Raw genomic sequence first — 271139 nt, 5'->3', positions numbered from 1 at the left:
AGACGTTGTGTGGGTGTGTGAGTGCATTTACTTGTCTTTGCTTGTTTGGCAGAGTGAGTACCGAACTGCAACAATGAAGTAGAAAGGCTTAAGAGCGATAGACAGTCGTTGGCTCTGTGAGGCGGCATTTGTGCGCTTGTGTGTGTGCGTGAGTGAGGAGAGGGGGGGGGTCGATGAGCGGAAGGACAATGCAACAGACTCATTTGGAATTAGGAAAATTCAAAATTTACAAACACAAATTTACGCCAGTCTGACAGGCGAATAAACGCCGAGCAGCGGCGTTGTTTGCCCAAGCGAGGGTTTTCGAGGAGTCGAGATGCTTGGCAGCAGCATGTGGGCATGGCAGCGTGCTACGCAGGACAATTGCCGGCTGCGCTGTGCGTGTGTCTGTGTGTGGGTGCGTGCGTTTGTGCAAACGTCGGAAACAAGTTAATTCAGTTAAAGGACATTCTGCCTGAGACGCAGTCAAATATTCATTTTATGTCTGTTGTTGTTGTTGTTAGTGTAGCTGTTCTGTTCTGCTTTGTCTGTGTGTGTGTTGCATGCATGTATTGGTAAATATATTGGTATCTAATGCAATCTAATAAAGCTGCAGCGCTCTGCTCCGGAGCGTATGCACGAGTTGAAGGAACTTCTGAGCAAGCAAATGAACAAGAAAGACAAACAAGTGCGACGCAGCGGTGTGCGTGTGCAGTCTACTTGGGTAGCATTACACTAGCATGTCTGTATAGCATACATTTAGGAGCTGGAGCAAATTTCAAAGCCATTTGCCTTCAATATAATGACATGCAAACTAAAATTAAGCAGCGAAGTGAAACTGTTTTGTGCGAACTCGATATAAACATTGATTCATACATGTGTGTGTGTGTGTGTGTGGTTTGTTGGTGTATGCAAGTGGGAGAGAACTTGTATGCGAAATATATTTTATTTCAAAATTTCGCTAATATATCCTCGTGTATTTGGAAGGAGACTGTTTCAGCAGCAATTCGACAAATTTTCGTCCTTGATGCTTAGCGTAGCCGCTGTCTATTTAATTCGCTTCCGGCTCATCAGATGTTGTGATCGTCCATGCCTCTGCACCATATAGCAGGACGGCAATAATGAGTTTGGGTTTTGTTCGTCGAGAGAGGACTTTACTTCTCAATTGCCTACTTGGTCCGAAGTAACACCTGTTGGCAAGAGTTATTCTGCTTTGGATTTCTAGGCTGGCATTGTTGTTGGTGTTGATGCTGGTTCCAAGATAGACGAAATTATCTATGAGTTCGAAGTTATAACTGTCAGCTGGGTGCCTAGTCATGGGTGCGACGACTGTTTGTTTGATGACAGGAGGCATTTCGACTTGCCCTCGTTCACCACCAGACCTATTTGCTTCGCTTCCTTATCCAGTCTGGAGAAAGCAGAGCTCACGGCGCGGATGTTGAGGGCAATGATATCGATGTCATCGACGTACGCCAGCAGTTGTACAATCTTATAGAAGATAGTACTTTCCCTATTTAGTTCAGCAGATCGAACTATTTTCTTAAGGCTCTTCAATCTGCAGTCGCACGATGGGCAGTCGCCTTGTCTGAAACCTCGTTTGATGTCGAACGGCTAGAAAAGGTCCTTCCCGATCCCGATCATTTTAGTCTTACTTAATGGACAACGTCCTATAAGAACCTCTACGATTGTGGCAAGGTGAATTTTGCTAAGAGAAAGTAGTTGATCTTGCAGGCGAGGTTCGTTGTTCCAGTGCTAGAACGCAAAGTGCCAACGGAAATCGGAGTTGTTTCCACCCCGATATGAGCGGAATGTGTGTACTCGGTTTTCAATGAGGCAATATGTTTTTCGGAATTAGTCTTTTTGAAAGCTTTTACTTGATTTATACTCAGTTTTTTTGCCATTTCAATAATATATAAGTAGTACTTATGTAATGGGTGATCTCGATTTTCACAAGAAAAGCTTGTTGAGGTGATGAAGCTCACTTTTGGTCGAAGGGGAGTGGGTTTTGGTTCCACAAGTCTTTGTAGAGACAAATTTAAATCCTTAAAAAGTCAATGATGTTGTTGTTGTGGTGCCGAGTTTACAATCCTCGGCCGAATAAAAATCCAGATCCGTTCCGGTTACTTAGACCAGACTGTCATAAGAACGGGTATGCTCTATGGGCACGCTTCCGCTTCAGCTGACCTACGTCCCCAATCGCTGGAGTTAGAATTTATTCGAGCTAGCCCCGAAATATCTAATAAAGCTATATACATATGTACTTGCCGTTAATAATAAGTTATATACGTTTCTTTTCTTCTTGAAAACCACATGTCTAAAAAGACACCCTTTATGCTTTATTTTGAAATATTTCGAAGTCTAAGCCATTTTATTTTTAACGAAGCAATTTTCATTACAAATAAATATCTTGGCATCTACGGACTTATCTTTAACCCGGCACCAACTGCGCCTATTTCGTGTTCGCCCCCCTCCCCTCTTGCCAACACACATGTACAGCGGGAATATATATTTCGCTTATGTTATGACATGTGTTTCTTGTGCTTCTTTTTCTTCATTTCGTTGCTCCGCTTTGTCACACACCCAGCCTCTTGCAGTTCGCGTGGTGGTCAACGTGTGACTTTTTTGCTTCGCCGAAATACACGTGCCCCCCTTTGCAGGGATGTGTAGGTGTGTTGTGGGTGAGTGAGTGCTCCACCTGAAAAGCGCGTATATGCATATTGGTGTTGTTGTTACAGCTGCTCTCGTACTTGGTGTTTTCTCTATTTGCACATACGAGTTTTTTTGGCTGACCAAACCGAAGTTACCCATTTCGATTTTCACTTGCCTCTCCCCTTATACCCCCACCTATACTTGGAACCGTATACTCCTTCCTGTCAGTATCTCTTGCGTGTACCCTCTATGTATTTTGGGTACATTCTCTGTTTTGTGTTTTGTTATGCTGACCAACTTTTTGCCAAGCGGTGCAACACGCGCTTCCTCTCCTCCCCGCCGCCGCTCTGCCGAATGCGACCATTCACGTGTGTCTGCACACAAGCCAGTTTGTCCGCGGGCGGGGCGTGGTGGTGGTCGGTTATTGTTGCTGTCGACTAGCGGCAGGACGACTGCGTCCTGGTCATTCTGGTCCAACTGCTTCGGGAATGTGTCTTTTTTGCTGGCTGCGCTGCTTCTTTTTCAGTCGCCGCCTTCTCAACTGGCGCTGCTGATTAAACATTAATTAAGGAAAAACAATGCGCCGCACACACACGCATACGTGCACACTGTTTGGCAACAACAACACTTTCATTTCCTCTACCCAATGTTGACGGCGGCAGTGGCCGGGTATTGCTTATGCGGCTGTATGTGTGTGTGTGCGTGTGGCAGCTTGTTTGTTTGCGTTTGTATGCAAATAAGAAAAAATCGCGAATTTTGTGGTCATTCTCCTATTCGTTTCACGGCGTGTCTTGTGTGTGTGGCATGTGTGTGTGCGTGCCACTGCAACAAAAACGAGAAATCACAAAATCGCGAAAAACTCTATGACGCATTTTTTCTATTTTCGCCCGATGCCAATAGCACATAATAATAAGAGTAGTAAAAAAGCAAGCGCTTGCTGTTTGACCAGCTGAACGCATGGTAACTGAGGGGCTGGGGGAGTGGTGGCGCGCATTTGAATCGCTCCGCGTATTGGCTTTCGTACCGATCTCCTTCCAATCCGCGCACCCGTTTGGCAGTGTGTGGTTTAAGATGGATACGCGCGTGGATGTGTGTGTGTGCCTCTGTGGGTGGCTGGTTGAAGGAAGTCGAATTTTTAAAATGTTAAATCGCCAAAAAACAAATAGAAAATAATCATCGACAGACGCAATAAATTAAAGAGCGCGTCGCCCTGAGCAGATAGGAATTTACCACACATACAGACACTTTTTATATATTCACCTATGTGCAACAAATATGTATGTGGTATTCCATGTAGTAATGCGAACTAAATATTACGGAAATTAAGCCGTGGGTCTTCAAGGGCAAGTAGTAGCGCCAGAAATGATTATAGGTTCCTAAAGTTTTAGCTCGCAAAATAAAAATCGACGTAATTATAACTATGTCCTTTCTGAGCTGAATTTCTAGAAATAATTCCTGCAAATATTACCGTTGATTCAACCTCTGAATGGCCTAGGGCAGCTTAAGGTGGTTGTGTCTCCAGCTGGCTCCCAACGGGCCTGTTCATCTGCCTTTTCAGCTACTTCTACTCCTATATTCCTACCGGGTACCCATATGATGGTAACCGAGTTACCTGCTGAGAGTCTTTTTATTGCGTGATTGCATAACCTAAGATAGTGAGATGTGGTTTTGTGCCTACGGATAGCCTTAATTACTGCTTTTCTTCCCACTAGAAGGTTTACGGGCTCGCTGGTTAGAGTAGAAGCCTACTTCGTACCTTCTGTTATGCTCACAATTTCGACTTCAAAGATTGAATTGTAGTCATTTAGTTTGAAACTAAATTCTGGGTATGGATTACTACAGAGGAAGCCTGCTCCAGCTCCCATTTTACCTTTTGATCTGTCGGTGGGTATGTAAATTTTGTCATTGGATTTTCTTCATTGACTCTAGAACCATTGAGCCATTCTTCTCTAGTGTGGAATGAAATGGTTGCGTTTATTGCCTCATATGTCCCCCTTTCTCGGTCGCAGTTCTATTATATGTAACTCAAGATCATTAACAAGATCGAGTATGAGACCATATCCGTGATGACGCTGAGTCTGATTCCAAAGACCTAAAACCATAGAGTTGTTGGCCGTAAGGATTGTCTGTCATGGACAACCTGCACAGCTTTATTTGACGCAGTTTTCCCTGTGCCCGTGATTCTCTGCAAGTAGTCTCGTGGCACCTGTTCCAAGGCTTAAATAACGCATTTTTTGATAATACTATACACCACCGTTGTTATGGGTCTGATGACACTTGTGTAGAGCCTACAGATCATATGGGGTCGTAAATCCCATTTTGGGGCAATGACTCCTCTGCAGAAGCTCCAGATTCGAAAGGCTTTGGGAGTATCTATGTGTTTTCTTTAGCTTGGATTTTTAACTAGGATAACTCCGGGATATTGGGCAGAGCTCGAGCTATAGTTCTACCCCGTAAAAAGGGAGATGGAATTTCGAATTTTGCCAAAGTCAAGGGCTCAATTCGTGCTCTGTCAAAACAGATTAGTCTCTTAATAATAAGGATAATAGGTGTATAAAATAATCCTAAGTAACATCTCGGAAATTCTAATTTTAGTTCACTCAAAGCTTTGAAAATCTGAAGCTAATTTATTTGTGCCAAATATTAAGTTTTGTGTCAACAACAACGACCTTCCGGTGTTAAACAAATGGGCTAACCCACGGTAACTTTATCTATATAATTATGCAGTAGAGAACAACTTGTGGGGTACTAAGCTAAAGCGCGACCTCATTGGCGCCACACATTAAGCTTTCGTTTCAGCAAAATTCGAATGCGAGTCACGTTTGCCTTAGATACGCGGGCCATGAACATAGTTTAATTAGATAATGGTATGCCGTTGCATATTTTCAGGCGTGCAGCAGCGGAAAACCTTGATATTATCAGCAATGTGGCTAATTGAAATGAGAGCACTAATTTCCGCGTGACTGATAATTTATAAACTGCGCCAATGAAGCGCCTTATTATGTGCAGCTGCGAGCTGTTGCCTTGCGAATTAACTGCATTAAAACTTGACCCGCTTTCAACAGCAGCATCTGCCGGCACATCGTTAGTGGCGTGTCCTTTCCACGCCTTGCTAATTGGGTGTTGTTTGCTTGCCGCGTTACTTATTAAATTTTCGCATAAATTGCAAGTGCAAATGTCGCTGACGACGGTGCAGCAAACGGCTGAGGTCATAGCACGGGCTGCGGGTGAACTACATCAAAGCACATCAGCGCAATTAGCAACACCGGGACGAGTACGACCTGCCGGCGCTACTACTGAAACTACTTGGTGCTTGCAACCTCATTGCCGCATCATGACCAGTCGAGTTGGCGAAGTCATGCAGTTACCTCGTTATTAACAGCGAGAAGCCAAAGGTGCCTCGCAAGCAGTCGACAAATTTCCAAGTTGCAAGAACATTTCTTGACAAGCAATGTGTGTTGTCCTGCGGCGGCGGCAAGCGCTGCCTAATTGCCACCAATGCTGACCTAGGACGGTGCAGCGGGAGCGGCGTACGCTATGGAGCTGTGATTTGACGAATTGCTGCGAATTGTGGCGAAGAAGTTGGGTGCTGCCGCACGACCAAATGGCAGCTAATTTGCAAAAGCACTGCTCCCAAGATATGTAAACGATGGAGGCTGCACATCAAGATGATAGCACGATCCGGGGAGTAACACGTGGGACGGCAGTGGAAACTAGCCAGCAATAGTGATCGTAGAGGCGTTGTGATGCTATGAGGGGTGGCTGAGAAGAACGCATGTGCGCTTCAATAGTGTAACGGAAGTTGCATGCCACAAAAGCCACTGTAGTTGAGCGGCAGCTGCTGGGAGGCACACTGTCTTCACACAAGCGGCCACACTAATCTTTCAGCGGCAAGCAGCAGCGCCTTTTTGCCATCGAACCGGATGTTTCGTATCCGTTGGCAGTACACTTACTCCCGTCCGTCCCCTCCTCCGACCGCACCATCGTCACTTTACACACTTTAATTGCTGTTAATTTTCTAAAATGAAATTCGTGCAAATAAGACGATGTCCTCGCATAATGACGACGAAAGGAGCGGACTAACGAATCGGCCAAGCGAGGCGAGGAGCGCTTTGTGCGCTGGGAAAGGATGCCAACGAGCTGCTGCTGGCGGATGTTATTGTTGCTTCACATACTTTGCATCTGACCTGCTATTTTGCACCTGTAATACTTGCAACAGCAGCAACAACAACAAGAATAGCAGTCGCGGTGTGTTCGTTACAGTGCAGAGTTGAATTTGCAGTTCGCGGTCGTGTCCTTTGGTATTTTCGTCAGCACTTAGGCACTTCCGTGCACACACACCCACACTCAGCTCAAACTCGTTGTACTACATAATGCAATATAACGGTAGCTCCCGCTTTACTTGGCTCTTCTGGCCTTCATCGTCATCATCTCAGCTCGTTCCTGCAATTATGACCGTTAGATGTTGCTGTTGCTGTTGTTGCAATTGCATATTATATACGTTCTAGTAAATAAATAGGCTAAAGGTTAATTTCAGTGCAAAGTTAAAATAAATTTACACCAGCAGGATGGAAAAGCAGTCTGTGAAATTGAAACAAGCCCAAGTCAGTAGCTCAGAGGTCTATTTCGTTGATATTCTTCCAATTGCAAAACTAATTTTTTTTATATTAGAAAATGCGGTAGATTTCAGACTCCCGATTATTCTTTGAGTTCCATAATGTGTTCGCAAAAGACTTCCTTTAAGCGCCATAGCCTTCAGTAAGCTGCTTTTGATCATACTTTCTCGGCTTTCACGGATATATACCAGAGCTTTTTTCCAATCGAAGTGTATTAACTGCCTTTTTTGCATAATCTTACGCGTTTAAGTTGGGGCACACTTGCATGCCTGTGTATTAATTATCTCAATCTCCTCGACAATGTTTTTTCTTTTGGTCACAAGTTAGTCCCCTTTGAAATTCATTTCCCAAGGCATAGGTTTCCAAAATACAATGAAATGGTCAGAGCTGTCTTCATAAATTCATTCAGTACTCTTCGGCATATTTTCAAAAACAAATGTTCTTTTTAGGTAGAAGGAACCATCGGAAGTCGGAGTGCATTTATTCAGCTATACTTAACTTACTCCCATCTCAAAATATTCCATGGAACCACTAGACTAAGTATTACGTCGTAGGAGAGAAGAAGGCTCTCTTATTATACGGACTGTCCCTCGACTACTTTGTTGTAAAGGTCTCGGTATTGTCATAATTAGAGCTGACATTTCGCTGACAGCATATAACAGAGGACTCCCTCCGAAGTGCCGCCACATTTTTCACCGTGGAACTATTGCCGTGTGTGGTTTTCGGCTTTTTTTATACTTAAAGCCCGATTACAATAAGAAAGTACTCTATCAAAGTCTTCCGTAAACTTGGTATACGTCGGTCAGTGTGGACTGAAGTCATTACGAAATTTGTAAAGCTAGTCTACAGCACCCATGGCTCCAGACTATTTGTGCCAAGGGGAAATCCCCATACCGTCTTTGAGTCCACATTCTCCTTTGGTTGAATTTTGCCACCATTACATTCGCGCTAATTCGTCTCCCTGGATGTCTACGGGCGCCTTAATGGCCACTACTTTACCAGCTTCGCTTGATATGCCTCGGAGAGCTTATCACCCCTACTGCTGAAAACCTTACTGTGTTAATTGATCTAGCATATGTTTCCATGTCCCATCCATATTGCAGTTCAATACATTACAACTGATCTCATTACCTTAGATATTAAATTTCGTAAATTGCGGTTGTGTCATTTCTGTGTCGAAGTCAATATTTTTGCTGCATTCCGGAAGCCAAACTTCTCAGCACTCTTCATCATAAGATTTATTACAAGAAAAACGCTAAACTTGCCAACAACCGCCACAAGAAACTGTACCTTCCGTTGAGCTTGCCATTAATGTGACTGTCATTTGCAAATTCAGCGAATGCAACCGATGATCCGGCCGCCCCGCCACCGAACCGTTCTGCCAGTTCCTTCCCAGAGACAGCGAATTCGCGCTTATCGATGTCCAACTTAAGGCGAAAAAACTAATGAAAAATCAGCTAAGCAGAAAAAAGGGCTAAAACAACAATAACAGCGTGTGGATGGAGATGAACAAATACGAAAATCAACAACAACAAAATACAAAGAAAAACAAAACTTTGAGCGACCACAGTGCAGCGGAGAATAGGATGAAGCAGCAAAATGAAAACGAATTAAATTAAATTGAATTAAATTAAATGAAAACTAAAATTCAAATGAGTTTTTTGGCATTAACGAGCTGAGTTGAGCAGCCGAGCCGGCTTGCTTAAGCAGATGGCAGTTGGCAGTTGGCTGATGTTTGCTGGCAGTTGACCAGTTATGCGCTTGATATTGCCTTTGTCAACTTATGTTGCTGACATTGGCAGTGTGTTTTTGTTTTGGTTATTGTCGTTGGCGTTCATTGTGCTATGTAATGAAATAATCCACAAATCGATTTCATTTGCCGTTGCGACTGTTGATCGCAGACCCGCACGCCGGCTGCCCTGTTTGTCCACTGCCGGCTTAGCGTACCCGCCCGCAAGGCGCAGTGTAGGGTCTCCTTCTCTGCTGCCAACTAAGTCTAAGTTGTGTTGCTTTCAACTGCCTGATGGCTGGCTCTTCTTGCTACGTTTGGATGCAAATTAGCTGCAAGCAGGCGACTCGCTGCAAGGGACAGCAGCAAGCAGCTACACTCCGCTGCATAATGCAAATCCGTTTGCTTATTTGTATTTAGCTGCTGCTGCTGCTGGTCTCGGTTGGGACTGCAAGGCAGCGGCAAGCAAGCGGGAAATGCAAATTGATTGATTTATTTTGTAAATAAGCAGACGACGTTGAAGCGTTGATGCGACAGCCAAGCAGCAAGCAGCAAGCTTCTTTCACTTGAGCGCACTCATTGCTTCTGCTTGGCGCGGAGCTCATTGCGGGAAGTGAAATTTAAGGATCTCAATTTGTATGCATTCACACAGCAGCGATGAGCAGCGATTCCTGGAAATTGGCGATTAGTGATGGGCTTCCACTTTGCAGCGCTCCACCACAAATGACCTTAATGAAGGCGTTCATTAGTCGCCAAATGGCTTATATACATGCTTGATATACTATGTAATAGTGTGTTGGCAAATTTCAAAAAGCACTTACCCAAGCCACTGCCCTTCATTCAACACGCATTTTCGTTTATTGTCAATAAATATTTAATTTAAAAACAAAACTCAAACAAAACAAGGCAAAACTATTACATTCGACACAAAATTCACTTCCAAATTCTGGCTCCCAGCCTTGCCCCTTCGTCTTATTCCTTCTTCTGCATGTATCGTATGAGATCGATGATGCGCCTAGAGTAGCCATACTCGTTGTCATACCAAGCAATCAGTTTCACGAACTTGTCGTTCAGTGATATGCCCGACTTTGCATCGAAGGTGCACGAGTTTATGTCATGCAGAAAGTCCGACGAGACCACCTCCTCCTCGGTGTAGGCAATTATGCCTTTTAAGGGTCCGTTTGCCGCTTCTTGTACCTTCTTCTTGATTGCCTCGTACGGCGCCGGCTTATTGAGACGCACCGTTAGATCCACCACAGACACATCTGGCACCGGCACCCGAAATGCCATGCCAGTTAGCTTGCCATTCAACGAAGGTATAACCTTGCCGACCGCCTTGGCAGCACCCGTTGTGGCGGGTATTATGTTTTGTGCGGCGCTACGACCATCACGCCAAAGCTTGCCACTTGGGCCGTCCACCACCTTCTGTGTGGCCGTGACCGCATGCACGGTGGTCATCAAGCCCTCGATGATTTCGAAATTCTCATGTATGACTTTGGCCAGCGGCGCTAGGCAGTTGGTGGTGCAGGAAGCCATTGAGACTATGCGCATTTCCTTGTCGTACACATCCAGATTGACGCCCACCACCAACATCGGCGCATCCGGTGAGGGTGCGCTAATGATGACTTTACGTGCGCCACCCACGAAATGCGCTGCGGCCTTTTCCATTGTCAAGAAGACGCCGGTGGACTCGACAATGTATTCGGCGCCGGCGCTGGACCAATTGATCAAAGTCGGGTCGCTGTGTGTGAAGACTTTGATTTTGGTGCCGTTGATGATGAGACAGTCATCTTCGGCTGTAACCTCACCCGGAAAGCGGCCGTGCGTCGAGTCGTATTTGAAGAGGTACGCCATGTAATGCGGATTGAGGAAGGGATCGTTGATCGCCACTACGAAGGCGCAGTCGTCAATGGCGGCGCGGAGTACAAGACGACCGATGCGTCCGAAACCGTTGATGCCGATGCGTGACATGCTTATCGACGTGGATGTGCGTGTTTGGAGCCGTTTATAATTCAAAGTAAATCTCTGTAATTAAACTGCGACAGGCGAGGCGAGGCTGCGATGTCTAACGTGATTTCAAAAATGCTTTAACAGCAAAAAAATAATATAAAAACACGAGGAATTTTGAATGAACGGAAAGAATCGCTTTCCAAAAATAAATGCTGACAGCAATTTCAAAAAAGTGATTGCCAATTCTAGGCAATTAAAAGAATTTTCGGGTTTCGATCAGTGAATACATGTCCAGGAAATCATTGATATTGTTGTTTCAGACTAATAGTTCTTCAGTTTTCGAGTTCCGAAACTGTTACCGAAGGAGGGAAGTTGATAATATATACTAGGACTTACTGTCTTATAACCGCGAATTGGAAACATAGACCCGGAGGGAGAAAAAAAGAGAAATAATAAAGAAAAACAGAAGACAACTTGGAGTTTAAAGCTTACAAGACTCAAAGATATATAAAATCTTAGCATTATTTCAGGCGATGAAGAAGAAGGAGCAGCGAAGGAAGCATGTTATGTCCGACAGATGGATTAAATTCAAGGCAGTCTAGTTGAAAATAACAAAAAAGTAATATGCATAAGTCACGAATTAGTTACGAGCGCGAAAGAGGACATACCCGGACACGGAACACACATACAAAGCAGACACAGCACTACAAAGCAACGCGATGCTTAGACCAAAGGCTAGTGAAGTATGGCGAAGGTAGTTGCGTAAGGAATCCACACCAATTAACCCTTAAATAGGCGTAGCCAGGCGTAAGCAAGCAGCCGAATACGAAGATAATTTGAAGTGTAGAAGCCGAGCTGGATGATGGAAGTCTCCTAAGCCTCAAGACGACTTGGGCAATTTCAAAGAGGTGACAATGAAAATTGAGTTATTGTTGTTGGTGTTGGAAGTGCGCCTGTATTTGTAGAGGCATTATAATTAAAATGCATTAATTATACGAACAAGATTGAGACTTTTCAAGAAAATGCGACCATAGCCGTGGTGCGTACCCCCCCCCCCCCAAATTGTGATGGACCTGCTGTCGTAAATATCCTTGCCGATATTTGTAAATGCAAATCAATTGAAGTGTCTGCGTTCAGGCAACTCGCACTTTATCCAACACACACACACATGCATTCAGATTTGTAAATGCGTTGCGGTCGGAACGCTATTTACGCTGTTTAGCATACATTTAGGCGCAAAGCGCTTAGGAAACTCCTTTCATTGCTCATTAGCATAGAATTTGTAGAAAATTTACAAGCAAATGACAATCTTAACATCTTCTGTAATGAAGAAGTGGCGTCGAAGACGTTCGTTGTGGCAAGTCGACCGCTTTTGACAAAACCAGCCGCCGCGCTTGCCTTGCCGCGGACAATTAATAATGCGACTCATTTGAATTTGGCTCAGCAGTTTACCCTCCCACGCAAATAAATGGCATAATTGTGCGGTTGGCCGTCTGCTGCGTCTGTTGTTTAGCAGTATTTGACTTTTGTGGCATATTCGCGGCGCTTCTTTGTATTAGGCGTGCAATTATTTCTACTGCCTGTGTCGATGTGCGTAGGACATTCGTTAAAAAGGATTTTTGTTGCTCGGACGCAAATTAAATGGCATTTGAATTGCAAATTATATTGTAGAATTATTTGCATAAAATTTGGGCTCGCAAATACCAGGCTGATGATTTGATAAGAAGCCTGTTTTTGGAATTAAAAATTTGGCAAATAAGAAGTTGTTGAAAGAACTCTTCAGAAATAAGCAAACATAATTCGAAAATATAATTAATGTTGAAAAATAAATAAAAAATTAATTAATTAATACAAAACAAAAAAGAAAAATTTCCAAAGGTTTAGCAAAAAGCCAAAAATGTTTTAAGGCTGGAGAGTTTTCTGAATTTTGGTAGGGCAAGAGAGTATACCTCACACAATTGTATTCGCGAAAAAGCACAGTCCGTTTTTTTGCTGTTGAAGCGAGTTAAGAGTGAGAGTTATAATAAGGTTATAGGGTTGTCGAAAAAGTCTTTTCGTATTTTTTCAATAGATGTTTTTGAAGTCGTATATCTCCAGTGCTACCAATCACAATGTGTCATACCATATAGTGTTGGAAAGGTGAGATTTCAAGCTTCACCCAAAAAAAATTAAATTCGGGGAAGTTGAAAAAAAGTTACAGCTTTTCTAAACTGAGTGAAAATAATGAAGAAATTCGCTTTATTTTGAACTTTTTGTATAAAAAGGGGAAGAATGCCACGCAAGCCACCAATGAAATTTGTAAAGTTTACAGAGACGATGCTGTATTAGTTCGTATAGCATAACAGTGGTTCGCTTGCTTCCGTTCTGGAAATTTTGATGTGAAAGATGCACCTCGCTCTGGTCGACCAATCGTTGAAAACGTCGACGAAATTATGGAAAAGATCACATAAGCAGCCATGACATCGCTAAAGAACTTAACATTCATCATCAAACGGTTTTGAACCACTTGAAAAAGGCTGGCTACAAAAACAAGCTTGAAGTTTGGGTACCGCATGAGTTGTCTGTGAAAAATTTAATGGACCGTATTGACATCTGCGATTCTTTCCTGAAACGAAATGAAATCGAACCATTTCTGATGCGAATGATAACAGGAGATGAAAAGTGGATCAGATAGACAGTAATGTACAAAAAAGAACATGTTCCAAACGTGGTGAAGCTCAACAAATGGTTGCAAAGCCAGGATTGACGCCTCGAAAGGTTATGCTGAGTGTTTGGTGGGATTTGAAAGGAATATGAAATCCAATATGAGCTGCTCCAGCCTGGTCGAACGATTGATTCTACATTTTACTGTCAACAACTGATGAGAGTGAAGCAAGCAATCGGAAAAAAAAATTTTGATTACTCGGCAAAAGCTGGGAGGGCTTGGCTGGGAAGTTTTGATGCATCCAACATCTAGTCCTGACCTTGCACTATCGGAGTACCATTTGTTTTGGTCAATGCAGAAATTCTTTAATGAAGTAAAGTTGGCTTCAAGAGAAGGTTGTGAAAATTACTTGTCACAGTTTTTCGCCGAGAAATCAGAAAAGTTTTAAACATACGGAATAATGTCTCTAGCGGAAAAATAGCAAGAAGTGGTCAACCAAAATAGTATAGATTTGGTTCATTAAAGTTCATTATAAATGTAAAAAAAAATAAGTTGAAGTTTGATTAGAAATACGAAAATACCTTTTCGATTGTCCAATATTTATTCAAGGGTCTCTGTCATTTCACTCCAGGAACCACAAGAAAAACCCCAACAGCGAGCCAAGCTATCTCCTCCTTTAACCAAGTAACCTTTGGAATGCTTCAATATAGCACGAAAATATTATTTTTTGACTGCATCGTGTTCGATGTTCACGTTTTATCCATGTTTCCACAGACCTTGTTCTCATTGGTGTTATTTGTTTTAGTGTCCAACTGTCATAATTCATTACATTTAAACACATTTTAAGAGATCAAGTATTGCACTTGACAATCCAAACAATTAATTATTAAAATCAATAGTTGTTGTTGCCTTCGCAGTTTCATTAAATGAAAAACCGTTGCGCTGCTGTCAAACTTGTGGCGCTTGCTTTTTAATATTTGCACTTAGCTACACACAGACAAACAGACGGCGCACATCCGCTGCGCTTATCGTGCGCACTAAGAGATAAAACGCTTTCACACACACTCCACTCCGCCTGGCAGGCAGCTGGCGCAGAGAAAATGATTATTGACCGCATTAAAAATTTAATTAACATCCATTAATCGAGCGATGAAACACTTGTGAACAAATGCAACAACACACACAATGTGGTTGTTGCACTGGCTGTGGATGACAATGGAAGCCACTTACCTTAACGGGCGTACACGTCGAAAAGTATGCAACGAATGAGCGGCATGTGGGAACTTGAGCGAAAAAAGCGCACCTCCATAGGTTTGGGGCGAGGCTGTGGGAAGCGCCAGCTAGTGCATATTGACGGGGTGAGAGGGGCCGCGCTTGAGGCCGCATTCATCATTCATTCATTTCGCTTGTAACATGTGTAAACCCGCTTTCGCGTTTTTTTATGCTCGCCGTGCAACTTTCTGAGTATTTGCTGGCTATTTTGCGCACATATTTACATATATTCGCATATATGTTTAAAAATCGACGAAGAGCACTAGACCAATAACAGCCATAATGCAAAGTGAAGCGCGTTGCATACTTTTTGGCGTGACCGCATAAAACAATTTTCATTTCCTTTCAGCAAGCCAAGCAGCATTAACACAAACGCAGCAGTGCAGCCCAGCCGTCCGCCTTCTGCGCGCCCTCGCCGAGTTGGCCGCGGCAGCAAGCATCAAGCGTCATCAGTCAGCCAAAAACAGCGGCAACAACAATGCAAACACAATAATAGAGCGAACATACTTGTGAAAAAGCGGCGCTGCCACCCTCCTGCCTCGCTCTCGGCTGACAATGCTGCAGAGGCAAACTCTTTTAATTGTCAACGCATAACAAAATGAAAATGACCTAAAAGATGAGCAACAACAACAACAGCAAACGCACTTTACAGCACAGCAAAAGCGTCAAAAATAAATATTAAAAATGTATTTTTTGTGGCAAGCGGCACTTGCGGCGGCGCGCACACTTGTTCACTAGTTGCTAGACGCAGGAGGCTAAGCGCTGCGAGCGGCAGCTGCACGGCACGGTAGAGGTGGTCAGTTGTTGGTGAATTGGTAAAATAATTGCTTCGCATTTCCGGTGAACTACATACATTTTGTCTCTCAGCGCGTCCTTTTACGTATGGGCTGTGTGTGGGTGTCCTTGTATGTGCTTGATATGCGCCACTCAGCGCTCAAAAACATGCAACAACAGCGACTCAGCGGAGCGCGTCAATGCAAACCGCGAAAATCCATTGTGGTCGCGCAATGGAAACGACCACACAGTGGCGGCTGCTTCTTCTTTTTCCTCACGGTGCCAACAACTGTCGCCAGCAGAAGACACTACACCAGCGCTGCTGTGAAATTTCAAAGCTGTGCGCCTAAAAGCACTTTCTCAAATGTAAATTCTACGAGTAGCATATACAAAAGCTTATAGGCAGTGCAAATGCGATTGAACGGTACCTGGTAGAAGCCATAGATGAACCTAGAAGAAACCACAGCTAAACTAAACATCTTATCTTAAAGCTGAGGATGGTTTGATGTATAAACACAATTATTTACGAAAGCCGTATTAATTAATTATTGTTTTTAGTTTGCGTTCAGAAAAGAGTACACTTGAATTAAAAATTCGTGGCGAAATCGCATTTTTCTCATTTTAGTTACTTTTCAAGCTTCAGCTACTTTCGTGTAGCACACTTTTGGGCACTTGAAAAAATGTCACAAATTCTTTCAGTCATTTCCACTGCGTTTTCGTACCGCTCCTTCACTTTTTTTTGCTGCAGCGCGTTAGCATACTTTTAGTTGCTTTACCAGCGCGCCTCTCACCGTCTCTTAGCCACCCGCTCAAGTTGTTGTCGTTGTTGAAGTCTTTTGCATTGCTTAATTATTGCATAAGAATGCCCTTCGGTAATTTGTCTTCATTAGACGGCACTTGGCGTGTGTGAGTGCCCTTCTTTGGCACAAAGCCTGGAAGTAGGCTTTCATCTGCTTGGCAAACAGCGGAGCTGCATTTACGCTTCAACTGAGCCGGGTAATTGTTATTGTGCTGCAGCTAAAATGTTGACTTGACGTGCCTTGTCAAGCAGGCTGCAAAGTAGGAAGTCCTAAGGACAACAACAACAACAACAACAACAACAGTGAAGTGTGCTCTCCGCTATTTCCTACTAATTAAGCCCATAAATAGGCAACTTCTGTGCTGCGTCGTGCACATATTTATTTATTTGCTGCTGTTTGCGTAATCAGCATGCCACTAACTGCAGGCGCCATTGCACCGTTTGTGACTACAACAATAGTTTTCCCGCATGCATTTCCACATTCGCTATGCTATCTCAAACGTTTCCGTTGTCTTGATAATACAAAAATAGCCTTAAAGTGTTTATTATGTTGTTGGTGCGCCTGAATGTATGCCTCCAAGTTGACTAGGTGAAATGGCGAATTGTGCACGTAATGGAAATAAAGTCTTTTTACTGAGCGCTGTTGCATGTGTGTTTGCACCGATGTGCTGAGCATGTTGCACCAATACATACAGACATTTATAAATAGATACCAATGTGTAGGCGCTGAATCTTTGAAAATCCCCATAAGTGTGCTTTTGGTATGGATTTTTTCCCTCACAATACCTATTCCTTCAAGGATTTTGAAGTATATGCGCAATATATTCACGTCTCGCTTACTTTATGTATTGCAAAGCAAGTTTACATAGAAATTTATGTGTAAGAATGCAAGAGTGGTTAGAAATGGGCGAGCGTGTTAAGCATTTTGTCAATTCATTCAATTTACATTCAAATATTGATTTTTATTCTGCCTCAGTTCACCTAAGCTCTTTAAGGCACATCTCCAAGGCACCAAAGGGATTTTATGTATGTTTGGGAGCGATATGTGTGTTCATTGAAACTATGAAAGGTGTTTCATGCAAGGTGTTCTGCCAAAACAACTCTGTCTCACAAATGGCTTTAAGTAAGCAGAAAGATATCTCTAGCTCAAGTATTGCTGTCAAATGGATGTAAGGCTCATAGAACAGATAGATAGTACTATTCAACTTTCTTTGCTAATTTCGCTATCAGCGAGTTGAGGCATGGCATTAGCACTGTAAATTGTTACTTTACTTTTTGGACTATTTAATAAGAGTATATTGGGTTGGCTGAACTTTCTTTGAGGTATTTAAAATCTTTTGTGCATGCACTTGGCTCAATTTCTCCTTCTTCCTCTTACTTACTATTTAGTTCTCCAGCAGCAGTTTGAAGAAGTCGCACGATAGGGAGTCGCCTTGCCTGAAACCTCGTTTGGTATCGAACGGCTCGGAGTGGTCCTTCCCGATCCGGACGGAGCTTTTGGTATTGCTGAACGTCAGCTTACACAGCCGTATTAGTTTTGCGGGCATACCAACTTCAGCTTCAGGCAGCCCCTTTCCATGCTGTCAAAAGTTGCTTTCGACGAAAATGTGGTGTGCGTCGATTCGCTTTTAACGGGACTTTTCCAAGATTTGGCGCAAGGTGAATATCTGATCAGTTGTTGATTTTCCTGCTCTAAAGCCACACTGATAAGGTCCAATCAGTTTGTTGACGGTGGACTTCAATCTATCACACGATACGCTCGATAGAACCTTATACGCGATGTTGAGGAGTAAGCCTCCCACGGTAGTTGGCGCAGATTATGAGGTCTCCCTTGATGTGGATTGGGCAAAGCGCACATAAATTCCAATCGTCGGGCAAAGAAGCAGTCCTTCGCCGCCGTGTTTGAATAGCTCGGCCGGCAATCCATTGGCCCGCTGTTTTGTTGTTCTTCAGACGGGTAATTACTTCTTCATGGTCGGTCAATGGAACGTTTGCTTCATCGTCATCGATTGGGGAATCGAGTTCGTCATCTCCTGTTATATGTTATGCCTTCTCTGCTATTCAGCAGGCTGGAGAAGTGTTCCTTCCATAATTTTAGTATGCTCTGGGCAGCAGTTATTAGACCACTTCTTGGTGTTCTACATGACTATGGCTCGTTCTTGAAACCTTCTGTTAATCGCCGCTTCTTTTCTCTTTCCGAAAACCAATGTTTTATTTTGCCTCTGTACGTAAGGAGCTCCCTTATACTGAGATACTGATGAGTGCTCTAAGAGAGCAGGAGTGCAAGTTGAGTAGAAAATCATTCGGCTGTCTGTTGTGATTGCAGCTTACAACTGGCTCAACAAATGCAACAATATCAACGACGTTGTTACCGGAGAAAACAGCAGAAAGGAAGTGCTGCTTCAAATCCATGAATGAGGCTTCCATCGAATTCTTCAGAGCTGGGTCCCAGTGACTATTTTCTATACTCAGATCTTAAAAGAATGCTCGCTGGAAAGAAATTTTCGTAGAATAAAGAGGTGATCGCTGAAACTGAAACCAATTTGGAAGCAATCAACAAATCGTACTCCAAATTGGCAGAGAAAAGTTGGAGGTTCGAATTTTACCAAAAAATGGCGGACCAGATAAATTTCGATTTCCTGTTATGAAAAAAATCCACTTAAAGAGCGCGTGTCTTTTGAAAGACACAGAAGTTAATCTATTTAAATTCTACCAAAACGTACTCAATCACTGTCGGGACTTATAAGCAAGCCTTTTCGCACAGAAGTTATTTGATCAATTAACCGACCTTTGCTCGATCAAAGCGCTAATTAAGATCCATTTACCATACAAAAAAATCTTATTTTGAAACATTAATTTTCAGTCGAATTCAAATTGGGTTGAAACTGAAATGTAACTCTGTAGGTTTTTGTCCACACTGTAAATTTGTCTGTGTTTAACACTGCAGGTTGTTGTCCAGGCTACAAACTTGGTTGTGTGCATTGATGAAATGGCAATCAGCTGATGAATTTTAGTCATAAGAAAACATATAAAATGAAGAAGACAAGCAAGTATAACAGCTGATCGGAAATCGATCCCTCGCTAATCGAGTAGCTGGCTATTCGAAAAGCAGAAACTGGTTTCTCAATTATAATCTTAACATTAATTTGGTTGTGCGAAAAGGCTATAAAGTAATTATGTGAGACTTCCATATAAGTATGTATATAAGGTGTGGTTTAAGGTAGAAAACGAATCGATATTTTCAACTCCCAACCCAGAATACATATTTCACAGAGAGATTCTTCGAATACCTCACATACAAAACCAACTTTGTTTCAGCCCGATTTGCAACTTTTTTCATTTATATTGTTAATTTATACGTTGTTGCACATCCGTTTCTTCAACTGATACAGAATTCCGAGAATTACATTCTGCTTCTTAATTTTATGCGCAGCATTTTATTCAGTTCACAGTTTACACACACACTAACAAATGCAGACAATTATAAGAACATGTAGCTTTGTTCTAGAAATTCAGAAAGCAAACAAGAGATTACTGCAACTGGTCAACTGACTTGCGGAGGCCGTCGGTGCGGGTGTGAGTGTGCAATGTGTCACGAAATTAGACGTAAAGGCATTCAGAAGACAGTTCATGTCTAGGCTGACACTGGCAGGAGTCTTATATACACGCACCTACACACCTGCGCGCGTGTTTGCTGAGCAACACATACGAACGCACGACCACACGAGGCTTGGACATTTTTCGGACAATTAATACGTCACCTGCACTCACACTCACACACATACACCTACACGAAGCTGCAATTGGAAACTAAGCTTCCTGGCAGGATATTGCAAGGCGCTGATAAAACTTAAGGCCTAATACAGTTAAACAGACAAGCACACAAGAGAGATGGCAATAGAAAGAGAGCGAAAGAAAGCACGAGGAGGCGCCTTAACGCGTAATATGTGGGAAAAGAACATCTAAGAATTTACTACTTTCAATTTAAAGATTGCAAAAAATATCTAAATAAAGTCGGTCTGAAAAAGTGGAGAAATAATTTGCCTAAACAAGAGGGTTGAGGGGCAAAGCGCGTGGCAAATAGCATTTAAAGCATGCAAGCAAACGCTCGAGAAATAAACACGAAGTAAACTGCAGAAAATGAAAATTTGTAGAAAATGAAAATTTGCAGTAAAGGAAAATATTAAAGCAAACTTTTCTGGTACCGTTAACCGGCGCACAGCGCAAGCAAAGAGTGAAATCAAGAAACTTCAAGAACTATTGAGGAAAGTCAAAAATGAAAGAGCAGACAAGCAAGTGAAAAGCTGCAACAACACGCACACGCACACACACATGCACAAAAGTGCAACTAAGCAAAAGCTTATGTGTGTGTGTGTGTGTATAGTGATTAAAAGGCAACGCTGCTTGTGGGTGCAGGGGAGGCGAGGCGAGGGCGACCGGCTTCTACGAATTGTTTTTCTAATGAATTGCAGGTGAGGGTTTAATCGAATTTTCTCAAGGAGGCGCCTACGAAAGTAAGAGACATTGGCAATTGCCCACAAATAAACATGTGTGTGTGTGGCTGCGCTCGATTTGCATATGTTGGCCAAGTGCGTGCGTGTGCGTGAGCATAAAAATTCCTTGCATGTGATATTAATGTTAATGCGTACGCATATATTTATAGGCAATTTCATATTTATGGGGCTTCAAGGCGCTGGTAAGAGCTATATACTGTGTCTTCACAGAAATGTCTTCACACGCACATACACACATACAAACAATTATATAAGTCGACACTGTTGCCTGGTTGCCTGAGCAGCAGCAGCAGCATTTTTGCATATCCAACACATGCGTGTGTGTGTGTTCCGCTTTCTCTGTGCCTGGGTATATAATGGCGGTACATAAGCAGATTCTTCTGCATTCGGGCAATTTATTAATTTTGAGATTTTTCGCTATTGGTTGCAATCTAATCGGAGATTAATCGGTGTGAGTGAGTGAGTGATTGGCGCAGCGCAGCAGCAGCAGCAGTACCGAAAACAACAACAACTACAATGCCGTGGCATTGTTGTTCATATTGTTGTTTCACTGTTCGTCAATTGCATTTGGATTGAGGCAATTTTGTCACTTTTAATTGATTTCCATTATCACCACATGCACGCACGTGTGTGTGTGTGTGTGTGTGTGTGCGTGTGCAGTTGTGTTGCAATCTTTTTGCTGCTTTCGCACATGGTTTATTTAGTTGCGTGATTTCACACCCCAACAAAGAGGCCTAAAGGGGCGCGAAGTTAACTAGTTAAATGCACAAACACACACACACACACACACAAAAACACACAAATATATACATATGTATATATATATAAATATATACATGATATATATCCATATATAAGTGCTACAAAGACCACATAACGGTTTAGTTGACATAAAAATGTATGTGCATACAGCATATACTTTTATTGCCCGGGTACAATGTAGTACATAGATACATTGTTGTTTTTGCGCATATTTCTTATGAAAAGAGACATATTCATTATATACGAAAATTTATCTTGATTGAAGGCAAATTGTTATGCCTAACTCTTTGTCATGTCATTTTTATTAGGAAAAATATATTAAATTTTATAAATTTGAGTGTCTGTGTGTTGGTGCAAATAAACGCACGCCAACGCTTAGCAACAAAAGGACAAGCCTAGACATCGGCATGGAATTCAATTACCAAGCAAATCCATCAGTTGTTGCTTACAGCAAATTAGTTTACAACAAATTCGATAATCGCAAAAATAAATTTAAAAAAATACTAAAAATTGCAAATTTCAGCGCTGGTTATCATCGAGATACGGTAGTTAGTGGCTTCAAATTGTATATATACAATTAACGGGGTACTTATAAATAGATGCTGTGAAGGTTGCAGTGAAAAGTAGTTGAAGTGCTACTGCCAAACCTGTTTTACGACGCAGAGGTGTCAAGATCTAAGAAGAGAGAGAGGACCGTGAAAGCGTTAGTACTATCAAAGTGAAGACTTTTTTCCCACTCTTGGGTTTGTTAAGGCTGCTGGTTCGGCACTAAAAGCTAGGCTCTGGGCAAAAGGGGGGTTGAAGACGAAAGCTAAATACAAAGCAGCGGTTGAAGTCCATGTTGGCTAAATTGCAAGTCCAACCTGACAAAAGAAGAGTAGGAGAGGTTGGTTTGGACGGAGGAAAGCCGAGCCTACTACGCATTGCGATTGTGGTTCTCGTCCAAAGATCCGAAGTTTGCGAAGCGCAGGGAGGTGCGAATTACGGCTAAAAGGCAATTGTCCGCTGACCAAACGGCCGAAGTGAAAGTATGAAACTGTAAGGCTAAACGCCTAGTGAGACCAGGAAAACCCAACCAAAAACCTCCAAGGTGACTACATCGGTCAGTAAGATAGCCAAGAGCCAAATAATCGAAGCGCTCGTTGGCCGCAGCAAACCGTGGGACAAAGCAAACAGGAGTGGTGGAAAGCAGCGGAGCTGAAGTATTTTACATTCTACGTAAAATTCGGATCAGGACCCTGACACGCCTAAGCCAACTTTTGAAGATGTGAGTTGGCTGAATGGAGTCAAAAGCTTGAAACGTAAGGACGACTCCTCTCTGCTATGTGTAAAGTAAGCTGTGTCAAAGCTTCAAAGCTTGTACTAGGGGACCGTTATCGAGTTAGTGAACCAGAGCTGCATCCCGAACATTCTGAAACCGAAATGCTTAAGGCTTGAACGGTAAAACCGCGGGATGCACTGCGGCTTCTTCAAAGGCAAAACCCTGATGTGCTGACGGAGGATTGGAGGGTGTTGAAAGTCATCAAATCCTTCATGGAGGATGATAGACAGAACTACACACTCCAAATAAACAAGCAGATCAAGAACATTTTGTACAGAACTTTCTGTAAGATAGGTTTACCTTCATCTCAAAAAGCGCAACCCGGGCAATAATAATTTAAACAGGTTGGAGGAGGGAGGGATCGAGAAGGGTCTAGGTCGGATCAAATAAACCTGCATAAAAGCAAGGCCGTCTTAGCCGAGCTCCTTCTCAATCGGTTAACATGAATTCAGGACTAAAGTCACCGTCATTTTACACGTATATCACGATTGCAACAAACAAGGTAAGAACTGTTATTCTGGTAAGGAGAAGAATGCCTTCATATATATTGACTAAAGTTTTTCTTGAGACGATCTGAGAAATTTAACGACAAATCCCTTCCACAACTATTCGATTTTAATTTTAATTGGTTATGCTCTGAGTGAGTATAAATTTGGTTGGAAAACATACTGCCAATGAGGCAATGAAAACATTAGCAAATATCCTACTTAATTCCTAATACAATTGTGCATATAAGTCTTCCAAAATTATAGAAAAATCTTTAAACAAAAACAGTTATGAAGGATATTTTGCTTTTAAACTCCGTCCTTTCGTTTTTAAGCCTTTCTATACATTTACCAATACTTTCTGCCAGCGCTTCTGTCAGTCTTTAATGTGGCAGCCTCCGCTGTACTTAAATCTAGCCTGCATGTGCAACATGCGTGCATTGGCGAATATTTATCGCACGCACTGTCATCAACGCTGACCGCCGAAACCGTGAAAACCGAAAATCCCGTCGAGTGGTTTGTTTGCGGCCGCAATTGCAGATTGCTGCGGCCAGCCAGCGAACAAGTCGACCATTGAGTCAGTCGCCACGCGCAACAATCACAGCAGCGTAACGGCAGTTTGAGGCAGGCGCGTATAACAAGCGAGCAGCTCCGCGGCAGCGCGGCGCGGCGCGGCGCGTTGGAGATGCGTTAATGATGATTTACCAAATTATGCTAGCCACAAATAAATGCGCTGTAGCGCGACACGGTAACAACACCAGCAGCAACAGTAACAGCAACAATCGCGCGACATTTACACGAGCCTACATATGTGATGATGATAATTGTGGCAACAGGCGCTTTAATAGTGGCACCAACAATATGGAAATATTATTAATTGAAAATGCATTGCGATATGAGCGTTGCTGCGTATCGTTGGCATGCGGCTTGCTGCGTGGCATGTGCGTGGGGCTGTGTGGCAAGCGCGTTGGTTGCCGCGTCGCATTTTCGATAATGTGGTCGCTGGCCAAACGGTAATGCGGTATGCGCGCTTTGCGCTTGTTGCATACCTACGGCGGCGGCGCCGGTCAGCACGTGGTATATGGCGCTGGTGTGTGTGCAAAAATTGCCCAGCCGCAGTGCCAGCGGCAGCAGAGGTAGTTGCCAACGCTAAATGCGATAATTGGCCAATGAAAGTAGTAAATATTTGTAGCTGATCGCCGTCGCCACCATTGTCATCGCCACTTAACGGGTCTTATCAGTTCGCTGGCCTGCGTTGCCAATAAATCAGCGAAGCGCTTTCCGATGCAAAAACAAAAACATTCGAAATTAGCGCATGCAATGGTTATGCGTTGCATTTGCCATGTGAATGCGTGTATGTATGTATGTGTGTGTGTGTGTTTATGGCTACAAATGCGAATTCATTGACTCGCACAAATTATGTATTTAACAGTAATTTTATGACTTTTAATGACTTGGTTACTGGTGCGTCTGGCTGGCATTGCCGGCCTTGTGGCAAGTCTGCTTGTTGCATTTTGTTAATTCATTGATTTCATTATAACTACAATTTAATTAAAGGTTTGGCAAATAAACATTGCATTACAGTAGTGTTAATTGGCTTGAGCTATACTAATTTTCAGCTCTTAATCCAGTGGCAAGTGATAATAAGCTCAATTGATTTTACATTACATAAGAATATTTCTACAAACTGTAGGTAGACATTGGAGAGGTAGATGTTGATATAAAAATACTCATCGTGTAGAGATTTGGCTTGGTCTTTGGCGATCTTAAAGCCTGCAGCGCCGCTTGCTGTTTGATTAGAGGGTAGTACATCCCCGTCTATGATCGCTGCGGTTCATGGAACATTACAATGCCTAGAAGTATTGTCAGACAAATCTAACAAAAAAAGTAGACGGTGATGGAAAAAAGGAGATATTGGATTACATATAGGGGTCCAAGGAGAAATGAATTAGCCACAAATCCAAATAAAACTGAGTTAGTTATATTTACGAGGATATAAAAAATCCCTGATGTTACTTCCTCCTCTTTGGCAGGCCCAGTTCTTCAACTGGTTGTCAGAGTGAAGTACTTGGGGCTTATTATTGATAGGAAACTCTCATGGAAGCCAAAGATCGTGGAGAGATCAAAGAAGGCGTAGGTCGTTTTATACTGTTGTAGGGTCGCTTTATACCGTTATAGAGCAGCAATTGGGGACTCGGGAGTCTCTTACCAAAAGTGGTGTTTTGGCTCTATGAAACCGTTGTTAGGCTATTCATGTTCTAACCGGTGGTTGTCTGTTTTAGAGCGCCCAGAAAAATCACACTAGCTACGTAGCAGGAGCGTGTTCAAAGAGCGACCATCAGCGGCATCTGTAGTGCACTAAGAGCTACCTCAGCAATGGCACTCATGGCCATTCTACATGATGCACCTGTAGACATAAATAGCTGGTAGGTGCTTGGTGACTAATGCTACTATTAGCCTTAGAGAGCTACTTGTATATGGTATAGATATTCCATGGCATGGACACAGAGAAGTTCTCCTCTGCTTCGATCGCTTTCTCTATAATCTAGATCACTGCATAACCTTTTCCTGGCGGTTCCTTCTCAGTTCACGCAACTGCGAGACATCTGTGGGTGGGGAGAAGCCATTGAAAAGGGGATGTCCTGAGATTTTTCACGAAAGGATCGCAGTTAAGAGGGAGGCTAGGTGGTGGAGTCTTCTGCAGGGAGTTCTCCATCAACTCTGGTTTCAGATTGTTAGACCACTGTAGCGCCTGTGAAGCAGATGTGACGATCATTAAGGTAGCAGTAGATGTATTGTTCCAAAGTGTAACTTCTTTGGTGTGCTTACAATTCGACAGCTGAGCGACTATATTGGCCGTGCGCTCGAAACTAGCTAAGGAGCCTATGATATTATTAGCAATAACTTCAAGCTTCTACCTTAATACTTTTGTTAGTATGGGTGCCCGGTGGAATTGCCGGAAACTGGGGTCAGTTTTTTATGTCTTCTTGCGTTCTAACGTTGTACCTTCGGACTTCCAGTGTGCTCAGTAAGCTCTGAACTATTGCGACTGCGAGATTCTTTTGGTCTAGAGCTAACCTCCGAAGAGAGCCTTCGAACTACTGGCTCTTATCAATTTACATCTCGCAGCTTTTTTAGGTGTTTTGACTGGACACTGTCCTATAGGATCACATGCCGTGCCGCTAAATATTCTGTTGGACGCTCTTTTCCAAAGCAGTATGGAGGAAGGCTAGCGAAATTTGTGGGTGTTGATATTAACTCTGAACTCCTCTGATTCGTCTATAATAACTACGTGACCTAGGCGACTTAATAAGTTATTCCGTCTCTTCATAAGATTTGCTAAAAGTATAACAGCTATTTAATTTGAAAAAAAGGAGCGACCAGGAAAACTAATAAAAGTTTCGATTCTGATTAGCTGGATGTTCACAATCACTTCGCGACAAAGAAAAATGTTCATATGAGATTAAGTGCCCCCTCTTTACCAGTAACCGTGAATTGATAACTATTAAGGGTTTTTGAGATCAAAAAGTTCACCTGCCATTGACCTTCAACTAACCTCATTCCCTCGCAATCACAATCAACACACTCCACACTAGTTTACAGAACGTTGCTTTGCTGCTTATGCAATGCTCTTAACCTGCCTATTCACCAGCCGTAATCAATTAAAAATTTCGCTTGCAAATGAAGCGTGCAACGGCGACACAGCGAGATAACAACGAAGTTCGCAGAAAATAGCGAAAATGGAAAAAAGTTACATCACAGGCAAAAGGATTAACGGACGCAAATGAAGCGGAGCAAAAAATCGAAACTGAAGCATAAAAAATGGGCAAAAGGATGTGCAAATGGTGAAATCAACTGAAAATAGAAGAAAGAAGTAAGCAAAATGAATTAAAACAAAAATCTCACAATGAAAAAAGCACAAAAAATAGCAAACGATTATAATTGCCAAAGCGTAAATACAGAAATGTCGCTTATTATGTTTGCTTAACACCAATGTCAGCCACCCCTCGCCCATCTGCATGCGCACCGCCAGCATAATTTTGCCCTCGAGCGCACAGCATCAGCACAAGTGGCAGCAATCAATGCCAACTGCACACATACACACTCATATATCAACACACACATATGTATATCAGTACACATATGTAGCGTAACCCCCTCCCTGCTCACACTCTATACTTTACGCTACTCGTTCTTGCCCTGTTTGTGAATGCAATTGACTGCACAGTAATAACAATCATAACAACAACAAATTATGAAACAGTTAAAGAAAGCAATAAATAGCCACGCATAGGTGAAACGAACGAGAAAAAACGCAAAAAAGCCGTTGGAGTGGAGAATGAAGATGAGCAAGCAAGCGCTACCGTTGATATTGTTGCGTGGAGAGCAGCGATGTTGCAGAGCTGTGAGAACGGTGAGTCCAACGAGGAGTAGTTGGTTTGAGTCGTTGTTGTAATAAAAATGCGAAAAGCAACAAAAAAGGGTGAAACAGTTGTCGCTATAGTAAAGCGGAGACGGTTGACCAAGCATTGGAGTTGCAAGCAACGCTGCTGCTGATGCTTTAGATCGGTTGCAACAATCAGGCACTTGGGAAATGCCTTAGCTACTACGACAATAATTTTATATAATATGATATGCGAGAAAAATGTTAGTTTGCTTTTACAAAGTCACATATTTATTATTAAAATTAATTATAAACAAATTATATAAAGGAAACTTGGACTCCACAGACAAGTCTCACATTTCTAGCCTTTTCGAAGTTTGGACTAACATCTGCTCATGCAAAAGTGACTATCAACAATAACTGGTTTCAGCGAATTTTTCAACTTTTCTTCAAATAGACACATATGTATTTGTATATCAGAAAGTAAATCGTATGTGTATGTGTATGTAAAATGGAGAAAAAACTAACATCAGCATCCCCCACATGCGAGCGTTACTATGCGTCCATTTGGGTGGTTACGTTTGACCGGCGAAAAGAAAAAATATGCCGCACAACGGCCGCCATTGATGGGTGCGCTGCTTTGGTATAGGGCGGAGCCATTTCCATGGACTAAAAAAATCTACGAGCCGACATGCTGTAGTACATGTGTAGCAGTAGACGCAGTTTTTCTAGAGTCCTTTGAAATGCGCCTAAAAAGAAACATTTCTATGCACAACTGCTGAAATGACATAAGTCCAGACTCATGCTGCTGCACTTAGCAACAGTATAATTGCATAAAGCAGGTTTACTGCTGCAGTTGCTTAAGTTGTTTCAGGCTATAAATGTAAGATACAACAGTTCTGTGAAGTTCTGTTAAATTTAATACCGAATATCACAAAGTCTGCTACTTAGCCTGGTCGCCTCTATAAAAAAATGTAGTTTTGGCTTAAGCGCTTTTTGTAAATTTACATTTTTTTCACATTTTTTGCTGCAAAGGTGAGAGCGCGCAGCAAACGAAAGTCGCACGAGAGCGCAGAGCGGTCGTAAAAACTATGGCAGCCATTGTTGCAATGAGTTAAATTAAATAAATAAAAATAATAAATAAATTACTGTCATTAGTGGTAAAAAGTTGTAAAAATTACAAAATATTTTACAAAGAGAATTCAAAACTCGTTTTATACTAATACATATAGACAAGTAAAGCAACCAGGAGGGTACGTGACGCTGAGTAACTCACGCCAATATTGCTAGGAAAGGCTTTTTATCTCGATTTAATTCATTGTTATTTGTTTTGTCCAAATTTAGTTTGATCACACAATCAAGGTCGACACTAAGTACACATTCGTAAAGTGTGTCATTAACTTATCCAAGCCACTTCGAATAACTTCAAATACCATAAAAAGTCTCATAGGTTTGGTAAGGTGAATATGCTCATATTCGTGTGACAGCTCTTGAGTGTGGATCAAAAAGACCGCCGTATATCTACAAAGCGTCTATACTCAGCCACAAATTTATTGAGCTGGCCTATATCTACTCCGGCCAATTTGTCGGGTTCGTAGAAAATATGGCAACCAAGATGTTTCAACCGCAGTCTGGCGAATGCTGGATAGTGGAGGATAAAGTGTATAGGTGTTTCTCTGTCCTCCTTCCTGCACCTTTGACAAGCCATGTCCTCCAATCTTTAGTGTGTGCAAATAGGATAGAGTACAGTTGCGACTACTATCACTGAACCCTTGTAAACATTGCTAAGAGGTAGTAGTTACAATTTCCGACGACTCCGCTGTGGCCAGGCACCCACTGTCAACGAGCTTAAGGCATGTATTGCAGCTATCAGAGTGGAAGCATATCTCCCAAAAAGAAGCCGCACTTCGGAGAAGTATATCTGTTGCTTCCTTATTGGCTGACACATCTACTTGAAAGACGCTTCAGTGGCTCGGCCCAACAACAATAGTTGATTTAGAGCTCACCCCTCCAATTTTCGCCTTGAGCTTCGATCCATACGTGAAAAAGCTCCCTGTGCCTCTTTTTCAGCGACTGACCGCATATTTCTTATCCCCCATGCCTTATCCTTCCGGCCAGAACACAGCGGCGTGTGGAGCAGTATTTACCTGTGCGCCTTTGCTGTAGGTATGCTGATTCCCTAATCTCATGTCTCTGGGTATACTGCAAGGAAAGGCTGGTAGGCCTGAAATCCTTGGCTTTAACATGAGAGCTCTGTGCGGTCTTGAGGATGAACATCTCACGTTGTGGTGAGATTTCAAGTCACCGAAGTTTCATTTTGTGACTGTTGGACTAAATATACTTACTCGTTGGTGAAACATTTATTCCGAGGTCTATTGTGGTAACTCTTCACTAGCCTGTCAAGCCTGTCGTATAACTCATCCATTTCTCTAGACGAAACGACAGATCAGCTAAGTGTTGGTGTATATTGAAATTCTCAATGTGACCAAAACTAGTTCGTAGTGAGCTGTAAAAAAAAAATCTAAAATTGTCTACGCAAACTCACCACTTGGCGACTTAGACAAAATTATTCAACGCTTTGACCTCTATCTCACCATCCTGTGAGGATGCCGTTTTTTTAGCTTTTGTAGATTCTTAAATTCGTTTAAATGCCTCAAGGCTATACCGCGCTCAGTGTCATACTGACGTGAGGAATCACGTGAACGATGCTCATAATACTCTTGCTCATTGTTGCTCTATGAGTTGATTGTCTCCTCCCAGGAGGTCGATATGTCAGTCATGCCAATCTCATCGCCATTGTCGGTGGTATTGCAGCCGGGTAGTGTGAGCTGGCATATGTTATGGTCAATGCGTTCGGCCGGGAACGGCTACCGATCTGCGGCATAGAATAAGTCAGATCTCTGGACTGCTCATACCAAGTGAGCTTTATGGGTTTTACGCCATCAAGTGGCATGTACTGGAACCATTTGTTGTTCACTTCGAAATGTAAACAGTACGTCTAGTGTTTATAAACGTGATCTCGAGCTGCAGATTTGATGAACCAATCACACTCATCACTCGAGTGATTTGGCACAAAGTACAAATCTATTTTCATATCCAACTCTTTGGTCTTGGCCAGCATGTGTTTGAAGTCCTCCTTAGTGCTAAATAGTGGATCAAAGGCTGTAAAGTTTGAGATATCGTCACCAAAATCGGCTATGGGCGATTCGAGGAATGGCGGAAACCAAGTACCGATAATGCCGATCTCTTTCAGACACGGTGGAACACTCGTGACAACATTTAGATCGCCAACACCAACCATAGCTATCTTTAAAGAACGATGATGAATCTGATAGAACTACACGGTTTGGTTAGTACGATTTTTTCAACAAATCTTAAAGGTCAAATATGACAAAATACAACAAATTTTAAAGGTTAAATATGATAAAACGATACTTGACACACATCAAATTATACATATTGACTTTAATAAGCTTATATTTTGTTTTATGTTGCAAAGCAAAACCGAATAATCCTAACCATTGGTCTGTCCATGCATGATTAGACACTTCCTTTTTGATATTTGCGAACAGTTTGCTTTTCTCTTTTTTTTCAAGCCGGCACTGAGTCATTTCCCTGTCTAAGATTTACTCTGAATAAAGCCAACACAATGCCAATACTCTTATCGTCTTCCTGCCATTCCTTCGCTCTTACACATGCTCTACCCTACCCACCCACTGCCCTTGCCGTCACGCTACCTTTCTTGTGGCTACTTTGAGTACAGCAGCCGAAAAAGAGGTGGAACTGGCGTTGCTGTTAGAATTGTTATCGGCATATGCGTCTTTGCTTTTGTTTTGCATGTGGTCTTCATGTACCATGCGTCTGTGTATGTGTACGACGACCGTTAGCTTCCCAAGCAGTGTATAAAATTTCACTTTTTGGCTGCTCCTTTGCACCCTTTTCATGACACCAAGCAGACAAGCACGGCTGGTCTACCGACGGCAAGTCGGTCTTGCCGTCTGCGGGCGGAATAAAGGACACGCTTGTGGGTGCTGAAGTGCAAAATATTTTCACTTTTTCCCCCCTCAATAACAAACACACACATATACACATGCCTGAAGTCGAAAAGGCAAAGCATTTTTGTGTGTCTCAAATGCTTCTAAATGTATGGATTCGGTTGCGGGTGAGTGTCGGGGTGGCTGCGGGGCTGTGGGTGAAGCGGAAGCCAAGTTTTCAGGTTTGCAGGATGTTGCAGACGTTGTCACGTTTGTTTGTAACCATTTTTGAAGGTTAAATGGTAACACTTAAAAATTCTTTCAGCGGGCTAAGCAAAGCCAAGAGCTCTGCAACCACACAAACAAAAAGCCTTTGCGAATGCGGGCGGATTGCTGTGGCAACAAAAGCGGAGAAGACATGCAACAACTGGCAGTTAAGTTTTATGGAAATGGTAGTACACAAGGTTGGTATTTGGGTCAAGGACACGGAGCAGCTGTTGGCACTTTGTGTTTTCTTATTTTTGCTTTGAGTGTGGCGGGTTTTTGGTTTCAAGCACAGTTTGGGAAGCAGCGATTAGAAATTTGCGAAATTTCTTATCTTTTAAATTTCGCTTGCAAAAATATTTATAATTAAGTTTTATTTGAAAAAATAGTGGAAATTGCTTTTAGTGCGCTTTGTTCGTCCCTCAACCACTTTGAAGCAGCTATAATAGCGCTTTATTGAACTGCGTCTGAAGTTCTTCAGAATATGGCATCTTTGTCATCGCATCTGTACGCGATAACCTCGCGCTCAGCCACACATGACCGCATTAATAGTTAATATCGCGCTGAAGCAGCACTCTAAAGATTCATACGCCATAAATTCACTTCCTTTCGCAAGCTCATCCCTCAAAGGATCGACCCACGCATATGCATTCTTCATTTGCGTTCATTCAAAGCCTCCAAAAATCGCATAGCAAAATAATAAATGCGCGGAAGGTATTTATTTTGCAGCCCTTTAAGTTGATGCACGAAATTGCTTATTAACAAAAACAACAAAACAGCGAGATACAGCGCTCCCACGCCGCTGCCGCCAGCAGTCGTAGTGTCCGCGCGGCAGCGCCAATGCCAACACCCGCCCTAAAAGCGAATTCCCTAGCATGTGCGAGGACGAAGTGCGCACTTCAGCGCGGTGCCATCCCACGGCTGCAGCCAATCGGCGCAAAGACGCCGCGACCGGCACACACTATGCGATCCAATCGCGAATTTTCGCGACTTCAACCGCCGCGCCAACAGCAACTACAGCAACAGCATCACGGTGCAGAGCAGCTGACGCGCAAGTCGAAGTTGGGAAAAATAATGAGCAAAAAATCAGCACCAAATTATTTGCGCCTTTTTTAATGAGCAGGCGAAAACGCGCACCTTCGAGTTAGTGTGTGTGTGTGGGAGGTTAGGCACAGCTGGCGCATAGGGTTGGGAGCATGTCTAAAATGATGGCGATGCTTGGCAGTCGGCTTGGAGAACACGTGCCCGTTGGGTGTGAGTGTCCTTGCGTAGAGCCAAGGCATTGGAGACAGCTGAGCGCAAAATTGCTAAGCTTCCTAGATGGTTACACAAGTGGGCCTGCAAGCACAAGCTTAGCAAGCCGTTCAAGTGCCAATGCAGTGTGCGGGCGCGTTAGACGGTGGTTGGGGTCGATGCTGCTCAGTGCGCATACTTTTTAGTTCGGTGAGCGGAAGAGCGCGTTAAGCGAGTGGTAGTGTTGTGCTGGAGAGTGCTTTGCAGTTGTTGTGTTAGAAGGAGAAATTGTGACGTTGAGTTGAAGTGAGAGCGCCAAGTGCAAAGAGAATGCGAGAGTTGAAATGATTTAGTTTTATTAGTGCCGTTAGTGCCGTTAGTGCAGGGTAGATTTGTGCATAATGAGATATTTGGTGATTGCTGATGAAAAACTTGGTTGTTGGAGTTACACAATGCTTCTCCATTTTACAAGTTTTAAATTAAGAAGGCTTAAGGATTCATAACAAGAGCTTCCAAATTTTTAATTTTTGTATTTTTGCGAGTTTTCGATAAAAGCGAAGAATTTCTATGTTATGATGCTATAAGGTACAAGAAATGAAGTCTATGAAATTTGCCAAAGACAAGTCAAAAGCTAGAAAAAATTATATGGAATTGAGGAAAATGTTATATGGCAGGAATAGGATCCAAAGAATAAACTCGAATTACTTTCATATTCCAAAGGAAGTTCTTGTATGACACGAAACTGTGCTATATAAAGCTTAAAGGTTTTGAAGACTTACCTTCGCTTTGCAAGGATGTGATAATTACCGGGTTTCAGAAATCATAGTTATTGAATTTTGCAAAATTATCTTAAAAGTTCCGAAGATTTACTTCCGTTCTCGTCTTGTTGTAATCATCTGGTTTCAGAACTCGTAGTTATTGAAATTCGTAAAATTTTCTAGTTGGAACTAATAGCTGTGAATTCTTTGCCTAAAACGCAGTCTGCTGATTTGGTCATACTCTATTACCGTTAGTGACTTCGTTTTGCCTTGGCGGTATGAGATAATAGACTTTGTACTGCGTTGACCTCTCATCAGCCCTTTCATGCTTTCATATTTCCTTATTATCAACGCTCACACCATGCCCAAGCTCTAAGCCGCCCAGCCAAGCGCTCACAACGCAAATAAGTTCTTGCGTTTCCACAGTCGTGCACGTCTAGTCCACTCCGCTGTCATGCCTCGTCTTATTTACCTTCTTGACGTACTTTACACGCAGCTTGCCCTTTCCGCTCTCGTCTGGCAAATGTTTAACTGCCAGAACTTATGGACATTCGATAACTTGTAGCCTTACAATTTGGATTTCACATTTGGGTTCGACGCACCGGTCGATTTGTGTGTGCGAGCTTACGTGTGTGCTTGTGCGGGGTATTGGCTGGGCACTGTAATGTAAGTGTAATTAAAATCCCTTGATTAATATGTAAATTTAATGAGATTACGAATTCAGCGAACAAGATTAGGAACAAGGCAAGGAGTACGAGCGAATGCAGTGACAGCCCAAGCCCGAGACAGTCAAGCAAACAAACGGACTGTATAATCAAGCTGAAGGAAAGAAGGCAGTGACGGCATACATACTGGTGTGGAGGGAATAGCAGGGAGCGTGTGGCCTTTGACGGCTGCAGACACATGCTGAAACAAACTAACCAACGCCTTTAACTTACTGGAAGGAATGTGGGATGAGGAATATGTAGAAAATCTGAAGCCGCAATCTGCTTGGTTTGCTTCTTCACAGGAACTAGCATGGCAAAGGGATTGAGTTGAAGTATATGAACTTCAAGGATGTACATGCAAACATAAATAGTAAAACTATAAATTGAACATAATATTGGGAAATAGTCATTTTAATAATAAGGGTTCTTTGATGACCTTAGCGGCAGGGAGACAGTAGATGAAGCGGCTGCATATGTACTGGGTTCCAGGCCACAAAGAAATTCCGGGTAACGAAAGAGCTGATGAGATTGCCAAAAGTGCCATCTGTCTGGCTACCGAACAAGTAGAGGAAATGCGGAAGTCACTAAACAAGATATATTGTATTTACAGTGAAAGTTCCGAAAGAACTGGTAGGCGAATAAGAACGAGTTGGAATACCTTAAGTACATACAAGCAGGATCGCCAAGATCATGTGCAAGAATTCTGTCGGAAAAATCGCTTGCTTTTTACTCACGCGGTCTTGAAAGAACTGTCGTGCGTTTTTGGCCAGATCACAATCTACTGGCATTAGGAAGTGGAGGAACTTAAGCATGAGAATAACGCTAAAACATCTCTTATGTTTCTACCCAGCACCATTTAGAACTCGAACTATCTAGACGAACCATTAGCCTTGGATATCCAGCCGCTCTTAAAGTTCGCAAAACGCCTTAACGTGCTGTATTACGAATACTTCACCCCATATTACACCAAATCTCCATATGACATTACTAAAGACTCTTTGGTCTTCAACTACGCCGCACCAATATGGTCGCCTGGATGCAGTGGAACGCAGATGAAGAAGCTTCAGACTTGTCAGAACACTGCACTCCGGACTACGACAGTATGCCTCATGATGTCTCCCATTGAACACCAGTTAAGAAGCATAATGACCTCCTCTCCAGACAGTTCCTGCTGGAATTTTTTCGCAGAAATCACCTCTGCAGCCACACTGCTTGGAGAGGAACATCAAGAGGTCTTTCCTCAATAACGTCGACGACATTGAATAATACGCCGACCGGACTGCGGACGTAAATAACTTCTGACAAGCACTGACCGCAATTCACTGTGGAGCCATCAACACCTTCACCGACTCAGTTCCAGTGAATGGCGTTCTTGTAGTAAAACCACCACCCATTGTAGACGAAGAGCTCGAGTTGCCGCGAGAAACGAGAGTGACCCTTAAGATTTCTAAAACGAATGAATAAATACGTGTACAGTCAAAGGATTACGAAAGAGCCCATTAATTTAATTCCATATTTGTACAAAAATTAATTAAATTAATTTATTGCATATCGGAGTTAACACCCTGCAATTTTCTAAATTACACACACAACACTAAAACCAAGAAAACAAAACGCAGAAACTGTGAGCCTTTACCGTATCCTATGAATGTTATCGCCATATTTTAATTGCGCATGCGTAGCATTCCTTGCCGCAGCGACCTGCCGTAGCCGTAACGCGCCCCACGGAGCCTAAGCAAACAGCTTCGTGTCGCGTCGCTGGCTTAACTCTGAACGCAACGGCGTACGCGCGACGCGCTTGGCCTGATTTATGGAACTGCTTAATTACAACAATATACAACAACAAAGCAAACATACGCACACATATGTGGCGCGCAGCGTATTAATTAAATCAGCTGCAGCAGCAGTCGGCGACGCGATTTAATCCTTGAAAAGTTTCGGAAATTAAAAATGAACGCAAAAACGAAGAAATAAAAGCAAAACGAAATCACGCAAATCGTGTGAGCCAGCAAAGGAAGCGCGAAAAGCGTACACAATTAAAGTGCCAATACAAAACCAACAACACGAATCAAGTCAACCAAAATGCAAAGAACAACAGCAGCGACGAGCATGCAGCGCCTGCGCTGTCTGCGATTTTAATCGACTTTAATCGAAACGGCATACAACCGGCCAGATTCGCAGGAACAACAATAAACAATGAATATAATCATTTCTGACACGCCCACATGCAATTATGTGCTGACTGAAAAAAGCAATAATTTCGAATGCCACAAAGCGCATATGTGCCCGGAACATATGTATAAGCTCCATTATTAATTTTTATTATTTGCCAACAATGAGCAGGAAATGCGAAAAATAACGAAGCCTCTTGATAATTACGAAAGTAAAAATAAAGAAATAAATCAAAATCGGACAGTAATGGAACTCGAGCCGAGCATAAATTGTTAATTCCAACGGCAAAGCTTGCTTATTATTAATGTATTAAGGGCAACTGTAGCTAATTATGAGGACGCGCCTCATGCAGGTAGCCGAGTCATAAGCATATACTGAACTCATGGCGAATTGTGTACAAGCCAGCGAAAGCGCTGAAAGTAGACTATTATTGATAATTAGAGCTCAAGCTGCTACAAAGACAACAATTTCTTCTGTTTAGACTTTATAGAATTCAATTTGACAGTTGGTTACTTATATGTCGTTTATTGCTGGTCGTGAGACCACGAATAATCCCTCTTCGGCTGCTAGAAACGCTTGTTCATTGTGATCTCCAAAGTACGGATCAAAAGACAGTCATATATCTACAAAGCCTCAAAAGTCAGCCACAAATTTATTGAGCTGTGAAGTCCTGAAGTAAAATTATTTAAAATTTAAAACTCATCTCAAACGACTCATAGGCGAAGCTTCTCTGTATATATATGACTTCCTAACGCCAGAATTTCTCACGATAGTGATTGTTGAAGTAATTGAAATTATGGCTCTCTCGATCTCACTTAACTCGACTCATCGGAATTTCATACGATAGTTATTGTTGGAAAAATTGCAATCACAGCTTTCCCAAACTGACCTAACTCGGCTCAGCTGACACTCCTCTACATTCTCATCAGTGGTTTGACAAGCGCAGGTTCCGCCCTTTAGGGTAGCAGTAATCTAATCTAACTATGTTATTTATCACTTTTATGGATAATACGGGAAAAGAGATTAGGAATATAAATCCAGTTTTTTTCTAGTTGTAAGCAGAAAGCTCTTTATTTTGTTCGGAATCATATGTCGACTGAGCTTTTTCAATGCTGAGAGATCCGAATCAATTGCCGCTGAAATCTTGAAACCACGTCTGATGACGAGATAACAACGCTAAAGCTTTCAGTCAGAAAAGAGAGCTTTTCTGAAATTTTTGGCTTTTAATTTGTGGGTGCGACAATATGGCAGATCATTTTAGATTAATTGACCTCAACAACTGCAGACCTTCGGAAAATATGTCTTACACTGTCGGCCTCTCTTTCCGCGTATGTAAGACGAGCTTAATATCGACAAATTCAGCAAATCGAAAGCCAACAGTTGCCTCCACAAGTTGGCTGAACCAGCAGGAATAGGCATTAATGCAATTAGTGGTGCTCCTACTTTCGAACTGTCATGCAATTATACGCGAATCCCAATTCATTCGCATCCCGCTTTGCGCTCCATCACTTCCACTCGGCTTGGAGGCGCTTTAATTATTGTTGTAATAATTTCACGCAACAACTGCGCCAATGAATTCAGAGCTGCAATATAAATATCTACTAAATACACATATGAGCCAAGATTTCATGTTATATTACACATACACACACACAAAGGCATCGGGGTACATGCATATGCGCGTCCGTCAACAGAAAATGAATTATGTTATTTGAAATTAGTTTACAACCTCACAACAGCCAGCTGTACGCGGCGGATAGCAGGGGCAACAACTTTCCTGGTGGCTCCCACCTCCTGAGGCGCTGCGCATGCGCAAATGCACAAAGCTGCTTGCCAGCCAACCGTACATCCAGCACGGCCAGGCAATGGCCCACTATTCGGCGCAGCAAATGTGACTACTAAGCCAACTGCTGCTGCTGCCGCTGGTGTTGTTGCACTCGTTGCAGCATGAGTTGCTGATATATTCAGGTTAATTTCAATAGGTGGCATGCAGCATGCCCCGCGCTGTGCCGCGCAGCGCTCAATTCATTTCGTGCGCATTGACAGCAGACGCTAATGGGAAATTACAAGATGGCATTGGCACAACTCACATTATAAGCTGTAATTAGAGAGCTCCACACACACACACACATAGAAACATAGGCTATTACATGCTACTTTCGTGCATATGAAGATGTTGTTTCAAGGAGCCGAGCTGCCGCGGCCGGCAGCTGGTGGCAGGAAGCGTTCGCACACATGTGGCTGGCCACAACAAAGTCGCGTACTTGCCACAATTTGTTTTTATAATTACAGCAGCGACAGCCGTGGCAGCAACGCGCCGCAAATTTGTGGCAATGCATCGATTATTGGTGATTGCCAGCGCAACAATAATAATAACTGCAGTTGTGGCAACCGCAAACGCAACAATTTATGCTTTTTATCAATTAATTTTGTTTGGCGCAACATGCGAGGCTGAAATTATAAACAAAATTTGCTAACGTGCCGCTGGCCGCTTCCCGCGCGTCCTCTCCGCTGCGAGCGCTCGGTGGCACTGCCGCCGCGTGCATAAATTAAGCCGCGAAACAACCGTTTGATGCCCCATGGACCTGTTTCTTAAGTGGTCCACAAACAACGTTGCCGTTAATGGTAATTTTCTGCGGCGCTCCACCCCCCCGGCCCCCTCTGCCAAAGGATTTTTAATAGTTTATGTGATTTTCTACGCATTTTAAAAGTTATTGCCAAGTTTTGCCTGGTTTGCCTTTGTCGTCATTGTTGTTGTTGCTGCATTTTTTCTGCAATTAATGGTGTCGATATTTTCTATTATAATATATAATTTCCTAGACACGATTTTATAGATGATTTTCGATGTGCTCATGTATATCCAATTATCATTTTGCGGCCGTAAAACGAGACGCGACAGCTGGCAGCTTGCAACAAAGTTGTTGTTATTGCGAATTGCAGGTCTGCATGCCAAGCCAGACGCATATCTGTTCATGCAGTTTGGCCCCAAGCGTTATATTATGGAGTTTAGAGCGGTTAGCGACCGCTTATGTGGCAACTTAAAATTAGCAAAGGCAAGACTTTTTTGTTGGCTTGATGAGGAGGGGGACTCAAAACACGCTTTTTGAATTAGGCGCTTTCGTGATTTTCGAACTTGAGAAAGTAAGAAAGTGGTAGGTTCTTCTTTCATATCTTTGTATATCTCCATGAAAAGCTCTCTTCCATGCAACCGATTACGGAATGTTAAAGACTTCTTCTTTACTTGGTAGGGAAACGATATTCCATTCAAGAATGAATAATCTATCTAGTTACTAATCTAGTCCGTCCTCACTGCCTTTGGAGATTTATAAATAAAACAGCTGTTTTTGATTAGCCGTTCGAAGCTGTGGCTTTTTTCACCAAATTTGGTATACATTATTTTCTAAGGCAACAATGTAATCTCCGAAAAAATTCAGATCGGATCACTATAGCATATAGCTTCCATACAAACTGAACACATAGTTACTAAAATAAATGCACCTGTGAAGGGTATATTAGCTTTGGTGCAGCCGAAGTTACCGTTTTTTCTTGTTTTGATATTATTTTCCATCATTTCCACTTATTTACTTAATATTTCTTTAATTTTTTACTTTTAATTTTATTTATTTTATTTTCCCAAAAATGTGGCTTACTATGGTAGGTCGAGGACTTTTCAAGTGATTTAAAATCCAGTTATGAGCTTGAATAACTAACCAAAGTGCAACATAAATTTCTGGTTCCGAAAAAAACCAACAAACACTCGTATAGCATGTGTTGTTGCTTTGCAAAATTAAATTGGACCAAAAGCTATGTTTCGACCTAGACAAATCCACACATTGCTTGCCACACGCAGCAACGAAGACATGCGCCCTTCCTACGGTTTTACTTTATTGCCCTTCCGCTTTTCTTCTTTCCGCGGTGTTGTTGTCCGTCAGTATTGATGTTTTCTGTCTTGTTGTGCACAGAGAATTGTACTTCGCTGTTTATGTTAATTGTTATTACACTTTTATGTTACTCAAATTGCCAATAAATGCCAGAAGGAGTTGTCAGACTGCACAAAAGGGCAAGGTCCAAAAGAAAAGCAACGAAATGAAAGCGGAAAACGTAAAATAGTGTGAGCGAAAAGCATATTTTGCTGAAAGTTAAAAAAAAACTATTAGATTATTCGGTTAGTTAGTTGTAAACTTCGGGTCAAATGTTTTTCCAACGGAAGTTGATTTTTGAGTTAAGCGAAGAAGCGAAGAAGAGATAGTAAAACTATTGACTAACAATGCTTAGCTTTATTTATTTTTTATATTTTGAAATCCATATTGATGTAATAATGACTAGTCGCCCAAAATGCGCCACTGTACGCTACTATTTTACCTCGCTAATGGCACGCATGCGAAGCAACGCGCACTCGGACTGCACATTATATCTATATGCTACGCAATCTTTAAACGCGAAAAAACCGGCGATGCCACAACGCAGCATTTGCAAATGAGCACTTAGTGCGCCCATCAGCTGCCGCGTTGCCACCGTGCCATCGAGCCAACGATCCACCGCGCACCTTTTTTGTGTTTTTCTTTTATGCAACTCATCTCCGCCACAACCCTCTGAGCACCACTGCGCTTTTGGGTGTTATTAATGTTGTAGTTGGCGCTGCTGCTGTTGCTGTAAGTGTTGTGTGTTACTACTTGCAACATTTGCTGTAATATCGTAAAGTATTTTTTAATTGATCACACGGCCGTGCAGCAATGGCCATTCAGCTCCTTCTGGCGCATAGATGCAGGCGCAACACGGCGGCGCGCCCCTCCGTGTGTTATGTGTTGCACGTTCACATATGAGTATGTTGCACAACTTGCAAGTTAGCGCCTGCCGCACATGCGCACACACGCTGATACGCGCTGCGGTTTGGCTGCGCGGCGGTACGGACGCGAGTCTGGCAGATAGGCTGGCTGTTTATGAAGTGGCAAGAAATTATGTTCTTATAATTTCTGCTTACATTTTTGCTGCTGCTGCCGCTGTTGTTGCTTTTTGTGCTTGCCACCATTTCGCACTTCCTCTTTTTGCACTCTTTAGGCAAGCAACAACAACAACGTTTCTTATTAGCTGAAACAGGATTGTAATTACAGGCTGTTCGTGCAACGTTCTCAGTGCGGCAACCAATAAATTATTTCAGCATGCTTATGTGCCACCAGGCGCGATTGGTGCGGCGCTGCACACAGACGCTGGCGACTCCGTCAAAAAGGGTAGGAAACTGAGAATTTTAATTTCGAAAAATGCGAGAAAGCCAAATCAGACATCGCAAGTGTGTGTTTGCTTGTTGACTGCGAACTACTAATCCCTTGCAATTTGATTAAAACTGCGATTGCCTGCCTTCGCTCAGCTCATTATTTGCTTCTCGCATTTTCGGCCTTTTGCGCTGCCTCCTGTGCAATTTTAATTCGGTCATCAATAATTTCTGCACACACACACATACATGCAGGATTTTGTGCACATATGCGCTCGAAGTCGGAGCATCCCTTTTCGAGTGCAGCAAGCCTTACCCCGAAGCATTTGCATTCACCTCCGCCGACTTCCTTGGCTCTAAACGCGCCGAGCTCATTTCCGTTCCGTCTACCTTTCATTCATTCATTCATATCTCATTGCGGGATACTGCAACTTGCAGCACAACTCGAAAGCATGTAGAAATTAATTGAGCTCATGCTTTGTGTTCTATATTATTTAAATGACCCTTTTTGCTTTGCTCACTTTGTGATTTATGTTCAACTTTGCTAAAAATTACCTAATTATGGTTTTGAGACTTCGTGTCGCGTCGCGTCGTTGCGCTTCGAGACTCACCAATTAAAATCGATACTCCGCAGAGGCGAGTGGTCCACTTGTGATCGTAAATCAATAATTGATTTATGACTTTGGCCATGGCGGCGCTGGTGGTTTCAGTTAAAAGCTTTGTGAGCCTCCGCGACGGCTGCGCGCGACCCAAGCCGTAATGTAGTGATTTCAATATGAGCGTCAGCGGTGACTGATTCCGCCGTAGTACGTATGCAGTCGGTCATAATATTTTAAATATAACATTGGACATAATTACACTAAGCCGAAGTTAGTCAGAAATCTGCTTAAATGCTTCGACAGTGCTGGGAAACTCCACGAGTGCCTAAACTATAATATCTAGAATCACCTAATTTGTGACCATAATTATGCAGATAGCCTTGAATTTCTAAGTATAAAAAATATATATTTTGTCTGAGCTTGATTGAAGTTCTGCAATTGTTAATTATATATATATTAATATAAGGAAGCATAGCCGAGTAGAAGAGCTCAAATTACGAATGGACCAAAATTTAAGAAATCGTAGAGAAATCATAGGTTAAGTCGACCCTAAAAGTGACCACACACCTAAACAAAAGTAGATGATAAGACCATTACTAATCGACAAAGCGCCTTGAAGCTGTCACAAAGTTGTTTACACCTCACCTCATCTTACAATACTCCTAGACTCTCCTCCTACTTCTACACTTTTGAGTATTTACCGAGTATTTGAGCACTAAGTCTGCTAACGAAGCTGTCACAGCCTTAAAATTCCTGTATCAGTATTTTAAGACCTGTCAATCAAGAGCCTACTACTTTTTCGTAGGGCAGGTTCTTATGTATGCGCTCCTATAGTATAGCTACTATGCAGGTCTTGAGCTCGTTGGTTGGCTGGTCAAGGAGTGTTTGGCCACACTAGCGGTAGAATCAAGCTATTTCATTAAACTTATATGTGCGCTTGGTCACAGCGAAATCGTCGAAAATTGCAGAGTAGATGAGCTTGCAAGAAAAGGTACTCATATCCAAATGTCATCAAAATGGAGATGTCCCTAAGCAGCGGGGTTGCGGTTTCGATCTATACCTAGTAATTCGGGCCATCACAATGGACAAGCGACTATAGCAGTCCTAGTGGAACTACTCTTGCTCAACGAGTAATATAGGCTATATTTACCTTACCTAACTTAACCAATCCTTGGTACCTTCTTCTCAGCAAGAAATCTGGTTCTTTTCTTTTATTTACAATGTTTGTTTTCGTCTCCAATCGTGTGGTCCCAGCGTTACAGGATACAACTTTGGATTTCTTCTTCCACTGAGCGAGTTTACACCCAATATTCACTAACGAAGTGTAATCAGCGAATGCTGTGAAAAAATTGTAAAATCCAGTGGTCAGAAACTTAAACAGAAATTAGACATGCTGAAGAAGGTAGAACGGAACTCTAGACCCTTATCTTTTTCTTCAACGAGGGTCTTCACTAGCACAGAACCAGCACCGATAAGTAGGTACAATCTTCGAAGCAAAATACAATCCTCTTTTTAAGGATTGATTGGTTTTTTATATGTTCCCCGGGCTGAAGCAATACCAAACGAATATTTAATAAGTACAGCACGACAACAAAAGTTAGCTCCAAGGCTTTGCAGAACAAAACCACTCGCACACTCGTTAACATAGAAACACACACTCACACCACAACCATAATTCATTTGTCCGCCGCATAAGCGCCTCAGCACCAAGCTGCTTCTTGTTCCTTGCTGGTGTCTGCCCCTAATCGAGTGAGTGTGGACACAAAATAACAAAAACACCAATAACAGTTGTAATAGCAACACCAACATTAATTATTATTACCTTGCAATTTTAGCCTGATTCACTAAACCATCGACGAAGACAGGTTAGCAACAGTGCATGCCACACCACAACAAAAAACGCACCACCACATGAGCAGTGTTTGCAACATACACGTATAGCGACGTCGCCTCGTTTGGGGCTCCTGCCAACCGACTTCCCCCAACGCCGCCACAGAATTTAACTACTCATTATCGTCGCGCAGTCCGTTGTTGCCGCACTTTGATGCCTCCACCACATCACACACATGTGTGCTCATAATCACGATTTATATTAATGAGCATCGGGTTGCATATTCGTAGGAATGTCTATCCCGATGGCAGTCATAGCTGTCCGACGCAGCCCTCTCACCCCACCCGACTCATTTGTTGTTAGCTGCCGCACAGGCAGCGCCTTGTTGCATTGTCTGCTGCGACGCTTTACCCTTTTCCTGCTGTGTCGATTCGTAAGTCTAATTCATTTGCGACTCCTCGTCTCACAGCAACGTCTTGTTGCTTTCTTGTTACTGGCGAGCTTCTGCTCGATTTTGTTATTATTACTGTTGGACAAATTATCCAAATGCAACGCGTTTGACTGTGTGTGTGCATATTTTTTATTAAGCACATATGAGCCGTTCGTTGGTAGTCGTAGCTCCATTATCCAAGCACCCGACCGCACTACTTGGAGTCGTCTAATTCTGTCAATTTCGTGGCAGCCAACAGCGTTTCAGTTGCAGCCCCGACCTCTTCTTGTAACTGCTCCGCTTGGGCTTCTGGTTCGTTTGTAAGACTTTATGCCGCACTGAACAATGACATTATGATCTTCACCCCGTCCGCTGCAGGGCCCTCACTTTTGTTGTAGGTGCTGTAGCCGTATCTTTTCCCTCTAAGTCTTCACAATTATTTGCAAGCTCGATTCCTGGTGTTGCCCTTTTTGGGTGGTTTGTTCTGATGGAGGCGCTCATTTGCACTCACTCGCATACTTGGTTGCCCTTGGTGCTCCGGCTCGCTTTCGTCCATTTCTGCAGTCATTAGTAATTATCATTGCAGTTGAAGTGGAATTTAATTTCGTTAGCTTAAGTCCTCACATGCAGGCATGTCACTTATATTTTGTTTATGAGTAAGCTTCGTATATATGTACATTCTGCTAATGACAGCGAATTTACATTCAAATAGAGATTTGCTATACTTTATATAAGGGGTTTGTAGTGAGGTAATTTGTGTCATATGAGGCCCATAAGGCCAGAATGGTTAAAAGAACAAACTTTCTCTACATTCTCTTAGGTATCTCCTATTATGTTAAGGATCCCGAAAAAACATGTTGAGAACTCATCGAATCCTTTTAAAATTTTGAGGAAAAAATATTCAAATAGACACTTCTATGAATTTCTTAAAATTACACTATAGTTTTCTTGCTATGTCGGAACGCCAGAACTCAGTTGCGCTTTCACTCTCAAAATTATTTTTTCATTCTCGTAAGTAATCACTGATATTTTCGTGATCAAAACAGTTGATGATTTTGTATTTGACTTAGGAAGTCTTTGTGCTAAATTTTGAGCCTAGGTATCCCGAAAGACCGTGGTAAGATCGCTCGATATCTCGATACCTCATTTCTCAAAAAGAAGCACATACTACGTAAACACAAAACTTGTTTGGATAGCATAATCTAGTAAAAATTCACACCATCACTAGGATTCTGACGTTTTTCTATTCTTCTTTAGTTCCCTTATACATATTTTGATATATGTATCTCCGGTTAATCTACTGGATCTCAACATAGAGAGTGTTTAGGCAGTCTTTATGCAGAATGAGCATAGGAACTTTACCTGGGAGACTATAGTGAAATCGCTCGACACCTGGAGCATTCTCCTTTCACAGAAACAACCTTAAAAACGGGTGTAGATAGGATAACCTAGTAAAAGCTTGCCTATCACTCGGACTCTAATATTTTCCCACTCTACTTCAGTTCCCTTAAAATTATATATTATTACATATCTTCAGTTAGCTTACTGGACCTCAACAAAGGGTCCGTTTAAGCAGTCTTTATGAAGAATTTTCAGCCAAGTCATATTACCCAGATGACCATGGTAAGATCGTTTGACACCTGGAGTATTCTCCTTTCACATAAATAAGCCACAAAACTGGTTTGGATAGGATAACCTAGTAATAGGTTACCTTTCACTTGGACTCTCATATTTTCCTACTCTACCTCAGTTCCCTTATACATTTACATCTAATATATTATTATACATATATCCGCTGTTAGCTTACTGGACCTCAACATAGGGACTGCTTCCCTAATTTTCCTACAGAATTTTCGAATAGCAGATAAATGAAACAACAAAGAGCACATGGTTGCAACCTAACAGCCAACGGAGCGAAGTAAGCGAAGCCACAACAAAACTAAATCATTTGTACACTACAACAGTACCACAACAACAACACTGCCAACAACATTTACACCACACAACACAACACAACGTGCCGTTGAACTAATTGTCGAGACGAGTGGAGCAGAGCAAGACAGCGCCACGGCATAATGCAATTGCAACATGAATTTTATGAATGTTTATGTTTGTTGGCAACAACAATAGCCATAACCAATGCCCACAATGGGCGCAGCATAAACAACTACTTGAGGAGAGCACATATTTACACCATGATGCTGCTTGAGAGAGTCGGGCTCGGCCTCGGACAATGCCAAAGTGGACAGACGGGTATTTGGACGAACGGCGTGTGTGTCCACATCGAATCATTATTTTGCATGAGACTCTGCGAAGGAGTCGACGACGAGCGGGCGGTGTTTGCAGAATTAGGCGAAGACGTCGAATGCGACGAATGGAATGATTAAAGCCTTGAAGAAACATAACAAAATTAGTTGTTGGCACAAGCTTGGCTCCACGCGTAGCTGAGACGAGCCGACGGTTGAGACGTGTGGTCCACTAGACGGATGGCTGTTTAGATGGGTTGAATGCAAAGAAGGCTCTAAGCAGTTGGCTTATAAATTTGCAGTAACGTTAATTTCAAATTTAGAGCTCGACAAATGACAATAACAGCAACAAGAGCAAGCATCTCAGCCAAGCTGCCAACACAAACAAGCTGCGAGCTGAGTAGGAAAACGTAGGAGCTATGCGCGAGGGGGTTGGTACGCAGTGTTGCAAGGTAAGTTAGTTGCCGTTGCCGGATAGATGAAGTAAAAGACTGCCGCAGGGCGCGTGCTAAATTCACAACGGACGCTGGACGCAAGAATGCACTGGCAGAGGCGAATAGACGGACGAACGAATATGCGGACGAGAAAGTCAGTTAGGCAGCAGACAGCGAGTCAGTAGGCAACAATGACAGCAATATGGTGAAGGTGGCATGGAGTCGAATAACGTAAATTAGAGCGAAGTGGTGGCGTTTGCGACCCGCGCAGCACACACATACTACGGAGCGTGCGGCTCGACGGCAGCGAACGGTCAAGCTGGCGGACGGGACAAGAGCTGGCAGTGACAACACAGGCGGCCGATCGGATGCCACGAATGCTTTTGGTCGCCGTTCGGTAGGTGAGCCAACAAAAATGACTGGAGTGACAAACGTTTAACGGTAATCTTAAATGTTGTTACCAAAGTTGGTTTTGTTGTTCGGCTAATGCGCTTTGTGTTCCTTCTTAATTTGTGGCGGCCGCTATGCGAGTGCCGCTGGCAACACGAAAACGAAATAAAATGCATATTTTTCTTGGCCTAACTCCCGCCAGAGGATGGCGAAAACAAAATAAAATCATTGCAATTTGTGTTGGTTAAGAGCACCGAAGTCGCTGAAGCCAAATATGGAAAGTCTTTGAACACTTAAAATTAGCGATAAGACAAATCTGACACCTAGCAAAGTGGCAAAGAGAAAAATTAGTGAAAATCTATTTCCATGTGCACTTTGTGGGCAACGCAACCGTCTCCAAGTCCGCACAGCAAGTAGTATAGGAGACGCGGGAGTGCAGAACCACCCGACCTACCACAACAAATCGCCGCGCACCAAAGTCACAAGGAAGCACAATAAAACAGCAAACTGCAAAGCGCACTAAATCGCCGCGAAGAAGACAAAGCGCAGTCAAGTCTGCTCATGCCAAAGGCGATCGATGAACAACAACAAACCACCAAATTGACGATGTGCTGTTCAATTGTCTGGGCCAACTCAGCTCGAGTCAAGAAGCAGCGGGTGAGGTGTGGGGGCCCACACAGCTGAGCCAACAAGTGGCCATCAAGTCACTACGCCGCCAGCATAGAGGCATAGCGCAGTAGAAGTGAGGGCATGCCGACATTTGCCAAGTTGCAGGGAGCCTCTGCTTGCTGCATGGCATTCTGAGGCTGTTGCTGTTGGTAGCGCAGGCAATGAGTCGGTTTGGACTATGAGTATCGGATAACCTCATTGACCAAACGCATTCGAGGAACATCAAATGTGAATTAGTGCAACTACAAGTTGCATACGCGACCGAGGAAACCAAAAGGTAGCAGTGAAATAGGCAAACTGCAGACAGACACACTGGAAGACGAACAGCGGCTACAGTCATGTAGATGCATAATAATTCGGAGCAAGCATAATTTAAACTTATTCCGTGTTTACACACACATACGCACATACAGGCGCATGTATATTTACACATTTGAAGGAAATTAATGCAGCCGCGGGGAGGATGAGTCAGCGTTGTTTTGGGCGGAGTGAGGCGGAGTCGGCATCGACGGAGAAACAGTTCAATGGCTTCGCTATTCGGAGAATGCTGTCGTGGATGTAGTCAATAATATTTATTTAAAATAAGTAGATGTGCCGTTGCAGGATGTCTACAGTCAGACAGTGTGGCTGTGGCTAGCTGGACACGGCAGCTCAGCCGTCAGTGTACCAACATATTAGAGAAATTGGAGTTTTTTGGCGGTGTAGTAGCGCTGAGATGATGATGACCTAGGCAAGAAGCTGCAATATGTTGTAGAGAGAGTACTGAACCCCATTAATTCTCTGTTAGTGTCGGAAGCGATGATTGACATTTTGGCAAATGTCGAGTTGTCTTTGGAAATGTTGATTTTGTGCCGAGCAATAATGCTGCCTTTGTTTGATGTTGTGCGAAGTTTCTCATACCATTTTGTGGTGGGTGTCCAGCTAATGGCAGTCCGAAAGTCTAATGAGTATTTTCTGAAATTATTTTGATACAAATTGGTCTGCCGAAGTGCCATCGTCAATTGCAATAACGATTCTTTAAGGGGTGGCAACGTACTTCTCTAGGGCAGCCGAAAAAATCTAAGTATAAAAAAAAACGTTTCTATGACATTCGAAATGGACCAGGACTTCTGTTCGGCCAATGCTGTCCATTAAGCCCCATTCCTCGAAATTACTTCAGGAATGTTTTCTAATGCTACAAAAACAACAACAACTACCTAAGTATAAAAGAGTTAAAGCAACATGCTGCTTCTTACTGAGTAATTACTCCAAGTCATAGTCCAAATGCTAAAGTTTTGGGTTTTCCATCTACAATAATCGTTGTGATTTACGTGAGTAACTACCGGTGATGGCCTAACCTCGCATTGCGCATAGATCAATACAAGGCGTTTTGAACAGCGTCCCAAGTAATAAATGCTTTTTGCACGTATTTTTTAGTTCCAAATGGTCCGTTTGAAGGGACACCATTTCCACCTTTTGTCGGGTTTGAGACCGATCTAAAACTTTTACCGTGCTGTGGGTCCGGCATCCGGTCGCTTGAATTTTTCAATCCCACCTGCCTTTAAGTTTAAACCGCAGCCACCACGAATCTTCTCAAAGGGCCAAACCCAATTAGCAGATTGGAACGAACTCAAAGGACTAACTGCTCATCGAGGTACCATACTTAAGTCTCCGGTCAGACTTTGTAGCTTTGCCTACCACCAGTTGAGAGCCGCACAACTCAATGACTGGTGACATTTGTCGCTTTAACTTCAAATGTCTTTTCATTAGAAGGAATATAATTCGAAGTCTATAATATCATTTCAGGCTGAGTATTATAGCAATACTTGTGACAAAAACTGTGCTGAAATTTCTAGGCAGGCCAAAAATACAAACATAGCGCTTATGGATTTTAGTCACCTCTTACGACAGGCATACCTTATCGCGGGTAAATTCTACCCCTTTCTCGCTGGGGGAATTCTCATCTATAGTCTTAGTTAATCAGAGTCACGGCTGCTCCTCATAAACTTCATTGTGCGGCGTTACAACATTTCGTTGATTTTACACCACAAACTGTCTTTCGTTGGATGTAAGTCATTTATAGGAGAATGTGCTAAGCGACTTTCAATGACGAAATTCCGATGCTGTGAGTCTCACTGACTGAGTAGAGATTCACAGGTCGGATGTTTGGTCTTTGAATATTACCTTGCGTTGTCCCAATTATGTTAAGTTTTATATATTTTAAAACAAGAATGAATAAAATTACGTTTCCCTGCTTTTTTGATAGAATAGTTGGAGAAAGGAGGTTGTATCATGGACACTTTCACCGTCTCATCTTGGCACATGGTCACTGACTCTTCTAGAAATTTCGCTTTAAGGGGTTAAATGGACTAACGGGTTACAAATAATCGACTTTTTTATTATCTTATTAAGTTCTACAACACTTCTAGCATACTGTCTTAAATTTCCAAATTGATCTGAGTAATATTTTCGGAGTTTGATCTGAGTTCTCAAGGCTGTAGAGAACTTGTGCGCTCGAGGCTAGCAAGGCTAAATGCGCCGACTTTAAAAGCGTTTTTCTCGAGACTGTGTTTTCAAAGTTGGTTGCTGGGATTTCTCAAGAACTATTCATTGTTGAGAAGATGCTGGTTTTTTTACCAGAAGAAACCCATGTAACCCCTTAAAGGTTCGGTGAGACAACCACTTAGTCTACCATCGCTTCTGATTTGTGAGAGCTTAACACAAACTTTAAAATCCGCCCCTTCCATTCCCCGCATTAAATATATCACCAAACCCACCCTTCAATGTCATTCCATCCATTCCACGACCACTCTTGCCCTTTTTAATTTAAAATCATTAAAATTGAAATTACCAAAAGTGATTTTTTGTTTGCATACGCAAAATCGGGACCCTCATACACCCATGCGCATATGTGGCAAGCAAATAGTTCTAAGTCCGCTAATGCTGATATGTGTATCTAATGGAAATCAATATCGTTTTTTATGCCAACAGTCTCCGCATTGCCACCGGGTTTTCCGATTACCAATTGATTATGCTCGAATGTCGCTTATTTTCTAATTATAACAAAGAGCATAACACACATGTGTTGCCTCGCATGTGTGCGTGTGTGTCCAAAGTGCATTTGTCATTTATGCATTTGCCGACACTGACAGCGCTACCCCGCGCGCCACGCGACCCGCAAAGGCTACACCGACATTTTTTATCAGCGATACGCAACCCTTCTTGCAACCAATATTTTTTCGTGTAATTAGTGTGGAAGCGACACGGCGCAGCGCACAACAACAAATCATTAATGGCCATAAGTAGAGGGAAAGCAATAAAAATAGAAACAATGGGGATGGAATGTGCATGTGTGCATGTGTGCACATACGCGGATTAAAAAATAGTGGTTGAAAATGTTGCGAAACATTAAGTGGCCACATACATATGTATGTGTGTGTGTGTATATATCCGCGTGTGTGGATTTGTTGCAAAAAGTGCGAAAAGTCAAAAAGGGAAACAAAAGTACAGCGAACGCAATTGTAAAAAATTATGAAAATTATAAAATTGATTATAGTTTTTCGCACTCCAATTATTTGCTCTTATTGCGCGCCAAACGGATTTGGCACCTCACATACGCCGGCAGCGAGCGCCAACATACGCCGTGAGAGCGAAATAAACAAAAGCAGCTTTCACACGCGCACAGCAGAGACTCCACAAGCGCCAACGGCTGCGTTGGCATCCAGCAAGAAGACTGAATTTGAGCAACTGCCGCGTTTATTTGCTCTTTAGCTCGCTCTCTCTCTCTCTCTCGCTACTGCCGCGCCAAGTCTTCGTTAAGCTGGCGCAGTGATAGTTCCCCACTCTTGCACGCTGCCTGTTTAGTGAGTTATTTGGGGCTGTGGCAACAACAATGTTGTACACAGTTAATGAGCGCCTCACACGCATACACACACACATGCCGGCGCAGCTCTCGTTGTGGGAGCGCCCCATTTGTATATTAGCGCGCTGCACAACCGCCTCAATTAATGACGTCATTATGTTTTTTTCGTATTTTTGCCGTTAGTTCGCTCTCGCACGCATTCGCTCGCTCTCAGCTAAGCTAACACAGCTGTTGGCCGTTCTTAGCGGAGAGAGCGCATCGCTGGCAGCAGCGGCGTAGAGTGGGTGGTTTGTTGGTCTGCTGTTGGCCGGCGGCTGCGCTTCCACCACCAACACCAGCGCCGCCCGCCCGAACGTGCGTCTTGTCGTAGTCGCGCCGAAATTCATTCTTCGGCAGCGTTGTATTTTGCTTTACTTTGTTTGCCGCCTGCCGTTGCTCATTCGTTCGACACGGGCATTTGCATTCGGTTGTGTTCGTTTTGCTGTGTGGCAAGCACTAAGCAGCGCGGCGACGTCGTTATCGCACACACAAAACAGCAACAACTCGTGGCAGCGGAGACTTCGTTGGCACGTTGTTCGTTTTACTTGCCAGCGCTCGTTCGTTCGGCTGGCTGTCGTGCCTGCTGCTCGTTTTTTAACTGCTGTCATATTAATGTGGTTGCTTTTAATTTTTGTTGTTGTCCACTTAACGTGTTTGTTGTAAGTCGAAATGTTGTATGCATGTGTGCGCGCTGATTTAATTGTTGTTATTAGTGTTGTTGCTGTTAGCGCTGCCAACGCGTTGCTGGCGTTTCTTTTGGGGGGTCCACGGCAGCGTAGCGGCAGCGCGCGTCGGCCGACAGGCAGCAAGCGGGCACAGGCGGCCTGCGAGTTGGCAGCGCTGCTCAGTCTTTAGACGGCGCTCTGCCTGCTCGTACGACTCGCACGGACGACTCTTGAAGCCATCGCTGAACTGTGAATACATTTGGAACTCGCATGTGAACCGATTACCATCTCGGCGTAGCGAGCTCAAAATTAAACAGCTAGTAATTGCATAAGTAGCATAATTAAATATTTTGTTGTGCGGCAAGTTGAGGCAAGTCGCCTGTGTCTGTGTGTGTGATGAAGTAGTGTTTAGTGGAACATATTGGCGCTGCAACATTCCTGTGACGCGGTGCGCGTGTTTGTAATAAGTGACAATTTGAATTTTTAAGCCTTACCGCGCGACCGTTACAACTGTTTTGGCGTTGCAAGTGCAGTTTAAGCGTGTGTTTGTACGTGTGTGTGTGTTTGAGCCGAGCTTTGTTTTGCATGTCGACGCCGTTAAATTTATTGCGAGTACACTCAAAAAAGCGTGCATTAAATAGTAATAGCTCCAAACAACAACAATAACAATAACGATCACACGTTGCACGCCAACAAACAGCCACTTAGCGCCAACTTTTGCTACCAATTCGAACTAACAACAATTTAGCAACAAAAAAACAACAACAAATAAGACGCAAACACAAAGAAATCTTTCCAACAATCGGCAACAACAACAGTAACAGCACCGTTACGTTACGATCACAGCAATCGCCGTGATTAATTGCATGTGGCAGTTGAAAGTGATTGATAAATTGCAGCAATGCGATAGCCGTGTTGTTGCCGCTGCCATACTTGCCACTAATAACGCCAGCGCTGCCTGAGATGTTGCCGCGGAGGCGCACAGGTAGCCAACAGCAATGCGTTTCGCCAAAAATAGCAGGCAACGAATTTTTTTAAAACGAAGAAATTTATAAATTTAATTTGTGTGCATGTGGCGAAAAATTTTAAAATACAAAAACAGCAACAACAAAGAGCAAGTAATATTATTAAAAACAAAACGCAAAGCGCGCAACACAACAAATGTGAGCAATAGCAATTATCTGGTGCACCAACGCATTTTTGGAGCCGAGAAAGTGACCGCATTTTAATGAGACAAGCAGCGCCCCACTCGGCCAGTGCCACAGCGCAAGGATAAACGAAAATGCCAAAAGTTGCAAAGTGAAATTTTTTGAAATTAAACAGTGTGCGCTAATTAGCGCTGTGCGTAATATAGTTTTCGAAAACAAAACAACAAAGTGCGAGCAAGAAAGTTGGAAATAAACAATTTTTGTCGCGTCATGGTGAACTATTGCAAAAACAACAAGTGCGCTAAAAAATAAGAGTAATATTTAGTAATATTATGAATATTCAAGATTTGTATAATAAAATAATTACACTTTAAAAAGATTTTCAAGAAATAATTTTAAACTTTTTGCAATAAAAGCTACGAAAACCAATCTCCGCTTAACAGTTTTGGCCTGAAAAATATGCAAAAGTATGCCGAAAATCTAAAATTTCACTAAAAATTTCGAGTTAAGGTAAGTTTCTTAGAATAAAACGTTTCAGCATTATTTAAATTTTATAATCAAGCGCGGTATTGAGCTGGGTTGCAAGCCATGTTAAAAAGAAATGATGAAATCAACATTTAAATATAATAATTAATAAATAAAATAATTAAAATAATTTTTATTCCAAAAAACGGATAAAAATTTAGGTTAGGTTATGGTTAGGTTAAACAGATAGGTCAGTACGCCTCGCATAGACCAGTTTTTCCTTTGCGATACCAGATGGAGTTCCGTTCCTAGGCCCAAAAGAAATAGTCATCTTTTAGGATGCTTGCGCTTGACACGAATTTAACAGACAGATGCGAATTTTAACAGGATTGAAAAATAAAAAAAGAAACATTCTAATACTAAGCTTGAAATTGAGATAAACAAATATAATTTGCTCTAGATTCTTGCGCGTATGCGCACTTCATGCTACTCAAAAATTATATTTTCAATTTTAAATCACACATGCGTGATTAAAAAATAAAAAAGTGTTTATCTCAATTAAAAAATAAAAAGATTAATTCCATCATAAGAATTAAAAAATAAAAATTTAATTTTCGATACAAAAATTTTTGAACAAAAAAAAAAATCGCAAAATGAAGTCAACATCGGTATTAAAATAAAAATGATTTTCAATACAAATTTTTTGATAAAAAAATTCGCAACCCTGGTATTGAGCTTTGGCCTTGGTCTTTTCCTTACAAATTTAAGATACTTCAATATTTAAGTAAGCTCGGTGCATAATAGTTGAAAACATTAGAGTGTTCCTAACTGAAATTTCAAATTTTGAAAAATATTGCAGAAACAGAATTTTTGAAATAAATTTTAACATTTTTTAATAATTTCAAGTGGAATGAGTGCATGCTTTCTAGTATATAATCACCTAAAATGTAAGATAAAAAATCAAATTTGAGTTTTTAATTGCTTACGATTCACTACGCCATATTGCATATATGTAGTAAAATATTTTCAGCTTACGCTGACAGGTATAACCAATATATAACCAAACCTCAACTTTTTTCCAACATGTGTGGTTTCTATTATATTGCTTTGAAAAGTGATGTTACATTATTTTGCATTTTAGGTGAAGATATAAAGGGACGGGAAAAGATGAAAAGTACGAGCTAAACATTTTACTCTTATAATTAAAGTATTACATACTACTGTAATCAAATTGAAAGGTGAATTTTGTCCATTTCATCTCCTTCAAAGTAATCCCCTCCAGCTGCAATACGCCAACTAATTTTCCAATGGAAAAATCCTCCGTCGTGATGGCGATCAGAGCCTTCTTCGATTCAGCTTTTATATCCTCAATTGAGTCTAAACGGTTTCCTTGGAGTGATCATGTGAATTTGCTGAATAGCCAGAAGTTATACGAAGGTAAAGCAGGCGAATGTGGTGGTTGCGGCACGATATTAGTTGAACATGTGGCGAAATGATCACGAATAACCAATGCAGTATGAGATGGTGTATTATCGCACTTCTTTGTTCAATAAATTCAGACATAGTAAAAATCGAAGAATTTACTTTTAGAAATTTAAGATAGATGTCACTAACATTACTACCAACTTACAGAAAAAAAAATTTACCGATTCGAAAAATACGCAAAGTATCACAGTAGTATAGCAAATTTTCAAAACCCCAAAAAAAAAAAAAATTTAAAAAAAAATATAAAGAAATTTTGAATTTACGGTTTTACATATCACTGACATTTAAAACCATAACTTAAAATAAATTTATTTTTTTTTTAATTAATGAATAATGAGTAAATGAACGAAATCTCCGATGGTGTTTTAAACAAAGGTCCTCCACTGTTAAAGTGATTCCCAACTACTTCGTGAATGAAACCTAAAAATAAAAGATTCGAGTTAAGCTACAAAATATACTCCGTACCTTGACCTCCGATCAACAAAAAAGAGAAAAAATTTAGGAAATGAAAAATTTAAAATAAATAGGTTTTTTCAAAATTTCACACTTTTTGAAAACTGAATGCCAATTTTTTTTAATTTTGAATATTTACAATTTTCTTAAAAGTCCTAAATTTATTGCATACGCGAGTCACCGATCGCTTCCACCGCCATTGATGGAATATGTTCCGATTTTTCCGATTTCCAAACTTAAATTTTAGGCTTTTATCATTACGGAGAGCAATGGAATGGAAATCATGAAGCGCTGTGAGATGTCTCACGCTTTTAAAGAATGCAAGGTGGTATGAGGTCTTGAAAATTTACCCTTATTATTTTCTATCCATTGCGAACTACAAAAACTACAAGAGATTGGTAACGAATAGTAATCTCTAGATCGAGTACAAACCAAAGTTATAGTTGTTGTTTTATACTTTGAACAGTTTTTATTACATGTGCCATGATTTTTGTAATACCTAGAAAGAAACATCGGAGGCCTTATAAAATGTGGACATACTATAAAAGATCAGCTTAACGAGCTGAATTGATTTAGTCATGTTCGTCTCTCCGTCTGTTTGCATACACGCGAACTAGTCCATCAGTTTTTGAGATATCGAAATGAGATTTTGCAAACGTTCTTTTCTCCTAAAGTAGCTCTTTATTTGCTGGAGCCGCCGATATCGGATCACTATAGCATATAGCCGCCATACAAACTGAACGATCGGAATCAAGTTCCTGTAAGGGATTTTTTTCATTTGACGAGGCATCTTCACACAATTTGGCACAACTTATTTTCTAAAGCATCGCTACAATCTCTGAAGAAATCTTTCAGTTCAGACCATTATAGCACATAGCTGCCATACAAACTGAACGATCGATATTAAGTGGTTGTATGTAAAACTTTTTTATTTGACGAGATTTCTTCACGAAGTTTGGTACAAGTTATTATCTAAGATAACGATGCTATCTCTAAAGAAATTGATTCGATCGGAATACTAAAGCATATAGCTGCCATACAAACGGAACGAGCCAACTCAAGACCTCATATGGAAAACCTTATTGTTTGAAGAGATATCTTAACAAATTTTGGTATGGATTATTCTCTATTGCAATAATTCAATCTCTGGCAAAATTGTTCAGATCGAGTAAATATAGCATATAGCTACCGTACAAACGGAACATTCAAATTTCTTCTAAGGTTTGTAAAGGGTATGTAAAGGGTAGCTTCAGTGCAAACGAAATTAATAGTTTTCTTGTTTTTGTTTTTAATTACATATGTTATTTGTCGAAAGAATCTTAACCAAAAACTAGCGCTAATTATTACAAAATTTTATTTAGATATTTAATTTTGAAGTTGTATTTCTTGGCGTTCACCAAACCGCAGTTTAACTTGTTGCGAAAATATGAAAAGTGAATGAAAACTTCAAATTCAGTTTCAAATGCAAATTAATTACGGTAATTACCGTGAAAAATGGCCGCTGTTTGAGCGTCGTGAGTCAATGAACAGCAAATTTAATACTTTTTCATACAAAAGTTGCTGGCAGCTCGAAAATATGCTCGGCGCTGTTTACACTTGTAATTAATTTCGCAATTTGCTATAAAAATGCTATTCGCATGCAAAGCGCGCTAGTTGCTAAAGTGACAACTGCAACAACAACAGCAACAGCAAGAGCAGCTTAATTTACAAAGCGTCGCTTATTTTGGACGCTCCAGCATGCATGTGTGAATGTGTGAGTGTGTGCATTTAGATTTATTTGCATGTGTTTGTTTAGTTTTCAAAGTTGAAGGCCAGCCAGTGTCAGCTGAAGTCGGGTCTATTGACTTCTCACTAAGTAGCAGCGCGCTGCTTGCCGCTGTTGCCATTACACTTGCATTATTAACTTGCCGCAGCGGCAATTGTTCGGCATAATTAAGTTATAATAGAAAAAATAGAGAAAAAAGTAGTTGAAAACATATTTAGAATTACCATTTAATTTTAATTACTGTCGCTGTGTGTTGTGCTTTTTCACACACCAACGACGCAAGCGACACAGCAAATTACTTAATATGCGCGCGTGTGTGTGTGTGCGTTGCCTGAAACAAACTACATTTTGTATAATGCAAGAGTTAATCATTCTATTAATTACAATTAATGCAACTAATTATTCTAATTACAAGATTGGAGAGGCAGAAAAAGGTGCATAAAAAGCGGAAAATATACAACAATAGTAGCAATAACAAAAAACCCAATTGCATTTTAAATCTAATATGTAATAAATTGTTGCTAGAAGCTTCTTAGTTAGCATTGCCAGCCGTAACTCAATGCGCTGCAAGTGGAATTTGCACATTCGCAGCTCCGCAATCATTGATATTAAGGGCAATGCGCTAATGATTGCAGAGCGGCAAGCGGTGCGCGGCGAGCGGGCAGGCGAAAATTATACAGTTATTATTTAGCGATTACTTACACGAACGTATGTGTTCATATGTCGCTTTGTATGTGCTGCAGGTGCTCATTAATTATTAATTAGTAAAAGCGGATTTCGATTTCCCAAGAGCGTTTGATGAATGAAAATAGAAGGTATGGAATGCTTGATTTCCAAGCATTTGCAATTTAAATTAGGACACCCTCGCATTAATGCGGTAATTACCCGGGTTTTACACCATTTATTAGTTCCTGTTGCAAGTTGTTCGCACTTAGTAAGAAGCACGTACGTAAGTAAAATTCATGAAGCATGCTTTTGGTCGGAATGAAAACGATTATCGATAACTGTGGCAGTTGCAAAGAATAACTGAAATCGAAATGTTTAATTTTTGATTGCGATGATGGCGGAATATAGTATTTTTTAGGTGATTCAATTTGTTTGAACCCCCCGCACCCGATACATCTTTAGCTGGAATGAAAAAACTGAAGTTGTCAGCTACTTATCTCCACCTAAAATGTAAATTAGCGTATCACCAAAACGGTCGAAATTGAGTTTTTTATTGCCCATAATTCGCTTCATCGGTTTAGATATATATAGCATAAAATTTTGAGCTACAGCTGTCAGATATAACCACTATATAACCGATATATAAGCAATTTATAACCATTCTTAATTGGCGTAGAAACCGCTTAAGCGATTATAGCCGAGTTAACAACAGCGCGCCAGTCGTTTCTTCTTTTCGCTACGTGGCGCCAATTGGACATTCCAAGCGAAGTCAGGTCCTTCTCCACTTGGTCCTTCCAACGGAGTGGAGGTCTTCCTCTTCCTCTGCTTCCCCCGGCGGGTACTGCGTCGAATACTTTCAGAGCTGGAGTGTTTTCGTCCATCCGGACAATATGACCTAGCCAGCGTAGCCGCTGTCTTTTAATTCGCTGAACTATGTCGATGTCGTCGTGTATCTCGTACAGCTCATCGTTCCATCGAATGCGGTATTCGCCGTGGCTAACGCGCAAAGGACCATAAATCTTTCGCAGAACTTTTCTCTCAAAAACTCGCAACGTCGACTCATCCGTTGTTGACATCGTCCAAGACTCTGCACCATACAGCAGGACGGGAATTATGAGTGACTTATAGAGTTTGGTTTTTGTTTGTCGAGAGAGGACTTTGCTTCTCAATTGCCTACTCAGTCCGAAGTAGCACCTGTTGGCAAGAGTTATCCTGCGTTGGATTTCTAGGCTGACATTGTTGGTGGTGTTTACGCTGGTTCCAAGATATACGAAATTATCTACGACTTCAAAGTTATGACTGTCAACAGTGACATGAGTGCCAAGTCGCGAGTGCGACGACTGTTTGTTTGATGACAGGAGATATTTCGTCTTGCCCTCGTTCACTGCCAGACCCATTTTCTGTGCTTCCTCGTCCAGCCTGGAGAAAGCAGAACTAACGGCGCGGTTGTTGAGGCCGATGATATCAATATCATCGGCATACGCCAGTAGCTGTAAACTCTTATAGAAGATGGTACCTTTTCTATTTAGTTCTGCGGCTCGAACTATTTTCTCCAAAAGCAGGTTGAAAAAGTCGCACGATAGGGAATCGCCTTGTCTGAAACCTCGTTTGGTATCGAACGGCTCGGAGAGGTCCTTCCCGATCCTGACGGAGCTTTTGGTGTTACTCAACGTCAGTTTACACAGCCGTTTTAGTTTTGCGGGGATACCAAATTCAGACATCGCGGCATAAAGGCAGCTCCTTTTCGTGCTGTCGAAAGCAGCTTTAAAATTGACGAAGAGGTGGTGTGTGTCGATTCTCCTTTCACGGGTCTTTTCCAAGATTTGGCGCATGGTGAATATCTGGTCGGTTGTTGATTTGCCAGGTCTAAAGCCACACTGATAAGGTCCAATCAGTTTGTTGACGGTGGGCTTTAATCTTTCACACAATACGCTCGATAGAACCTTATATGCGATGTTGAGGAGGCTAATCCCACGGTAGTTGGCGCAGATTGTGGGGTCTCCTTTTTTATGGATTGGGCATAGCACACTTAAATTCCCATCGTTGGTCGATCATATTTTACAAAGAAGCTGATGCATGCACCTTATCAGTTCTTCGCCGCCGTGTTTGAATAGCTCGGCCGGCAATCCGTCGGCCCCTGCCGCTTTGTTGTTCTTCAGGCGGGCAATTGCTATTCGAACTTCTTCATGGTCGGGTAATGGAACGTCTGCTCCATTGTCATCGATTGGGGAATCGGGTACTTCTTCTCCTGGTGTTGTGCGTTCACTGCCATTCAGCAGGCTGGAGAAATGTTCCCTCCATAATTTAAGTATGCTCTGGGCATCAGTGATTAGATCACCTTTGGGGGTTCTACAAGAGTATGCTCCGGTCTTGAAACCTTCTGTAAGCCGCCGCATTTTTTCGTAGAATTTTCGAGCATTACCCCTGTCGGCCAGCTTATCAAGCTCTTCGTACTCACGCATTTCAGCCTCTTTCTTCTTCTGTCTACAAATGCGTCTCGCTTCCCTCTTCAACTCTCGGTATCTATCCCATCCCGCACGTGTAGTGGTCGATCGTAACGTTGCGAGATAGGCAGCCTGTTTTCTCTCCGCTGCGACACGGCACTCCTCGTCGTACCAGCTGTTCTTTTGCACTTTCCGAAAACCAATGGTTTCGGTTGCAGCTGTACGTAAGGAGTTTGAAATTCTGTCCCACAGTTCCCTTATACCGAGTTGTTGACGAGTGCTCTCAGAGAGCAGGAGTGCAAGCCGAGTAGAAAATCGTTCGGCTGTCTGTTGTGATTGCAGCTTCCCGACGTCGAACCTTCCTTGTGTTTGGTGGCGCGCGTTTTTTGCTGCACAGAGGCGGGTGCGAATCTTAGCTGCAATAAGATAGTGGTCCGAGTCGATGTTAGGACCTCGGAGCGCACGCACATCTAAAACACTGGAGACGTGTCTTCCGTCTATCACAACATGATCGATCTGGTTGGTAGTTTTTCGATCCGGAGACAGCCAGGTAGCTTGATCAATCTTCTTATGCTGGAATCTAGTACTACAGATAACCATATTTCGGGCCCCGGCGAAGTCAATCAGCCTCAACCCATTAGGGGATGTTTCGTCGAGGAGGCTGAATTTACCGACGGTAGTGCCAAAGACACCTTCTTTGCCCACCCTGGCGTTAAAGTCGCCAAGCACGATTTTGACATCGTGGCGGGGGCAGCCTTCATAAGTGCCGCTCCAAGCACTCATAAAAGGCATCTTTGGTTTATAACCATTATATAACCATTTTATAACCAAAACTAAAATTTTGGTTCAATTTGAATGGTTTCTATTGTTTCGTTTTTTTACGCCTGTAAACTTATGAAAAGTGATTTTACGTTATTTTGCATTTTAGGTGACGATATACTGAAATTTTTTGAACTGTGTTTATTGAAAGCGTTAACGGAAACTAGCGACCATTGAAAGCGTTAAAAACATAGATTTAGTCGGAATTCGTTTTTAAAATTTGTACGCTATGGGGCGCTTGAGAATTTAGGATAGCTTAGGTTGGTCAAACCGCTTTCGCTCCTTCAGAGAATTTTGTTTTATCTCTTCCACTGACTGAAAACGGATTCAACGGAGCTTTGGCTCGTTTTTTCCCTCCATTCCGATGATTGTTGACTGGTTTGCATGTCAAACTCATAAACCCATATCTTAACGGCAGCTATAATGATCTTTATATTACAAATGTGTGATCAAGATTCGCATTTGCAAGCATGTTTAAAGAGATCTGTTTACGGGATTCTTTTTGAAAAAAGTCAGCTTTATCGAGCAAGAACGCTTTATATACCCAAAATATCCGCCAAAATCATTTAAACGCACCCGCGAGAGATGTCGAGCTCACTTGTAGTCTCTCCAACCCTTGTCTGATGATTTTCAAACACCATATTCTTAACTTTTTTAATATTTTCATCAGTTATATAGCCACTCTACCTATCTTATATAATAACTAGATTGAAGAACTAACAAAAATTGTATTAGGCGCGAACGTTAATCTCAAGGAAATCTACTTAATTGGACGAAATTAAGTGTCTCAGCGGCACTTCGCTCACAGTTCGAAGTCGGCCGTTCCAATGACGTTATCCGAGTTCAATAAAAAGTCGCAAATTATCTTTTAATTACCGCTGCTTTCTGCTCATATTTCACCGTAATTACAATTAATCAAATCATCTTATATGTATATCACATGTTTTATTCTAAACAAAGTCGCGCAATTTTAATGAACTCCAACTAATTCGCCACACAGGCGAGGGCGACCTCACAAAGCTTGCATCATTGCCACATAAATGCACTCGAGTACAAAAAAACTAAACAAAAAATTAATAATAAACACCCATTTAATATAACAAGTTGAGCCGCAATGCAGCACATTTAACAATCAAATTGCAGATGCAAAGCAAACAAAACACATGAAAGCAACAAAAACTGCATAGATTAAAAAAGTGACAATAAAATGACAGCTAACAGCAGCATCAATAACACAGCCGGCCGCTAGAAATAAAGTGAGCTGACAACAATGCAAGCGAAAACGATAATCATAACATCATTAGTGGCAAGCAAAATGAGGCGGTGAGCCAACGCCACGAATGATCGCATCGCCAACAATGGCAGCGACAACTGCTCAAATGGCGGCGGAGCGGTGCAGTCGGCGCGTTGGTGGCGGCAGCAACGCGACATGGTGTAGCGCGGCGCGGTGCAGGCAAACCGCGCTGATGTGTTGCGGTATGACGCGCGGTGGGTTGGCGCAACGCAGGTGGATATGCGCTTGACTGACCGAGGGACGCGCGGCGTTTTAATCCAAATAATCACGCTAAAAGCAACAACAACAACGAGAGTAAGTATGCTAAACTGATCAACGGTAATCATATGTAAATCATGCTGCAAAAAGTGGGGTGTCATATGCGCCCAGTAGGAAATTCGGGCGCTGAGTTTGATGATGGAAGCAGCAAGTTTGATGATGCAATTACAAATATCTCTACTCTGATGTTAAAAAAGAGAAAAAAATGAGTTAGTTACCCCAAAATGTTTGTTAGTTTTGGGCAGTAAGCCTCAGCTTGGTGACTGTGGAAAACTTCACTTGTCAAAATTTAACGCAAAGTTGTACACTTTGTGGCCAGCAGCCTTCGAAGACTAGTTTCGTGCTTTTGATTCCTTCTTAGTGGGTTTTTGAGAACAGCAAACAAATTCTTAGCTTATTTTAAAAGCCCAAACACAATAGTTTCTCAAGAAGTGGCTTATGTGGACCTTTCGTATTTTTTCATAAAGCATTAAACTTTTTCGAAAAATAAAGACTTGATGTACTATTAAATTAAGATGTTCTATCTGACAGGTCGAAATTAAGTTCATTTTCGTGGGTTAACTTCCATTTCTCCACTGTCTCATAGCTTTTCCTGCTGGTCGTGTTACGATTAATGCCCATAAATGCAAATGCACATAAGTACTATTAAGTATGCACTAATATACTGGCATGTGGACCTCGGTAGGTGACTCCGTTACCTCGGTAGAAACGGCAATTGCGCGTACTTAACCCCATGGCACAGATTTATTTTGGTGTTGGGGCATCATTAACATTGGGGAGGTAAAATTATCGCAACAACAAATCAACTACAAAAACAGCAATTGTAATAGCACCCTATTAACGTGCGACAAACGCAAACCATATGTGTGTTTGCGCATGTGTGATTGCAATTGCGAATGCAAGCGACGTTTCTCGGCAGCGGCAGCGGCAGTGACAGCGTCAACACCGGCGCTAAAACGACTCCAGTGAATGAATGAACGAAATGGATAGGCGCTGGCAGCACAGAGATTAGCAGAAGGGGATCCACACCGTCACACACCTGTGTGCTGACGTGACACCGCAAACACACACACACATACAAGTTTGCCAGCAGTTGGCAGCGCACTGGACATTTGCCTTTCGACGCCGCACAGCACCTGGGGGCTGAAGCAATAACAATATGCACAACACGCCTCTATCCCAGCACTGCTGCCTTGGAGCCCGCACAAATCGGCAATCCGCTGCCCAGCGCGCTGGCCGGCTGTCTGTCCAGCTGGTGCTGGTGCCGGCCGATTTGATTTTCATTTCCAAAGTCAAACAATGCGAATGTTTTACAAAGTTTTGTGCAAGTGCAATGCGCCTTCGTGGTGTTGTTGGTGACGTGTGTGTATGTGGGGATTGTGAGCGCGGTGGTGTGGCTGCTCGGCGCTCGCTGTCTCTCAAGTAGGCAAAAATGAATGCATCGCCGTATTTTTATGTCGTATTTTTGTGGAAAAAGTAATCAAGCGCACAATGCGAATTATAATAATAAGCACATAATTCAAATAAAAATGCCACCCACACACATACAAACTCACACATATGTATATTTACATGTGTATGCGTAATAAAATTGATGTCATGTCACTCGTGTGCTTGTGTGTGTGTGTGTGTGTGTCCATTAAATATAGCCGCTGCAAGTAATTTGGTTTGTTGTTGTTTTTGTACTTGGATATTCTTATTTTATTCTAGTTTATTCGTGGCTTGTAAAATTAATGTTGTATTATGCATTTCTGTCGTGTTCTTTTGCCATTGTCGCTGTCAACTGCTCGCTTCTGAATTGGACAGCTGCCGCGATTTGCCGTCGGAGGCCAATAAACGGTAATTTTAAATTAATTTATATGTGATAATAAACCTTTCGCAATAAAATAAGTTTTCTGATATTACGACCACAACGCGCGGAGAAATATTTTTATATTATTCGTCATAACTTAGTTGAGATATATTTTTTTAATTTTTTTACGTTTTGAAAAAAATCTAAAATCTTTAGTATTGTAAATTTTTCCACTTCATAAACTGTTCTTTTAGAAAAATTTTAGTATTTTAAGAAAAGAAAAAAGTCAATTGCAGCTGAAAACTATATACATAGTTCCTAAAAATATAGTTTGGTATGGAAGAGTTGACATTTTTTAGAATACTTTTTGATTATGCCAATTATTTGTCTAATTGGCTATCTGAATACTTTTTATATATAAAAATAAATTATTATACTAGTTTAAAGTATTTATACCAGCTGCATGTTCGATTCACTATCCCCCAAAGTTAGGCCAATCGAAGACAGCTAAAATCTCTGATTTTTAGAATGTAAAGCGAGTTAAATTTATTTTTACCAATTTATATAAATATTTTTAAAATTGTATTAACCCATTTCACTGCCTTATATCAGATGATTGTTCGACTAACTATCTCCCAAAGCTAGGCCAATCGAAGAATAGCTAATCTCTATTTTTAGAATGTAAAGCTAGTTTAATTTATTTATACCAATTTATAATAATTTATTTATACCAGTTATTTTTTCGGTTTACAATCCTTATATTTATACCTGTCTTATGTTCGAGTCACAATCTTAATTTTTTTCTGTATAGGGTAAATTTTTACTATACCAGTTTAATGTATTTATACCAGTTGTTTTTTCGATGCAAAATCGAAATGTTTTTGCGAGAAACTCAAATTTTATTATAACAATTTTGACTTATTTATACCAGTTATTTGTTCAGACAACTTAAATCTACAACTTATACAATTAGAGCCCAGTTTATTTTAATTATACTAAGTTATAATAATTTATATATTATACTAGTAGGGTGTTCGATTCACTAACTTTCAAAGATTGACCTACTGAAGGCAACTAAAATTTAAGCGGGCTTAATTTATTTATAATACTATATAGTACGATATTTATACCAGTTGTTTTTTTCGATTCATTATCTGAATAATTTTTCTGTATAAGGTAAATTTTTATTATACCAGTTTGATGTATTTATACCAGATTTTTGTTCTATTCACAATCTCTCAGAGATTGACCATACTAAGACAGCTAAAGTTTATATTATTTTTTGTTGTAATATCCCTTCGAGTAATCACTGTAGCAAATTCGAAATAATTTTCCGAGAAAAAGTGCTTAAAAATAAACTGAAAGAACTGGTAGAATCAGGCGGCTAACCTTGAAAATGGCTGTAACTCTTATTAAACTATTTGAGAGTTCGATTTGAAAACGATTTTTTCAAAATTGTATACAAGTTGTGCCCCTTAATACTACATTTTCATTCAAAAATTGGTTTAGGTTTCTTTATCGTTACTTTTTCTAACTCCTAAATTATAACATTTGAAGGTTCTCCCTAAGCTATGCTGTCTAATGCCGCCAACATTTCCTGCCATCAGCTACTTATTAAGTAATTGCGACTCTCGAAAACTTTCCGTTAAGTCAAAATGTATTCAAGTCACTTAAGTTATGTAAAATAAAATTAAAAAAAGAAACAATAATAATTGTTACAAGATTCAACACATGAGATCCGCAATCAATGCAGGGAGTTAGCGGACGGAAATGCCTTTTTGTAGTCGACAATAATGAGCACAGCGTTTGACGCTTTCGTCATCGCTTATTAAATACAATACATTTTAAAAATAATTTATACCAATTTATTAACTAACTCCGTCGCTTATGAGCGCTTAGCTTAAGTACGCAGCAAATTACGACAGCAGCACAGCAGCTGAGGCTCGAAACTTAATTTACGGCGGCTGCTCGTGACGTTTTGACGTCAGCGTGTGAGCAAAAAGGGGAAACTGTTCAGTAATTGATAACTTCATTAACGGAAAAGTGGACATTCGAAATCGAAAAAAGTTGCATAAATGAATGGAGTGAGCAGATAGAACACAGATAGCCAGCTGGTGATGTGAGCGCTTGTTGCGATGTGATGTCGCGAGGCGCTGCGCTGTGAAATTTGTATGTAAGCGTGGGTGCAGACGAGCACAAAATGCGTAAATTATCGGTAGCGGAGAATGCGTGGAATTTTAATTGCTCACATTTAAGTGCGCGCGCTGTTGTTGTTGCTTTTTCTAGACTTTTTTCTTTATTTTCTTATTGTGGCTGGCGTCGGTTAATTTAGTGAGCGATCATGCAATGTAATGTCAGCGCCCGCCTGCTCGTCTTTATGTGTGTGTCTTTATAGGCGCACATGAGCAGATACTCAAATAGGTTACAAAAACAATAAGTTTGTTTAAATTGTTTAAATGCTAATTAAAAGTAAGAATTAAGTAGCACACAAAATTTAATGAAAAATTGTTTTTGTAGCGTTTGTGTCCGGAATGCCTTCATTAGCATTGTGGCTTGAGAATGTTCTCGCGCCAATTAACTTGTTATGGGGTCTTTAGAGAATTAAAAGCACCTTTTGAGTGGCAGATAGTTTAGTAGACATTTTTTGGAGCTTGTGGAATTTTCCTGTAAATATTAAGTTGGTTTAAGGGGTTGCCTTGAAAGGTGCGTCAAAACGCAAATGGTCTTGTAAGCTAAGTCTGTCAGGCATCTGCTTGTTCTATTTAAGAATATATCCTCACTGACCCAGCCGTTGAAAGATTTTGGAATACACGCTAAAGAAGTGAAGCAGAAGTCGGTTTTTGGCGCTATGAGAGAGTGTTCTCAGTTATATATGTGTTGCTAATATGAGAGCGAATCATCTTGCTCCAGAAACAGACACTTAAACTCTTACCACTTATCGAAAAATTGCTAAGAAAGTTGTTAAAACATAACAGCAAAGCGCTTGGATTTATAATCAAACAACTAAGTGCTTCACCACTTCAACTGCCTATTGAGAGAATGGCGAGAACTTATATTTTTCCCTCATCCAGAAATGCAGTATCTTTAGACCAAAACTCCCTGCTTAGCTGCGGCAGCTGGAGGCGGAGAGCAACAGCTTCACAAACGAATCTCCCCGGAGTACTTGAAGCGAAGCGAACGCGAGCAAACAACTTCAACCCCACATACACAAGCGCGCAAAGGCATGCACTCACGAACTCCAGCGGAGTGATGTGCGCATTCCAATGACATTTTTATGATGGCTGGCCTTGTTGTTGCTTTTAATTGAAACGATGCACATTAATGCGACGTCGACGTCAGCGCATCGCTACTCATGCGTGTCGCGCTGCCTTCGTGTGGGTGTGTAAGTTGAAAGTGATCGCGTTTTTGTGCTAAATTCTCATTTCGCTTTCGTTAAAAGCAATAATTTTGAACATGCGATCCGAATCACAAAAAAATAATTAAAAAATAAAATGAAATACCGCGAGCGCTGAGTTCACACTTGAGAGCGTATATGCATTACGAAAACCTTAAGCGCTGAACGCGCTGACAATTAAGTGCGGCGAAAATGAATTGAAATTGTAATTAACATTAGAATCGGAATTGGAATTAGAATTAGGAGTGAAATGCAAACACACACACACGCGCATGTATGTGTGGGCAGCGGTGGCGCGCGGGAAAGTGCTGTGCAGCGCGCTTACTTAATGAAGGCAAAGCAAGCCGCCTATGCCAGCAACGGTAACACTGCTAAGCCGCATACGGCAAGCGCTCAGCGGCAATAATGATGAACGACGTCGGTAGCTAAGTATCTAATAGATCATTATCCAGCCAACACATGGCATCACTCACAGCGCGATGCGAGGCGCATGTTGACATGTGCGCGTGTGTCGCACGGAACTGCTGAACTAAACACGCTCTCTGCCGCTGACGAGATCCGCCTTCAACTAATTAAAACTTTTAATTAGCTTGTTAATTACTTAAAACGACAATTTTTTTGTTGTGCAGGAAAATAGTACGAAAGTGATCGAGTCTTATTTCGCGTTTTTGATTACTTTTGACATCAGTGCCTGCTCGGGCGCTAGCGCGGCGTGCGGTTGAGCTAACACTAATTAAGAGATCGGCAGGCATTGATCTATTTAAAGTGTGAATTAATATTAAATGCCGCCGTTGTGTGTATTAAGTGAATAATATCAATGTTTGTTATTATTGTTATTGTGTGTGAAGAAGTTGTCATTGGTAATAATAAATATTATTTTAAAAATATACAGGGCTTGTCCGGAAAGTAATACGACTGAGTCGATGTGTCAGCGTTAATGCAGCGCTGCCAGCGCGATTTCCAAGCATTGAAGGCGCCACGGAAGGCATTCTCCGGAATATCGCCTCAAAATGCTTGCCTTTCATTGGCCTTTTCAGGCAGGGAAACAAAAAAGTCCGGTTGGGCCACATCTGCACTGTAGAGCGGCTGCGGTAGCGTAAAACTTGGGGTTGCCGGTTTGTCCAGGAGGAATAAAACGCAGTCGCGGTGTAAGGAAATGAGTTCTATTACTTTTCCGGACAAACTTTGTATCGAGAACAAGCTCTGGATAAACTCTTCCATGCATTTATTATAGCACTTATTTCAGTTTCCTCGAGAGATCTTTATTTAAGTCTTCATAACAATTGGTTACCTATCAGTTAGCTTTGTATTTCCGTAATATTCGGAACAATTAAAGTTTTTTTTAGTACCCATAGTTAAGAGCGGCTATACTGAGAATGAGCGAGCGAGGAAATGAAGCGAGAGAGAATTATATAAATTACTTCCGCCTCAGCATGCGAGTACACACTTTTCACTAAGGCGGCTTTTAAAACGCTAATAAAATCTTGCAAAAAAATATTGGGAAAAAAGTGAACTAAAACCCAAACGCTAAGCAAATAAAAATGAAGTCTCCTTAACAAGAAATAATCATGCGCATACATATATTAATAAAATCGCTATTAAAGTAAAATTAAGCATTTGGCATTTTATGACAAGCGTTTGGCGGCTGCAGTAAAATTGTGGCGGCTGCAAATGACGGCAGCGACACCAGTCGGTCGCCAAAGTGCGGTGGCAATTACACTTGCAGCTTAAAATAACATTAAAACAGCATGCGCAACAACAACAACAGCAACTCAGCATTTGTCCACCAAACCAAATCAAATCTGAGCGCGCGTATGGGTTAGGGGAAAGTGGCGCGGTTGGCGAGGGCGCTGCACCCGCCATCGTAAACTACTTAAACAAAATCCTCATAAAAATGCATAATTATGCGAGTTCGCGTAATCAAATGAACTGATCGCCTTGCCACATGCTTACTTTAATAAAATATATAGAGAAGCGCGCACACACACTTGCACCGGGTTGCGTTTGCGCTGATAGTTTATAAATGTCCGCGCTGCTGGCTAAGTCAACACCACTGGGCAGCTCCCCGCCAGCCGCGCGCCCACCTACACTCCCGCGGAACCATTAGCGGTGCATTACTGGCCTTAATGCCCACTCTCTTGAGATTGCCTAACTTTTTACGATTTCTTAAGCATGCAGCCGGTCATCTAGTTTAAGTGCGCCTGTGCGTGGCTTGTCGCTTATCGGTCTTGGGTTCGGTTTACACTGCCGCTAACATAATTGAAGTAATTCGGGAAATGCCGGCCCGAGCGTCGTCGAGGACTCTGTGCGCCAAAATACTGTCATTACTTTTATTAGCCACACACACACACGCACGCTCACCAGCTCACATGTAAGTAATTTGTCTGTCTCCATTCTCGAAAGTTCGCTGTGATTTTGCATTAATCTTAAATTAGTTTCTGTGTGCTTGGCAGCGTTCACTGAACACCAGCCATTAACCTAATTAAATTGCAACAAAAAATGCATAAAAATTTATTAAATAACTTTGGAGTTCTTGCAGCCGAAAGCGAGTGTGTGTGTGTGTGAGCATGTGTTGCAGATGAAAGAGATTTGCAACGCGGCGCAGTTGTGAGCCGAAAGTTTTCTATTTGTTATTAAGTAGTAAAATAATTATTTCGCTTTGAAGTTGAAACAACAACAACACGCACACATACACACACATGCTCATACTGCGGCCTGCGTTCATTAGCCACTGCAATCACCTGTGCTACTTAGTGTGTGGTATTTATAACGGTGAATGGGTAATTAACTTTTTACCTCGCACTGCTCTGCATTACCAAATGGTGGGCGGTAAGAGATATTATTAACTTTATTAATATCTAAGCAATAATATTTCCATTAAAGCTTCACATTAGTAGATTTCTAATTCAATCGACCCATGTAGGGCAATGTGGATAAATTTTAGTTTCTACTCGAAGCTTAAAATAAATTTTGACTCCTACTGGACTCTTCAGAAGTCTAATAATTAACGAATGATTCTCTATAGCTATTTCAGACAACTGCTTAATTTAGTCTATTGACAAGTTGGTCCCACTGAATCTATCTCTAATGGCGAAAATCCCCTGCTGAACCCTCCCAGAGGGTGCCGATTGGTAATAGATATTCCGACGAAGGCAGGGGCAAGCTGGTAGCAGTCCATCTCTGTAGAAGTTGGGTGGTATCTAGCTAAAGGTCTGACTTTTTATTTGGGTGTTTGTTGTACAACATTAGCGCAGCCTTCAGATGGGGAGTGTTACTATGATTGAGGGCACGGAATGAGCTGGGTCAACGTGTCATGACACCCATGCTGAAGACCAGCCTGACTGTGGACCCTTAAGTAGCCCAGTCTCGAACGGAACTTACGGATACCTGCCGCCCTTCGTTATAAGAAAGCCTTATTTGCGTAGTCGGGGCTATGCGCAACGGGACATACTTTCTCCTATATTCGTCGGCCAAAAACATGAACCAAATCAATAAAAACCGAAAAAAGGACATCATTTGCAACGAACTTGAAAGCAGCCAGTACAAAGACAGAAGCGAAACTTGGTCTAGGTGCAAGGAATGTCTTCAGAAAACTAGTTAAAGCTAAGCCTAGCTGACGGAGGGCAGCAATACCAGCGGCCCGATAGCCAAAGTATGGCTTTTAAGGCCGTTGATTCAGTGACCTTCCGCCAATCTATTGAAAACAGTGCAACTGCAACCTGCTAAACAATAAGGAGCTTAAGGAAGAGCTCCAATAATCCAACTTTGCTAACTGACTCTGTCAAAGGTTACTTGGAAACCCCATTAGACTTACCTATTGTGGCATCCTCATATATATTCCGTTATTAAGAAGCATACAGTGACGAAAATATTTCTAGCTGACCATCATGCATAAAATCTATTCCTTGTAGAACCTGATCGCTCGTAGAAAGACATCTAAAGTAATAGAAAATGTTTTAATGCAATGATATGCTAGCGGGAGAATCTAGCTTTAAGTATTCAAATAAGACTAGACAAGAAAATAATTGAGATTCTTTTGTTTATATTTTTTTTCATTAAAATTTTTATAAGTAAGAGGCTTAGCGACCATAATTTCACAAAAGACCTTTTATCAGCTTTTAGATCTCAAGTATCGAATCAATAAACAATTTGTGGTGCGACACAATTGGTAAATTATTAACCCACAAGATAAGGAGAATGAAACAAAAAGTGCTTGTGGAAGAAGCATCCACCGCAGCGGCACTTAAGGACGTGTATACAAGCAGCCACAGCCAAAAACCCCCGACTCACTGCGAGAAGAGCTCCAACAATAGATAAGCACAACACTAAACAGCATAAAGGCCTCAAAATACCGTAAAAATATGCTGCGTGACACTTCTAAGCGCCTGGTAGTGGCACGCGTTAAGGGCGGAAGAATGCGAAGCCACAAGCAACCCCTAACAGCGGCCAACCACCACAAAAATACGACATGGACGGCTAAAACGGCGTGGGCCCCAACTGCCGCAAGAGTGACGGGCGCCAGGTGGGAGCAGTCAACAAATTCTGTCAAAGCACTTGTAAACTCAGATTGAGCGATTGGGTGAGCCAAAGAAATGCCGACGGCATTAACGCAACGCCGCGTTGGTGGCGGCGGGTCAAGCGCGCTGCATGCCACGCGCAAGCTACAGATTTCTTGCACAAATCTTGCCCTTTTCACGCTTGAACTTTGCGAATTTGTAATTTATTTTTTGGTGGCTTTTAATGCATGACGAATTCGCTCGGCACATTTTTGGGGGTCTTACTTAATTTTATTATTTTTTGCTTGCTTTCGCAAAAAGGGTTTTGTTATTTTTTAATTTTGGCTTTTGTTTGACTTTTCCGCCAACAACGGATTTGGGTCTATTTTGCTATTCCTTCCTTGCCGCAGTGTTTAAGGCGACAACTGCTTATCCGCTGAAAACAAGCCAAAGCAAGCCGTAGGTACACAAATCCGGCGGCCAGCAAAAAAGTGTTGACATTATAATAATAATTTTTAATTGCTTCAAAAAACACTTTTTCATACCACGCTAATGAAAACGGGTTCGTATTTCTTTGGTCAGTTTGACTCGCGTTGGCATTAGCGCTCGCGTTCCACCCAAACTTGTTACGTCGTGTCTGTGGCGCTGGTGGCTAAACTTTCAAGCATTGCAAAGGGTAATTAACATTATTTGGCATTTTTTCAACACACAACACGAAAAGCATCCCTGCGCTGCTTAACCCTGCCTTGCCCAACTCTCCTCCGCCTCCTTCCTGTGCTTGAGCGCTTTCTTTCACTTTATTTGCTTGCTTGCCCAGCAAAAAGGTTGCTTCCACCATTAATTTTTTGTGGTTTTTGCATTTGGTTGCATTTTGGGTTGTTGTCTTCTGTTGCCCAGTCCTTGCAGCGCTCTCTTGCCGGTTATGCTTGTAGTGAAAAGGACTTAAGTATGTATGACGGTGCATGTGGGCGTGTGTATTAACAGCTCGATTTTTTCCGCACTCATCCGTCGTTCACATTTTTTCCGTGCGCCGTTTTGTGGGCTTACAATGAGGCTTTCCTCATTTTCTCCGTACGCTTTTCGTTTTTTCTGGGTTTGCTTGCTTTCAGTGGTTTTTTCTGTGGCTCTTTTGGCTTTCAACACCTGCCAGGGGCGTGAAATAAGTGCTTTAGATTTTCTTCATTTAACACTTAATTCTTTGGATCCCATGAAGAGGGGCGTGTTAACAGCGGAAATGAGATTTTTCCCTGCAGTTGCCAGTTGAGTTGTTAAGTACGTGTCGAAACGATTTCATTACTACAATTTAATTTTTTATTTAAAAAGCAAGAGCAATTAGAGGAAGAGAGAGAGTAAAGGCAGTGGCAACAAGAACAAGGCAGAATAGATTGAATTGTTCTATTTTTTATTGGTAACTGTAATATTTTCTCAATCCCGATCTATTGTGCGAGTTTGAAGGACTAAGAACACATCACACATCACAGTTACTGTAAAGTGGAGTTACTGTAAAGTGGAAACAGGGTTCTATGGTTTTTGACTTTGTTTTAAGTCAGTGTTGAGAGATAAATCTCCAAAGCAACTGCCGCAATGAAAATAACGCCATACTCAGCAATAGCCAAGTGGCACTTAAAGCGATCTCAACTTGCGAGATTAAATCTCTAATGGTAGGGGAGTGCATAGAACGGCTGAATAGCTTATCAGGTCGCAACCAAGTGAACTGACTGACGAGCTTGCCGGCTCTGCAGCTGTTACCAGAATAGGTATACTTCCATTCCATGTGTCCTATACTCTTGGCATAGGGGGATTCTTACCTGATTTAAGGATTGGGTAAAAAAGAACGGTTACAACATTAAATTACATTGCAGTTTTGGCGACGATTTCCTTCAAAGCTTGAAATATTTTGACTATACAGTGGTACTCCAATATAACGAATGATATAATGTTGGGGCCGTTCGTTAAACTGAAATATTCGTTATATCGGAAACGAAAACTAAACTAATATTGGTACATATATGTTTAAAAATAACTATTTATTCATGAATTCATAAGCATTGGTTGAAATAAATACATATACAATGGAAAATGCATTCAATAAAATTAAAAAAAGTTGAATTTTATAACAAAAATATGAGCATTATTCAACTGAAAACAAATTTGTTATGCTCACTTGCTTTTGTGGGCGAGAAATTTTGAGATCCTGTGCCTTTTGATGTAGGCTTTTCAATAAAAATATTTTTTCTTGTTCCACGTTGTTATCTTCAGACCATTTGATACACTTCTCAAAGCAGTCGATGGCATCAGTATGCTTTATTTGCGGCACAGCTACAACCGCAACGGTATCACCTTCCTCCTCTTCCGAAATTTCTATAGCTAATTAATTTTCTTTGAACGGTGCCACTAAATCAGCTTGGGAGGACAGTTTTTCGCCAGATTCTTTTAAAATTCGGATCCCAAACCGTTTTTTAAATTTACAAAACCAACCATTACTTGCCTTAAAATTTTCATTGGGATATTTTGTATTACGGATTTGCACAGCTTTGGCTTTTAAAATATTTCTGTTAATAGGTACGTGCTTTTCACGCTGGGAGACAAACCACTTATATAAAGCCTTTTCCATCGTATGATATTCGCCTTTCTTTAACGATTGTCGTCTCAATGTGCCAGCATGTGTACCTTTAACACTTCTTATCACTTTCCGGCAATTTTTTAAAATTGTGCAAACACTCGATTTTGGAATACCATATTTCAAAGAGATTTCATTCAGGGTTTTCCCCTTTTTATTGTCGTCAATTATTTTTAATTTGTCACCCAAGCAAAGCCGTTTTCGAATTGAAGGCATTTTTAAATAATTTATGCGATATCCTCACTTTACCACTTTGAACTCACAACTGATATTTCGCGCAATGAAGCGTGCATAAAAAAATAAATAGAACTCTTTAAAAAAAATAGCTCAATAATAAAAAGAACTAACGGGTATTTAACTGCCTGCATTGTTTTTTGTTGTAATACAACCAAAGCCAAATACAAACGCCATACATTCGTAATATCGAGTTCATCCAATTTCCAGCTTTCGTTATATAGAGTCATGAATGTATTGAAAAACAGCGTTCGTTATATTGAACATTCGTTATATCGGCGTTCGTTATACTGGAGCACCACTGTATTTGATTGGATTTTCGATCTATAGACTCTCAGCGCCTTTCATAACCTTTCTAGCTCAGTAGAGGGACTTTTATTAATCAGTAGACGCAAAGTTAAAAAGGTTTCGCCTGAACAGGAATAAATCCCTTCGAAAATGAGAACTCACTTGACTTGCGGAATTAAACGCGTATATGTATGTATGTATCAACTGTCTTCCGCACTAGCATTGTAAGCCCCCTCCTGCTCCAACCACAATATAAATAACTAGATAAATACATATACATATGTATGTATATCTCATTTTTTGCCTCACATTTTGCTGTCGCCGTCGATTTTTATGAATGAAAACCGTAAAAGGCAAAAACGCAGCGGTTTGCTTTTCAAGTTAGTTCCAGAGTGATTTGTACCAACAAAAACAAACAAACAAACAGCGCAACCACAGTGCATCAATAAAAAAAAAACGCAAAAACTCACGCAACAACAATGTGAATGGGCAGCTGAGTAAAAGCAACAAAGCGTGAAGCGCTTTTCAGCAGCAGATGTTGGTTTGTTGTTATTGTTTTTGCTAGCTTTGGTCAAACTCGCGACACTGTGTTGTTGCTGTTGCTCCATCACTGCGCCCACGTGGCGCGGCGCTGCCAGCAGCAGCATTGTAACAGCAGCTCAGAAACATGCGAGAGGCAGCACAAACAACAAAGCACAAACAACAAAGCACAACCAACAAAGGAAAAATAAACGCGAAAGTGAAACAAGAGAATGAAAGAAATATGCCGGCATATCCGACACGCGGTCGTAAAAACGTGAAACGTACAAAGCGTCACGGCGCGACAGCACCCGCGCGATAACAACGCGCCAATAGCAACAACAGCAGTGGCAGTGCTGACGACGGCGACAACAAAAGCAGCGTCAGCAACGAAGCAACTTGGCGCGTCAACTTAGCGTACAACGAAGACGTTTTGCGAAGCTTACTTCGCCTTTTCCGCTGTTTACACGCGCTTCCCTTGCACCGGCTGCTTCCTTGCGACGGCACCTTTGGCTCAACGTCTTTCTTGTGCCTGCTGTAGCGGATGTACTTTTCGGTTTCGCGCGTATCGCTTGCCCGCCTGGCACAACTGTTGACAGCTGTTGTTGCTACTTTCGATGGCATCACCACCAAAAACAACCATAAACGACCAAATCAGCGAGGTCATCAACGCCTTCGTCGCCATCATTATAACTTTTGGTAGCTGGAAAAAAGAACAGCTGCAATAAAAAGCGGCGAAACGGAGTCAAAAGTTTGCACACATCTTGTTGTTGTGACTTTTTAGCCAACTTCCCTGTGCCAAGGCGACTTGTTGCTCTTGGTTGTCGGAGTGGTGTGTTTGATTTGTTGGTTGTTGGCGTTGTCTTTGTAATGGCTTTGCACCTTGTTACATGTGGGGATGAGGGCATGAAGCCAGGCGTGCGAAAACAGCAGTCAGACGACATTTTTTGCGGCAAAGAAACAACATAAGGAATAGAAGATGAAAAGGTAAAGACGTCACGGTCTTGAAAGCGGTGGTGTGTCGAATGGTGCAATCATAAAGACAGCTCTTGAGAATGGTTCCTAACGGGTCAAGGTCAGAACTGCTCTATCTAAAAATGGTGTGGTTCGGTTGTATCTCACGCAGTCAGTTAGACAGCTCACTCGGTCGTAACTAGTCTAATTCAAGCTCCAGCAGCTTCCGATACCAATTTGTGCCAAAAACAACTTCAGTCTCGACTTTTTTTTCATTTCCGACCACTGTTGTCTGCCAACCACAAATGCTCGCTCAATTAGTTGCTTATTTGCCGAGAAAAAATAGGAAACTTTGTGGCACGCGTCTGGCACGACCTCAATCCAAGCGCCGGCGTCACCTTTGAGTGCTGCCAGCACGAATAAAAGGAAAAACAACAGAAAATAAAAACGCTTTTGTAACTTCATACCCACATACAGTTACATATATATGTGCGCACATACACACACGCCCCGGGAAAGCCCAAGCAGTCAAGTGTGCAAATGCGAGGCCAAGTCAGGCCAGGCCAGGTTAGCGACGGCGGCGTGACGTCTGTGGCGAGGGTGGAATCACCCACAACGAAGAAATTCGTAGACACTTGCCAGACACTTTGAAGCGCCACTCACTCACTAACATTACCCAACACACACACGCACAAACAATCGGGTGGCGGTGCTGTTAGTAAGAATGCGGCACGACTGTTGGCGCAGCTGTCGTGTTAGAAGTAGTTGTGGAGTTGACTCCAAGTAAAAGTGTGTACCGTTATGAGAGTGCACGAGTGTGTATGGTGTGTTTGTTGCGGGTTTGTGTGTAAAATGTGAAAAGTTTTGATATTTTTCTCACAAAATGCCACACGAAGCACACACACACATACCCACCGTCTACACTTTGACGACGCACTGGCGCTCCCTGCACGCCGCTCGCTCACTCACTCACTTACTCTTCACTTGTGTTTCTAATGCCGCTTTTTGCTCAATCTGCCCTCCCATTACGGGTCCCAACACGTCGCTTTTCTTCATTCATTTCTTTGTTGTTACTCACAGACGGTTTTGTATGCGATTTTTCCTTTCCCCCCTTCACGCTTCTTGCACATACTAGCAATGCTCTGCCGAGTGTGCCGCTGTGTGTTGTTGCCTTGCTACTCACATACTTCGGGCGAATTCCTTTTTATTTACCACTTGGGAGGTATGCTAAGATAAAATAAAGCTCTACGTGCCCTGTGCGTAGTGTGGGGGGGATATAAAACTCTGTAGCTGTCCTGGCTGTGGCGTGCTGGCCGATTTGCTCGTAAAGTGCTGGCATTTTGGCAACTGTTGATGTGCTACTGTGATTTTTACGAAGCCACATTGCTTCTCTCCCACGGTCGTTGGTTGTTGTTATTGTTGTTACGCCTTGTACTGTTATTTTATTTTTGTATTTCGGTGTGTTTTTATTTTATTTTTCTACCCCAAAAGCAGCAAGCAGCAACAGGTTGCTATTTGGCCTGCTGGCTTGGCCCTTTGTCCGCAACGTTAAGCGTTTCTTTCACTCTGCTCCATTGTTCAGGCACTGGCTCTTTGGTGAGGTCTTGGTACAAAATAGCAAATATATTTTTACTAAATTACGGTGATTTAAGCTTTGCGGTGGTGAGAGGAAGCTACAAACACCGACTAAGTGGTCCGCTTTTCTCGCAGTCACTTAGCTCTGCTTAGCTTCATAATGGTCTTATTACGCTTGAAATATAGGAAAACACCCCGCTAACGGTTTTCTTGTGAATTTTTCTATTTCATTTATTTGCTTTTTTGCTTTTGCATTTCTTTTGTATTTCTGTGCGCTGCTGAGCTTAATTGTGTTTGAAAAGCCAGCAACGCTTGCAAGTTTTGCTGCTCTCCCGTTAGCTTGTGTAGAATATAGTGTAAGCGTTGGTGAACTTCCGAAGCCATTTTATTTGCGCAAATTGTGTGCTGCTAGTTACGCCAAGTGGGTCAAGAAATTATAATACTTATGATTATAGTTCTATTTAAATATATTTATTACTCAAAACTTTATAGATTTTATCCTATTTATTTTCAGTTAGTCCCAGCAGCCAAAAGCAATAAAAACACGTTGGAAAGGTGAGAATTATTGGCCCTGCAATTTGTTGTTATCGAATAACTGTCAAACGTCAACCCCCTTGTTTGGAAAAGCTGGACGAAATTCAAGGTACGCTCACTTCCGCAAGACCAAAATGACTATAATTGAATTTCTCTAGCAAAATAGACCTAAGGTCGCGGTGCATTCTTCGTGAAATAATCTAATCTCTAGCTTATATATAATACTAAGAATGTGTGAGGAGGTCTTAAATAGAATTTCGGAGAAGGGAGAAGGGCCTAAAATCCTCATCGCCAAATCCATGGCTATGCTATTTACCCACTGAACGAAGAACTGGACATCAAGATTTCCGTCGGCGATGTCGAAACTTGGCCGATAAATAACCCTAAAATTATTGTTGTCACAATCGACAGTATGGTACTCCTTCTTTCCGCACATAACCGCGATTGTAACAAAAGTCCAAGCCGCAACAAGATCACCAAGTCGCTAATCGGCAGAGCTTGAGGCAAATAAGAGACGTTGTTGGCAACATGCAACACAATCGGCCGGTATGTCATAAACTACGCCGCCCCAATATGTTCCCCTTTATGCAGCAAGACACAGTTGGAGAAGACACGGACCTGCCAGAACACCACGCTCCTTTTATCGGGCATCTACATAGTAGTCCGCTTCCTGTAAAGGAGCATAACTCATTTCTCTTCAAGCGGTTTCTGTTCTGATATTTTTGTTGGAATCATGCCTGCAGTTACCTAGAACCATATATCGACCAAGTTTCGGATACATTTAACTTCCGACAGGCACTGAACATGTCTCTTCAAGCAGACATGGTATTTTTGCTGGAACCATGCCTGCAGTCACCCCTGTTTTGAAGCGGATGCGATTCTTAGGAACATCAGTAGAATACGTCCATGACCTAGAACCACATTCTCGACCAAGTTTCGGACACAAACGACGCCCGACAGGCTCTGAACGCCACACACATAGAAGCTATTAACACCTTCATTGACGCCCTCTCAGTGAATGGATACTTGGAGTCCAAACACCGCTAAGAACAAGAGCTCGAGTTGCCGCGTAAAACAAAAGTGACTTCAGCACAAGTTCGCTCTGGGTATTAGACTAGATTCTGTTACACTAAACCTATGTTCTGCGTGCAAATAGTCTCCGCCTAAAACTAGTTACATCTTTGCATGCCCAACGAAACCTACTCACATAACCCCCCCTCAAACTATGGTCCGAACCCGCCGAAACAGCTCATTTCCTGGGCCTGCCGTTAAGTGACTTCAGTGATAGCTAACCTATTGGTTTCCCCCAAAGAGCGTCTAGAAAATCGTTACAACAACAACAAGCTGCTACGTTTGACTTCAGTAGACATCTGGAATACAGGTACAAGGATGTCCGAAAAGTTATAGGACTGAGTCGATTTAAAAAATTGATTGAAGCAATAGTTACAACTCTTTAAAAACTTGCAAAATAGGCTCCTTCTGCGTCGATGCAGCCTTAATCGCTAGAGCTGCATCCATGGCGGTTGGGAGTCTGTCTAAGTTTCAAGTCTCTAGTTTCAGAAGAGTTGCTTCTGAGCATAACTAGCCTATTAAAGGACTTCCGGAATATACCTCATAATTTTTTCCAATGTAGGAAAGAAAATTTAAAATCTTTGCTCTAATAAATCGGCTTGCGGTTTGAACTTTTTCATCATCTGATTTATTGCCTTGAAATAAATCATCATTACACTTACGCGCTGCCGATTTCTTTACTTCTTCTTAATGCCAAATCGGATAAACAGTAACACTAATGTTATGACCTTCCGACTGGCGTATCCCAATTGGGCGCCTACTACTCTACTGGGCTCTTCTTGCCATAAGCGGCACATAACCTCAAAGGCTTGACGTTGTTTTCGCAAGAAAGTAAATTCAGTTTTCACTATCTGACTTGCGGGCTTCATTTTGTTTGGCATATTTATATTCGCACATTATTTACACACACTCATACGCATATGTACATATGTCATATAGTCCGCTTAAGTGTGTGCGTGTGTGGCAACGCTTGTTATTTTGCGAGTGCAAATAAATTTAGTGCGAAATTAGAAACCAATCAACAGCAATGCTTCAATCGACTTCAATCGCGCAAAAGACATAGAAATATCGGTGTTTATGCGCATATGCATGTATGTATATATGTATATTTGTTTGTATATATGTACATACATATGTATATTATTTGTGGCTTCAATGGCATGCGCTAACAGTTATTTGTGCCTTGCGAATTTCCAAGTTATTTTCAAATTGGTTATCTTTGTAATTGTTTTGTGCCAATTGCAATTATTGTACGAAATTACCGGCGAACACACGCACACATACACACACACACACGTATGTAGAGACATGGTTAGGCATTTGTGAGCGATTTATGTCTATTATGATAATTTCTATGGCTGCTCATTATTGTTGTTGTGATTATTATTATTATTGGCAGCCGTTGATTGTGGCAATATGCAAATATTGCGTAAAAGGATTTGCGAAAATGGCGATAATGCAAACGAGCATGGATTTATGGCTTAAAAGATAATTGCGGATACAAGAAGCGCGGCATTGACTTGCAATACAAGCTTAGTCTACGTACAAAAAATAAATACATATATTTATTTGCATTTGAAATATAATTGCAGCGCCAAAATCGAACAAAATTTGTCTGAATGTGAGTGTGCAGCATGTTGCAGTTAAGCAGCCTTTAAAGCGCCTTCGAAGGCTTTTGGCACTAAATAAGCGACGCTTACGCTCCAACTTTACCTCGCAGCTTTCCTAGAAATACAAAAAATATTGCAAAATATCTAAAGCTGCTAATTAATAGCAACGAATGGCGCACGACAATAACACGCAACAACACAAACAACACACATATTAATTAGAAAAAAAATTTTCTGCAAAAGCCGAATGCAGCAATGGCCAAAGCAGGCGCTTGATATGCTCGATACACGTACATATGTATGTATGTACATATGTATGTGTGGTTGTTGTGATTATACGAAAATATACAACAAATAATCACGCAACAATTAATTTAGCGCGATTTGCATGCAACAGCGAGCAGCTCCAAGTTGGAGTGACATTTTGTGCCAAGGAGTTGTAAACAAGCAGACACACACGCACACGTATACATACATATACACCTATACATATGTACATACCTATTTATATGCATGTTTATTATACTACTTACGTGTTGTTGTTGCACTCACGCCTGCATTTCTAAGCAACATTGTACGCGGTAATTAAGCGCAATATTTTATGCTGCTTTATGCTTAAGTTGAGTTCGGTTTCGAAAGCACTCGCAGCCGGTAATTTAGCAAATTCATATGCATACTTACAAATGTGTTTAAGTAATTTTTAATTTCATATCTTTATGTCGGTAATTTGAATGGCTAATAAGAATATTTCGGCAAGCCAAACGTGCCCCTCGAAAGCCTCCAGCTGAAATGGGCGTGAGCAAGCAGGTTTTTGTAATTTTACATCAATTTAAATTGAATTTGTTCATTAACAAGTAACATTTTAGTTTGCGAAATGTTTTTTTTTTACAAAATAAAAATGTGTTCTTTATCAGCGCCGATTTGAAGGGGCATCGCAAATCCGGTTTCTAAAGAAACCATGTGGCATGCATTGACATTGGTATTTGGCGCCGGAGAACTGCACTGGTGAAGAACTATAGTCTATGGCTCAAATAACCAATACCTTGAACACTTTATAGACTTTTAGATGAGGTTTGAGCAAGTTATTTCCAAGTTCCTACAGAAATTAACAACAGGGAGTCCAGCTTACAGTCTCATTCAGACCAATATAATAGAGCGAGAATAACCTTTAGTTAAATTTCATGTAAGCTGGAGCTTGCACAGCAATTAAGGACGTAATTTTTGTCTTCTTCATAACATGTTTTACACATATCAATATAACGAGTGTTCCAAGTAGAGGTACTCATTTGACAGCGTAATACTTTTATTCAGTATTGTTTGACATTTCATCATGGAAAGTCTTACGCCTGAATAATGTTTACAAATCGTTCGCTTTATTACGAAAATTCACGTTCTGTAAAGAATGTGTTTCGAGAGCTTCGCTCAACTTGTAGTCAACATAATCATCCTACTAAGCAAACTAATCGCCACCATCATCCGCCTTGAGATGCTGTGAGTGTACATGAAGATCGTGGAGAGTCGATTCGGCGCCGTTCGCAGCAACTCGGACTGACGTATGGAATGACTTGGCGCATTTTACATCAAAAAATAAAATACAGCTTGTGCGAAAATTGAAGCCGCTCGACCTTCCCAAGCGACATCGCTTCGTTCTATGTGTTCTTGAGAAGTGCCAAGAAGATCCGACATTTTCGAGCCAGCTTTTGTTCAGCGATGAGGACTATTTCTGGTTCAATGGGTATGAAAACAAGCAAAATTGCTGCCTGAAGAGATTCTAGAGCTGCCAGTTTAGCCAGACAAAACAACGATTTGGTATGGTTTGAGTGCCGGTGGAATCAGGGTGGAATTTCTTCAAAAATGATGCCGGTGAGAACGTAACCGTCAATGGCGACTAGTTGATACCTGAAATTGAAGCTTGTGATTTTGGCGACATTTGGTTTCAACAAAACGGCGCCACTTCCCACAGATCGCATCAATCAATGGATTCATCGAGAAAACAATTCGGCTAGCAGATAATTTCCGGTTTTGGGTAGGTCCATTGGCCAATAAGATGGTGTGAAAACTATTACAGATGAGTAAACTTACGTCGTGAAACACTAAAAGTTCCGTCGGAATCGCAAAAGGCCTATTCGAGCCATTCGTTACTAAGCGAAGGCTCAAACAAGGAGGCTCTCTGCCGTGCAAATTCTTTGTTTTTTTTTTTCTGAAGAAATTAATACGGACTGTAAAGTGGAATGGACAAGGTATAATCTTCTATATCGTCGATGATGTTAATAAAATTTGCCTGAACAACGGCTTTTTCTAAGCTGAAGTCGTAGATTATTAACACCAACACAAATATCGCCTCGAAATCCAGCACAGAATCACAGGTGCTACATTGGACCTGAGCAGGCAATTGAAAAGTAAAGTCGTCTCACTCACAAAGACCAAACTTTATTCAAAAATATATTCCCGTCCTGTTGTATAGTGCGGAGACATAGACAATGTCAGCATCTGATGAGACGGCGTTAGGAGTGTTCAAAAGAAAGGTTCTGCGGAAGATTTATGGTCCTGTGCATCTTGGCAACAGCGTATACCGGAGTCGATGGAACAATAAGCTGTATGAGATATACGATCACATTGACATAGATCAATGAATCACGAGACAGCGGCTACGCTGGCTATGTCATGTCGTCCAAATGGATGAAAACACTGAAGCTGTGGAAATAATCGTAATAATGATCGCCGGTGGAAGTCGAGGAAGAGGAAGACCTCCACAGAGGAAGACCGCGCTGCCACAATCTGTCACGATCATTATTACGAGCTGTTGTCGATTGTACGCAACAGGCGGTGACGGCCCACAGGCCAAGCGACCGATAAAGCGTTGCACACACGCACAAACGTCGGCCGGCTCGCCGCGACGCACCCAACAGGCGATCAGGCATCACTGGTGGCAACACTAAATTCGCATATCTGCTTGCGGTGCAACAAACAACCGTTTTTTTCATTTAATTCATACAAAATGCACTATTTTATGGCGCTTTAATGTCAATAACATGCATTTTATATGCGTTATAAAGCAATGTGGAATATTTTCAAGCGATTTTATGCTAATTGCACTTGAAAGTTTCGCTGATTTATGACGCAAATTGTTGTTGTCAAATATTAATTGGTTGATTAGTTGGCTGCTCGCATGACATATAGTTTGAGTTAGTGTACCGTTTGAGATACAATGTTGTACTTGTGAGATTTTTTAGATTTGAAAAGGTAAAGGTAGTTCAATAGATCACGCAGTTGGCAAGGCCTTCCTGCTTTACTTGAGTGAAGGGTCGATCTGTTACTTGATTTCGCAAAAACGAAGCATCTGAGGATTAAGAAGTACTCGTTTTAATATTCATAGTTCTCACAACGGTTCATAAAACAACGCCAAAGTGTGATTTTAAGGTTAGAAGGGATTCAGCAATCTCATCTGTTGAACTTTCCGATTATTTCTCTTGTTTTGAGAGGTAAGACCGTCAAACGCATGTCCTATTAATGTATGGGAGAGGAAGTTTGAAAGCAACCGGTTAAGTAACTAGTAAATACTTTTCCACATTTAACTGGAAGATATTTGTGTCTACACAATATTCCGATAACCACGTTCTCACGTTCAAATATCCACAGATGTTCTATTCAGATATGCTTCCTTGTTTCTTACCGTTTGGTGGTATCTTCGTTCAATGGTGACGTTTTTTTAGGAAATTGTGTTATGTTCTAAAAACAAATCAAATACTTATGGCTACCCTGCGTCTCCAATAAATCACAGTTATCAAGCCATACACTTTAGAATGAAAGATTTCAAACACAACTGTACCACATTTGTATTCATAACGGCGCTAATTGCTTCGCCTCATTGCGAATAACTCATTAAAAGGTTAAATATCTTTTCATTGAACTTTGTACTCAATTGCGTTATTGAACTGATGAAATGACGAACGATCGAACGACCGAGTAATGACGGCGATTGCAACGAGCGAATAAAGTATTCAAATGAGACTCAAATTACAGCTCATTGAATGCAATGAGCGCCACAACTAAGTACTTACTTACTTACATATATAGAAATAAATTAAAAATCACTCGACGCAGTAGCAATTTAATAACGGAAAATGATTCACATACAGACCCCGCACAACACCCCTCGCCTGCCAGGGCAACAAAAAACAAAGCATCGCCCTAAATCAATACAATCAGCGGTTCATAATTGAGAAACAATCTAGAATAATTACGCCGAACGGCACTCAAATCAATGCAAATGAGTTGCCGTTGCCGGCGAAGTCTGGATTTTTCCCAATCAATTGGCCCAAAATGTCGAGGAACGAGCGTAAGTAGCAGCCGAAATGTAACGATCGTCGCAGCGCCTGGCTATGCTGTGCCATGCCACGCAAAGCTAATGATCGCTGAATGTCGAGCGCGGAGAGTTATTAATAGTGATGATGTTGATTGTCATCAGCGTTAATAATTGAAGGAAATTATACAAATTTATTGTGCGGCTGTCGGTATGGTGGAAATGTCTGTGACGCGTTTGTAAATCAGGGCTAAATTAATAAGAGGGGCCCCCTGCATATGCCTGCATATGTGTGTATATTATTATTATAGGAGATGTCGTCGTGTGGACATATAGTACATACATACATACATATATACTTATGTATATGTATACTTATATAAATGTGTACGCTTGCCTCATTTCAGCAGCCGTCAAGTTAATATCAATTTATCGATTTCGTGGAATTATTTCAATGAGGTATATGAATATCGTTATGTGATACTTTGCACAAATAAGCAGAAATTGCCAGTAATTTTGTATTGGAAAACATTTTATCTAATTTATTTATATTTTCGTTTTGTCTTTCTATTTTTAACTTGAAATGAAATAAATACAAAAAATTATTTATAAAGCATTATTAGGTTAGCTAAGGTTATACTGGCCGCCTGTCACTTCAAATTTATTTTTACTGGTCCTTCGTAATGCCAGATGCTGAACGATCGGAATCAAGTTAGTGTAAGGCATTTTTGTGTATGTGTAGGGTGTTATGGCCTCGGTGCAGTTCAAGTCCACTTTTTTCTTGTTCTCTTCTATTTGATTAATTTTTTAATCAAAATTACAATTATATTTCTCTCAGTGTATGTTGAGCGATGAATAAGTAGTATATATGTATGCACTCAACATATCTTGTGGCGCCAAATCAATACATGCTTCATTAAAAAATCCTCTGCTAATTTAGATACATATGTATGTATACAATTTTGATTTAACTAATACATGCGCACACACATACACACACGCATACATTATAGGTATTTTATCTGTGTGTGCGTTCAAATTTAATTCGTTCTATTTGCGCCTCATCAGCATAATAATTTGCTGGGTACAGTTCTCCAGCTTTCAATTAATGAAGCCGCATCAATGCGCGGTCGCACACACGCACACACGCACACACCCATACACACTCGCCTACATTTAGTTTAATGTGCATAAATACATTTGCAATTATTTATTTACTTCACTCATTTGTTGTTGTAGCTAGTTATTTATTGTATTATTGGCGCACTTGTATATACATCAAAGTATTTTTGTTATTGTTGTTGCGCTCGTATTCATAATAATTGGCAGCGGCAATGAGCGCATTGACGCCACAAGCGTGTTGCCAGCCAACCAATAATAAACGAGTAAAAAAATCAAAATACGAATAAATAAATAAAAGCAAATTGAGACGAAAAGCAAAGCGCACAACACAAAACCAAATATAACAACAACAACAGTGCGCGCGAGAGAGATGTGAAAAACAACACACACACACACGACGCACACACTAAAATATCAATCGGCATTATTTGGTTGGCAATGTTGTTGTGATTGTTGTTGTTGTTGTTGCTTTAAAGTGCGTGTGTTTGCGCATGCGCACAAGCAATTTTCTGCGATAAACGAATTGGATATCGGTGGCGGCACATGTGCGCGGTGGCGGCGCGGGGTGGCGGCGTTGCATGTTGGCACCCGCTGCCGTTGCCGCCGCCGTTTATGTTGCTGATGTAATTCAACAAAATTTTGTTTATATTAAATGCAACGGCTGCCTTTTTTGTTGATGTTGCTGTTGTTGTGTTTCTAGTTTCGTTTCACCTCAATTGACTGCCATTAACGTTTGACAGATTTAATTATTTACAATTAGAATCATAATAATAACAGCGGCGCGAGCAGCGCTGCAGAGGGGAACGCAACGCACAAATATTGGAAAGCTAAAAGCACAAACAAAAAAGTAACAACAACAATTTGTGCGCATAAAATTTTATTTTAATTGCGCGTTTGAATGCAAAGAGTAACCATTTTAACTGTAATTGCGGGCACAGCAATTAAAAATTATTAATGTTAATTAACATGATTTTTTCGATAATTTATACACACACATACACACACTTATACGTAATCATTACGTGTGTACGTCAATGAACAAACTCAATAGTTGATGAAGTTCTCGAAAACGAAGAGCGAGCGATTGGTTGACACAATTCTGTGAATGAGCACTTTCGTTGTTTTCCGAGCCTTTTCTATATATTATCTGGTCTAAAATATGGTATTCTATATCTTAGGTAACTGACCAAGCTTCTCTCTTTTACAAAGAATGAAGAGAGTGACTCTTCTACTGCATGTTGCATGGCGAGATGATTACCACATTGTACTCCGGTTTGCTTAAGGCCCTACTTTAGAGACTGTGACATGGCAATTCGCGCTCTAACAGTCTCTAGTGAACCAAACAGTCTTTAGTGAACATATAGTATCAACTCTGGAGCGAGATCTGTGGTATCCTTGAGATTTTGAGTGCTATTGGGGATAGTTTTGGGCACAGCTTACATATAAGCTGCCTTCGATTCGCCATTTTTATACTCTCTTCTGCTCTCTTGTAAAAAAAGCTACATATAAAAGCAACGACAAAGTTATCGAGTTGATTTCGTGCAAAAGAATATGCAAATACCTCATAAAAGTGGTACAGCCGCTAACTTCTGTGCCACCAAGCTCTGGTTTGCCTATTTTAGCTCTCTTTTACCATTGCAAATGGTCCAAATAACAATTGAAATACAAATTTCTATTGGTTTGATTTTAAAAACTCAAGACGTTAAGTGAAATATATTGTCTCACCTTTCCAACACTATATGGTATGACCCAATGTGATTGGCAGCACTGGAGATATACGACTGCAAACACATCTATTGATAAAATACGAAAAGATTTTTTCGACTAACCAATATATAGGTTATAGAAAACATACATAAGTATCTAAGCGGTTTCTAAAATATTTTTTGGGCGAAAAAATCATTTCTCTCCTAAGAAAGATTCTCGACACTACTGCGTTTGCGTAAGAAGACCTATGAGTGCAGGGTTGCACAACAAGCTCTGTAAATTTCTTTGAGCATCTGGTATAGTTTGTTCGATTCCTCGAGAGTAACGCTTGGCGAACTGAAGAGAGCTATTACATTATACATACATATATACTACGATATCCACATTTCAACGCATTTGTTGCTCCTTCATAGGATTCTAATCGATTCCCTTTTAAGCATTTTTTAGCGCACACTTTGGGACTCCAGCGCTTTCAAATTCGCAGCATAAAATAAGAATATGTTTAATTGCTACGCAAAGGTGGTACTCTCAGGGGAGCAGCTACTTCTCAGCTGTTGCAAGTGCCATTATTTTAGTGCGTGTTGATGCAACTCATTAAATTATTTGCAAAATTTAGCAATTAAATGGCACTAAAGCAAGGCATACGTCCAATAGCATTGCATAGACTACACACACAGCATATATGTACTGGCAGTTAGCAATGCAAGCGCTCTGTGTCCGCAAATCACTGCTGACTGAGTCAAATTGCGCGCATGGGTAATCATGATAGATTCTTACAACATGAAAACCGACCAGCTTTACTTACTCATTACAGTCGATACTCCCGTTTGCGGACACACTAACAACTCATAATTTATGCAACAATGATTATGAGCTCTCTAGAGTGTGCTTGTGCCACATTCCACAAATGGCAATTATTATTGAAAAGTTGTCCATTGATCGAACAGCTAACGATCGACGACGACGATCGCCGCCACAATGGATGGACCCGTGTCCGCTGGCTGCTGTCTGCTGGACGTTGCACTTGCCGTAATGTGTGGCAAATATGCACGCTTCGCAGTTGAATTTCACGCCATTTCGTGCGGTACTGGACGCCACTTATTTGCCGAGCGCTGGGCATTGCGTTTGTACCAACAATAAAGTAGAGGATTTTATTAATTGTGTTGCACGTCTGTGGCATAATAAAAATGAATTAAATACGCGGAGTGTCTGCGGTGTGCATGTGAATTGCAATAAAAGGAGAAAATGTGGCAAACACCAAAAACTAAGAAGCAAAATAAAAGCATAATCACCAGCATCTGCGTTACGTGCGGGAAACGGAGGAGCAGCAGAACAAAACGACAAGACAGCGCTGCTAAATGAGCAATAAAATGTTGCTGCACGGCGCATGCAAGCAACGCACGCTCGCATACTGGCGTATCAGCGCGCGGCAAGTGTGGAAAGCAGCAGCAGAAATCAGATTTGCAACACGAACGAACAACGAATGCGCGAGTGACGGCAGCAAGACAATATTGTTTAGCGATTGCCAGCGCTGGCCGAGTGATGTTTGTGGTGGCAAAATCGCCGCACTGCCACTCACCGTGTGCTCCACCCCCTTGCAGGCCGTCCAACTGCCAACAAGCGAACAGTGACGCATGCGCAGCTGCTGGCCACTGCCAACGACGGTTCTTTCCTTGCGTTGTGTCGCTCGCGTGCAAATTTAATAAATTTAAATTAAAATTGAGACAAAGTAGAGTGTTTTTTCCTACTGGCTGGCAGTCTTTTTGCCTTTGTTTTCTTGCATTTTTAGTTCTCAATTAAAAGAAATTGATAGCTCTGAATTATGTACAAACGCGCGCGAACGCCATGGCTGCCATGTCGTTCCTTCTCATGTAAGTGTGACAGTGATTGTGTTCCTGTCGGTGTCGGCGGCAGCGGAGTGTGCAGCGCCAAGCGGGTGGTATGGCTTTGTAGCGACAGCCAATTGACATAAATGAATGACTTGAATTTTATGCAAATTTATGTGCAAAGATTTCAATTATATAAATATGTACATATTTTTATGAAAAGCTCGCACATCAGCATGAAAATCGAAAATAAATCAGTAAAATGACAAGTAAGCAGCGGTAACTTATCAACGCTCTAATGAGAAGAACGTGTGCGAGTGTGTGTTTCGAAATAAATGTTTTCTGCGGGAATCAAAGTGAGAAATCAGAATTTATTTATAACAGTTCAGTAAGCAGTAAGCGCGTTCTTCTTGTATCTGCGTCAACTCACAAATGAAAATAAATAAAAAGCGGCGAAACAAGGCAACGTGACATTCAATATTTTTTGCTTGCTTAGCGAAGTCGCGCACCGCAATGCGCACGCGTTGTTGCCAATTTTCCATTGCTAAGTTGGCAAGCACTTAACATTTAACTATCTTACTTATATATATATTCTATATAGGCCTGTTTTTCCTTAACTTTTTAAATGACTTTTGTCACTAAATTCGAAATAATTTAATTGAGCTCTGTTTGCTTTGTTAAACTGCATTACTTTGTATAATGTCAATATTTGAAATGAATAGCGCGGCGTGTTAAACAATTTTGTGTTTTTAATCGCACTAAATACATATTTTTATGCAAATAGTATGGTAGTACTTAATTTTAATTGCTCTACGCATGTCATGATTTAATATAAATTAACTTAAATTTATACATATTTGTTTTTGTTTGCTCTTTGATACGCATACCGTCTTGATCTTTGGTTTTAGGCGATTTTGGGTGCGGCTGTTGTTGACATTAAAAATTGAACATACCGTAATTGCGCTGATTTAATTGGCGCTGGTAATAATTTGAATTTGATCAAGGCGGTAGAAATGTTGCACGAATATTACTTCTATAATTTATGTGATTTATTGAAATTTCAGGTCAAATTTTTGAATGTGCAACTGGTCAGGCATGAGCTAAGGAAGGTTTAACGTGCTCAAGGCGGCAAAAAATAAACTCGAAGTGCAAATAAAAAGTAACATTTTTTCATTAATAATGTACACACCCAAATATAATATTGGCAATATGTATTTATAAAAAATATTTATCAAAACTAACACATCTTCAGTGGTGTCGACAGCCTTACTGGTATAGACGAATGTTGCAAGTGCAGTATGTGAAATGATTATAAACCTGTTATGAAAAACATTAGACTAGCGATTTTTCGAGCTTGTAGATTATGAAAAAGACCTCAGGTGTCAATTTTTTTTTTTGAAATCTGACATTGAGTTGTATTTCGAAAACAGAGAATGAGTGGAAAGTATTATTTTAAATGGCTGGCTACAGTAAGGAATAGTCAGAAATAGAGGGTTCCTCTAGTAGCGGCTTGCACCAATAGAGATTTCCGCCAGATATTCTGCTCAGTATATGACGCTTTTCGAAGAGGTGAAATTCCTGGTACTATCCTAAATAGAAAAGAATGTTTTTTTTTATATTTTCAAATTTTTTTTCAATAAGAGATTAGAGGCCTCATGGCATTCATTACGTGTTATGGGAGCGCATGTTTAGGAAGTGCAAGGCAGAAATATTGGCAAGAGTAATTTCTAAAATTCTACAGTTAGATTCTCGCAAGTGCTACTACACAAAACTCATTAACACCCCTGTTCAGTGGAACACAAAAATCGATTTGCTCAAACCTAACAGAAATTTCCCGAAAAAAATTGCATAATGAGCTAAATTTCCTGTGTATATGCAGACACATATATTATAACGGTAAATGCGAGTGCAAACTCCCCTAGAAAGCCGGCATTTATAATTCGATAACCCCTTTGAACAATCGTAAAGCCGAACGTTGTGCTCAAAGCACACATTGGCGTGTATGTATGTGTGTATGTGGTGTATGTGCGCGAAGCCTTTGAGGAAATTAATTGCAAAATCATGCAAAAATCCGTCGGTCTTCGGGGGTTGCAAAATTTCGTTAATTAGTTCGAGCCAATAAAAAATAAAATTATCCACCAAGCGAAGCTAGCAAATAATTAAAAGCAAAAATAGATGAATTTATTCGATTTTTTTCGCCGATTTCGTCGCTTCCCCTCACCCGGCGCCTGGTTTTTTGCCGATATATTATGATATGTGCGCGTTTTGAGCTGTGTGCTTCTTAATTACGACTTTGTTCTACATATTTCCTTTTTGTGACCATTGTTTTTGTTGTTATTATTACATTTTGCTAGTGTTGTTGTTGTTTGGACTGGGCTTTCAACTTCAGTGCGTGCTCAATTGGGGAGTTTTTGTAAATGATTGTGTCGGGTGCTGTTTTCCAGCCATTATTATGATTATTGCTCGATATCCTTTGTTCTAGCAACTGACGTTGTTTTTGCTATTGTTGTTGTTGTTGTGATTGTGTTGCGCTAATTTAACGAAATTATGTTTGGCGCTTGACGCGCGTCGTCATTATCCTGCCGGCTACTAACTGCCGTCACTGCCGCGCTTCCCGAGCCTTTGTTGCGCTGTTGCCCGTGTGGCATGCCATAGAACTGCCGCTTTCGGCGCACCTTAACCGCGCGACATGCATTCGCTTGGCCAAGTAATGAATCATAAAATATGAATATACAAAGTGTACTTACGAACTGCTGAAGTAGACGGCGCTGCCACATGCGGAAAGGGCGATTGTTGGCAGCGCGGCGGGGCTAGAGCCGGTCATAAGTATTTTGAGTTTAGAATTTTAAATTAAAAGCAAATATACGCTTAATGCGAATATGCGAGCTCATTATGAGTGTGCAAGGCGAACACGCACACATACACACATTGACAGGATGTATGTAGGTAAGTCATTCGCGGATACGGTGGTAAGCGTCGCTTAGCTGTGCGGGTGTGGAGATCAAGACCTCGAGTTTTAGACTAATAAAGAAGGGTTTATTGTTTTAGGGGTTGCAGTACACATGTGCTTGGTATTGTTTTTCCTTACCGTTGTTGTTGCATTACATTTTGTTATTACTTTTTCAGCATTTATCCAATTTATGCTGATGTTGTTGTCATTGCTGTGGCTGGCTTTGTTGTGATCGCTGCGTGCTCATGTGTAACACGCGAATTTCATTTCAAACGCCCACACTCAACTCAGCTCGTACCACAACACTCTTTCCTTTTCCTGGACTGCTTGCAATCCTTCCACCTTGCTCGTACTGTCGCTTCGCTTTGTTGTCGGCAGTCATGTGTAGTGAACAAAGTTATACTTTAGCTCGAACGAATATATTTATATACTAGACGCCGATAGTTATAATTGAAGCTATCGAACTCTTGCGCATAACCTAATAAGGATAATGAGGCCATTCGGCATTTAAATTTTCTTTGTAGACCGCTCCGAATGTCTCGATTTCTGTTGACTATAACTCGGTTGTCGACATTCTGCAGGTATTTCCCAAAATTTGAATAGAAATCTGTGGAGCTATTGCAGTTGCTCAAGTATTGTGGAGAAATAATTAGTGCTATCTCGATGAAGAAATTATAATTCTGGAAAACTGAAAAGGGTACTCACTATTCATACTATAACAGAAGTTTAATATCGACTGTTAATCCAAAAACAATCGATGAATCTCACTTGGACAGATATTTATCTTTTGTGGTATACGTAAACTACGAAAAAATGAATCCCCATCATCGACCCTAGCAACTTTGCAAGGTTCGCTAAGGGTGCGTCAACCGAGATATTTGTCTAGCAAAATCCGAGTAATTGAGGAGAAAGTGATAGGATGACTCCACCTCTCCTTCCTCTATACAGCTTTTGCAAAAAGCGTTTGATAGAATATTTATCTGCACCGCGTGTGAACCTAATGGACAGTGTCCAGTCAGAACAACTACATATAATTGATGCGACATTGAATCTGCGAAGAGCCAGTAGTTCGGATGTCCTCTTACGGTTCAGTCTGTGCCAGAAGGAACTCGCAGTAGCACAAATTCTGGTCATAAATCAGCCCCTCCTGAGCTTCCTGGAGTTTCAACGGCGGAACGCAAGCAGACATCGGAAGACCAACTCGACTCCAAATGGATGAAATTGGAGAAAGAGTGACATACCTATAAAGCGCATCGTTTCCAGCGATTTCGCTTTGACCGGGGACCCATTACGTGTCGAATGTGGAAGAAACTTGAAGCTTTGCCAATGAAGTCATACACTCATTGATTAATTCCGAGGGGACAGTCAGCGAACTCAAAACCAAAATAGCTGGACTGTCGTAGTGAATGCACACCACTGTGAAGAAAGCTGCACTTTCAAGCAGTACATCTACCGCAGCCACCTTCGCTTGAAAGACGTTGAAAGTGGCATGGAAGTCTGAAACTAGAGTTGATGGAAAGCTCCCGACCGAAGGCTCGATCCATCCGTGAAACAGCTTACTGGTTCTCTATTCCAACGGCTTTGCTCGACCACAAATCCTTCGTATGTGTGTGAACTGCGAAAGAACCGTCAGGAGAATATTCTGCGTTGCAGTGATTTAAGTTGGAAGGAATGCAATGAAAGCAATAGAGAATTTCTGTGTGACCTCGCCCCTCATATACCCACTTATACCCTTCATATACCTACTTTTCCTTCCAAAAAGCAGTTCTTGCCGCCAAGCACCTACCAGCTAAGTATGTGTGCTGGTGCAAAGTGGATAATGGGAATGAATGCCGTTCTTAGGGTCTCGATTATGTTAGTAAAAAGTCAGATCTATTCAGTCGTTTTCCATAACTATAAACTTATTTTTTTTTACCGAAAAGTTTACCTTTGTATTACATTTTCTTTAACTGGTAAAAGCATGTGCTTCTCAGCGGGTTAATAAATACCAGACCATATTGCTTTTCTTAAGATTTCGGATCCCAGGTCATATATGTATGTACATATGAGTATATACATATGTTGATAGCGAACATGAGTAGATGAACTTGGAACATTAACAACCCAGTACACCATCGCATTATAATCTAGAACTTGTAGACCTCTGTAAAGCAAGTGGTGGTGCGGCAAGGTGTTCCGTGGCAGGATTTCTTTCAGCTGCCGTCAGCAAATGATTTTCCAGCGTTTCTGCGTAGCTTTTCCCATATTAAATTTAATTTCTATTATTAAAGTGTTTTCTTTTTTAACTTTTTAGCTTTGCTGTTGGCATTTCTGCCCTGTCTTCCGAACTGTTTTGCACGGCTGCGACCTGCTTTTCCTTTGCAACGTCATTAGTTAGTATTTTGTTGTCTTAACAATCCAATTTCTCATGCATATCTGCCACTAACTGACAATTAATCGGCTATTCATGCATTGTAATTGCCGTGCTGCGCCAATATTATTGATGTCAGCACACCCAAACACACACACACGCACACAGCCATAAATAAGTTTGCATATTTGCACTAACACACATGCGAAAAGAGAGAAAAAAGCTTAAGTATATGTCCCAACTGCTAAAAAAAGTTGCTCTACTTCCTGTGCATGACTAAATTATTGTGGTGCCAATACAATGTAAACAAACACACACACTGACACACCGGCAGGTTGGCTATCGATCGTTGACGTCGTTTAATAACAACTTATCATAACACGGCAACAACAGCTTCGGCGGCGACGGCGGCAGCGCAGTCCATAATGACCAGAAAAATTAATGCTGATCACCGTGATATGCTCACATTCAGCAACAGTGCAACAACAACGACACCAACAGGCATAGACTAATAATAGCAACATCAGTGTGCAACGAGTTGCTGATCAGCATTCGTTCGATATGCCTCACACACACACACACATGCGTGCGCAAAGGCTTTTGGCTGTGAATATGTCTGCGGCTCCGTCCAAATGTTCAGCCACGTCTACATCCATGTCCACTTAAGAGAACCGGTATAATTATTGTTCGGCTGCATATGAGAACATGCGAGCGCCTTGTTTCGCCACATTTGAGGCATCGCTTCGCTGAAAATCGCAGTTAGAATATGAAATTATCCGACACAGCTTTGGCTTGGTGTTATTGTTGTGGTCAACTTTATTGCCGCAACTTTCCAATTGTGGCAAATTATTCATTTTAATTACAAGTATTGTTTATTATTAATGCAAAGAAAATACTGGAGATGAAAATGAGGTGAAGTTTCTCTGCGGTGTCCTGCTTGTTTCGGGAATATGTGACTCGAAATAGAAGGCGAGGACGGATTCAACAACTTACGATCAGTCCCGTGTAGTCACCGTGTCCGAGAGGATAGATTCGATATCCATTTTCGAGTGGATCATCGGTCCCCATTGAGGCAGTGGGTCATCCGCCCTAGCTTCTGTTTCGAGTATTCTGAGTACCACGAGCCATAGCTTATGCTTCTTTTGTGTGTCTGATAGGAGTACCAGTGTTTGCCGATTAGGCTCCTCTATTTGCCCCGGTCTAATCACCCTTCAATCTTGCGTGGGAAGAAAAGGATTGCAATGGTGAAACATTTCTACAATTTCAACCGGGGTAGAAGGTTCGATGCCGCATCGAGATCCCCAATTTTGTCACCGCCACAAGCCGTGCTCCCTTTCACACTTACTCCCCCACTTTAGCTACCACCTTCTTATAGAAGGCACACCTTGCCAACTTGTGCATGCTGAAGTTCCGCCCGGCCCTCTAGCATCTAGGCGGTGGTTCACGGTTTTCCCTAATCATCTTCATAAAGACAGTGGAAATAGCAGTCGCTAGCGGATTCCACCTTTCATGGGAGATGGCTGTATCACTTCTGCTGCAGTCGTACACATTAATCCCTGTAGAGCTGGCAAGATTAGCGATTTCGTATAACATCGGTGACGCACTGACTTTTTTCCAAAGCAGGATTCCCACTCTTGCGACCTCTGCAGTTTAATCGAGGCTGAGGCTCGTTAGGCCCCGCTTTTCCCTTGTTCGCGCCGCTTAACCCTTTTTGGCCCATCAGATGCCTGATTAAAATCTAAGAGTAGTATAAAGTCAATCTGTATTTTCTGATCAAAAATTGTCAAAGTCATGTTTCTTCATCGAATATTTCAGTCATGTAATTCTTATCAGGTATATGGACTATTTAAGACAATTTGTGAAAGTTTATTAAATATTTGGATAGTTAGAGGACGAACTCTGTACCTATGCTTTTGCTAGGCAAGAGTCTAATAAAGGGTAATTTGATGTACTAAATGCGCTTATTAAGAAACGCCTGTTTTTCTTCGGAGTTGAAAAGAAGCTAAAACAAAACAAAGAAGTATGGATATTTACACAAATACATGCGCTCAATGCAACAAAAACGTCATTACAACTACAAGCAGTTGAAAATTATGCTCAAGTCAATGGCATTCAGAGTTGTGGGTTGAGGGGTCGCCACTTGTAGAAAGGCGAGCGCAACACACAACGTAAAATCGAAAGAGTTGAGGCGACAACAAAAACACGCAATTCGGCAACGACATCAACAATGAAATAGAGCCATGTAAAGGTTCAACCAACAGAGAAGAAGGCTAATAGCACAGAAAGGATAGCAGGCCAGGCGCAGCTCGACCGACCGTCAGCAGTTGCACGTGCTGGTCAGTTGTGGTAGGCGCACAAGCAGCGAACATATGGAGGACTACAAGGCAGTAGCAAAGCTCGCGTCGCTGTCATCAACAACGCCGACGACATTTCCTCGTTAAAACCCACAGCCGACTGCAAGGAATGCAACCGACACAAGCAGACGGACATACCGACATGTATGGAGTGGCCGGCCAGGATAATGCAAAATTATGAGCAGACTGAGCTTCAAACGTGCTGAAGAAGAAGAAAACCGAGGAGAAAGCGCACGAAAAGCAGACGAAAGCGAGGAAGAAAGCAGTGAAATAAATTGGGAATAGCGAGCGGCAAGTACACGAACAATGCAGGCAACTTAACGCAGTGCATAGGCAATGTGGACACATTAACTACTCATAGGCGCACACATACATATGAGCTTATCACATGTATGTGTGTGTGCAAGCAATGCATTTTCCTTGCAAATTTAAAGGTGTTTCCATTGGTGAGCAAAAGAAAAGTGCTGCCCCTTATTATTGTTATTGTTGGCACACACTTATGTTATACATTGTATTTGTGTTGAGCTGATATGTGTAAGCATATGCATGTGTGTTTGTATGTGTATGAGAGCCGAAGGCGTTCAGTGCATTTAGTATGCAACGAAGTACAGAGACAGCTGTGCTTGGATAATGTGGCCGTGTAGCATTCGGTTCGTCTAAGCTTGTTGTCGTCAGCTGCTACACCAACACAAGCAAATAGCAACTATAACAATAACAATAGTTATGCAGGGAATAGTGCTGCCTGTTGGCAAGTGGGTAATTTGGTAAATTAAGAATTAGAGACACTGGCAGTGTGTGGGTGTTAAACGAGGGCGGAGAAATACTACTTATGTGAGAGTACGGACCTAATGTTGCCAGCGGTTCGCAGAAATATCGATTTTTGTTTAGAAAATTTGAAACGCAGGCAAATAAGTAATTAAAGCAATTGAGTGTAATGAATTTAGTAGCGAAAATTATTTTCAAATTTTAGTTGAGGGCTAAGAATGGCTCGCAATCCGCCGCTGCTAGAAATACCCAATCGTTGTGGTAATGCTAACTGTTATACAATCGGTTCGTTTTGTAGTTCGTTACAATTCGACAGGGGACAGAAATAGGACCGATTTTCTTCCGCGACTGTACTTTGGAGTGTGCGCACACCCACTGGATTCGGTAGAGGGCGCTTCTAGCAAACGAACCAGCGGCTGGTCAGTTGTCTCCGAGCACCTGGAGAGTCAGGACAAACATTTTCGCGCAACGTGTTTCTCTAAGTAGATCAAGTCGAAAATGCAGGTTCGTTAGAATAGAGGTACGTGATTAAATTCTGTGTGAAACTCGGTAAATCTGCGACAGAGACGTTTTATATGATCAAGCAGACTTACTCCGATGCTGATGTAGCAAGAAGTGGTGTGTTTCGGTGGCACCAGGCCTTTTTGCAGGGCCGGGAAGAGATCGCTGATGAATGAGCAAATCCAAAATGAAAGCGATGCTCATTATCTTTTTTGACATCAAAGGCATCATCTACCATGGATTTGTTTCTCCTCGACAAACCGTCAACGCCAAGTTTCAAATGGAGGTCCTTAAAAGACTCAAACGAAAGGTTAATCGGGTCCGACAAGACATCGCAGCCGATTGCACCACCACAGCGTTTCTTGTGAACAGCTATCTAACCAAGGCTGGCATCCCAATGCTTCCGAAACCGCCCTAGAGCCTAGATCCCCCAGGCCTTTCCTTGCCTGAAGAGGACGATGAAAGCAAGCATTTTGAGACGAAAGAGAGGATCCAAGCAGCATGCACCTCGGCTTTCAAGGCCATTCCGGAGAATGCCTTGGAAATCGCGCTGGCAGCGCAGCATCGACGCAGAAGAAGTCTAAATTGTTCAGTTCTTTTACTTTCCGGACAAACCCTGTATGGTTATCGAAAACTATGTAAAACACGACAATAATTTTTGTTTTATATTTTTTTCTAATAAATATTCTTCTAAGAAGAATTTCAAATAAATGCCAAAAAATTGGTTTTGATATCTTTCGGGTTTGTTGAGCTTCTTAGAAAAGGCACGCTGCCACACCTTGTAGCACAATATGTTCAAAATCTACATTGACCTTCCCACATCTGCGCTTTATGTTCTTGCATGCACAACGCTTTATTTTTCTTACAACTCTTCGTCTTCCCCAATTTCATATTGATTTTGGAATACCACATTTTTCTTCTTCTTGTTTTGCAATACAGTATATTCCTTATCTTGCAACTTTCCTGCTTCTGCATTTGCATATTCCTTGACTGCGCTCGCTTTCTTGCCGCTAGCTTCGGTCAAGCGTCGGTGTAGTCAGCGCTGCATTTCGGTTGTGAGACGATTTACCGGCGTACATGACCAATTATATAGTTGAAAGTACATACATAAGCAATAAAGTGTCTATATAAGCACAACTACACCTACACACACACATACATTGCAATGTGTTTGCATGAGCCGCCTTTGAGCCACCCTTTGCCTCACAGCAAAAGGATAATTAATGAAATTAATGCCTGGGTGTGAGTTGAAGTGCGCAAAATATTCGATAATGTTTGCATAAAATGTAAATTCTAAAATATATGAGCATTAAGTAAGGCAGCGCTGGCGAGCGAGTGCGCCCGCTGGGTCGGAGAGTGAAATGCGCAACATTTTGCAGCGGGCGAGCAATGTTCGAGGCGCTGGTATGGTTAAATGCACTGCTGCACACACACAGGCACCCACATGTGCAGTTAAATGTACAGTTAGCATTTGAAACTTTTTGTGCGAAGGTGGCAAAGTTTGCAAAATATATTTGCATTCTGCATTTGTCGGGCTAAGCGCAGCACGGAGGCTGAGTGCGGCATGTGGCGGAGACAAGTCAGGCAAGGATAACGTAATGAGACTATGGCGTGTATGATTGCGGGCGTATGTGTGCGGGTGTTTGTGGGCAAATGTAAGTGTTAGTATGCTTTTAGGGGCAAATAATGTGCAAACCAGGTTCAATGTGGGTGTGTTCGCTCGAGCCAGGCGCTCCTTGCGCTGTGCGCTGGCATTGAGTGTGGACACATGCACATACTATAACAGTTATAAATGCATACATGGACGCACGAAATGAAGGCTTACGTACAGACGTGAATAATGCTTTGGTAAAGTAGTTGCAGGAAATTCTTTGCAAAATTCGCAAGATTTGTTGCATGCATTAAGGTCTGGAACCAAATTCAAATGAGTAGATACTAAGCACTGTAAGCGAAAGTCGAAGAGATCAAATAACCATTGGTTTCATTTTATAAAGTAGTTAGAGTGTCGAAGACGATCAATAGCATAATTCTAGACTTTACACATATGTATATACTTTTTCCTCTACCCGCAGGCTTTCCAAAATGCTTTACTGACATGGCGGAGGGCTGTGAGGAAACAGAGAGCCAGCCAAGCAACCGTAAAGCCGATAACGCGCCGACCATGCTCGGCACTGTCCTGCCATGCGAAGCCACCATTACAGCCGCCTCACTCGGTACTACCTCGAACGCCGGTGGCGGGATTGTCATTAAACGCGAACCGACGACCAACTCCAGCGCCTACGTGGACGCCAGCGTACATCATTTGAGTGGCAGCATTTCGGCCACAGTCAGCCTAACCACCGCCGGTACGCACAGCCCCGGCGTCGGTACACCACCGCCGTCCACAACGCCAACGGTCACACATTTATTGGCTATCTCGCCAAACGGTTGCCGACCGACAACACCAGCGCTACAACAACAGCAACAACGCACGCCCACACCCATATCGGGCATACGCGGCACAGGTGCAACTGCGTCAACAGCGGCCGCGGCCTGTTCCTCCTCATCGTCATCGTCATCTTCCTCATCTTCCAATTCTTCAATGACTTCATCCACTTCGTCCTCATCATCGACGGCCTCGTCTTCGACGACAGCGGCTGTCGCGCCCAACTCAAATGCTAACAAATCGCCTTGCAGCATAGCGGGCTCACCGTATTCCACATCGGCGGTCGCATCTTCGGTGCGCGGCGGTATCTCGCCAACATCGCCGCCGCTCTCCTCAGTGGCGCCCGGCACACCCATCGGTTTGGAGGCCAGCAACGGTAGCTGCGGTTCGACTGCTGCTAACGGTATTGCTGTGGTAGGTAGTGGGTTGACGGTAGCGCCAGCTGCTGCGGCGCCGGTGACGTCGTCAGATACGCTGACGAATGCCATGTCGCCGATCACAGCGGCGCAACACCAACATACACCTTCGCCAAGCGCTGAGCCGACGTCATTGCTGCCACATGTGACACTGAACATCAAAACTGAATCGGTAAGTAAAAATTTTGATTATCTGTATTTGGCTGAGAACTCCTTTTAAGTGGCGAGTGGAGCTGATCTGTCTCAAAAAATATTAAAACGTTGAAAGCGGAATGCTGCTTTGCGGTAACGGTCTACTTTGGACATAATTAGCAAAAGGTAGCAGTTGCACTTACCAGAATTTAGTTAACATTTTCGGTTCTCATTGCTTTAAAGCCTGCTTGAGATGGAGCTTTCTGTGTATTTATCTGCTTAAACCTTCTTTCCATTATTATGACAGTTCAAGGGTTCGTCTGGGAATAAAATAAATTAAAGAAGGAAAAACTGTCATCCCTTTCAGGTGTCTGAGCCTCTTCTAACCTCTGCTCACTTCAATTCACTGGAATTAACTTCTTAAGTATAGCCGCCTACTCACCTTTGCAATCGCTTCCCCATCACCTCGGCATGCTGCACGAATTCCGCTTGCCACAAACAACACTGCGTAAACTGAAATCGGAGCCGCTTGCGAGCTACCTTTTTTCGGTCCGTCAAACTACCTGTTTGCTGCCATGATTTTGTATTTATTCTTCCAAAGTGATTTGCTGCTGTGCCGCTTGACTTTGACTTTGGCCTGATTTCGAGCTCCGAATGTCGTAGTGCGCGCATACGAAATATAAGCAAATATTAGAAGGAATACCGGCGCGGCTCACCTCATTTGGAGCGCAAATAAACAACAAAACTGAACGCAGCAATCTTAAGCCGCCGCAGAAAAACAGTCAAAAATGAGTTCTTCTCAGCGCTGAGTGAGCAAGAGAAGAAACAAAGTGCCGATAATTAGCGAGAAACGAGTTAGAACGAGTTCCATGCCGCAAATTTGTTGAAGCGCGCTTTTAAATATTTGACTTGGCACACTTACCGGTGAAATCTCGTTAATTGCACTGTTAAGTTGGTGAAATAGACTAATGTGACCAGCGGCAAAAATTGCATGGAAGATGTGGTAGCCTTGTTAGAAGAGCATAGAGTTTACGAGTCTTGTTTGAATATGTATTTGGAATGAATATTGATGGATGTGATACACTCACGTTACTTTTGGATCAAATTTTCGAAATATTACCAAGCAATTTTTGTCAATTGCTGTCACAAACTGGTTCTGGTTCTAGCCCTCAAATGAAATGTACTGAAAGAATTGAGAATATGTTGAGTATAGGTAGATTAAGGGTAGATTTTTGAAAACCGGTTTCTGGAACTGTTAGCTACCATCCGTTTTGACTTTTTTGTGGAATCCCCAGCTGCAAGTGAGTACTTTTTTTTATCAAGTTAAGCTTTACAACATTATATTGTAAATACGAAAAGACTTTTTCGACTACCCAATATAATGATTACTGGCGGTGTTTTGGGTTGAGACTCTCTTATGTTCCATTGTATGGAATCCTGCTGAGTTGACAGTCTTTATACTGTTATAAATTTAGGTCGATTCCATTATGTATACTTTAATAGATTTGAAAACTTTTCAGAACGAATCCACGCGTCCAAAGTACAGTCTCTAGTACACCCTTCTTTTCGTTCCCTCTCTGTTGTGCTTCACTACAATTTTATTTAGCACAGAATTCAGTTATTTGAGCATTTTCACACATATTAAAATATAAGGTATATTGCTTATGTCTGGTTTGCAATTGCAATTTTTTCTTCTTCTTATTATTCTTTGGCAATAGTTTTGTATTCGTTACACTTCCATGCGGCCACAGTGTCATGATCGTATGTCACTGTCAAATTCCCAACATGGCTTACTCATTAAGCGTTCAATAGCGTTGCTCGCTGGCACCTTTTCGTCCAAATAATTTCTGGCATTGCATTAAACGCGCAGTTTTTTATACCCTGAACAAAGCGTCCGCTCCTCTGACAGTCTGTATCTACGCGAACTAGTCCCTAAATTGTTGAGATATGGTTCTGAAATTTTGCACGCGTCTTTTACTCGCAAAAAAGTTGCTCATTTGTCAGAAGAGCCGATATCGGATCGCTATAGCATATGGCTGCCATACAAACTGAACGATCGGTATTAAGTGCTTGTATGGACAACTTTTTTATTTGAAGAGATATCTGCACGAAATTTCGTACGAGTTATTTTCCCAGACTAAGATGCTACTTATGGAGAAATTGGTTCGATCGGATCACTATAGCGTATAGCTGCCATACAAATGGAACGATCCAACTCAAGACCTCCTATGGAAAAATTTTCATTTGACGAGGTATCTTCACGCAATTTGGCATAGCTTATTTTCTAAAGCATCGCTACAATCTCCGAAGAAGTCGTATAGATCGGACAACGATAACACATAGCTGCCATACAAACTGTACGATCGAAATCAGGTTTTTGTGTGGAAAATTTTTTTATTTGACAAAGTATCACCACGAAATTTAGCACGGTTTGTTATCCAAGGCAATGCAATAAATATCCGAAGAAATTTTCGAGATCGGAACACTATAACATATAGCTGCCGTACAAGCCGCCTGAAAGTTCTTTTTTTTATTTGTGAAAGGTATTCTAGCTTCGGTGTAACTAAAGTTAACACTTTTTCTTGTTGTTTTTTCAATTTTTGGTCTGCTGTTGCACGGCTGAATCGCTGATTTGTGCGAAAGTTATGTGCGCATGCGCGCGATCACCGCCGCCACCCACTCCGCTGCACCACGAAGCAGCACCACATTATTTTTTGGATTGCACATACATATATATGGCCAAATATACAGACATACGTACATAAAAAGCTGTTTGACCATTTGGCTTCGAGGACATGCGAATTTTATTTATTGCTGACAGTTACAGTTATTTGGTCATTTTGGCTGCATTTCTTACCAACACTCGCGCAGCTGTGTTGATTGTTGCTTATTTTTTTGTTGTTCTTCTGTTCATTTGTTTGTTGGTCGCGCCGTGGTGCAGCAGTTGTTGTTATTGGCGCTTGTTGTTATTTCTTAGCATTTTTTAATTGTTATTTCGCTTGGCGGTCGCAGGCTGCGCACAAAATTGGGACACTGCAAGATTTGTTGTTTTCATTGCCAATTGCCGCTTGCCGCGTGCAGCGGTGGCGGCGCGCGCTTTGGCTGCTAATTCGCCGCGCTTTGGCCCAGCAGACACACACACGTGCATATATATGTGTATATACATATATACCTAGTTGGCAACGCGACGGCGAAGATGTGGAGGGTAATCCATTTTTTCTTGGTTTCGGAACAAGAAAAAAACTTTATATACAAACGCTGTACCTTCGATATGTTTGTTGTTGTTTTTTTTTGTCTTTTTTTAACGATTTATATATTCCATGTAAAATAATTGAAATAATTTTCGCATTACAAGCTTTGGCTTTGTCCCTCAATTGATTTGTGGCTGTGCTCATTATTTTGGCATGTTGCACTCAAACATCGACGCCCGTTATGCGCCCAGCGTCGCAGCTGGTGACATGCAATTTATTTATTTATTTAATTAATCACTTGTGTTGGATAATTGCATTTTTAATAATCTCGATTCAGTATGAAATAGCTAAGTGCCTTAGCGCGGCATTGCCGAGATATTAAGGCTTTGCATTTACGCGCTTATATCACCGTTGTCCATATACATACATATAGCCAATTGGCATGGCAGTCGCTTATGCTTGCGAGCGCTTATGACGTGTTGCCCGCTTTGCCTTATTTGTTGCTGGCCTTCGCTTAATTATTTAATTAATCATGCAATTATCTGTAATTTTTGTTATGAAGCCATTTTAGTTGGTGATTATAAATCGGCTGTGTTCGCGGCGCGGCGCAGCGCTACTTTTCCCCATGCCCAAAGCGCCTTATATAGTATATTGCTGCCACCGCAATTTTCTCTTCAAATGCAATAACAAAAACAATCAAGACTGCCGAGTAATTATTGCACGCCAAGTAGAGTACGTATGTATGTATGTGTATCAGTAATGGTGAATTATTCAAGTGGCCACCACAAGTTATTGCATGAGATCGATATCGTTATTGTTTTTGTTTGAAAATAAAGAGCTTCGAGTTCCTCAAATAAATGGATTCGTAAATTTCACAAGGTTTTAAGAGATTACAGGGTTTTCCTCGGGTAAAAAGCAGCCTTTTTTCAATGATTTTTTTTTCTCATATAAAACTTAAATATTTTATTAGAATTTTTTATTGTTACAAACATACACTATTAGCAAAGAAATTTTGAAAAAAAAAATATCTTCAACTCTGTCATTGCGACGCCATTTCCGGCGACCCTTCAGAAAACAGATGCGCCCGCGTTGGCAGGATAACTCTTTAAAGGATCAGCTAAACAGAAAAAATGCGTGTTTTGGTTAAAAATGTTAACCTAGTACTTGGACGAAAGAAAAAAGCTGAAAATTATAATTTTTCCAGACATTTTTACAAAAAAAAGAAAATTTCAATGAAAATTTTTCGGTATTTTTTTTAGAGACTTGTAATTGATAAAAGTCCTTCGTCCAAGTCTTTAAGAATTTTATCTCAAAGACCGGTGTAAAATTTCATTAGGATTGCTTAAGTAGTTCTCGAGGAATCTTGCCAACCGACTTCAAAAACACAGTTTCGAGAAACAACTTGTTTAAGGACGGCGCACTGAGCCTAGCTAGACTCGAGCGCAAAAGTTCTCAAGGCTGTATCTCCGAAACTATTACTCCGATCAACTTGAAAACTTAGGACAATATTCCAGAAATGTTGTAGAATTTTATAAGACAATAAAAACATTCGATTTATTGAAACCATATTATTCACCCAACTCAAAACAAATAGTAGTTCGAGAAAAATGTGCTAAAACGATCCGGTTACCCGAAGACAAATCAGCCTATAACTTCAGAAATAATTTGAATTTTGAAAAATTCTTTTTGGCTGACATTTCTGAATATCTAATCTATCGAGCTGTGTCAAAAAAAGAATTTAAAATTTTTCAAATTTCGAGACAGAACCTGCTAAATTCATATAAGCTTACCTTCAATAACCAAACTTGTAGACCACTTATTTTACAACCAGAGCAAAGCAATACAACTTTTCAACCTTTATATTCAGTTCTTTCGAAGAAAATTAATTAAATTAAACTTGACTGTAGAACAGTCATGTCTTAACTTAAATTTCTCGAAATCTGGCTCTTGAAATCCTGTAAAAGTTTGTTTTAATTTTTTGTAGAAAAAGTTTTGCTTCTCGAATTTTGCTTTGGCTTAAAAAAATAGTATCTTGCTCATATCAAATCGCAACATTTTCAGCCTTTGTCCGATAATGTAAATTTTCGCATTCTACTTATAACACTTATCCGTTCTACAACGCCTTTACGCCTTTGCAGCCTCAGAAGGGTTTCACAGGCGTGCCAGCCAAAGCACAGACCAATATAGATACATATAAACTTGCTTAAGCGCCTAATTAATTGCCGATAATTGAGCGCTTTGCAATTAAGCCGAAGACAAATTTTTATCGCAACCGTCAGCGACGCCATTGACAGCGGCCCCCCGCCACCACGCGCGCGCTCGCCTTTTCATCTAATCGCCTGCAATGTAACTACTCGTGTACGTGTGTGCCGCGCACATCTGACCGCCAATAAGCGCGCCATTAGCTCAGCAGATAACTGCGCGGTGGTGGTCGTGATGGCTGACCATAAAAAATTTTGTGTCTACATTTCCGTGCCAATACCTAATTGTTAGTCATACCTTTTGGGTAAACAATTTAAATGCGCGTTTCTCTACTTTTGGCGCGGCAGTGACAAAAAATGCATGCAAGACACAACCAGCGCTGGAAAACTACATGAAAAGCCAGAAAAAAGAATGCCAACACAAACTCAAGCGCGCTGTGTTTGCAGCGTAAAAACCGGCAATTATACCAAGCTATAATAATTATAAAGGCAACAATAACAAACAATAGTATAGAAACGAATAGAAAGAGGTAATAAAAAGGAGCCAAAACGGAGTTATGTGTGAGTAAGTCAATATGCGCGATGATGAGGAAAAAACTGGATTTGTACTGGCAGTAGCTGACGAGAGTTCTCCGACGAGAGAGCGCGGACAGTAGGAAAAATTCGCGAGGTTAGAGAAAAAAGAGACCACAGCCACAAAATATTGGTAATCGCGCTAATGAAACTGTCCAAAATCAGAAGACTGGTGCAGGTACGCTATCTACCAACCGTGTGAGAAATTTTCTCCATGACTCCGCAGTTTTCCAACAGGCCCTGCTTCCCTAAATCGTGGTAACCAAATAGCTAAATCGAGCGTTACGTTCTTTCATTTCGCTGCAGTCAATCGGTCCGCCGTTGGCTGTGCGCTCTACTCGCGCGCTGGCTACTCAGTTGGCGTGGCGCATTGGCGGGGGGTAGCCAATCAGTGTTTGCACAGCTTTAAGTATCGAAAAAGAAGGAAGCAAAAATAACTACATAGTGCAAATGATCGATTTAAGCCTTGAAAAGCCAAAACGCCAGAGTGTGCGGCACAAAGTATCGTCTGAAGTAGCAATACATAGGAGAGAAGACGGGTCGCTAAGGGGGAGCCGGCTAATGGCCACAGCGCACAAGCAATGATGAATAGCATAAACATTTCTGGGACTTAATTCTACTCGACGAAACAGGATTTGCGCCCTGCTTAATTGAGCAATCCCCCGCCGTTGCAACGCGCCATCTAGTGGCGCGTAACGTTGGCGTGTGATTTCGCCAGAACGCGCATACAAATGCCTACATTTTTGTTATTATTGTATTTCTTTTATTAATTTGCAACATCATTACTGTTGGTGTTGTTGTTGTTGTTTTTTCGGATTTGTTTTATTTGCTGGCCTGTTTATATTGCCTGTACTCATTTGTAATTAGTAGTAAAGTGGCATGTTCGGCTCAGCAGCTGGCTGCCACAGCAGCAAAAGCGGCAGTGGCAACAACGGCGTACACTTTTTGTTGCAGGCGGGAAATGAGTTTGCGATTTTGCCGTTTTTGTTGTTATGCATTTGTACATTTGCCCACATTGTATTACCAAAGCATGCAGTTGCCTCTTGCCGTTGTTGTTGTTATTGTTGGTTGGTCGGTGGCAGATCATTTGGCTTAATGCGTTGCTGCGGCTGAAATTGCAGCTGGATTTTCTAGTTTGCGACGCTCGCTCGCTTGTCATTATTAAAAGAGCTCGTGTTGTTGTTATTGTTGTTTTCGTTGCTTTGAAAATGTTGTTAATTTTAATGTCCACTTGCATGCGCTTGCTGTTGTTGCTGTTGCTGTTTTTTTCATTTTCGTTTTGATTTTGGTGTTTGCGCTTGCTGTTGTTGTTGTTGTTGCCGCTGCTTGATTGTAAGTGATCATGCGTTCATGTGGCGCATTACTCATTACTCAACTGGCAACGTGCGGCAGCTTAGCGGTCGACAGCGACACACATTAAGTCTTGTAGCACGGTGTGGCGCTTGAACGTTGCACACTGGTATCGGCGATAACTCTGCGATTTCATTGGAAATAAATCTGACGATTTTTTCGATAGTATTTTTGTGTTTACTGAATTATTTATGTTTTTTCATATTTTTCTTTCCGTTTATTATTCAAAGTCGCTTTATGGATTTGAGATACTAATTGGTAGAAGCATGCGAAAATAAATCCAAAGAAGGGCAGATCTGTAGTATCTAGATAAGGCCGTTGAGATCTTAACTGATGTCATCGATAGGTCTTTCGGGTGTCGTTTTAAATATACTGAGATTCCTTATGAAACAAATTTGTTTGCATTTAAAAAGAGTGGCTTCTAAACTAGAACGGAAAATGTTCTACGGATCATTCTGAAAAACTTTGCCTAAGAAGCTATGGGTCTTCAACCGGTTTCGAGCCAGCTATCTATGAGGCGAATTGTTTTAGGGATCATATAAAATTGTTCTTCAGTCACAATCAAAATGTTTGTCCTTGGCGTTGCTCTGATGGAACACAATTCCTCTCCTATTATATTATTCCAAATGTAAACACTTTGGGCGATTGTTTCCTTCAGACGGCCCAATTATTGACAGTATAGGCCGCATAAAGATAGCTCATAAGTAGATACTTCCCTGCCAATTCCACCAAACACGCAGCATGTTTTTTTATGATAACCCATGTAGTTCCCAAACATTAAGCTCTTCTATATCCATCCTGATTTAAAAGGACTTCCATTATTTTACCGCTATTTTCGACAAATGGGCTTTCAGAGGAGTGCAGCGCGTTTTTGACATCACAATGATGGGAACGGAATCGTTTCCGAAAGTGCCCTACTCTACATGTTCTATATTAAAGAGAAATACCAGAATTCGCTCCAACGAACTCAATGCTTCCTAGTTGCTTCCTCTTGCAGTTCTCTAGCTTAGCGCCAACCTTTCCAAAAATAAGACAAGTCAACACAATAGAATCTAGTCTTAACCTCAATAAATTTGTTCAGATACTTATTTTGGACAAATACAACCAACGATAAACATATGTGTGTCCGAATGGTGGATATATAATTGCGGCAGAAATAAAAATTAGTGACGGCTTGTCAAGTCAATCAATTAAATTTCAAATTCTGCCGTAATTCTTGAGCGAAACTCGAGGCATTCTTCGTGTGCACGCGAGTACTTACGTTCGACAAAACACGCCGTAAACATTGCAGACCTCGTAAAGCCTTGCGCGTTTGTTCCTAGATCGCCTCAACGTGCAGTTCCTGGTTGCCTACGAGCGCCAACAACAACAACCACCAGCTATCGCGAGCTCAACGCGGGGCGCAGTCAGCAAAAACGGCTGCAAATCGACCAAACTCGCAATCCGCGGTCCGTCAATACAGCGTCACTCAGACGGCCAGGCGGTCGGTCAGTCAGTTCGATTAGTCATTGTGACGCGGCGCGCATGCGTCCATCAAATCGCCGTCCAGCTGCAATGTGGAGACCCTCTCGGCTGCCGGCAATTTGTTGTTGTAACACATTAAATGCGTTTTTATTGTCTTAAAAGGTTGGCAGGAAAACAAACGCGCGCACACACACACACACACATGCATGCATGCAAGGCTAGTCCAAGCGCTGCGTGGCCAAGAAGTCCAAGCGCACATAGGCCGCAAGGGGCGCTGAGCAGCGGGAAGAGGTTCGAAATTTGTCGAAGACATTTCGTTGCACATTAAAAGCCTTGAACAAATGTTGCCCCTTGTTTTTGCTGTTGTTGTTTTGTTTGTTACGTTGCTTATTGCCATATTCTTATTTATTAATGTGCTTGTTTTTGCCTTCGTTGCTGCTGTAGCTGCTGCAATTGCTATTGCTGGTGTTGTTGTTGTTGTAATTTGTACGTGAGTGCGAAGCGGATTTGCTGGTGGCCGCTGCTGCACATTGTGCGGGTGTGCTGCGTCGTCGATCAGCGTCGACCGACGGACTGGGCCAGCTGGCTTCTTGGCCGTTGTATTCGCGTGGTTTTCTGCGCTGGCCGAAGGGACCGTTCGTGCGCTTGTGTCAATAAAAATGTTCGTCTGTTGTATGCCAAGGGAACCGGTTGCTAGCTCATGCGTCGCTTCTCTTGTTGTTGTTGTGTGTTTTATTTTTGCTTTGCTGGTGTGTGCCCGGGCTTTGTGTGTGCCTGCGAATGAGCCACATATGTCAATTCGTGAAAATTTGACATTTGCATTTGCGTGCGTGCATGCGTGCGTGTGCGTGTCTAGAATGGCGATTGCTTGCCTTTTAAGGTATTTTATGTGCCTAGAAATTAATTGGATTTCCAATGTACTTATGTACGGTTCGTGTAATTAAGCTAAAAACACTTAGCAGCTGTCACTGGGAGATTGAGTTATTGACAAATTGTCCATTGTGCCTTTGGAACTTGAAGAATTATTGGCTAATTTGTCAATTTCTTTCTAGCGAAAGGTCTCAGAATACGCAAGCGAGGTCTATTCGAGTGGATGCCTTTAGTGCCATAAGTATTTCGGATTCCTTAGCAATCAGAGTTAATTCTCAAAACAATTTCAGAGACATAGTCGAAAAAGTCTTTTCGTATTTTGTCAATAGATGTACATATGTAGTTGCAACCGTATATTTTCAGTGCTACCAATCACACTGTGTATTATCATATAGTATTGGAAAGGTGAGATTCTAAGCTTCATTTAACCAAAAAAATTCGGGGAATAAGTTGAGGTTTGCTTAGAAATACGAAAATACTCTTTCGTCTGCCCTATATATACCTACATATTATATATAATTGCGGATTATGACAATAAATCATTAATTTCTCGTTTCATACTTACATACAGTTATGCATGCAAAGCACAAATCAACTTCTCTTAATCACTATCCATTTCTTTTTTCCAACAACAATGTTCGCCAGCCGAACATTGTAAATTAAAAAGCGCTTAGCGCGTTGCATTCAATTGATTTTCACTCGCAATTAAGGCCAAAACACATTGACCACTGCCAGTATATATATGTATGTGTGGGTGTGTGCATTAGAGCGGGTTGATTTAGAAGTAGCCAAAAAACGAAAAAAAAATCAAAAATGCAAGAAATATTCCACGGATCATTCTGTATGTAGAACTTTGCCTAAGAGGAAGAGACATCTGAAGTTTGAAAAATCTCGAAAAATAGTGCCTGGCTCCGCCCCTAAAAGGTGTAATACTACTAGAGATAAATCAACCAAATCTGCTAAGGAAAAAACCTTCGATGACAATGTGAAAATTTATAAAATCTGAATATAACCTCACTTACTCCCCACCCCACGATCCCAAGCACGTCTACTCCTCAAATATACCACAATCTCAAGCCCTTTCAACCTTAAAAAATTCTGGATCGAAACCAGTTTTAGACCCTTAGACTCTCAAACAAAGTTCTGCAGAACGATCCGTAGAACATTTCCCGGAAACGCGGTTTTAAACGAAAAAATCGATCCGCCCTAATATACATTTTTACTTGCACGTAAATATGCTTGCATTTTGCATTAAGACTTTCCATGATTTATTCGCACGCTTCCCTCACTTTTAAACACGAACATGTCAATGTGCATGTGTGTGTGTGTGTTCGTGTATGGCTCTTGGTGCACTTCTTTCTCATTTGGCTGTAAGAAGTGTGTGAGTGTGCTTGCGATTGCCATTACTGTGGTGGCGTAACTTACTTCATTATTATTCTAGTTGTTGTTGTTTTTGTTATCGCAATTAAATGCTTCATTTCACAAATACATGCAATATGAACAAGCAACTGTCTGCTGCTGCTCCGTTTGTTGCATATTAACGTCAGCGTCTTGACGGGGTTGCCATGTTGGTTGAAATAAGAGTTTTATTTCTACCAGCAACACTAGCTGAAGGGGTTACACGGGTTGGATGGCGTCAAAACAAAAAATATATATTGTCCTTTTTATTTCTATAACAGCTCAAGAATATTGTCCTGAATGCTCAAGTTGATCCACGTAATAGTTCTGGAGATAAGACCTTGAAAAGTTCGGTGCTCGATTTCAGCTATATAGACACTTAAAGCCTTAAACGCATTTTTCTCGTATCTGTGTTTTCAAAGTCGGTTCGCTCGCTTCTGTTCTGAAAATTTCTATGTGAAAAATGCACCTCGCTCTGGTCGACCTATCGTTGAAAAAGACGATGAAATTATGGAAAAGATTGACCAGGACCATCACGTAAGTAACAAAAGGCTGGTTACAAAACGAAGCTCGCTGTTTGGGTACCACATGGATTGTCTGTGAAAAATTTAATGAACCGAATTAACATCTGCTGACACGAAATGAAATCGAACCTTTTCTGGAGCGAATGGAAACAGGAGACGAAAAGTGGATCAAATACGACAATAATATGCAGAAAAGTTCATGTTCCAAGCGTGGTGAAGCTCAACAAATGGTCGCAAAGCCAGGATTGACGCCTCGAAAGGTTATGCTGACTGTTTGGTGGAATTGGAAAGGAATCATCCACTATGAGCTGCTCCAGCCTGGTAGAACGATTGATTATACATTTTACTGTCAACAACTGAAGAGATTGAAGCAAGCAATCGAAGAAACAAGAACCAGAGCTGACCAATAGAACGACTACAAAAACTGGGAGAGCTTGGCTGAGAAGTTTCGAAACATTCACCATATAGCCCTGACCTTGCACCATCGGACTACCACTTGTTTCGGTCAATGCACAACTCCTTTAATGGAGTAAAGTTGGCTTCAAAAGAAGCCTCTAAAAATTGCTTATCGCAGTTTTTTGTCGAGAAACCAGACAATTTTTACACTCTCTCTAGCGGAAAAATGGCAAAAAGTGGTGGACCAAAATCGTACATATTTGGTTCATTAAAGTTCATTATAAATATAAAAACAAATTAATTGAATTTGATTAGAAATACCAAAGTACTGGAAGTTAGTTACCTTTTTGAATAAAAACAAATGAAGTTGGCAACCCTACGCGGACTCACATGCATTGCCTGCTGAAATCACCAATAGAGCGCACTATCTTTCCCTCTTTCTCTCTCTGTCGCTCCTTTTCGTTTTCGACTGTCAAAGTAATTGACCCCACATGAAGCGAGTGCCGGGAGTACATTAGCGCGGCAAGCAAATCCGTCGAAAACGTGCAAATAAACAGCAAAGACGTAAATGAATTGAGAAAGAAACAGAAAAGCTAGAAGAAATGTGGCTTTGGGGCTAATAAGAGCGCTGCGCGAAGGGCAAGTAAAAATGTTAAGCGCATTAAATTGGCTGTCATGCAATACAAGCTGCAGCTACATGCGTCAGAGCAAAGCGCGCCAAATGGCGAGCGGTGGGGTGCGCAGGGGTCGAGAGGGGGGCCAATGAAGCGCGGATCTGCGGCGTTGGAGTTGGCTGGGACTTTTGGCTTGGCTTAGATTCTAAATGTGCGCGCTCATGCCGTCTGCGCTTGTGTATGTTTGGTGTAGCTGTCTGCCAATCGCTGCGCGTCCCTACAGCCCCCTCGCCGCCGGAGTGGCAGCAGCATATCGCTGGGGTCGCTTCATTTAGCAAAGCTTAATAATTAGTTAGCCACGAGTGGTGTTAGTCGAACGACTGCAAGACACGTTTAAAATCACACAAATAACAACAACAATAATAGTAACAGCAGTGAAATGTGCCATACAAGAAATATCATAAAATTGCAACAACAGCAATTCCGCACAACAAATAAGCATTGCGAACTGCTAGTAAATAGCGCACAGTTTTCGCCAACCAACACAACAACAACAACATATGCAAACAACAATTAAAAATGCCAGAATAAGCACAATGAATAGCAACAACAACAACAAGCACTTACACGCCGCCGGCCACTTTAAATGAAATGTGTTTTCTATGTGCGCTGTTGCAATGTTATTAATATGAGCGCGCTTGCTTGCTGCCACCACACACACACACATACATGCAAACACACGCGCTTGTAAATGGTTGCCTTGCTGTACAGTTGCTGCTGTCACTGCGCGCTGCTACTTAAGCTAAACTGGCAACGTGCAACACATCCGTAAATTCATAATTCGCACACATGCTCAGCTAGCGGCTTTCGTAGATACATGTATGTGTGTGTGTGTGCGTGCGTGTCCGCATAGACCACTCATTATTGTCGCTGTTTTGTTGTTGTGCAAATTGCTATTTTAATATTTAAGCCAAAAATAGCATTTCAACTCATTAATTTAACGCGTGTTTATGGCCGTGGTCCAGCGCTGCCCTCGCACCCAGACCAGCGCGCAGCGATGACTGCCACAAAATGTGGCAAAAACAATAGTCAAACGTGTGGTGAACGCGCACCGTAACGAGTTCACCAATTATGTGTTAGTTAACGCATGTAAGTGTATGTGTGCGTGTGTGCGTGTACTTGGCGTTGGCGCATGCGCACCAGCTAAATATGTGTGTTGTTGGCTGCGCGATGCTGTCGCGTTGATAATTTCACTGTTTTGCTGCTCGCTTTGTTTGCACAATTGCAACTGACTCCTTTGACTTCGCCAAAACATTCAACTCATTTTCGTTGCGCTATGCCCCCGCCTGCCCCAGCCGCCACAGTCTGCTTATTAATACCTCATATGCTTATTGCCAATTGCTGTTGCTGTTGTTGTGGCTGCAGTCCTTTGCTGATTTTGTGGTTGCGTTGCTTGCACTAGAATTTTGCTGCATTTGTTGTTGTTGTTGTTGGTTGTATCTTCAGCAACATACACACGAGCATGAAATGCATTACATTCTGCCCGTCGGCGTTAATTCGTTTTTATGCTGATTTTCCAGCTCCAATCTACCCACACACCGACACGCGCACATATTTTAACCAACTGCACATGTGTGTGTGTGTGTAAGTGTGCGCAGATATGCGCGCTGCTTGTTTCGCGTTCCCTTTTCACTGCCTTTTCTCGCCATTATCATAATAGTAATAAGAATAATATTATTGGATTTTTAATTCCTCTCCTTCAGCCATTCGGTGGTTCGTTGGTGGTTGTTGGTGTTTGCTTGTGCCAGCAATAAAATGCTTCTAAAGTGGGTGTGCCGTGCGCTGGTTATTATCGTTTTATTGCAGTTGTGTTTGTTGGTGTTGTTGCTGCCGCTACGCCTGCATCGATTAGCCACAACATTCCAAGAGATAAGACGTGAAGGCAAATAGGAAGAGCATACGAAAATTGCAAATCGTGAACAGCACGCGATGGCAGATCCAACGCCAACGATTGCCTGTGTGTGGAGTGTGCAGAAATCTATCCGAAACGAATACGATTGCCATAATAATTTCTGTAGAGAAAATTGCTGGTGTCGGGAGACTGCAGATGTTTGTTTTTGATACGTTTTTGCAAAACTTTTTCAGAGTTTTTTAGAAGAAGAGGATTTTTTCTCTAAAGCATCGATAGTCTACATTTACCTAGTTTAATGAGACTATATTTCAGTAGAGTCTCCTGCGCTCAACGTTTTCTCAATGGCAGACCTTATTAATCTGGGGGTCGATTAGTTCGTATATTTTATCCAATAGCTGTTCTTGTGTTGGCTACCGTTACCCCTTGATGGAAAGATTTCATGGAGGCCAAATATTGATGAGAGAGTTAGGAAGGCATCGGTTACCTTATATTGATTTAGATGAGCTATAGGGAAAAGGTGCGAACTCTCACCAAAGGTTGTGTCTTGGCTCTTTGAAACCGCAGCCAATGCAATAGTGTTCTATAATGTATTCGTCTGGTGGAGAGCGCTTAAACAGGCTACAGTCACTAACGCGTCTAAAAGGCGGCTCACATCCGCATCTTTGGTTCACTGCGGACTACATCAACAATGGCACTTCAGAAAGTGAGTGAGTGTTTGAAGTAGCGCAAACAGAGTTACTCTGAAATTCTTCAACTTGAATCACTGCCTCGCAGAGCTTTTTCACGGATAAATATAAACTAGCAGGGAAGATTGGAGGAAGATTTTTCTTTAGTGAGTGTCTGTCCTCACTAGAATCAGCATCAAGCTACTTTTGCGTCAGATTTGTTTGGGTACCTGGTCACAGCGCTGCCAACTAGAAAACCGATGAGCTAGCCAGAGAGTGATTTTTTGACCCGCTCACATCGGAATGGGACCGTGTTGGATATCCATTTGCAACCTGCGTTCGAGGACTGGATCAAAAGACCACCCGCGCACTTAGCAGACGCTGGTCGATGACGATATCTTTCTGGCTCAGAGTAAAACGCAAGAGATCTGCCGAACTACTTGCCCAGAGTAAAGTTAATCTTGTCGCAATCCAAGGAGTTCTAACTAGACACTGTCCAATAATTATTTACTCGGTAATGCTAAAAATCTTGTCGGATACTAGTTGTCAAAGTTGTATGGAAGATGGTGAGGTGGATACATCTAAACCGCCTAGTCTAGTGTTTTCAAGACTGTGGCTGAAATATGTCGGTAATCTTACCTTCGGGTAACCAGAAGTCATTGCGAAAACTAATATGAGCCGTCTCAACAAATTTGTGATAGCTTCAAAGCGCTTTGTTGATCTGTAAGTGTTTTATTATCCAGGTTTTTTAGAAGTGAGATCACTCTTATCATCGAACTCTAAAACCTAACATTAGTTTAGAGAGAAACCCGGCTAGAAAACCTAGACCGCACTTCAGCTCTTAGCTATAGTAAAAAGCCCTTCAAATTTGAATTACATTGTGAGGTTTATTATTCAAGACACAATTTCTCTCACAAACTATATTGCTGGCTGATCAGTAATTCTATACTTTTGATCCGTTTCACTTGGAAAGTGATATTCTGAATTTTTTTTAACGGAGACATCTACCAATTGAGCGGATACACGTTTCAATAAAGTTGCTGGTCGGTCGAAGTATATATTTGAGCGCATCAGCGTCTTACGAGCACCATATCTCTCACATTCGTATAATAAGAGTTCAAATTCACTAAACAAAGTACGCAAGGACTTGAAATTCTGCTACAACCCCGTTTTGGAAGAAATTTGTCGCTGTATTCTAAATACTCGAATAGTTTTCTCAAGCAAAGTCCACTAAATTGATTGCTATACATACATGTATGTATAATAGAGGGGGCTCGCTCTTATACTTATACATATGTATATAGTTTCATCAGTTTCATCAGTTGCAAGTCGGAAAAATTAAATTTATGGAACTCACTGTCATCCGCTAATTGCCTAATTTATTAGCAAACACAAAAACATAAAAGCTCCGGAAGCTCTTTAGAAAGCATAAACAAAACACATAAAAGCAGTTAGTACAATAACGGAATATCATATAAAGTCAAACGATGAAGCCGCTTACACAGCTTACAACAAACAGCAACAACAATGGTGACAAAAATCGAAAAAACCAAAGGAGCATGTCGCTGCTGATTGCCGCAATGACGAGGACATCGCTGATAGCGGTGATGATGATGGCGGCTATTAGCCGAGACTTCCGCTGGAACCATGTCCTGCCAGCCAAGCATCACACACACAAATTGACAAATGAACTGCGCACGAAAGCTGGTTGGTATATTTCGTTAGTGTTGCAACACTGATGTTGCATGCCATGTGACAGCAACGAACCGACGAGCTGCTGCTGTTAGCGACGTCGTCTATATGTCGTTGACTAATTAAAACTGGAACAATAGTAAATTAATTACGACAAACAGGTTAAGTTGTGAGCAATAATTGTGGCACATACACAAACACACACACTCACACACAAAGAAGCATATATGATAAAAAAGACAGCGGCGCTTAGTTGCTGCCCCAACAACTGACTTTTATTGTTGGCTTATAATTGTTGCTGCATTGTATTGTTGTTGTGTTTGTTGTATTTTAGCTGTTTGTAAATGCTGTTGGCCATTACAAAATTGTCGCACGCGCCAAACATCAAAAACGACAAAAATTATCGTCGAAAACGTCAACGAATACTCCGCGCCCTATTCTTTTACGCCTCTCAAACACACACACACAAACACATGCACGGCACTTGGCACTTGGCACCGTGTCAATGTTGCTGCCAGCGCGCTTACAACACACCATACGGACGCGCGCATGTGTCCGTCCATGAGTTTGTGGTACGTGGCTTTCTACTCGCGGCAATGTTAGTTGCTGCCACACATCGCGCTGCTCTTACCGCTGTTGACAAAATACGTGGCAAGCTTGCGGATGCGACACCATGGCGAATGCCTTTTGCCAATGTTGCATGCCGACACAGCATAGACAGCAACACGGCGAGGCATGCAGCCGACACTAACTCACATAATTGTGTGTGTATGAGTGTGTGTGTGTTGAGTTTGTAGTGTTAAACAGTTTGCGACCACATAGCCACACCAGTATCCCCAATGGCTGATGATTTAGTGGCATGTCGCTGGCCAACGCGTCGCTCTCCTAGTCAACGCTTGTGCGCCAGTGCCTTCGCATGCAACTACTTATGTCTACTTAACTGTTCATATGGCTGTGTGTGTTGCATATGCTTATGTGCCACATCATCAGTGTCCTTGCCACTGCGACATTAGTGTTTGCGGCAAGCGCAGCACGTATTTAGTTTATTGTTGCGCAGTAATGCAAGGCATCCTCACATGAGTTGGTGTGTGTGCGCTTAATTGTTGAGTTTTTTATTGTTTCGGTTTGATAGAATTATTTACAGTGGCTGTAGTTGGTCTTTGACAATCTCCGCCTACTTAGATGAAGGTCTTTAAAAAATATTGCACAATTTTTCGAGATAGCGCCTTTGACAACTTTTTACATGATCTTTTGAGAATCGCCTCTGTACAATTTATCAAGGTCAAATTATACCACAACCAAGCCTCAGTCTACTCATTCCCGAATTTGTGGCTGCAACTATAACCCGCGGCACCAGCTTTCATTACTACTTACTTACCGATCCAAAAAATGCTAGATCGCCTAAATAACAGTCCTTGGCTGTTAATTCTGATAGCGTAGAACCGACTGTTGTGAATATGGACCTAAGTTCGATCTAATCTTCGGTTCAGATTCAAAGTTAAGTTTTTCTCATCGCCTCTCTGTCACGAAAGAGAGAATCTCATAAAATCCGTTGGTGGTTAGAAAGTAGACCCCACATAGATAGATAGTTAATAATGAGGTATTGCACTACGACCGAGGGTCTGTTGTGTCCTCTGCTATATCACATATGGTCAGCAAAGTCAAGCATCCGGAATAATTCCAGGAGTCTACTGGGTGTTACTGAGGTGATTTGATCCCTGTCCACGTAGATGGAACCTAGGGCCTTAAGCCTGCTTTTGAAAATTGATGGACAAACCAGAATAAGGTGTACTGGGGTTTCCTATTCCATGTCGCAGAACCGGCAGTTTGCGCAAGGGACTATGCCCATGTTGGACTAGTGCTTCCTGAGCCTGCAGTGCCCTGTGTAGAGCGCGACGAAGAGGCGGAATTTGTCACGAGGGAGATTGACTATTTCCTTAAACCTTGAGAGGTTGTACCCTCCTGGAAGCAGCTTGGCATGGCGCATTTCTGCTGCCTGCTGCCAGTGCTGTTCCCTCTCCACTCTCTCCTCTATACGAAGCAGCTCCTTAAGAGTGTGGGATCACACTGCGATGCATGATTCTGGTCCCGTCAAAAGCTATTAAATGCGCTCTTAATCGAAAGAAGGATTGATAACGCCTGAAACGCCTCCGATTTTTTTTACGAGTCGCCAATAAAGAAATCGAAACCATTTAATGAGTGTTGTAATGAAAACTTAGTGGCGCCTACGCCTGTCTCTGCCACTTAGTCTCTGCCTGAGAAAACCAGGCTTGTGGTCAATTAAATATTTTATTAACCACATATACTCCCCAAGCGACATAACCGCAGTCTCACACTGGTCGCACGACTATGGTGCCAGCGAGCACTTCGTTACATTTACTCGCTCGCTAATGCAATAAGTTGGCTGCGGACTGAACTCTACTCCACTCCAGCTAACTCAACCCGCTCGGCTCTCGTGTAATTATCAACGTAATTAACCACTTTTTTCTCTAATATATTTAAGTTATTATAAAAGTAGTTAAAAAATTATAGACGACGACTTGTGCTTGGTCCGGTCCGGTCCGGTCCGGTTGTTGTGGACTCGCCTTGGTGGTGAGTGTGTGTTGCAAATGGCTGTGTATAAGAGAGCGGTGGGGCGTTGTTGCTGCAGTTGTAGTGTGCCGTAATACTTGCTTAACAAACTAAATACATTTTTAATTATGATTTAGCCGCAGCCGAACAGTGTAGGCTAATATGTAATTATGTCAAATGGCAAAAGCCGAGAGGAGTGCGCGGCCGAGGAGAGAAATAGGGGCGGCAACGCACACACACATAACTACACAAATGTTGCAAATAAATATCTATTACAGTGTTGTTGTTGTAGTTTTGTTTTGACGTCCGTTTGCGTTTTTAGTGACGCCAGCAACAACAACAGAACCAACAACAGCGGCCACTCTCCAGCACGGCACGTTTAAATTAATAATTACGCTGACTCAACTAATAAACTAACAGCAACAACAAGCAACAACAACAGTGTGTGGCGTTGTTTAAAAAGCGTACGTGGCACTTGGAGCGTCGCCGAGGTCTTGACGCTGCCGCAAAGGATATTGCTGTTGCAGTTTTTGTTGTTGCTGCGCCAATGTGGTGCCACTGAAAGTCGCTCTGAGGACACACGCGGAGTGCGAGGCGGCTGCGGTATGCACGAGAGAAAATAATTAATGCACTTAATGTGTAATTATTTCAATTAAATGTGGCACAAACGCTCGCATAGGCTGCCACAACTGCTTCCCCGCCTCCTGCTTTTCGCACAGCCGCGCGTAGTTTTCGCAACAGCTCCGTACGCTGCAGCGGGTGAAAGCGATGACTCAAGAAAGTTTAATAAGAAGTGCTAGTTTATTATGTGCGAGAATGTGAGTGTGTGTGTGTATGCTTTCCAATTAAGCCGCCAAGCGAGGCCTTCGAAAGTAGCTAAGTTATGGCCATCCCTCTCCGCACGCTCGAAACAAGGCAAATATGTTTTTGACGAAACGAATAATACGATAGCTGTCGGCTGCACAGTTTGAATCTCGATATATCGAAAAATCTCGACTTGGACCACTATGACTTTAGTTATTTCAACTCTACCGACGATTGAGGTCATTAGGATTGAGAGAGGACACTTGGACTTATGATTAATTGAGCTTAAGAACCTTCGCAAATAAAAAAGTTTCCATACAAAGACTTGATTTCCTTGATGGGTCAGTTTCTATTATCTCAGTGTGATCTGAAAAATTGTGCTCGGTAGAAGAATAATTCGTATCAAATGTCTTGGGAAATACAAAAGTTTTCCGTAAAGAAAAATATTTAGAGCGGCCAGAATGTTTGCGATAAATATTTCACAATTTTGAAAATAAGTATTACTTTTACATTTCGGAATTTGGCTACCCTACTAGTACAATCTGGCAACTCACAACTCTCGTAAAGTTTGACATTTTTGAGTTTATACATACTCAGAACGTTTTGACATACGATCGCTATTTTTATTGTTTACAGTTACCTAAAAAATTCATCTCGGCCAAAAAATAGAATTAAGTACCTAATATTTTCGCAAAATGCTCCACCTTGGACCAGTGTTTAGCGATGGTATGGTGAATACAATCGATACTGTAGATCACTTCTAGGCAAGTTTCGTGAAAGTCGTCCAAAATCAGTTGTTTTGCCGGAAACTATTGATGCAGTGCGCAAACTGATATTCCCAGATAGTCATGTGACCTATCGTGAGATTATGACAACTATAGACATTAGTGGGATCAGCACACATGAAATGAAATCCATGTTTTCGTGACACCTAAATAAAAAGTGTCAAAAGTATAGATCTTTATAGAGAATATTTTCAAAAACAATAAAGCGTTTTTCGAAAACTAATATTTCTGTTTGTTTGCCCATCCCAAAATATAAAAGCTCACCTTCTTATATCTATTTAGAGCGTTATGTCTCCAAGCAATCAAAAGAGAAAATTTTTACTGCTTTTATTTAGTGCCTCGAGCGCGCTAAAGGTCAATTCCCACCAATTGTGCGACACTAAAACTGTAGATTCTCGCTTAATTAGCACATTTTTGCTAATTACATTGAACGTCCACTTTCCAAGTAAGTCACAATACGAACACAAACATACACACACGCACACACCGAGCCGTAAGCAGCACTTTGTGGCGTCATAAAGTGCGAATAGTTGTGGCAAGTTGCTACACTGGCACGACATCTGACATAATACACATGCATACAAGCGCACATGCTTAGAAAAAATGCCGCACATTGTACACATTTTTATGGAAGGCTACTGTTTATGGTCAGAGTGAGATGTTGGACGGCCAAAAGCGCTCCGCGTTGCGTCGCCTGCCTGCAAATGGTGAGCAAATACATAATTGCGTGCAGCTAATAATTGGATGTAAGTAGTTGGAAATTAAATAGGCAACAACAATAGCAATAAAAATAAGAAATAATAGTAAAACAGTAAAAAATTGTGAAAAAATGGAAAAAGTTGTGGCATGAATTGGAAGTACAATAATTAATTTCACTTTGGCACAGACGTTACACACACAAACACACACAAAGACGAAATTTGTACATTAAATTAAATGTATAAGTACATGCTTGTTGTTGTTATTAATTGCGCGCCAACAACAATTGTAATTGCTTAGATTGCGGTAGCTTTCGGCCGCGGTCCTCGGTACCCGGTCCTCAGGCCTCCGGCCTCAGTCCACAGTCCTTTTAAAGCAAGCGTTTATCTATTAATTAAGTAATAAATGTGGCTTTACTGCAGCGATATCGATTGGCCGGCACAATTAATTAGAAAACAAGACTCGAGCACTAACACAAGCACACCTCCGTGTGCGTGTGTGTGTGTGTGTGTGATTGCTCGTCATTATTCAATTGAGCGTTTGAGTTATTGGCGACGGACAGTTTGCGCAAACATCGAAGAACTAAAGGTAATTACCTCGCGCGCCCGTGTGTGTGTCTGTGTGGGAGCATGCCACACATACAAGCAATAAAATTTACACTTTTGCTGCTTGATGAATATGCAATAATTGCATATGAATTAAAACATTAAATAATTATGTGTAAGCAGGCACTTGACTACACATTCTCGCCCGTCGCTGCCACTTTATACATGCGTGTGTGTATAGATAAGTTGGGCGGCTTGCGAGCTGCGTGCTTGCTGGCAATTGCTGTTGCCACAAAATGTTGTACACACATTATTGACGCATATATACATATGTAATCGGCTGCATCATTCATTTGGACGACGTGCCAACAACATTACCACGTTCTGCGCATGCCGCTCTGCATACTCGTCAATATCCACACACACATATACATACATATGTATACTAATGTACCCCTTCCACAGGCGTTTTAATGGCGACTTGCATTAGCATTAATTTTCGCTTAATTCAGTGAATTATAAATGCCAATTAGACGTCTTACAATGTGCTAGCGGCAAAACAACAACAACAACAAACCGCTAATAAGTCAGCAAAAATAAAACAATAAATAATTAGAGTGATTATGAAAGGGAGAACAGCAAATACATTAATATATATATAAATGGACACGAAGGTTTGTGTAGTGGTGTTGCCACCTTTTTAGACAAATTTACTTCATTCCTAGCTTTTGCTATGCAAATTTTTATTTTGTGGCATGAACAATCATACAATGATTTCAAACTTTCTGTTCTCAAATGCACTACTGCTCATTTTACAAGCGATCTGGCAACACGATCGGAGGAAAATGAGAAAAATCGCGCTCGCTACATACTCATTTGGCAGCTCACAAAAAATCGTTTTTCTGCGCTTGCCGCTGCTTTTATGTAATGCTTAATTATGTGTGATAATGCACGTTGCATAAATATGAGTCTCTCTGCCTGTCTGTGTGTGTATCTGCGTGCCTGTATATGCTGCTAATTAAAGTTGTGCAATTGCTTTTAATTATCTAAATTGTAATTGGCGCATTAATTTCTTCGGCTTTTTGTTTTGGTTTTTGCAACTCAGTTATTAATTGCTACTTTTTGCCTCACACACACACACACACACACACACACACACACAATCACACAGACAAATAGTTGACTTGTGATTGCGTAAATGCAATTATCAGTTGATATACTTAGTGCTTGCTGACCGAACTGCGAGACATTTTAGTGCAACACTTTGTGGTGTTTAATAGATGCAAGAATGCGGCAAGCCGAGTTATTAATTCGCACAAGGAATGCCATTTTAGAATGCCTTTTGCAGTGAATTACATAATCACCATGAACATAGCTGAAATACTTTGGATGTGTGAAGGTAACTAACGACTGAAAACGGCTTAAGTTGTATGATTCCGATGAACCGTTGCTTAAATTAATATTTCTATGAAGAAACTGAACTATCCTCCGGAGACTTGCAACGCACAACAACAACAAATAATTTATTAATATGGGCTACGCTTTTCATAAGCACAAATGAAAGGGTTACAGGGGTTTTATCGGGTAAAAACAGCCTTTTTCAACATTTTTTTCATATAAAAAATGAAACATTTTATTAGAAATTTTTGTTGTTAGAAAAAGCCACTACTAGCAAAGAAATTTTGAAAGAAGGGAGAAAAAAAATATTTAAAAAAAATTCTTTATAGAGATCCATATACGTTTGTGTGCGTTTGTCGAATTGTCGAAGCACTTTTGCCGCTCTGATTGAAGTATCTCTAAAATATGTGTTTCGAAAGCATTGAACGCCGCTTCAGGTGCCGAAAAACGTTGACCTCTTAGTTTACAGCTTCGACTGAAATCACCACAACATCGTTAAACGCTAGTCTTTAATGGAGATCTGTCGCCAAAAATTGAACTAAGTTTATCGGCGCACTGATGCTGAGTTAATCCACGTCGAGAAAAAGGTTGGGTTGGATTAATTTGGCAAGCCAATAAGCCACGCATAGACCAGTTTAGGTCCTTTGCGAGATGGAGTTCAGTTACTTCCATAGGTCCATGAGGAGTAGTCATCCTTTAGAATGCTTGCGGTTGATATGAATTTTAACAGACTCTGTGGCCTCACTACCGATACCTCCTCCAGTGTATCATACCGTGGGGGCTCCAGATGCCTACAGGGTATCTATGTAGTCTTGTCAGTGCCGGACATGTTAGAAAAACAATCGCGGGAAATTATTCGTAAGTTAATTCCATTTTTCGGCCAAAGTGAATATTTTAAGTCACTGTAAACATTCTGAGTATATGTAAAAACAAAAATGTCAAACTTTACGATTAAGTTGTGAGTTTACAGATGGCAACACTGGGGTTTTCAGATTCCGAAATATCAAAAGCAACTTTCGTATAACACTGGACCAGGTACCTCATCTTGACTGTTGGAAGAATTCTACGTATTCCATAGATATTTCTATTTATTTTGTCTGCTTGAGGAGACTTTCTTTATTTTTATTCCTATGCCCTAAAAGGGTTCTTTTAAGTTTGCCGAAATGTTTGTATTATCGGAAACGGAAACCTTTAAAATATATATGTATGTACATAAATGACATGCATGAAGGGTGGATGGAGTCGATTTAACCATATCAGTGTGTCTGTCTATCTATAAATAAACGAAGGAGTCCCTCAGTTTTCGAGATATCGATCAGAAATTTTGCATACGCCTTTTTTTCTCAAAGAAGCCACTCATTTGTTGAAACCGCCGCTAACAGACCACTATTGGCAGCTATGCTTTACAAGCTCACCGCTCAAATTCTTGCATGACAAACTCTTTTCTTATTACTACTCTTAATTCATCTCTACGACTTTGTAAGCCTAATGACTTTTTTAATATATTCCGCAAATAACGAACACCATTCAATTTATGGCCTCGCTTAATTTATTATAATGTAAGATGCAAGTAGTAAAATAAATTAGTTGAATGCAAGAAAAGGAAATTTATTATTACGATTTGCACGACATTTTATAATTAAGACCAGTGGACATGGACATGGACAGCGCTGCAGACAGGCGCAGCGAGGAGTTGAACCCCGCAAGCACTTTGCCTAGAAAAGGCGCTATTGGAAGTGTGGTAAACGAAATGAATATAAATTTTGTGTTACAAACCATGTGGCACGCTACCTTTGGCAACGAAGTAGAGATGTGGCGCATTGCCAGTAGCCAAGTTTGCTTGTGCCCAAGTGGGCAGTTGACGGGCCAGCCGAGCGCACGAGCAATTTACAATAATTTTCAAATAGCGAACGGGACTGCCAAGCTGATCGTGTTTGAGTGCGAACAAATGAGTGAATGTAGGTGGGCTGGTGCTTGGGAGTATAAGGCAATGCAGGGTGAAGTGAAAATAATGTAGAAAATTGTTTAAAACATATGTATGTTTAATTCAAGTTAAAATTATTAGTTGGCAAAGCGTTGATGCTGCCAGCGGAACGCTTTCACTTTAAACTTTGAAAAACAGCTTTTGAAACGACAATTGGTAAAAGCTTGTGCCTTGTGTATGAGCTATAGCAATACTTGTATTCTAGCTAGGATTGTTGCCATTCTAAATTTCTAAAAAATAAGCTTTCGAAATAAAAACAGATACATTAGTGGCTTCTTGTTGAAAACGCTTTTACTCCAAATTTCAGAAAAAAAAGCTTTCGAAACGACAAGAAGTTAAAATTTATGCATTCTGTGTGAGATATTATACTATTTTTCTTATAGTCAGGAAGGCTTTCGTTTTAAGCTTCAAAAATAATTTGGAAATGATAAAATGTGAAAGCTTGTGGCTTCTCTTTCAGATCTTACATTAACGTATATATCTTCTTTTCGGAAACGATTTCATTAAAATTTTCGGAAAAACGTTTTCAAAATCACAATTAGTGAAAGCTTATGTCTTTTGTATTAGATATTAATGATTAATTTTCTAGTTAGGAATATTTCCATTCTAATTTTCGAAAAAAAGCTTTCAAAATTACCAGAAGTGAAAGCTAAAGCCTTCTGTATAATATACATAGTGTATCTTCTAGCTAGGAACGCTTCTAGCTGGAAACGTTTTCACTCTTAATTTCGGAAAAAAGCTTTCGAAATCACAACGAAGTTAAAGCTTATATCTTTCGTATGGGATATTCCAGTGTCCATCTTTTAGCTAAGAAAGTGTCTTCTAGCTAGGAACCCTTCTATTCTAATTTTCGAAAAAAAGCTTTCGAAATCCCAACAATTTCGGAAAAAGCATTAAGATCACAAAAAGTGAAAGCTTATCTTTCCGTATGAGATATTTCATTACTTGCCTTTTAGGTTCAAATAATTTGATTTTTCAATTCAAAAAAGGTCCGTATAAGGGATTCCATTATTTGGCTTTTAGTTTGGAAGATTTCATTCTCAAATTCGTAAAAAGCTTTCAAAATCACAAGAGGTGAAAGCTTATGCCTCCTGTATGTTAACTGTCATATCTCAATTATGCTCAAACTAAATTTGAGCACCTACAACAAAAAGCTCATCTAGAAACAAATCAGAGAAAGCTATGAAATTACTTTTGAGAACTCTTTGCTCGCTGTGCGTGTGTAAGTGCCTATGTACTTCTATATACAAGGACAATATCCATTTATAATTTAAGTTGAGTACACTTACTTTAAACACTAACAGCATTAATATAATTTTTCCATATGTATATGTTGAAATTTATGTCTTTAGAAGCGTGTTTGTTTGTGCGTTTGTCGGAAAGTGGGCGTGATTGTTGTTGTTGTGTTGGTGCGTCTGTATTTAAAATGCAAATGCAATTTCAAATATGACAACATAATATCACGGACAAGAAACAAGCCACCACCACAACAACAATAACAACAGCAACAATAATAATAATGATTACAATAACTATAATGGCAGTTGAAGAAGAAGAAGAAAATGAAGCAAATTACTGCTCTAACTCGTGCACTTAAACGAAGAAATTTGCATAAATACACATTTGCCCCATACACACACGCTCAAAACACACCCACCCACACATACGGCGCATACAATAAGTCACCGTGTGAGTGTGTGTGTGGAATAATTTTCGCAAATTGCAATATTCATGCACAGACGCACACACACACGCACACTGGCTGTTAGGTGAGGATAAACATTTCTCATTAATATAAACTGAAGGACATGGCCGAGGGTGGCCGGCAGACAGGCTAGGCTGCAAGGCAAGCTGCTAAATAATGGCTAAGCGACGGCCGAAGTGAAGGGGTGCATTTAAATGCACACAACTAAGCGTAAGTGTGTGTGTGCCATGTGTGCTTAGTTGTTTCACACAGCAAGCGTCGGTTAGGTTATGTCTCTGTTGCATGTGTGGCAACATACCCTTCCACAGGCATGCTCACCTTGTAATTACCAACTCAAAATTATTTTATTAAAGTAGAAATTTGCAATTTACTCCAACAGCTGCGCACAACAACACACATTTTGCAAATTTCATAAAGCACAAACACGCGCACACACACACACTGTGCGTCCGTCGGTAAGACGGCAAGTGTCCTTTTCCATGCACACACACAACAAAAGCGGGTCTTATGTTATCAACGCCTTGCCTTACTGTTGCCGCCAACTCATGCTCACTCGGAGCGGCGCTCTCTTACTACACGCACACTCACGCACACACCGACTACGAAGGTCCTGCCGTCTGCACTATCATGGAAAATCGTTTAGTTTCGGCCTCCCAGTCCACTTCCTGCCCACTCGTTAAACGTATGCTTGCTTCCAAGGAAGCTGAAACACTCAAGAAGCGAGCGTCGTGCAGTGAACGAGTGTGTTTGCTGTGGTCAGTTCTTCGGCGCACTTCGTTTTTTCAGCTGGGCGCCAAGCAATTGACCCTCAGCATTTGGGCGCTTTCACAGTGGCCTTTGTAAATGGTCTCGGTGGCAAGGCACGACAATAAACAGCGCAATATATGAGTGTGTGTGTATTTGAATATGCTGAATTTGTTGCAGCAAAGTAAAGATTGTGGTCAAGAGCGCTATTATTGCAATTCTCCAACACACACGGACAGGCACACAAACGTGTGAAATCGACTGACCAGTAGCTTTCGCTCCCTCCATTACTACCAAACACACACACACACACACTTGTAACGCTGAATTAGCCACTGGCTTTGCCGTGCTGTGCGCCTGGTAGTATGCAACGGCAAAGAGAGAAATAGCAACAGAGAAGCGTTGGCCAGCAAAATTGAGCAGAGAAAATGCAAAACTGCATAAAGGTAATGTAATAAAAGAAACTCGAAAGTTGCAGAAAAGTAAACGCACCCATACACACACACACACATTATCTCGCTTTGCGCAGCAAACTTAAACGTAAGATGCGAACAATAAAATTGAAATTGTTGCTGTGGGAATTCGAGATTTTACTTGACTTCCGTTAGTTTCACCCAACAATTCCACACATACTAATATACATATATATACATAGATGTAACATATATCTCTACAAGTTTGTATGTTAGTGCCTGCAAATCGATAAGAGCGCTCACTCTCACCTAATTTGCTTGTGGTGGGTGAAATAAATGAAAAATTTTTTAAATATACAAGCACACAAATAGCAATAATATATAAGATATTTTATGCACACACACACCTTCATTTTTAGTGCAGTTAATTTATGTAGCCAAGGCGGAAATTAAGTTTATTCTATATTCTCTCTCATACATGAATATAAGAGCAAATGCCTTGCTGTTAATTGTGAGCATGAGAAAGCATTTTACGCATAAATAAATGAACACTCAATTTGTGGAAATCGAAATATGGAAATAGGCTTGCCAAGGCATTAAATAAACGTAGAGGATAAATTGTTGAGTTCAATCCAAAATGTGTAAGACTCGCTAACTCAAACGCTTGCGTGGCTGAATGCCTTGAGAACTTTTACTAGACCAAAAAAAAGAAAAAACATTTACTTCGGTTGCTCGGAAGCTATAAAACTCTTCACAAATGCGAAAGGTTCCTTACACGAAACTCCCATCTTTCAATTTGTATGGCAGCTATGTGTTAGAATGGTCTGTTTTTAACATTTTCTTTGGATCTCACACCGTTGTCTTAGAAAATAGTCCGTACAAAAGTTCGTGAAAATATCTCCTCAAATAAAAAAGTTTCCCATACAAGGCCTTGTTACCGGTCGTTCAGTTTGTATGGCAGCTACATCTTATAGTGGTCCGATATCGGTCGCTCCAACAAATGAGCAGCATATTAGTAAAAGAAGGGCGGGTGCACAATTTCAGAACGAAATCTCAAAAATGAGACACCAGTTTGCGTATTTGAAACGGAGGGACGAACATAAGGGCAGAGAGACGGACGGCCAGCTAGGTCGACTCAGGTCGTCACGCCGATCATTTATATATATAATTTATAGGATATCTGACGTTTCCTTTTGTGTATTATAAATATCGTAACAAAGTTAATGTAACATGTTCAGGGTATAATGACTGTTTGTACTTCTGTGAATGTTTTCTAATTGGCCCTAAAAGTGGGGTTTTGACCCCAAGTATTGTTTTTTCACATTTTCGAAAAGTTCTTAGAAAAACCTGGCATCTTTTGCTGGGGCACTACAACTGTGCGTCAGCTTAGGCCGAGAACACGAAACTTCGTCAGTTGTCCTTAGCCTTTGCGAGTTCACGCCAGTTGTACATACCACGTTCAGACAGGTTGCTATCCACTTGGACCTTCCACGCGACTCGTGAGCGCCCTTCCATCCGTTTTCCACTCATGCATCATCTTCCATGCGAACAACATTGTCGGCGTATTTGTTAGTTTTTTATCCACTTTTATCCATATTCTTGGGCGGAACAGTTCTCTCGAATGCCGCTATCATTTACTTATCTCGCTCAGTTCGTGGTTCCATCTTCTTGGGCGGAATAGTTCTCTCGAATACCCCAAGTGCTTTTTCATCTCTGATCCTCGTCGGCCAATTTTCGTTGAAGTACAGTAAGACGCGAATGATAGGAGTCTTATAGAGCGTAATTTTTGTTAGTCGAGGGAGCGATCTGCTTCTCAACTACCTACCGATCACAAAGTAGCACCCGTTTGGCATGAGTCGTTCTGCCCTGGCTGGCACGTATCACTTTTTCTAACATTATATTGAAAACACGTTCAAGAGAGAATCACCATGTCTAAAACTTCGTCTGGTATCGGAGGGTTCCTTCGCGATTTCAACGGAACAGATGGTTGTGCTGAACGTCGTTTTGCAAACCGCACGAGTTTCGCTGAGACATGGCTAAAATACGCAGCTCCTATCATCGATCGATCTGATTGTCATTTTGTGAACATCTGGTCCACGATGGACTTGCTAGGTGTAAAGCCACACGGATAAGATCCAATCACTTTGTTTACAATGGGTCTAAGTCTTTACCAAAAGAACCTGTTTAATTCTTGATCTTACGCACAACTCAGGCACGTTTATATCAAAAGTTCGGGTCTTAAGATATCGGTAGAGAAGAATCTTGCGAATATTATAAAAATAAAATCGCACTTTGCTAAGTGATTAACGCCAAACATGCAGACTGCGGACCGCAGCGCAAGTTTATGCCACATAAAGTGGCATTAAGTGTGAAAGATGCTGTGCCAAGTGTGATCAACGGAGCAGCAGCAGTAGAAAGCACAAAACTGATTACCATTTACTACAACAATAAACATAACAAGAACTGCACTAGCAACAACAACAACAGCATAACAACGGCAGCCACAACGGCATAGCAACAATAACAACGACATGGACAATGCAAACGAGCGTGCGTCCGCTTTCCGGCTCGCGTCGCGCACTTCAAATTTCACGCACGCCGGCAATCGCAGTTAGTCGGCGCACGTTGTTGCCTCATCGCAAATGCAAAATGAAAGGACCGCTGTTGTGTTGCGGATTAAGCAGAAAAAAGTGCCAGCTTCATTATCATTTTCATAAATCAGCATAAGTAGTTGTAATTAAATTCACACTTGCCGCTTGCAACATTATGCGCAACTGCGTGTATGTGTGCATGTATGTCCGCATGTATGAGTGCTTGCAGTAGAAATGCTAGTAAGTGCTTAGGCTTTGTTGTTGTCTGCAATTTATATGCGTTCTTATATGACCAAAGGCGGCCATTAATGCGGTGACTCAAGAATGTTGCCGCCAAACTGAGAAAGTCTCGTTGATTGCAAGGCATTTGTGTTCGTGTTTCCTCACTTTTGTTTGTTGTTGTAACGATGTTGTTGTTAATTAATGCAATCGCATTCGCCTTGGTATGCGTATGATCATTGTTATTAAATTGATATTTGGCTGTGACTCTGCGAGCTTTCGCTTTTTGGCTCACAAGCCGTTTTGGCGCAGAATTGCAGCGGAGAAATGTATAGTTCGAGAAAGCTCAAAGAAATATGCTCTGCCTCTAAACTTGTGCAACGTTTTCGAATTTTAGACATATTTAAAAAAAAAACCGTAAAAGTGAACTAGACCGTAATCTTCCAAGTACCACTCTACTCATACATATATTGGTCCTTCCCACTCTTCAAGCACACTTTCCAATGCAAACCTCGTTTTCTTTAAATTCTAATTTAAATAAACTAAAAACTCAATAATAAAATATCGATAAAAACCAGGAGTACTCAACGTCTGCACAAAAATCATGGCCAAACAGCCGAAGGCCTTCAGTTGCGAAGTCAGCGCGTCCCGCAGTGCTCCAATTCCAATTCGAAAATCATGCGAGTGGCTAACAAGCGCAGCGCCCACTCGTCGAAATTACTTTTATTATTATTGCCACCTCACCACATATCTCTCCTCTTCACACATGCACACATAACACTCACATGCCTCACAGCCCATATGTGCGGGCGCTGTGTCGGCCTGAGTATGCGCGCCAATGCCCGACGGTTAATTTTTTCTAGGTTGCAAGCCATTTTCTACTCCAGTTTTTAATTTTTAATGCATTTTTTTATTTTTACTTTTGTTTTTTTGCCTTTTTTTGTTTAAGCTCTTGTTTTGCTTGTTTTTGCGTTTTTTTGCTGTTGCTATAATTTATATGGCAGCTCAGCTCGCCGACTCCGCTTGTCGCTTACCATTTGCTGTCATTGCGATTTCTACACAAGCGACAAGCGCGCGCCTGGCCGCTTGACGCCTTCTTGCAACATGCGCTTGGTGCCACATTGGTTGGTGTGTGCGGCTGTGCGCGTTAGTTCCTGCGCGCCGCGCCGTTGGTTTGCTGCGCTGCATTCGTGTCCACTCCTCGGTGATGTATGCTAATGAGCTTCATTGTACAACGCCATGTGGCAATTATATGTTGTAGCAAGGAGGCGCTAGTCGACAGCTGGCTCACTGCCTGAGTGAGTGGCTATAAGCTACGAATAAAATATATATACTCTCCTATGCCGGCATGGTGCACAGGGGGGTAATGTAGGGGCGTTGCATATTTTGTCAGGATTATAATGTGTGGCAACAACACTTTCACGCCACGGTATTGGGTTGTGTGGTGTGGCACGACGTGGCATGTGGCTGGTGTGGGGCATTTATGTGGCAGATGGCAATTTTTCTAGCATTATTTTTGCCAGCGGGCGCAGGGGCGTACGAATTTGTGTGGCACATAATATGCATAACGTAATTACACCAAAACGTAATTGCAAAAATTTGCACTCATCAGTGGGCGGCGCATGCGGACGACAGCGGAACGCCGGGCGACAGCGACTTGACGCCTCAACTCAGCTCAAATCAACTCAACGCGTTTACTTCATTAAAAATGTGTGGAATCCTGGTTGTGGCATGCCATATGAGCGCTGGCATTAGCATTTGCCAGCGGCCAGTCCCACTAATAACGTTAATAATGTATTTATATGAGCAAGTGTGAAGGCAATACGTAGATTTTTAACCCTCTTCGGTTAAGTGTCTAAGCTAAGTCACACACCCATTACTCACTTACTTGCGCTTTTTCCTATAACACCTCTGGTTGCTTTGCTTTAAAAAATGTTGTTTTCAGAGTCTTCCTGTTAACATTAATATCAGAAAAAAATTTTTGATACCGAAAAGTTCTTTGGAAACCGAAGTTGGAGCCAATTTCTGCTAAAACGATCGGTATTCACCAGAACACATTTCTTGTGCTTGGCGAGTCATCCCAAGAGTATAATCAGCTTATGAAGCATCACAATTCTGAGTTTCTTGTAGCACAATTATGGCTTAAAGGTGGAACCACCCGGCTCTGTGTACCCTGCAACTTAAGTAGTGCAAGGCGTCGACAATAAATGAGAAAATATAATTTCCAGCAACTCGCTTTATCGCTGCCCGAATCGCTCCCAATTTCGCTCAACATATGTCCTTTTGCTAATCATCATATTAACTGCAGCAGCGGCAGCGCATACTTCCATTCATATCGATTGCTTTCGACTCCTCCGCCTGCAACAAACTGCTATCACCAGCGCTGCCACAAAAGCCGTAGCAGGAGCTGGTCGAGCATCTTTGAATATGCATGCATAATCAGCCGGCTATGGGTATTGTAAAATTTTACGACACAAATGTTCGGCATGCGACGGTGTTGGGGCAGTTGGGGGAGCTACAGAACACGAGGTAATCAGTTTGTTTAGGCGAAGGCCATTGGACTGGGCGCTGAAATGAGCTACGCTCGTACGGAGTTGCACAGAAATTGCGGAGCTTGAGCAGGTGGACGAGAAGTGGTGGCCTTGTGGACTGGCTACGGCTTGCTCTTCCAAATTTTCGACCAAACAAAATTAAGTAAATGCAAAAGTTTTGCAAAATGAGTATGCACTGCAAGGACACCACTACTAAATATGCATAGAAGGAAGTGCAGATAAAGCGCCGGCGAGCGGGTGTGGCGCGTGGTAAAGGGATTTCGAAATGAATGAGCTTGAGCAGCCGTCTAAAGGAGGCTTGCATAATTTTCTGCTAAGCAGCAGGAGCGCTCGGCTTCGGAGCAGTGTTTGCTAAACTTTACTAACTCGAAGGGCGATGGAAATGGACATTACGAATTAGTGCTGAATGATAATTATACACCCAAATGAATGCCTGTGGGGGTGGCCAAGGCGGCGGTGGTGAGGGTGGAGGGTTGCACAAAATGTGATTGGGTTTTGGCGCGATCGTCGGAGAAGAAATGTCTCGAGGAAGCGCTGCTGAGGGGCATACTATGCCATTGTAGTTGTGCTTGTGTGTGTGTGTGCGTTTTTGAATTTGTAATAAATGGGATTTGCTGAGTAAAAGGATTTGGGCAAAATTATATGCAACACAGGCACACATACCGCCTTGCCAGCTAACACTCTTAAAACTTGCCACATGCACCCACACTCGAGCGCTGGCCGACTTCTGTCTGTCTTTTGGCTGCAACCAACCAACTGTCTCACTGCCGAAAAAGTTGTCAGCAACATGTATTAGTGTATTAGCAAAGTCCGACATTTCGTGGGCGAAGAGGGGAGGCCGCTTCCTTCTTGTGTGTGTGTGTACTGAGCCGAGGCGTGTTTGCGACACTCCACGCCAGAACGTAAGAACGTCCGAATGCCAGAACGTCAGGACACCGGTGCGGCGGTGCGAAGTGGCGGTGAGTGTGTAAAATGCAAATTCAAATTCAAATCCAAACTCAAAATAATAAGTACGAAATTTTGTACAGAAAAGTAATCATATTAAAAATGAGCAGAATGTACTCGGTAATGTTGCAGCGCATGATGTGGGCGTTGACGCTGTGCGTGGGGGCAGGGGTAACAGGATTTAGAAACAGAATTTGTTAGATATTTATTTCTTCTTCTTCTTATTTTTTGCCATAATAATTTGCTATGCATTTTCGGCGAAGCCTTGTACTTGCTGTTGTTGTTGCACTTAATACACAGCCATATTGCAACACAGCGTGAATGTGTGTATGTGTTTCGCTGGTTATGCGAAGTTTGCTGTTCAGTTTCGGACAAAGCGTGCAGGGAAACGAGCATAAAAACTAATTTAATTTGAAATTAAAATGGAAATGAAAGTTTTCCAACAGAAATATGACTATTTCGAGTGTGTTGCAACATATCCTCGTACAATGCATTTGTATGTGTATAACTAATTTTGGCATCGCATTAAAATGTCATCAGTGCATTAGAAGTAGTTGGAAAATCTGGAATTAAGTCTTGGAAATGAGATCTGGCAGCGAAAGAGTCTTAAAATATTGGGTAATCGAAAAAGTCTTTTCGTATTTCTAAGCTTCAACTTATTTTTCTATATCTATACTAATAAATATATAAAGAAATATGTACCATTTTGGTAGAGCACTTTTTGCTATTTTTCCGCTAGAGACATTATTCGATTGCAATTTCTATTAATCAATTCTGGCCACTTTTCTTTGAGCCCATCTCTCAATTTGTCCCTCTACAATACAATCGACTTCAGAATTAATCATGTTATTGCGGGACAAAAGCTTAAAATAAACGATAACTTTGATATACCACCAAACAGGCAGCATAACCTTACTTTTTTGTGACTATGGACTTTCGAAGTAGTTTGAGCAGTTTCGTCCCGTTTAGACCATGATCTCTTGCGCTTTACATTCTTTTCAACAACCCACTTTCGTCGCCAGTAACACTGCGTTTCGAAAATAGATCACTTCTTTGACCTTCGATAAGCAAATCACAGCCGTTAACGCGACGAAGCAAATTTTGTTCTATAAGAACATGAGGAACCCATATGTCAAGCTTCAAAACTAATCTTAGACGTTTCATGCGCTTGTCAACGATTACATAAGACAAATTTAATCTTACAGCAATCTCTTGAGTTCTTATTCGACCATTTGCATCGAAAAACGACTTTATTTTATCCACGTCGGCTTCAAGATGCCATTTAGGATGTGGTACTCAAGATCAAAATTACCAGATCGAAATTTCCAAACCAATTTTGGCATTGGCGTCTAGTCAACACATCTTATCCACAATCAAATAACTTTCGCCTTGCTCGAAATGCCCCTTCGATAGTAAAACACTAAAATATGCCGAAAATGCTAGTTTCGATCTTCTGTAAGAAAAATTTTTACAAACAAGTCCTACTCTAGCAGCTGTTCAAATATATAACAGTTAAGCGGTTAAGTGTGAAGTTGGCTGTAAAAGAATTCAATAAGATCACCTGTCCCGAGAAACGAAATCATTTAGTGAGCGAACCAAAATCTTTATATATAAAAAGTACGTGTCACGTTGTTTGTTCGCGATGGACTCCTAAACTACTGAACCGATTTTAGTAAAATGTGCACAGTGTGTCCAGTTTGAACTAACTTAGAAGATAGGATAGTAAAAACAACTCAGAAATAAAAAATACTATTAAATCGACGCTGTATTAAGCAGACCATACCATTAACCATGCACATTGGCCGGTCCCACAATTTGCTGATATTTATTGAATACAATACTTGTATATGACTTAAGTGGGCAACTCTATTAACTGGACAGAAAGGCTGCTAACCAGACATATCGAAAGCAGCCTTAAATTCATTATTTTTTCAAATGAAATTTATTTGCATGAACATATTCAAAATTAAACCTCAAGTACAATCCCTTTGTTTCTTATACCGACAAAAACGTTTTCGAGTTTATTCGAAAATGAAACGTTCACTGTACTGAATAGTTTATTATATGAATAAAAGTATAAAATGTATATCACAGCAACGCAGGGCCGAAACCATTAGTATATGTATGCATATGTTTTTATTATTTTGACAACTTTTAGTTTAAGCTAAGATATATAAGTTAAAAAACGCACTTTCTTGAGACAAATTTTATTCAAAGTTAAAATTTTATACAGGTTTGGCCACAATTGCATACCTCATTTTGTTAGGAAGAAACTCAGCGGCTCTTTGGCTCAATACTCACAGCTTCCATTGACTTTTCAGCTGGTTAACAATGTCACTTCAGCGACTTTTGTCATCATCAGCAATACTTTTGTTTTTTTTAATTGACCAAATTTCTGCGATATTTTTCCAAACTTGGCTTTAAATGTAAATTTATTTTTATTTGTTTAAATATTCTCTCATAAAAACCAAATTAGAGACACAATTTTACTCGCAAATATGCAGACCTTTCGGGCAAGCACATACAAATGAGTACATTTCAGCAATATTTATTCATTCATCAATTCCTTCGTCTCGCCAGCTTCCCTGCATCAAATGCGGTTGTTGTCTGCTATGGCGCTCACAAATAATTTATTTCGTTTTAATTTTACCACGAAGTAGTTTTTATGCCAGCAGCCCAGCCACACACACCACCGCCGGGTGTGCGACCCACCAACCGCGCTGCTGCTGCTTCATTTTCGGACAGTTACTCCGCCAACAACAGCGAGCAGCCAACCAACACGGCGAATTGTTAGCCAAATTGTTGTTTTTGTTGTCGTCGGTTGTGGCGTTTTCTTTGTTTTTGCTCAAGATATAAAAAATAATAGTGCTGTTGGTTGTTGTTTTTATTACTGTGTTGTTGTTGTGGTTGTTGTTGTCGATGTCAGTTGATATGTTGTCTGTTGTAATTTCGCATTTTGTTTTATTTAGTTGCTTTTAAATGATTGTTGTTTGTGTCACATTTTTATTGCTGTTGTAGTATTTGTTCCCGTCTGTTTTGCTTTTATTGCTATTGCCGTTTATTGTTGTTGTTGTTATTGTTGTTCAGCTGCGATTCGCGAATGGCAAAATGTGCTTTTAACCAACCACAAAACGTTTTCGAAGGTCTTCGCAATGACCACAGCGACCGCGACAGCGAGCGAGTGCACGAGCTCAGAAAGCTGCAGTAGCAACAACAACAACAATAACAACAATTGCAATAAGAAGAACGTAAGGTAAGAGTAGCCGGTAGCAGCAGCAGCAGCCGGTAGTCAACGCTGGACAGATAAACAGTTGAATGGCGAAGCGACTCCTATACACACACACACACACACACACACACACACACACACAGAAAAACAGACGGTAAATGCTTGCATATGCACATACATATATACACACAGTCACACATAACATACAGACTTTTATTATATAACAAACAAACCGATAACTGGCAACAAAAACACAAATACCGGCATTACTAACCGATTGTTATAGGTTATGTATAGGGTTGAGCAGCAGAAGTGTTGAAGCAGGTACGGGAGAGAGTTTGTTGACTTCCATAAAAATAAAATTATAAAGCGATCGCTAATACAATGACAACGTACATTCCTATCAACACTAACAGGAACAATTATGTAAAAATTTAACTACAACAACAATAACTCACTATTTATGTGGCATGTAAAAGTTAAGTAAGCGACAGCGAACGCTGAAATAATAATTAATGATAAAACAACAGCGCGAGAAATTTGAAAAAAATGTAACTGCACCAAAATAACAACAACAACTATATGAAAAATATTACATGCTACAAATAGTTAATTGTCTGCTTGATTGTTTTGGTTTAAATGCGACAAATTCGAGAAGACTGAAAAGTGTTTCTGAAATACATGTTCATATAGTATTGAGGAATGCCTTTCAGGAGTGGTTGGGCAAGGTAATGAACAGCTTTCTCGTATTTTTTCTCTCTGAATAGTGGTTCGATACTTTTTATCGCTAAAAAATAGAATTTTTATGCAATCGTCTTTAGGCTACTTATGCAAGCTCTCAGGTTTGTACTGGCTTGAGTGAAATATGTAGCCTACATTTCGGCGCAGACACCATTAATTTATATGAAAAATTACATAAGGTTTCGTGATGGAAATAAATTAGTTTTCAATTTTAATATTTATTTTCTTTTGTCTGGTTGTCCATCGGCCTGTCTGCATATAAGTGAACTAATCCCTTGGTTTTTGAGATATAAATTTGAAATTTATTTGAGCTTTTCTCTCTAAGAAGCTGCTCATTTGTCAAAAACGCCAATATTAGATCACTACAAGTATAACATACACCTACTTACTAGGAACTGGTCGATCAAAGCCAAGGACTTCCTATGGGAAACTTTTTATTTCCTGGACAGGGCTTACCACGTGTATGTATATATATGTATGTGACCTGGTCTACGAAATGGGAGCTAACGTGCGAAAACTAGTTTTCTGGGAAAAGCTGTTAAAAATAATCGTCGGTCGCTCGTTATCTCATTAATTGTTCTCCTTTTTTTTGACACCTAAGTCCCCTTTCCGTAGACCAGGTTGTTATACTTTAGAGGGTCTCTGACGTTTCTTCTTAAAAGCTACATATACATATATATATATAAATGACCAGCGTGAATAGATGAGTCGATATAACCATGTCGGTCCATCCGTTGGCATATACATGAACTACTCGCACAGTTTTTGAGATATCGATCTGAAATTTTGCAAACGTTCTTTAATCCTGATGAAGCTGCTCATTTGTCGAAATCGCAGATATCGGATCACTAAAGCACATAGCTGCCATACAAACTGAACGATCGGAATCAAATTTTTGTATGAAAAATGTTTTCATTTTAAGAAATATCCTCACGACATTTGGTACGGGTTATTATCCAAGATAACGGTGCTATCCCTGAAGAAATTTTTTCGATCGATCACTATAGCATATAGTATGAAAAACTTTTCCAGTTGATGAGATATCCACACGAAATTTTGTATGGTGTAATGAATAAAGTATTTATGTAATATCCGAAGAAATTGTTTCGATCGGATCACTGTAGCATATAGCTGCCATACAGACTGAATGATCAAACTCAAGTCCTCTTTTGGAAAAGAGCTTCATTTGACGAGATATCCTCACAAAATTCGGATGAGATATTATCAAGAACAAATATATTAGATCGGACAACTATATCATATAGCTGCCATGCAAACTTACTGACAAAAATCACTATGAAGGTGCCTTTATATAAAACAAAAAACACCTGAGGAGGTTAGAACAGCTTTAGTTTTGCCAAAGTTGACCACTATAACATATAGCTGCCATACAAACTGAACGATCGGAATTAAATGCATGTATGAAAAACTTTCACATTTGACAAGATATATTCCCCAAATTTGGTATATATTATTTCCTAAGGCAACAATGTAATCTCCGAAGAAATTGTTCAGATCGGTTAACTATATCATATAGCTGCCATACAAACTGAATGATTGGAATCAAATGCTTGCATGGGAAACTTCCTCATTTGACGATATATCTGCATGAGATTCGACCTAGATTACTGCTTAAGATAACAATATATTCTCCGAAAAAATTGTTCAGATCGGGTTACTATAGCATATAGCTTCCATACAAACTGAGCACATAGTTACTAAAAGAAATGCACCTGTGAAGGGTATATTAACTTCGGTGCAGCCGAAGTTAACGATGTTCTTGTTTTTGTATCATTTCCTACAAAAAAATATCATCTAAAAGATATATCGTAATTTTTCTTTATCACCATTACTTCATAATATATTCGCAGACTAGTATTAGATATAATAAATATAAAAAAGGAGCCAACTCTCAAGAGATGCTTTATTCTTATAAACAAAATTAGCAGAATGAAAATTTTCGAGATATTTTGAAATACAATTACGAATATAAATGCAAATAGCCACTGCCACCGACGAACACTCAACTGTAGAGCCGAGCCGCACTAAGCATGGCAATAGCAACAATAATAAATATAGTATTTCTGTTGAGAACTTTTTCTAATTAAAAATAATACGAAATTCAGACAGAACGGGCATTTGCATATTCAAATCTAAAATGCGAGTTACTAACACGACTGAAATCGCATTACAAACACTCACACACATATGCAGCTACACAAGCAACTAATATATTATATACATACATACATACATACAGTACGTATACATAAATGCAATTAAGTGATGAGAAGACTTAAAACTTTTGACATGTAATCCTGGCTGGAAGGCTGCTACAATTGGCCCAACAGCTAACAGCTAGCTGCAAAACTATTAGATTATAAATGCACATGTGTATGTGTGTGTGTGTGTTTGTGTGTGGTGGGTGGTCCAGGCCAGCAGAAGAAAGCACAGTAAGTGCGACGGTCGAGTGTCTCGCAAGTATGAGCGACGCGTGTGCCGGTGAGTTGTCCTACTGTGTGGAGAAGCTGATGAAACGGTCACTTGTCACACCATTCCCCACTGACTGCCACACGCACACACGCACACAACTAAACATGATCAACGAATGCTTGCGACGGCCAAGAGCCGATGTGGAAGAAAGCAAAACTCAACTGCGGAAGACAGGGGCAATTGTTGCAGCTACGCCAGAATAATGGCATTGCCAGTTGTCGTTGACATTGTCAGCAACGGCGGCGGCGGCGGCGGTGGCGGTGGCGGCAGCAGGGGAGTGTCAACAGCAGGACGGTGGAAGGAAGTGGCTGTTGCAGAAGATTTATAAAATTATGTACAAAGGCTGCTTGCAACGCACGTGTGCGGAAGTATGTGTGCGTGTGTATGCGTGTGTATGCGTGTATGTGTGTGAGCGTTTGGTAGGCGTACTGAGCGCACAGTGGCTGGCATTAAGTAGTTGCAATTCCTGCACAAACAACAACAATGCGACATCTACTAAATACTCATACAATATGCAAGTTAGCCGAAGCGTAGGCCTGCAAATAAGTCTAATCCGCATAGTTGTTTTTGCTGCTGCTGCCACCAGTGATTGTGCCGGCAGATGCTTACAGAATTTCAGCTGCTGCATGGCTTCAGTGTGGCCAACGGTGGCGGGCAGTTGCCAGCAGACACACGAAATGAAGAAGTAACTGCAGATGTTGCAGCTGCAACAACAACACAACAACGGCCAGCATCTGCTGCAACGGTTGTGTTTCGTGCACAAAAATGGCAAATGATGAAGGGAATAGCCGTGTGCGTGTGTGTGCGTGTATGTGGTTGTTGTTGTTACAATTGCAGTTGTGTAATTTGCATAAAACATTATTTTGCATTAAACGCAGTTACGCAGTTTTGTTGCCACAGACGCTTGCCAACACAATGCAATAATAATACATGGGCACATATCTACTTACTTATAAGCAAGTGCATTAGGGCGGGTCAAAAAAAAATATTTTATGAACATGTGCATTAGGGGAGTCAAAAAAAAGTTTGTGCCCTGAAAAAAACATCCTTAGACACATCAACGAAAATCTCAACAAGTATGAGGTTAAGTTATTCATAATATAAAAGATATTCAAAGCTAACAATAATCAAAAAATTTTTTTTAATTAAACAAATATTAGACCTTTATAGGCGGAGGACCTACCCTCATTTAGAAAGATTTTCATAGAAGTGTCTAATAACCTATTTTTCAAAGCACCGAGTGGAAAGAAAACAAATATTTTTTTTGGCCTACCCTAATGTTTATAATATAACATATTTGTATAAGTATGCTTTGTAGCGCCGGAAGTGTATATTGAAGCAGCAAGCTGGTATGCCACATGGTTGGCTATGGCAAATGTTCTAGTAAAAGCTGCAAAAATCCCAAAAATTTATAATAAATGGAACTTATGTCTCTTAAAAAGGCCAAAAATAAAGTCCAATCAATATTTCCACATACAAACTATGCTTTACAACTTGAGCTGCTAAAATTTGCTCCTGATATCTGTACAACAGAAGTCGTAGCATAAAATATAGTTTACATTTAGGAGCGCATATTAGAAAGGTAGAAAGTGGAAACTCTGCAACAGACTAATTTGAATTGAATATACAGGATTTTTCCATAAAGTAATTGGACTGAGTCGATTTAACAACATTTTTAAATCAATCGTTACAATTCTTTAAAAACTTTCAAAATAAGCTCCTTCTGCATCGATGCTGCTTGGATCCCCTCTGTCGTCTCAAGCTGGCCTTCCATTGATCTTTTCAGGCAAGGCAACAAGGATGTAGGGCGTATACGGAAGCGCTGGGATGCCGGCTTTGGTTACATAGCTGTTCACAAGAAAGGAAGTGTGAGCCGGGGCGTTGACGTGGTGTAACTTCCAATCGCCTGCGATGTCTTGTCGCACCCGATTGACCCTTCGTTTTAGTCTCTTGAGACTTCCACGTCCTCCTGGACAAACCGTCAACGCCAAAACAAATTCATGGTGGACAAAGCCTTTGATGTCAAAAAAGACAATGAGCATCGTTTTTACTTTGGATTTACTCATTCATCTGCGACGACTTCCCAGCTCTCCAAAAAGGCCTGGTGCCACCGAAACACACTACTGCTTGCTAAAGCAACATCTGGTGCTCGGAGACAACTGATCGGCTGTTCGTTCTTTAGCTGGAATGCCCTCTACCGAATCCAATTGGTGCGCGCACTCTCCGAAGTACAGTCGCGACGGGAGAAAGGCAATCCTATTACGTTCCGTACAAACCAGCTGTCTTCAACTGATCTTTTCTTTGTCTCTCTCTTCTCAAAAAAAATTTGTTATGAAAGCAATAACAAAGTTAACTAATTGGATTTAAAAAAGAGAGTGTGCTGATACTCAAAGAGAATGGTAAAACTTCTATCTTCAATGCTGACAACTGGGGTGTAAGGCTTAGCCAAACGAATACTGCTACAATCCTGTCACCAGATACTCGAAACTGAACGTCTAAAAAAAATTTTATATCTGATCAGATAATAAATACTAATTAATAGCCATTACCATATAGCTGGCGTGAACTCTTTTAAATCATATTCATTAAGCCCACGAAGCACCACGCATCGCCTACATTAAGCAAATATGCAAGTCAACACAATACTAATCAATTAGAAGCGCGAAAACAGCCATTAAGCGCGGCATTACAAGCGCGCATGCGCAGCGCTGGAATTCTTGGCGAATGGCAGTGTGCTCTAGCGGGCTGCCATTAATGTCAAAGCAACCGAAGTGGCGTAAAAGTAGAGCAAATGTTTATGGCTTTTGTCTGCAGTTTGCCAGTTTTTTGTCAGCGGCTGGCACGCATGCGCAATTAACCGATTTTGTGAGTGTGTATTTTTAATTTTGGTTTTCATTGTGCCCACGCGTCGCACACCCCCAACACAGCCAGCCCCTTTTACCGAGTGTCACATGCGCTGTGACTGTGCTGGCAGTGAGTGAGCGGTGCGCATGCGCCTTACGTCGCGCGCGTTTAGCTGGAATTTGCTTACCAGCGCTTGCCGCTTTTGTAATTGCCAAGCGCAACAGCTGTGTCTATGCCTATTGTGTGTGTTGTTGTTATTATTGGTCGCAATGCGTAGTTGACAGATTCGTGTGCCACATTTCTGCCTCATTTATTGCAAATTAACCGTTAGCGTCATTTTGGTCCGTCGCTCGTCGTTGGCAAGTCGCGTTCGGCCCCCTCACGGCCACACTCTATTATTATATGCAAGATGCTGTTTACTTTTTCTATTATTGTTGTTGTTGTTTTCGTTTCTAAAGCACTTAATGCCGCTGCCATTAACCCATTCACGACAGCAAACTGCAAATCATGTAAATTTAATTGAACATGTAAGCAAATTAAATGCGCAGTTTAGTGTTTTGCTTTCAACGGAGTCGCTTTGCTGCACTCTTTCGCTCTCTCTTTTTGGCTTATTTATCTTGTGAAAATTCCGAAAGCAGATTATTAAGTCACCACACATACACATGCGCATACAGTTTTCAAATTAAAATGTGAACTAGTTCGGCGTTCATGAGACGCAATAAAATGCACCGCAAAAAATGAAGTGACCGTTAATTATTTCATTTTGGTTAGAGAGAGCGATATATCTCCTGTCATCAAACAAACAGTCGCCGCACTCGCGACTAGACCCCACTTCGATCTCGTAGTGTCGTTCGTCTATCTTGGAACAAGCATCAACACCAACAACAACGTCAGCCTCGAAATCCAACGCAGAATATTTCTTGCTAACAGGTGTTACTTCGGATTGAGTAGTCCTCTCGACGATCTCTATACAGGTAAGTCACTCATTATTCCAGTCCTTCTATATGGTGCAGAAGCATGGACGACGACAACATCTGATGAGTCGACGTTGTGACTTTTCGAGAGAAAAGTTCTGCGAAGGATGTATGGTCCTTTGCGAGTTTACCACCGCGAATATCGAATCGAATTCGATGAAACGATGAGTTGTATCAAATATACGACGAAATTGACATAGTTCAGCGAATTAAAATACAGGGCCAAGTTGGCTAGGTCATGGGTCATGTTGTCCGAATGGACGAAAACACTCCAGCTCCAGTCCTAAAAGTAACTCGCCAAACAGCCAAGATTTGAAGGATCTCAAGACGTGTTCCAAAAATTAGACTGTTTTAAAAAAAAAAAGGAGTGAAGGTCGGAAATTTTTATTTTGTCGAAAGTAATGAACCAAATAATTAAAGAAAGTATACAAAATAACCACTAAAATTATTTGCGGTGCCACCACTTGCCACATGCAACGCTGTGTGCCACTTTCAACCAAGTAGCTACTGCTAGTTGTTGTCAGTATGCTGTTTTTATTGCTATAATGTCTCAAATTACACTGACACTGGTCGCCCGGGACTGAATTGCTCGCATTTAATCTGGCGCTGCGTGAGTCGCGCTGGTTAAATTCAAATCGCTCGCCAAAGCGAAAGGTGCATCCACAACAACCACGACAACACCGAAATTGTGGTAAAAAGAATGAAGTGAGCGCAAAACACACAAACACCATGTAGTGCTTGCAACATGTGGAAAGCGTGGTGAAAAATTTATGCTGCACACAGCGTTTAAATTGTCGATGCACTGCTACCGATAAGCCGCTGAGTTGCTTAATAAAAGCTGTAACGCACACATAACCGCCTGGCTGCTTCTGTAAACAAATACAAAAATTGGAAAATAAAATAAACGGTGATTGTTGTTGTTGCTGTCCCCACTGAGATCAAGCGATTTGCCACCGATATCGCTGGCATCTAACAACAACAACTGCGTCGACCGCCGCAACAGCAGTTGTCGTCTAATGATCTCGATTACGGTACGCCAAATGAACGCGACAAGTGCACACGAGCACCGCGCGTTTTTCGGGCCTTCATTGGCGCTTTAGTGGCTAATTAAAATGTGCGAACACAGCGCAACGCTACGCCAGTGCGCCGCCGCGTGGATTAGTTAGAGGCCATCACCGGGGAAGTTGTTTGCCGACTCGTTTCTGGGTGTGTGCGCGAAATCAACGATTAATCAGGTTCGGCCGATCTTTACGGAGATCTGTGTTCGTTTACGAGCGATATCGAGTGTATGTTTTGGAAAGCGACCGACAGCTGGGACAAGTGCTGTAATTTTGGAAGGATTTCTAGTTGAGAAAATTAAATTTATAAAATTTCTTGAGGCGGGGTTCGCATTTTACATCGTTTTTGAATATTTACATGTTATTATTTATTTGGAAAGCACTCTAAAGCGTGCAAAAGCTCATATTTTCTGAAAGAAGGCCAATTCGGTTATCGATAGCAATTTATTATGCCTTTAGTGCTTTTCTGCCATATTCTTCTCCTTCCTCTTTCCACTACACCCGTGGGTCGGTCTGAGCCGGTATCGCTAAACTACGCCAGTTGCTTTTATCGTCTGTTGTACATCCCAATCGCAGACTGGTCGCTATCCACTTAGTCCTTCCACTGGATGCTTCCGTTGTCTACCCATGGGTCTCGAATCAAAGGAAGATTTCACTGGAGCATCACCTTTCATGCAATCGAGATGGCTTAACCAGCGCATTCGTTGTATTTTTATATGCTTAATTATATCCATGGAAGCTCATACAGTTCTTGGTTTCGTCTTTTTAGATATTCCTCGCTCAAGCGGACGGCTCCAAAGATTTTGCGGAGAATAGTTCTCTCCAGTGCTTCAAGTGCTTTCCCACCTCGGATCGTCATCGTCCATGTATTTGCGCTGTATAATAGGACGGGAATGATAAGAGACTAATAGAGCATAATTTTTGTCGTCGAGAGAGATCTGCTTTCTCAATTGTATACCGATCCCAAAATAGCACCGTTGGCAAGAGTTATGCTACGCCTGACCTCCAGATTTCAATTACTAGTGCAATTTATGCTGGTTCGGAGTTATACAAAGCCCTTAACTTTTTCAAATGTATGTATAGTTGCCAACAGTTACGTAGCTCCCAAGACGGGAGGAATCTTTGTATGTGGCCTCCAAGTACTCTGTCGTATCCTAGTTCATCACAAGACCAACCACTTTCGGATGTTTTTTTAGCCTGGAAAAGGCTTCGACCGCTGACGGCTCAGTTGTTTATGTCTCCGATGTCAATATCATCTGCGTTCCCCAGTATCATTGTACTTTTAGAATAGACAATGCCCTCTGTTTCAAAGACGTCTTTGCTAACACGGAGTATGCCTTTGGATCAAAAAAGTTCATAAGCTCGTTTGACGCCATCAATTTAATATATCTTACATGTCTACTTAGCATTTTAGGTTGCTTTTAAATTTTTTTCTATTTATGATATTTCATTTATGTTCTCTTTGTTTTGTGTACCGAATTTGACGAAAGTTGCATGCATAAATAGCGGTTTAAGTATATGCAAAATACAAGTTCACTCTGTTTCTTATACACAAAGCTTGAGTTCTAAAACGAGAGGGGAAGCGGACATTAAACAACACTAATAGGGACGTCAAAGACTTTGGGTGGAGTTAAATAATTACATTTTTTTGGAATAAATGGAACTAGTATTAAAGCAAGTTCTCTCGTCACCTGCAAATTGAGTTGTTGTTGTTTTAGCGGCAAAAATCTGCCGAGTTGACAGTCTTTGGCTGGAAAAACATCCGGGTTCGTTCCGGCTACGTAGACCCGACTGTCATGGGAACGGCTAGAAATTCAGTATTACCGTGTGGTAGTGTTTCCTCAGATTCCTGGAATGATTGTAATTCCATCTAGGAACTTTTCTGTTCTTAAAGTGGACCGTTGCCACTAACATTCATTATATAGCTTGCGACATTTCCTTGCAGTTTAGAGATCATAAAACCAGTAAACTTTTCTGCCTGTCAAATGTGACGTTTCGTACTCTTTCTCTCTCTCTCTCTCACTCTATTATCTCCAGTAATCCAACATGAAATCGTTACAGTCCCTCATAAAAACTGTTGGAACATTTTAGAGATCCGAAGAGATGAAAATTTGTATTTTCCATCAAGACAAAGCTCAATATTTCCTCAACTCCGATTTTGAGTGACATCTACCTCCGATGCATAATGCTATTGAAATGAACGAAGTTTTGTTAGAGAAACTTCGCCGTTTCTCCACACTTCCCAGCCTGCTCGCAGCCACGGCACGTCCTCGTGATCACTTTCGCATTGCGTGCAAATATTGGGCTTGCCTGAGTGATTGTCTGTCCGTTGTAAATGGTTTTATGCTCATTGAATGATTGAAAGTCGTTTTGAGGCATTACCAATTCAGATTTGCTTTTAAGTGTAACAACATGTGAGCGCGGTTAGTATGGTAATGCTATGTATATGCTGCGCTCGTTGTCGTTGTTGTTAGCTTATTAAAAATGCATGCGAATAATAATGATCAACAGGAAAACAATAAACCAAAATGCCAAATGAGATGAGGCAGACAACAAAAAGCTAAACAGTCAAAGGCAGCTAAGCAAAGAGAGCGGAGAGCGGGGAGCGGGGAGCGGGGAGCGGAGTGCAGCAATTTGAGGATTTGAGGATTGAACAAAAAAAGCAGCATACATCCACCTTGCCGCCGCTTCGTGCTATTTATTGCATTTGGTTGCATGCAAAGCAAACGTTGCGAATACTTCAAGTCGAATTGAAATGCGCCAAGGCGCGCTGAGTGCGGTTGAGTTGTGTTAAGTTGAGCGCCAACAATGCAGCGACAAGCGAATCAGCAACGCAGCGTAATTGATGGATTACCAAGCACACAGAACACATATCCACATACACATACGCACACTCACTCACTGCGAAAGAAACGCAAATCATGCTGCCAAGAAGCGAGTTTGTGGCATTTGGAAAAAAATAGGGAAAGAGAAAAGCAAGCGCAGCCGCGAGTGAAGGATGCTTGGGGCGCCACAGCGTGGTTGTAAGCAACGCTAATGTGGCATGCCGCATGTCATTGCTAAAGCACGACAAAATGCTGCTGCCAATGCCGTTGCAGTTGCTGATAATCATCGTGTTATTGATACTGATGATGATTATTGCGAACGCATGGCATGCATGGGTATTCGTGTGTGTGTTTGTATGTATGTGCGCAAAAACGCGTGTGGCTGTGCGCGCCACAAACATATGCTGGGGCTATTAGATGCTCCATTTCTTCGGTAGATGCTGCGTTTGCTCCGCCGCGCTACGTTTTGCATAACTACTCACACACACATGCAGGCGCGCATACAAACGCGTCTATGTAAATTTAATATTGTATGTATTTATTCGCAAAGATAATGATGTCGCATTATTTATGGAGATCAATCGTCGACTTGACGGCATTTGCATTTTGTCGTCTTTCGCTGCGCCGCACACAAGCGCAGGCACACGTTGGGTTGCCGTTTGCTGGGAGTCTTTCTGTGATAGCACATTTCTTTCTAGTGCCACAGCGGTGAGCGCTTTTTTGTACTACGCCAGGCCAAGCACCCAGTTTGCTGTGAAGCGCTTGTAAACATTTTTTAATGTTAATAAATTGTGTTTTGAACGCTTTGGAATGTCGAGTTGTTTGCGTTTCAGAGTCGCGGCTTCGAATGCTGCTTGCGTCGTCTCCCAATTGCTGTTAGCAATTCAAGGAGCAACTTGCGCCGGCAACTATCCGCTCCTCGCTGGCTCTATCTACGCTTGCCGGATTCTTTCAGCTATAAACTCAATTGGCGGTAGCGTTTGCGGCAGCTCCCATTACAACTCTGTGTATGTGCGTTTGTGTGTATTTATATCGCCTGCCGCTGCCGGCATGCTGCGTGCCTGCGCATGGCATTGTAGCAATTTTGATTGGAAATTAATTGTATCACATTCTGTTGTGCTCGTTTTGAAATATGCCTGTGTGCGCTGACTCGAAAGTAGTCAGCTTCGTAGGAATTAATAGCAGCCTTCTGTGAGATGACAAGCAATGCCACTTAGTCGACACAAATTGCTTTAGATTTTCAATTTTTATTATCCAACAAGCAATTTGAATGCCGCTTTGAAATAATTACCTTATGCTTACTAAAAATAAAAAAATTTCTTCAGACATGATTTTCACCAATTACGATTTTCTTTCTATTTGCAGGTAAGACCCGTCAAAACCATATAATTGTTTGAACCATAAATGCAGCTAAGTACACATTCTTTAAAACATTCATTATACTATATATGTCTTAAAATCATTATAAGTGAGCGTAAAATCGAATAGGCAGGTCAAAAATCATTGCTTAGAAAAAGCTTGTGGTGATAATGCCTCAGTGGACTGCGCTTTAGAGCTTAGCTGTCCATAACGCTTTCAAATGTCGTCGAAGGTAACAAAAATAAGAAAAAACGTGAGCTTCGGCTAAACCGAAGCTATAATACTCTTCACAAATGCAAAACTTTCCTTATAAGAACCTGATTTTAATCAGTCAGTTTGTATGGCAGCTATATGCTATAGTGATCCGATTGGAACAATTTCTTCAGAGATTGCTCTGTTTTCTTCGGCAATTATCCATATTAAGTTTTGTGAAGATATTTCATCAAATAAAAAAGTTTTTCATACAAGTAATTGTTTCAGATCGTTCAGTTTGTATGGCAGCTATATGCTATAGTAGTCCGATCGAGATACTGTCTTTGAATATTATAAGGTTGCCTTAGATAAAAATCCATACTAAATCTCTTAAAGATAACTCGTCAAATAAAAAAGTTTTCCATACAAGGACTTGAGTTCGATTGTTCAGTTTGTATGGCCGCTATAGGATATAATGGTCCGATCTGAAAAATTTCTTCGGACATGGCATTATTATCTTACATGATAATCCATGCTGAATTTCGTGAAGATATCTTGTGAAATGAAAAAGTTTTCCATACAAGGACTTTATTCCCATTGCTCAGTGTGCATGGCAGCTACATTTGTATATAATACTATAATGGTTCGATATTGGCTGTTCCGACAAATTTGTAGCTTCTTGGAGAGAAAAAAACGTATGCAAAATTAGACAGAGAGAAAGACAGGCAGATGTGGCTAAATCGACTCAGCTCGTCATGCTAACATCATATTTAAATTGTATGGGGTCTCCAATGTTTCCTTCGTGCCAAACATTATATAGGTACCCTGTTCAGGTTATTAAAACTAAGATCCACAAAAGATAATTTATATAAAATTTCAAACCTATGGAAGCATTTAGGAAAGGCTATAGTGAGAGATTTCAAAGCTTAACCGAAGCTTTCATCAGTGAATTGGTTTTAAATTTGTATTTGCCGTATCGGAATCTATGGCATACAATTATAAGTGGATACAGACGTATTGGTTCGGCCGAGACTTTGTGCTGGTAGAATTAGAAAGAGCTTTTCGTTGAAAACGATGTACACCAAAGCTACTGTATAAGCTTTTGAAAGCTTCGTCTTGACTTTTATCAGATTTACACGTATGTGGCTTTTATTTGAGATATAAAACACACTTAGGATACTCAGAACTAGTCATAACGCATTGTAAAATCATAAATTTATACACTTTTTTTAAATTGTTGTTGGATTATATACAAAAATGAGTTTGCCCAGTTTGAATTGTTAACGCTATGTTTTCGGTTCGTTATAACTTATAACTGTATGAGACTATATGAAACCCTTAACTATATGGCTGTGTTAAGAGCTTCCGGAGCTTTTCGACAAAAGCTCTTTAGCAGAGAACTCGTCTATTGTTTAAATACTTGTTTCAAGTCATATTTACCACAGACAAACCGCAATAAATGGCATCAATATTCCAAATTATGGCTCCACCCATGCGGCCTTTCTTTTCTTTGCTTATTTTTCGTGAGCTCAAAGCAACACAATCGGTTTAGTCATATAATGATGTGACACGAATGAGTTTCGCCTTTCGAAATCATATTAGCATATGTGCATGCGGTGCATAATTTAAGATGGATATGCAGATAGAGGTGGCAACAGACCAGCTAGGAAATCGAACACGTAATAGAAGACGCTCAAAGTTGGATTACAGGGCCGGGTTTCTCACTGATAGCTGGAAATGCGTCGATGTGCTGTTTTTTTTGTAAGCTGTGGAGTTGCCTACATAACCTCAATCTAAAAACAGCTGAGCTTCAAATTTAGTGGTACGCTGATAGATTACTCAAACACATTGCGAATCAATCACCGTTATATATCGTGATGCCTTCAATCTATCGACTATGGAGTGGCACTTATTTATACACAATTCTTTATGTGGATATTCAGGTAATCTTCGGCTGATAATTAATGCTGAGGCGGGAACACAAACATATGGAAGGCACTAAATACATTAATTCATAGAAAAAGAAAACAAAATTGAATTTGAATGGGTTCAAAAGGCTTTGGAAAGCCCGATCATGGCTGATTGCATACGAAATCAAATAATTATGTATGTACAAGGCCTCTGCAGCGCGAATGAGTGCGAGGGGAGGCTGAATGCTTGAACGAATGACTGAACATTTAATTCAAAATTCAAATTTTCCTTAAGACGCGCCAGCATACGCACACACCTATACTTTCATAGGCCTACACACATACATGCAAGCACATGTTTCGATATATAACGGCATAAAATCTACCTTTGCTTTTGATTGTGTCCGTATGTATGCACACATTATGTAAGGAAACTGGCTGTGTCTTCCCCGCTCCACCGTCAGCCGTTTGGTGAATGCCTTGTACTCGCTTAACCGCAAAAGGATTGCAGCGCACACAAAACACTTAATTAATTCGCCAGACAAGACAGAGGACAGAGGCCACGGTGTGCGCCGAGGAGATGAGCTGCGGTGGCGCGCTGGACGAACAGCGCTGGGGGCGGGCCGGGCGTTTCAACAGGCCAGGCGAAGCGCAGTTTGGGGTGTGGAGCGTTGCGTCGACTTGCAAGAAGGTGGCATGGCTTGGCAATGGCCGCAGGGGACAGTATTCATGCAAACACAGACGCACACATACATATTTGAAGCATGTGCAGTTGTATTGGTATTGCGTGTAACAAGCCAAGTGCGATTAGTTAGTGAATAGTTTTGGGGAGGCGTTCGAAACTACACGCACACACTCACACACACACGCACACATATAAAGGCAAATATGTAAATTGGCAGCGACTCCACACAAACACACACACATAGCAGTACATGCAACAAAATAATTAGAATTTATAATGGAAAATGTAAGGTTTTCGGCGCCGGACAGTTGGCTAAGCAGCATTTGGGGTTAGCTGCGGTGCGGCATAATCAGCAAGAGTGGCAGATCTATTTAAAGATGGCGGCCGCTTGTGGAATTGGGGCATCTTCCAAAACATTACATGACAGCATCGCCAACGGCTTGCGTTTGTGCGCTTATATGTGTGCTACGCAAGTACATGCAAGCTTATTTGCCATAAACCAACATTTTCGGTTATTCAAACTATCCAATTACTCACGCGCGTACGCGTGCCACAAATTTCGAAACTTCTAACTAACTTCTCACTGGAAAATTTACACTGCAAAGGCGTGTTGTTGTGCCCACGTAGCTTGTCTGTTGCAATTCACAATTGTAAGCGAAACACTCGGCTAATTTGCGCTCAAAGTCTGCAGAAAGTGGGAGCCTTCTTCTTCTAAGTCCGTCCGCTCGATATATTCAACGAAATTGTTCTTACTGCAGCTTACATTGTAAATCATATATTGAGTCGTACACTAAATAATTTTATTTGTTGACAGGAGCTGATCTTATTGAATTTCTTCGCAGCCAACATCACACTTAACTGCTTTACAATTATATTGGATAGTCGAAAAAGTCTTTTCGTATATCTAATCAAACTGTTTTTTTTTTTTTGTTTATATAATGAACTTTAATGAACCAAATATGTACTATTTTGGTCGACTTTCTGCCATTTTTCTATTTTTCTGCTAGAGACATTATTCCATCAGTGTAAAACTTTTCTGGTTTCTTGGCGAAAAACTGGGACAAGTAATTTTCACAGGCTTCTCTTGAAGCTAACTTTATTCCATTAAGAGAGTTCTACATTGACCGAAACAAATGCTAGTCCAATGGTGCAAGGTCAGGGCTATATGGTGGATGCGGCAAAACTTCCCAGCCAAGCTCTCCCAGTTTTTACCGAGTCATCAAAGATGTGAGTGGTCTAGCGTTGTCCTAATCGAAGACGAAGCCCTCTCTGTTGATCAGTTTTGGCCATTTTTTTCGATTGCTTGCTTCAATCTCATAAGTTGTTTACAGTAAAATGTACAATCAATTGTTCGACCAGGCTGAAGCAGCTCATAGTTCATGATTCTTTTCCAATCCCACCAAACACTCAGCATAACTCTTAAACTTTCGAGGCATCAATCTTGGGTTTGCGACTATTTGTTGAGCTTCACCATGCTTGGACCATGATCTTTTTCGCACTTTACGAGTATTGTCGTATTTGATCCACTTTTCGTTTCCTGTTACCATGCGCTCCAGAAAAGGTTCGATTTCATTTCGTTTCAGCAAAGAATCACAGATGTTAACTCGGTCCATTAAATTTTTCACAGACAATTCATGTGGTACCCAAACATCGAGCTTATTTTTGTAGCCAGCCTTTTTTAATTTGATAATGAATGTTAAGTTCACAAATTGCATTGGTGGCTTGCGTGGCATTGTTTCCTTTTTTATACAAAAATTTCAGAATATAGCGAATTTCTTCATTATTTTCATTAATGTTTGAACAGTTGGAACTTTTTTTCAACTTCCCCAAATTTAATGTTTTTTTTAATTGATGAAGTCTCACCTTTCCAACACTATATGGTGTGACACAATGTGATTGATAGTACTAGAGATATGCGACTGCAACAACATCTATTGACAAAATACGAAAAGACTTTTCTGAAAGTGGGTACATACATATGTCCTAAACCTTCGAAGAGTCAGCCCACATCTTCAAAAAAGAGTCCTCCAATCACAGACTACTGATAAACTACATTTCCACTATCTCTTTTTGAGCCTGCCGTCTTCCGAATGTCAAAATGACACATCGCGCACTAAAATAAACATATAACCGCGCATATAATTAAAAACACACACACATTTACACACAGTAAATGCGGATTGACAAGTGAAAACTATATTGTCCAACTATTTCCCTCATAAAGGTAACACTTCTGATATGCGAGCACCTTGAGGAGTTGGTGGTCGCAGATATTAGCATACAAACTCACACGCACACACATATCGCCATTGGTGTATCTGTGAAGGCGAAATGAAACACTTAATTGTAAGGACAGCTCACATACATTCCACTCTCCTCAATGTTTAGACAGTCATGGCAACAAAAACAACAGCGCATACAAGATATTAGTGCTGTGGCCCACAACAACCACCAACAGAACCAGCTCAGCAGCTAATACACATACACACATACAAATATGCACATTTACTGTTATAATAAGCAAACCACTGCGCCTCCCACCCCCCTCTTAGCTGTGACCACTGCAAACATTACGATTATCATATGTATGTATGTATGTATATGTGTGATTAAGTATATAACCCTTCCACGGTCGGTAGCCTCACCGATTTTCTGTGTGAGACCCAAAAAGCAATTCAACATGATTTTAGTGTTTTCGAATTTGAATTTTAAACAAGTCATAATGTAATTTTGCATTAGAAACTTTCACATAAACACGCACCCACACACACACACACAAATATGCCACTGTGAGATATTTCCCTACTTAAGCGCGCAAAGTTGGGCAGAATAGTTGAGTGGAAATTGTGTGCTAAGGATATGCTGTGCTAGTTATCCTGTAAGTTGTCCGCAGACGACATGCAACCGAAGACAGCGGAACTTTTCGGAAATTTGCATACATACATACATATGTATATATGTATGTTTGTGTGTGTGCGTTTATGGATTCTATAGGTTTGTGGTGGGGCGCAGTAAGCTCGCTTAGCGTTGGTAGAATCGTTCTTATTTGCATGTGTGTGTGCGGCTCAATGGACGGACGTGCCAATTTAAGGGAGTATTCTGGTCTAGACGCCGAAATTTTAGGCATTTTTCAAAAAAAAAAAAACGTTTTTACAATTTTTACACAATTTTTTTAAATTTTTATTGACATTTAAAAAATATAAAAAAATAATAAAAACATCAAATAATCGTCAAAAAATCAAAACAAATATTTTTGAATATAAAAATATTGAATTTTAAAAAATGCTTTAAGGGCGATATTTTTGAATACCTAAACCATAGAATTGTGGAAAATTTGGAAATTTTCAAATCTCTACACCTAAGGGAGTATTTTGGTCTAGACATTTGAAAAATTCCTTAGAAAATTTTTTCACAAATAATTAGGGTTTTCACAAGTCTCATAAAGTTATAAGTTATAACGATTCGAAAACATAGCATTGAGACTTGTAAATGTGTAAACTCATTTTTGTATGAAATCCAACAACAATTTTTTTAAACAAGTGTAAAAATTTATAATTTTACGATTTTACGATGCTTTACGACGGGTTGTGCGTACCCCAAATATAAAAATATTTACCGAATTAATTAAAGAAGAAGCGCTTGTCAACTAACTAAACAATATTTCAAAATTAATATTTGCAACGAAAAAACTTATTCCTCATTTGATAAAAGTGTCTCAAAACTAAAGATAGTTTCAATATATATTTCTGTCTTTATTCATTCCTAACTATAACTAACAGACTCTCCACAGTCTTACCTGCACTCGAACTACTCCAGTTATTCACATTTTAATTATATGTGTTTTCAAGACGTCACACGCATACATATACAATTTGCTGGGAACCCTTACTTTTCAAGGCAACAAGGACCAAATGCGCACAGTCCGATATTCAAATTAGTGCAACAAACAGGCGTCGCGTGTTGTTTTTGCCTCCTTGAGTGGCAATATAGTAAAGGACAGCAGCAGAGAAGGGTGTTGCAGCGGTGTGCACCACAGTGACTTACAGACCACAGACTCTACTGTGTCTGTGTCCCTTATCAGCTTGTATTTTGTGCTTGATTATGCAAATGCACGACAATTTTCATAATTATAATTAAAACATTCAACATTTTCGAATTAAAGTTGAGCGTTAATGTTTTTATTTTACTTTTGCTTTGGTTGCTGTTGGTGTAAAATGAAAAAGTTTGTGTTTTCACTGTTGACATAAAACATATGAAAAGCTGTAATTGAGAGATGTTAATGTAAAAGTGTGGATGGGGTGTCACCCGGTAAAGTATTAAGCGCATCCAAGTTTGATGGTGGCGTTCTCTTCATTTACCGTTATTTTATAGGACACGTTTTGAATGGCGCTTTAGTAGTGTTGTTGGAATGTTCAGAAGTGACTAATTATGGCCGAAAATATATAATATAATATATGTGATATTAAGGATACATCTCGCTATACTTTTTCTTCCAAACGATGTAAAAAATGGTTAAAGTTTGGTTAGCTCATAAAGTGAAGATGCGCAATCTAAATATGTCGGAAAGCTCAGTATAACTTTAACTAAAGTATATTCAATATGGTTATATATGTAGTATAAAAATATTGATTAAATCTTAGTCAAAGTTTGACTGAGCTTTCCGACACATTTAGTGCACCTTTACTACATCTGCTAACCAAAGATTTTACATTTTTTGATGATTTGGAAGAAAAATGTATAACAAGTTGTATTCTATTCATCTTTTTGTAAGAAGTCAATTGAAAAGTCCACGGTAGCTTTAAGCTTCACAATGCACGAGAATAATTTTGACAGCTGCCAGATCAATAGTTTGGGAATTATATCATTATGAGTGAGGCAACTTTCATTTTTGTAAAAGAATTTGATTAAAATGAATTTCACGTGTTGATAAAATATTGCTTTTCGAAGGGGCAAAATACAGTTGAAGCAAAACTTGGCTTTAGGATTAGTTTTCGGACACTGCCCCAAAAAAACAAACCATTGCGGATTGATAAGCGATATATGGAGGTGATGGAATGAACACCGAAGACGGACACCCAAAAGAGGTTGTTCCCGACGAAAACATCAAAAAGGTTCCCAAAATACTTTTAAATGACACTAAAGGAAAGTTGTTTGACTAAGCTGAGACTCTAAAGACCTGAAAATATATATAGTGAACGAATATTTTGGTATGAGAAAGCTCGGTGCAAAGTGGGTGCGAGCGCGAGCTCACTTTTATCCAAGAACAACGACGAGTTGATGATTCGAAGCACTGCTTGGAGATATGTAAGCGTAATAAACCCGGGTTTTTTCATCATTTCGTGACAATGAATGAAACATAGCTCCTTCATTTTACTCCGACGTCCAAGTGGCCTCCATATGATAAACCCGCTATAATGCTTGGAAAAACGCATAAGTCGGCTGGCAAGGTAATGGCGTCTCTGTTTTGGGATACGCATGGTATAAATTTTATTGACTACCATGAAAAAGAAAGGATCATCAACTGCAGCTATTACATATTGAATCATTTGAGAGACGAAATCACAGAAAAGTTTTGAAGGAAAAGAGAGTGCTGTTTCACAAAGACAATGCATCGTGTCATAAGACAGTGAAAACGATGGCAAAAATTCATGAATTGAACTTCGAACTACCTCCGCATCTACCATATTTTATTCTCAGATTTCAAAAGAAGGGTCGCTTTAATCAGTTTATCATCCCTAAAGGATACCATGCTGAATAAAAAAGACGAGTTTTGCCGAAAACAGGTGTTTTACTATGATAGGCTGATCGATCAAAATCCATTTTACAATGTATTGTGCGAAAGTTGATATATACTATTTTCCCAGACCTTCTCCCAACAAAGTTTTCTGATCAAACCACTATAGTACTGAAGCTTTGCAAAACTGAACGATCATTTACAAGAGAACACGATATTTCATGTACTATAATAATAAAAATACAAGGTGCGTTCTAAAGTAAACTGGACTTAAAAAAAGAGAACAAATGGTTTCTTCGATGAAATCAATTTATTTTATTCAAAATAGTCTCCTTCTGCTTCAATACAGCTTTTTGCTTGCAGAATGGGGTTTATCTTGATTTTAAAAAAAATTTCTGAGCGTTTCGTTAACTTGGCTGCTGTCAAAAGGTTCTAAATTTGGTATTTTCTATCGTGATATCCACTTATGCACTTTATACTGATAACTGAGCAAGTGAGTGAATTAAAGAGCGAGAGAGACAATTTTTTGATTTGGCTCTCATGAACTTTTCTCATCATTTAGAAAGATATTACCAAATATAACATTCCAAAATAGAACCTTCGTCCAATCTGCCACTCAGCCTCCTCGCACCAGCTGAGATTCATTGCATAATAAATTCAATTCATTTTCGTGTGTCCTCGGCCAATGTAATTGCGAAATGCTAGTCAAAATGGACTTTAATTGAATTTCAGTTGCTATTAAATGTGTTCCGAAATGAAAATCGAGTATACGCCACCGCAGCCCAACACATACCCGCACACACACAGAAATCCTTTATATAAACTCATATAACAGTATATAATGTATGCCATGCCACAGCATGTAGCTGAGAAAGCTTTGACATTTCATCACGTCAAAATTTGCAAACCACTACAGCCGCACGCGAGTCCACACACAAGCATGCACCACACGCACACGTACAAAGCGGCTGTGTGTGGGGGTCACATTAGATGCATGAAATCTTAATTTATTCCATTTTAAACGACAACATCCTCGCATTCACCGCAGCACTAATGAAAGTTGCCAGTTCTCGGCGCACAGCGCTGCCAAAACTATATTCAATAATATGCAGGAGCGATAAGCGTAGCAACACAGCAACAATAATGAGCGCAGGTCGCCAAGAACGGCGGGCTGGAGGGCGGTGGGGTAAGGCTGTGGGTATAATAAAATTGTAAACGCGACCATAGGGATAATTAGAAAGCATTCAGCAGCGGCAATCAACCCACTTGCGCACACATATAAATATACAAACACACACACACGTGATTGCATTAACAGTAATTTTCTTGGAAGCAACGGAATTGCGTTGGCCATCCTTCGTGGTCGTTTCTAATTTCAATAAGCGAGTGTGAGTGACAGCGTCGGGGGGGGAACGTGACAGCGGTTCTGTGTGTGTGTGTGTGTACGAACATATACAGTTAGCCGCACACATACATGCACTTTATAATATGAGTAGTTAGTTAGCTGCGCGTGGGGCCGGCTAGCGAGGCGTAAAGTTTCCGAGCCGATACAAATTCCACGGCGCCGAAAGCCAAGCCAAAGACGCCGCTGCCGAAGATGAGAGGAATTTCGAACAACACGGGCAGGCGAGTGTGGGGGTGTCTGCTGCGTTTCGACTTGGACAGGACGACCGAATAATCTTCAACATTTAATTAGTCTTTCAATACTTGCAAAGCGGCGAGGTACACGCGCACACACAACAACAACAATAACAACACAAGCGGCTATGCAAATCACATGTGTATAAGTACATTGAAAATCACTAACATGGCAGCTTATTACTTGCGCGCATGTGTGAGTGTGTGTGGGGCCTGTCTGCATGCGGAAGATGTTGGCCACCACTACAACGACATGCGGAGGATGTAGCAGACATACAAGTGAATTAGTTTGCAGGCGCAGCGGTGGTGGGTTGGGGCAGCAGGCGGTTATTTACTGGCTAAGAATTGCGGACAGCAGCGAAGTTGGGACTGGCAGGCAGGCGGCAACATTGAATGGCGATAGTTATGCAGATTCCATGCCAACACCTTGCACCAACACACACGCACACATACAAGACCTCACTCGTACACATGCTCAAGCTCAGGCATTTTGGACGCAGGCATGTGCTAGAACACACACGCGCGCTGGCTGAGCGGTGTTGGGCGGGGTTGGGCGAGGATGAGCGGCTGGGCGGGTGTGGTTGTATACACTTGCACAATTGCCTTTTATAATTAATTTTGCAGTTAAGTTTATTTCAAGAAAGTTTAAATATTCCCATCCGCCCTTGCGCTTGTTCGCTCGCTTCACTGACCTCTGCATAGCAACAAGAGCAACAACAGCGTTGATTGTTTTTGCGCCATAAATACATATGAGTGTATTGAATTGTTGCGGTGTGGCGGTGGGGCGGGCGGTGTGTGCGGCGGAGCGCATGCAAATTCGAATTCGACCGAAGTCTTATTCACATTTCACAAATTTATTAGGCAAAGAGGAACCGGCGGCGGCACGAGTACAAGTGGCTCCAAAGGATAAGGCAAACTTATTACGATGCCTTTTCAATAAGTAGCTGCGGTAACTTAATGCCAAGTAGACGTGTTGGCGGCGCGGCGGGAGGGGAAGCAGGGCTCGGTGGTTGAAACTCATGTAACTAAAGCAAATGACATGGAAAGGATAGCCGCCGTTGTAGTTGGGGCAAGTAGTGTTTGTAGAGCAGCTGGTTTGGATGTGTGAGTGTATGTGTGTGTGTGCTGTAGCGAGTTGGCAGTAAACCCAAAAGTGTGAGGCAAAATATAAACTAAAGTTGCTCGGCCAAATATACCTGACATTACAAGAAATATGTAGATCTCACTTGTTGTTATTGTTTTTGTTGTTTTGTGCGAGCTAATTTCCAAATAACTCCAGTACGTGTTGCGGATAAGAAGAGAAGGGTGTAGCGAATTTTCAAATCAATAATATTGGGTAGTCGAAAAAGTCTTTTCGTATTTTGTCAATAGAGGTCGTTGCAATCGTATATCTCCTTCTGTACCATATAATTTACGAAATGTCAGATTTTAAGCTTCATTTAAGCAAAAAAATAATTAAAATTGGGGAAGTTGAAAAAAAGTTAACTTTATTTTTATGCTAGCGCATAAATAATGCTTTATGAGTCGAAGTGAGCGTTTTTTCTACGAAAAAAACCCTAAGCGAAATTAAGTTAAGTGCTGTATTTCGATTTCTAGTGAATATGAGATCATTTTATTTATATGTGAGATTATGATAATTTCAATTTTTAAACGCAAAGTATTGTTTGGGTTAAACTACACACAACGAGACTCTAACAATTTGCACAAACAAAGGCAAATTTTTCAAAATAACTTAAGTTGACTTATGTTAGTTTAAAACTTTAGCTTCTTCTTAAGTTGAAATACATTTCTGTCACTCAGACCATATTTTACGCGAGTTTTTAGAGAACGTCTACATCACGCTCGAGACGTTTACTCCGAGACATGTGAAGCGAACTGTCGAGAGAATATAACAGTAATTTCAATTATGCTCATATTCCTGTGTATGTGTGCGAAGAAATTCTCACATTTACATCCAAGTCTTTGAATTGTACAGCCAAATAACGCCTAAACAAATAACCAATCTAATTATGCTGCATATAAAATTATCTGCAACGACGGCAACCGAAGTGTACGAACAGCAAGCGCCTAAGCCACAAACACACATAAACACCTCCTCAAACACGGACGCATGCACAAAGCCGTTGGATGAATGAATTTGCCGACTGCTTACCTACTTCAACTGCCTGCCAGTAGAGCTGATTACTTGCAACAGTGACACCCACACTCAAACGCCCTCACACACACACACACACGTATAAACGGCAATGCACTCATACAGCGGCATATGTGCGGTTTCTGCAAACAAACTGTGTGTCCAGCGGCGACTTGAACATGATCAGTGACATGTTCTGGCCCATGTGGGGATTTATGTTGCACGGTCAGCACCAATACATATGCAAATACGTACTAATGTTGCTCTGGAGTTTTTGGAAAATGTCTGTGTGCTTGTGTGGAAGCTGCTGCCGCAGTCGCCGTCAACGTTGGCAGCGAGGTAGGGGCCGACAGCGCTCTTAAATATGCAACATGCCACAGCAAGCTTGTCCGGAGGCAAGACTACACTTATTGCTGCAGCAGCCAAGTTAATAACAATAAAACTGAGAATAAATCTTGCTACAACAACAATTGCCAGCACATTAATGCAACACTGCTGCAGTCGAACACACACATATGAGCGTGCTTGCATGTGCTTGCATGCATATCTCCACATGTGTGTGTGGGTGTGCGTTTAGTTGTGTGCGTCGATTTTAAATATGCACACTACTGCCGAAGCAAGCGTACGAAATCGGACAGACATCCATGCTGGGGGGGTTGAGCATTAAAATGTCATGCACACACGCATACAAACATACACACGCACACGCTGGCGCTCAATACCATAATGCCACTGTGCAAAATTCTACATTTTCTTCATTAAAATGCTCCCCCATTTATCGCCGGCAAATGCTTGCCGGACACTTCCTTTGCAGGCGCCAGGCAACAACAACATGAGCAGCAACAACAACAACACACTAGCTCATTCCTACACAGCTTCGTGCTCGGCGCTGCTACGCTTTTCGTTCCTAATTTAAATGCAAATGAGATTCATTTGAGGATGTCGACGACAAGTAGACGCAATTCAAGGCAACAACAACAACAAAAGCAACGTGCGCATGTTTAATACACGCCACAACACATCGACGAGCTGTAAAATATGCAAGTTTTAGAACGTTGGCAGCGGCGTTGACGTCGGCGTCGACAGCAAGAACGACGTCCGGCAGCGCCTGCTCGCCTGCTTCATTGTCTCGGCAGCCATTGCGTGTTGCTGCTGGCAATGATGACACCAACCACACCACCTAGTCCATGCAGTTGCTCCACTTCATTGTATTGGTGCGCACGTGTGTGTGTGAGTAGATGTATGCATGTTGTTCGATAAATGTAGCATACGCACAGGCGCACATACTGGACCAACGAAAATGGGCCGTAAGAGTGGAGCAAGTAGTCCAAACTACTGCTATTGCTTAGTAGGCATATCATACAATGGCCACTCAAGCAAATTAACTGATTTTCTTCTGTCAGTGTATACAATTTCAAGGCCTTATTTTAAGAACGACATTATATGGTGTCCGCCCTTATTAAAACTCTACGTTAAGAATACTTTAATGTACCCAAAAATTTTATTACAACCAATAGTTCTATAATTATACTAAATAGAGTCAAACTCTGCGAAAAAGAAGTAGAACTGCCAGCATCAATAACCACAAACCACTTACAGAAGTCTGAAGTCTGCAGCAGCAAACAGCTGGCGCACAATCTGACGGCGTGTCAGAAAAAAAGGCCACAAAACGCAGCAGAGGACGAGGAAGAGCACAGCGAAATGTCGGCGCAAGCAGCGCTGTTTTAGCTGCATTATACTCACATAGAGCCGGTGCTGCCTGCTGCTAGAACTTCTTAGACGCAAAGCTGACATTCCTAACCCCACACACTTCTTTCGATAAGTCACACCCATACGCAGCACAGCCTTGCTACAGCTAATATGCCGGCATAATGCATATGCAATATATATTGCCTACATTTAGGCGTTCGCACTAATATTTTACTTTGCCGAGGCCTACTTTCCGGCAACCGAGCTACGTTTCTCCCAACTTCACCAACTTTCCAAATTACAAACACACAAGCGCATTAACTGGACTTTCGAACGGCATTGTCGAGGCGTTCAGCTGCAAGTCGCCTGCATGTTGCACTGCCAAGTGCAATAATCAGTGGTGTTGAGATTTTTGCATATGCAAAATACACACGAAAAGCACAATTGCACTGGCAGGTAAGTCGGCCGAAGCAACTGCCACTGGCGCAAGCGAGATAGCGACAAATTCGAATGTGAATGCATTTAAGCAGCTGCATTTAACAGCAACGGCCGGCATGTGTGTGTGTGTGCCGAAAATTAGCATCGAAATGCCAACGCATTAGATATTTCACCACCCGAGAAAAGAAGACAGCACAAATGAAGACTACAAACGACAAGTCGCCACACAGACAGCCAGTGAGCCTGCCAGGCAGACGGTGCAGTCAACAACCGGACAGCTTCAAAGCCTCTAACCACTGGAGAGCGTGCACTTTTGACAAACTGACTGAAGGCCTAAAGCTTCAAGCTAAGCTAGTGCAGAACTGATGGATTTCGGTTGTAGCAAACTAAACAGTTATATTTGTAGACGCAGCCGACGCCTTGTCATGCAAGTGTCACCACTTTCTTCCATCACTTAGGCAATTTACATGGTAATAGTTATTAGTGGGGGGTGTGAACTCACAACTGAGTAATTGTATTTGTATAGTATGTGCTAAATAATGCTGATATATTGTGTTCGCACATATTTTCACTTAAATGAGTTGCTAGCATTGAATATGAATGAAAAGCTTATATTGTGTGGCTTTACGGTAGCTTGATAACCTTTCACTCTAACGGATTCTTAACGTGTCTCCGAAGCTTTGCCAACTGCTCGCCAGAAACAGGACTCTCCTTTGTATTGTACAAGTATGTAGCTGTTCGCTATAACCTAGAGCGCGAGACTTCCAGATGGACTGTATATAGGGTAGTCGAAAAAGTCTTTTCGTATTTCTAATCAAACTTCAGCCTTTTTTTTAATTTATAGTGAGCTTTGATGAACCAAATATGTGCCATTTTAGTCGACCACTTTTTGCCATTTTTTCGCTATATTACGTCGTGTAAAACTTTACTGGTTTCTCGACGGAAACACTGCGACAAGTAATTTTCACAGGCTTCTCTTGAAGCCAACTTTACTCCATTAAGGGAGTTCTGCATTGACCTAAACAAATGGTAGTCCGATGGTGCAAGGTCAGGGTTATATGATGGATACATCGAAACTTCCCAGATAAGCTCTCCCAGTTTTGGCCGAGTCATCAAAGATGTGTGTGGTCTAGCGTTGTCCTGATGAAAGACGAGCCTTTTCTGTTAGTTAGTTCTGGCCATTGTTTTCGATGAATGTAGAATCCATCGTTCGACCAGGCTGGAGCAGTTCATAGTGGATGATTCCTTTCCAATCCCGTCAATCCTGGCTTTGCGACCATTAGTTGAGCTTCACCACGCTTGGACCATGATCTTTTTCGCACATTATTGTCTTATTTGATCCACTTTTCAACTCCTGTTACCATTCGCTTCAGAAATGGTGCGTTTCAGCAAAGAATCGCAGATGTTAATTTGGTCCATTAAATTTTTCACAGACAATTCATGTGGTAACCAAACATCGAGCTTCTTTTTGTAGCCAGCCTATTTAAATGGTTCAAAACCGTTTGATGATAAATGCTAAGTTCCTTAGCGATGCCGTAGCTGCTTATGTGACTATCTTGGTCAATCTTTTTTATAATTTTATCGACTTTTTCAACGATAGGTCGACCAGAGCGAAGTGCATCTTTCACATCGAAATTTCCAGAACGGAAGCGAGCGAACCATTGTACCTGCTTACGATTTAATACATCATCGCCTCCGTAAACTTCACAAATTTCATTGGTGGCTTACTTGACATAATTCCTTTTTCTGCTTTCTGTACAAAAATTTCAAAATACAGCAAGTTTCTTCATTATTTTCACTAATGTTTGAACAGCTGTAACTTTTTTGCAACTTCCTCGAATTTAATTTTCCGTTAAATTTTTAATTAAATGAAGCTTAAAATCTCACCTTTCCAACACTATTTGGTATGACACAATGGGATTGGTAGCACTGGAGAAATACGGCTGCAACGACATCTATCTATTGACAAAATACGAAAATACTTTTTCGACTACCTAACATATGCATTGTTTTTGCAAATTTCCTCAGAAAATTCTCACGACAACTATGCGTTAGTAATAGTATTAGTATGTATTAAGCTCTCTACGTATCGGAAGCGAAATCTGAATATCACTGCGATTAGATAGATGTTTAACACATTTAAAAGAATCATTTGAAGAGTTAAACAGCCCAAACATGAAGTGTTAACAGAATTTTCCTGGAGCGTACTCAATTTCATGCACATAAGTGAATGCTCACAATACTACAGACACACATATCCAAACAGATCGCTTGCCTCAATTTTTGTGGCAGAGAAAAATAATTTCAAGATATTTAAATGTGTTAAGTGAGTGGGCCGAGTCGGAACTCAGCACACAATCGAAATGCACATTAGTTTAAAAATGTATATATATACATATATGTATAGTATACTACACCCGTATGTGCACACGCATTCAGGACTTCAAATAGGTGTGTTTGCAAATTGCCTACGATTTTCGCAAATTTGTTGTTGATTATTGAATTTAGTTGTGTATGCAACAAAAAGAGAGCAAGTCGAATTGGATACATCGAATTTTCCAAGCAATTCTCATGGCGTACTGCCGTTAGCCAAGGTGTGTCTGCGTGTGTTGGCAACGAATTGCTCGAGTCAAATACGAAAATAAAATGCGATAAAATAAAAATATGTGTGCTCCACAATACAGTTAAGTCGTCCTTGTCCTGCAGCTTGAATAACATTTGGATTATGTAATTGTTTGTTTTTGCTACTTTTATTTTATTTGTATTTGTGAGCTGGCCTACAAATTGTGAGCCACTTTTTCATGCATTTGCCTGTGTGAGTACAAGCAGTTACGAAATGCGCTTGTAGTTGTGTGTCTGCAAATGCGGCAACATACTCGGGGCGTTGAAGTGCGTAAATGCCTCTATATATGCATATGTAAAGTTGTTGCAAGTAGTTATGTTGAAAAATTTGCATCAAACTGTATCTTGTTGCTATTTAATTTTTTGTGAATATAATCGTAGATGAGCGCCTTACAGTTCCCCGAAATGCTGGCAGCTTAAACTTTGCTTTAGATCATTTCAATAATTATAGAGTTTAATGAAGACCTCAGACCAAAGAAATGGTTAGATTCCATTGGACAATAAAAGACTTCGACTACTTTTAGCAACGCTGTCTTTCAAAAAAGTATTTTTTTGGCATTAACGGAGACCTGAATGAAGTAGTTACGTCTTCGATCTTCTTAAGATTTAAACTGTCATTCACCTGGGAGTGGCCAGAAAGCTAAAGCAGCTCACGACTTCCGGTCGTCCTTCTCTGGGTAGCCAAAGAACATCCGTTTGAAGGCGAGTTAAAGTGAGAAGGTGAAACATCCCCTCCACAGGGTTGTGCGCTGGGTTTTGGACCCGCCACGTAAAAATCACCCCCCATGGAAAGGAACAAAAGCCATAGAGCAGAAAGCAACTTTCGATTACGAACATGGCGAACGAATTAAGGATAACGATGTAAGATCATGCACCTGGAATGTCCGATCCCTTAATTGGGAAGGTGACGCTGCTCAGCTGGTTGATGTCCTCGTTACAGTGAAGGCCAACATCACCGCCGTCCAAGAAATGAGATGGACAGGACAAGGACTGAGGCAAGTAGGTCCTTGTGGCTCTTATTACAGTGGCAAATTCGTTGTAGAATTCGTGGATACGTCTCCAGTGTCTTAGACGTACGTATGCTCCGAAGTCCTAACATCGACTACTATCTTGTTGCAGCCAAGATACCCACCCGCCTCTGTGCAACAAAACACTCACTTCAAAAAACTTAAGGAAGGTTCGACATCGAGAAGCTGCCAACACAACAGTCGACCGAACGATTTCCTACTCGACTTGCACTCCTACTCTCTAAGAGCATTCGTCAACAACTCGGTATAGGGAAACTGTGAGACGGCATTTCAAGCTCCTTATGTTCAGCTGCAACTGAAAATATTGGTTTTCGGAAAATGCAAAAGAACAGCTGGTACGACGAGGAGTGCCGTGATGCAGCGGAGAGAAAACAAACTGTCTACCTCGCAACATTGTGACCAACCACAACATGTGCGGGATGGAATAGATACCGAGAGCAGAAAAACAGTGAGGCCGAAATGCATGAGTATGAAGATCTTGACAAGCTTTTCGACAAGGCTAATGCTTGAAAATTCTTCAAAAAATACTGCGACTTACAGAAGCTTTCAAGACAGGAGCATACTTGAAAGATGGAGATATTAGGATCCTCGGAATGTACCCCTGTCGCTGCAGCGTAGTCTATTATAGACCCGTCGGCAAGGATTGAAGGAGTATTCTCCTCCCCTACTAAAACTCTTCTCCAGTTACATCAAAGGGGTTTTAGTTACCTGAAGAACCTTATCTAGAGTCCTTCAGATTGAATCTCTTTTTTCTGAATCTTTGAAAGTCTATAGGGTTATCAACCCTGCAAATCCTTTAATTTCATTCTGAAGCTAACATCGACTTCCGTCTGCTCCCTATTCTCATTTGAAATTCAAGACACGCCATAATTTGCGAAGGTTAATTAGATTGCCGGGACAATAGCGACTCATGCAAGTGCATAATTCACACACTCAATAATAGAAATGGCGGCAAGAAGCAAAAAAAATTCACACACAAAACAATAGGTGAGAAGGTGGGCAGAAGCTAAGTAGGCCCACAAGCTGCAGACAATGCTCGAAGCCCACCACCTCTCACTCCACTGACAGTCATTCCTTTCTTTACTGCCATTACTGTCAGGTAGTTGTAACTGTTATTGTTGGCAGTTAGACGAACGGTACTGAGTTGAATCGCCGATTTTACTTCGAACACATGCACAACTACTTGTCGTCATTAAGTAGGGGCGGCTGGTGTGTGTGTGTGTGAGTAGACATGTATGTGTGTGTGAATGCGCTTAATTGGCTGTTGGCTAATGTTGTCCTTGTTATTGTAGTTTTTGTTTTATTGCCATTTTCGTTTTTTGTCGACAGTTGAGCTGCAATTGTTTTAGTTGTAGGCTCATAACTTTTTAATGAGGCTAATTGAATGTTTTGCAAGCAAGGCGAAGTTGCACAGGGCGGCAGGGTGATCAAGTGGCGTTGTGGCACCCAGACGAAGGCGTCAGCAATGGCCGCAAAAAGCCGAAGCTATTCAAAGCGGCGATGGATTGGTGAAAATTGAAGAGACACAGCAGGTGAGGCAGACGATCGCACACACATACACTCACACATGCAAAGACACGCTGATTAGTTCTGTTTTTGTTCTAGGCGCTCATTGTCGTTTCGGTTCTTTTGCTTGCACTCACACACACACACATTCATAAATGTAATTGATTAGCTGGCTGGGTGTTGGACTGCAGGGACAACTAGGCGCTGCTCAACTGCCTTATTTTAAGTTTATTAGGCCATAATGGCGGCAAGTGTAGGACATAAAATGCAAATGATGTATAATTAATGGCTAGATTGGCATTATTATAGAGCCAACGGCTGCGGGCATGGCAGCAAGCAGGGAAAGCTAACACTTGTACACCATATTTGATGTGAGCAATTTAGAGCCTTGGAAGAAAAACTATATAATCACACTCACCGATTGTTGGTTGCAAGCCGTAGACAGCGCTTGCATTTGCCTGAGCACCTGCTCATCGATTTTATATATAATTTCGCTGCACAAGCGGCAACAATACATAAAATAGATATATCCTTTAACTTAATTAAAAATGATTGCCACCCCCCTCTGCACTTGCCACGTCACCGGTGATTGCAACATTGCATGTGTGCGCAATAAGGTAGCGCATAAAGTTGCAAGTTATCAATTACAGTTGCGGCTAATGCAAAATGTCAAGTCAAAGTAGGCTCCTCCGGCTAAGTGACAGCTGGAAAGATAGACGGCAGACGCGCTAGCGAATTGCCGAGCAGGCTGAAGACAAAACAACGCCGCCGCAGCAAGCTAAGCCGCAATGGCACAATAGTTAGGGGGCAGTGTGAGGTGTGCTGTGGAAGGTGGCAGGCATTTAGCTAATTTCTAATGCATTTAATGCAAATGTGTGTGTGTGCGTGCAATTTACTCCTGCAATTGTGTAATTAAATTCGCTGGCACAATTACAGTTGAAGCTTGTATGCCTGCTGGTTGCAGCACGCCAACATTTCGCCATTCCATGCTTGCAACACACACACTGCGCCGGCAAGATATGGCAACAGCAACTCATTTAACAAAATGAATTATTATGAAAGCATAAAGAAATGCAATTCTCATTTATAAGCCGCTTCCTAACACTACCACGCCCCCTGCCGCTGTCCTCTGCACAAATAAAAGCACCTGCAGACACATACATCAGCCATAAGCAGGGTCCTCTCGTTAGCCCTAACCAATCGGTAAACATTGCGCGCTTTCTCCCTCTCTTCGTGTGCCCTTAATGAGTAATTACTTCGGTCGGTTTTGCAGCAGAATATGCTCGTGTTCAGCTTTTATGTATTTAATTGCACTTTTACAAGGCTTTTTTGTGTCTTTTGTTGCATTTAAGTTTTCAATGTGTTTGCGGCAGTTGCAGTTATGCTGCTGCCCTTGCTGCCAAATGCTTTGCAAGTAACCATTCATTTCTGTCATTGAAGATGACATTTACATTTGGGTGCAACCGTTTGAAGTCGCTGCTCCGTCTTCTTTAACCCACATCGATGTCCTTCGGCATAACTAATGTTGCTCTACAAGTCTATTATGAATTAAGTGTTTGTTTATGCAAATGATGTTATTGTTATTGTGAATTTATGAGTAATTATCTAGAATGTTTTGAAATTAGTAGGGACCGGCGACCCTTCAATCAAATCAGCAAGAATATTAGCTTTCATTACAAGAAAGGTTCTTAAACAAGAAAAAATTTTAACTTCGTTTGCACCGAAGGTCTAATACCCTTCATAAATGCCTTGTTCAGGGTATAAAAAGTGTCTTCCGCTAAATGATTTCTGTGCAGAATTTTCTTACGATATTAGCAAAAATAAGATTGTGGTTTTCTTTCTCGAAAATTATATAGTCGACTTTGGCATTTTAAAAGGTCAGTCCTAAAAATTTTTGGGAACTAGTAAGTACTAGTAAGGACTGTCAATAGTTAAAATTAGACAAAGAGCTCAATGGTTACTCTCAGCGACAGCCTTCGATACCTACATGTTGTCTCACGTACGAGCTAAAAGATACCGAAGAAATACTTCGTGGTAAATCGACTTCCTCTAAAGCCTCTTTGTTTTATCAATGTTTACCTAAGCGAGAAGGTGTAAGGTGCATTCAACAACGTTGCACTGATATCGGCCATTGCTTATTTTGACATTAATCAGAAACGGTACTTGAGATCTCCCCCAACTGGCCGGACGGTCAGGAACAAACTGCCAATCCGAAAAAAACAGAAATCTGTCTTTTTACAAGAAGTCCGAAAACTTCACAATTCAATATCCCTCCTTTAAGGGTAGAACTAGAGCTCTCTCAAATGTCCCGGAGTCGTGCTGGATAAAAAAATCTCAGCTAGATAGAACATATTGAGAGCACGACTTGCAGAGCCTTTCGAATCTGGAACTCCTGCAGAGGAACCAATGGCTCAAACTGGGGTTTACGACCTCATTTGGTCGACGCTAAAGTAGTATAGAGGATATGAGGCAATGCTTACACCCAAAGAGCGAAATAAGAAGAGAGGAGCGAGTTTCTTCTATAATAATCTGTACGTGGAAGGCAGCTTCAAACTAAATAACAGACGACAGAACAGAAGGTGCTCCAACTAGCAAGTCCACAAACCTTCTATTAGATATTCAAGGAGCAATTAAGGCTATATTTAGCGCCAATGCTATGTCTTAAAGGGTTAGGTTATGCCAGCAGGCAATAGCTAAACTTTTAATAGGAAACTCGGCTAATATTATCTTGGTACCCGGTCATTTAGGAATAAAAGGAAATGAAAAGACTAACAAGCTGGCCGCTCAGGGGAAGCTGGAGACACGATTTCGCTAAGGGTTGTTTGAAGCTATGAATATCTCACAAGAGGGAGTCACGAAAAAGCAATTGCAAGAGTAATTCTAAAGCACTGTTAGGTTTACAATAAAGTGTATTTATTAACGAGAGTAATGTCAATATGTCTTCGAAATCGAATGTGGTTCCCTTATTTCTGTAACCAATTGCACCTACCGATCACGCAGTACTAAGAAAAAACGATTATTGGCCATATTGTCAAAAAATCCATAGGGGTGCAGCTAAAAAACGAAGTCTCAAAGCAGACGCAATATCCGCTACTTGCGCAAGCAAATAGACACAATAAGAAATAACAAAACATAGGAACGAACGAAATGTAAAAATGAAAAAGAATAGGAGTAACAGCGTCACATCGCCACACATGCACTTGCCAAAGTTTAATATGAGGCAACTGTGCTCGACCAATCAGCAGTCTCATGTGAGGACTTAACCTGCCGGCGAGTCATATACGTGGAAGACGAGATGGCTAGCATTGAAGAGCGCTACGCAAAGGGGAAATCATGGACTGGCTGCTGTTGGGCTGGCAAAGCCCATTTGCGCCGACTTTTTCATTTTCCTAGGCACACAGGCAACAAAACACACAAGCAGGCACGAGAATTGCGGCGCCCGACAGGTGGAATGTGGCAAGTGGCATGCGCGTACCGGTGGCTCACCCCTACACATGTTGAGGAGAATTAATTGAAAAAATAGAACAAGAAGTCAGAGGAATTTTGCATTGCGCCTAAAAAGCGACTATGAAGAGCAAAACAAAACATAACGACAAACGAAAGGCGGAAATACATGTGTAGCGGTAAGCATGTGTGCGCCTTGGCGCAGGAAGGAGGAGAAAAGCGGAGTCGAAATAAAACGATAAACAGGAAACAGTGTACTTTATCAGCAATTGGGTGGCACTAAAAGAGAATAAACAAATGAAGAAGTGCGCAATGCACACGCATATGGCTATGTGCCACAAGCCACTTGCCACATTTGTGCGAATGTACATGCGTGTGCAGTAAGCAAAGCAAAAAATGTGAGCGCGCGCTGTAACCTGGTCAATGCCAGCTTGCGAACGCAGGCACGAAATGTGGCAGCGGCGGTGCAAAAGGGACGGGTGTGTGTAACGATGCCATCATGAGTGTGTTCTAAAAAAATGAAGACAACTTTTAGGCGATGCAATTGGATGTTGAGAAGCGTAGAACCAAAACAGAACAAAACAATTGTTTTGCAAATACTTACAGCGGCGAAGAGGAGGAGAAGCGGAAGTGAGGAAGTGAAGTGGCGTGCGAGGTTGCAAGCACAAATTACTTGTGTTTTTTGCTCACATCGCTCGAAACTTTTAACCGTGTATCGCTAAGTTTTTGTTGCCTACATTTTGGCGCTGTATGAAGGCGCGGTGCTCAGCTTCTTCTTAGTTTTTTTTGGTTCCTTGCTATTAGCGTTTCCATTTATGGCAGCTCCAAGCCTCCCTTCTTTGGGTGTGGCCTTTCCACTGCTACACGTTTAAGGGCTTAGGTGCATATGTATTTTTTATAGAAGCGTGGAACATTATACAACTCCATGGAAAATTTTCAAAAAATTTTTGAAATAACAGTCAAATCAATGAGTAACAAAAATGTTCTAAATTTTATACTTGTAACCAGCCAACACGTTAAGAAATCGCCAATAATTTTAAAAGTGAATAGTTCCTCACTGCGCCTTGCTTCACCGCCTTCCGTAGCCATTTGAATGTGCATAAATCTCTCTCTCTTCAACGCGCTTCATAATGATTTACCGTCAAATACACACACATACAAGCAATCGGCTGAAGTAGTGTCCAGTTGGATTGCCATTGTCACAGCAGTCCAGCAAGCAGCGCAAGCAAACCTCGCTGACCACTCGTCAGCAGGAAAACTTCGCTGGGCTTTGGTGCGGCTGAAATGAATTTTAGAGGCCACGAATGCCAGCCGCCTAGCCATACTGATAAAAGAAAAGTAAGAGCAAACAAATTAAAAGAGAAAATAAAGAAATACTGATAACAGAAATTAAAAAAAAAAAAACAAATTAAAAACCCACGAGCGAAAGCACCAGTACAGGCACAGTCAAGAGACCAGCAGTCAACCCACCAACCAAATTGAGGTACACAGACAAGAAGTCAAATTGCAAAGGCTGAACAACTGCTGGCCAACAACAGCGAAGAAATGGGAAAGAGGCTAAAAGTTTCGTTTCACTGTGCGGCCGAAGTGTAAGCGCGAAAAATACGCGCCCCAAATAAAGCAAAAACTAGGACGCTTTTACTTTTATTTTCGAAATAAAAAAGTTCGATGAAACAGCTGAAAAGGCATACAAACACAGTGGGCGCCACCCTGTACCACCCTCACGGCGAAGCACGTCGTTAACGCCGAAAAAAGGAAAAGTGAAACGTGAGTCCAACGAACTGGCGCACGAACGGCGTACAAAAGCGCCAGCACAAAAAAATGCTGGAAAACGCAAAGCAGAACGCTGAAAAAAATATTTGCTTTTCAATGACAACAAGTTGGGTGGCATAGCATGGCGCATGCTGTGGAATTGGCTGTGGGGCGTAGTGACCAGCACCATGCGCCCTCACCAACCGTCTATCTCACACACGAGAAGAGGCGCGACGCGTCAACGCATACGCGAGTGTCCAGCGCTGTTTCGTGATAGTCAGCTGGGGCATTAACGCTGTCACATACAACGTGAAAGAAAAAAAGTGTAGCATGTCCTCGCTCAGCCGCGCGGCCGTGCGTTGTCAACCACTCAATATCTGATGCGATTGGACCACTCGAGAAATCATTAAAGTGCCGCTGTGGGTTTTCAGGCACTCGCGCACCTAAGTCAGTGTCCACTTACATTTCTGCTGGACATCAGCGCACTTCCCACGCCGCCGCACGTCTGTTCAGCGAACTGTTGTCCAGCCTATTATCTGGCAGGTTCAGTGTCTAGTGTCCAGTGTCCAGTGCGGAAGCGCGTTCAATGAACGAGAAAGAATAACTGTGGCCGGCCACTGACCAGGCAGTCAGAAAGCTGAAGTTAGCAGTCGCGTGCTGGGGAAAAATAAATCGTAGGAAAACGGAAGCAAGCGAGTGCGGCGTGAAAAAATGCCGGCGAAAATGGGAAAAACTGTCGGAAAAATACACAGAAGAAGTGCAAACAAATCGTGAAAAAAACGAAAAAGGAAGAAATTTTTTAAATGCCTTCCTCACCCCAAAAGCGGAGGAAACATAAAAAATGGGACGTGTCGCAGACGTCGTCAGCGACGGCCGCGCGGCATTGACCAGCTGTGTGCTTGTAGATGGCAAACTTTTTAAGGGATGAAGTTGAGGTATGTCTTTGTGACAAGGAGAATGATGGAAACCCATATCCGCCCGGCACTTGTGTAGCTTAGAGTGGGTAAGTGGTTGGGACAGCTGGGTTGGGTTGCGCGACTGTTGTTGTTAATGCAAACGGACATCAAATGTTGTTGCACGCAATGTCTATGAGGAGCAGCAACTCTGACTGTCGGTGTTAGTTGGCAGCACTGGTCACTGGCCAATTTGCTAGGTCTATAGCAAAGAAAAGTCTCAAAACAGTTTTCACTCATTCGCCTTGCGCCCCACCACTTTAAAGTTCACCGCGACACCAACAAATGTGCCGCTATGTACACAACACACCACAGTTGGGCGCAACAAGCACAAAGCAGCCAGCGTTTATTCCCCAGCGACTTGTCGGCTGCGCGCTCGTGCACTTCACCGCGTGGGTGGCTGCGGCCTATTGCCATTGTTTGGCATCCGCGCCTCGCAACGCCTCACCCACCCTCGTTTGCCTGCTTGTGTTTGGTTTGATATTTTAAGTGCGCGCACTGCCTACCGCGCTGTCTGCCTGGCCCGGCAGGTCCATTCTTCAATACTCTGCTGTACATGCATTTTCAAGTTCTCGCTTTATTTTTTACGCGTTTTATTTAATCTTTTCCCTTTTTTTGCTTTGCTTCATTAATGCGCCGTCGACCAGCGCCCTCATTGTGGTCTTCTTGTGCAGCATTAACGGCGAATCCTGCTCGTGTTGCCAAGGACTATCTCGGCGCGGACGTTCGTGGCCGTTCGCCTGTCAATGCTTCCTGTTAATTCATTTTTTTATTATCTACTTTAGCGCTCGCTTCGTTATTGTTGTTGTATGTGCGCTTTTACGACGCTCGTTGTGTCTATTTTTTACGTTTTTATTTTGCTCATTGTATTTGTCGCGTGTTAACATTTTGTTGCCTTTTTGCCGGCTTTGATTGCTGCATTTGCCCAACTTTTTATCTCCATTCGCGCGCGTTTCCTTTGCCGTTGTCGTCCTTTTATCCATTGATGATTTGCTTCATTTGCCTTGCAACGAGTTTGTTGTTGTTTATACAAACCATGTTTTCGTTTTGTTTTGCTTTTATTTTTCGCCTGGACGCAATGGTTCTTTCTCGACCGTTTTCCATTGAGGCGCAGGTAAGGCACAAGGGTAGGGGAAGTGTGAGTGGCAAGTCAGTCAACTGCAGCAGCATTTGACACTTTATTCTTCCAGCTATAACTGAACTTAATAAGAAGAAAAACGCACAAACACACACACACAAGTTCGTCTATTGTTTACGCCTGTCTGTATACTGCACAGAGGGTGTTGATTGGAAATTTTAGATAACTGGCAATTTAGCAATTACACTTTGATAGAGAAAGGAATCACCGAATTTTCAGTTTTATATTCGAAGTATGCGATGTTGCCACAAAAATGAGCTGAAGCTTTTAGAATATATGCAGTAGCATAGTATGAATCTTAATTTTTTCTGATTTTTCTCTCCAAGATTATTTTTGTTCTTTGCCAGGTTGCATGATTTTTGATAAAATTTAGCTGTTGACTTGTTATCAGCTACCATTGGGTTGTGCTCTTCCCTTGTGTCATCAGCTTCAACATCTCTTTCTGCAAGATCTTTTATCTCATCTTTTCCATTCTCCTCAATTCCCAAAGGAGTTATTTTATTGTTCACATCACTAAATGTGCGTTGTTCCTCAAAAATAACTTCCTCTTCGCACAGCTTGCCTTCATTTATCAACCCAACGCTTCTCGAAACGTATATCTGCTACACGCAGCTTACAAAAGGTATTAGCATGTAAGATGGTTTTTTGGACATTTTTAGCTTTCAAACTGACATTCTAAGAGCTGTGAGAAATCAGAATTTACGCTAATCGGAAAATGCATCTCTAAGTTGTACAAGTATCGAATTTAAAACCAAATACTTGATACCATTACTTGAATAAAGTAAATGAAACTGCTTAAGTAGCCTAAAACTGTGCTTTACCAAATTTCGTAGAACAAATCATGCACTTTGATCTAAATATCAAACTCGATATGTCATAGATACTACTTGTCCAATAAAATACCATAACCATACCGGTTATCATAACGGTTAAGCTACAGAAAAGTATCTTAAAGGGAATAGGAAAGTATTTAAAAGTAAACTTTTAATGAAATCTTCTTTGGCCAACTCAGAATTCTGATTTTAGTACCAGAAATTTCTTATAGAAATACTTCTACAAGATATTTCCGAAATATTTATTTTGAAAACTGTATCAAACTGATAAGTTTTCCAAACCAAGCACGTTTCCGTAAGCTTGTTGCTTTTTTTCCCCACCTCTTTATAACTGTCTTCTCCCTCTCTCTCTCTTCTCTCTCCATCTTTTTCAATACACAGCATTTATGTTTTACATTTTTCGTCCGCACTCACGTTTCGTACAAAAAGTATGCGACTCTACAAGTCATGTACTTCAATACACATATGTAAATCGCCAAAAAGTATGCAAAGAAAAAATGCATTTAATTTTATACACACAAACGAAAATATTCATTTTTTCGACAACGCATACTTGATTGCGCTACTTTTTCATATTTTTTTGGCGCGCGAAAAATGAGGAGCAAGCATAAACAAAAAGCAAGAAGACCTGGACACAAAACAAAACAAAGAATATACTATATACTTTTACCAAGCGAATTTCGCCAGCCCATTGCCAAAGCCTGCACATTTGCTTTGTTTGCTTTCGGCCGGCTAGTCGAGGGTGTTTGCTTGCCATGGGTTGGCCCGAGCAGGGGCGGGGTGACTGGTCAATCGTTGTCAGTGTGCTTGCGCGCGGTTGGCATGGGGCGTTGGTCACTCGAGTCGCCATTTGAATAGCAATAATTTTCGGCGCGCACTTTTATTTCATTTTTAGCAGATTTCCAATTCGGTCTCCGCTACTTTGTAATAACTTTTATTTTTGTTTTACGAATTTTTAATGTTTTGACTGCGACGAGTGAAAAATAGCAAAAAACGGCAGCAGAATTGAATTAAAAAACGAAAAATAGAAAATGAATTGAATTATTGCGAAAATCAACAGAAAGCTGGATACAGCGTCCGGGTATTGGGCGTTGGGCGTTGGGGTGTGCGCCTCAATGCGCCGGTATGTACTTATGCGTCAGACAGATGCTAACACACTCGGGTACGGGGCTGTCGTCTTTTCAATGTGTCGTTTTTGGCGCGCACATTGCATACTTTTAGGCTGTGCACCGCGAAATTATCATGCAAACAACACATGTGACCGTACACCACAGCGACAAACGAGCATGCGAGCAGAAATACGAACAAAAACAAAATGCAAATACACACTTACGGCTACGTTGGGTGCTGGGCGCTTCAAAATAAAAGAATTTTCGGAAATATTGAACGCGTTACGGTCAAATGCAGTTGGCATACGCAGCGCGGAATATTTGATTTCACAGCGCGAGCTCTGCGGCCCGGTGGCTATAGCGGCAACGAACAGGAGGTGGGAAAGAGGGTTGGAGCATAAAATTGCCAAAATAAAAGCAAAAACTTAGATAAATTGCAATTTTGCTTCGCTGATTCATTTTTTAATGAGTTGTTGAGTCGCACAACAGACCAGCGCCTGCCCCCTTCCTTCAGCGCGAGCGTTACTTTGCTGGCATGGCCACCCCACGCCATATACGGCGCTGGTCAGCACATATGCACACATGTGTGTGTGTATGCGCGTAGTTGCCGCCTGCAAAGGGTTGTTCTCCTCGTTGCTTGGTCCGGCTCTTTGCTTTTTTCTGCGATTTTCTTTCAATATCCTGGCGGATTTTCTTGTTCACGTGCTCTGTTTTGTTTTGAAAATGCATTTTTCTGCTTTCTGCTTTTCTGGTCAACTGCTGCATTTTGTGTGCATGCATTTGGCACGCCCCAACCCCGAGCGTGGACCCCCGCTTAATGTGGGCTGACAAAGGGCAAGCGCATCGCAATTGCAACGCCACTGAAATTGCACGCCGACTTATTATTTGTTTTAGGCACTTGGCTGCAACGCGACACCCACCCTGGGTCCACCCTTTTGGTTCACAAATTCACATTCGGATAAAGTGTTGCCACCCTCGCTGCTGATCTGTTAATATGCTTTTGTTTTTTCTTCATTTTTTGCTCTAAATTTTATGAGCTCTCAGCGCCGTAGCAGCGAGGCGTTAGGCAAATATTTTTGCAACCCCCGCCGTTCATTGCACATTTTATGCATATTATACGCTTTGCTTAATGCAAATACACATAATTTCATTAATGCGCGCCAATGTGTTGGTGTGTGATGTGGTGGTTGTCTGGCGCACACATATATGTGTGCGTGGGCTTAAAGCCCGCGACGGGCGTGTGGAGACGCTTATTTTGAGCATCCTTTGTTGGTCACGTTTCCGGCTCTTTATGCTATTTCAATGCTGCCATTTGAATGAGCGAAATCAATTTCTTTTGTCCAAATAATGTGTTAACTTTATGTTCGTGCCGTTATTTTACTCACACAGAGAACACCGGCTGCCATCAGTCGGCGCTGAGGCTTCTTAAATTGGCTTCAAATCATAAAAATTATAAAATTTCAATTTGACACTTTAGGAGAGCAGTTATTGTTGTTGTTGTTGTAGCGGCAGAAAAGATTGATGAAGTAATTCTGAGGAATGTTGCTGAGTCCTTGGTCGGAGAAAACCCGTTTCCGTTTCGGTTACTTAGACCAGTCTGTTGTGGAAACGGACGAGTTCTCAGCTTCCGCTTTCAGAATATTCTTACTTTTAATAGTTTTAATTCCGAAGAATAGTACCGGATTGGCGGTCCTTGGTCGGAAAGAAACCGGACCGTTCCAATTACTTAGACCCGACTGTCGTGGGAACAAAGTAGTTCTCAGCTTCCGCTTTCACTTACTTAAGAATATTCTCAGACCAGTCCGGGTCAAATTTGATCTCGCAGTTCGGTCAATTTTAAAAGTCTGCCAGCTATGAAAGTCAAATGAAGATTTTTAAGGTCTGAAAGGATTGCTAACGAAACAGAAAAGTATTAGAATTAGGGAAGTAGCTTCCAAAAACTTCTAGAGACCTTTATAGTAAGAACTGCGGGTTTCGAAGGAAGTTATTCGAGAGTTAATCACAGTGACAAAGAGACAAGTAGTAAGTCCTTATGATTATCAAGATCTTAAAGAAAGGTAAGGTTAGGTTAGTCTAGTAAGCTAGTGAGCCACACAAATACCAGTTTTCGTCCTTTACCATACCAGCTAAAGTTCCGTTACGAAGTGCATGAGGAGTGGTCGTGCCTTAAGATTCTTGCGCATAACGCGAATTTCAACAGAGTCTATGACCTCACTGACGATGCCCCTTCAATTGCCTTTTACTGTCTGACATCCAAATGCTTAATTCGTGGCCTTGCAAATGTGAGAGAAGTGCGCAGACCTACAGTCTTTTCGATCTGTCAGTCCCTTTCAGTAGACTTGTGTCGCCTCCAGACTGTGACCTGTGAGTATACCAATCATGTTCCTACAACTCCTTCTATCGAATGTCAACAGAAACTTTGTATTTTTCCGATCTACCGTTTTACACATTTTTGTTGCAACTTTGCGCCCAGTTAGATCGCTTCCACATGTTTTGATTTTCGTTGCCATGCGTTTGTTCAGATCGTCGTTTAAACGATACATGGGTTGTCCAATGCTGATCATGTTTCAGAGTGGCAGCCATACACCATATTCTTGGCAATTCACTATCTCGTTGCCCTCGATGTCTTCGTGACCTGGTACTCAGATTAGGTGATATCCTTTGGTTCTGGCGGCACTCTACACTGCTACTCTGCTCAAAGACATGCGAAACGAGGTTAAAGCCTTGATTGCTGCTTGGCTGTCCACGTTTATGTTGACTCTGGAGTTGGCTGTTGCATTAAAGCCAATCACCGGGGCTTTCCCAAAAACAGAGATCTCTGCTTGAAATAAACTGCAGTGGTGCTTAAAGAAAACTGTCAGCAAACTATGCAGCTCAAGCTTTAAAACCACAAAGCTACCCAGCATCCAACACAAACTTTAAGGTTAATCAGCACCTTTCAGAAGGCGCATAAAAATCGCTGATTTCCGTACTAGCGCACCCACGTTGACCTTTTCAGTTGCCATAGTTACTGCGTATCTACTCACTTATAAACAAAATAAAACATACTTAATTAGCTCATTGACTGAAAAACATGTTATTGACTGCAATTGTTCGCCTTCCGCCTCGTAACTCTTATATAAGTATACTTCATGGCGCATTTGCAGCGAAATCAAACGGAAAATCCAAATGAAGTGTAAATACGTAGGTGCACAAAAGTTTTCGCGAACAACAACAACAAATTAAAATAATAGCATAATAATAATAATAAAGTTTGCGCATATTGCAATTATCATATGAAATCAATTAACGCGAGTGCGCCTTAGCATATGCAATGAGGGCCAATAGCCCGAGTTAAATACGCCGTCGGTCACCGAACATATTTTTCAACGTTTTTGCACGGCGCATGCAAGCTACACACATACAAGCAAGTGTAGTTAACGAACATATGCCTAGATATATATGTGTGTGTGTGTGGACACAAGAGTGTTTAAACGGTTCTTCGCCCGGAGGATTCGCGATTGGACACATAATCGAACACTTTGAAAAGTTACACTCGCCAGCCAACAGCCGGTGGCACACACAAGCACAGACGCACAAGTATTTTAAGGGCATGTCGATCACACAGCCACACACGCATACAAATATACATACATGTTGGTGCGCACTATTTGCGCTGCAGTGTCTTTGGGAGCCTTGCTGAAAGGCGTGATGGTGCTGGTGCTGGTGGTGGCATCGCTTAAAAGTTCAATGTTTGCCGCACAGATCGAAACTGTGTTGAAATTTATGACTGTTGCTGTATGTTGATAGTTTTGCGCTTGTTGTTTTTGCTGTTGCTTGCAGGCGCTATCACAACACCAGCAGTTGCCAATACGAACATTCACGATTAAATGTGCTCAAGTCTGTGTGCGATAGTGTGAATGTCCTAGCTGCGGAGAGACACCGGCCACCAACCAACGCCGATCACTATTGCCTGCCACCGCTTACAACACCAGCGCGGTCATATGGATATGTGATGCTCAATATACATATAAGTATATTAGTGTCTGTATGTCTTTGAATTAATCGACACGTCTGATATTGCGCCAACCGAGAGGATTGTGCACGAAAAAAGGAGCAACATTAAAATGAAGTTGGCCATAAGCATTGATGTGAAATGAATTAACTTTTCAACAGATTTGCGAATGCTCAATTGAATACGGCGACGAGCAGACTGATTGTAACCCAGTTGATATAAAATACGTATATGTATGTGCGTGTATGTGTGAGTCACTTCTGATTGAGGCAGATAAGCAGGCAACTTTGGCGTAGCGAATTAAGGCGCTTTGCTGAGCTTTCAAAAAGTCTAAGTGAGCCATTTAGCAAAGCCACTCCACAAATCGGAGGAGTTAAGTGTTGAAATAACCAATTCATAAAAATTATTAATTTATTGAAGACCTAAATCCAACATTCTACGAAATATATATATTTCGACCGGTGTTTCTGGTGGAAATTTCGAAAATTTACTTTAGAGCACATTTCGCAGCCATACACCTGCCGTGTCCACGGGTGCTGTATTTAAAATGGCATTAAGTTCTGGATGAGAACCACCCCTTGGATATGCTGAAGTCGAATACACCTCAGAATATTATTATAAGTCAACCTATGCCCTCCCTTCTCTCTTCAATATTTCACCTCCAAGGAAAATTTCTATCAAGGATAAACTTTAGATGTTTCACTTTTTCAGCAAGTGGAAGACGTGAACCCCCGTAGAAGGGCTTCTTCGTTTGTTTGGGATCTTATACCTCCTAGTAAATAAAACTATTTCAGTTTTACTAGAATTTACGACTGGGTTACATCTAAGCGCCCGGTTGGATACCACATTGAGGTACCTCCCAGTTAGAGTATTTTTCATTAACCATAAGACCAACGTCGTCAGCGTAGGCTATCACCCGAGAGTCTCATTCTCCGAGTTTTTAAAGTAGGTCGTTAACCGCCAAGATCCAAAGCAGTGAAGAAAGTACTGCGGGGTTCCCCTATTAACTTTTTGGGATATCTTTGCACTACCTCACTGTCGCTAAGAGGACTATACATATATGAGATGCTTGAGGTTCCATTCCACCTTTTCGAGGGCTTTAACTATCGCCTCCTGCCGTACTTTGTTGAAGGTGCCTTCGATGTTGAGAAAGGTGTTTACAGAAAAATTGTGCATAAGGGCTCTCTCCAGCTATGGAGACATCTACACATCGGGCAAAGGAGTGTCTATCGATCTTTTAAATACACGGCAGCAGATTGCCGCATACTCTTGTTTCATATGTTTTGTGTTATGTAATAGTATACCATTGCTTGTAAATATTTTCAATACTAGCAAAGAGACTCATATGAAGCAGAATACTGTATTCTACAAAACTATTAGCAGATAACATTTAACTGCATATTCTATTGATAAATATCAAGAATTTATTCAAATTTTCATTGGTGTCCTCATGAAATCCACATCCTTCAGTAACTGTAAGATCCCAACCACTCCAAAGCAAATAAAATTCAATTATTTTTCTATTTTATTTACACACAATAATTGTGTTAACCGACAGAGCCTTGCAACCGCACACCGCCACAATTAGCAATACATGGACGAAAGTACTCACATTCCGTTAATGCAACCCACAATTTGTCCACCTAGAGAGCGCTGCCACTTGTCATAACAAACCAGCTCGGCGGTCCTTTAATTATGCGCCGAGTATGGTTGCAAGGCAAATCTCGGATGACAACTTTCTTTTTATTCCTCTATTTTTACCCTGCCGACCTTGATTGACCACAACGGTGTCGTCTGATTGCCAGACGCTTCACCAAGGCATCCAACTGCTGTTAATTGCAGCGTCGCCACTGATACCCTACTTAATGCTAATGCTGCAAATTAGGAAGAAAAACAAACAGAAATATTCTGAAAAAGTTGAGAAAAATACGAAAATCCGCAAGGATGACAAGCATAAAAAATATAAATAAAAATGTGAGTCGTATCAAGGCAAACGAAGCGAAAGCAAGCTGCGCACAAAGATATCATTTCACACGAAACGCTTGAGAAATGCTGATGGAAAAAAATTGTATAAATTGTGGAAAAGTAGAGGGCAACACGTTTGGCAAAACCAATAGTAATTATTGGCAATTAATACCGGCCACTATTACCCCAAGCGCCGCCCCCGACCACGAGTGGTAGGCGGAGAGTGGCGGACATGGGCGCAGTGACAGCTGCTCTGGCCGCCGCGGCTACTAAGCACAAACATGCTTAAAAACGAAACAAGAAATAAAAATAATAATACAAAAAAGGTAAAAAGGTCGGTGAGCGCCTGCTTAATGATATTTGGTTTAGGTGTCCGTCTGCATGGCCAGCGGCGCGCACGAAGGTCCTGCTTTAGCGCTAAGGTGTTGGCGCTGCTTTCGTTAGGTGGGAAATTTTGCCAGCACTTGCAATTAAATGCGCGACAGGCTATTTGCATAGGAAATTAACATAATTGCATTAAACACCGTCTTGCCGACGTTACGACCGTTAATGGCGCTGCTAATATTGCCGCATTGAGCAGCTCTGCTACGGAGAGTTTGAGTATGAAAAAATTTTACTATTAAGGGTTCGATTAAATGCAAAAATATTGGTTGCTAGAATTTAATATATAGATGTGGGGAATATTGAGAAAAATGCAAAGAAAAATATATTGGGTAGTCAAAAAAGTTTTTTCGTATTTCTAATCAAATATCAACTTATTTTTTTATATTTATAATGAACTTTAATGAACCTACTACGTGCCATTTTGGTCGACGACTTTTTGCTATTTTTCCGCTGGAGACATAATTCCATTAGTGTAACTCTTTTCTGATCTCTCGGTGAAAAACTGTGACAAGTAATTTTCACAGGCTTCTTTGAAGCCAACTTTACTCCATTAAGGGAGTTTTGCATTGACCGAAAAGAATGGTAGTCCGATGCTGTGAGGTTAGGGCTATATGGTGGATGCGGCAAAACTTCCCAGCCAAGCTCTTCCAGTTTTTGCCGAGTCATCAAAGATGTGTGCGGTCTTACGTTGTCCTGATGGATGACGAAGTCTTTTGTCCGTTTTTTTCCAATTACTTGCTTCGATCTCATCAGTTGTTGACAGTAGAATGTAGAATCGATCGTTCGACCAGGCTGGAGCAGCTCATAGTGGATCATTCTTTTCCAATCCCATCAAACACTCAGCATAACCTTTCGAGGCTTGGCTTTGCGATCATTTGTTGAGCTTCATCACGTTTGGATCATGATCTTTTTCGCACATCATTGTCGTATTTGATCCACTTTTCGTCTCCTGTTGCCATTCGCTACAGAAATGGTTCGAATTCATTTCGTTTCAGCAAAGAATCGCAGATGTTAATTCGGTCCATTAAATTCATGAAGTACTCAAACATCGAGCTTCTTTTTGTAGCCAGCCTTTTTTAAATGATTCAAAACCGTTTGATGATGAATGTTAGGTTCCTTAGCGATGTCATCGCTGTTTATGTGACGGCCTTGATCAATCTTTTCCACAATTTCATCGACGTTTTCAACGATCGGTCGACCAGAGCAAGGTGCATCTTTCACATCGAAATTTCCAGAATAAAAACGAGCGAACCATTGTTGTGCTACATGAACTGATAGAGCATTGTCTCCGTAAACTTGACAAATTTCATTTGTGGCATGCGTTGCATTCTTCCCTTTTTATACACAAATTTCAAAATATAACGAATTTCTTCATTATTTCCACTCATTTTTGAATAGCTGTAACTTTTTTTCAACTTCACCGAATTTTTTTTAACTGAATAAAGCTTAACCAACACTACAACAACACTTTCCAACACTATATGGTATAACACAATGCGATTGGTAGCACTGGAGATATACTACTGCAACGATATCGGTTGCCAAAATACGAAAATACTTTTTCGACTACCCAATATTTATATTAACATTCTGGGTGACCTATTGACCAAAGGGACAACCATTACGACATTCCAGATAAACATGATAAAATTAAATTACAAGTACTATTATGGGATTAATTAAAAAATATATACTGGATTACTGGACATCGTAGTAGTCTCGTCCCTAAGTGGGGAGTAAATATTTTGCTGAAGAAACTACAATGGGTGAGACGTATAAGCATACCTTGGTTATCTTGTGGCTGTCTGAAGACAAGTACATACATAGCAGAAATTTTTCCTTAGACAGAGTTAAAAGAATACCAACTTTTACCTGGAAATTCTTTCCACCAACTGATTTTTGCTTGCCACCAGAAGACTTCAATCTTGGAAGAGATCGCAATATCAACAAAAAAGCGGATACAAAAATTACTATAATTAATTCAATGAGATTTTCTATTAACTACGATTAGTAGCACCACAAAGAAATGTCCAGTAAAGCGGTCTCCGCTAACCAGTCATTCCGCGTCCACCATTCAATCAGCAAAAGTTCTCCATGCAAGCGATTTTTTGGCCTCCCAACCGTGTGTCTCTTAGATGCCACAAACATCATCGCCCCTTTGCCTCAGCACACAAACAGTAATGGGTTGCATCCACATTCATATGAACGCATTCGTCCAACATTAATTTTATTTCGCACATGATTAATTTACATCCTCTTCTAGTATTCAAATGAGCTCTGCATTAAAAGCGGCAATCAAATGTTGCACGTTCTGCATGAATTAGTGTCAGTTGCATTACAATAAATTAACATATTAACAAAAACAACGACATAAACACCAACATGATATATGCAAACGTGCGAAACGCTTTAAATAAGACAAGCGCATGGAATTGCAGTTAACTTACTAACATTGCAGCACGAACACACACACCAACACAAGCACAGCGGCCAACTGGTCAACGGTAGATTACATTAAATGACTGTTATAACGCCTGATATCGGCGCTGTTTGTCAAATGTACAACTTGTTCGACGCATAGCCTAACATTAGCCAGCTGTGCGGGGGCATGTGTGTGTCCGCTGCGCCGCGCGCTTATTAAGGGAATTCTGAAAATTCGCAATTAGACTGGCAGCAGCTACACATCCGCCACTGCGCGCCACTCTGCATTGGGAAAGCTCACACGAATTTGCATATGCTCGCTGTACGCGCTGGGCATTTGCCGGCCTCATCAGCGTGTCAGCAAACATATTGTGTAATTACATAATACAAATATAATTTAATAAAGTCACTTAATGCGAAATGCTACTTGCTACATGTGGCAGTTGAAAGCTGACTGTTAAGTTTTGAATTTCGCCACACGCACACACACATATACATGTGTACTCGATTCAAACACCGTTCTGCGGCGGGAATAGGGAGTTATGTGTAGGTTTTTTCATGACTCTGCCAATTACATTGTAATAAAGGCACTACAGTGCGTATGCGCGATATTTTTGCAACGAGCAAAAGCGAATAAAGTGCAGTGATTTGAGTTGAAATATGTTCAGTTGTGAGCAACACTAATTTAGTGAATGTGAAATTCCAATTAAATTTTTGTTGAAGCTATATCTGACGGCTACGACCAACAATCAAACATTGAAACTAAAATCCATAAAGCATTAGTGAAAAATGTCCTTAACTAATAACCTTTCTCTCTTTACTCTGACAGGACTATGAAAAGGATATCACCAACCACAAGCTCAACTCACCGCTTAGCAATCACAGTCTGCATGAACTACACACTCAGAACTCTTTCGAGAAGGATCACGTCAAAGAGCTGGAATTTTATCAAAGCTTAGCCAAGGCGGCCTCGCTGGCCAATCACAATGACGCCCACTCACGGCATTCGCATGATTCACACGAGCTCTCACCGCCCACTTCGCCCCAACCGATGCAAATCGACACCGACGTGGGTGAGGATTGCGATGCGCGCGATCATCTCAATCCGCTGTCCGACGCGGAGGAACACGAGCAGCAGGCGAAGGCGTCCGCATCGGCTTTAGCGGTGGCAGCAGCGGCAGCGCAGGCGCATCTGAACGGAACTAGTGAGTACATATCGAAATCCAATTCTAATAAAATTAAAAAAAAAAAAAACAAAAAGAAAACATCACAAATATGCAATGAGAGGAAGACGGAATATTTTTTTAAGGAGTATAGACTTCTCTGTTTCGATACAAGAATGTTACTCTTCTTAAGTTCAAAGATGGCTTTACACTAATTTCATGAAATAATCCTCAAAACACTCTGAGGTGTGAATAGAAAGTCTTAGTTTTTACTCGAAAGTTTAATTTCCTAAGATTAATTTTATCGAAATGTTTACATTGGTCTATTTGATTATAGTAAAGACAACAAAATCCAGAATATTCCTCAACCGTTTCTCACGGTTCAATTTAGCGAACAACGTTCAAAGCAGCTCAATTTAGAGCCTTCAAAATTATAACTGTTATTTTACATATCAATGTACATATACACAAGTATTTGTAAAAAATACGAACGTCCTTTTTCGACTACCCAATACATAGTTTATTTTAATATATTTAGAGAAGCATCCGTCTGTACTCACCCCTTCGATAGAGAATCTGAGGTAGAGGCCTACTTATCATGCCGCCGGCCTTTAAAATGTCCCGGGTTTCGTTGAATTTGAGCTCTTTGTTGTTCAAATGAACTGGTCTATGCGTCAAGCGTTTAGGGAATCCACACAAATGTCCAACTAATCGAGCAAACTAAGAGACATCAGCGCACACTGACATATACCAACAGCACACACACACTCACACATCTACACTCGCACAGATAACTTACAAGCCGAACACGAGGCGACTGTAGCAAGCGCACACAGACGGGTCATTAAGTACCTCGAGCAGACAACACCGAACACAGCATTTAACTCATCAAAGCCCAATCCACAAAATTTTACTAATAACTTGCAACTTGTCTCATTTTTACCCCCCTTACTACACAAACACACCGCTACGCTTCAAAACTGCACACACCGGCCACCACATACAACTTCATCAACAACAATAACAACCATGCACCCAACGTAACCGTACACTCTGCAGTGCAAGACATGATAAATTTACAAAAATTACAAAATTTAGCCACGCTCCAGCAGCAGCAGCAACAACAACAACAACAACAGCAACATCATCACCTACAACATTCCAGCGGCGGCAATGGTATGCACCAGCATCACCACCACCACCACACACAGCTTCCGCACTTGCATACGCCACCTGGCGGCTCGACCACTCCGGTGAGCGTGGCACAGAGTGTCACTCCGGCGACAGCAGCAGCATTAGCAAGTCTTCAGGGATTAGCGGCTGGTATCAGCGCCTCAGCAGCAGCGGCGGCAGCGCTCAACTCTCCACTCAATCTGACTGTGAGCGCAGGTGCAGGTGGCAGCGCTGGCATTAGTGCTTGTCTACCACCAATTGGCGCCACTGGCCCACACAGCGCACCCTGCTCCCCCAACGCGTTATCTGCCTCGAATGTGTTGGCTGCAGCAGCAGCCGCCGCGGCGGCTTCTAACAATAATAATAATAAAGTCATGTCACATGCTGGCGGCTGCGGTAGTGGCCAGGACAATGGCGGCGGCACATCGCCTAACTCGAGCTCGGTGCAGGCCCAGACGATGGCTCAGAACACTTTGGCAAATGTGTTGAATTCAGCGGCAGCGGCCGCGGCGGCTGCAGCAGCAGCAGGAGCTGCGGCCACCGCTTCTCCGCCGCCCGCGCTGCCGACACCGGCGACAAGCGCCCAAATGCCGCAACTGATACTCGCATCCGGCCAACTGGTGCAGGGCGTGCAAGGGGCGCAGCTGCTCATTCCAACGGCGCAGGGTAAGTAGCGTAAATCGGTATTTATTAATTGTTTGATAATAATGCGGTGAAACCGATGAAAGACGGTTTATGCAAAATGACCGCAGTTTGAAGCCTAATTCTTTAAATGCATCATAGTATGGGTTTACGTTTGTGTCTTTCGAAATATCTTGTCGAATTGCTGGAAGAAACCTTTTGAAGTTTTTGAAACGAGACTTTGCTTTTCCTTTTTTTGATGACGTTTCTCTCTTTCGCAGGTATAGCCGTGCAGACCATTCTGACCATACCAGTGAGTCCGCAGATCAACACCAACGAGCAATTCTTGCAGAACTTCGGCGCCTTTGCATCATTTCAACAACAGCAGCAGCAACAACAAGCACTCTTGCCACCTCCTTTGCCACCAGCGCTCGCTGCCTTGCAACACGCTTCAACGCTGCCTCAGCTCGCACAAACCCAGACGAATTTACTCAAGCCCAACCTCTTCTCGAGCAGCGTGCAACAGCTGTTAGCCGCCTTGCATCCGGAATTGTTTGCCGCGGCCGCCGCTAATCATCACCTGCACGCCTCGTCGCAAGCCTCACATCATGCCATGCACCATGCGCAGCAACAACGCAGTGACCAACAATCGGCGGCGCCACCGCCGCACCTTGCCCATCTGCCACCACCGCCACACCATCACCTAGCCGCACATTCACACACGCTGTCGGGTGATTTGCATTTAGCTGCCGCAGCAGCCGCGGCTGCGGCGCGTAACAGTGAGAGTGGACATTCGCCTACCAGTTCACCCCCGCCGCACAGCATAGGCGGCGGAGCAGAGCGCACGGTCAATAGTAGTGCGTCATCAAGTACAAAAGCCGCCGCGGCGGCAGCGGCAGCAGCAGCCGCTTTTCATCTTCAACAGCAATTACACATTAAGCAAGAAACCTCTCCGCGCCATCATCATCACGCGCTGCACTCACATACACACCATAGCGGCGCACATCACCACTCACTTCGACACACAGTGGATGAGCTCGCCTCACCAAACCGGGAAATTGGAAAGTCGACAAACCCAAGCTCTTCGGTTACATCGATGCATATGCCACCGGATGTGAGCGCATCTCCACCGCCTGGACTTAGTGCACACCATCATCACTTTCATCACCGCAGCAATGTGTTGGGAAGTGGTCACCAGACGAGCTCGACCCCATCGCCACGTCCAAACTCGTCCACTTCGACGTGTACGATGACGTTGCGGGACCGTGATAGGGATAGGGAGCGGGAGCGGGAGCGGGAGCGAGAAAGAGAACGTGACCGTGAACGTGATAGGGAGCGTGAGCGGGAACGTGAACGCGCTGAACGCACGGAAACGCATCACAAACGCAGTCCTACACGTGGCAGCGGCTCTCTAAACAACGGGCCCAACGCTATCACGTGCAGTGGCCTGAACCTCAGCCATCATTCTAATAAACGTGAAAGGGAACGTGAACGCGAGCATTTGAGGCGTTCATCTTCGCCTACACTCGGCTCGGCATGTAACTCAACACAATTGCCGGTGAGCGGTCGCAACTCATCCGCCGTTGCAAGTTCGTTGTGCGCTTCCAATACCAACTCAGCCTCAATCAATGCATCAGCGTCAGCAACATCCGCCTCAGTATCCGCAACTGGCAATCAACATCACCAACATGGGCATCACTCACACCAACATCACCAAAGCCATCATCAGGCACACCACAGTCTACACCATCATCCGCATACGCTGTCGTCAGGCGTCACAACAAGTTCGGCTTCCGCCTCATCGGCCGGCGGCGTATTGTCGTCTTCGACATCGACGACATCCAACGAAAGAGGCTATTCATCTCCTTTGCGCGGCACTGCTGGCCAATTGTTCCGCACCCACTCACCGCCACCGTCATCGTCCGCAGCGGTAGCAGCCATCACGCACTTGCATCATCATCAACATCAACAACAGCAGCAGCAGCAACAACAGCACGGCCAACATGCACACAATATGAGCTCACCGCATGAGCGTGATTTTCTAGGAAATGGCGGCGGAATGAGGGCATCTCCACTGGGTATTGGCGTTAGTGGCGGCGGTGCAGCGGTCGGCATGGGCAGTGGACAATCTTCAGCGGCCAGCATGCTCAACAGCATTAATAGGTAAGTTCATAGGGGTACGAAATTTCACAGAGCAATTGTGGCGCGCAGCAAAGTGTGGTTATGGTGTGCTAATTAGACTACAGAGAAGAGGAAAATTAATATGCGCCTTTGGGCCCACAAAATAACTTTTAATGGTTGCGTATCAGTGAAAGATATTTATTAAAACTCGCAAAATTGATATTGCCGCACACAAAGCCACTGGTGCCACAACATAGCCGCGCAGCAACATAATGTATTTTAAGTACCAATTAATACCCCTCTACCTGTATTGCAGACTCTCCGCCTCGGCAAATGGTGAATTGACCATCACAAAGTCGCTAGGTCCGCCTTCAGCGACCGCGATACGTGCATCGTCTGCCTCGCCCACCTCGCCGGGTCTCGGTTCGTCGTCGCTTGGCATAAATACCTCATCCGCGTCGCATCTGGTGCATCACCCACACCATGGCATGCACGCGATGAAACTCAGCCCGACAACCAGTTCGTCAATGCAACGTGAACGTGACCGCGAACGTGAGCGGGAAAGAGAAAGAGAGCGGGACCGCGAAAGAGAACGCGAACGTGAACGAGATCGAATCAGCGGCAGTGGCCTTGGAGAACCGACTTCTCAGCTCTCTCCTAATGGCACGGACGGTTCGAGCGGTGCGCACGATCTGCTAATGGATTCACCGAGTGAGTAAAGATCGATTTCCTTCAATTACTTTTACTAGTTTAAGGCCTATTATTAAACATATTAGGAAACCTTGGATACTTTACGTTAAGTGACAGTAAATTGGCTGTTGAAACTTTTCCTAATGTGTCTTGCAAGCTTTTAGGCTAGGCTAGGATATCCATATATACATTTGTCACGAAATTTATTGCTTTTGTGATGTCAGAGACCTTATAAAGTATATATATATATAAATGATCAGAGTGATGAGTTGAGTCGATGAAGCCACGTCCATGTGTTCGTCCGCTGTCTGCCCGTCGGTATATACTCAAACTATTCCCTCAGTTTTTGAGATATCGATCTGAAATTTCGCACACGTTCTTTTCTCCCTAAGGAGTTGCTTATATATCAGAACCACCGATATCGGACTTCTATAGCATATAGCTATCATAGAAACTGAACGATCGAAATCAAATCCTTGTATGGGAAACATTTTTATTTGACGAGGTATCATCCCGAAATTTGGTATGGTTTACTGTTCAAAGCAACGGTACAACTTCCGAAGAAATGGTCCATATCGGAGGACTATAGCACATAGCTGCCATACAAACCGACCGAACTAAACCTTTTTCTTGCATAGAAATTTCTTTATGTGTGAAATTATTCTTGCTTCGGTGTTTCTTTTTTGTTGTATTTATATATTATTAAGTGTTCAAGGGACCGACAATTTTCTTTGGTTGGTTTCAAGAAGGGCTACTAGCAAATATGCGAGAAATTTTCAAGGAGATCTTGATCCTTTCTTTAAACTGCTGTTACATTCAAAATTCATGTCATGTAACTTGTACAAACATACGTCTTCTCCATTGTTGCACTGCGCTGTGTTTCCTCATTTATATGCACCGTGAGCGCTGTAAGAGCTGCCACAATACCGTTAGGCGGATTTTTATTGTAATTACTGCGCGGATTTGCCTTCGGCGGCAAGGATGGCTTGCATAAGATGCTTGTAAGTCGATGAGTGCATTTTGATTTATTTATTAATACAAAAGTGCGAGCATTATGCAAAGCATCATATTGTCTCCGAGGCGATGCGCTAAGGCCTTGCTGCACGGTACACCGCGCCCCGCTCCCCATTCTTGCGCCATTGTTGTTGTTGCTGGGCTGCGCAGTAATTAAGCAACTACTAACTGTTTGCTTGTTTATGCCACCGGAGCTTATTGCATATTGCCGTGTTGCTTGCAACACTCGGCGGTACTTGTCAGCGGCTGACATGGCATTCGCTGGGTATTATGGCAACATTAGCAGCAACAATGGCTGCAATAAAAATAACGACAAGTCTTTAGTAGTGGGAAATTGGAGCTGCTGCCGCGTCACGAACAATAATTCAACTAACTAGATGCTACAATATTTTGATGCTGCAACACTCTGCTGCTATTGTTGTTGTTGTCGCTATTATTACACTTAGTTTGCAAGTGAAATGTGTCATTAAATGCAAAAACAAACTCATTCCACTTGAATTCCAAACGAGTGCTGCCAAGGAAGCTGGCTGCCACATCTTAGAAACGCATCCTAGCGGCTGTAGAATCTGATGGGGGGGGGCCGAAGGAGGTGACTTACGATAGCGCACTCGAGTTCTGCAAGCGTCAATTAGGAGTAATTAAGGCAAACATTGTGTGCCGCAAGTTATTGTTATTGGTTTGTTGTTGCTGTAACTGTTGTTGTGGCATGGCGCGTGTTGCATGAATTATGCGCACATTTAAGTACAGCTTCCGAACGTTGCTGGTGGTGCGAATGGCATACAATCCATGGCTTTTGTTGTCAGAACCTCTGCCGCCGCCACTGCGGAATATTCGCTGCAGTTGGACGATAAATAATTTTTCGGAAAACTAGCGCAGTGCTGGCTGTCGTGGTTGCTTAGAATTTAAGACCAACGAGTTGATGATTCGAAGCAGGATTTGGCGATTTTAAAGGATGATAAACCCGAGATTTCGCGGCGATATGTGACAATGGAGGAAACATAGCTCCATCATTTCACACAGGAGTCCTATCGGAAGTCATGCAAAGAATCCGCTGCCAAGCATGGGATAACGCAACAGACATCTTGCAAGCTTATGCCATCTGTATTTGGGATGCGCATGGAATAATTTTACTATGGAAGGCAGGAGACTTTTCAATTGACCTGTCATACAACTAGTACCAGAGCTTGCCACTGTCATCCTTACCAACCATTAAAGCAAATCTCAAGTTTCGCTTTACTTTCGCAGGCAATCGCGGAAATCTATAATATTCGTTTGCATTTACAATAGCATTCGAGCCATTTGTGTTTTGCACTAACTCGTATTTGCGTTTTTCGATATACATACATATGTGCATGTATGTCGGGTAAACATCTGCTTCTAGTACCGTAATATGCTGAAATATTCACCTTTAATTGGCAAAAAGCTGCAAAAAGTATCCAATTATTGATCCAATTAAAAGCAAATTCTTTGCATAGGTACTTTCGTACATGGCGCACACCCTTGGCCAAGCAAATATGTACCCACACTCCCATATGCACATAGTTATTCATACTTATGCAGCGTGTGTGTGCTCACACATGCACACAAGCGCGCATATGTATTCGCACATAAATGCATATTTGGCACTCATAAATTACAACCACTCCCTATTATTGCACCGTCATGCCCCGGCGCCGCACCCTCGGGCACTCGCGCTCGCGCTGTGTGTTCGGTGTTCTAGTGGCTCTCTTTGCTTAATTTCTAACTACGAGCGCGGTGTAATAACCTCTTACTGTTTTTTGGCAAATGCGCCACTATGCTTAAAAAACACAATTAAGACCGGAGAGTGTGGCAGCCACAAAAAAAATTTGCATCGCCGCACATTACACATGCAGGCATACAAATAGAAACACCCATACATGTGCGCAGTTGTAAAGGCAAGCGAGTAACGGCATTTTTTCTATCCATCGCTGATTTATTAGCTATCATTCGCTACTTACCCGGCAGTGCAGTCTGCGCAAACAACTATAAATTTGTAAAAAAAAAGGAGGACGACAGCACTGAATAGGAGAATTGGAGAAATTAGCTTTCATAACCAACTCACATATACAAATTTTCATTGAAAGGGAGTGTGGTAATTAATGTGCTTCCTTACTAACCACTGGTTCAGACTTGACACCACAATAAACACTATAGGGTTAAACACTCTACTTTAGTGGCATGATGCCGATCTTTTGGCTCAGTCAAATTAAAAGTAGAGTTGGTTCTTGTCTAAAGGTTTGGGTAAAATATTTGAACAACTTATACTCAGTATCCAAAATTTTGGAATTACTATATTAAGTCCACAACTATGTAATTTTTTACTAAAAAATTTAATAACTGATTAAAAATATTCATTCTCGTTAATCTCGGCATACAGCCAATATACATACAAGTGTACAAGTGAGGTATGAGGCAATGGTCATGGCCATCAGCCTTGTTGTTTTCACGTTTGAAACTTTCATCTTAGAGTTTCGATCAAAGTGCCTTGAACACTTGACCAAATCGTCTAAGCTAGAAGTCTTCGATTTAACCGATTTCTCAAAATTGCCTGCTGAAGTTTTCGAACACTATAACTACTATCAACTACTTGTTTGGCAACCGTTGGGTTCAGACTAGGCGTTACTGTGGGCATGGTATCATATTCCACCATGTTTTTGAACTCGGCTTAAGCTGGCAATGCGACCGACGAAAGGAGACCGAAGGGAAACTAAACACATCGTTTTCATTCCCAAGTAGATAAGATTCGGGTTAATGTTTCCGTGATCGAGTGTTCCAAAATCTTCGAAATCTACAACGTTTTAAATCCATACACAGGAGGTAGCTTCAAACGAAATTACTACAATTCACAATGTTAAATATATTAATCTTGATATACTCGCAAACTTTTAATACTAATTAGTCGAATTTAGCAAATTTGTGTCTCGGCGAAAACTTTAAATTTGGAAAACCATTCGCGAAATCCGTTAAAAGTTTTCACGAAAATCCGCTTTCAAAATACAAAAAAAGCGCTGATTGAGTGACGAACTTTAATAGGACTTTGCACATACATACACACGTAGTGGAAGACTGTGTTAGTGTGTTGCCAAACTTGCAGCCTTAATGATATCAGCAAATGTTTTTGTGCAACAAAAGTCGTGAGCTAACAACAAGTGAGCAGCGACTGACTCATTCATGTTTTATGAGATCTGCTAACAGGTAACAAGCTCATACGCACACACACATACTGACTTGGATCTACATGCATGTTGCTTCACACGTGCAACACACCTTCTGCAAGCTGCCACAAGTCTATCTCGTCAAAGTTTATTAGCTGTTGCTTTATAACTTCCAATTGACGGCTGTCGCGAGGCGTGAGCGTGAGTAAATGTGTCTTTAAAAAGTCGCTAAACTTTCGCTGCGGCGCTAAGAAGCGCAAAATCCACACACTCACACACAAACATACGCATATGTGTGACTGACATTGAGTTTGCCAAATCTTCCTTTGGTTGCAAAGTCTCATTGACTTGCGGCAATTTGCATTCAAGGATAAATGCATTTGTGTGTGCTAATATGTAAAGCTTTCACATGGTTGTTGCCGCTTTTGTTGTTGCAAACTTCAATTCGTCATCGGGAATGGTAATTGCGAATTAGCGTCGACGTCGAGCGGCATATGTATGTATTTGTTTACCTGCACGTCACAATACCTTTGCCAAAATGTCGCACCAATTTAAACTGAACGCGCAAGCAAAACAACAACAGCAACTTAAGTTGACGAAGTTGGCGAAAAATGCAATTATTTCGATAATATTAATGGAGACAATATATTTAATAAGAATTTTTTAGGACTATTATAGGAATACTTTATATGGAACCATTTTATAGGAAACTATTTTAAAGGACTGTAACTCAATTTGGCTTCCTTGACGATTTTTTTATGAAAAGTTAGAATCCTAAATTATGCCAGTTTACTTAGTGTATTATAAAAATTCGTTCAGCTAATTTTTTTTTGCGTAGAATAGCATTGTAATAATTAAATTTGTAATTTTGAATTTTTAACTTTTTTTACATTTACTCATGCAACGATTCTCTGTTTACCCCGCTAGATGAGCCCACCATCAACCAGGCGACCACCAATGTGGTTGAGGGCATCGATTTGGATGAGATCAAGGAATTTGCCAAAGCGTTCAAGTTGCGACGTCTCTCACTGGGTCTCACGCAAACGCAAGTCGGGCAGGCGTTATCGGTGACCGAGGGACCCGCCTACAGTCAGAGCGCCATATGCAGGTAAGAAGAGAAGAGTTTATAAAGATGATTATAAGAACCAAATGTATAAATTTAAGAGCTCAGAGTTTTCAGAACACACGAAAAATATTTTTTTTCTATCTAGAGATCGAAAGTAGGCAATTGCCTATAATTCGTGTTTTTAAATGACTTGGCGGGAGACCAAAAAGTGTAATTAGAGCTTTTTCGCAACTTTTCTGCATGTTTTCTGCAGCTTTTCCTAAAGGTTTTTTTAGGTTATGGCCAACAGACTAAGCTTCAAATAATCAAATCAAGTAGGAACAAGGAACCCGAACAATTTTAGCTTAAAATGAGCAAGCCTTAAGTTTTTCTGCAATTAAAAAAACTTTTCACATTGAAAATAAAAAGAATTGGAAACGTAAAAATTTTTAATGAATAATACTATATTCCCACCGACAACACAAGATTTCAGCTGCTGAGTAGATTATTTCACTAATCTACTAACTTTAGCAAGATTTCGCCATACAAAAATAACACTTGACGCTCGTCACAGAAGAGATTTGAAGCTAATCTAGTCGAAATCTCTCTACTCTGGACTTTATCACATGGATTTTGACACTCCAAACTGTCAATATGAAAAATTAATTAAATAAATAAATAAAGTAAAAAGTAAAAAAATTAAAGCAATATCAAGTAAATAAGTGAAAAAGGTGCAAGATAGTATCAAAAATAGGAGAGTAATGGCGAGCAAAAATGACACAGCTTCGAACGACTAGTCAAAAACAGCTGTTTAATGAATCTCCAAAAGCAGTGAGCACAGTCTACATAAGTATGTACATTGTTGAATAGATTAAATGTAATCTAATCACTTCAAATTATTGAAGAGAAGACGGTCTTATTTTTATAATTTAACTTACTGAACAGAAGTTAATGAAAAATGACGTTAGTATACGAGGAATGTGGACTTACTAATAGTAATGTATTCCGAGTAGATCCTTGGTATCTGTTTATGAGTTCTGTTATTATAGATCACACACTTATTCGTGTATAAGCTCCTTCAATCTTCATTCGTCGAATTATGGCATTGCTTTGAGAAATATATGGCACAGCAATGTGAAAATTTTAGATAGGCATCCCCCACACTTTCAGGAAAGACCTTTAATTTTTTTTTTTTTTTGGAAACTTTTCACAAAAACTTTGTACAAAAAATATACATACATATAAAGAGTCAAAATAAGGCTTAAACGAATTTTTGAAAATTTTTATTAAAACGTGTGGAACCTTCGAAGAGAAGAGGCACTTTCTCCGTAAAAATGACTGAAAGCTTTCGAAAATTTTATTAATTTGCTACTAATTTTATACTCATATTCGCGCAGAAAAGTTCGTGCTTGTGTTCTGAAAACTCTTTGGAATTTTTACTGTGCCAGGACATTTAAGCATAATTTGATTTTAAGCTTACACCAAATAAATTCCCACAGTTTTTGAGGGACCAACAACTAAACTGAAATATATATTTATTTATTTTATACTTTCTGCTACGGAAAACCAAAAAAAAAAAACAAAAACAATGTAAATGCAATTAAATACAAAAACAAATGCAACAGTGCACTCGCCGCACAGATGTACGCCGCCCAATTGTCGTCGCAGCAACAGAACATGTACGTGCCCCTAACTACTTACACACACACTTAGAGCTAAGAAAGCACACGTCTAACAACGAAACATAGAAATCTAGAATCATTGAGTCTTAGTATGAGTATTTAACTAACAAAAGTAGATTGTAGACTAACAAATTGCAGAGCAATAACAAACATAAACAACTACTAATACAACAACAAACAAACAACAACAAAGAATAATTATACCTAAGTATGCGCTGTAGAATTGTTTATTAATTTGCTTGCCGCTTGCCGCTTGCCGTTTACCGCTGACAAAGCCATTTCTTTCACTTTTTTGTTATTTTTGTAATCTCAAGTCTTTGCTTATTGGCCAGGGCATTGCCAAAGTTTTTATTATACGCACAATAATTAAAGAAGAAGTTATGTCAAAAAAAATATTTTGTCGCAGCGTTGAAACCATATTTTGTGAATATACTTATTTGCTCGCTTTTAGCACATTTGACAATGTCCTGGCACTTAAAACTTCCACAGTTAGTTCTAACAGTCTACTTGCGCATACTTAACACACACACACCAACCAACATACGCATTGTAGCTTTATGAAAGCGCAAATTTCCAATTTACTAATTCTCGCCTCTCTTTTGAAACCACCACTCTCCACACCCCTCCCTCAACGCACAGGTTTGAGAAGTTGGACATAACGCCAAAGAGCGCGCAGAAAATCAAGCCAGTCTTAGAGCGCTGGATGAAAGAGGCCGAAGAGAGGTGAGAGTATGGAAGAAGTTCCACACGTCGACGATCTCAAGCTCGAACTCGTTTTTTACTAACACTTGAATTTTCTCTCATTTTACACCCTCGCCGTATACAGTCACTGGAATCGCTACAAATCTGGCCAGAACCACTTGACCGACTACATAGGCGTGGAGCCGTCGAAGAAGCGCAAGCGACGCACCTCGTTTACGCCACAAGCGCTGGAGCTGTTGAATGCCCACTTCGAGCGCAACACACATCCATCGGGTGAGTGGTAATTTCGAAAATGACATTTCTCCAATAACTTACCGCCAGCGCTTTTGCTAACCCTCTTCTCTCTCTACTCTTCCCACGCTAGGCACCGAAATCACCGGCCTGGCGCACCAATTAGGCTATGAGCGCGAGGTGATACGCATTTGGTTTTGCAACAAGCGCCAGGCGCTGAAGAACACCGTGCGCATGATGTCCAAAGGCATGGTGTAGGACGCCATGCCCTACGACCACTTTCCGAGCACTTTCTGAATGTGAGTAAGACGTAGGCAACACGATATCATGGGAGCAGCAGCGCTGTTGTGACGTCTCGCTTGAAAACCGATTTACTGCGGACACAAAAATCGCCTGGCAGTCCTTTAAGCACAACACTGCTGCACAAGCTGTAAATTAATTTAGCATTTATTCCAATTTGCCTCTGCAGCATGCAAGTCATCATTAGTTATGCATTAAATATATATAATTTTGTAAAGTAATTACATCACTTAAGCACGGCAACACTCAATACTCTAATGGCTAGCTATTGATTTATACTAAACTAATGCAGCAGCACGCGCTAATAGTGCGAAGACAAGTCTCCTTTAGATCCAAAAAGGTCCCAGTGCGTACTGCACAGCTCATTCTTATAGCTACGAAGTTATGTTCGTCCTAAGCAAAAGTAAATTAAGTAAGTGTGCAGCCTTGTGTGCCACGCTTTCCTCCTACGAAGTCGCAACAGTATGTCATAAAAGTATAGATACCGAGAGTTGTATTGTATAGCATTTCAAACGCTATTTATTTGAATTGTGAAAGAAATGTAAGCACGTGGATAACAATTAAATCGGCACACTCGTCGGCATAACTGTAAATATGATATTTGGTGCATAAAATACAATAACAACGCAAGCGCAGTGGATGTTCGGGAGTATTCGCAGAGACTAGGAAAACTCAGTTGATTTTGAAATGCTCTTATTCGATATAAAGCGTATGTGCGCTGCGCTTGCGTATGCATAATTGTGGAAAATATATTAAATTGGCAAATAATAAATTTAAATTAATCATCCAGGCCATGGCATTGTAAATGGTGTGTCATATATGTATGTATGTGTATGTTCAAAACAGTCTACACAATAATATTTATGTTTATTTGTATGCATTATTAAGCAGTAAAATAAAAGTAAACTAAGCATAAATAAATACTAGCAACCAATTAAATTAGTCCAACTAAACATTGTATACGAATAGCAAACTAAAAGCAAGGAAAAATACAAAGCATTTAAGCTATGTGTGTATAATTTAGCTGTAACAGACACTATCACTTTGTTAATTCTCCATTTAATTTTGTTGAAAGTTAAATTGTTGTACACTCTTTATGTTTTCAACTTTACGTTACAGTCTGTTAAAATAAAATTTCTAATTATGTTAAAAATTTTTCTACCATTAAGTATCATTTACCGTGTGTCTTGTGTTGATAAGTAGATTTTATAACGGTTATTTCTTCATTTAAACTGTTTCCGCCTTTTCATTATTTTCATATTTTGAAATATTTTTGAACGCAGATTTGTTTTTATACCAATATAACATTAGTTAAATGAATTCGCTGAATTTTCAATTATTTTTAATAACATAAGAATTTAAAATGAACTTTTAAATATTTATTTCCACTAGTAATATTAAATAATTCAGCGCATAATAAATAAGTGTTTGAAAAGTTTATGAGAAATTAACATAAATGACATAACACAGCTGTAACCTACTAACAGAAATTCTATCCACTGACGTAGCATATTAACAGAGCATATTATTTTATTAACATACTCTGCTATTAATTATGTTATTTTAATAAGAGATAATAATGTAAAAGAAATAATGATATAACGGTTTAAATTTAAAGCGAAGCGTACTATTTAGCCCTAAATCACAGCCGCAAGGCACTAGACTTAGAGAAATACTTGTAATTTAGACAAACGAAAAATGTTAATAAGGCAAAATTAACATAAATATGTTTAATGAAATTAAGCTTAAGGTTAAAGTAAGTAGTTATGTTACGCTGTGCATAGCTGCATGAAATTAAATGAAGAAAGACCCCAAACTGTACTAACATTAAAATAACTAAATAATGAAGTAATGAAATACGTGTGTATGCGTGAACTTATTTAAATGGATTGTAATAAAAAAACCAAAATCAAGAATATAAACGAAAAATGGAGTTTTATTCAATGCAAACAAGCGTATGGATTTTGAGATCAGTTCTCGAATCAGCAAACGGGGAAAATCTCAGGTGTCATGCAGCTAAGGTAAAATGGTTGCTTGATATAAAGCTTTCAAGGAGGCCAAATATTATGTATAGATTAAAGAAGGTTGCCTTATATCGCAGTAGAGAAGTTATAGGGGAAAAAGTGGGGACTCTCAACCAAGCCGTAGTCAAGCAAGTAAGGTACTACGGTGTATTCGCCTGGTGGAGGGCGCTCTAAAAGGCTGCATTCGAGCAGAGCGGTTCTTATCCGCATCTTCGGTGCACTACAGACTACACCAATAATGACACTTAACGTCATTCTGCACATGGTGGCACTCCTGGGCATTGCTGGTAAATCTATTGCTGTAAAGTGTACTTTAAGACTCAGAGAAACTGAGTATAAAAAGGAGTCCAAACAGAGTTACGCTGAAAGTCTCTCCTCCTTCAATTACATCGTGGATCACTGCGTTATAGAGGCAACTCGTGTTGGCTGTTTCTCCGCTCAATAGCCTCACAGATGGATCGAAGTTAGGAGCTGGGGTCGAAAAGGGGGCCTTCTGTAAAGAACTTAGCATCAAGCTACCGGACAACTATAGTGTTTTTCAGGCAGAAAAAGCTACTATTGAGTAGCAGTAGATTTACTGCTTCGGAGTGTAGCTTCGTTCAGAGCGGTGAGCATGCAATCCAACACCAGAGCGACGTATTAGTAGTGAGCTCGGAAATTATGCGCTCGAAGTTAGTGTCCGAACAAGAAATAGCAAAATGCTGAAAGGCAAAAGGTGAGATGACAACATCCATGCACTTTCCTCTCTATTATCCAGTCCTTTCAAGATTGAGGCTGAGACATCTCGGCAGACACATCTTCACCGAACCAGCAAACAAAGTCGAAACTGACATTGGCCGCTTCAACAAATTTGTGATCGGCACAAAGCTCTACAAATATTTTTATTGAAACAAGCTTTTTTATTTCTAAAATCTTTATTCTAAAAATGTTTAACAAAATCGTTTTTTCTTAGCACTAAAATACAAATACACTTTCATTAATCAACAGGTAAGCTGCTTTTCAATCACTTAACATAAGCTCCAGAGCTTTTTGCTTTCTGCGTAGGCGATACTCGGTGATGCCGTAACTGCAAAGAAATTAAAACTCAAATATTTCGGATATAAAAAGATTGTTAGTAACCTTCAGTCAGTTAAGTTCTGGTTAACCTTACTGATAGGAAGAGTCTTGGAACTGACAGGTGGCTCTTCAAGATATATGTATGTATCGAAAACATTTAAAATAATATGCTAAATTTCAACAAAGATTCAGCTGATTCACTTATTAAAGTCTACTTGTAGGCGCCAGCTTATAACTCCACCATTCACAATTGTATTCTCAGTGAAGCTTACATATATGTCTTTTCATGTACTCACCCTGCACTTCCAATGCCGAGCACACAGAGCAGTATCACCAACTTTGTGGAAGTACACAACTGTGAACTGATTATATAGCCAATAACAGAACCAGTCGATTCCCACAAGCGGAAGTTGCTGTAGCCAGCGATGAGATGGTTCGGAAAGAGAATGCCATAAAAAGCTGCAAGCATAAAGACAAAAACCAATGTGACCAATGTCAACATTTAGCCGAGACAACAACGCAACTCACCATTCACCACGACCAACCATACACCATCGCAAATGCCCCAAATCGCCGCGAATGCACAATAGGTGACATAATCACCCTCGCGCGCCTCATAGAAAAACATATAGACGAAGAGCGAGGCATTCAGCAGCGCACAAGCGACGAACAGCGTGATGCGGCCCAGTTTCTCGACCAGAGCGCCGGCAATGCCCGCAGCGATGGCGTTGGCAACACCAAAGCAAATCATGGCGAAACCAATTTTCGAAATGCCCCAACCGCAGGCGACAAAGGACTGAAAGCGGTGAAAGGCAAAGTATGTATAAATCTCATGTAGAACATTTATGTAATAGTAGTGCGGAGACAATACTCACCCGTGTATAGTCCACGGCCAAGAAGGCTTCCTCCAAGCCAATGAACATTGTGATGGGTAAAATGAGTAGTTGGCGACGCTTGCGCAACATATTTAGCGTAACGGTGAGCAGACGCAGCCCAGACATGCCGTCGCCAGAGTCGTTGCGACGAACGCCGTAGCTGTTTAGCGAGGAGTGAGCATTTAGCGGACGAGTACACTTAGAAATAGAACAGAAATAGAATATTGCTTTACCGTTTCAGCGAGTTGACACCGAAGAGCATAAGCACCACAGCTATGGCCATGCAAATGAGGAAGATGGAGGTGAGCAGTTGGATTTTCGCCGGTTCGGGTGGGGTCAAATTCGGATTCTCCTCAGCGCCAATGCCTGGACAAAAACGCGCACCACAGATCTCACCCACATGACTTTCCGAAGGTGGAGGCGTCGCGAGCGCTTCGAGTGTGGCATTCAGCTCCACAACGGCAGAAGAGCCGAAAGATAATACTGTAAGTAGAAAGTGTGGAAGTGTGAAAGTGAGAGAGGGAATGCAAAATAATGCAATTTTTGTGTATATTTACCTGAAGAAGATATCAAATTCCCCCAAACCTGTGCCATTTGGTAGAATATGAAGAAGAGCCCAAAGAATTTGACGGTATTCACATCTTTGCGTGACTCATTGCCACGCACTTTAGTCAGAGCCTCGGCGACTGTTGAGAGGTAAGTGCACTTTGAGCACCACAAAGGTCCACCACCAAAGCCGACCATTAAACCTGTAAGGATTACGCTAGAAATTGTAGAGCTTTTATGGTAATAAAGAGAAAGTACATATATACCTGCTGGTATGAGCGTCTCGAAGCGTGGATAAAACTGCGCGGCAATAAAGGGCATATAGGCGAAGAAGGACAAAGCCATGGTCAGATGACAGCCAAACCATCTAAAAATATGTTTCCATTACCAAAAGGTGTCACTGAAGTACAATCGAAATATATGTTATGGAATAAATGTTAAAGCTAATAGTTGGATGAGGTTTATTGTATAATATTCGATTCTTAATATATAGGGAAGAGCGAAATTCTTATTATTTTAGAGTCAGTTGCCAATAAAGGATCTGCTATAGCTAAGCTGAAGTTTTTACTCGTTAACCACAACTCTTACAGCTTCCTCCGGCCACAATTGACAGGGATTAGATATAGTTTCTTTTTCTAGAACTATATATTTCTCAAAGTTAAACTCGTTGTCACTTAGATTACTTAGAGGCTTTAACTTAAGTTGATTTTAACTTTTTAATCTCCAAATAAACAAACGTGGAACAGAAGGAGAATGAATATGAATGATATAAAAGATCTGTCTCCCCTTATCGAGCGGGAGGTTGCTCTCATCACTCATCTCCCACTAAGCAAATTAACTTAGCTTTTATGCAAGCAATACGGCCTAACTCAGTGGCTGATCCCTCCATGCAACATGGCAGCATATTAATATGCGAGGTCCAACAATTCACGATTGCATTCCAGTTGAAGCCACATGCCCCACACAATGCCGACGCGTATCTGCAACAATGCGAAACAACTAAATACTAGCGCGCAACAACAGCAAAGCTAATATGCAAACAGACAAACAAAGTGTCAGATATTTGCACGGATTGCACAGCAACGGCCCAGTGTGCCGAAGGGGCCGTACTGTAATAGTACCGTTATGTTAACCGAAGTATACTTTGACCCTCCATGTTGTGCCCGCCCGCTTACACACTCAGCAGACTCAGCAGACTTAGCAGGCGCACTGGCCAAGTGTGTGTGGGTGTATATGTATAGATGTAAGTGTGTCGTTTGGCTTTGCTTGCTAACCTCCTACTGCTGCTTCATGGCGCTTTCATGGCATAACAGCTGTATCAACAAATAAAAGTTATTAAAAAAGCAATACACGACTTCTAGTTAGATGCATATGTGTGTATATACTTGTAGAATGAGTGAAAGCTAACACTGTTGTTGTTGCAATGAAAACAATAGCTTTAGGTTAGTGGAGAGCTGGGTGTGTGCAGCTCTTATGTGGAGGTATTTAACTTTTTTGCGGAGCTGGTGGGAATGGCAATTATTGAATATTGCTAGCTGTGGTTTGCGCGAATTACTCGTTAGTTTTAATACTTTCTTTTGTTTAATTTTAGTTTTTTTTTAAGAAATTCGATTTACTACATATAATAATGTTAATTGGAGATTTTCATAATTACTTTATGAATATACATATATATTTTTTGATATATTAAATGTTAATATTCTGGGTAGAACAGGGTAGATTTAGATTGTAATCACGTTTCTAATACCCAAACGGACACGTCAGAGACATTAAAATATAAATTATCAGCATAACGAGCTGAGTTGATTTTGCCGTGCCCGTCTTCTGTATACATGCAAACTAAACTCTCAGTTTTTCAGATAGCAATCTGATATTTGGCACCCGTCTTTTTCTCACTAAAGAGCTGCTCATTTCTTGGAATGGCCGTCATCGGACCACTATATCGTATAGCTGCCATATAAACTAACCGATCGAACTCAAGTTCTTGTATGAGAAACGTTTACATTTGACAAGATATCTTCAAGAAATTTTACATGGATTATTGCTTAAGACAACAATGTAACCTCCGAAGAACTTTTTTAGATCGGACATCTATAACATACAGCTGTCATGTAAACTAACCGATCGAATAACCGATCGACTGCTTGTATGGAAAACTTTTTTACTTGACGAGATATCTTCATAAGATTTGGTGTTGATTATTACCTAAGGCAACGCTATGATATTAGAAGAAATCTTTCAGATCGGACATCTATAACATATTGGTGTCATACAAACTGAATGCTCGAACTCAAGTCCTTGTATGGAAAACTTGTTTATTTGTCAAGGTATCATTCACGAAAGTCGGCATACATTGTTATTCATCATATAGCTACAATATCTGAAGAAAATGTTTAGATCGAATCACTATAGCATATAGCTGTTATATAAACTGACCAATCAAAATCAAGATAAAGATCTTTTTATGCATCTTTATGCGTTAAAAACTACATTTATGAAAGGTATTATACCATAGCTTCGGTACAACCGAAGTTAACAATTCTTCTTGGTTTTTTTTATATTGTTTACATTTTTCTGATTGACTCAATAAATTAATATTAATATCTTTTTTGTTTACCTTTGTATTCCAAATTTTTTTGCATTTTAATAATTCATATTTAGTTACTTAAATATAGGTATTTGCTTTACTACAAACAATTATAAATATTAATACTGAACGGCCACCACAAACTGTTGCTGATTTTAATCCTCAACTGAGTCACAAAAGCCTTGCCGTTGTACCTCAGCCTCAGCTATAAATCTGGAATATACTTTACAAGTCAGCATCGCCTTGACTTAGCTTGAAATAATCCCAACTTTGTTGGCTTTTGCTGCAACTCGCTTATAGTCTTCTTAAGATTTGTTGTTATTGTAATTCAATAGCAAATTCAGGTCAAGAAATTAATATGCCGAAGGCTAAGAAAACAGAATGGGCAAATAAAATTGGGTGTGGTGGGGCCAAGATAGATTTTGTAATATCAAATTGAGATTCTCTAACAAATGAAGGGATAATCATTTGAACTACTAAGTTTGTAAGCATACCGAAGTGTCTAATATGTGTTAATAAGGTTAAGTGTATGTACATATGTGCCACTTAAGTAGTGTGCCTTAAGAGCCAAGTACTTATTTGTCAAACCATAGAGGCATACCAAATTTCTTTGCAGTCCATTCAACGACTTGCTTCATTTTCCGTACTGGAGGCGCACTAAAATTACGCTATTTACTGCTTAAAAGCTTGCTAGGAAAATAAATAGACGCACACAAGCAAACAACCAAACAATGCCGTTTTTATTTTCTTAAAATGTTGCCCGGCATAAATCAGGTACAAAGAAGGAAGTGCCAGCATTTCCGACTTCATAAATTACAAAGGAAAGGAAACGCTCGACTTTATTTATTGATTACAATAGCTTGCCGAGCAGGTAAGGCTCGAGCGCAAAGCGAAACTTAAGCTTTCATTTAAAATATATGTATTTGTGAGCATGCCAGATAAGACTAGAAAATACAACAATACTTTGTTTTATTAGCAAATATAGAATTGATTACTTTTGAAAGCAAATTTCAATATTTTACAGTTATTATTTATTTCAATGGAGCATGTTTCGAAACGCTTCTTCTTTTGTATACAAGCAATGGCGTTAAAATTATTATGGCAGAAATATTACTTAATGTATATAAATATTTGTATATACATATATGTATGTATACATTAGGATGGGTCAATAAAAACTGTTTTTCATTTAGTATTCTGAAAAATTTATTGGTAGACACTTCTAAGATAGGCTCTGCATGTAATGTATACAATATACATATATCAAAATCGGAACTTTTTTTCGGTTAGTGCTCTGAAAAATTGGTTAGTAGACACTTCTTCGATAGGCTCTCCTTGTAATTTGAGAATCACATATATGTATATACCATTGGGTGGGTCAAAAGACGAATGCATTTTTTTCGCTTGGTTCCTTGAAAAATCGGTTAGTAGACACTTCATAGAATGAATTTCCAAGTAATTTGTGAAATGAATAAGTATTCTGAAAGTTTATTGGTAGACACTTTTCTTAGAAGCCTCTTTAAGCATGAGTTAAAATAAGAACGTATACTTGGAGATGCTTTCTTAGAGGTGTCTGGCAATACATTTTTCAGAGCACGCAGAAAAAAATTTTGATTTTTTGGCCCAGCCTGTAGCGCCTTCGCTTGGCCGCACACTCAAGTAAAAATGTATGACTTCAATTCAGCATAGAATAACTGTACAACTGTGTGCTGCCTTTGACACATACACACACACATTTATGGGGGTCGCACTCACCTTATAACTGTCATGGGTAGAAAGATATTGGATAAAATCAGCGAGCCATAAATGACGGCGAGCGTCGTGGTGCCCAGCGCCTTGTCCGAATTCACCGAGCTCTGCAGATTCGAAGTGCCGTGGAACGCTGTGAACTGTATCATAAACGCTAGACCAATAACAATGACGTTCTTCGTGATGATATGCCGCTCGCGTGGCTCGTAAGTGCGCGGTGACAATTTGGCCGCACCGCTGCCGTTGCCGATCACAGCGCTGCCATTTATATCGACATTCGAATTCCCAATGCCATTACCGTTACTCAGCCCATTATGCAGTGCGATTATTATGGTGTCTGTTGTATTGTTGTTGGGACTGCTGTTATGATTATTGGACGATTCATCATCGCTGTGCTGTTCGGTGACATTGTAACTGTGCCTGTGATTGCGGTTTTCATTGTCAGCCATTCTGGGATTAAAGTCCAACGACGTGACGCTCGAAGAAGTCAAATTGCCCGTGCGGTTGGATAATTACTGTTGTGGCTGCTGGATGGAGTGGATGAAAAGAAAGAAACAGAAAAACGAGCAAAAAATTAATGCGGCACTTTTAATGGCAAGCAGAAATATAAAGTCGCAGAAGTTGCTGCTTAGCAGCCTTCAATAAATTACAATTATCTTGATGAGCAGCAGAAACAGATGAGTGATGTTGTAAAATAAATTTACTCTGAGAAATTGAGAGTCCCGCGGCCATATCCAATATGCTTCTCCGCATTACTGCCTGTGGCGTGAATATTTAGTTTAACTGATTCAAACAAAAATGAAACTTCCTTGGACTTTAAATTCAAACCAAAATTTGCTGGTCGGCGCTGCAAAGCGCTGAGATTTCATAAAGTGCCAGGAGAGCATTTCAGTGAAAAAATTCCATTCCAATCGTGTTCCAAGTTCGCTTAAGTGTGTTGGCCCTAAGAACCTTGATTTGCAATGAACACTTACAATTAAACGAAATTAAAAACAAAGTGCAGGCAATCTGTGCGCTTTTGTGGTTGCTTGGCTTTCCAATTCATTGAAAGTTCAGAATCAAACCGCACGAAGTGTGGCAAGGTACAACACCTACTTCTACAATCAAACACGCACAGACCCCTGCCTTTGAAGCATCAAAAGCCAACACATGCGAACCAAACTAAGGTCGAGTACGTGTGAACGGCAGATCGTTTGCCTCGATATAGAATAGCAGGGTGAAGCAGCAAGGCGAGGGGCGGCGAGAGCAACGCACATTCAAACGGCTCCGCGCCCCACATGCTCGGTATGTAATTATATAAGCAAAAGCTCTAAGTAAATAAGACGAAATTCTGAGTTAATTTGTTTGTATATGAAAACCACATGCTTCACACGCACACACACGCATGCTTAGTTGAGCGTACTCGTTTAGTAGCACACTCACGCTCACTTACTCGATTTGATTCCCGATGATTGCTGTTACGGCGTGCGGTAATTGGCTATGCGTGTGCATGTGTGTGCGTTTGCTTGCGGCTGTTGCTGTTGCTTTTGTGTTGTAGCGGCAGTTCGCTTGCGGTATTTAACGTTGTTTGTGGTGTTAACAAATCAGTCAATAAACACATCAATGTATAGGTAATTGAATTTGCCGTACGGGTAGTCTGCTTTTAGGCGCCTTGGCGTTATCTGCCATTTACATATGTGTTTGTATGCGCACACAAGCGAACCGGTGGTCTATTGACGTTATAAATTGCAACCGAAAATATTGTTTTTTTGGGTTTTTTAAAATCTGTCGCCAACTTCAGCAGCTTCGTGACCTATTTGCTCCCCTATTTTATAGTTATTAAGCACTTATTTTGCTGTTGATTGCTAAGTTAGTTTTCTAGCATTAATTGAAGTGGTCCACGTGTCACTTATTGGTTTTGGTGATTAATCATTAGCCTGGCTAAAAATACATAGGTTAAAAAATAATTACATAAAAAAATATTTTCTGGAAAAATTTAAAGTAATTTATTGAGAATTATATATTTTTGCAAAAAAAAATAAATAAATATTAAAAAAAAAAGTAATATGAAAATATTGGGAAGTCGGAAAAGTCTTTTCGTATTTTTAATCAAACTTCAACTTGTTTTTTTTTATATTTATAATGAAATTTAATGAAACAAATATACACCATTTGGTCGACCACTTTTTTCCACTGGAGACATTATTCCACCAGTGTAAAGCTTTTGTGGTTTCCCGGCGAGTAATTTTCACAGGCTTCTCTTGAAGCCAACTTTACTTCATTAAGGGGATTTGGCTTAGACCGAAACAAACGGTAGTCAGATGGTGTAAGGTCAGAACTATATGGTGGATGCATCAAAACTTCCCAGCCAAAAGATGTGAGTGGTCTAGCGCTGTCCTTATGGAAAACGAAGCCCTTTCTGTTGATCAGTTCTGGCCATTTTTTTCGATTTCTTGCTCCAATGTCATCAGTTGTTGACAGTAAAATGTAAAAGCAGTCGTTCGACTAGGCTGGAGCAGCTCATAGTAAATGATTCCTTTCCAGTCCCACAAAACACTCAACATTTTCGAAGCGTCAATCGTGGCTTTGTCACTATTTGTTGAGCTTCACCACTCTTGGACTATTTGATCCAATTTTCTTCACAAATGGTTCGATTTCATTTCGTTTCAGCAAAGAATCGCAGATGTTAATTCGGTTCATTAAATTTTTCACAGACAATTCCTGTGGTAAACTTCACAAACCTCGTTGGTGGCTTGTGCGGCTCTTCCCTTCTATGTACAAAAGTTTCAAAATATAGCGAATTTCTTCATTATTTCCACTTATTTTTGAACAGCTGTATTTTTTTTTCGACTTACCCGAATTACGATTTTTGTTTTGGTAGAATGAAGTTTAACGTCTCAGCGTTCCAACACTATATGGTATCACACAATGTGATTGGTAGCACTGGAGATATACGATTGCAACGACATCTATTGACAAAATACGAAAAGACTTTTTCGACTACCAATAGATGAAAAAAAATTAAATTAAAAAATATATATTTTTAAAAAATGTTCAGTGCTTTATACAGAATTATATTTTTTATAAATAAATAAAAAAATATTCAAAAAAAAAAAAATATAAGCAAATATTTACAGATTTAATATTTATTTATTTACTAAAAAATATTTTATTCTCTATCAATCGGAAAAAATTACAACATTTTTGATATAAAATAGCTTCAATAAAGCTGCTGATTGGCCATTGTTACATGACGTGCAACTAGTGTCTATTGTTTGGCGTATATCTCTTGCAGACCTCCACTCAACTCAGTTTGATATGCCACAATAAAATGAGTGCCTGTTCATGACAGCTTACGCACCGAATACAAAAGAAGTATAAATTAAATCCATAAATTAATTAATTAATTAACAATTATATAGCATATAAGATATCATACATATGTAACTATGATTGTCAAGCATTGCTGTAGCTCATGACTAAATGGCCATTATGATGAGCAATCAAGTGCAGAAATGAACAAATTTTGGTGGTTTTGTTGTTTAAGTGGCATGTTTTCTTTTGTTTTTGCACAGCTATGTATGCTAGAAAATATCTCAAAACTACATAAAAGCTGATAGTGTTGCTAAACGAAAAAATATAGCCTACTGCTAGGCGCTAATGGCTACAAAACTCGAGAAGTTTGTCATTTAAAGCGTTAATTTGTCATAAATATATATGTATATATGTTTTAGATAAACAGGTGGCAAGTTTTCACCTCTTTGCTTTCAGTTTTTTGCAATTTTTAACCAAAAATGAAAATGGAAATCAATTTAGGCATGATCACAAGCTATTTAAGCACAAAATTTGGCTCAGTGGCGAGGCTATAATTCCAAAAGTATTTCTGCTGATTTATGAGCAGAGTTGCGAACTCACTTATTTACCACAAATCAGCGCAGATATCGCTACCACATACGCATGCAACGCGGCTAATTTGCGGAGCGTGGAGTCAACCAGAATGGGGCCATCAATGTCTCAGCGCAATCAATCAAAGCTGCTGACATACAAACATAAAACGTATATAATGTGTATCTGTATGTGTGTTTGGCAGCAGCTGCAGGCCAAACAAGCAACTCAAGAAAACAAGAAATTGCGAGCAAAAAGTTTGTCTGCGCATAATGGAAAAATTTAACAAATTAGTAAGCCAACACACACACAAACACACACACATGCATGCAAATGCTCAAATGCATACAAATGTTTACCCATTATCATAAATTTACCAAGTTGAAACTGATATGTTGCGTTGACGCACACACACAGCCTTACACTGGCCACGAGTATGCAGCACCATACGCGGGCACTCATACGCACTGTTGTTCGCCTCACAAACAAATCGCACACATGCAGGCCAAATAGTAATTAACTTTAGATCAGTCATTTTGTGGCTAAATATTGAGCCAAGAAAGTACGTGCCATGAGTGCGAGTAAGGCAGTTGGCGCGAGAGTTAATGTGTTCGTTTAGTTGTCGAGCGGCGAAAAGAAATGCGGGAATAATAGCATATGCAACAATTAGCTTCTCGAAATTATCATGCTATTGACCGCAAAGTCTGCCAGCGATTCGTTGGCAAAAAAGTTGCAGGCGCGCGAAAATTAACTGTGCTTAAGCAAATGACACTCGGTAAATTGTTTTATGGCTTGGCGTTGTCATCGAGTTAGAGCGGGGCGAGTGATTTAGTTAGCAGCAGGGAAGAGTTGCTTCGTTTTTCTTATAAGTTAACTTTAGTGTTATCTTTAGTGTGTATAGTTATACACTCGTATGAAGACAGCTGCACACAAATCCCTCCAATCCAATAGTCTGCATAGTAAGTCTGGGGTAAGTTGGGTTTTGAGGTCTTAGAGCGTAAGAAGGACGCGGAAAGCGTACAACTTTGTAGGAAAGAAATAAAAAATTAGTATGGGAGTAAACTAAAAGCTTCAATATTCAAAAGGCAGTATTAATTTAAAGTAATTTAAAGTGAGGTGAGCAACAAGTTGGTAAATATTGTGTAGTCGAAAAAGTCTTTTTGTATTTTGTCAATAGATGTCGTTGGAGTCGTATATCTCCAGTGCTACCAAACACATTGTGTCATATCATATAGTGTTGGAAAGGTGGAATTTTAAGCTTCATTCAACCAAAAAAAAATATTAAAGTCGGGGAAGTTGAAAAAGAGTTACAGCTTTTCAAAAATTAATGAAAATAATGAAGAAATTTGTTATATTTTGAAATTTTTGTATAAAAAAGGGAAGAATGCCACCCAAACTACCAAACTCGAAAATTTTTAAGATCCATTTTTTTCAAAAAATCAATTCAATCACCTAACTAAGATAAATAAATGAGAATTGCACCACGACCTAGGGTCTATTGTGCCCTTCCACCTAACTAAGAAATTTCATTGCCATCAATATCTTATTTATGTACATCTAATACCACAACAAAAAATTCGACTGATTTTTTTGCTTCTCCTGTGCTTTTGCGATTTTTCGAGTTATGCCTCTTTTGTAATTAGTGTGCGATATGTTTCCTTTCTACAGGCGCACCTAAAGTTCATTCTCTATACGTGCGTAATCAGCTTTTGTCCGCTTCACCGCATTCGAATATTATTCCTCGCTTTGGCATTATCTCTGGCTCTTGCGCCCCACACAAGCGTTGGCATTGGATCTGTTGTGCCACTAACTTTGACACATAGTTGTCGCAACAGTCGTGCGTTGTTGCCAACATAGAGACGTGACTGCGCGTGCTGGCGTGAACTGCCAGCTGTACCGTTACAACAGATTGCCATCAAGTTTGTGCTGCAACTTTCTTTAAAGTTGCAAACTTTAAGCTGCCTTGTAGCGCCTGCTTGCCGTTGCATGTGATTCGTGACGCGTCGCACCGGGCGTATGAGTGACACATTTCGGGTTTATTGGTCACAGCCGTCGCAGACGCTGGCGCCGTCGCCGTCACTAAGGCCGTTAAGTTATTACACGCCTCAATACTCTACATGTCTAGCGGTGACCTTTCATTTTATGGCCAGCAATACATTACAACGTTGCCACCTAAATTTGTTGTTGGCTCATTTTATTATTATGCTTTTGTGTCTGCCGCTCAAGCAGTGCAATTTGTAAACAATGCGGCGCAGAACTATAAATTTGTCTAATCGCAACGTTTGATGTAATTTAGTTAGATTTCGCAAGCAATATAAATAATTGACTATCTCGCTTAATATACCGCCTTCAAGCTGCTATTATGGAGATTTTCAGTTGCAGCAGCTGTTGTCAGTGAACTGTTTTATTTATTATCTCTTTGCCACATATTTAAAGTAATTTATTTAGTGATAATATAATGCATGCATTTCATTTAAAGCGATGAGTTTTAAGTTAAATTCAATTCCAGTTCATACTATGAGCCATAGTGATATTATTTCCAGCGTGACAGCGTGGCTCACATGCCACATGCGGTCCATAAATCATTAACAGTGATAAATCACCTATTTAATCGGCTGATTATGCCACGCAAGTGTGTGTTTACAGATTTGCAAATGTATTCATATCAATATAAAAATATATAATAATTTAGAAAATTATTTTTTTTTCAGAAAATACATGTTTACAAACTGGCATCAATCAATCAATAGCACAATCATGCAGTGAACTCACAAACAAAATTCGACTGTTTTCATGCAAATTTGCCGCACAGTAGCATTCGTTTACTAGGCATATTAGTTACTACCGCACATGACTCTGCATCACACTGCATTATAAATATGTATACCACTCCCGCGACATAGCGCTGCATATAATTGCTTGCCACACACGCGGCGACTCATCGGCTTGTGTTGCGACAATTTTGCACATTTTGGTTAATTTTAAGCCAAATACGTGTCTGTCCGCCGCAGTGCGAACCGCGCGTTGCCCCACAAATGCCAGTCTGGTGGGACATCAGCGAAGTGGTGTCATGCGGGTCATTCATTTGTGGTTGCGGCTGCGGTCATTTTCGTGGCCTCTGAGCCTAATTTCAATCAGTGCACCAAATTTGTGTTGGCGTAGTTGCCATTTTGCGTTCGGTGTGCCAATCAGCTGACGGTGTGACTGTGTTTTGCATATTTGGCATGTGAGTGCATGCATTCGTGGAATATTTCGTTGACGCCAAAGCTATTATAGTTGGCTTTTCGAGGTTAGAGATTTAAAACAAAATTACATTCGAAATGAAAATAGATTTTGTTGGCGGTTTTGAATTTTCTGAAAATTATTTTTAGGGTTTTCGTTGAAGAAAAATGGGTTTAGATCGTTAAATTTATGTGAATTCAGTCACCAAGTGCAATTGGAATACATTTCTGTATACATACGAGTATGTGTGTGTACAGGGTTTTCCAATAATATTGATATGGTTTCTTTTCAAAACAAAAAAATATGTATATAAAAAAATAAAATTAAAATAAAATAAAATAAAATTAATTGTTAAAGAAATTGAAGAGTTTTAGTTAATGTTAAAGGTGTTCAATCACAACTTTTTAGAGGTCATGCATTGTCACAACTTCATGAAGTAATCGAATCTTGAAACTTTTCTTGCCGCAGTTCTGTTGTTGAACGTGATGTGTGGAACATAACCTCATTTTGTTGGAACCGAATGTTATCAAGATCAAGTTCTTCCAATTGCGACCATAAAAAGTTGGTTACAAACGATCTATACCGCTCTCCATTGACAGTAGCGGTGCCATCAGCTTCATTTCGAAAGAAGAGCAAAAGTCACACCAAACTGTCAATTTAGATGAATGTAATGAATCGGCGGTTTTGTTTATTTACCGCACCACTCAGATAAAAGAATAAGATAAAAGATGAGGCTCATCGGAGAAGTTGATTTTCTTAAAAGAATCGTTATCGTTTTCAAGTTGTTTTAAGCCAAATCAATAAATTCAGGACGTCTGCGGTGGTCCAATCTAGGCAGTACTTCAGTTAGAACAATTTTGTATGGATGCAAGCCTAAATCCTTTCTCAAGGTTGTGGTTTGAGGCAGTCGCAATACTTGAGAACGGCCTGGAATCGACAAATTGCGGTCTTCAGCACTACTTGCCTGAACGGCAGCAATATTTTCATTACTTAGAGCGGTTTTTTATCATATTACAATTTGAAGATTTTGTAAATGAAACGGACGCTCGAAATTTTACACAATTCGAAGTGTAGTGAGCACATATGGACGATTATTACGACCACAAAATGGCAAAAGTGTACGAAAAACATTACCGAACATATTCAAAAAAAATATAGATGAAAATGGCTCAAACAACACTTAGGAATCCCCGTTGAAAGCCCCTATTTTTATCATCTTATTAGTACACTGTTCCACTCAAAGCCTTGAGGTTAGGTTTATTACATCAAAAGGAAACCTGTCGAAAAATTCGCTCAGATTTATAAACTTTATTTTGTAGCATTGCTTAAGCCTTAAATACAAAAGTAAATATATTTCTCTAAACAACCCGAAAATCAACAATTAATTCCACCTTAATTATAGTGGCCTGGAACTCTCTAAACTTGAAAAATTTTACACCGACCTTGCCTATTTGCATGTGTGTGCGAATGCAATTAATAAAAGCTTTAGCAACGCATCGTCAAACTCTGAAATGATTTGCGTTTTTGTGCCATAAAACTCACTTTTTGCTTGTTATCACAAAATTTGGCAATTCGCAGGCACATAATAAATATACGAGCATACAACAACGGCAACTATAACGAATATGCTGCACGCAACCCTTTGAGTATTTGTAAACAAATGTATGTATATATGTTTCAGTATGTGTGTATGAGTTTGTTTTTTGACACGCGGCCAGTAGAGCTATTAAAATGTCATGTCGTAAGCGACACTGCGGCGCGAAGTGAATGGCGCACGCTCGTATTTATATACCCAATCAGCCATTTAATTTCGGCTCGCTACACTAATCGACTCAATGGCCTACAAGTCATGAGGCAAAAAACGCCGCCAAATAAAAAATGCGAGCGAAAATAACTGTAAACAAAATTTAAACAACCGCGCGTATGAAACGTGCAAAATTGAGCGCCATTGTGCTGGTGGCTGTAATGCGCTTAGTAAAGCATTTTAGCGGCCAGCAATGTGAGTGGAAAGTTCAAAAATGTGCGCTTAGCAGCAAACAGTACACACACACACACACCCAGAAACACATATGACTGCTTTGCCGCATGAGTAATATACCGTTAATGCCATTGTCTGGCTACTTAGTCATAGATTGTAACGGTATATATGTGCATACAAGCACATTTGCATGCCAATAACCATGCAATATTTTTTATTACAGCCACACATACACACACACTTTTGTTGCAGCGAGTAGTGGAGTACTATGCAGAGCTCACACACACACGCATGCAAAATTTTTGAAACGATTTAATCACATTTTTCGCACAAATTCCACTAAAAAAGGTTAAATGCTGATAAAACCCAGCACAGACAAATCTCTTAGCGAAAATTGAATATGGCAGTGGACACGAGTCGGAAAATTGAAATATATTTTTTGGTATACATACATACATATATACATAAAAAATAGCAGGGTTTAAACTGTGATAGATAATAAATATTGAAACAAAAAATAGCAATATTCAAAAAATATTTTTCATTTGGTTAAATTGAAATTTAAAGTTTGGAACTTTAACATTTTTAGTTATTTTGTAGATTATGGAGACATTTAATACTAACTGCATTTTCATATATTTAAATGCACATTCTGTTTGTGAGGCTTGAATTTATTTGCTATTTCTATCAGAAAACAGGTAAAACCCTTAAATCCGGTTTGCCCGTGCATTTACCCTTCACAAATAAAAAAGGTTTCCACACAAGAACTGGATTCTGAAAGTTTGTATGACGCTATATTATCTAGTGGTCCAATCGTGTGCAAAATTTGAGATCGATATCTCAAAAACTGGCTACTAGTTCGGATATTTAGTACAAAGACTACTCAGCTCGTCACGTTGATCTTGAATATCTGGGTCATTCCGTCCAAAAGTTGTATTCAAAATTTTTTTTTCGCACAAAACATGGTTTTGTGTTGTTTGTTGCAAAATATTGGACATTCATTTTTTCCTTTCGACTGAATTTGTAACATATGTGTGTTTGGAACTTTCAAAATTTCAACGCTTGAAAAAAAATCCTTTAAACATTTGTGTATACGAAGAAAATTATTTCATTATAAAAGTAACTAGCTGGCCTATTTTTTACGATTTTTCCTCAGCTTTCCAACGACAAGACTCCTTTTGAAAAAAAAAATTAGCTTTATCGTATCGGGACGAGTCGAGCAAGAAGGCGTTTCATACCCAAAGTATCCGCCAAAATCATTCAAACGGACTTGCGCGAGATGTCAATCTCTCCAGCCATCAGTCGAACACTTGCCTGATGTTGTCAAACACCCCATCCTTCACATTTTAAATATTTCCATCAGTTGAAGCGGTCGAAGTTCGTCCAGAAGTAGTCATGTTTTCAACGATCTCCTGACTGTCTTTGAAGGCTTTATACCGTCCGTAGGCTTGTGTTTTGGAATCACCGTAAGCCCTTTTTCAAATCTTTTATAAAGAAAAGGTACATTTTTAAAAGCAAATAATTTTTTCTTCAGTATGGAAGTATTATTCAGTGTTTGTCAATGAAATCAACGAAAAATTTCTTTTTAAAGAACAAATAGTGAATAAATAAACATCTCAAGATCTACAGGCTCAGGTCAATCAAATATTGGCAAAAAACCAAAAATACTCGTGAAATAGGCAATATTTTCTGAAAAAACACACTCTATTGTTTGGTACATTACTGATAAGTTCAAAATGACCGTTGGAGTTAGAGCGCTTGATGCCCCTAAAAAATTGCACACAATGGGCCTAATGTAAAGCTGCTTGGAGTATTAAGAAACAACCTAAAATATCCGCTGTCGTTAACGCCAAGAAGTTCGAGAAAGATGACACTACAAAACTCCACCCGAAATCTAATCAAAACTGCTTGCTTTCAGCCGATTTTTAAGCGTATACACCATGAAGCAAGCCGCAATTATCGCCGATATTTCAAAGAGTACTAATACTTATCCTAATAATGAATTTTGTGATTCTGAAATGTTTTTCAATGAGACTAGATTTTTTTTATGGTTGTCAATTTCTATCCTCAAAGGAGGATTAAGCGCTACAGAGTACAAAAAATGTAATAAGACTGTCTACATGAAGAAGGCTGCATTGTTGAGGTATGGTATAATGGAGGCAAGAGCGATATAATGGAAACAAATGGCCTCTGCAATCTTGTTTTATCGAAGGAATTATGTAAAGGCTTGACTACTAGGCAATATTAAGTAATAATTTGGCTCCCTCAGCAGCTAAATTCAATTTGAATGGTGGCTACCGCTCTATCAGTTTAACGAACATTCTGCATTCTGCTTTGTTGGTTAAGGAATTATTCTTGTACTGCTTGCAGAAAGTGCTGAAACATCTCCTTCAGAGTTCAGATCTCAATTCCATTAAACACTTATGGGCTTATATAGTGACAAAATAATGACAGCGCAAAGTTAATAATAGAAATGAGGTTAAGGCTGCTCTTCAGGAGGTATCTTATACTTACATCACTTGAAGTTGTACAAAATTTGATATATTCAATGAATAAAAGACTACAAATCATGACAGAGGCCAAAAGTGCACAAAAAATTAAATTCAGGTAAGTTGAAAAAAAAGTTACAGTTGTTCAAAAATAAATAGAAATAATGAAGAAATTCGCTTTAGTTTTAAATTTTTGTATAAAAGAGGGAAGAAAGCCACGCGAGCCACCAATGAAATTTGTGAAGTTTACGGATACAGCATCTGTTCGTGTAGCACAACAATGGTTCGCTCATTCCGTTCTGGAAATTTCGGAATTTTGATTTACACTGATGGAATAATGTCTCTACCGGAAAATTGGCAAAAAGTGGTCGACTAAAATGGTACATATTCGTATGTTTATTTATTAGTACAAAAATAAAAAAAAATAAGTTGAAGTTTGATTAGAAATACGAAAAGCCTTTTTCGACTATAAATAGTATAGGAGACAAATCACTTCAAAGTCAAACCATCGCACTTTAAAATATATGTGTAAAAATATTAAAAACTACATAAAATACCAAAACATAACGTAAACTTGACCTGACATACTATATATAATCTAAATTAAATGTACATAACAATACTAATATAATATATTAAGACTACACAATAACAACAACTTTAAAACTTCAGTAAATTTTCTTTTATCATTTTTACTTTCACTAAATTAAAAACAAAATAAGCCATAACTTTTTATGAACAAAGCGAACACTACTTAAAATGTTATGAACAATTTAAAGCAGCTTTAGGACGGTAAAAGAAAATGGCCAGAAATGTCAGCAAGAGTCAAGCAACTATGCGAACAGCGCAGAAAGCGGAAAGGCAGAGAGGATTTGCTGGCGAATTTATACAGAGACGGCAATAAAGAACAAACAAAGTTTAAAGTAATATTCCATTTTAATTTAATGTTGGGTTTTACTTCGGCAAAGTTTGCAGCCAAAATGAAAAATTTGCGAATATTGCAGGGCAAGGCAAGTACGTACATACACAAAGCCAATATTTACATGTCATAAAGCAGCAGAAATACTTTAAAATAATGGTGCTGAGCAAAAGTGCATAAAAATAGTTTTTTGATAAAGCTAAATCGAAGGTCGCTGAATTATTTAGCGCGGGAAGAAAGTTGTGGCGCAAGAATTTCAGTGCGATAAATGTTTAACTGTTATTATTGTGATGTTGTTTGGGCGCAACAATTTCGATTCACGACGGTTAAATGAGGTATCATATAATTTGAATGTAAAATATTGTCAAGAAGTAAAAATTATGCACAAAAATTGCATGGCAGTAATCTGCTGCTGCAGAATACAAAAAAATTAAAAGAAAAGCTTTAAAAAGTAGCCAAAAATGTGCATCGGAATCACTGTGACCAAATGGCAAACGAAGTGAGTGGTTCATTTTGCTAAAAACCAGCGAAAGTTATGGAAATATTATATTAAATGTGCGCAAAAATAAAGCACAGCACAAATTGAAAAAAAGTTGGTACAGCGAACTTTTAACGCAGTTTCACAGCTGGAAAAAAAAATTGAGTACAAACCACGCACACAACTTTGCATTTGCTTAGCAGCGCTCAGCTGCATTTAGCAGATGCTTGCAGCGAATGCAGGAAAAAACGAGTGAAACTAAAACATAAATGAAAACTGTGTGCTGAAGGGCCCACTCAAGCCCGCTCACCCTCACGCAGCACACTAATATGGCGTGGCTTTCACTTTTTGTTTAATTTTTGAGCCGCTGTAACGGATGGAAGCGCCTTGGGTGTAGTTTTCATTTTCCACAGCGCAAAGTTGAGCTGAACCGTAAATAACGGTATACAGAAATATACAACAATTATACTGTTATATGTGTGTTTCACAAAATGTTTCCAGAAATGTTAATATCGAACAATGAAGCGCCATGTATTACAAGCAGCTCGACGTAAAGAAACAAGCCGCAACATACATACACATGGCAAATAACAGTATACGCCACTGTGTGCGTATGCGTGTGTGCGTGAGCTTCACGGAAATTTATTCAAAACGAATTTCCTTGAAACGCGCGTGTGTCGTGGGTGGAAGGCGGTCGAAGTTGTGGCAGCGCGCTCACATGTTACTCATACGCCGTGTCATTTTTGACTTTTCAACGAAATGCGTTATGCTGTAGTGGGAAAGGTGGAAAATGTCTGCTTTTATCAGATTATAGATACAATTTGCTCACAATCACCTATTGTCTCGGTGATTTTGAACATGTGGCTCAGCCAGCTGAGGACTCTGCAACATATCACATCCCATCACACGCCACATTTCACCTGCCAAACTTACACAACGCTTGCTGTTGTGATGGTCTCCCTGCTGCGCTCACAGTTGCACTCAAGCGCCACTATCATGCGCGTGTATGTGCTTTATTCCCGTGTATAAACACTTCAGCTACGTGTGGCTTAGCCAAACAAACGCATTTGCTTATATTTGGTAATATGTGATGCCGGGTCTTTTACAGCGCTGAATTTGTTACGCTTTACTTGCTTCAACGCCTCGGCATATGAAACCATTAAACCACCAGCAAGCGTGAGCTGCAAACACTCAAGCTCACGTATACACATATATATACATATATATATGTATATATATTTGTAAATGTTATAAGTGTGTGTGCGCAATTCAATCTTTGCTTCCTTCTTCCGCAAACTTATTCCATGTATTTATCCAATTCAGCATCTGCATTAGCATCACTTTGCGTCGCTTTACGCTCATTTGATCAGCGCTGATTGACTATATCAGCGCGTCGCGTTGTGAGCGACATTTTTGTGGATGCTACAGATTGGTTTGCCATAAGAGACAAGATCTTAAATTCACATATTTACATGTACTTAGCCATACTCATATAACCACGGATAGACACACACACAAGAAAGCGTTTCGGTTGCCTTTCACTCTGCTTTCAACGCTGAACTTGCTCTAATTTCTCGCTGAATAGCGTGCTCTATAAAAGTTATCCTCGTATGAATGTGGGGTGCGATGCAGGGAGTTAAGTCAACCGGGTTTTATGTGGCCATAAAAATTAGTAATCAAGCAGCTTTACACATTTTGAGATAATTTGAAGTTTTGCTGGCGTTTGCGAGCAAAAGCGTTGATGAAACTAGTTTTCGAAGCAGGTAATCAAGAGTGATGTTTACATATAGCTGTACGTATGTGTGTGAAAATGTCCACACTGAAAATAGAGCAGTTATTCTAACTGAAATTATGTGATAGCAAGAAAAACGTTAACTTTGTTACACCGAAGCTGGAATACCCTTCACAAATAAAAAAGTTTCTTTTCGAGAAATCGATTTTGTTCAGTCAGCTTATATGGCAGGTATATACTATAGTTATCCGATCTGAACAATTTCTTCGGATATTGCGTAATGGCCTTAGGCAAAACTTATGCCGAATTTCATGAAGATATCTCGTCAAATGAAAAACTTTTCCATAGAAGCATCTGATTCCGATCGTTCAGAGTGTATGGCAGCTATATGCTATAGTGGTCCGATATGGTCGGGTTTGACAAATGAGCAGCCACTTAGGACGAGTAGGACTTGAGCAAAATTTCAGATCGATATCTCAAAAACTCAGAGACAAGTTTGTGAATATACTGACAGACGGACGGAAGGACGGATAAACGGCGGACAAAAGGAATGGAAATCTCTTTGCTACTATAAAATAATCTTTACCTTTTGGCTTTTATAGTCAATTAGTTTAAAAATACTAATATTAATAGCCAATACTGACCTACAACGACACACGTCAGTGTTCACAAACACTTGAAAACCAACGGTACTCCCAAACGTACAAAGTCAACACGATATCAGCTGCACTTACATTATAAAGCTCTTAAGCTTATAAGGAAATCAACTGATAAATTACCCACACCCGACTAAAAGCGCTCATACATACATACACACTTACACCTACACCTGCCTCCTCCCGCCCTCAACAAATATAATCGCGTCGCGCAAGGATTGCAGAAATCAAAAGTCTTCATTACTTTAACGACACCACATCGCAATCAGTCGCAGTTTTTCACGTCATTCCGTTATGGAGCAGCTATAAAAAGTAGCGAAAATCGTGGAAATTGATGCAAACAAATGGAGACACGCTTTTATGATATTTTTTATGATGCCCTCGGCGTTGGTTTGCGTAGCAAAGCAAATAAAGCAAGAAGAGCGGAGGCATGAAAGAATGAAAGCGAGGTAAACAAGTGAGAATAACGTGATTGAAAACTTCAATTGAAATAATATGGATATATTTCCATGACAAGACAACAAAGCGCTTGTGGAGAAGAAAATGGTTTCGCCTGCTCAAGTTAACGATTTAAAATAGTTTGAGTAAAAGTTGTCAGTTTTAAACAAATCTTTATTGAGACAATATTTACTGTGGCATACACTCTTGGCTATAAGCTGTGGCTGCTTTATCGTACATTGTATTTTTTTTTTAAATAAATATGTCTAGCTTTGTAGCACACTTATAGGCGATGTGCCATTGTATTGTAGTACAAAGCTTTACTTAAAATAATATATAAAGACTTTTAAACAGTTTTGTCCATTAAATCGCTTAAGCTGAACACAACCAAAAATTCCCATGCCTTTAGTACAAAATTAATATATTCTTAGTAACAGCAGCAACTCGTATTTGCATTGTTTAGCTAAATTAACAAAACTGCTGTTAAAGTCCTGTTTATGCTTATTTTGGTCATACAAATTTAATACTCTTCGAGAGAGAGAGAGCGCGTACACATATACTATCTTGCGAGCGCTGTAAAAATTTCCCTAATTTGTTCGCGACCAAAAATGTTATTTAAAGAGAGCGTTGCCTGAGAAAATTAACAGTTAAGAGCATTCGGCTCACACGCAACAGAATTTACTTTCAAAATAATGTTAACATGAATATGTACTATAAACTAGTTCTCCATACCAAACAGACTTTTTGACAAAATTTGCTTTTTTTTACTCAACCTAATCTCATCAAGGGTGACACACTGATTACAGCGATCCTACAACTTTTCTATACCATTTTTGTAGCGCGATTGTTCATTGCTTCAAAGGAGGCCTCAGTTTCGGACATCAGCTCTTCATTCGATGAAAATGTTTTCCCAGTGAGCATTCCGTTGACATCTTAGAACTGGAAATAGTAGTTCGAGCACAGGTCTGGGGAATACGGTAGATGCGGAAGCAATCTGAATACAGTGCATTGTTTTGTTGAAGCAGCACTTAATTTTCTTCAAATGCAGACGTTGTAATAGTCGTTGCTGATATTCCTTTCTTTTTCAAATTAGTCAATAAAAAGTAATCCATGCACATCTCAAAATATGGACGCCATTACCTTACCAGCCAAACAACTTTTTTGGCCAAAAGTGAGCTCGCGCAGCACCTACCTTTCGCAAAGCTTTCGCATACTCAAATATTGGGAAATGATATGATGGACACGTTCAGTTTATGACTTCACAAGCAAAGCTTCACTTTACGGACATCCAAAATTATTTTGAGGAATTTTTTGATGTGTTCTTTAGTAACAACTTCTTTTGAGCATACACTGGGTTCACCGTCTTCGGTTTTTGAAGGTTTGGGCAAACTAAAAATCGAGTGGATTTAATTCTAGTAGCGCCATGTATCTACATACATACATTACTAGTGGATCCGGCCACGCGTTGCTGTGGTATATATTTTATACTATTATCCATATAATAAGCTAATAACAGAGTGAAAATTTTATTTACGAATAAAGCCGAAAACGTTTGAGGAACGAATAACGAATTTCTAAACGTCTGGCTACCAGTATTTCTATCCAAATAATAGGATATCCTCACACACCTTGATTGTACTTAATAAACATCAACAAATTGTGGGACCGGCCAATGTGTATGGTTAATTGAGACGTCCGCTTAATAGGGCGTCCATTTCATAGCTTTCACTATATTTTTTGTTTATGAATTGTTTTTACTATCCTATCTTCTAAGTTGCTTTAAACTGTAATCAATGTGCTAAATTTTCCTCAAATCGGTTCAGTAGTTTGGGGGTCCATCGCAGACAGACAACGTGATACGTAATTTTTACATATTATGTAAAGATTTTTTTTTTTTAATTTTTTAATAATAATATATTTTTTTAAATAATGTCTCCATCTATTTTCTAAATCCAAGTTAATATTATTACGTCTCTTGCTCACTATACTTAAGAAGCTGAGTACTTAGAACGCAAATTAGTGATCGAGCGACACTCAAAAGTGCGAAAGACTTGAGTTTCTTGACACTTTGTTGTTATTGTTGTGAACAAACTTCGCTAGCAGTGAAGATAAATTGCTAAAGAATTAAAGTTCATGTTTGTGTATAAATTATGCATAAAACTTGCAATTAAGTTATTTGATTAATTATCGGACTCTAAAGTATTATAATAAGAAAAATTTGGAATGTTTTGTGTAAATTTTCATCTCCATTGCAATTAGTTTCGGTCAGTGACCCCCTCCATAAACCTAAAATGTTTGCTTTCCCCATTTTTAAGTTAAGCAAGTCATCAACGCCCACATATTTTCAGCCTTCTTTCACTATTTCATGTGCACCAGGAACAGCGAAGCGTTTGTCAACCAACAACCCCACCGAGAAGCATCGAACCCTTGGTAAACCAACAACTCAACCGAGAAGCATCGCACTCTTTGTTGATCAACAACCCAACCGAGTGCGTGCGGCTTCTACGCCCATTTGACTTGGGAGGCATTTTGATGTATATAAGTAAGATATTTGAATCCGTCCACCATATGACATGCAAAATAGTAACACAGACAACCAAGGGCCGAGTACACATATGTATGTACACACGTCTCTTCCTGTATATAACATAAGAAGAGCCTTGTCAAAGAGGGATTGACGAAAAATGACAAATCACAAAATAATAAACTGTAGCAGATGCAGACCTCTTGCACTCATCATTTAAATCGATACGGCCAAAGTTCATGAATGAAAGACGAATCGCTTCATTCATAATATAACGGCACATGACAAAAAGGAAGCATATAAGTAAGTGAGCGACATAAGAATGCACTCGGAGAAATATGCAGACGCATTTTCTTGTCATAAGCAAAAGCTGGTTGATATGAACTTGGAGGAGTGACACGGAGGAGTGAAGTAGAATATTGTTAACGGCTGCATGGATGCAGACGAAGCTAGCGAATTAACTTTAAATTTTTAAAGGGTTAAGTAGCTTCTACTCATGACGCAGGGTTCTCTCACAGCAGCTAGTTGGGCTAATAAATGATATATTGTAGAGAGAACAGAAAAGTCTGATCATAGCATGATTATAATCAGCATTGAACCCAAGCTCGGTAGAGCTAATAGTGAGCACAATGTACGCTGAACAGAATCTTAGTTGACTTTCGTCTATGTATAAAAGTTAAAATGCATAAAATGGAGGAAATTAACTAAGAAAGTCTAAAAACTTTACACTTGTAATCTACATGCTTAAGACTAAAGCGAGACGCTGCACCTAGAATGTGAAATTTTTCTTCTACTGGCACGCCCATAGGAGCATATGTGCTGAGTGCAACCTTATCTGCATCTCAATACATGACGCTATCCATGCAACACCACCTGATGCGCCCTCTTGTATGCAAATTCCAGCTCAATTGGTTTCCTTTGCACCGCACGTTTGCAGCACGTACGGAATGTGTGATGTGTAGGTGTGTGTGCGGGCACAAAAGCATATTACTTTAGTAAAATTCATACATATTTACTTTGTGGCATGCAAATTTGATGTGCAACAAAATAACTGTGTGTTGTTAGCTTAAACGATTTTTCTTCTATATTTGCTAGTGATTATTTTTTGAACATTTAAGCCACATTTGGATAATTTTTTGAGCATTTTTATTTGATATTTCCGCATTTTGCTGCGCTGATGTAAACTTTTAATACGGCAAATATTCAAATACATTTTATTTTCGAAAGGTAAATTCATTCGCGTAAATAGATTTACAGTTTCCAGTTGGATTACGGTATTAAATCCCCACTCAATGCCAGGAAATTATTTTTATTTGACTGACTTCGACGGCGCATATGCATTATTTGCGTTTAGAATTTCATTGGCTTCACGGCAGAAAAAACGAAATCCCTCAAATGGCAAGTGTTGGATGGATCAAATGCGGAATTAAAAACAACAAACTGCAAGCGTAAATACTTAAAACATTCAATGGTATTTATATGTGAAGCATGTTGGAAAGCCAAAATAAATTTTCCTGTTAATTCGCGTGACTGTTGTAAATTCTATACACATTGGCATATCCTTAAGCGCACATAAAATATGGCGACATACTATACATTCTATGCCAAATTGAATTCATAGCGGTGCGAAAAAGCAGACAAAATTGTTGTTTGTTTGTTTGTTGGGAGTTTGTTGCAGAGAGATTTACACTGCAAACAAACACACATGCGTTATGTAAATAAGCAATGTACAGGGTGCGACAAAGGTTGTGCCGGAAGAGGTGGCAATCACTACTTGACACTTACTAGCCGTTTGGGTTGGTTAGACAAGGCGTTTCATATGTAGGAGAAGTGGCCACACAGACCAGCAGATTTGACTATGAAATTCTAGGAGCATTGGCGAATTCCAGGTAATTGTTCAAGCCGAAGTCAATGCTAATCTACAAAAAACAAAAAAAAAAGTATGAATAAATTATACACATAATAACAAATTTAACGAAAACTTCCGAAGTAGGTAGTCGAAAAAGTCTTTTCGTATTTCTAATCAAATTTAATTTTTTTATGTTTAAATTGTACTTTAATCAACCAAATATGTACCATTTTGGTAGACAACTTTTTGCCATTTTTCCGCTGGAGACATAATTCCGTTAGTGTAACTCTTTTCTGATCTCTCGGCGAAAAACTGTGACAAGTAATTTTTACAGCTTCTCTTGATCAGTTTCTGGTCGTTTCTTCGATTGCTTCGTATCAGTTGTTGACAGTAAAATGTTGAATCAATAGTTCGATAAGGTTGGAGGGAAACATAGTGAATGATTCTTTTCCAATACCACCAAACACTCAGCATAACTTTTCGAGGCGTCAATCCTGGCTTTGCGACCATTTGTTGAACTTCACCACGCTTGGACCATGATCTTTTTCGCACATTGTAGTCTCCGTATTTGATCTAATTTTCATCTCCTGATACCATTCGCTTCAGAATTGGTTCGATTACATTTCGTTTCAGCAAAGAATCGCTGATGTTAATTCGGTTCATTAAATTTTTCACAGACAATTCGTGTTGCACACAAACATCGAGCTTCTTTTTTTAGCCTTCTTTAAATGACTCAAACCCGTTTGATGATGAATGCTAAGTTCCTTAGCGATGTCATGACTGCTTAAGTGGTGGTTCTGGTCAATGTTTTCCATAATTTCATCGACTTTTTCAACGATAGGTCGACCAGAGCGAGGTACATCTTTCGCATCGAAATTTCCAGAACGGGAGCGAGCGAACCATTGTTGTGCGACACGAACTGATGCAGCATCGACTCCGTAAACTTTGCAAATTTCGTTGGTGTCTAGGGTAGCATTCTTCCCTTTTTACACACAAATTTCAAAATATAACGAATTTCTTCATTATTTCACTCATTTTTGAACAGCTGTAACTTTTTTTCAACTTCTCGAATTTAATTTATTTATTTTTTGGTTAAATGGAGCTTAAAATCTCACCTTTCCAACGCTATATGGTATGTGATTGATAGCACTGGATATATACGACTGCAACGACATCTATTGACTAAATACGAAAATACTTTTTCGACTACCCAATATTATACAAAAGGCTATTGTTTTTACTCTCAAAAAGGTTGGAGCACCCTCTATATGCAAAATCGTCGATCAACCGGAAAAATTGGCGAAAATAAATCAATAGTTGCGCCACAATATTCTATTCCATGCGCTTGTTAACACACTTTTCCATTTTACGGTTCGCAGCGCCGAGCAAATCGAAAGCATGCAATATTCATGTGCAATATGTATGTTTCTAATATGTGCGTGTATGTATGTGTGTGTACAGTTGTGAATATAAACAAGTGTGTAGTTGAAGTGTGCATATATCGTGTCATTGAAGAGGCTTAAAAATACACCGATATACATATTTGTATATATACACATGCATATGTGTGCCGGTGTCGGTCATATTCATAAGTCGTATGCAAATGTAAGCTAAATATGTGTGTGTATGTGTAACAGTCACGCCAACTAACCTGAATGGGAGTCAAATCCGCAAATAAATGTTTTCCCACACACATATGTTTATATGTATGGGTGTGTATGCTACCAAAAATGCTTTCAACGAACCAATCAACGCCAGTGAGTCGAAAAATTGTTGAAATTGATGTTTTATGCACTCACTTATGTGTGAGTATGTGTTTGTGTGCGTGTGCGGAGCTTAGTTGTATGAAAGTCCTTAGAATTTGTGGCATTGTTGACAGAGCATTTAAGCGCCGTGCAACAAGTCACCTTTGTCGCTGCAACAATTATGCTCACGTGTGAAAAAACCCAAACTGTAGTAACACAGCACGGTAATATTACTCTCTCAATACTTTTTGATTCTAGTATTGGTTAATACTTGGTATTTAGTTTTGGTGTACGTAGGACCTGGTTTTGATGCCAGTTATCGTCCGTATTCAAACAGAAGTCTATTTTAATAGCACCGACCCTCTGGTGATCCACTATTAGATTTCTGTTACCAAAATATGAGCTGAGCCGATTCAGCCTTGCTTGTTCCTCCAGCCGTCCGTCTGGCCGTACATTTGCGAACTAGTCCCTCGGTGTTAGAGATATCGATATGTAATTTTACACAAGTCCTTTTCTCTCTAAAGAATTGCTCATTTGTCGGAATCGTCGATATCGGCCTACTTTAGTATAAAGCTGTCAATCAAACCGAATAATGGGAATCAAGCCTTATATGTAAAGCTTCTTTATTTGACGAGATATCTTCTCCGAATTTGGCTTGGATTATTTTCTGAAGCAATGTTATAATCCCCGAAAAAATCGTTCAGATCTGATCACTATAGCATATAGCTACCATACAAACTGAACGTTCGGAACGAAGTGCTTGCATGAAAAACTGTATTATTTGACAAAATATCTCTTTGAAATTTGGTATGGGTTACTATCTGAGAGAATGGTTGAATCTCTAAAGAAATTGTTTAGGTCGGAGCACTATAGCATATAGCTACCATACAACCTGATTGGTCTAAATCACGTTCTTGTATGGAATGTACTAATGGATTTGTGGAGGATATTACAGCTTTTCTTGTTTTGCATATCTTCCAACACAAGCCACAAATTGCTTAGATTGGAAACTCGCATAAATATCTGACACAATTTTAATTGTTTATGGCTATATTCATACAATTTCGAATATGTTCCGGTTCGTAACCCCCTTTAATTTGACTTACAATAGCGAAATTAATCATTTCGATTTGATTTAGCAAATTATGCAAATTTTATGGCGTCAAACAGTTAATAAATCACTGTGCAACATTTAAATGTGAAAGGCAACTATGCAAAGCCTCCGCTGATATCTATCACGCCAGCTGTCAGTTAGTCACGAACTATGCGCAAACCTCTCATTGCCCACACTTTAATGCAGCAAATGCATATTTTCATTCTCACAAAGTATGTGAGACATGCATTTAGAGTTCAGTGATATTTGTTTAGCGCTAGCGCGGATTGTTAACAATGTATAAATAAAACGCACGAAATGATATGCTTTAACGGGCTGAGCGGCTAAGCGCTGCAAACACAGCATCCGATTAGCATGCATTTGCATCAATTAGCTGCTCATTAGACAAGACAACTAGTAAACGCAATGCGGCGCGTTTAGTACAAGCATTCCTCACAAACTTTCAATTGAAAAGTTGAAAAAAGTTTAATTGCAATAACTCGCAGTTACATAACAACAACATAAACACAGTCAGCGCAACGCAATTACATAAGCGCCGCCATTAAATCATGTAATCAAATTATATATAAGTAATTAAGTGATAAATAGTACATCATCATTAGTGTCGCAGCTGATTAGCAGTTAAGTTGTAATTTTAATAATCTTTACGCTTGCCGAATAGTAGAAAGAATAAAAAAAAAAAAATCGCGGGCAATCTCATTAGCATATTTTCAAGCATTTTGTCAATTCAATATTTGCCTGCACTTAATTAAGCTGCTATGAATATTAAGCACACACAACTATGTAATGATATCGCCCCGCTGTCGTGTTATGCTAATGAGCGCGAAGCGGACACCTGTTAGCCACACTCGGCACTGGGCACTGGGTGCGCGTAGGCGTATGAGTAATACGGGCGCTCATATTTAATGAATGCACTTTTCAGCACCACACACACACAGACAAATATGCATATGAGTGCACATGTTTACACTAGGTGTTTTATTACATTATAACAGCACACTAAACACAGTAATAAATTCAAATCGCACACAGCGCTGAGCAGCTGTGATTAGTGCAAAGCTAGTGTTGGCGATAAAAAAGTGAATTAAATAGTGTAAACAGCAACAATTTAGCAGAACTGTCTCAGTTGCCGGCGATTTGTATGCGCGCCGCGTGCTAACGTGACAAGGAGTGCAGTTCCGCCTTTCGGCCCGCCGACAATTAGCAATCAATTGCTGAATGACAGCGTGAAAAAGCTGAAGTTTAACTCGGCCGCATATGTTATGAGCTCGCATTTGTTTTTTGTGTTGCTTGGAATGCAGCACAGCTGTTGGTCGGTTGGGTGTTGGGCGTTGGGTGTGCTAAAGGTGAGCGTTTTGTGCTTGCTGTCAGTTTAAATGCATTAATGAGGTGTTGCGCCGATTAAGATATCATTTTACTTCTAGTTGGGCGGTTGAATTTTGAATTTTGGTTTAAGCAGCTGCTTCCGCTTTATATGAAGCATTGTAAAAGTGATGTGATTAACAAAAATGTTAACCTTTTGCGTACAGAATTTATCGCATTTTTTTTTAAATATGTTTAATTGAGTTTTTAAACTAATTAACGGACAAATTAAATATTTTGAGAGCAATTCCGAGAAGCTTTTAATATGAACTGCTTTAAGAGGCACAGCTAGTGTGATTTTTCTTAATAATTATGCAGTTTAGTATATTATTTCTTATTAATTCGGAAGTTTATACTTTTAAAAATAACATACTAAAATTTTAAATCAATATCTCTAATAGTTTAAAGTTACAGCCATTTAAAATATAGCTGGTCAGTTCAATCAGCACCATCACTTTTTTAACGCGTTTTTCCCAAAATAGCATTTTTCGAATTTGCTTCAGTGATTACTCGAAAACAAATGATCCGTTCATGAAAAAAACTTTTGTTTGTCAATAAACCTACATACCATGATCTATCAATTTTTTGATCCAATTCATGACATCAATTTCCACAGGCAAAACCGATCAAAATTTGGGCTAAAATATCATTTTGTCAATTTTTGATTTTTTTCTGATCGTAGGTCATTACACGGAGAATATTTTCTAGTTTAACCAGAATTTTTAATTTGTGTGTTTCATCTACGGAGAAGGCCGGAGTCACTGACAAAAAATATTTAATTTTTTTTTTTTATTTTCACTGTTGATTATTGAAAAGTGTAAAAATATACCAAAAAAATTTTCAAAATTGTTTGTTTTTTTTTTTTAATTTCAATGTTTATTCTTGAAACATGTAAAAATGTGTTCAAAAAAATGTTCAAAATTATTGTTTTTTTTTTTTAATTTCACTGCTCATTCTTGAAAAGTTTAAAAATATATTTAAAAAACTTTTCAAAATTAATCTTTTTTTTTCAAAAATTTCATTGTTTATTCTTGAAACATGTCTTACGCTGAAATTAACCGTATTTTTTGTCCTAAAAACGACTTTGTTTTAGACTGTCACACTAAGTGTGCTCTTTTAATAATTAGTTTCACCTGTGAATTTCTAAGATCGCATTTTTTGCTTATATATCATATTTGAAAATGTTCTCAGAATATTGGAAGTTGATCCAGCAAATAGTGTCATATTTCGTATGAGCGCATTCTTAAGAATTTTTTAACATGGTGCAATAGGTTTCCAAAACTTTTAACGCGTTTTCCCGAAATGCTGTTTTCATAGCCGGTAAGGAAAATTTTTCCGTTGCGGCTGAATCAATCGACATATGTAGAATTCTTACACGAGCTTATACATATATCTAATATTTGTCGGGTAATGAGCGAATGCGGAATAAGATTTTTGAAAAATATTGTATTTTGTTCCAAAAATTACAGCTTTTTGGGAAGCAGCCATTTTCCAAATCAGAAAAATTTTGACTATTCCGCGGACCTTTACTTGCATTCATCTATTAGAATAAAAACTTCTTTTTTTTTAAGAATTTAAGCAGAAAAATCTTCTTCGCCGCAAGACACCTTTTTTCGGAGATACTAGGAGCACGGCTACAGGATCAAGAGCATCAAAAATTTTTCTAGATTACTAAAAGTTCATTAAATTCTGCCAATATGCATTATTTTTACTTATTTATTAGATGTTTTTATTTAATAAAAAAAATCACGAAAAATTTTGTTTTTCTGTCTGCACGTGGAAATAACCTCAAAAGGCAAAAACTAACATCACAGAGACGTTTTTCAAATAGCTTGCACCTTTTGCATTTGGGAGCTCAAAATTTCAGATATCCCACCGAACTATTGGGAATAGAAATTAAACGCCTGCGCAAGTTTTTATGGCTCAAAAGGCGCTTTGCTGACTTATAAGTTTAAATTACAGGAGTCCTATTTATATGGCTTCACTAAGGACTGTACGTCGGAGTCGAAATTCCTTCCTTTTGCATATTATATTTCGTACAAGGAGAAACTTTTTTATAAGTTTCATCAAGCTTGTATATACTTATATTTATAAGAACCTGTAAAACATTTTTTTTCTACAGATAAGATCACAAATAGATCATAATGAACGCTCAAATATTTATCAGAGATATAAACCTGAATAAATAATATAGTATATATACAATATACAGTATATAGAAATTTGCGGAAGACAAATGTATAGAGATATTGCCAAGTATGTCTCCTATGAACACTGAGAACACTCAGTGCTAAAAAAACTATATTTTAATCATATTTTCCTAATTTTTAAAGATTCGTCAGCATATTTTTAATAAAAAGTGTCCAATTTTTATATTTCATAATTTTCACAAACTTTAAAACACATTCACTTTCGCCACCATTTCATATGTTTTACAACTAATTGATCAAAATATCCGTATTAATTTGGCGCGAAGCTTAAAAAACTTGTTCTTCTTGATCTTCTTGTGTTTTTTGTATTTATTTATAAAATTTGTATTTGAGTTGTTGTAGTATTACCGATAAGTTTTACATGTCATGGCCTTAAAAATTATTTATATGGGATTTTATGAATTTTGTTCTGTTTTTTCTTCTCTTTTGCTTAAAATGGAGTGCAAAAGGTAAGACGAAAATCGGTTAGCAGATGAAAAATTGACTACAAAGCAAGTGCGCGCAAACGCATAACATAGCCTTGTAGTCAATGGAGATTTAGTTCTACTGCAATTTGTTAGAATATTTGTTGCGATCATTGCTCGATAAAGAAGAAATCATTATTCACTTAAGTTTCTATGTTTCACACACTTTCTTTTGATAGAAATGCTTGTCGTAACACTTTTTATCTTATTCCATTTGCACGTTACTTCCGTCCACTATCTCCAACTCAAGTGATAACTGTTTTCACACACCCACCTGACAGTCGCTTGATGAATGCAGCAATTTTTCACACCAAAAGCACTTAAGCGGCAATCAAACTCAGTTAGCTTGGCGCGGCGGGTCGCACACTGAGACTGCTCGTGTTATTACTCGTAATGCAATTGGCGGCAATGAATCAAATATTATGTCGTTAATTTAACACCGCATGTAATTTAATCGCAGTGTCTTACATTCAGTTGCGTTTATTTAATAAAACGCGCGATGCTCGATCTAGCGTTGGTTGCCCCGTAGATCAACGAATCAAAGGCTGGTGCGCCGTACCGAACCGAACTGCTCCACTGACGATCACAACTGATTTTGAAGTGTTCTCGGCAACGCCGTCGAAGCATAAACAAATCTTGAGCAAATCTTGTATTGTAACTAAAGTGAATCTGAAGTGTATTAAATAACGCCGAAAGAGCCGCTCTTAGTCAGCGGAGAATAATGATCGTGAAATTATGGTGAAGGTCGCTAAACGACTCTTTCTGACGTTACATTGTTGTTATGTTATTTATTGATTAACTGCGGTTTTGTGTGTTCGAACTTCACTTGTTTTATCTTGATTGTGTGTTGGGTGTACGCTGAGCTGTAATTAATATTATCTGTAATTTTCGATTTAGCATGTAATTATAATTATATATGATAAAATATTAAATAAGACATTAAATATTGATTTTACACCGTTAAACTGACGCAACTGAGGGCACTGAAGTTAAGGGGTCCTAGTCTTGAAATTTTAAAATTTATAAAAAAAGTTTTGGAGATATTTTGACAGTTTAAAATTCAAAAATAGCTCTCTGAAAGGAGTTTTCAAAATTCAAAATTTTTAAATAATATTCGAAGTTCAAGTTTTATAAATTTTCTAAAAAATTTTTCTGAAATATTTTGACAGTTTAAATATTCAAAATAAATAATCTAAAAGAATTTTTCAAAATTCAAATTTTATAAATTTTTAAAATTTCTACAAATTTTTTCTGAAAGATTTTGACAGTTTAAATATTTAAAAATAACTTAAAACTCAACTCATAATCTTACAGACAGAAATTTTTAAAAATTTTAAAATTTATGACGGCTTAGGGTCGTTGCAACTTGGCGCTCTTAGTTGTAAGGAGGTAATCTTGTCTAGAAATAAAAATTAAAATATTTCTTATGAGTTCTATGTTTAGCTATTCAGGAATATGTTTACTAGAAGATTTTTCAAAAATTCAATTTCTTTTGCTGAACCGGCATCCAAACAGTCTTTTTCAAAACGATAGCCACAATCTCTCAGTTTCTATCGGACCGATATACTTAAAATTTTAAGACAGTTTTCTTTGTAGACTTGTCTATGACCAGAACTAGCCACATCCCCAGATTTCAATTATTACTATTTTTTTTAATTAGAAACATACAAACAAAAGGTAAAAAATATTTTTTTTTCAAGCAGTCAACATTTCAACTTCTTCATCAGCTGCTGGTTTTTGAAATTTTGAATTTTTTTGTATTCATTAATATTGTCTTGTAAGTAATTAATCAGTAACTGATTGAAAATGGGTAGTAAAAATATTAGTTGCCTTCGTTTTTCGACACTTCAAACATTTCCTGAAACTTATGCCTCTAGACTAGAATATCCGCTCAAGTAAGAGATGTAAAAACAAGAAGAAAATGATACTGAAATCCAATTCATTGTAGATCTTCCTTGATCTTCAAAAACACACGCATATACACATCTGATCATATCACCAGCTCGCCATAATCAAACGCCTACACTTTTTTTTAGCTTTAGTGTATTCTCGCATTGTTCGCTTGTTTACTTTGTCGCCGTGTTTCAAGTGCGGCTGCGTATTTTTGTTATTTTTTACTACTCAAGCTTTTATCTTCTCCAAATAGACAACTTTATTGAATTTGCTCGGCAATCAAATGATATTTCTTGCTGTTGACGAAAGTCGCTTTTAATATTTGAGCGTTTGAGTACCTGTTTACGAAAGAATTTCTCTACTTCTAAAGGGGTTTGCTAGCAAAGTTGGTATTTTAATGATTTGACGTCATTTTCATAGACTCTTTTTAGTGATCGTGTCACATTACGGGCCTTAATAGTTGAATAATAAAACCACAAATTAATGAACGGCTTTAGTATGTTTGTATGTGTGTATGTAATATATAAAAAATTATGCAAAATATACTGCCTGCGATTCCGGTGAATTCGCCTGAAAATATCAAATAATATCATTTGAATTCTAATGAGCACCACAATAAATATAAATTCAATATTTAATGTGAAATGTTATATAATTATAGGAAAGCGCTAAAAAACGATTATACAAGTTTAATTTACACATTCCTGCTCAATAATGATAAAAAATATCATAACAACTATTTTATGACAAATCGAGTGATAAGTATCGTATATACACTCCGATTAATATACAGTTGCAGTTAGGCTCAGCAAAGGGCGAGGCGAGGGCAAGGCCTTACTTAACACCCACTGCTATTAAAAAGCATGTGCAAATATGTGTAAACTACAAGAAACACGCCCACTGCAATCTGCATCTAAACTACTTTTACTAACTTAGTCAAGTGGCCTTAATGAAGGGAGAACGAACTTACAAGTATAAATTAGATACTTTATGAATAACATGAAAGCAATGTAATGACTTATTTAGGTCGACTAAAAGCACAAGCAGCGTAGTTGCATGACGGCTTTCCAATTTTGTGAAAATGTGTTTATGAATATGCAACATGGTGAAGGCAGAAACAGTACCTTAGGAAAATACATAGGTTGCATTTTATATTTCGGGATTGGAGAACTAAAAAAATTTGGTTATCGAAAAACGCTTAATTTTTTTTTCAAACTATTCTCTATACAGATTTCTACAATTTTCCATGTATTTGAAGCATTTCTCGAAGCACTTTTGCCGTTCTGATGGAGATATGTCCAAAACATGCGTACTGAATGCATCAGAGGCAGTTGGAGTCGAGAAAACGTTGACCTCCCAGTTTTTTGTTGGAATAAAAAGAAGTCATTCGATGCCAAGTCAGCACTCTACGATGGTTGGCTCATCAAATCGATGTTTTAGGTGTTCAAAAATCCAATTCTTTCAGTCGATATGTGAGAGCTCGCATTGTCGTGGTGAAGAGTGAACCGTCTTCAGCGGTTGCTTTTCCTAATTAGTCGAAAAAAAGAAATGGTTGAACCCTCTAATGCTAATAGTTGTCTCTATCTCAAGATAGGTCACATGATTATCTTGCAATATCAGTTTGCGGACAGCATCAATAATATCCGAAGGCACATCTTGGAATGATCCACAACCTCTATTGCATTCACATATCGGCGATAAACACTGTTTAATGGAGCTTTGTCGTCTAAACTCGAATTAAGTTCAGCGATGCACCGTTGCTGCGTTAATCGCTCAAAAATATTTCTCGGCCGAGTTGAATATTATAAGTTACTGTAAACAATACAGATAACGCTCCTATGTATAAAAATGCTGACTATGTATAAAAACAAAATGTCTAACTCTACAATAAAGTTGCAAGTTGCTAGTTTGCAATACAAAGGTTCCCCAAATCCCGAAATATTAAAGACAGCCTACGTATTGCAACAAAGTTCACTTGGCTTGGCTTGGTGTAACGCTTTCTCATAGACTAAGCACTAAGTGGCTTGAGCCAATAAGCAAAATTTTTGTTTTATGTATAACAAAGGCTGGCGTATTAGCCAAATTCAAAACTATTAATTGCGCATTTTGAAAATGTTAAAAAATCGGCCAACAAGCGCGCTTTGAAAGGAAACACGTCTGATTATTCATTAAAAGCTATACTTAAAAGTAATCTTAGCAAGCAAAGAAACACTCAACTGGTTTTTTGTGCGTTTTTTGGGTGCAGCAGTGTTTTTTCCCAACATTTACTGCAAGCAAATATTTTATTGCATGTCGTTGATTGACAATTTGTGTTGAATTTTTTTTGCAGGTGATTGCCTCAAAGTCATATAGAAGCACATGATAAGCCAGCCGAACGTGCGGTCAAAACACTTGGCGACTGTTTGGTGTATTCAATTGCCAATATTTAACCTTTCCCAGCGACAAAAGCGGCTGCAAGTAAACCTTGAGAAAGCGCATGCGCACCACAACTCGTTCGACTGCTTACAAGCTGAGCGCAGCACAGCTGCTTACCGGTTGTGCTACCGCAAAAAACAATAGTATTTAAATAAAATAAGCGAATATGTGACCGATTGCTGCATTTAGCCGCGAAAATTGCTAATTACAAGCATCTGAAGCGCTCGATGCAAAACGCAGAAACGCTCAAGTGCCTTAGGCTAGTATGATTTGCGTTCAACCACATGCTAATTAGCATTTTTCACGAATACTTATGCTTTTAAGATGCTGGAACAAACGCAACGCAGAACGAATTTTGCGTATTCCGCGTTTTCCAACAACAAAGTCGCATGTGAAAGGGACTTTTCACGCTTCATTATGCGTTCGTCAGTTATTTTATAGTCGCTATGTTATGTATGTATGCGTGTATATGTGAAAAAATATAAGTCAGACAAACAGCAAGGCACAGAGTGTTGATTGGTGACGCCTCAAAGCGATTCTTCATCGTCTCGCCTCGTGAGTCACTTTGCTGCGAAAAATCCCCTGGGCATTGAACGCTTTTGCGCATCTACGTATGTGGGCATATTCCATTTATTTTTATTTTTACGAGTAAACAAATGATTTTATTTCTCTTTAATTAATAATAGCAAATGAATTCAGCATACTTTAATAAATGAAAACATCAATTACAATAACAATTAATTGTTGTAGTGGCAGTTTATATGGAAAGTAAGGCAAACAGTGAAAATGTAAATCAATTCTTGCTCTCCACTTATCGTTAAACTAGTTGCATGTAAATTGTTGAATAAATAAAATTTTAAGCGGAACAAAATGCCAAAGCTTGTAATGTGCTATAAAGAATTGATTTGCTCTCAGTTAAGTGGAATGATTTTTAGTTAGAAAAATATGAAAGTCAAAATTTATTTATTGCTTCTAGTTGAGTATGCATTATCACGCTTCAGCCGTCTGGGTTCAACTGCAATTCGAATCCGGTATTATATGGAAAATATAAAGTAATAGTTCGCACCAAAATAGACAGCGATAATTGAGAGTAGTCATGAAAAAAATATTGCCATAACGAATGTAATTGTAACGCTCCCCAGTTTGGGCTCGTGCTTTCAAATGCACTTGCTCCATATTTGCAAAGAAAAAAAAACAAAAACAAAAAAAACAATAAAACGAAATCAAAAAATAAACAAAAAATTAACAACAAGAAAAACGTTAGCTTCGCTTGCTGTAACACCCTATACAAATACAAAATATACCTTATACGAACTTTCATCATCAAGTTTGTATGACAGCTATATGCTATAGTCAGCCGGTCTGAACGATTTTTTCGGCAAGTATTCCACTGCCTTCAGTAATAATTCATGCCAAATATCGTGAAGATATCTTGTCGAATGAAAAATTTTTCCATATAAGCACTTCATACCGATCGTTCAGTTTGTATGGCAGCTATATGTTATAGTGGTTCGATATCGGTGGTTCCGACAAATGAGCAGCTTTTTGGTGAGAAAAAGACGTTTGCAAAATTTCAGATCCAAATCTCTCAAACTGACAGACTAGTTGGCTCATTCAACTCAGCTCATCATTTACATACACATGTACATATGTATATGTATATACTTCATACTTGTATTGGCTCTGACATTTCATTTTGTGGTTTATAAACATCGTTGCACACTTAATATACCCTGTTCAGGGTATAAAAATTGCACGACAGTATTTTTAAAATGCATATACATACATATGTATGTATGTATATCATTTCTTATTTGTACAGATGTATGTTTAGTTAAAATTAAAAAGTGCACTTGTTCTTTTTATTGCCATTTATCGAGGCGACGCTTATTAAACATTTTGTTTTGCTTGCATTTTCAGCGCTTTCTGTTTTATTTTGTTTGTCTTTCACGCTGCTTTTTGGTTTTATTACTGTTGTTTTGTTTTTGTGGCTGTTAGCATTGCGGCTTTTGCAGCCAGATATTGTCGTGGCAACGCTGGCGCACGCCACAAAATACCGTTAAGCATAAGCAGAGAAATTCCTACGACAAATGTGCAGAGCAATGAAACACTGACACACGCATACACACACACATGCATTCATCGCCACATTGCGATTGCCGGCGAGCGCAGCTCAGCAACGGCGATTCAACAGGTGTTTTAAGCTAACAGCTCTATCGTGGTTGGGGTCCTCTACGTCACTCGGATTTCGTCAGCTTCTTTTTGCTTGCCTTTTGTTTTTGTTTGCTTTTTGTTTGGCGGCGCTCATTGTTTGTTGTGATTTTATTTTTACTCGCAGGTTTTTGTGCTTTTATGCTTTTCAACTTTTATCTCCACGTTCGTCGCTCAAATCGGATCAAAGAAGTTATGCTAATCATATACGATTTTTATTGTTGTTTTATGCTTTGCTTAATTATTCCAACGTGCGATTACTTAGCCACACATCAGCCATATTAGCCGCAGAGTTGACGTTTGGCTTTGAGCTATTCTTTGAACGTTTTATAACAGTTATGGAAATTGAAAGTTGAAAACGTGAAGATTTTATTGTTGTTAAATTATGCATGTAGATATGTATGTATGTGTGTATTAATAGGCGTTGAATTTAAAGGTCATTCTATAATTTTATTAAACTATTTTTAGACTGTTTCAATAAAATGCTTACTATGACTATTATTATATAAAAGGCATTCATATAACAGGTGAATTGAAAAGTTCCCGGACTGACAAATAGCTGGCGCTACTATAATTATATCCTTATGATTTTTACTTAGTCCTAATCTTCAAAGCGTGTATGAATTTAACAGCTATTAGATGATAAAATGGAATTTCGTGTGTCAATATATCATCGGTCTTTGGGTGGAAAAAATACTGTTGAAGCCTAGGTTTGGATTAATCAACCGTTTAAATTTGGTTTGCTAATATTGAACGAGGCGAAATGAGCTGCGAGGACGGTGAAGGCAGTGAACCCCATGAAGAAGTTTTTACCGAAGAAAACATCAAAAGAGTCGACGAAATAATTTTGGATGACTGTAAAGAGAAGTTTTTCGAGAGAGCTGAGACTTTAAAGATGTCAAAGGAACGTATTGGATATATTGAATGAATATTTGGGTAGGAGAAAGCTCTGTGCAAAGTGAGTGCCACGCGAGCCCTTTTTTGATGATTCAATGGCAATGAATGAAACATCAAATCCCTCCGAAGTCCAATCCACAGTCATCCAAGTGGACTGCACACGATGAAGCCACAGCGTGGAAAAATCAAACAGTCGGCTGGCCATATTATGGTGTATGTATTTTGGGATGCGCATGGATTACTTTTTATTGACTCACCTGAAAAAGCAATGATCATTAACAGTGACTATTATAAAGCGTTATTGGAATATTTAAGGGACGAAATTGCCGAAAAATGGTCCATTCTGAAGAAAAAGAAAGTGATGTTTCATCACGACAATGCACCGTGCCACAAATCCATGAAAACGATGACAAAAATCATGAATTAAAGTTCGAATTGTTGGAACATCCACCGTATTTTCCAGATCTGGCCCCAGTGACTATCTATGTTCCCAAATCTCAAAAGAAGTCTCAATAGGAAGAAATGTTCGTCGAATTAAGAGGTGATCGGTGATTTGAAAGCAAAGGACAATTCGTACTCCATAAATGGTATCGAAAAGTTGGAGGGTTGCTATAATCAGTGTATCACCCTTGAAGAGAACTATGCATAAAAAACTTTGAATAAAAAAAAAAAACAATTCTGCCAAAAAAAAATATATTTTACTATGGTAGGCCGGGGACTTTTCAATTGACCTGTTTGTGAACTTTAGATTGTAACATCAGTACTTATTGTACAGAGAGGGATGAGAAATAGTTAGTTTTTATAATTTCTTGAGAAAAAAATTAGATATAAATATTCCAATTACTTTTTTATATTATATATATTATTCATATAATACATTTAGATTTTAGTATACAACCGAATCACACAATCAGACACACACAAATGAAAACAAATGCAATGCAAGCAATTCACAATTCACCAGACATACATACATACATACATATGCATACTACATAAAAGCGAAGCATGCAAACATGATTAGGCAGCAGTTCGGCAATGCAACACCACGATGATTGATTGCTCAAATACGCGCAATCGGTGTGAACAACTGTCACTGCCTTTCCCACCTGTCAGCGCTTCTACAGCTTTATGTTTGTGCGATTTCCTTTCGCATTATTCTCTCCCCCCCCACTCTATCGATTCCTACTGTCTCTCGTTCGCAGTTTCGATGGCAATTTAAGTGATGATATAGGTTGTTATCTAAAAAAAATTAAAAATGTTTTCCACATAATTGCTAATAATAAATATTTATCTATTTTATATACCGGAAGTCTATTAATCGGAATAACAGGCATTATTTTCCTTTGCTACATGAATTTAAAATAAAATTTTAATTACGAAAGCACATTCCAAGCATTAATTTTATGCTTTAACGGTACTACTCTATTGTATTAAGTATGCGAAAGATTTTGAGATAAAACCAGGCTTGCACGCGAGTTACAGAATAATTTTATCTAACAGCATTGGCTGAGAACAGTGACTGTAAACAAGGAATGTGAACGGAAAAAGTTAACAGAGAATGTTAACAGAAAAAGTTAATAGAGAATATCAACAGAAAACGATAACAGAAAACGTTAACAGAGAACGTTAACAAAGAATATTAACAGAACAAGTTAATAGAGAATGTTATCAGAGACTGTTAATGAATTTAGTGAATGTTAATTAACATTCCGTGCTGTAAATAAATTATAAATAATATTCCTTTAACATTCTTAGCTGTAATAATTTTTTGAGAAAGCTTTGAAATCGCAATCCACTTTTGGGGTAATTTTAATAACTTTTATTGTCTTTTGGCCATTTTCGCTTTGGATTTGAAGCTTTTGAAAACTAAGTTTGTTAGAAAATTCTCTGTTTCTACTTAACTTAGTTCAATAAAAAAGCTTTTGGGACAAACCAAAATTACCAAAATTTACCATAATTATAGCGACGATAATACTTTAATAATTATAGCCTTTTGGATAAGCGAAAACATGTATAATTGTGGCTTTAGTGAAGTCGTGGAAATGATACGGCCAAATCGAACATTTCTTAGATAACAATACTCAGTAAAATAAGCTACAATGCCGGTGTTGCTAGAAAACTATAAAACTGTGAATATTTTTAAGGACTATTTAGAAAATAGTTTCACTACTTCCTAATTGAGGAAACCCCAAATATATCCACATAATTCCTTAATGAGTGCATGCAAATAGTTAATTTGAAGCATCAGCGCTTTGCAACAATCACATAAGTGTTGAGTCAAGTGCATTATAATTAGAATTCGCGCGCAAAATCGAAAATGTTAAAATTTCATTTAAATTGCGTAAAAGGATAATACAAACAGCGTGACGCCACATAATCCCCTTGTACTTATGGTAAGCCTAATTAAATTGTGGTTTAACGCCCAAAGCTATGCAAATAATAAGTGTGTATTAACGCACACATTCACATGTTTGTGCGTGTGTGTGTGTGTATGTGCAGGCGCCATGTGAACAGCTGTAGATTACATAAGTAGGCACGAGCAGCAGATACTCGGAGATACAACTAAAAATAAACACAACAAGCGGAAGCATTGTGCAAATTAGTAAACCACAAAATTTGTTAACAAAACCGAAGCGAAAATGCGGCAATGAGACTACGAGTGCAAAGCAAAAATTTTAGTTTGTCGCGAATGCAACGAAAGGGCTTTTTTTAACTTTAAATTGATTTGGTGTACCATGCAAACGAGAAAATTAAAGCCAAACAGTTTTATTGAATAAAAAAAAATCGAATAAAAAATATATATGCATATTGAGTTGAAGTTTGATAAGAAATAAGAAAAGACATTTTCGACTACCCAATATTTTACTAAAATACGCAAAAATTTTTGTACTAATATCAACTTTTTTGGTGGGTATGCTAACATTTATTCGCTACTCTACTTAATTAGAATATTAGTAAGCATTTGCCGTTACTACGCTTCGTTTTACCGATGACTTCGTTACTATGCACGGCTGTGCGCTCCCATTACAAATAATCGGCTTATAGGCTGCGTTGTAAATCGCATTGCTCGAACCACGTGAGCGCAGCTAATGCAATTGCCCATTCGATCGAGCACCGAGAAGCGAGAAACCAGCGAAATAGCTGTGCGTGTTTGTGTATGTGTTTGTTTATTCAGCGAATTTAACCCATTTTGTCAGATTGCGCCCAAAAATTGGCAATATTGTAGTTTAGATTAATAAACTTGATTTGATTGCAACCAAATATTGAATATTTGAGGCACATCAGCAAATGAGAAGACACATTAGGAATATCAGAAAAGAAAGAGTGTCTAAAGTGTTTGTATGTGTTTAAGCCGGAAAAATGTGAGCTAAATACATATTTTTGTTATTTGCGTTTTTGCTTGGATTAATATGTACCTATGTATGTATGCTATTTGATTATTTCTTTAAAACACAATTTATGTAAAATTTTCAACATTCAGCAAATAAATGTGAAATTAGTAAAATAAATTTGAAAAAGTAAGGAAGAGCTAGACTCAGGTGTAACCGCACATTTAATACTCTTGCTACCTGCAAGGCTCAAAATCGGTTATATAGCTTCAGTTGTTTCCAAAACTTCATATTGAAAAGTATTATGCATTCATTATTCAACGAAATTGCGAATGAATTAATTATCAAATTAACCGACATATTGGTTAGTCGAAAAAGTGTTTTCGTATTTCTAATCAAACTTCAACTTGTTTTTTGTATATTTATAATAATAAATAAACAAACAAATAAGTATTTTGGTCGATCACTTTTTGCCATTTTTCCACTAGAGTCATTATTCCATCAGTGTAAAATTTTCATCAGTCTAAATCAAAATTTCGAAATTTCCATTGTTGTGCTACGCGAACTGAAACAGCATCGTCTCCGTAAACTGCACAAATTTTATTGGTGGCTTGCGGGGCATTCTTCCCTTTTTTATACAAAAATTTCAAAATATCACGAATTTCTTCATTATTTTCACTCATTTTTAAACAGCTGTTACTATTTCTCATTTTTCTCTTATTTTGTTTTTGGTTAAATGAAGCTTGAAATCTCATCTTTCGAACACTATATGACACAATGTGATTGATTGCACTGGAGATAATTGGACTATTGACAAAATACGAAAAGACTTTTTCGACCACACAATATGCATATAACCCTATATCTATTTCTATTATTTGAAGAATCGTTAGATGAGCAAAACTATTCTACACTGTAGCAACATGTTGCAAGAGTATAAAAATATTAAATATTCTATAAATATCATCGTAAAATGTTGTAGTAATTTCACAAGCACAGTTTTCATGTTTGCACACAGAATGAAATGTTTTTCTCCCAACTATTTTGTAGCTAAATCAATTAAAATTATATGTTTTGCTTGTATATTTATATAATAATATATATATATATATATATATATATATATATATATATAGAAAGGCCATTTATTTGTAAATATATTCAAATATTACACATTCAACAGGTGTGCATGTGTTGGTAGTTAACTGTAAGTTGTAACAGCAAATGTAAAAATAAATTTTAGCATCCCCCAAACCGCAAAACGTCCAGGCAGCGCCGATAACAAATGCAGTGACAACCGCAGCCGCAGGCACCCAACACAGCATTATGACGCTACACACACACCTGCGTAAAACATATAAAATTACACCAGTGCACGCACACACAGGCCAACATATATGACCACATATGGCAGTGACAAAGTAGGTCTACAGCTAACTCACACGTAGTGTTTTGAGGTCCACAAATGCTCACCACCAAAAAGCCCAGATCCAGAGCCACTCGAGTTGCTTGTTTACGAAATAGCAAATTTGTGCAACGGCAAAGTAATAGCGTTGCAATTTCAAATTGCAAATATGTAACTGTACAGCTCTTCTAAAATTTGCTACAGCTTCTATGCATGTGTGTGTGACTCGCAGTGGCAAGCACCCGAGTGGACGTGTGCAAACTGCAGACTGCATTTTCGAGCTTTTTTCATCACATTGATATTGCTGTTGTTGTGCATTTATTTACCTGCCACAATGCGGCACGGCAATGCAGCAATAAAATTTGCATTATGTGCGATTAGCTTGTTCGATTAGTAGATACAACGTGTAAGTGCCGCCTTGACCACAAAGTCCGCCGCATAGTGTCCTCGAAAAAAGGATTTGTGCTCTTATTGCTCAAACTATGCATAATATCGGTATGGTATAAATCATGTGTGCAGGCAAAATCTCAACACTTCATGCATGTTACTAACGCTTTAAGTGCAATTCATAGCAGATTCTTCTGAAGGTAACAAAGTGTGGAGTATGCGAATGCTTTGTACTTTATGGCAATTGGCTTTCACAACAATTAATACTTAAAGATTGATATTACGGAGAAACTGCTTTGTGTTCCTTGATTATTCATTTGCTTGGTATTTGCCATTCAGTTGTATCCTTCCGTTGTACTGTAATTTGGAGACTGCTTTACTATTCAACTCGTTCATTCGACTCTCGAAATCGTCAGCTGTTCCTTTTATGGCTGAATGACAACACTTAATGTCTGAAGCCCGGTAGGAATTTCTCCGAGTGCATTGCAGTGTAAAAAAGTAGCTTAAACTATATTTGCTAGAAGAGTGCATTACCGTGTAAATAAAAGCAACACTAACACCACGAATCTTTATCAATAAGGAGGTGAAAAAGATGAAGCAATCGTTACTGGATTGGTAGCTTTGCTTTTTGGAAAGACGGTATGAGCCGGGGCGTTGTCGTGGTGCAACTTCCAATCGGATGCGATGTCTTTTCGGACCGAATTGACCTTTTGTTTAAGTCTCTTGAGGACTTCCATGTAAAACTTGGCGTTGACGGCTTGTCCAGGAGGAACAAATTCATGGTGGACGATGCCTTTGATGTCAAAAAATAAAAAAAGCATCGTTTTCACTTTGGTTTTGCTCATTCTTCTCTTTTTTGGACAAGGAGACGTCGGCGTGTGCCACTCTTTGTCTCGGGATCTTACTAAATTTCTGCACTGATATCCGTGACTCGTCACCTGTGATTACGTATTCAAAAATTAGGGGTCACTTTCACACATGTTCAAATTTTCTTAGCACACATCCACTCGCCGCAATTTCTTACTTGCTTCTGGCTTGCACCACTCACAGAAACTACTCGTTCGTTAGTTGGGAACGCTCTTTACCGAATCCAGTCGGTGCGCGCACGCTCCTAAGTACAAACGCGGCTTTCTTCCGTCCTATTACTTTCCAGACAAATCCTGTATATTCAAGAAGTAGTGGCTTACCGTCTTTACAAACGACGGTCTATATAAAAAATGCAGTCTGGAACTCATGACCAGCTAAGTATACAAAATTGCGAAAATGGATATGGTTAGCTCACACAGTGCGAAAAGATTTTACAGAAGATTGCCGACAAGCTTTGGATTGGAACCCCCAAAGGAAGTCGTAAGGCCGCCCTAAGACCAAGTGAAGAGAACCCTATAAAAATAAATCAACGAATGCGGAATACGGTGGAGCGAACCAAAGATGTTAGCAAAAAACCGTGGTAGATGGAAATGATTTATTGAGGGCCGTATGCTCCAGTGGGAAATACACGAAATGGTAATGACTATCATAAATAAAATATCAAATACCTTTGAATAAGATTTTTTTACAAAACCATTTGATAATCTTGTCTTAAATGAGCATTATAGACTCCTCAAAATCAATGGCTTTGCCTGAAGACAAGCGCTCAAAAAAATTATCAAAAATTATTACTGGTTGTTTTCGTATGTGAGCACAGACAGACAATATTAAACACACACGTGTTCAAATGAGACACACACATACAAACACATACACACGCACGCAAAACTAATGAAATGATTACTTACTTGAGCGTGCAGCGTTTGTTGCTATTATTTTTGCTAATTTCCCGAAAATATACAACGTTTACTCCATTACTTTTTATTGTGCATTGTTGTCAGGACCAAATTTGTTTGTTTGCTTGATTGCTTTTGTGTGATAAAAGTACGCCGATAATATAATTTTCTCACACTCAAGCCCAACCAATACACAAACAAACAAAGGCAAGAAAATAAAGTGAAACAGACAACAGTCAGATGATATTCCGAGGCACTGTCAAGTGCTCAAATGCCTAGGATACAACAAATATACAGCAGTGTGGCGCTGAAGAGCCTTTTTTTCCATGACACACGTTTGCATTGTAATTTTCTTATGCCTTTGCCATCGCTTCGCTTATGTTGTTGGCGCAATTTATTTGTGGCTGTTCAAACATTTCGAACTAAGCCATCTGCATGTGCCGTCTGTTGACGGAGTTGCGGCAGGTGATCAGCTCAATTCCGATTATATTGCTTTTAAGGTATTTCCGTCGGTTTGCACACGTGTTTGCCAAAATTTGCGCTCGGCTTCGTATTGCCCGCACGAATGCACAAATTGTGTTAAGTAAATGTTGTGGGGCAGCATGTCGAAAAGTAATTAAAATTTGTTGTCCCTTGTGATATTAGTTTGAGTGCTCAGTTTGTCGGCAAGAGAGATAATAGCGATTAAGTGAGCGCATATAAAAGACAAGAACTTCGATTGCACCGAAGCGAAGCATTTTTTATGCCATAAAGTGGTATAAAAATATCTTTATCTTCATTTTAACTATTCAATTTCTATGGCAGCTATATGCTGTAGTAGTCCGATCTGAATAATTTCTTCGGAGGATATAACGATGTCTTCAGTAATTATATATGCCGAGTTTCGTGAAGATATCTCGTCCAATGAAAAAGTTTTCCATACGAAGACTTCATATCCATGGGCCAGTTTGTATGACAGCTACATGCTATAGTATTCCGATCTCAACAATTTTTTCGTAGATTACACCGATGCCTTAGGTAATAACTCATGCTAAATTCCGCGAAGATATCTCAACAAATGAAAGAGTATTCCATACAAGAACTTCATTCCGATGGGTCAGTTTGTATGGCAGCTATGTGCTAAAGTGGTCCGATCTGAACAATTTCTTCGAAGGATATAACGAAGTCTTCAGTAATTATATATGCCGAGTTTCGTGAAGATATCTCGTCCAATGAAAAAGTTTTCCATACGAAGACTTCATATCCATGGGTCAGTTTGTATGACAGCTAGCTATAGTTGTCCGACTTGAACAATTTTTTCGTAAATTGCATTATTGCCTTACACAAACACCTAGGTTAAATTTCGAGAAGATATCTGGTCAAATGAATAAGTTTTCCATATAAGCACTTAATTCCGATCGGGTAGTTTATATGGCAGCTATATGCTGCAGTCGTCCGATTTCAGCGGTTCCGACAACTAAACAGCTTCTTGGTAGGAAAAAGACGTATGCGAAATTCCTTGTCGATATTTCAAACACCAAGGAACCAGTTTGTATATATATGGACGGAGAGATAGATGGACTAAATTGATTCAGCACGTCGAAATCAGTGTTCTTTTGCTAACCGCTTACACAAAACAGATCTAATGGAACATAGGTACACCATAAGTTATAGCTTTTATTTATGCGGTGAATTTTTAACTTTATTTTACTAATTGATTTTATCTGTATTTATATATGCCTTTTTCCCCCGAATATCTTACTTCCGCTTTTCTTACACTTTTTCCTTGCGTGGTGCTTTCAACGAGCCTTTTATATTTTTTGCCAATAAAAATTATACGCTCGTGTATTCATTGCAATTTGTTTTCATTACTCTGGACTGCCACTCTAAACAAAATTTCCGATTTTTCATTTATAACTTTATTTCCCCCACTCAATGGTTTCGACAAATTTTTATCTGTGAGTATGTGTGTTCGAGTCTGCTTCTGTCTGATTACCTAAGCAACCAGTTGCTTCGCCAGGCATTGACACTTGATTGTCGTGGCGAACCACACAGTGACGCTTTCACTGACAGTCGAGCATAAAGTTTGACAATTTTTTAACACCAATTGTCAACGGTTATAGCTGTCAGAGGGACAAAATTGACAAGTGTGGAAGCTTTGCTGCCTCATGGTTGAATTTTGGTGGCGAATAGCAAATAAAGGTTGTTAGTTGTCAACACGTGCGGCGCCATTAATGGGAAATAAAAACCTACAATTTATTACAACAACAATTTGTAAAGAAAGTTATGCAAATAAGAGCAGATAAATGAAATAAAAATTGAAGGAAGCACAAAAAATTCTCAAAAATTGAGCTCTAAAATTGGTGTAAGCGGCCCAGATAAACGAAATTATCGATTCGGCACTCTTTTGTTATTGTTGTTGCCAGTTGCTTTCACGTGCACGCCCACAATATTTGCAAATTGGCTAAAGCTGGTGGTCAAAGCGGAGATGCCGGCAATAAAATGGTGATAAACTTCTCTCAAATTGGCCAATTGCCAAAAGACAATTTCGCACTTCCCTCCCTTCTACTTGCGTAACTTCGCAAGTGCTTCGGTTATTGTGCAATTTTACTGTTTGAATTAAATTTATGAAACGTGAGTACCGCACTTCCACAATAACAGGCTTTTAGATTTGGCCTTTTTTGCGGCGCTTCTATTTATAACACAAACGAGCTTGCGAACTTTTGAGTAAATTGGCTTAAGCTTTTGCCATTTTGTTGACGAAATTTAAAATATAATTTTTGGCAATAAAGGCACGTGCACTGAAGCCTTAACGCCCTTTATTAAGCAGCTAAAAATGTTTTTAATAACTGTAAATACAATACCGTTATGTATTTAAACTTAATCGTACTATAAAAAGCTACAAATTCAATTTTGATGTAGGATTCGAACATTCGACATCGATCAAAGTCGCAAAGTATATTGTGTATTATAAAAATAAAAAGCAAAAGTAAAAGTGAAGCATACGGGTAGGCGCCGCGGCGGCAAGGCCAACAAGTGACACCAAACAATCACACGCAGCTCTTATAATCATTATTGTCACAAACATACACACTCAACTTAAAGACAAAGCTTCTACTTTCGCTTTGACACTTCTATGTTTAGTAGTATAACGGTTAGCGCCTAAAAATATGCCATGAAACGTTACACTCTTCCAGGAAATATCTCGTAAATGCGACTCAATAAATATTTGCCTACACAGAAATTGAAGTATGTTAGGAAGCAACAGTTAGCAGACGCGCTTCAGGCGCTACGAATACCTTGTCTATATGTATATGTATATGTGTATGTATGTATATAGCAATGTATAGAACATCCCTGTATTTGGCTTTCAGGTTTTTGGCTTTTGCCTTCAGTGATTTATCATAGAAATTACTCCCACAAGTATGGCTGCACACAAAGATATCGAAGAAGAAATGCTGGTAAGTGCTTAAATGTGCGCTTTTCTTATCGCGAATTTATTAATAATACATACAATATACAATATTTCTGAACGAACCTTTTGCAACCGAAAAAGCTGCTTAAAAATGCAAAATGTGTGTAAGCTTTAAGATTCCACCAGTCTTATCATTCCACAATATTGCCAAAAAAGACGTTTTAACTACTCGCTGTCAATAAATTTGCCACAAAAGCCTCACAAAATGGTCTCAAAATGGGTGCCACAAAATATTTGCACTTTAAAGCTTAAATCTGGAAATTTTGTATGCCCACAATGCCTTTACCTACAGCCACGTGTGCTAATATGTTTGTGTATGTATGTGTGCGTGTGTTAGTGTGCGCATGTTTGGGCAAATTCATCATTTTTATGCTTGTATGCTTTTAAGACTCCTGTTTATATTGGTGAAACCGCAATATTTTCAGCTGGCCTTGCTTTTGAGTGCTCATTTTTCAACGCTGACCAGGCTGCGGTCTCGACGTCTCGCCTTCATTTCATTTTCCATATTTCGCTCAAACACCATTTTGTATGCTGCGTGTCTTTATTTAATAATTTTCGGCGCGCAAGCTTTGCGTGGCGGTCAATGGCGTTGGGGATAACTTTGGCGCAAACTTCATTAAAGCGCCAGTAAAATTAATTTGAAAACTTTACATACAACAACAAAAATGCATGTTGCGGTAGCAGAAGAAAAAAAGCGTTAAAAGTAACACCACAACCTACAACAAGGGCGGGTGCTTGGAAAAGTGGCAGATTTGTGCTGCGTGTGCATACTTTCTAAACCCACCCATACAAGCTTGCTTAGGTATTTGTGTTGTGCATAACTTCATTATATGCAGTGGTTTTACAAAATGGCGTAGAACATGTTACTTAAAACAGTTTAATAGTCAAGTGTTTGCAAAACAATAAATAACGCGCAACAATCGCCAACGCACTGGCAGCATTAAGGCAATAAAGCTATGTGAAAGCAAAAAAAATCGAAGTTTACCTGGGTAAACCAATAATACCTCAAAGTGATTTATAAAAGCGCCCGACAACACAGCGCCCTGCAAAACAATGCTATGTGCAAGCAGCAACGTCCAGCAGCGGTCATCTACCTATGTACACAGAGCAGTCCACGTGTCCACATGGCGTATACGCAACCTCCGCTGAGCAACGATAGGCGAACCGCGCCCATAGCAACAGCAAGTGTATTGAACTGCCGAACGTCACTAATGGAAAGAAAAATAACAAAATACAATAATTGCTTAAACTAAAGCAACACAAACAATGGCAAGTGAATACTGCCAAGAATGCCAGGAACAATCACTCTCCCACCGCGTGCTCAAATGCTACATAAAACCCCGGGAAACACACAGTGAATAGCACGAGAAAAGCCTAAACCGTATGCAAATAACTACATGGATAAGAGAAAGCCTCACAAGGCAAGGGCCAAAGCTCCATCGCCTATAGTCTATAGTGATTTACACATCAGCCAACCGCTATGCTAGGGGGGTGAGTGCGGCAGGAATTGAGCGTCCAAAAACAGAGGTTAAAGCTGTTGGCGGTGGAGAAACCGTAAAAACGCTTCATGTGCCAATAATGATTAATCAGCATGGCTGCTCACTTCGCTGACCACCGTTTGTTTTGCACTTAAGCTCGGTTTGCTGCCAAGGCGCCTGCTATCAGCGATGAGCCTTCAGAAAACGCTTCCTTACGCTGGGCATTTTGTTCAGATTACAAACAATAGCTTAAGTTGGGGAAGAAAATCGAATTTGTTTATATTAAATGGCGTCGCACACACACAATTGCATATAAATATGTTATGCATTAGTGTATATGTGTGTGTATTATTTATACTTGTGTGCTCAATGACGAACGAACGCTTTAACGCATTAATTCGTTATTAATGCTGGAAAAATAGCAGAGTAAAAAAATAAAAAAAATTCCACTCCGAATTTGGATATTATATAAGTTTTCTAAGAAAGAAAAATAGGAATATCATGGAAAATATGAAATTTAAATCACGCACATTAGCACTCACTATAAGAACTGCCGCTGCCACGAGTACTTATGTACACGTGGAAATAGAATGCTTTCGAAGAAATATTATTTATACAATTTATTTTTCAAGAGCGAAGATTGATGAATTCGCTGATTGGAATGGTCATTAGTGACGTATTCATATTTTGCTAATTTTTATATAATACTAAACGGATAATCAAATAAAGCTGAGATGGTTTAATTTAATACGAGATATAAGATCCCGGGCACACCACTGCCGCGGATGGAAAGCATACGGCTACAAAATGCGGATACAGTGAAGTATTTAGCACTCGTCCTTGATATGAAGCTTTCATGGAAGCCTAATATTGAAGAGAGACCAAAGAAGGCATTGGCTTGTACTGCTGCAGAGAAGCAAAATATGAGGTCTCTCACCGAAGATGAGCCTCTCTACGACACCCTAGTCAAACATATTAGGTTCTATTAGTTCTATATGTGGAGGAGGGGCTTAGAGAAGAACACACTTCCAAGGATGATCGTTTGGTGTACTATGGTCTTCTCCAACCATGGTACTTAATGCCCGTAAGTATCGCCGCAAGGTATATGATCCCGAAACTTGCTACCAGAACACATGTCTGAACATTCGGAAATGCTCTCACGCTTAAAATTTATACCGGATCTTGGGGATCGTGGACTGACCAAACCAAATTCTAACGGTTTTTTCTCAGCTCACATACCTCCGAGAGAGCTTATGGTGAGTAGAAGCCGTCGGAGGACTTTACGGATGGGTCAAAGCGTGGTAGAAGGTTGGTGGAGGGATATATTGTCAGATACTCTCTATATACTGCAGTTTCAGAGTTCCTGAATGTTGCAGTGATTGTCATACTCAGGTTGCTGTCATTAAGTTAGCGGTTGATTTACTGCTCCGGTGCTCCGGCGTTCATGGCTGGTTAAGGAATGTCTAACCTCGTTCTCAATGGCAACGAGTCACTTTGTGATAACACTAATATGGATACTAGGCCACAGCGGAATTTCAGACAACCACAAATCTGATGAGCTGGCAAGGAAGGGTACCCCAGCTCCGCTATCAGTAGAATGGGAACGGGAACGGGCTTCCCTCCCCTCGTATTTTCTACTACTGGGTAACTAGGCTTCGCAGGATTTTGGCCAGCACTGGGCTCTTCAACGATTCATGTGCTCTCAAAATATCCTTTTCCCAAGATTGATCGCTTTGCCTCAGTAAGGCTAGCCTCTACCAAGTTGGGGGTTTTAACTGGAAATTGTCACATCGACGTTCATGCTGCAACTTTGAGAATCTTATCCGACGCCAGTTGCAGGAGCTGTATGGAAAAAGGCGAGGTGGCGTCATCTCAGCACTTTCTTATTGATTTTCCAGCGTTTGCGAGATCAAGGTTTAAACACTTGGAAGCTCACACCTTTAGATGGAACTAAAGGGAGTAGAAATTAAACGCCTCAGCAAATATTTATTGGCCAAAAGGCGCTTGGCTGACTTTGGTTTAACTTTTTAGTGCTTTCAAATCGTTTTATAAGTAGTTTGATGGTAAGATTTATTAAATTGCATCACAGGCTATTACAAAAGGCTTTACCACACTCCAGTGACTCTTTTGTTCAACGATTTTTAGAAGAAAACTCAATTTCAGAGTCTTCCTGAACTGATTGGTGATTAACAATGATGACAATCATAACCAATAAAAATATTATACTTTTCAGCAATAATCAATTCTACATTTTCCTATTTTTCTGTTGGCCTTCAAAGTGTTTTCATTGCCAGATTCACACGTTTTTTTCTATAGCGGTTTAACGTGCCACAAGCGCTCCTCTTCCTTTCATAGTCATTATCAAAAGCATTCACTCATCACTTTCCACCCTTTTCTGGGGTAACCACGTCAGCGCTCTGCTCTGCTCGGCTCAATATCTTTTACGCATTTCCAGCAACTTACTGGCACTGTTTGCGCTTTCAATCAATAGTAACCATTTCCCCGGCACTTTCCCTACTCATTTTCTATTATACAAATGTCAGTTTTTGCTTAAATCGTTTGTTGGTATTTTGGGGGGAATATGTCTGTAGTTCCATCCAATGACTGCTAAGTGAAAGAAATAATTCTCGCAATAGTAGGAAAAAAGTGCGGTGAAACTTTTGCACAAACAAACAGCAGCTTGTGGCAGCTGTGCGCGCTGACACCGCACGTCTGACACGGTCGAGCCGGCAGCCGGCAGCCGAACCACTGATAACGATGGACAGTGTCAATCAAAGCGTGCGTGCCCGAAATTTACGTGCTTTCGCAAAGCTTTCACTGAATAGACGTCTACACTCATAGGAAGTCAGTTGAAGAAAGAGCTGAGTGATATAAACACTGTTGATTGGATTTCAGTTGCGCCGTCGAAATTCGATTTATGACAATGTTTGCTTAAGGTTTTTATTATCCAAAATGTCACATAAATTTAAGCATGATAATAAAGAGGAATCGAATTGAAGTAAATAGTGAATTGCAGTTAGTTGAAATAAATCGAAAATGCGCTGAGCTTGCAACAAGTCTCTGAGTGCCACAAATCACACAGCTTTAACCCACATTTAGACGCCAGTCAACAAGTTGAGCGAAAAATTAAATCGGATATGTCTCTAATACACACTAATAGACCAAACAAATAAGCGACTTAGTTGTTGTTGCTATTTTTCTTGTTTAAACACAAGCAGAGTTGCACAAACAGTTTTATTGCCAAGAATCCCCATTAACTAATAAGCAACTGTCAAACTTTCTAATTTTCAATCTATTAATATCAGTTTACGAGTTGCTTACCCACACACACTTACACACGTGTACATGTAACACACGCTTTCATTTCCTGTTAGGAAGAGAGTAAATTTAAACCACATTGCAGGTTAGTTGTCTCAACTTTTAACGCCCCTTTGCGGCACAGCCATCAAGCAACAGTTAAACGGTATGCTCCCTCGATTGGTCGCTCACACATCGTACACATGTCGGCGTTGTGGAAACATAAGTACAAATTACTTTTTGTTAGAGTTGTTAGGTCAAGCAGCTTGTTCGAACATAGCAAAAGCATCCAAACGGGCGTCTGACAAGAGCAAAAGTAAAAAAGCGAAAACAAAACTTTGTTCTTTTTTTACTCAGTTAGAGTTGCTCGCAGCAAAGTGAAGGAAGAACTCGACCTTAAGTGCGACCATAATTCCATTTGGCTTCCTTCCATTGTCCACTTCTCACACCGGATTCCTTATTCAGTTTGATGTCTATCTTTATGCACTTGAATTTATGTACATATTACATAAAGAATGTATGATTTCTCGAGAATTTTCACATATGTAGAAGAGCGCATATTTCTGCCGAAGTACAGCGGTGTGCTTCAAGTGAGGGATAAACTTTTTTTTAGAAGTCAAATTATTTTTGAAGGATTGTATTACATTTTTATAAGTACTAAACCATTCTTTCAAATGAAATTCCACAAATTTTAAGTGATTGGATTACATTTAGACTCCTTCTTTTGGTAAAGTTAATCAGAACTTAACTGCCACATGATTGCTAACTAGACATTGAGAAAACGGCTTTTAATCTATTCACTAATCTATACTGTCCTCACTGCCACTGGAGATGTATAAAACAGCTGTTTTTGACTAGCCAATCGAAGCTGTGGAATTTTTGGTCACTGCAACTCTATTAGATCGACTACCTCTGTCTAACTTCATATTAATCTCCTTTTTCATACTATTTTCCGGTATTTTCACTTGTTTACTGTATATATTAATTTTTTATTACAGTGTACTTAATAATGTGTTCACCACTGTATGACTATTACTTGAACCCATATAAGTTAGTTGTTTCCAATTCATTTTTGTAGTGTGTGTGTGGGTAAGTACTTTCGGTTTGAAACTTTTACTGCAACCTGACCTTTTGACCATCTTTTTTGTAATCTGTTTGCTTTTTAAATTGCCGTTATATTAGATAAAGCAGCTTGATTTATTTACCGCGTACGTTAAAGTTTTCCCTATGAGTGGTGGGACAAGTTTAAGTTATGTGGATTAAAGAGATTAAAGTATTAAAAGTAAATATATAACAAAGAGTTAGAAAAGGCTAAGCGCGGGCGCAGTCGACATTTTCCATTATTTATCGGTATGTTCAGCATAAAGCGGCACTTGTCATTTCCGGCAACTTCCTTGTTTGGTCGTTAGCAAAACTATCAAACCAAAATGTTGCAGTTTTTCCAATTACAGCAGTGAAACTGAATTTTCTAACTACTAATTGTTGGATTTATCTCTGCTAGAACCAGTCATTAACTTGTTTATGTGTTTTGTTTTTGAAATATTTGAAAGGAAATTAATTCTGGTTGCGACCTGACAAGGATGCTGAACACACGAGTTTATTTGTCCTCATATTTAAGCGCTTAAGCACTTGGTGTGTGAGCTTTAACCCCGTAAATCAAAGAGCAGGCGCAGGATGAGTCAACAGTAGTCTCCAAAATATGCTTGCTTTGTTTGACTTATACCAGTTCTGACAAAAATTAGAAGTGATTGGATTACATTTAATATATTCACTAATTTAGACTGTGCTCGCTGCCGTTGGAGATTTAGTATAACACTAAAATTATCGTCGTTTGATATTTGTTAGGAGAAAATAATTTTAATGTCGTATTTTGTTATGTTTTTTTTTTTTTTTAATTTGAGAAACCGATTAACAGCTGAATTCGTATGCATTGTTTTTAATTTATTTGTTTGTTTACATTTTCTTCTCTTCGTTCTGTCTAGATCAGCTGTGTTAATAATAATTTCCTTAACGGACAAACAGATGGCACTAAATTGGAGTCAGGCAGGGAGATTTCAAATAAATAAGCTTCAAATCTCACAACAAGTGTCAATTTTGTATGGCGAAATCTTGCAAAATCCAGTAGATTCGGTTGGTAAGGGTATCAATATGAAACTGCATAACTAGTTTTTCAAATGCTTGTATACTTATATAATACTTATTATAATAAATGTTGTAGCAAAACTCGTATTTGCTCACTTTTTCGGAATTTTTGCTTGTTGTGTTTCCGGCATCCTGCAGTTTCAGCGTTATAATATATGAACTGTCAGCATTAGGATGCGGTAAACACTTGCCTTTCATGCATAACGTTTCGAAAGTTCTGAAAGGAGTAACATTGCATGTGATTTGAATTATAATTAATACTGAAATGTCTGTGCTGTATTTTTGTACGTGCATGCGTAGGTGTGGTGGTACAATTACGGCTGTGACATTTTATAATTTGCTAATGTCTAGTTTGCTGTAAATGATTGATGTGCGGCTGGCAACGCCAAAATAAGGCAAAACGACTGATATTAAAGTGGAAAGGCAACATGCCGTCCACGCTCATTGCGTAATATTATGCAAACATATGTATGACCGAAATGCCCCTGGAGGGCTTTAAATTGCTGAATACTAACCCGTTATACGAAATATGAATATCCAGAAGAGCTTCAGACAAATAAATCAAACAATTACACATGTCGCTCGGTCAATAGCAGCAACATATCGTTTACAACACGGCGTCCTTCTTAGTAAACGGGTCAGTGAAACCAGCCGAGCAAAAATCCATGCGCTTAAGTCGTCATAAGCCGTTATTTCCTTAAATTGTCATTAAATCCCAATTCAAATTCATTCAAATTCAGGTCATTCCACACAAAGCAACCAACGGCACACAATGAAAGATTGAAGCCATACAAATTTTTGGTGAAAACTCCAGCATAAAACGAAGATTAAAGCGCTAAACTGATGCCGTATTCGTGCTGAGGCGATAAGTCTGTGAAAATACGAAAATATGGGACACTCAAAGGTCAAGGTGTGCGCTACAGATAAGTAGATAACGCGCAGCACAAGATGCTACGACAATCTCAAGCGCATAAACATCAAGCAACAGCAACAAAAACCACATAAAGTACCGTAGGTTGGGTTGCTGCAGACAGGCTGATGATAATAACAAATGCTAAAAGGCCAATAACCAAGCTAAGCCAATTTCTAAAGCAGTCAACGAAAGCAGCTGAATAACCGTTATCCCTGCGCCTGTCCGCAGCTGCACACACCCACACACGTAACTATATTCGGCACAAAGCTAAAAAGCAACAGCGGTGCAAAAGGAAGAGACCAAGAGCCACACAACGGAAGATCGCTCGCCGATTGATAAGAATGATAAGCGCACATCGCAAATGAAAACAAGCAGAACAAAGCAGCGAAAGCCATTGAAAGGAACGCTAACAGTGGCAATGCAAGTATTGGCCGAACTGAGCAACTGGTCGAAACGCATGCGCAGTAAGGCTTTAGTGCCAAAGCGGGGAAGTGCTCCATACTGTTATACGAACACTTGCTACAAAATGTCGATGTGCGTGTGTGTGTGTAGTTTTGTAAAAGGTTATAAATACATCGGGATTTAAAATACTGTTAATAACTCTAACTGATGCATGTGTGTGGCAAGCAAATTACTTGTATGTCATCAAATGTCATAATAATGGAATGTGCGTGTGTGTCTGTGTGTGTGTGTCAGCTGTATAGCTGGTGCTGTGAGTTGTTTTGGTTATTTGTTTGCTGGAATTACTTTGAATACTTGAAAGGGTGTTGGTAAAATTCAGCTAACGCAAGCTTTATAGTTTACATAAATAATTTGATATTTATGTGTGAGTTATTCGAAGTCATATGTATTTGCACTTACATACATACTCTACATGCAGCCATATACTGTTGCACATAAAATTGTCAAACAATTAGTAGGAATATTCACAAACAAAAATATATTTTAAATTTACTGAACCATCATAAACATATTGGCTAGTCGAAAAAGTTGTTTCGTATATCTAATCAAACTTCAATTTTCTTTTATATTTATAATAATAAATAAATAAACAAATATGTACCATTTTGGTCGGCCATTTTTTACCATTTTTCCTCTAGGAACATTATTCCATCAGTGTAAATCGAAATTTCGAAATGAAGCTTTGAAATCTCACCTTTCCAACGCTATATGGTATTGACAAAATATATTATGCCTTTTTGTTGCCACTTTTCACTTCGTCATTGTTGTTTCGTGCCTAAATTTGTTTAATAAAGCTTTTCCATTCAACGCTAAATGTTCTGTTTATTTACAAGACTTTTTGTTAGATCACTCCATATGGAAAGTAAAAATTACCCAGTAGGAAAGCATTCAAGCAACTAAGTAGAACACTAACCTCACTTCATATATCAGTTTCACTCAACTCTGCAGTGTGAAGAAACTATTCAAGCACATAAGAGAGTCGACTGAGCTTTCGGGTCAGGCCTGTCCTCTAAACTTACGGACGATAGTTCCAAGTTTGACGTAGTTTGCAATATTTTAATATATTCCTTATTTTCATTAATTTTCGATCGAATGAAACCGGGTAAATACTCAACTTGTAATTATAAAAGCGATTCTTTCTAACCTATAGTGCATGATTTTGCTGATATATAGGTTTAAACATAAAGCTTCAGGTCCGTAAATAAATAAAATTTTTTTGTTTTTATTGACTAGGCTTCCAGCTATTAGAAATAATACATATCGTCACCTAAAATGAAAAATTACTTAACAATACTTTTCCTAAGTTTACATGCGAAGAAAAACGATATGATAGCAACCATTGATATTGAAACAAAATTTGAGTTTTGGTTATAAATATATGTGTATTGCTTATATGTTGGTTATATAATGGTTAAATACTAGTTATATATTGGTTACATATAGGTTATATGTTGGTTGTACATTGGTTATACATTGGTTATATGTCGGTTATATATTTGTTATATATAGGTTATATATTGGTTATATCTGACAGCGGAATCCGAAAACTTTATGCTACATATGTATATGCAATATGATGTAGTGAATCATAAGCAATAAAAAACTCAATTTTGATTGTTTTGATGTAACGCTGTTTTTCATTTTAGGTGACGATATATTTTAAGTTTTCCTTTCCCAACTCAAAGTTTTGAACTTGTAGGATATTGTTATATTTCTTACCAACTAGTTTATGTCACTAGTGGTAATATACTGATTTATATATCTTTCCAGGTACCATATCTCCAAACCATGCACGTTTAGTATTCTTCTGACCAAACCAGTTGTGACATTTGTGCCATTAACACTTTTAACAATCATGATGACAAATATAATTTTATTGATTTTTAGTTATACATATATAAAGGGTGAGTAAAAATGTTCTTCACTTTAAATTGCTAAATTGAATTTTCAGCTGCTTTACTTGGCATACGAACTGTGAAATTTCTTCTTTGGAACGAATTTGTTTTATGTAAAGAATAAATAAATAGATAAATCGCATGAGAGTCATAAAATGATGATGTGAACTGAAAGTGGACTGACGAACAGCTGACAAACTGACAAACCGATATATATAAGAGTGTTCATAATTGAATCTTATTGCTTAAAATCAATTGATTCAAGGTTTATAAAATGCTAGTGTCTGCTGCACCCTGTACATAGAAATATCTCAAATTTCTTACTTAAATAAAGGGAACTCTCTTAAAGTCGACCAAGAGGCCCGCAGTCAAACATTCGCACCTGCTTCACACATTACACACATACACACATGCTTGCTTGCTTGCTTATGTGTGTGCGTTGACAATTTGGAACCATAAAAGTAAAATTAATGGTCTGCTCAGCCATTTTGCGAATGGTCGTGTCAAAAATTGTTTGTTTCCATGTTTATTTATTTGTTTTTATTTTTTTGTTGTTGTTGTGTGCATGTGAGCAGTCTGCAAAAGCCTTCGAATGTCAAATGAATAACTGTGTGCATTGTCCTGTCTGGACCATTTCGGTTGCATTTGTGTAGCACTCGATTGTCATTCATGACAGTAACAGCTGCTAACAAGGGTTGACATCGTCCGCGCGGAGGTTAGTCTAGTCGACATTAATGGAACAATAAGCAATTTGTCTGTTGCTCAAGGCTAACACTATCATATGCCATATTCGGCTTGGCTGAAAAGTCGCAGCTCACCTGTTGCCCGGTGTCGGTTCCGGCTGCAGTCCCTTCTAGTTCAAATGCAATGATGCTGGTGATTGGCCGACTCTGCTTTTATTCTGTCAACAATTATTGAGCCGTGTGCCTACTCCCGTGTCTGTTTGTATGCACACCATAAATCAAATGAAATTGTCCGGCGGCCACTGTTGCAGGCCCAAAACAATCTGATTTGTTTTGGCCTCCATTGTCGAGCATCATTTGTCACGTCTTGTGTGGTCAAGCAAAATGCGAGCCTGGAACATTTAGCGCTGCTTTTTTGGAGCAATAAATGCATTTTTGCAATCATCTGTATGTATGTACATAAATTTGTGTATACAGAAGCAGCTATTTTGCCACTATTTTGTTGTCGAGCACGCACGCAGACTTTGGGCAGCTTTCATAGTTTGCTTTGCCGGGTCAGCAGCGGTCAATTGATTCATATGTATTGAAGTGTGAGGGCAATGGATCTACTACTGATTCCTTTTAATGGAAACAAATGACACATGAACAATGGAATGACACCTCACAATATTCCGTTTGTCACTCGAAACATTCGTGAAGACACCCATAGAAGTTTCCGGTAAAGTAACTGTCGTAAGCACAT

General features: G+C 40.3%; 3 protein-coding genes across 13 annotated transcripts; 1 reads left to right on the top strand and 2 right to left on the bottom strand.

Moving 5' to 3' along the window:
• Nucleotides 1–9906: 9906 nt before the first annotated feature.
• LOC120771849 (glyceraldehyde-3-phosphate dehydrogenase 2-like) lies at nucleotides 9907–11134 on the bottom strand. Its single transcript, XM_040100092.1, has one exon. The coding sequence runs from the start codon at nucleotides 10942–10944 to the stop codon at nucleotides 9946–9948; it is 999 nt and encodes a 332-aa protein (XP_039956026.1). The 5' UTR covers nucleotides 10945–11134; the 3' UTR covers nucleotides 9907–9945.
• A 42406-nt stretch (nucleotides 11135–53540) lies between these two features.
• On the top strand, nucleotides 53541–207818 carry LOC120770414 (hormone receptor 4). 5 transcript variants are annotated; one of them, XM_040097850.1, is made up of 12 exons: nucleotides 53541–54997; nucleotides 80523–80651; nucleotides 103174–104114; nucleotides 192801–193176; nucleotides 194233–194973; nucleotides 195210–197091; nucleotides 197366–197760; nucleotides 202857–203037; nucleotides 204600–204653; nucleotides 205296–205379; nucleotides 205483–205631; nucleotides 205723–207818. In XM_040097850.1, exons 3-12 carry the CDS (start codon nucleotides 103197–103199, stop codon nucleotides 205845–205847), a joined length of 4905 nt encoding a protein of 1634 aa, XP_039953784.1. In that variant the 5' UTR covers nucleotides 53541–54997; nucleotides 80523–80651; nucleotides 103174–103196; the 3' UTR covers nucleotides 205848–207818. The 5 variants fall into 5 exon arrangements, with proteins under 5 accessions (XP_039953784.1, XP_039953783.1, XP_039953785.1 ...); XM_040097849.1 differs by having other exon boundaries at nucleotides 194194–194973; XM_040097851.1 differs by lacking the exon at nucleotides 204600–204653 and having other exon boundaries at nucleotides 194194–194973.
• Nucleotides 207819–208820: 1002 nt separating this feature from the next.
• On the bottom strand, nucleotides 208821–242375 carry LOC120772328 (UNC93-like protein). 7 transcript variants are annotated; one of them, XM_040100867.1, is made up of 10 exons: nucleotides 242045–242375; nucleotides 216159–216646; nucleotides 214733–215253; nucleotides 210657–210757; nucleotides 210402–210593; nucleotides 210078–210327; nucleotides 209845–210004; nucleotides 209498–209765; nucleotides 209266–209428; nucleotides 208821–208979 (listed from the first exon to the last, which is right to left on the bottom strand). In XM_040100867.1, the coding sequence occupies exons 3-10, from the start codon at nucleotides 215173–215175 to the stop codon at nucleotides 208913–208915; spliced, it is 1644 nt and encodes a 547-aa protein (XP_039956801.1). In that variant the 5' UTR covers nucleotides 215176–215253; nucleotides 216159–216646; nucleotides 242045–242375; the 3' UTR covers nucleotides 208821–208912. The 7 variants fall into 7 exon arrangements, with proteins under 7 accessions (XP_039956801.1, XP_039956804.1, XP_039956802.1 ...); XM_040100870.1 differs by having other exon boundaries at nucleotides 214733–215250; XM_040100868.1 differs by lacking the exon at nucleotides 242045–242375 and adding an exon at nucleotides 241937–242001.
• Between the last annotated feature and the right edge of the window lie 28764 nt (nucleotides 242376–271139).

This window comes from Bactrocera tryoni, chromosome 3, assembly GCF_016617805.1.
Source record: "Bactrocera tryoni isolate S06 chromosome 3, CSIRO_BtryS06_freeze2, whole genome shotgun sequence".
NCBI classification, from domain to species: domain Eukaryota; kingdom Metazoa; phylum Arthropoda; class Insecta; order Diptera; family Tephritidae; genus Bactrocera; species Bactrocera tryoni.
This window is presented reverse-complemented; position numbering and strand designations above follow the sequence as displayed.

Bases quoted from the DNA above. Each gene is read 5' to 3' on its own strand.
- LOC120772328 (XM_040100867.1), bottom strand. From the start codon at position 215,175: ATGGCTGACAATGAAAACCGCAATCACAGGCACAGTTACAATGTCACC. The intron at 210,758-214,732 runs GTGAGTGCGACC...ACATATTTTTAG, and splicing joins CTACCCATGACAGTTATAAG to ATGGTTTGGCTGTCATCTGA. The intron at 210,594-210,656 runs GTATATATGTAC...TAATCCTTACAG, and splicing joins CGAGACGCTCATACCAGCAG to GTTTAATGGTCGGCTTTGGT.
- LOC120771849 (XM_040100092.1), bottom strand. From the start codon at position 10,944: ATGTCACGCATCGGCATCAACGGTTTCGGACGCATCGGTCGTCTTGTA.
- LOC120770414 (XM_040097849.1), top strand. From the start codon at position 103,197: ATGGCGGAGGGCTGTGAGGAAACAGAGAGCCAGCCAAGCAACCGTAAA. The intron at 193,177-194,193 runs GTGAGTACATAT...TACACTCTGCAG, and splicing joins GGCGCATCTGAACGGAACTA to TGCAAGACATGATAAATTTA. The intron at 203,038-204,599 runs GTAAGAAGAGAA...CAAATGCAACAG, and splicing joins AGTCAGAGCGCCATATGCAG to TGCACTCGCCGCACAGATGT.